Source organism: Alligator mississippiensis, chromosome 1 (genome assembly GCF_030867095.1).
Source record: "Alligator mississippiensis isolate rAllMis1 chromosome 1, rAllMis1, whole genome shotgun sequence".
Classification (NCBI taxonomy): domain Eukaryota; kingdom Metazoa; phylum Chordata; order Crocodylia; family Alligatoridae; genus Alligator; species Alligator mississippiensis.
This window is the reverse complement of record NC_081824.1, coordinates 292,602,865-292,891,222: the sequence shown is the minus strand read 5'-3', so window position 1 is coordinate 292,891,222 and position 288,358 is coordinate 292,602,865. Positions and strand designations below refer to the sequence as shown.

Genomic DNA, 288,358 nt, shown 5'->3' with positions numbered 1-288,358 from the left:
AAGAATTCCCGCCACCAGTAGCTCTCTTTGCAGGGTGCATTTCTTTGTTGCAGCATAGAAATGCACGTTGCAAGGAGCTCCCGCCATTCGTATTCAAATTTGTGCCCCACCATTGGCTAGTTCTAAATTATTCACAAGTGGCGGCTAGCGATTGGCTTGCTAGCCGTATAAAAGACTTAAGTGGTTTCCGCCCAAGTTGGAGGACTCCATGAACACCAGGAGGAGGAGACTTCACGCTGTGTGAAGCTCTCTAAGCACTGCGGAGCCTATCGGACCCAGCGCATTTCAAGCAGGCAACAGAGGTCTGATCAGCCTCTAGCCTCTCCCCGACACCGAGCGCAATACTCGACGTATCCCTCTCCCTGCGCGCAAACGGATCCATGGAGCCTAGCAAACTTTGTGTGAGTCTCTTCAGAGCTCTCTACTTCGAGTACTTTCTTCAGTTGGCACGACGGGCTCGAGGTTTAGAGCCTCCAACCGGATGGGCTAGAAGAGTGTTCACGGGAAGGAACTCTAGTCCGCCTCTCTTCTTTTCTATCTGTAACCGCAACTCAAGCAAGTTTTCCAGCCTACACCGCAACCATCTTCGGTGTAAGTAAACAATCTTAAATCAACCACTAAGCGTCCATGACTAATTCTAGCTCACCGCCTGTTTTCTCCGACCCCACGTGCCCGGGCTGCTGGCCACAGCCTGTGCGCACAAAAGGGCCCCGGATTGCTCCCGGCCCGCACAATGTTGTTCCTGACATTTCTCCTGCAGCTGGCAAGCTGTGAAGATCATGTCAGTTGTGTTTCTTGATGCCCTAAGCCCACATTGAGATTCCAGAAGGAGCTCTTCAGCAAGTGGAAGGAGAAGGTTCAGAAGGATTCTTACAATGATCTTTCCTGTGGTGGACAACAAGGCAATCCCTCTCTACTTTCCACAGTCAGACATGTCTCCTTTCTTGAAGACTGTCACAATCATGGCATCACTGAAGTTGTCTGGGATTTCCTCATTATTCCAGATCCTTAAGATGAGAGCATGAAGCAGTGATATGAGCTTCTCTTCCCCCCTGCTTAAAGACTTCCACAAGGATTCTATTCGCTCCAGATGCCTTGTCATTCTTCATCTGCTTGATGGCTTTCCTTGCCTTGTCAAGGGTTGGATGGATTCCAAGATCATCTCTGACTGGATGCTGTGGGATGGAATTGAGAAGACTCATCAATAATAGAGTCTCAGTTGAGGCTTTCAAAATGCTCCTTCCAATTAGCACTGATGGCTCCCCTTTCCTTGATCAGGTCTTTTCCACCCTTTAGGTCTCAAGGGGATTGGTCCCTGAGTGCTCAGACCATAGATAGAAGCAACTGCACATATCATGGATGTCAGCAAGATGTTTAATTGCCTTTAGCCTTGTCTTCCCACCATTTGTTCTTCATATCATGGGTCCTCCTTTGGACCTCTGCCATGACTTGTTGGAGATTCAATTTCTTTTGCTTAGAGTTGGTGTCATTTTGCTAAGCACAAAAGGTCTTGTGCTTGCAATCAATCAACTCTTGGATCTCCCATTAGTTCTTGTCAAACCAGTCTTGATGTTTCCTGGTACAGAATCCAAGTGACTCTTCAAAAGTTATGATGATAGTGGCCTTAAGTGCACCCCATATGCTGCTGACAGTCTCCCATTGCTGTTGATTGGAATTCACCAGTTTTTCATTGAGGCAATGGTAGAAAAGGTCTTTCTTGCTTGTATCCTTGATTCCTTCATTGTTGATCTTCTGTTGTCATTGCTTGCTGCAGCCATCATTTGGGAGCCAATTTGGGTGACATAACCAAGCAGATGAGTCAGTGATCACTCCAGCAATCGTCCTAGCATAGCTCAGGTGATGCAGATGTCTTTGCGATACCGGCCATGGACAATGACATAGTCAATCAGGTTCCAATGCTGAAATCATGGCTGTTGCTATGATGTCTCGTGCCTGTTTTTCTGGAGGAACAGGATGTTGGTGATGATGAGTCCATGTTCTGCATACTTGGTCAAGAGAGGGATGCCATTGGAGTTGATCTTTTCTACTCCTTCTTTGCTGATGGTTCTGTTCCAGCAGATTAGAGTCCCTTCTGACTCTGGCATTGAAATCACTGAGAAGAATAAGTCTGTCTCCCTCTGGAATGGTAGAAAGGACTTGGTTGTGGTTGGCATATAATTCCTCCTTGGTTTCAGCAGTGGCATCAAAAATCGAGGCGCATGCACTGATGACAATGGAGTATTAGTGCCCTGCCAGGTTAAGACAGAGAGTCATAAGGTGCTCATTAATTCTGATAGGGAACTCATTGAGATGGTGTATGAGTTGATTCTAAATGGCAAAGCCAACTCCATGAAGTCAGCATTCTCCTTCCTGTTTACCCTTCCAAAAGAAGGTATAGCTGCCTCTGCGTTCTTTTTGAGCTGCCCATCTCCCACTCACAATGTCTCACTCAGTGCAGTTATATCCATGTTGTCACCTGCATTCTCAGACCACGACTGCAGTGCGGTGCTTTGGGCATTCACTATTAGGGTTGTCCATGAGGGTCCTGATGTTCCAAGTCTCAAAAATTATGGTTCATCTTTTGTTAGTGTTTTTGACTGCAGTAAAGGTGATCCCACTGGATGCTGTTGTCTAGTTAGGAAAAAGGTAGACAGGCTATTTTTAAGGCATCTTCTCTAGCCCCCTCCCCATGTGGGATGAGCAGAGAAGATCCTGAAGAGGGCTGCTCAGTTTTCATTACAACTGCCGAATCACACTCATGTCTCGTCCAAGTGCTACATAACCTTCTTATAACTGCCACCTTTGTGCCAGTTCATGACTAGAAACTTCCAGACCTCACAATCCTGCTCCCATTGCCATTAGCTGATCATGAAAGGAATGTGCTGGAAAAGCTGTTTTCATGGAATATGCCTGTGTGTGACTTTTAATCGTGGAGAAGTTGCTGCACATCAACTTCCACACAGCTCTTGACATAACAGGACCTTGATCCAATGGCAAGGACACTAAAACCACTGGGGATCTCTTACCACTACAGGCTTCATTTGCCTTCACAGCTGTTGAGAATTTAAGATCTTCTTCTACTTGCTCCATTGAGGACTTATAGACCCATGGCTGGGAGCTGGGTACGTTTATTATGGTGGCGACCTGTACTCACCATGTCGCAGCACCATCAAAATATATACAGCAAAAGCTGTGTTATCTGTCATTTTACCAATCAGAAAGCTTCACTTCTTTGGCCCAGGGCAAAGCAGCCTTTCCCCCGGGACACTGACACCAAGGAGTGCACTGGACGGTGCATATTTGATTAACCAGCATATTTAACTTAACAGAGCTTTGGCTGTATATGGCTTTTCAGGAGAGAAAGCATTGCCATCTGTTGTCCTCACCACAACCTGGTGGTGCTGACACTGCTTGTTCCACTACTGCTTCTTCAGCAGAGTTACCCGTGCTTATTTAACAGCTAATCTTCCTGGAAAGTCATTCCACTATCTACCAACTGTGGATACACTGGGTAGCAGTACAATTATGCCCCACAGTTATATGTACTATACCTGTCTTTAATAACCTACAAGAACTGTAAACAACAGGAGAATTAGAGGACTCAGTTTCTGGGACTCAAATGTTATTACTTATCCCTAAAAAATCTTTATTTTATTATTCAATTTTGCTCAAAAAGAGTAAATGTCCTGCTTACCATATATGGTTTTGAACATCCAAATAAACAGAAATTTCCCTTTGTTGTCTGAAAGACCAACATTAAATGAATTATTACAATTCTAGTAGCCCTGCATTACACATCAGAACTTGGAAGCTACACCAATATTTTTGGCACAAGGGATGACCATTACTGACCTACTATGAGAAATAGCTGTTACACTGAAACTGCCTCTCCTTCCTCATCTAAGCAGCGTTGGGGGGAACTTTGACTCGACTATATGAGAGGCTAAGTACCTGCTTTTGTTGTAAGAAAGTGGCTCATGCCCTTCCCCATACTATGACATGCTTTCAGTCCTCTTTTGCTTTTTCTCAGCTTGTGCTGCCTTTGCAGCAGGAAGAGAAGGGGGAAGAATGGATGGCAGTGGAGGAAGTAGCTTGCCCACCTTCCACAGGGTGCATTTGGCTGCTTTGGAGGTGATAGTTGACCCAATTGTTCTGCCTGGAAATGAACTCCCCTTACTCATAAGATTCTTGCAGGTCTAGGCTCCAACTTTAGACTCCCTTTTACAACCCTGACCACAGCACTGCAATAGTGATACAGGGTTCTGCATCAGGTACCATATTCAATGATGGAATAAATGGGCACAACTTCCTTTGCCTTCTATGGGTGGGTCAGGCTAGACAAAAGTTGGGTGGTCACAAACTACTTCCTTGAATCTTGTCTGTACCCCAGGAAAGTTCTATAGTGTACACCAGGGGCAGGCAAAATAAGGCCTGTGGGCTGGATCCGACCCACCAGGCAATTCCATCCAGCCACAGGGTTCCTCTGTAAGCCTTGACCCTGGGCCACAAGCCAGTGCACCCCAGAAGAAGGTGCAGCTCTGGCTGCTAAGCAACCCCCCTCCATCACCCCAGCCTAGCCTGACTTGCCCCCAGTTCTGTGCTGCAGGGTGGGGGGAGGCTAGAGACAAGAAGCCTCTGCCTGGCAGAGGCTATTGCTGGTGACCCCATTGCTGTTTCCAGCCTCCCTGCCTGCGAGAGGGAGAATTCAGGTACAGGCTCCACCAAGCCGGGGCTAGGGACTCCTGCTGGAGGAAAGCGGCGGGAGTCCAGGGAGCTGTGTGCTATGGAGCTGGGTTAAGCTGGCTCCACTCACTGCCACCACATACAGATCCAGGGACTGGCACACTCCAGGGACTCTGAGCTGCCCCACCACACACACACACACACACACACACCCTCCCATACAGCCCACTCCCCATCATACCCCCAAACACACCCACACATTCCCACCACCACCCCCACCCTCCCACCATAACCCTATACACACCCACACACCCCCTCCCCCACCCACTATACCCACACTGCACCCCTCCATACCACACCATACACCCACTCCCCAACCCCTCTCACATACAACCCCACATCCCCTCCATACACCAGACAAAAGTAGAAATGTATTTTGAGCTATTATGCAACTGCCTCTAGATACACTATGCAAACACACACAAATCAGGACAATTTTTTTTAATAAAATTAAAATAAGTTATAGTAGATTTTTTTTTTTTTTTGGTATATGATTTTTTTTTCTGGTTTCAAGATGTCAGCACTCTCTCTCTCAAAAGGAGTGAGGGGTGGGACTTTTAGTTCCAAGATGGTGACCAGGGGTCAGGGCACCTTACAGCCCTTGATAGCTTGCAGCCCTCAGTAGCTCACCAGAACTCATTAAGTGGCTCTCCAGCCAAACTAATAGCCTGCTCCTGGTGTATATCTGCATCAGGAGACAACCTAAAATATTATACTTTCTCCTCTCCATACCCAGTTTATTTTAAAAGTCTTCTGCCTTCAGGTTGTGAGGTCTGTTTCCATAAGAAGTCAGCTCCCTTTCAAGCTCCCTGAGCACCAGGTTTCCCTAGTTTCCCATGGGGAAAGCTGTGTTCTCACCTTTGTCCTAAGCAGCAGTGTCCCACTGTACCCTCCATCTCAAATTCAAGCTTCTGCTCCTTGACCCTATCCACAACAGGCCATAGCAAGAACCTTGCTGTTCGAGTCTGAGCTGCTAGGTTGAACTGAGACTTCCTCCCTGTTCTCATATGCCCTGAACCTCTCTACCTGGATATGGAAGTTTTTTGGGTCCAGTCCCTCTCCTGTATCTTTTGGACAGGGCTCTTCTTTTCATCCTGTCTCACTTCACCCTTCACTGTCTGTTAACAAGCTACTAACTTTGACTCTCTCCTGAGGCCCAGTTCTCATTGACAGGGTTCCATGTTTCTCAGGGCTTTTGCAGATCTCCCAAAGATCCCAGTCAAAAAAAGGTCATACCTTTAATATGCACTGCATCATTCCACATTTGTACATGGATCAATCCTTTCTCCACACAAACATCTTCCATTCCCTTAGCAGGCAAGTAGCCCTCAGGAGAGAACACAACCTCCCATCTTGGCTCACCTACTAGGGAAGAATTTATTAACAAATCTCTTCAGAGCACAGCTTTCTTCTTCAATATAAGTTATGCATACCAGCTAACAAAAAATATTCTTGTCAGAGGCATCTTTCCTTCAGTTGCCAACTGCAGGTCCCAATGCAGCAGCCAGTGACCTTTTTCTTTTTGTTTCCTCAACTGTAGGCCTCCGTACCAAGAAGAGGAGAGTGACCAGGCTGACTGAGGCAGCCAGCACTAAAGGCCTGAATGTCACAAGTGACTTCAGCTACCCAGACATCTGTTGGGAAGACCATTCAGCCAGTTCCAGCAGGTCAACCAACTTCCTAGCAGCTATTGACAACCTGTTCTTGACACAGGCTGTGGAAGGACCGACTAGGGAAAAAGCCACTTTGGACTTACTGTTGACTGACTAGGGATAAAGAGTATCCAATCTTCAAGTTGCCAACATGTCTTGACACAGGCTGTGGAAGGACCGACTAGGGATAAAGAGTTGACCAACAGTAAGTCCAAAGTGACTTTATCCCTAGTCGGTCCTTCCACAGCCTGTGTCAAGACATGTTGGCAACTTGAAGATTGGAGGTACTCTGGGGGACAGTGACCATGACCTGATTAGGTTCATCATCCACTGAAACACTGGGAATTCAGGCAGTAGAACAGAAGTCCTAGATTTCAGAAGGGTAGGCAGACTTTGGTAAACTCAGGAGTATAGTTAAAAAGGTCCTCCATGACCAGCAACTGGATGATTTGGGAGTTCAGGATCAGTGGAGCTTCCTTAAGGGGACAATTCTCATGGTTCAAAAAGAAGCCATCTCCACGCAGTCAAAAAATGGGACAGGGTCCCACTTGGCTCAACAGGGATATCAGGGAACTTTTAAAGAAGAAAAAAGAAGTATATAAGCCATGAAAAAAGGGTTCAGCATCCAGAGAGGAGTACAGTCATATGGCCAGGGTCTGTAGGTATGAGATGTGGAAAGCCAAGGCAAGCATGGAGATCAAACTGGCAACCAAAATAAAGGACAAAAAAAAGTCCTTCTATAAGTACTTAGGGAGCAAGAAAAAAAGATCAAGATCAACTGTAGGACCCTTACTGAATTCGGGGGGGGGGGGCAGCCCATAGTTGATCCCTGGGAAAAGGCAGAGCTCCTAAATAGTTAATTCACGTCGATGTTCCTGAAATCAGATGCGAGCTGTTCGCCTGTCCAGAGGCCCAGGGAATGTGGGGAAGACAACAGTTCACATGAAATCAGTCCCAAACAGGTGAGGGTAGTCTTAGAACATTTGGCCGTGTTCAAATCTCTGGGCCAAATGACCTGAAAGAACTGGCTGAGTTCATAGCGGGGCCTCTGGCAAAGCTGTTCAAAGAGTTGTGGAGCTCAGGAGTAGTCCCAAATGACTGGAAGAGGACTAACATGTTACACATTTCTAAGAAAGGGAAGAGGAATAACCCAGTAAACTACAGACTGGTTAGCCTAACCTCGGTCCTAGTAAAAATCTTTGAAAAAATTGTCAAGGAGGCCATGAACCACAAGCTTGTAACTGGTGGGGTATTAAGAAACAACCAGCATGGCTTTGTTGAAGGTAGGTTATGCCTAATAAACCTAGCGTCCTTTTATGAACAGGTAACTAACCAGCTGGACAAGGCACATGAGGTTGACATCATTTACCTAGACTTCAGCAAGGTCTTTGATACTGTCTCCATGCGATCCTTTCAATTAAGCTGGAGGTACTGGCCTAGACCAGTCTATGATGAGGTGGGTTGCCAATTGGTTCAGAGGTCGATCCTGGAGAGTTGTGACTGATGAGATGGCCTCATCCTGGACGGCCATCTCCAGGGATGTCCCTCAGGGATCAGTGCTTGGACCTGTGCTCTTCAACATCTTTATCAATTACTTGGATGGGGGGGTGGAATGCACAATGATTAAGTTTGTGGATGATACCAAGCTGTGGGGAAATGCGGGTACATATGAGGATGACCTTGACAGATTGGTCCTATGGGCTGAACACAGTCAGATGAGGTTCAATAGGGACGAGTGCTGGGTCCTTCATTTAGGTACGAAGAACCTTCACCATATTTATATAAGTGGTGATCCACTGGCTGGCACTGCATCTGAAAGAGACCTGGGGGTAACAGTTGACCAGAAGATGAATATAAACGAACAGTGCGATGAAGTCACCAGCAGGGCAAATAGAACTCTGGTGTTCATCAGCTGATGTGTTGCCAACAGATCCAGAGAGGTGCTCCTCCCCGTCTGTTCAGAGTTGGTGAGGCCACAGCTGGAGTACTGTGTCCAGTTCTGGGCACCACACTTCAGGAAGGATGCGAATAAGTTCAAAAGGCTACAAAAAAGGGCCACCCATATGATTTAGGCCCTGGAGGATAGACTCCAGGAACTGGGTTTGTTTAGTCTGATCAAGAGAAGACTGAGAGGTGACTTCATAGCCACCTACAAGTATGTCAAGGGTGAACACCAAGATACAGGTAAGCAACTTTTCAGAAAGGCACAACCAGGGAGGACAAGGACCAATTGAGGAAAAAAATGGGTTGGACATTAGGAAAAAATAATTTTCCATATGGGTATCTAGAATCTAGAACACACTCCCAGAAGAGGTGGCGCAGTCACCATCCTTGGAGGTGCTCAAGAGGAGGCTGGACAAGCACCTCATTGAGCTCATTTGAGCCCAATAACCTCCTGCCTATGACAGGGGACAGGGCTTGAGGATCTTATAGGTGTCTTCCAATCCTCTGATTTTTAGGATTTTATGCTTGTGAAGAACACTTGACCTCTTCACAGCTGACCCCAATAACTATAGGGGGTTTCCTGCCCCTAGGGTTACCTGGCTCTTAAATGAGCAGGTGACCCTATGACTGGTATAATGGGAGAAAATACTAAATACCAGGCCATGGAAGAAAGCTAGGAAACCCTAAATGAAACCATGATTGTAAGAGTTCATGCAGCAGACTCTGCAAGGCTCACAAAGTAACCAGTGTGCTTTTTCTAAAGGACAGCTAAAAAATGAATCATTAAATAAATCACTCTGGCAATACAAAAGATGAGAAGCAGCCAAATCAAAGCATATAGTCAAGTAATGGTTGTGTGTTAATGATAGGGCCAGTGACAAAGCAAAATGAGTTCTGGTTATATCGACTGGGCAATAAGAAGAGCTTTTGCCCAGCCCTCAGAATAGCACATTAAATGAAAGCCCCAGATGAAAGGGTCAAGGAGAGAGAGATCAATGGGTCTAATAAAGCTGTAAGGCAGTTGGATACAATGGTGGTGGCTGCACTAAAAGAACCAGTCCAGGCCAGAAAATGCACAGCCCTGTTTCAGTGAATGAAAGTGGCAGGTCTCATGGAGGGGAAGAGTTACATCTGGTATAATAGTAGTAAGCTGCAAGGCCCTGTAGGAGGACAGCCAGTGGTCTAAGTGGGAGTGAAACAAAAAGTGAAAAAAAAACTCCTGCCAGCATAGTGGAAAGAGAATAGGGAAAGAAGATCAGCAGAGCTAACATGCTAGCCACAGGTGAGGGGCTGGCAGGAGGAAGGGCTGAATAGACACTAGATCTGAGCAGTCAGGCAGCAAGCCATACCTTGGGGGAAGGGGTCAGGACCACACAAAGGCAGCACAGGGACTGAGGCCACCTTCTACACAATGACCTTACCATGATCTACGGTAGTGCCCTCTAGCACACTCCACTGCTTTGGGCAGGCTAAATCCTGATCTGGAAGTAGTGTGGCTGTGGGCAAACTAGCTGTGTCACTCAGCTAATTAGCCAGTCCCAAATGACTCCCAGATGTAGATATACTGCTTCTAATTTAAGAGGCAGTCTACCCAGAAGAGCACAGTGTAACTGAGGCTGCTTCTGCTTGGCATGTGTAGACAAGGTCACTGTGTCTCAATATAAGTCTGATGTAACTTCTTAGTGTCCTGAACAGAGATGTATGGTTACCTGGAGAAGAGCAAGATTGGGCTTTTTAGTTACAGTCCAGTGATTCAAAGGCCTGAACACCACAGAGAACTTTGAAACCTGATGAAGAATGCACTCCTTTCAAAAGCTTGTTTAAGTCTATCCCATCCATACAAAAGATATCACCCACAAAAATTCTTGTCTTTTACAAGAGACTTTACTTTGCTGACCAACCCAAAGCATGCTGCATAGCAACTTCTAAAGTCATGCAAAAGCAATGGTTGATTTGCACTGATGAGGAAGAAAGAAGCTTGCAAATTAGAGACCGCTCAAATGCAGATAATTAATAGTGTAGGACCAAGGCACAGCATTGCCATATGGAATATGTGTAACTTATAAGGGAGTCTGGAGAGAATGTTTAAGTTAAATATCTCAGTGCCCAGTGGAGGGCCTGCTGGGACTGGCTGAATGGATCCCCAGACCAAACACACATACCCAAGAAAACCCTCATCCCTGAGTTGCACTAACCTCTCTTTGGAAGTAACTCCTGGAATGGACTGACTTTCAACAGGATATCAATAATTTTATTTAACTTAAGCAAGCCCTCAGCCTGCATCAGGGGTAATACTGGGAAACCCATATGGGGAGTTACATATAGCTGTTTCCCAGTGATGGTACAGTTTTTAGCTTCCAGTACATAATATGACACCCATCTTGCCAAACTGAAAACTGCCTTTACCCAGCAAGGACACTCCAGCTGAGAAATAGACCATACCTTTGAAAGAGCCACCCAGATACCCTGCAGCCACATACTAAAATACAAGAGAGAAAAACCCACTGACTGCACTCCTTTGGTTGTCACCTACCATCCCACACTTGAACCAATAAGAAGGATCATCAAACAAGTACAGGCTATATTTGAAAAGGACCATACCTTGAGAGCGAGATTCCCAGCCACCCTGCTTCTGGCCTGCAAGCAGCCCCACAACCTTGCCCATCACCAGACTTAAACTCCCTGCTGATCAACAGGCACTTAATGAGACCCAGCCCTGCCTTAACAAGACCTGTCCACTCATATCTTCTGTTACAACAATCAATGCTCCCCACAAAAAAAACATCTATCCCAGAATGTGGTTAACCTCATCTAGTGCACCAAATACCCCCATGGAAGTTATGTGGGTGAAACCAGACAAAAACTATGAATCAGAATGAATGACCACAAATAAAAAGATAAAGGACACAGAGACATTAGAACATAAGTAGGAATATACTTCAAAGAAAAATCAGTCCCAGTCTGACCTCACAGTTCTCGTGCTCTGAGGAAATCTACCCCATATCTTTAAAAGACAAGTCTGGGGGGCAAAAATTCTTAGTCTATTGGACACTAAATACCAGGGACACACCCCACCCCACCATACACACGTACACACACCACCATACCATATACACCTCACCACACACCCACACCCTACCACCCCCCCAACAATATACAAAACTAAGAATTTATTTTGAGTTATTATGCAATCACAAACACAAATCATGACAAAAAAAAATTTTTGTAATAAAATTAAAATATGTTACAGTAGGTGTTTGACTTTTAGTGTATGATTTGGTTTTTTTCTGGTTCTAAGATGGCAATCTCCTCTCCCAAAAGGAGTATTTCCAGGGAGCAAGGGGAGGAACTTCCAGTGGCAAAGGTCAGGGTTTAGGGGTGGGACTTCCGGTCCCAAGATAGTGAAAAGGGGGTGGGGCAACTGTCAAGGGACAGGGATATCCATGCATCCCTCAACAGCTCACCAAAACTCATTAAGTGGCCCTGCAGCTGAGGTAATTGCCCGCCCCTGCACTAATCTCTGTATTTCACAGGTGTCAATAACACTCCTGAATAATCTTGTTCTATCATCAGGTTTTGACTACATTTCTCTTATATGGCTGCCTATTTTTTCTTATATCCTGTTTTTTATTTATTTATGGAGTTTTATACAAGTAGCAGTTGTTCCATTCCCTACTTAGCCCTGAAGTATCTGCTTCTCACCCAGAGCCACATGGAATGGTAGAGTGATACCCGAAAGCTTGTCTGCATGTATCCCAACTATCTAGTTGGTCCAATAAAAAAGAAAATATCACTCACAAGAATTCTTGCCTCTTGTATATTTTGTGGACCAGCATGGCAACATCACTTCAACAATACCAAAAGGTGATGGTAATTTCAAGCTGGAGGTCTCCAACATGGATTAGTAAAGCCACAATACTGAAGGTACCATCAAAATTTGTCATTTTACTGTTGCTTATTAGGTAAACACTAGAGTAAATAGCTCTAGAGGGGTTGATGCAGCCCAAGTAGTTGTAATCCATGGATGCCTGAAGTCACCTTTCAGACCACCTGGTAGAGCACTCTATAGAAGGAATATGAAAACTATTACTTCATTTTGTTACTTGCTCTCACTGTAACACCCTTAGTCTCTGTTTTCAAGACTCTAAGTTATGAGACTTTCTTGTGGAGACCAAGCAAACAAATTGTTGATAGTTCTTCATGCTGTATTTTATTGTCAATCTAATTTAAGTTCCTCTTATCTATCAACAAGAGGATCTCTTGTTGTTCAAGGCAATGCTAAGTCCAAGGTAGAATTTGTAAGTGAAATCAGATCCTGAGGGCTGGTGAATCTGAAAAAGTTAAACTTGTCACTTCTGGATCTTTAAAAGAAAAGTTGCAGAAAAATCACATTTCTGTGCTCGCAGCTGCCATTTAACATATGAACATCATGATCACCAGGCTACAGCATTATTATCTTTCCTGTTGTTTCAGTGCTTGCACTGCATACTGGCCTAGAGATAAAACAGAACTGGCCATAATGGCAATGTACAAACTGACAATCTGCTAAACTGCTCGACTACTTTACATTTGCTCCATTAAACAAGGAAGAAAAGGAGAGCATTCTACATCCACAGCGTCTTCAAAATTTCTACTTTTATGCCGAGAAGTCTGCAGTATCTGCATAACCAAGCCTTTTTCCACCAAGCTACCTGCCTTTTAGTAAGCACAGCTTTTGTCAGTGTATTGTCCTCATGTCATAGCACTGCATTTCTAGGATGTAAGATTTCCCCAATTAACTTAAGCCAAACAGCTCCATGCATGCTCCACAGAAAGGTGTGGGTCTGAGCAAACAGTTCAAATGTGGCTGCTTTCCAGACTATACCGAATTAAAGGGAAAGTGGAAGCAAAACTGAACGTCTCAGGAAAACTGAGAACGCAGCGAAATTGAACACAACAAAAACCTAGTAGAAGACACTGCTGCTCTTGCTCTTTCTGTTCAGATTCAGACTACAAACTGAATGCACTTTCTCTATAATATTGTTTAGCTTTTACATTTCCCATCTGCATTTAAATGTTTGATTCAAGTCTCGGGTTGGTGGCTATGGCAATGGCATTTTAGTGTATATTAAAGCAAAGACAAAACTAAACATACATTAAACCAATGATTCTTCTACAGAGTGCTGCAAAATCCTTTTAAAGAGTACTGCAGGGCACTGTGCAATATTAGCACTGTTAAATGTGCAAACACCTACGCATGATTCACAAAATAAACCCAGAGAATTCAAATAGGAATCCATTGTGTCAGAAACATTCTGCCCCTTTGTAGTCTTTCTGAGTTCTTTGCAAAATAATGGCTCTATTATTTTTCAGTAGTTTAAAAATGAGTAAAAACTAAGACCTGGAACTTTCTGATATGCCCCTGGAGTCTAATGAAGGGTCCTTTGAGCCTAAAAAGGTTAAGAGCCACCGCATTAAACTATGGTTAATTTCCAGGACAACTCACCGTTATGGTTTAATTTGCCATTGTTCTGATTCACCTCCAATGCCCCCACTCCATTTATCAACCAATAATTAACCTGATAACTTGGTTACTGATGGATAATTCAGTACTATATGCATTCCCATTAGAGTGGTGAATTAAGAAGTTTAGCATGCACTGTAAAATAAAATAAAAAAAAGGATATGTCTACACTGGAGATCGTAATACAATACAGAGATACCCACACTAGCTTCAAAAGAGCTAATCTAGCAGTCCAGTCACAGATGCATGGAGCTTACTTACTTTGGGCTAATTTCACAGTGCTTCTCAACAGGTTAAACTAGCCCAAGGATTACTCTAACTCTTTTAAAGTTATCTTGACTATCTGTACTAGACTCCAATCTGCAATATCGGCATATCAAAAGTACTAAAACAAGAGAATAAAGCCTCGCACAGTGATCAGAAACAGGACAAGGGGAATCAATAGAAATGCAGCAATCACCAACATTTATTTGCAGTGTAACAGCATTGCTCAAAAACTGTCTTGTGATATCCTCCGTTCAGAATTAAACCAAGTTGGCTTATTGTCTACCTTAGCTCCCAGTAGCTTTCTGGACACAATTCAAAGTGCTGGTTTTGACTTATAAAGCTCTAAATGGTCTGGGTACTATGTATCTAAGGAACCACCTCCTCTCTTATGCCCCATTGTGATCCCAGAGCCCAAGCAACAGCAAAATCTTACGAGTACCATCAGTACTTCAGGTCTGCTTGGAGAAAACTTGTGAGAGGCTGTTCTCCACAGTTGCTCATCAGGTCTGGAACTCTGTTCCTGAAGCTCCGCCAGAACCTAAGCCTCAACATCTTTCAGAATCACTGTGAAAACTTCCTACCTTGGCAGGCCTTGATCAAATGAAACTAGGATGAAATGCTTGTTATCCTGATACTTTATCTTGATGTTCTAGATCCATTTTAAGTTGTTTTGGTCCTTTTGGCACTCTGCTATTTAAAGGCTATTGTGTTTTGTTACTGTAAGCCACCCAGAGCCTTTGTTCAGAAAGGTGACATATAAATCAAATAAGTAAATACAATATTGGGAACTTGTAACAGGGGACTGTCTCCAGTGCCTGTTCCAGGCATGAAAAGTAGCCAGGACAGGGCTGGGGAATGGACTTATCCTTGGTGGTGGGGTTGGAGTTCTGGCAGAGCAGAAAAAGAGAACTGGAACACAAAGTTGAGCCCTGTAAGCCTGTAGGGCCGTGCGAGACTTTGGACCGTGCTTTGGATCTGGAGAAGCTTTGGACACTTCAGCGTCTGAAGCAGCATGTCTGGATCGAAGCGCTGGCTTTGTTAGGCTTTCTGAAGCAGTTCGGAGCTTCTGAAGTGCTTCAGAGCCACTTTGGAGCCGCTTCGGCGATCTGGTCATAGGGTATAATGAGGAATCAATTAAATATCTATAACTTTATTATTTTTTGTCTGCTTTGGATGAAACTTGCAGGGGTAGTAGCCTCTGTTGAGAGCATGAAGCCTGCCAAGTTTCAAGAAGATCAGTGCAGGGGTTTGGGGGGAACTGCACTTCAAGCTGCTGACAGGCAAAACTCATGATATAGATGACCCTGTGTATGTTAAGGTGCAGCAGGCTGAAAACTGCAGGGGTGGTGGCCCCTGCTCAGGCCACAAAGCCTGCCAAGTTTCAAGGAGATAAGTGCAGGGTTTGGGGGGAACCGCACCTCAAGCTGTGGACAAGCAAAACTCGTGACATGGGTGACACTGTGTGTGTTAAGGCACAGCACGGTGAAAGCTTCAGGGATAGTAGCCCCTGCTGTGGCCATGATGCCTGCCAGCTGTCAAGGAGATTGGTGCAGGGGGGGTCTGGGGCCCTGCACCTCTGGCTGCTGACATGGGTGCTTATGCAACTGTGTCTGTCTTGGGGCATGGGAGACACTACTGCAGGCCTGGCTGCTAAGCTACTGTGTTACCAGTTACCAATCAATCATGATTCACTCAGGGACCAGCTCAATATACAGTTGCTAGCTAAAGTAACCAGTTAATTAGCAACAATTAACACCTACAAAACCACAGACTAAGGAGAGGAAAGAATCAATTCAGACAATCAACTACCCCAAGACAGAGATAGTCAGTTGCACAAGCACCCATGTCATGAGTTTTGCCTGTCAGCAGCCAGGGGTGCAGGGCCCCAGGACCCAGAACCCTTGCATCTACCTCCTTGACAGCTGGCAGGCTTTGTGGCCTCAGCAAGGGCTAGCAGGCCTGCAGCTTTCACCCTGCTGAGCCTTAACACACACAGTGTCACCCGTGTCATGAGTTTCGCTTGTCTGCATCTTGAGGTGCAGTTTCCCCCAAACCCCTACACTTATATCCTTGAAACTTGGCAGGCTTTGTGCCCTCAGCAGGGGCCACTACCCCTGCAGTTTTCAGTCCGCTGTACCTTAACACACACAGGGTCATCTATGTCACGAGTTTTGCCTGTCAGCAGCTTGAGGTGCAGTTCCCCCCAAACCCCTGCACTAATCTTCATGAAACTTGGCAGGCTTCATGCTCTCAGCAGAGGCTACTACCCCTGCAAGTTTCATCCAAAGCAGACAAAAAACAAAAAAGTTATAGATATTTCATTGATTCCCCATTATACCCTCTCTGGCTGTATCTCCGAGGCGGCTCTGAAGCTTCGGAGTTGCTTCGGCCAGATCAAAGAGGGAACCCAGTCCAGAGCTCTGGATCAGATCCCTCGTATCTGAAGTGGCCGGATCCAAAGCCGGATCAAATAGCTGCCTACTCGCACAGGCCTGTAAGCCTGGAGGGGATTAGGACAAGATCAGGTGGAGAGAAGAGAAGAGGAGCTAAAACTGCCTATTAGTTCAGTGAACCACTGATCCGGTGGCACCTCCATAGATTCATAGATTCATAGATGTTAGGGTCAGAAGGGACCTCAATAGATCATCGAGTCCGACCCCCTGCATAAGCAGGAAAGAGTGCTGGGTCTAGATGACCCCAGCTAGATACTCATCTAACTTCCTCTTGAAGACCCCCAGGGTAGGGGAGAGCACCACCTCCCTTGGGAGCCCGTTCCAGACCTTGGCCACTCGAACTGTGAAGAAGTTCTTCCTAATGTCCAGTCTAAATCTGCTCTCTGCTAGCTTGTGGCCATTGTTTCTTGTAACCCCCAGGGGCGCCTTGGTGAATAAATCCTCACCAATTCCCTTCTGTGCCCCCATGATGAACTTAAAGGCAGCCACAAGGTCGCCTCTCAACCTTCTCTTGCGGAGGCTGAAAAGGTCCAGTTTCTCTAGTCTCTCCTCGTAGGGCTTGGTCTGCAGGCCCTTGACCATATGAGTTGCCCTTCTCTGGACCCTCTCCAGGAATGTGATGAAGCAATTGTTGGTGACCCAGGACTTTTAAGGACTTGATTCAATGATAGGATTTATTTGATGAATTATTTATTGTTTATGTGAGAAGTTGATGAACTGCCTGTTGATTAGGAAAATAATTAATTGATTTACACTAATGAAAAGACATTGATGAGCTAATTGATGATCATGGGAGGACACTGATGAATTAATGGAAAATTACTTTGGGAAGAAAGAATTGAAATGAATGGACTAGATTTGGAAACATGATTAGGTGATGGTCAGACACTAAAGAGATAATGAAGTGATTGGTTCCTATCAGACAGGATCAAGGAGCAAATTGTTGCCGTCTCTGGGGAGATAAATTCCTTGGTAGACCTTTACTGGAGATTCAACTAAATTGATCATCAAGTCTGATGCGATCTTCATAAATGGAATTGATTACTAGAGGACTCAGGGACTTGAATCCTATTGATTTACTGAACCCCAGCAGCTCCTTCAAGCATAGTTAGACAAGAAACAAATTATTACATAACACACAAACAGCATGGATCCCAAATGGTAGGTGCCTACGGTGGTTATTTCCTAATCAGGCCTGGGCTCTGGAGTTGAGACCACAAAATCTAACATCAGACTTTGAGTGGAAAGGGGCAAGGTGTAGGGGAGGAAGAGCGTTGTGAAAAGGACTGCATTCAGCAAGGTTGATCTCTGCTGCTGTATAACATCCAACCTCCCTCTAATGTGCACATAGTGGGTAAGAGCCAAGGCAGGCAGGGATCCAGTGAACGGAGAAGAGAGAGGTAAAACCAGCTACACCTGTTTACAGAACTATATGGAAAGAAATATGGCTGTCAGATAGTAAACTAATGCCAATGGATAACACACTAAATACAGGGCTAGTGTTTCCCATAATTCCATAGAGACCAGAAGCTATTTAAGATACTGTTTTATTTTATTTTCTCCTCTCACAAAATTCTAATAGATTCTGAAGTGCTGTGTACTGTTTAACATCTTTCTCCCTGATTAGAAGTATGTTAATGAAATTCACAGAAGATACTGTTGGTTCAGTTTGCACAAACCTATAGCTCACACATTCCCTCATTCAGTACACCAATAATAAATCCATAAAAAACTGGGCCATGATCCAACAGGGCCCTTCAGTACACATTTAATTAGGTATGCAAACAGTCCTAGTTGTAGTAAATATGCTTAATCTTACATTTAAGAGCCTTAACATAGTGTCAGGTTACATTAGCTTCTGATTAAAGTCCTCGCTACATTGGGCAACTTTACGCAAGGGAAGATTGTAGGGTATCTGATTTAGCAGGCTTCAAAGCTAGTGCAGAAGCTGTCCCCTGAAACAGAGGTGCTAACCATTTTCCTCTTATGACTGCCTTCCACAGGTTTAACAGATGATCTTCCCAAAGACACAGCAGAAGGCCCTATTAAGTGGGATATTTATAAATAGCCTAGACAAAACACTAGTAATTGTACCATAAAGAACAACTCATTCTGTGGGGAGATGAACTGCATGCCGTAATAGATCTGAACAACCTATTACGTCCATAAGTCTAAGAAGAAACATTTCTAAAATATACCCTAAACCCCAAATTCTCCTCTCCCTGAAGGGAAAATTTGGTACGCTAATCTCACCATCATTATACGTCTATATTTGCTTTCCCTCTTTGTTAGCAGTTTAATTGATGTTGGTTTTCTAAAAATACTGGGAGTAACAAAACATATGACTGGCCAGTGCCCTGTGGCTTTCTTCCTCGTGTGGAAACTTCAAAGTATTTCTTCAATAATTCTGCAGTATATGGAATTCATATGACTGTTGGTAACAAAGAAAACAGTTTTACTTAAGTGAGAATTATTTTCTGTCTGTTACATACAGATGGATAAGAAGGTGAAATAGCTCCTTTTATTATCTCAGATGACGTAAAACATCTTCTATATACTTTGCTTGAAGCAACACTCTCAAGCTGTTCAGGAATGTTAAGCTATCTTGGCAGTAGACCAACACATTAATAGAGATAATTAATCAAGATATCTTACATTTGTGGTAATATTTTATACCAAACAATCCTTTTTTTCCAGTTCACAGTCAATCCCAAAATATCTAAAAAAATCACTTGGGGTGACATGAAACAAATATCCCCAAAGTTTTTGGTGAACCAAAAAGTGGGGAAAACTTTCATGTTAAGTTGAATGAATTGTTCCATTTGACTCAAAATTAAGTGATCAACTTTCAGTAAAATAAAACTGAGGTAAATGTTTACATTAATTCTCATTTGGCATCATGGTATTGGATGGGGCCCTAAGGATTATCTAGTCTGTGTACCCTGAAGAAATGCAAAATGCACCAATCCTAACCAAACCCAGACATATACTTATTCATCCTTTTCTTGGAAACCCCCAAGGAAGGAGATTCTACAACTTTCCTGGGCAGGTGGTTCTAGTGCTCTTACACTTAAAAAGTTTTGATCAGAACATGCCTGGTGCAGTTAAAACCATTACTTTTAACTATGCCCTGCCCCACTCTGACAAGGAAGACCAGTTTTTCTCCCTCTTCTTCATGGCAGAAGAAAAATTGCCATCGTGTCCCCCACTGATCTCCTTGTCTCCAAACTAATTACCTAATTCTCTCAATGTTTCCCAAAGAAGGTTCCATTCTCCTTATCTTTGTTGGTCATCTTTGTATCACCTTTGGGTTCTCTCCAGTTTTTCCACATCGTTCTTAAAATACCCAGAACAGTAACATAACATAAAGACTTAAGGGAGGATTCAGTCATTAATCTGAGTGAGGCTTTGGTGTAATGTAGGTAGGCAAAATGTAATTACTAAAGTTGGAATTTGTCCAAAAAACTGCAAAAAGTGCCATGGGAATTTGGAAGTCAAAACTTCAGTTTTGGAGCCCAAAGCACTCCAGCACCATTCTCGGGCAATGGGTCAGCACTGCCTCAGAAAAGAATACATACAAAAAAACCAGAATTCTTGGTTCCAAAATGATACCTTTTATTAGACCAACTGGGAAATCGCAAGAAAAATGTCCTTTTCTGCAAGCTTAAGTACACCTCAGAAAAGAATGACACTTAGTGAATCACCGGCATCACTTCCTCCCAATAGCTAAACGATCTTTGCAAATGGATTGCTAAAATGGCTGTGTTGGCATTGGATTTGTGACCCAGTTACCTTGTTCAGGGCGGACCCAAACCCTCAGACTGACCACAACTTCTCCATTAGATAATAAACACATTTTATTGATACATAGTGATAGCAAATGAGAATAATGCAGGCAAGGCAAACAAAACAACCGCCCCCCTCCCCCCCTCTCGATTCTATATTTACCAGGCCTATGGTTCACAGAAGGAAGATGTGTCTGCCCACTATACAAGTTTCACCCTGTGGTTCTTTCTTGGATATCAGATGTCAGCAGCCTGGAGGTCAAGGGTCGAGGGCTGAGGCCCACCACAACTCAGTGGGGTGGGTGAGACAGACTGATTGTGTGTTTTCTCTCCATGGTGGCCTTGGGTTCTCCCTCAGGGACCCTTTGCTGCTCTGAAATCCCTCCTGTTGTATTCTCTCTCTCCTCCGATGACTCTTCACCTCCAGGTACCATTGATTGGTCTCCCTGTGGTCATCACACCATCCACATTCTGTTCTGTCAGCATATTCCTTTTTTTCCCAAACCTATCATATGCATACATCTTAATTTGGTCATTTACTGGTGTCTTAATGTGGGCATGCCCCAGCCTCCTAATTTGGTCCGTCCACAAAAACTGGAAATTCCAAGGGCTCTGCAGCTAGTCACTGTGACCTGGCGCAAATGTGGCAAGCCTATCTTATGTTGTAGGTATACTGTTCATGTTATGTGGCTTCAGGGAACAGTGTGATACATATCTTCAATTTCCCAACCTGTTTTTGCCCATTTGTCCCTTGGCTTCAGGGACGGTGGGCCTTGAAGGAAACTTTGCTGCAAACATGCTTCTAGAAACTAATTAAGCCTTGCCATTCCCCTGGACCATTGTTCTAATGCAGTATCTACTTTACGTACAAGCCAATTCCCAAAAGCAAATCTTTAAATATCATTTTCTAGCCATCAATTGGACAATCTATTTTGCAGGTTTATTCCTAATGGAAAGTCCCACTTTAAGGCCTTGATTCAGCAAGCATGTACCTGACTTTAAGAATATAAATAATCATCTTGACATGTGCTGAAGCATTTTTTAGAATTGTGTCCCAAAACTTGACATTATTTCTCTACAGCAGGGGCAGGCAAAATACAGCCCACAGACCAGATTCAGCCCAGTAGGCAATTCCATCCAGTCTGCAGGACCCTTCCAAAAACAATTATCACCAGCCTATGGCTGCCACTCTGAAAGGCAGGAGGCATCAGTTTTCAGAGGCACAGGCTTTCAGAGGTGCTGGTTGCAGGAGACACTGGTTGCAACAGCAGCTCAGGCTCTGGTTGTGAGGCCACCCCAGCCTGGCCTGACTCACCTCACCCCCAGCCCCAAGGTAGGGAGTGCTGGATACAGGAAGCTTCTGCCTGTCAAAGGCTTCTGCCTGGCAACCCTATGGCTGTTCCCCAGCCCTCCCACATGCAAGAGTGGAACTTAAGGTAAGAAGGTCCCCACTGACCTCTGTTGGGAAAAAGTTGGGGTAGAGGGGGGTGGGGGAAGAGGCAGGTGATCTCCCTGCTCCATGCCACACATGCAGCTCCTGGGACTCCAGCTGGCCCAGCCCCACTTGGTGCTACTGTGCACAGCTCCCTGGGACTCTGGCTGGGAGCCACATGCCATCAGGCCTGGCCAGACTGACTATACCTCCACATGTGGCTCCTGGCACTCTGGCCAGAAGCTGTGGGGAGCCATGCACCATTGAGCCAGGCCAGCTTCATGCTGCCACATGTGGCTCCTAGCACTCCAGTCAGGAGCTACACATAGAGGCATGGAGCCAACCTGAGCCAGCTCAATGGTGTATGGCTCCTGACTGGAGTGCCAGGAGCTGCACTTAGCAGCACAGAGCTGGCCCAGCCCAATGGCGCATGGTTCCCCGCACTCCAGCCAGGAGCCATGGGGAGCCACACGCAATAGAGCCAGGCTGGCCCAGCTGTATGCTTCCATGTGGGGCTCCTAGCACTCCATCCAGGAGCCATGGAGAGCTGCACACCATTGAGCCAGCCGACTGAGCCTCATTCCCTGGCAGCATGTGCAGCTCGGCTGGGAGCTGCACACGATGAATCAAGGTCAACTCAGTCTTGTTCCTTGCCACCATGTGCAGGTCCCAGGATTTGGCTGGGAGCCACATACTGCCAGAGGGCTCTGCCTGCCATGGACCATGAGTGTCCCAGGACAGCAGGCAGAGAGGGCAGGAGATGCCCGAGCCCCTCTGTCCTGGGAGCCAAATGTGCGGCATGAAGCCGGGCTGAGCCGGTTCGGCTCCATCACACAGGGCTCCCCGTGGCTCCTGGGGGAGCAGTGGCAAGCAGGGAAGCTAGGGAAGTGGCAGCAAGGGGGGAGCTGCAGGAAGTGGAGGAGGGGAGAGCTGCAGCCAGGTGCTCCTTCCCCAGCACGTGGGGCTCCAGCTCCTGACTGCCTTCCACCCACTCAGGCCACCTGGCACAACCAGCTGCTACCTGCAAGTAGCCAAGTGGATGGATGGTGGCCCTGCCAGGAAACTGTGTGTGCTAGACAGAGCTGGGGCCAAGGTCGGGCCAGGTTTAGGCAGGAACCTGGGGTGGAAATGCATGGGGGCTGCAGGAGGGAATGCAAGATGGGCTGCCCTGGGTGGGAGCAGGCAGGGCTCAGCCCCATGCAGAGCACCAGGGAGCAGCTGCCGGGAAGGGGGGGGGCAGACTGTACCTGCACCCCCCAGGCAAGCTCTGCTGCATGCACCCCGGCCCCTCCCTTCCCCACTTATCCCCCAGTCAGCAACAAGGGCCTAGTGTTTAAGCAGCCCCCCCACAGGCACACCCAACCCACCCCACACACATACACCCCAACCACACACCCCACACTCCACCATACCTACATACACACCCCAACCCCACCATACCTACACACACCCCCACACACACCCCACACCTTACCACACACCCCCAACCATACACTCCTCCTACACATCCCACATACACCCCCCTACACCTCCCACACACAATATACAAGAGTAAAACTTTATTTTGAGCTATTATGCAATTGCCTCTATAAACACTACTCAAACACACATAAATCAGGATAAAAATATTTGTTAAATAAAATTAAAATATGTTATAGTAGATTTTTGATTTTTAGTATATGATTTTTTTTTTAATCTATACTTTGTTTAAATGTTCTGAAACATTTTATCTGTGTAGCCCTCAACTCTATTGGTTTGGCACCATTCTTGGGGAGGTCTGATGCCCCTGAAACTCCCACTGATTGGTTAAGGCAATGGGACAGGTTGTTAGAGAGGTCACAACCCCTTCCTACCTGATAAGTCGTGCCTGTGCCTCATGGCCTAGACGGCAGAACTTCTGGGGCCCCCAGCGCCTGCCATGTACCATGAGAGCAGCCCCTGTGGAATGGCAGTGTTGCCCAGTGAAGGGGTGGACCTTCTCATGTCAGGGACTATGTGATTCACAAATTCATAGATGCTAGGGTAGAAGGGACCTCAACAGATCATTGAGTCCAACCCCCTGCCTAGGCAGGAAAGAGTGCTGGGGTCAGATGATGGAGGCAGGGGATTATGGGATCAACATGGTGGTGAGCAGGACAAGGTTTGATGTCAGGTGGGTGGGCCACCTTAAGTCATGGACCATGTGGCAGGGTAGGACTTTGGTTTCAAAAGGGCAAACCCCCCTCCCAAAAAGACTACTTTTGAGTCCAGGGGAGGGGGGTTTATGTAGCCAAAGCAAGCTCTACGCTGTGTATGAGGCAAAGGTCAGGGATTAGTGGTGGGACTTCCAGTCCCAAGGGGCACAGGACACCTGTCAAGCGAGAGTTAGCAGTTTGACAACAGGCCTTGTGGCCCTTGGCAGCTCACCAAAACTCAATAAGCAGCCCTCCAGCAAAATAATTGCCCACCACTGTTCTACACTCAAGCTGAGCAAAATCATTTTTCTAGAATTACTTTTATTGAACCTATGTGAAGGCGAAAGTGTTAAAATGATAAGCATGAATGTTATTAGATTTTTGGTTTGTTGAGAAAGTAGGAGAAAAAGCAAGCTAGTAAAAAAAGATTGTGAAAATGGAGCAGAGAGTAGGCACAATGGAAATTAAGAGTGTGAAAGAAAAGGAGCAGAGAAGGGGGAAGGTAGAAATTCTAATTTTAAAAATGCAGCATATGCACTGTACGTAGAGCATGCATTTGTGCCAGCATAGCTTTTGGGGAATGCTTCATCCTTCATATACAGCGTAGTGCTTGCTTTGGCTACATAAACTTTTTTTTTTTTGTATATGAATTTTTTTTTTGGAGAAAGAAAAGATTTAAAATTACAGAGGGAAAAGTTTCATAAATCCTAAGTGACCCCCCCCCCCCAAATTAGGTTGAAGTTTAGAAATGTCTTACTCCTTCAAGTTCACTTATTTCTATTTTAAAATCACTTGTTTTATATAATGAGGTTCCAGTATAATGAAATCTGGATTAAGCTGCTGTAGCATTTAGCAGAGCCAAATGATTTTGCCAAGTTGCTCTTAATACTTTTTAAATGAAAAAACAAAGACAAAAAATTTAGAACAAGGGTCAGGAATCATAAAAGAAATGGTGCCATGCCTCTCAACCGCAGACTGCATGGGAGTCTACTCTGTGCCCTTGAGACCCTAGAATAAGACTCCCTATTCATTACTCAAAGTGTTACCATGCCCTGCAGTTGGTACACTGCTGCAACCTGTAGAGGACTTTATGTCACCTACATTGATCGTTATGAATGTAAGTTACTTTTTCAAAATAACGTAGACACAGATCCTGCAGTCTGATCTGTAGGAAGGGGTTACAAGCCACAAAGCCCCAGTGAAGTAAATGGATCACCTAGACGAGATGAGGGCCTAATGTTTTAAGTAGCATGGGGCCAAAGCCAGGTGCTTAGTTCTACAATCCTTACTGATGTGAATATTTTCTATTCATACCAGAAGTTCCATAAACATTAGTATGATTGCACAATTAAACAGGGCTGTAGCATCACTAGATCCACCTAATCTAGTGCCCTGTCATCAAGAATACCCAGTACCAGATTTTTCAGAAGGTGCAACAAGCCACTCATTAGGCAAATAATCTTCCGCAAAAAAAGTTTCCTCTTAAAATCAAAGAGTTTGACATTGGATTAAACTCTGAAACTTAAGTTTGTCCTTTTAAAAAAAAATATTTACTTTTCAAACTCTGGTTATTAAACAGCTGGGTGAACCTCTTACACTTTAGTACTTAGTTGAAAACCTTGCAGAGGTTTTAAAGAAAGCCTTACCTCTGGCATATTCTAATTTTGGAGATAGCTAGGGGAGGGTTCTTTGGATTGAAATGGAAATAGGAGTGTATCCAAAGCTGGAATGTGGCCTGTTGGAGTTCTCTTTAGGTTTAAAAAAAAAAAAATGCTCAAATGTTATTAAATCTCTTGCAAAAATGTCCATAAAACACAAATCTTCAGGCACAATTTTTTAAAACTATTAATCAATTAAACATTTTATATATATGTTATAAAATCCTACTCAAGAGCAGAACTAGTTAGGTGGTGCTCTCAAACCATCTACAAGAGATAGTTCCAAGCCTAAAGGCAATTCTTTGCATACCTCCTCTCTGCAGGTTTCCCCTGTATCAGAAATTGAATGAAATACTACAAAAGGTTATGCACATGGTATCACTGGAGAGCTGGAAACAGAAGGCTAACATACATATCCTAAGAAGCATATTTGAAAGATTCTTGGAGGATTTCCAGGCCCATTCTGCGGACCCAGTGGGTTCAGATAGTTTGATAGTTTATCCAGGCATGGACACTAATCTTAACTGTACTAGCCAAAATCCTTTGAAGTTTCCCCTTCACTAATTGCATCCTGCTTTTCCCAAAACAAGAAATGGTCAGCAGGTAAGGAAGTGACTTAAAAATAAGCTTTATAGCTCCAAGGCTACTGTTACCCCTTAATCAATATGGCACATTATCACAAAAAAAGTGCTCCTTCATATTTATAGAACAAGGCCCTAATTGTTGGATCTATATAAGGCTGTTGAATACAAGTATTTCTGTGCAAATACAGCAGACTAGTACATAGTATAAATGTACAATCTCAGCTTTTTGTTTTTAACTATCTGCAAAAAAACTTAAGCTGACTGACCAGATGGTAAATTATTACAAGTTTGGCACCAAAGTCTGGTCTGGCATCATATTAGAACGTTTGTTATAGTTACATGTTGTATCATATTATAATTTATAATGGATTATATGCCCATTTATAAGGCCTGCTCTCAATTACACAAGAGTAATTCTAAGTATTTCAGAGGGGTTGCACACATGAAAGAGAGCAGAATTTAGCCCACAACATCTATTTCAAGTTCACTGGTGTTCTGAAAAACCTTCCAGTATAAACAACATAGTATGATTTCATCAAAACACTTTGAAATCTAGCTGGCCTCAGTGGGACCTATACATTTAAACTGCGTTCACTCCTGACTGACACAACCTGAATACAACAAAAATATCAATTCTATCCAATGAAGATATTTATCATACAGATATTCATTAACCATATGTTAAAGTTGTGAGTCAATCCTCAAAAGAAAAGGAAATCCACCACTGAAAATTTATCACTTTGCTTTCCTGAGATAAATCTAGGAGTGATGTGGCATGTTCTTCAGAGATGTAAGAGGCTGTAACTGCCACAAATACATGAGATGCATTGGCATGTATGACATTCGCTCTGTGCTGAAATGCCTATTGCTTTCCTAAAACCTAATTTATGGCGATATAAACAGTAGGGCTGTGCAAAGTTTCATTCACTGATTCGATTCAGCGGAGATACAACCTAATTTGGAGTCTGAATCCATATCTAATCAGGAGACCCCTTAATCTCTCTGAATTGAATTGGAAGTGGGGGTACCAAGGGCACCCACTGGGGGGGCTTAAATGTCTCTACACTAATGCTAGGAGCATAGGGAATAAGCAGGAGGAACTTGCACTCCTGCTTGCAAGCAACAGCTTTGACCTGGTTCGACTAAGTGAAACCTGGTTGGACCTTACTCGTGATTGGGCAGTAGGCATTGAGGGTTACAGGTTGTATAGATGGGATAGAATGCAGAAAAAAGGGCTGCGGGGGTTGCTCTCTATATTAAGGAACAATATACATCCTCTATAATCAAGATGGGATCAGAGGAGGGTCAAACCAAGGTACTATGGGTCAGGATACAAGGCAGTTGGGGGGAAAGCGGCTCGGTAGTGGGGGTCTACTATAGACCGCCACACCAGGAGGATGAGCTAGAGCTGGAATTCTCCAGGCAGCTCTCAGAGGCTGTACAGTCGAGAGATATGGTTGTCATGGGTGACCTAAATTACCCTGACATCTGCTGGGAAGAGCAGCCAGCCAAATCTAACCACTCACATAGGTTCTTAACTTGCATACAGGACCTCCACCTAACACAGGAGGTATACAATCCCACTAGGGGAAATGCCTTACTGGACTTGGTGTTAGCTACAGAGGATGACCTGGTGGGGAATCTGCAAGTACAAGGTAACCTACGGGATAGTGACGATTGACTGATTGAATTCACTATCCAGCAAAGGTTGGGTAAACTAACCAGCAGGGCTGAAGTGCTAGACTTCAGAAAGGCTAATTTCAGTGTGCTCAGGAGAGTAGTTAGTGAGGCATTAAAGCTCAAGAGCATTGGCGAAATGGGAGTCCAGGAAGGGTGCTCATTCCTCAAGGAAGCAATCCTACAGGCACAGAAGGAGACAATCCCATTGCACATAAAAGGGGGAAAAGGGGCCAAGAAGCCCTCTTGGCTGAACAGGGAAGTCCAGGAAAGCCTAAGGGCAAAGAAAGAGGTACACAGGCTATGAAAACAGGGGGAAGCTACCAAGGAGGGGTATACCTCCCTGGCTTGTACTTGCAGGGAATCAGCTAGGAAGGCCAAAGCAGGATTAGAACTTAGACTGGTGACAAAAATTAAGGACAACAAAAAGCCCTTCTTTAAGTATATAGGGAGCAAAAGGAAGGCACAGGGTAGCATAGGACCCCTACAGGACAAACTAGGGAAATTGGTGACAGAGAGGGGGGACAAAGCTGAGCTATTCAATGAGTTCTTTGCAACTGTATTCCTAGACACAAACCAAGACAAATCTCCCAGCTGGATCATAGACAGACACAGGAGGGACACCAGCCCACCAACTGTTAGCATGGACTTAGTAAAGGGGCACTTGGCGGGACTGGATGTGTTCAGAGAAGGGCTACTCGTATGGTTGAGGGCCTGTGGGTAAGATACTATGAAGACAGACTGAGGGACCTGAATATCTTCAGCCTCCGCAGGAGAAGGCTGATTTTGTGGCTGTGTGCCCGCCTGGCTTCAAATGCCTGCTCACATGCTGCCTTGGCCTGAGCTGTAAAGGGCAGGCATTCAATAGCTTTGTGGAACCCCTGAGGTGGACTTCAGTTACTTCAGTGGCCACCCCCAAACTCACCTGCCATGACTTTGAATGTAACACCAGTGGGGGGATAGTCTCTGAAGACCCCTCAGGATTGACCACTCTGCTTACTGGAGGTTTGTGGGGCTTCACCTACCCTACACCCCAACCTTACACCAACCTCTGGCAGGGTGCCTGAGCTTGAAATGGCCATTCCTCCAGTGTGGCTGTTCCTTAATTTTGATGCCTCTTCGAGGTCCCGTATTTTATCCCCTCCCTTCCTGTGAGAGGGCTCACAGGCTAACCCAGCCTCTATGTCTGGGGTCCCCTCAGACCAATAGGTTCTGTTTCTTTCTCCTGCGCGGACCCCCCCTTTCACCAAAACAAAAGAAAAGGGGCTCACAGGTCTGGCGTTCTCTCGGTTGATCCCCTCAGCCCTACTGCTAGTGTTTGGCAGTGTTCCCCCAACGCTGTTCTGTCGGGGTCTCCCTTTCCTTATTTGTCCGCTGCCCATCTCCACGGCCCATTACCTGGGACTGCCCGGGCAGGTGGACTGCTGTTTCCCCAGAGATGGCTGCTGCCTCTTTCCCCAGGCTGTCTTCTTCACACCACCAGCTGGCGCCTCCACTGCAGCACTCCCTCAGCAGTGTTTAGGATATATTACCCCAAGCACTCCTCACCCTCTGGGGCTTGAATTGGCTGCCACCAGGGAAGAGAGCCTCCTCAGCCTCTCTCACTCCCCCCACAGCTCGCTTTTATTCGCACCGGCCGGTGATTCCTCATGACATCACCTGCCAACTTTAATTGGATAAAGGCACAACTTGTAAATCGCGTGGACTCTATCCTCTGCTCCTCCGGTGCCACCTCTCCTACAGGTAAGGGATTGTTTTGCTTTCTGTTTCTTTGTGCAGTCTCTGTCCTGCCATGTCTCGTAAGTGTGGCTTCTGGGTCCCTTCTTTTACTGTCCCTGAGACAGGCTGTCTACAAACTCATTGGGGGGGTCAGCAGGAAATAGGGGATACTCTGTTTACTAGGGCGCCCCTTGGGGTTACTAGAAATAATGGCCACAGACTAAAGGACAGTAGATTCAGACTGGATATCAGGAAGAAATTCTTTATGGCGAAGGTTGCCAAAATATGAAATGGGCTTCCAAGGGAGGTGGTGCTTTCCCCTATCTTGTAGGTGTTTAAAAAGAGATTAGACAGGCACCTAGCTGGGGTTATTTAACCCCAGTGCTCTTTCCTGCCTAGAGCAGGGGGTCAGATTCGATGATCTACAAGGTCGCTTCCGACCCTAGAAATCTATGAAAGTCTGTGTGTCACAGCAGGGTCCTACAGGAGAGCCGTGATCTCCTTGAGGCCCCCTCTTCTGTGCCAAGTCGGCCCAAGGGCACCCTCGGTTTCTCGCCCGCCACATCTTTGATGTTCAAATCAGTTGGGAGGCTGCCTTACACCCTTTTGGTCACGTCTCTATGTTGACTCGGACCCCATGGTTTCCCGGACTCCTCATGGGTCTTGTCCTGCAAATGGGTGCTTTGGGGCACCCTAGCCTTATGGGCTATGCATGGCTCCAACCACCCCTTATACCACGCCCCAAGCCTCGCAGTTGGAATGGACGTTGGACTGTCACTATCTCTCTCTCTAACATACACCGCCGCCCCCTCCTGGGGCTCTCCTCGCCCTCTCTCAGGGCCTTCTCTGCGCCATCGCCCCCTCCTGGGGCTCTCCTCGCCCTCTCTCGGGGCCTTCTCTGCGCCGTCACCCTCTCTCGGGGCCTCAACACGCCCGTACTCCTGGCACCCCCTTTCAATGTTGCCCCCCTCCTGGGGGCTCGCCGCGCCCACACTTGGGCTTCTCAAAAGTGCCCCCCTCTAGGGCTGGGGTCTATGTACCCTGTAAGCTGCGCCCTTATTGGCGCTGGGGCCCCCCATGCTGCTGTGGGTCCCCTATGAGGCCTCCTCCAACCCCTAATAGCCTCACCCAAACCACCGGTGTAACATCAACACAAACTCAAGCCTCTTGGCTACAACTGAAACATAAGCCACCTGGCTATAACTTAACCTCATTGCTCAAGCCTCCAGAGCTGCCATGAGCTGTATTTGCGACCAGGCTTCTTCCCGCATCCTGGCAGAGGGAGCTCCTGCCTCTCTGGCTGCTAGCAGGGAACTGCCCTGGCCTCAGCTCCTGGGCTCTATAAGAGCCAGGCCTTGCCCCTTACAGCCAGCTGACCGCTGGCAGGTGTGGGTCGTTTGCTGACTTCCGTTGCCCTGGCAACCCACAGCTGTGCTCCTTATTCCCTGCTAGGGCTCTTTCTCTAGCAGTTTCTGCCCTCTAGGAGCAGGGCACTTCAGTGCTCTGCAACAGTGTGGATATAGATAGATTCATAGGAATCCTCTTTTTGGAAGAAATGTTGAGACTCTGGGTCTTCCAACAAAAAAAACAACAGGTTGGACAATGAGCCAGATTCATAGCTGGTACAGGTTATCCGAACTCCATCAATTTCAGTGAAATTAGCCCCATTTACATCTTCTGAGACTCTGGCCCAGTAATTTCAGGGAATTAAACGGGCAAGAAACCTCTTCTATACTGAGAATCCAGTTTAGGAGAGAACAAATATATTGAGCCGGGGAGCAAGGGAGAACCCCCAGCACGCTCCCCGGTGGACCTGGAAGTGGACTGAAAGTACTTCCAGTCCACTTCCAGGTTCACCACTGAGCATGAGGCGGGGGGGGGGGGGAGGGGGGGGGCCGCACTCCTGTGGGACGCTCCATCTGCCCCAGCATCACAGCATTCACAAGTCATGCTGATACCTCAAGGTATGTAGAAAAAACATTTAAAGCTGTGTCTATGTCTGAATCAGCATTGAATCTTCAGATTCGGCTTCAGCCGAACTGAATCAGGGACAGTGATCCAAATCAACTAATCAAATCACTGTCCCCAATTTGGGGCGAATCTGAACCAAATAGGGCCCACTTCACACACCCCTACTTTCCACTCCCTCATCCAAGTAATTGATAAAAATGTTGAAGACTACTAGCCCAAGCACCGATCCCTGGGAGAGACCACTGGAGACGACCCTCCAGAATGAGGCCATTTCATTTATTACAACTCTCTGGGATCCACCTCTGGGCCGATTGCTAACCCACCTCACTGTAGACTGGTCAATGCTAGTACCCTCCAGCTTAACTGATAGGGTCTTGTGGGAAACAGACTCAAGGACCTTACTGAAGTCTAAGTAAATGATGTCAATCTCAGTCACAAGCCTTTGGCTTTGGAGTAATATCATGCACAGTTTATATTATATATAAGTAGGTGTCAAAGTACTGCTAAAAATGTTTATGGAGTACTTGTGCTAGAACTTGCAGCAGTTTAAAAAAAAAGGTAACGTATCAATCCTGGATAAACTAAGCGCATGAGTAGTACTAGATGCAAATTGCTACAGCCATGTTTAACTTCAGGGTTATATACAAATTTGCTTTTCCCTTCTATGAGCTCAGGGAGAGCAGGGTCTGACAGTAAGGAGAGGGGGAAGGGGCTGCCGAGGAAAAAATTGGGGAGAAGCAGAGAGCAAAGTGGCTGCCTTCCAGATTTATTTTTCCTGTGGAAGCAGTGGGAAGGGGGCAAATTCAAGGCAAACCTCCAATAATTGGACTCCATACCTGGAAAATTCTAACAAATTTATGAATTTTCCATATACAGAATCTAATTACTGGGGTGGTCATCTAATAATTGGGTTCTTTTCTATTCAAGTAAATGCAGTATATTTTATTATGCTCTTAGCTACTGAACCCCAATCAAGTCAAAGAGTCCTCTCAGGCAGTAACAGAAAGTAGGATTTGGCTCTATTATGTGCATATGGAACGCAAAATAAACATTTGCATGATTTGGGGTGAGTGGAGTGATTGTGTGAGGAAGTGAGTGAAAGTCGTGCAGCTTTCACAGAGATATGCCAAAAATCATGTGCTCAACATCAGGGAAGTTCTCATGCTATGATTCCTATGTACTTCAATATCAAGTACAGAAGACAGAGGAAAACCAGTTTCAAATTATCTTACTTTAGAGCTGAATGGGTTTTAAGTGCAATATTGCAAGGGTTTCCCTGACTCTGACCAGTCACACTGAAATGTATTTGACAAAGTATTTGTTTGTGATTAATTGCTAAGAGGCTCTTGGTGCTATCATTATCTGAAGTCACCATGGTACAATTCACCATTCACTTTACTTTAGATGAAATAATTATAAAGAAGTTGATCATGCTGTCTCTTGTCTTATAATTAGACCCTTTTTAGAGCAGGGCCTTATATGTATTCTAAGATTTGTATACATGCTTATGTCTTCTCAGAGTTATTCAGTATCTTAGGGAGCTATTTCGGAAGCCCATGTAACAAGAGAACTACTATTCCCATGGTGATCCTACCGTCTAAGAACTGAAAAGCCAGAAAAATAACCAACACTTATTTTGCCCCAAAATGGCTTCCATGGGGCACAGTAGCCTAAAATCAGAAACGCATACATGCTATAAGTACTAAGAGCCTGCTTCATTGAGACTCCAGCGAGCCCAAAATTCAGGTGACAACCCTAGGTAGATTTTTAATTATATTATTTATAAAAGTACAATGAAGCAATGTAATGTATTTATCAAATCACAGACAGGCTAAAGCATTCTGAATTAGTTCCTATGCAAGTATTTATTTGTTTTTATTTAATTTCTTAAATAAGCAACAGGAGGAATATTCAAAAGCATCAAAGTGAGTTAGGATCACAAAAACCTAAGGGATTTGTACTGCTAATTTGTTTGAAAATCCCGCTCATACTATATGTTTTACAAGATGTCACATTTCTCCAAACCACTCCTCCCCAGTATGAGTATGAAGGGATTGTGAAACAGATTTCATTGTAAACTCAGAATTGTATTATTTCTCAAGAATAGCAATGCTCTTACATTAACATGACCTTTCACCCTCTGTGATTAACAACATCTTTGCAACCCGTTCAGTTTATGCACAGGGGTCACTTTGCCTATCGTGAAAAAGTCTCAGTCACTGGAAAGTCCACAATTGTTCAATAATGTGCAGCATCACTGGGCAGTGGGCCTGGCCAGGGAGCTATGAATACTTTTTCTAACAAAAGTTACAGTGGAACAGAGCTAAGCTGAATGCCCAGGATAAACTATTGCTGTAAGTTAACTAGCATTAACACCTCTGATATTACAAAGCGCCACATGGGAAAGGAGTACAAGTTGTCAGCATTGTTGATTTTACCTGGAGAGAAGCAATGACAGGAGCATATTATTGTATAATTCTATTATTGATCACATACTGTCTTAAAGAGAAGGCTGCTACCCCCTGAACGTGAGAAACACCTCCCTGTGCTTTGGACACCCCCTATCCGATTACTGACCTAGCATACAAATGATTTGCATTTGAGCCAAGTTCCTTACTATTCTGAAGGGTACCATAAAAACACCTCAACTGGGCAGGCAGCTCCTCAGATTTTGTGGTCTGTTGGCATCGCAACATGTAAAGACTAGATAGCAAAAGGTTTATAAAAGGGTCTTGTGATGCAATCACTGCCTGTTAAATTATGCCTTGCAAAACAATGAGTCATAATCTCATGAAATATGAGGCATTGCTCATGAGCATGAAGAGCTGAAATTTTTATCTAGTCCAAAAATGATGGAAGATCACATGCCTCCTGGGAGCTGGATGCCTGAAATAATCTCCAGTGTCACTGAGTACCCCACATTTTTTCTAAAGAAATCTAGCCATTATCTTGGCAATAATGAAATATCTATGTAAGGAAAAGAAAAATGGAAAGAAGGGAAAAGCGTAATCATTTGAAAGAGGAGAGAAAAAGAAAAGAGAAAACAAAAGAAAAGGAGATGATAGAAAGAAAACAGATGCAAAAATAAAGATCAAGGGGGAGGCTGAGTACTGCAGAAAAAATGGAGCTATGGCAGTTTATGCCACGTGAGGATCTGTCCCACTGTAACGTCACTGGGTCACTGAGTATGGTCATATTTGAACCAAGAGAGCAGAAGAAAATCATTCTAAAGTGGAAAACCAACAACAAAAATCAATCAAAACCTGAAATCAAAACAATACAAGCAAATAAATACATGTTTGAAAACGGGTAACAGTGACTCCTCCCTTCAGAATGGAAGGAGGAGAAAAAGAAAGAAAGGGAACAAAGTGGAGATGAAAACTGAAAATGAAAACCTGGAGGATGCCTAATATGAATCTGATCACTGGGCAAAGATGGAAAGAAGAGAATGAATAAGCCAAAAACAAGGTTTCTTTCTTTGGAGCACTTGTTTTCAATTGTAAGGAGGAATATTCTTCACTGGTCCGGTCCTGTAGGGAGCAGACCAGGAAAGCCAAGGCTGCAACTGAACTTCAACTAGCTTTGAGCATCAAGGACAATAAAAAGTCCTTTTTCAGATATGTGGGGAGCCAGAGGAAAAGCAGGGGCAACGTTGGACCCCTGCTGAACCAGATGGGGCAACTGACAACTGACTCCCAGTAAAAAGCCAACCTATTAAATAGGTACTTCGCGTCGGTCTTTCATCAGTCCCACGGGACACCCATGCCCACTATGGGACAGGGAAGTCCAGGTAAGGGTGATCCCCTGCCCTCCATTAATGCTGACTTCGTGAAGGAACATCTTGAGAAGCTGGATACCTTCAAGTCAGCCGGCCCTGACAATCTTCACCCCAGGGTACCCAAGGAGCTGGCGAGCATCATAGCCCAGCCTCTAGCACGGATCTTTGAAAACTCTTGGCGCTCTGGTGTAGTGCCCGAAGACTGGAAGAAGGCCAATGTGGTGCCTATCTTCAAGAAAGGGAGGAAAGTGGATCCGGCTAACTATAGGCCCATTAGCCTGACTTCTATCCCGGGGAAGATCTTAGAAAAGTTTATTAAAGAGGCCATCCTTAATGGACTGGCCGATGCCAGCATCTTAAGGGATAACCAGCACGGGTTTGTTGCGGGTAGGTCTTGCTTGACCAATCTCATTTCCTTCTACGACCAGGTGACCTATCACCTGGACAAGGGAGAAGAGATTTATGTCATATATCTTGACTTCAAAAAAGCCTTCGATCTGGTTTCCCATGATCACCTCTTGGAGAAACTGGCCAATTGTCACCTTGGGTCCACCACGATCCACTGGCTGGAAAATTGGCTCCGTGGTCAGACCCAGAGGGTAGTAATTGATGGAAGTCACTCATCGTGGTGTCCTGTGACCAGTGGGGTCCCCCAGGGCTCTGTCCTTGGACCCATACTGTTCAACATCTTCATTAATGATGTGGACACTGGAGTCAGAAGCGGACTGGCCAAGTTCGCCGATGACACCAAACTCTGGGGCAAAGCATCCACACCAGAAGACAGGCGGGTGATCCAGGCTGACCTGGACAGGCTCAGCAAGTGGGCGGACGAGAATCTGATGGTGTTCAACACCGATAAATGCAAGGTTCTCCACCTTGGGAAGAAAAACCCGTAGCATCCTTATAGGCTCGGCAGTGCTATGTTGGCTAGCACTATGGAAGAAAGAGACTTGGGGGTCAGCAATGACCACAAGATGAACATGAGCCTGCAGTGCGGTGCTGCAGCTAGTAAAGTGACCAAAACGCTGGCTTGCATCCATAGATGCTTCTCAAGCAAATCCCGGGACGTCATTTGCATTCTCCCCTTGTACTCGGCCTTAGTGAGGCTGCAGCTGGAGTACTGTGTCCAGTTTTGGGCTCCACAATTCAAAAAGGATGTGGAGAAGCTTGAGAGAGTCCAGAGAAGAGCCACGCGCATGATCAGAGGTCAGGGAAGCAGACCCTATGATGACAGGCTGAGAGCTATGGGGCTCTTTAGCCTGGAAAAGCGCAGGCTCAGGGGTGATCTGATGGCCACCTATAAGTTTATCAGGGGTGACCACCAGTATCTGGGGGAACGTTTGTTCACCAGAGCGCCCCAAGGGATGACGACTACGTCGAATGGTCATAAACTACTGCAAGACCGTTTCAGGCTGGACATAAGGAAGAATTTCTTTACTGCCCAAGCCCCCAAGGTCTGGAACAGCCTGCCACCGGAGGTGGTTCAAGCGCCTACATTGAACACCTTCAAGAGCAAACTGGATGCTCATCTTGCTGAGATCCTATGACCCCAGCTGACTTCCTGCCCTTTGGGCAGGGGGCTGGACTCGATGATCTTCCAAGGTCCCTTTCCAGCCCTAACGTCTATGAAATCTATGAAATCTATGAAACTGATTATTCTTAAATTAATAGAAAGCTGACCTCAAGTAAAGACAATCTTCATTGTTGTATTAATTTTCAGTGTACTCTTTTCACAAAATACTAAGAGTCGCAATTTCAGCAGAATCCATTTTTTAAACTGTTAAACACACAGCACTAAGTTGTTTAATGATCTCTCCTTTTTGCATGCACAGTACATAGTTTTTCCTCCACTTGGGGGGAGGGGAGGCACAACAATTATTCATTAAGATTCCTACTTGCTCCACAAAGAGAATGAATCTGTACACAGTTCCACCTTTTCAGCAATATTTTGTTAATACCTCACACTGTTAATCCAAGAGTCTTTACCATACTACTCAAACTTCACTGGAAATACCTCTTCCCTGAACCAGGGCTAAGCCTATTGAAGCACTATGCCCTTTTCAGCAGGAAAACTATGTCCCTTGTGTACAGTCAAGCTGCAGCTCTGGAAACAATTATCTGCAAACCAACTTTTTTGTTTTCTTTAATTTCATCTTTTTGAGGATCCTTTGTTAATAGAGCATAGGTGTCTTTCTCTGTGGATCCATTATTTTCTTCCCATTCAAGCAATGGAGGGCTGACTTTGTTCTCCTCTCTTCACTTCCAATCCATAATTTTCCAGATGCTGGGAGGCCTCTTTTCTACCACCTCCTGGCCCTGTACCAGTCACAGCATGCTTTCAAAAAGCAATCCCATACTCACACAAGTACAATATAGTGCCTAGCACCCCTCATAGCTTATTAGCTCTTCCCAGACCCACTATGACCACAGCCAACTCCCTTTTAGTGCTTTTTCCTAAAGAGGCCCCCTGTATTCTTTTGCCTTGAAACAGCATTTAGACAATTACATGATTCAGTCTCTTCTAAGGTGACAGATTCCTTCGGAATTTATCCAGTTTGCCAGACAGCACTTGTGATCTTTAATAGTCCCTGAACGCAGTTCAGCTGGTCTTAAGTAAAATTAAATATTTTTTCTCATCAGCATTACTTACAAAATAAAAGCTAAGGAAAATATAAAATGCAAATAGACTGGAGGTCTGCAATAAGCATAACTCCATAGCCTGGGCCTGACCTTGTAGCTACAAACTAAGGGTTAAGACAGATGAGAATATCATATGACAGAAAATTCTTTATTCCCCTTCAGTTCAGTGTTTGCCTTTCAGCATCTCTCTCTGGACAATTGTGTAACAGGAGCCAAAAAAAGGTAATGAGAAGCCCACTGTTTATACAGTTCAAGAGCCTTATCAGGCTAGGCATTAAAAGTTTTTGTTAGCATCATACATTACTTCATTCTTTGGTTCAAGTTTCACTCGGGAATTACAACTGTACTTCCAGATGACAGGACTAAATTAAGTTCATTATTGCTTGTCAAAGGATTATTATGTATTTACATATCCTCCTGTTTTTTGTGGACTCATATCAGTGTTTCCCCCTTTTCAGAGAACTCTCTGAGCTTGTTTACGTAAAGGTTTAGCTTTTGTAAACTGAATGTATATACATTTTTTTGTTGAAAAAACAAATATTATTACTGATATCACACCTGAAATTGGAGCCACATTGTGCTAGCTATTGCACAAACACAGAGTGAGACAGTCCTTGTCCCAAAAAGCTTATATCCTAACTAGGCAAGAGTAGACAAGGGGAGAGGGGGGATACGACTTGCCCAACATCACAAGGCAAGTCAGTGACAGAGCCAGGCACAGAATTAAAGTCCCTGTCAGGAGCCAGGCATAAAATCAAACTCCTTATCCACTAGGCTGTGGTGCCTCTCACAAACGGGTACCTAATGGTTGGCACTGACCCTGGTCCTGTTGAAGGGCTATCTCCAGTGAATATTATGTCTGAGCAATTACCATGTTACATGATAACAATGTCTATCCTGTTGGGGTTCACTCTTTTTCCCCGATAGCTTAGAGAGTATAATAACTGAATTCATTACAGTCTATTCAGCCTCCACTCCACCTGTGACAACATGCCATGTGGGGCCAGGACTATATCTTTATATGTGTGTGAGCAGCACTGAGCACATGATAGGTGCTACTGGAAGACAGCTAAATAATTTAAAGATGATAATGATGATGATGACGCTATAGCAGTGATGTCTCTTGTGATGCAGTAGCCTCAGCCTTAAGAGAAACTTGAGAAAATTAGACATGCTAGTTTGCAAGTCATTTTGCTGGTACAAAGAAGAACTCAGGTTTCAGTTACTTGAACAGTGAAACATCCAGCAGACAAATACATCATTCAAAGTGGGTAAGGCATTGACATAATAAAAGCCCTGTCCTTCTCAAAGAGATTCAGTAAGGGCCAGACTGTGATTCCCTTACACATACAGAGTAGTACATAACTCTACAAACACTCCTCTTGGTCTAATGGGACAATTTATCATGTAAGGTACTGCTTATGTAGAGTAAGAGGATCAAATAGCCACAAAGACTATGAAGCCTAGTGGGTAAAATGGTTGCTGTACCATAAGGGTAATGACTTCAAATCTTATAATAATTTGTGTGAGGGGACTCTATTTCTAATAACTGATATGACAGTAAATTGTTATCATGTTTCTGCAGCAAAAATAATCTGATTGAAAATGTTTCAGATATAAAAATAACCAAGTTGGGAAAAAGAAGAGTTTAGCTGTATAAAGAAATAATATCTACATTGTGAAAACAGATGAGTTTCATGGCTGTTTTAAAAGATATCACACCTTTACATAGCTTAACTGTTCTTTTCCTACTGTGTGTGTGTGTGTGTGTGTGTGTGTGTGTGTGTGTGTGTGTGTGTGTGAGAGAGAGAGAGCGCGCGTGCGCGCAATTTGAGGCCAGGTCATAAAACACGATAAAATATGAAAATATCCAGGCCCTTAAGCATGTTGTTAACTTTAAGCATATGGCTTCATTAAGCATTGGCTTCAATGGAACTTGTCACTTGCTTAAAATCAGGCACATGTGTAAGTATCTTGCTGACTAGAGTTTTAATAGGCTGGCTATAAAGTAAAAAAAAAAAAAAGTCATATATTACTCCTTTGGGGAGTATCATTTAGAAGAAGATACATCAGCTGATTTATTTTTTTTAAAGAAAAAAGCAAATTGCCCTCTCCAAAAACCCTTTCAATAGGCTTAATATCCTGAATAATGTGATATTGCCTTTGAGAAATATTACCAGAAAACTCTTTTGCAAACATAAACCTGGCTCTTATTCAAAATAATTGTTAAGATATTTTGCAAAGAACTTCCAGATTTTGTAAAACTCCGGCAGTGCTGTTTTGTTTGTTCATTTCTCAGGGAATTTCAGATCTAGCTCTAATTCACAACACCTTTTCTAAGGAATTCCTTTCAACTTTAGAAAAGATAATTTAGGTTTAAAAAAATGAATAACATCTAGCTAATGCTATGCATTTGGGATAGAGAATCACTGGTAAACACAGTTGTACTATTGGGTAAGATCTGCTGGTATAAATGTTCAGTTACATGGACTTCCTTAGAACAATGCTAATATATACCAGCTTAGGAACTTGCCCACTATACTTATTTTTTCATCAGATTGTTTTCTTTCATGCTATTTCTAAATATTTTTTTCAATCTCTGTTATTTGCTCCTTCTTACCTCAGGTGCTTCTATGATCTGAACTGCAGCAGTAGCCAGGCCTTTCACAGTCCACAAGGCTACAAAACAGATGTCACATTTGTCCTTGGATAAGTCATTTTATCCTGGGATAAAGTGCAGTCATTCAGACACCGGTGTCCGTTGTCTTGGGATAAATCTTAAAAAGGTTCACAGGATAAGATGCATTAACAGTTTATCCCAGGACATCACAAAGTGCATCTGAATGGTTCTCCTGGGATTTCATTAATGGCAGAAAAGCAGCAGTGCATTCAGCCACTCACTAAACCCTGATTAGAAGTGTGATGTGTGTACACACCAATCATAAGATATTTCTGTTTCAGGATAAACATGGGTGCAACTTGTTCAGGGACAAGTGCAATGCCTGTTCCTAGCCTAACATATAACATGAAGTCTTGCATTCAAAACTTTTCTAACTTCACTACACAGTTGCTCCAATAAAATATATTACACTAAGAAATCCTTGCTCCTAACCTAACATACTTATCCCATAGCCATGGGTAAATCCAGAGGGGTACAGTTGCACCCCTTTGATTCCTTGACCACCCAAAGTTTAAAAAAAAATGCCTGGCAATGACAGCAGTATCTCTATTCAGGCAACAGTGAGGGAATCCGTGGACTACATGGCCCATCATAATCTACCTGATTCCTTCTAAAACCTTTTCATTCCACAGGTGTTAAGGATCCTGTCTCCTCTTCAATGATCTACATGTTCCACTAATCATACTACTCTTTCTTGTGCTGTTCCTGGTAATGTAGCTCCTATTTCACAGCCCTGCAGACTGTTTTTAACTCTAGCTAAAAACATTGACTTGAGGAAGGAAACAACTTTCAGTGAAGCATTGGCTTGCAATGTCAAGAAGCTCAAAAAGGCTTTCACTTGTTTTATGAATCTGAAAGAGAGTTACATTCAATTCTAATGACTTCAGGACTAAAGAAACACCACCTTTTTATTGCTTTCCCAGCTCGTTGTCTTTTTTAATACATAATGTATAATATATTAAATAAATGCACATTCCAATAAAGTTATATTTGTTTTTGCTTTAACCTTAAACTGAATAATATAACCCTGGACCCCTTGCACATTAGCCCAGCTTCTTTTTACTTGGAGAAAACTATGCGTTATGTTATATGAAATGATGCTCCACCTGCAGGCCCCTGCACAATTCTGCCCTGGCTCTGACCACGCTGTCACTGCTATGAGAACCTAGCCCTGGCCCCGCGCTGTCACAGTCCTGCCACTGTGGGGGTCTTCATGGAAACCAGTTGCAGTGATGTGGGCAGGGGCTACTGGGATGCGGAGTCTGCCACAGGCCCAGTCTGGCCCGTGAGCTGGACTTTGCCTGCCCCTGCTGTAGACTCGGTGGGACAGGGTGTCTTTTAATTCTGTGTTTTGTAACTGCCTGGCACAATGGTCCATGACTGTGGTTTCTAATTGCAACCATAATATACATAATAATTAATAACATCAGCATCCGTGGTCTTATACTCACTGAGGGGAAAAAAAAACACTGTAAGTAATATGAAATGAAAGCCAATATATATGACAAGGGGAGAAGAGACTGAGGCCTGATCTTGCAAACATACTGCTGTAGGTATTCCATTGGCTTTCAGTGGGACTACTTGCATGAACTGGGTTTTGTGGGCGGGTGGCCAGATTTTGTAACTTTTTAAATAGATAAAAGGAAGTTTCTTGTATTGCTGGCAAATGAAAAAAAAAAACCAGAAAGCTAAGGAGGCCTCACTGAAATGTACTGATAGCTCTAGGTCACTATTATATTAATGCATGGATAACTGTCAGATAAAACAAGCTGACTTTCTTCAGATGCTATCCATCTACAGGAAATTGGAAACAAACGCTTAGCTGAAATCAAAGCAGTTTTAAAAACAGAGCACTTCCATTCCCTTCACACTCTCTTCACACTCTCCCAGGAGACGAAGAAGGAATAAAAGAAGAAAAACACCTTTTTGTTCTGAGTCTGTACTCTATCATTTAATGTTGTGCACTGCTAAGATATCAGTGTAATGGGTTCTATAAAGAGATTTAAAATACATTAGGTAGATAGGTGATGCTGTAACAAACTGACGAACTCTACTGATCCAGAACAAGTACCATTTGAAGCCAGTTAGGACAGATTTTTTTTTCCTTCGGTGAAAGAAACCTAGATATTAACAGGAATCCTGGTTCTCCCTGATAAAAAAAAAAAAAAAAAAAATCACAAATTCTCTGATAAAAAACCCCAAATCCACAATTAAAATGAAAATCCACCATATATATATATATATATATATATATATATATATATATATATATATATATATAAACATTGTGTTCAGTTGATACATATACACACACACACACATATATATGTATGTATGTATGTATGTATGTATCAATTGAACACAATGTTTTATTGATATATTTACCACTTTAAAGCCATTTGGAAGCCTGCCAGTGGCTCAATCACTACAGTAGAATAAATTCTAAATATGTATAAATATTGGTATCTGATTTGGGGTTTTTATCATAGAAAATCAGTTTCCCCTGCACCCTTAGCTCACCAGGATGCAGGTCCAAGCCCCTCACTCACAAGCCACAGGTCCCTGGCCCTGCTGGTGCTTCTCACTCCCCTCCTCATGGTGGATGGGTCGGTTTCGACCTGGAAGGGTGTGGGCAGTGGGGTCCCACAGGGCTCGGTCCTTGGACCGAAACTCTTCAATGTCTTCATCAGCCACTTGGACGAGGGAGTGAAGTGTACTCTGTCCAAGTCTGCGGATGACACAAAGCTATGGGGAGAAGTGGACACACAGGAGGGCAGGGAACAGCTGCAAGCAGACCTGGACAGGTTGGACAAGTGGGCAGAAAACAACAGAATGCAGTTCAACAAGGAGAAATGCAGAGTGCTGCGCCTAGGGAGGAAAAATGTCCAGCACACCTACCGCCTAGGAAATGACCTGCTGGGTGGCACGGAAGTGGAAAGGGATCTTGGAGTGCAATTCTGGGCACCGCACTTCAAGAGGGATGCGGATAACCTGGAGAGGGTCTGGAGAAGGGCCACTCGTATGGTTAAGGGCTTGCAGACCAAGCCCTACGAGGAGAGACTAGAGAACCTGGACCTTTTCAGCCTCCACAAGAGAAGGTTGAGAGGCGACCTTGTGGCTGCCTATAAGTTCATCACGGGGGCACAGAAGGGAATTGGTGAGGTTTTATTCACCAAGGCGCCCCCGGGGGTTACAAGAAATAATGGCCACAAGCTAGCAGAGAGCAGATTTAGACTGGACATTAGGAAGAACTTCTTCACAGTTAGAGTGGCCAAGGTCTGGAATGGGCTCCCAAAGGAGGTGGTGCTCTCCCCTACCCTGGGGGTCTTCAAGAGGAGGTTAGATGAGCATCTCGCTGGGGTCATCTAGACCCAGCACTCTTTCCTGCCTATGCAGGGGGTCGGACTCGATGATCTATTGAGGTCCCTTCCGACCCTAACATCTATGAATCTGTGAATGAATCTATGAATATTCCCCCCAGCCCTGCTAGTACCCCTAACTCTTCCCCCCCCACCACCACCCCCAGCCCTGAAGGTGCCCCTCTCCCCCCATCCACAAACCCCTTCCCCCCACCAGCCTTCCTGGAAGGGGACACTAGCTGCCCGGGCTACAGGGCCAGGGACCCAGGTCTGCACCCCCCTTCCCCCTGCAGCAGTGCCCGAGCCCCAGCTGCCACCTGCAGGAGGTGGTGACTGTTGCAGCCCAAGCAGAAGCCTGACTCCCCCACTCCACCCCATGGGCACCACAGCCAGAATGGAGCCCATGGGGGCTCAGGCAGGGGGGAGGGGCTGGTTTCCCATTACTTCGTTCACTCCTGGAGGGGGGCAGGAGGGACCCATACCCCCCAGATCTGTGCACGGGGAGGAGCAAGCTGCCTGCTGCAGGCTTAGGTTCCCTGCCCTGCTGTCTTCCCGGCCGGCACAGCATGGCAGGCAGGACCCAGTGTGGCAGCGCAGAACAGGGCTGCGCGGGAAAGCTCATTGCCACTGCTGCAAGCCCCGCGCTGCCCTGGCGATGCACCCCCTGACTGCCCCACAGGAGTGAGGGCACAACCCCGCACCCCCCACCCCCGCAGCTGCCAGGTGGGCAGGGGGTGTATCACTAAGGCAGCACGGGGCTTGCAGTGGCAGCAACAAGCTTCCCTGCGTGGCCCTGCTCTGCTCTGCCCCACCAGGTCCTGCCTGCCAGGCTGCAGAGGCCCCAGGGGAGAGCAGCACAGTGGGGAGTGCACATCTGCCCCCACCCTGCGTATAGATCTGGAGGGCATGCATGCCCTCCGCCCCCTGTGGGAGTGCACACAGCAGCAGGAAGACAGCCCCACCCTCCCCACCCCCAAGACAAGCAGCCTGCAACCCCATCCTGGTCCCCACCAGGGCTCTGTGGCTGCACATTGCAGCCCCAGGCCCCAAGCCCCAAGCCCCACACCCCACCTGGCTGTACAGCAGCCCCAGCCCCAAGCCTGCCCAACATCCTCCCTCGCTCTTTATGGGGGCCTCAATTCCCCACCCCCCCAACTTACTTGGGGGATGGAGCCCCCTGCCTGACAGCCCTCCTCCCACTCCCCGCAGCCTCTTGCAGGTTGGAACTCTGCCAGCCTGCAGAGCGCCCTTAATGTTTCTCTGTTAAGATGAAAAATCCATATTTTTCTCAGGGAAAAAGGAAAATCCCCATTTTTTCTGGTTTTCCATGGGAAATGGAAAACCCAGATCCCTAGATATCAATCTAGCAATGCATTTAAATATGGACTTGAGTTAAAGTACATGAATAATGCTACATCTCAGTGGAAATGCTCATGTGCTTTAAGTTAAGCACATGCTTAAGTGCTTTTCCCAGACTGGAAACAAAGAAGAATTCAAATAAGTTTAATAGCAAGAGTGTAGTGACTGAGTCATAAGCAGCAAACAGGAATTAAATTTACCTGCAGCAAAATGCTACAAATAACTGAAAAGTTCATTAGCAGAACCATGATGATATGAATAAAAGATACTTACAATCCATGACCAAATAAAAGGTGTAATCCTGCAACCTTTGTGTATAGTCCACTTGATTTTGGCTGAGAGAGGAACACACATGTAAGTGAATGTTTGTAGGAACAGGAGCCCAGTATTTTAATTCATTAGTAACCCCTTGACATCAGTGGGACAACTTCTATGAGAAAGGTGACTCACATAAGCAAAAGACCTCAAGGGTGGGTTCCAGAGCTTAAATTTGCAAAGTTGTAGTGCACTCACAGTACATTTAAGAGCTCTCCTGTATGACAAAGGATTAAATTAAAAAAGAATATTTTTAAGTGACTGACATTTCTTGGGTTATTTGACCTCAGCAGTCTTTCCTGCCTAGAGCAGTGGGGCTGGACCCAATGATCTCACAAGCTCCCTTCTAGCCCTAAACTTCTGTGAATCTGTGTGTGAATCTGTGCTGTTGAAATCTTCCCCCTCAGTCAGATTTAACAGACTAAGAAATATTTCTTAGTGAGACTATAATTTCTTGCAGGACTTTTATAATAAAATTTAAAGCAAGCTAGTAGTCTCTCACAGGCAGTAGAGGAGCTAGTAAATTTACAACTTACAGAAAACATGCATTTACACTTCATTAACGAGAGCATAAAATCAAAGGTCTGGCAGTTAATACGTGTTTAAATTTTGTATATGATTTTGGAGTAATTTCATCAAGATCCAAAAATGGTCTAGAGAAAAGACTAAAGGAATGTAGTGGCTCCAGCTACTCCAACCCTCAATAACTGTTTTAATAGGTTTATAATTATTAGACATTTTTTAAACAGTATGTCAGTATCCCATTACTTTCATCACAAAGTTTAACCACCCTGATTTTGCTCCTGGCTATTACATGCCATGCCATGCCATGCTATGCAGAAGCAAAAGTACAATAGTTTTCTTTGTGCTCTTCTCTTTTAATCTGCAAAACAGATGCAGCAACCGAACTAGCCACTCCAGATTGCTTTCAGCAAAAAACTTAATTTTGGCAGGTTAATACTAGTTAAGGGCATGTGGTTTACTATTCTCCGTGGAAAGATAGCCATAAATCAGACAGCTGATTCAGATTCTTGTAATTAACAACAGAAAAACATTTGGCAAAAAATTCATAAGGGTTTTTTTGTTTGGTTGGTTGGTTTTACATGACTTTCTAAGCATTTATTCATTACAAAAAAAGTCCCACAGCTATCTGACTGATGAAGTGAATTCTATTACAATTATCACAATGATGTCTTTATTTGTCTTTTTTTAATATTTGTTTTTTCTTCTTCTGATACCCTGTTTTAGATTACGTAAAGTAACTCTGGATAATATTATCAATCCTAACTTGGGGGCAGTCTTCCCTGAATGAAGCTTGTAGGTTGAAAACCAATCAACAAGGAAACATGGAATGCTTGAGAAGCAGCAAGATGTGTTGTTGGATACTGTGAAGAAGCTGAATATAGAGGCTAGACCAAATCTTGGATTGCGTATGTATTTTCCACTGGCTACCAAGGTAATTGTGCATATGGTTCCAAGGGCAGGATTTGGCACGTTGCCTTGATAAAGGCCAATTAGGGAAATTATAAGGCCTTGAAATCCCACACCACAAAAGACATGGAATATTTTTACCAGGACAAAAAGGTAACTTTCCCGATCATTATATGGTCTTAGCAAAGTATGTCTGCCTGTGTTTACCTTCAAGCATGTGCTTACATCCATCCCTATTCAGCAAAGCCATAGGCCTGTGCTTAACTTTAATCACATTCTTGCATGGTTTGCTGAATGAGGACATAGGGATTTTGAAAAGCAAAATGAAATTCTCTTTTCAGTAGCACATCGCCAAAGTCTCCCTCAAATTGGCAAATATCAGCATATTGCAACAGAGGGATTTCATTTAGCTGGAACTGGAGTCTAGATGTGCCAGAACAGGTTCCAAACTTACCATCGGTCATTGTATGCAGACATTATATTTTGCTGGGAATCTTGTCAGGCCTCAAGCTGGAGAAAAAACTGGTCTACATATGAACTGGAGTTTCTCAAAGTAAAGGTTGCTCCTGAAGTTGCAGAAGGCTGTTTTAGGATTTGACATTCTTCCTTCTTAGGATATGCCTGTAATGAGGACTGCAATGCAAGGTAGAGATACCCATGCCTGTACCAAGGTCCATGCTGCCACAGCTGGACTACTTCTAATTCCCAAGTTAGCTCATTTAAAGTTAGCTCAGATATCTCAACATTATACAGAAATCTGCAGTATAGTCATACTGTCAGTCAGTATTGAATCTATTCTCATGAATGGCACCAGCAGCCATTATGGTGCTAGAGAGATTTGTTTTTAGGTAAGACATAAAACTGAGGCCCTGACTTCCCTGGTCACGAAAGATCCAATGCACCTTTGCAAAAGACTTACAATTCCTTTTCTTTAGTAGATGATTTTGTTTTGCAGTTTGTGCTATTCTAATGGATACTAACTCTCACTCCCAAGTGGCATTTAGTTCCACCCCTCTGCCATCACTTTATGCAGCTCCTTGTTTAAGGAGGGGAGCTTGATGATGGCCTGCTCTGCTAATCCCTTGTGGCAAGAAAGTCCCCTATGGAGCTCTGTGCAGCCTTGCATAATTTGTGCCAAGGGTTCAACTGGCCTCCGAAGACACCTGTACCTGTACCTGCCAGATGCCTGCTCTGACCCATTCTAATTAGAACACGTTGGAGCAGACTTGATTAGCACACTCCAGCAGCCTCATCGTCATATGTATTCAGTGCCCTGCACTTCAAAATGGTAGCAGGGGCGCTTTAACTAAAGCTCATTGAATGAGCTTTAGTTAAAGTGCCCCCGCCTCCATTTTGAAGCATGGGACACTGAATACACAAGGTGCTGCAGCTCCTGGGAGCACCCCTGCCACCCCCCTTCCCTCCCCCCACCCCCCCCCGCCCCCAGATAATCAAGTACTAAAGCAATGTGCAGTAACTGGTGCTACTGCGCAGTAGTGCCGGCACACAGCTTTTTAGTGATGCTAACTGTGCAGTAGCCTAATACTACTGCACAGTAGCATATTAGCATGAGTTTTGCCCTGCATGGTACTGCACAGTAAAATTAGGCTACTGCGCAGTTAGTGTCTTGTGTAGACATACCCACTGAGTAGCATCTTGCAGGGAGTTCCACTGTAATTTGATAGGATCTTAATAACTAAACATAGTTATCAGACTATTAATGATTAATAATTAATTACTAGTTAGTCTGGATGAGAACAGTATTAGGACTGGCAGGATTATTTGTTGCAAATAAATTAGCAAACAAATTCAATCCCTTTTCCTATTCTTGAAGTATTTGCGAACTGATCCTGATTTCCGTGAATATGTTCATTATTTTTCAGCATTTATGCCACCGTGTGCATTTTTCAGGCATATTAACTCTCTTGCTTGTGTTGAGTGACTCATCACCTGAGTCAAAACCTGCATTTCCAATTCTGCTTTCTCACTGAATAAATGACAACGTTCATTTTGTAAAAATAAATAATAGCAAATGACAAATAGTAAAAGCATAGTCTGTACACCCAAAATAAAGGGCATCTCTATGAAAAAGATTCGTCCCAAAAGGGCAAATCCTTCTTGTGAAAATGTTTCCAAACAGTGAATACTGAGGATTACAAATCAACCAAGGTGGTCATATTTCAAATGGATGCTCTTCAAACCCATTCCTGCTATTCATAAAAGATAAGTCAGCAATTCCCCTTCCCTTCTGTTTTGTCTGAAGTTCTCTAAACTGAAGCTACAGAACAATGGTTCAGTTCTTCAACTTTTCCACAAGAGGGTGATAGCCTTTCCTAACTAGAGTTCAGCAAGTGGGACGCAAATTACTGGCCTAGAGGGAAGACAGGCCAGGTGCAATTTTCACAGAATGCTGGAACTAAAAAAGGTCTGTAGAGTGGTCTGAGCAACATACTCAATAATGGTTATTTAATATTCACTGTTTACAATTTAAATATGCTGCAAGTGGTTTGTCAGTAGTCACAGCATAATTTTGGCTAAGCTAACCAGGATTTTGTTAGTCAAGGTTTTGGTGCTCTAGCGTGGCTCTATCTATGCTAACACCCCTACTTTCATTAAAACTGCTTAGCAATGATATTGCCAACCCCTCCTTCCCCTCTCTTGGCTTCATCTATGCCTTGTTGTGTCACAGGACTCCTAGGCTAAGGACAAACAGTCAAAAAGTCCAAGGCCAAATCCATTCAGTCTTTGCAGTTTAGTCTAAACTGCAGAGGTTAAACTGAGAAACAACTGGACAGACATTTGCTTTTGATTCAGAAAATGTAGCCACATACCTTCAGTGTCTCAGGCCAGAAGCTGGGGGGCATTAGAGCAGGGCTTTCTGGCACATAGCCAGAATGGGATGTGTGTTCACTTCCTCTTCCTGCTGCGCCTGAGGTCCCTGGGATTTGCAACCCAGAATCACAGCAGCAGGACTCTACAGGGTTGCTCATCACTTCCTTTTCCTGCCTCCAGGTGCCTCTGGGATTTGTACTCTACAGTCACAGCCAGCAGTAGGTTTTTATTAGGGCCAGGCAGCTCTGTACTCAGGGGAAGGGAAGTTTAACCCCCTCCCTGGCCCCAGACCCCAACCAGAGTCTGCCTGGGGGAAGCAGTCCCTGCCTCCCCCCCACCACCAACCCTTCTCTACTGCAGGGAGACTGTGATTTAATTTGAACCAGAAACGGGTCTAGAACAGCAGTTTCATAAACTGGTTTGATCCAAATCAGTCTGATACTACATTCAACCAGGTTTATCTGAAACCAGTTTTAGCCATTTTGAAACCGGTTTATGTGCACTGAACTTCTGTTCTGTTACAGATTTAAACTAGTTTCTGATCATTTAAACTGGTTTATGTGGAACTTCTGTCCCTAGCCCTAATGTACCAAGACTGAAGTCACAAACTTACATGAAAAAGTATTCATTAAGATAGGGGTGTCCCACTTCTAAGCAGCTGGGGGCTGTATGCCATGCTGGCTGCACCACCATGGGCCATTGTGTCCCCTGGGTCACACACCATGTGAGTATATCCCACACTGTGTCTCAGGGCCCCAGGCCATGGACAGGGGACAGGCAGATGCAAAAGTTGGAGAACAAAAGGAGAGCTTGCAGCCCCTGGCTGCTGCTGCAGCTGGAGCAGTGGGGAGGAGTGGTAGGTGGGCAGGATCCTGGCGGCCGCAAACTTATTCCACATGTGGCCTGTGGGCTGCCGGTTGGACAGCCCTGCATTAAGCAATTCAAACAGCCCAGACGCTAGTGTTTTACAGTACCAATAATCTTCACATTTTGACTACAAACACTTGCTATAGTTTCAGTAATTAAAGTAAAATCCAAATGAAAAGAAAATATTGCAGCTTTTCAATTATGCATTATCTTGAAAGATATCATGATAATTAGGATTATCATTTTGAACAGAAAATCCATAACATGATGCACAGGGGAAAAGCATGTAGGTGTCAAAAGCCAGGAGATGAAAAGATAATATCTTACTAAGTGTGTGCTATTCTAATAACATTTGATGTTTCACTTTAAAAGGGTGGTTGGTGTATTCAGACCGCTTTCCCTGAGCAGCACGGATTGACAGGATGCGTCTGTCTTTATGTTCTAAGAAAGCTGGAGAAGCTGGTCCTTGAAACCTATGGGCTGCTTGCCAAATGCAGCCAACTAAAGAGCTTTTTGTTTCCAGGAGCTCTCAGGAACGCTGGAGTCCCTGAAGGCTCATGTCATGGCGACGGCCTGAACCAGTGGAGCATCTCATGAACCAAACAAGCTTTTATTTTACAGCAGTAAATTGATATTCAGTTCAAGATGGCTGCCTGGCCTTTAAATTCCAGAATGTAAACCAGCAATTGTTTGCACAGTCAGCAACAACAAAGCATGCATCAGAGTCCAGCTCCTGTGGAGGGCAGGCCTCTCAGATTATGATGAAGAACCTTTTCCTGCTTTCTCAGCTTCCCCCAAAACTGGCCCCTGGAAGGAAGCCCATCTTCTTTATTTAATCTCTCTGGGCCTGATGAGTCCCTGCCTGTTCCTAGCTCTTCCAGCTACTGGAGGACCAAATTTTGTTGGGTTGGCTTCATTAGCACCTAACCCTAGGTGGCAGTGCTTGGTGATCTAATCTTGTTGCTTTCTATCTAAAGGGAACCTTTTGCATGCAAGTACAGCAAGATGGGAGAGTGTCCAGCAGAGGGCTCAACTGCTTAGTATGTTCCACCATGGTGCACCTGAGAGCTCTCCAGATTCATTTGAGAGTTGCCTTTCAATCTGTATCAGAAACGTTTTGGCAAACCTTCCATGTAGTCATGTTGCCTGCCTTTGAATATTGTAAATTAGCGATGGACTCAAAACACAGCTTTCCCTCTAACAGTAACCAATTCACCCATAACAGTAAACAATTTGGTAATACTTGTAACTAGACCACATACACCTTTCCTCCTCTAACCATCTGCCGCCCTCTCACCCCACCAGGTTATAGGCTCCATTTCAGAAAATAACCCAAACTCTTGAAAGATTGGCACCCTGAGATTTACCAAGAATCCAGTATCACACTTTATATATGCTTTGCACCCACTTCCCAACTTCTAGCCCTGTCAGACTCTCCTCCAAGGAGAACGGGGAGGCTCTTCTTTTTCATCTAATACACCTAGGCCTCGATTAAAGGCCATCTAAGCAAGATGCTGCATTCCCTTGCTTTTGCTTTGTTCAGTGGGACCCACTCTTTTGGTTAGATCTGAGCCAGTGGGAAACAGCGGCCAAAAAGGTGCTAAGGGAAGAAAATGGGAGGAGAGAAGGTAGCAAGCATGGTGAGGAGGAGACTACTGTTAGTTTAATGCCGCACTTAACACAACTGGGTCCAGATCTGTAACTTAGGCTCCTGATTGTTATATAATAATTAAAATTCCCTAAGATACAAAATGAGATCTGGGTCCTGCCCCAAGTACTCCCTCTGCTGTCACTGCAACCAGCCTCTCTCCCTAGATATACCAGTGCCCCTGCCACGCGGATCTCTCCTTTTACTCTCATTCCCTGCAATCCTCAGCCTATTAAATCCCTTCTCTCTATTGTCAGGGAATCACTGCATAAGGATGCGGCTTTCTGTGCCCTGATGACATCCAGGAGCCTGCCCTCACTGAAAAGAAAACCCTGGTGCCTGAGCCAGACTGGGGTTCCTCCTTGCTCTCGCCTGCCATCACTTTGATGTTTTACTGGATTCTGGGAGGGATGATGTTCACCCAGGCTGGCCCAGCTGTGGGTCTCTCCTGTGGGCTTGGCTCCAGTGAAAATCACAACAACGAACAAATAATTTTTAAAAACGGAATGAAAACTTGGCAGCATGGTCCTTATCTCTGAATCAATTAACAATAATTGAAAGCCTGCAGTGGCAATTAACACCTGTCATGAAAATGAGTTCCTCCGAGCTCTCAGATCGATTGATCTGCTGCCCTGTTCCTGGAGACTTCAGTTTGAATTGGCAGTTAGATGGTTTATCTTGCCTGCCAGCACCATTTCTCCTCCTCTCATCCCAGCATGCCACCAGAAATAGCTCCCAGGACACGGGAGGAGCCAATCCAGCTCACCTGGCAAGCCAGTAAAGTTGGCTTCAGGCGGGCCAGAAGCTCTCTCTGAAATGTAGCTGGGCCGCTTCCAAGAAAACTTTGGCCCAGTTCAGGGGGCCCCCATGGGGAGGCAACGTCAGTCTCCCCATATCTATTCCCTTTGTGGATCTCTCAACCCTCTTCTATTTCCCAAACATTCCCATTCGCTCCTTCACTCCTTCCATTCCCAGGGCATCCCAGGCTCTGCCCATCCTCACTAGCCTTAGTAACGATGCTCTCCAAAGTCCCTAGTAATGTGTAGTGTCATAAACTTCAATATGACAGTCATGACCAAGGGAAGTAAACTGACACTTCCAGAACAGGTCCTCTCTCTCCATCAGTCTCTGCAATCTCTTTGATCATGTGTAACCTACCTTCTTTATCCTGAGCTGGGCAGATACAAGGACCCTGAGGCATTATGAGGAACACCTAGGAAATATTTCAGCTAACGTAAAGAGGAATTTCAACTGCCTGGCATACAACCCAAACATCAATCATTATCCTAACTGAGCTGACAGAATGAAAAATAGTCCACAGCAAGTAATTTAACTAATTCATCTTTTCTAGCACTAGTTAAAATGATGCAGTTGAAAACATTTCTCAGCAGAAAACAGCATTTTGGCGGGAATTAAACTTTTGCAGAAAAAGATGTGACCCAGGCTGAAAAGCAGAAGTAATTGGGCCCAACCTGGGTGCATCATTTTCAGGGCTGCAAAATTGCAGCACAATCCACATTTGGGATTCACAGGTCTCAGCCCCGACCCGGACTTCGGCACCAAGTGTCAGTCCTTGGGTGGGGAATAGCCCTTTTTTCCCCAAAATGCAGCTGCAGGAGAATCCCCCCTGCATTTTAATCAATGGCGCAGGGAGTAACTATTAGATGGGGTCATTCTTAGCTTCTCCCTGTTGGAGCTGTTCTCCTTTGCATGGAATAAATAAGTATTAATTGAGCTAGAGAAAGTGCAAGTGTGACAGTATGGCCAGCACTCAGGACATTTGCTTGAGAAAAAGACCTAGAGTTCAGTCCTTTTTATGTTCAATGCTCTTTGGCGCAAGGACTGCAACCCAGGTGAGGGCCCTGATCACAACACTACACAGTTATGCTCCCTCACTCTGGTTCAGTGAATATTTCATTATTCCATGCAAAGTGGAATGAGCTTCAGTAAGTGGGAATGGCCCAGAACACCTGCCAGGCTAAGTAGTTATGGTGCTCTTCTAGGAAGTGGGCAACATGGATGCAAATCAATGCAGGCATTAGCAGGAACTAAACAGAAATTTCCCTGCTCCAACCACCACACCATTGAAAGGAACAGAGATGCCACCATCTATTCCAGAGACTGCTTTTGGGTAGAATAGAAGTCAGTAGCACATATGTTAGACTTTACCCCGCTAGTGAGATAGGCAGAAGGATGTCCAGTTTGTGAATCTCAAAAGGCCTTAGGCATGTGAGACACAAAAGCTGCTCAGCACTGCCATGACTATGGTGCCTTTGTCATGTGCAGAAATAGAACCTTAGCTGCCTAATAACATCAGGAACTTAGATGCCTACTGACTTTAGGCATCCCATGGTTAGCCGGTGGGTGAGCTAGGATTTTGAGTATCTTAGTTTTGGATTTAAGCCCCTGCAAGGTCAGTTAGGCATCCTGTCGCTTTGTGGATCTGTCACCTAGATTTTAAGCATTTTGGAAGAAGCATTGGGTATCTTCAATGCATGAAGAAGTATGCACATAGAAGGATACCATAAAAATGATAAGTCTTATTCAGTCAGGTAGCCTGGACACCTATTGTGCGATTTATTTTATACAACTCAGGCATTAGCGTGAAGTTGCATAATGAAGCTGCAACATTCTTTCTCCTAAATATTTGAGCTCACCCATATGTAGCAAAACAAAGCAAAAAAAAAGTCTTTCTTGCAGATTTGATAAAAAGTTTATGGTTCTAAAGCAGTTTTTGTATAAAACCCTTCTATTTTCATTTCCATATTTAAACTCAAAACCAGGCAAGTTTTGTGTGGTTTTCTGCTATTTCTATGAATGGCTTGTAGTTTGTATGGCTCTACCAACAGCACCAGTAATTGGACTGCCACAACTATATGTTAGTTAATAAACAACATAATTAACCATATAAATGTCAAGCTCTGATGCCAAGATTTGACTGGTCCAAGTGAGTCCAGCAGTGTTTGGCAGAAGAGAATATTCTAAGAATTTGCATATAATCTGCTTTTTGCAAACCTTATGAGAAGGAGCTATTTACACCATAAGCATATTTTTCTTCAAGAGATTATACTCCTTCCAAGTCAATTAACTATATTCCAGTGAAAACAGGGAGAATTTTAAAGAAATGATACTAACATTTTCATAAATAGAGAGAAAGAATACAATGAAAACTATGAAATTGTGGTCACTTAAATCATAATCCCTCTGTGCACAGTGGAGAACATTTTCTCTCCTAAAATACTGACATTTCACCATGGGAGACAGCATGAGAACAGGTTTTCACTTGTTTTGGTGGCTAGAGTGCCTGTATTGCCGTGTCACATTTTCATTACCATATTAAAGGCATTAATTACACAGTCCAATGCAAGAGTGACAGAACAATCTGAGTGAAAGAGTGAAAAAAGCACCAGTGGCCTCCTACAGAGTCAGCTCAACAAACTGAACAATAAAAGGGTTAAGGCACATGCCAGCTGCCTAGAATTGCTCTCAAGGGTGAAGGTGATCATCATAATAATAGAGTGACTTTCAATGCATAAGATCCCAGATTCTTTAACAGATTAATTCACAATCACTTCCCACTACCACATGAAGAGCAACCACTCCTGAAGTGAAACAAAGCAGTTATTTAATGGCACAGGCAGCCATGTGAACAACAATTTAAAACAGGAAGTGGGGAAGGATCCCTTGTCCCATTTCCGGAGGCTTTCATTACATTTGACTAAGACACTTCTGAAAGTGCTACATTTACATATCTGTCCTACTGCATTTGTACTAAGAACCTGCGAGTCATCTACCTTCCCTTAGCCTCTCTCACTGGGAGCCAATGTGAGTTGAAACCATTCAACAGCATACACTGTCAACCCTAAGATCAATCCCAGCAAATGTCTCAGTAAAGGCAAGAAAGAAATCAAAACTTTCCCTAACCATTTAGGATCCAATAAAAGCAAATTTGGTAGCAACTTCTAGCTGATGGTTTCTGCTTGTAAAGTGAAAAAAAAGCATCCATGTACAAAATTATTTGGGAAATCAGCACCCTCAGGTGTGGTGTGCAGCCATGCACATCAAATGGTCACTTTGCGTTTATAATTCACAGGGTACGCTCTTGGTAATTCAAAGGTTGCAATAACTTAAGGCAAATTCTCCACTCAGGTGTATACATCCAGTTCTCTGAAACGGATGGAAACCATTCATTTATATCCAAGGGCAGAATTTGACTTTCACTCTTTTCCTCTTCTGTTAAATCAACAAGCCCCAAGTCATGTTCTAACCTCAGCTGTGTTGCATGCACCCATCCACCACAGGCCTTAAAATATTCCACTACAGATCTGTGTCAGATGAGGACTTCATCTAATGTCTTCTCTGCAGATTATAATGGAAAAGTCCCAGGAAGGAAAATCCCACCACTGTTATTTATTATTTGGAATGAGTCAGCACCTTAGAAACCCAATCAGAGAGCAAGGCCTTAATGTGTTAGGTACAGTACTTGCCCCTCTCCAGAAACCTCACAGTCTAGGACTGTTTGCACTCTTTCACTTTTATTGATTTCCCAATGCATACAGAAAAATCGAGGGCCCAAGTTCTAATTTCAGTCATGGTGATACACAGCAAGCCCATGCACTGCATGAGAAACTCTACTAATTGCCAATGTCTGCTGTAGTGCCTGACAGAAACAACAGATGCCATAGCCAGTTTTCAATTTGTGCAGCTCATTTCTGCACATCTCTGGGAGAAACCAAAATGTCAGCTTTTTGAATCCTATACATTTCATGAATAGGGAAATTAATGGAAACCTAAGACATGGTCTACTTCCAGGAAAAAAGTCCCCCACCTTGTCTCAAATCTCTCTGAGATTTCAAATACAGTGGCCATTGCCTACACTGCCCCCCCATATTTCAAGTTATTCCACCATGATTGAAGCCTTTCAGGATTGATGCCATAATTTCCACACAGACTTCTACTGTTCTCTGGCATTATTTGTCCAGAATAACCATACCCACTATTCCTGTGTGCACCGTGCATCCTATCACGCGATCAATAGGTAATATCTTATTACTCTTGCTTAACTGAATTTTCCAAGCTTTTCCTCTTCAGGTTAGCTCCCTCCATACCTCAAATCGGGTGAGGGAGTTTGACCAGGCAATTCTGGCACTGTCTCAGTCTGCTCTGACTAACAATAACCCTTCTTTTTGCCTTCACTTTTTCATAGGAACTTCACACAGTTTGCTTTCACATTTAACTAAACTGCTTCCCTTTGTTTTGCATTATTGGCAATTTTTCTCATTTTATAGACTAAAGTTAGTCATTTTCTCAGGCATTCAAAAATACCACAAACCAAATTAGAAACCTCTTTTTTACTTTTTGCATCCTAGACACAGATTAGTGCATACAGAACTCATGACAATGAGCTTCCATCTTCCTCCTTAGCAGATTCTTTCTTTTTTTGTGTGCTCATGGAAAGAAAGAGTCAACTTCCAGGTAGATCCCACAGCCTCCTTCTGCAAATCCAAGTCCAGCTGAGCTTCTGTATAGGAGTCCACTGTTAATGTATCCTGGAAGTCCTCATTTATATTTTGATATGGGTCTTCCATCACTACAAACAAGGTCTTTTCTTTCCCTCTTCTCACCCTTAGCTGTGCTCTGACCAGTTGAGTTCACCGGCTGGCTGGTAAGTTCTATAGCACCACCAGAGACTACTGGGTGTTAAAATCCACTTCTCTTTGTTAATCTGCTCGGTTGTCCATTGTCTGTTCACTACTATTTGAGAAGTGATGTCAACCTGAGCCAAATAAGACTCCCTGGAAGTTCTTCCCTCAAGAGAAATAGATTTTCATAATACTTGAGCTAGGACAATCCAATCACTCCTGTCTTACCCAAGGTCTCTGGTCCATTTGCTGCTCCATCCAGGTGGCTGACTTCCACTGGGATTTGCTGCCCTTTAAATTCTGGTGTCAAGCTGATATTTAGCTCCTTACAGCCCATCTCCCAAGCTCCAATTCAGCTAAAGCTTCCTGATTTCCCTAGATGCTCAAACAACTAGATTGTCAGACTTCTGGTCCCTTCAGCAATCCATCTTTCCAACCCCAAATGGGGACTGTGAATTGGGCTTCCAAATCTGCCTGAATACTTTGTAAATATGATCCAAACAAAGACTTTTACCTCCATCTTGCATTACCTTACAGTATTTCCTAGAATACTTTCCAGAGGCTGCTTTAACACCTTCTTAGAAGTCTTCTGCTCTTGCATTCAGTCTTGTTTTAATTCCTTTTAGCCATCATGAAGTTCTCCAAGCACTCCCATTACATGTTCCATCTTGGTTCAACAGAAGCATTAGCTTACAGCTTCTCTTTTTGGAAGCTGTATCTCACCTCTAACATCTGTGTTGCTCTTTGGCTATCCAGTATTCATGGCTGTGAATGATTATTTTCTTTGGGAGGAAAAAGTGGATGAGAGCATCCGGTATATTTCTTGGTGCCTCCCTGTTTATTTACAAAGAATGAACACAAAAATCCTGAAGAAACAGGCAATTTCCTTGTTTGTAGTTTCCTTGTTTGTGTGGCCTTCTAATTCTCTGCCCCAAGGAATTCTGGGCCTGCCTCCAGCACTGCAGCAGAGAGGGCTCAGTGGTAATACCAAAGAAGTAAGACCTGCCCACCTCTCCTGCCTCTCAAGACATTTCCAAAAATGGGACAGTGAGGTGCCCCCATGCTGCCACTTTGGAGTATTTTGGAAACCCAGGTACTCACTGTCTCATTTTCAGGGTGGGGGTGCATATAACAAGAGCAGGAGGTGAAGGGCTACCATTTGGACATAGGCTATGTCTCTTTGCTCCCTGTCAGGACCAGTCCCAATTGTCTCCTTGTCTGTTGGATCTCTTCCTGCCTCTCTCTCTCACAGTTTGCAAAGCAAATCCCTGACCTCTGCATCTGCAGTCAGAGGACACGGCAGCCCACTAGGGTGGCCATCGTAGAGGACAGTCCAGTTGTCCTCTGTCCTCTATTGATATGAAATCCAATGCCTTCTCTTGAAAAAGAGAACAATAGAGGACACAAAAGGCATCAGGTTTCGTATCAATAGAGGACAGAGGACAGAGTAGCAGAAAACTGGAATGTCTTCTGTGATGGCCACCCTACAGCCCACACAGTTTACCTTCTTAACAGACTGTGCTATGCAGCCCACTGCTTGGACCAGTGGTTTCCACAGTTTTTATCTAACTTGCTACACAAAGGTACTTCTTTGTTTCTATAAACAAGCCTAAAAGAACAGTGCTTAGCACAAACATGGGATTTATTTGGGTCTGCAATTGTCCATGGATCAGACACCTGTTCAATGGCAGTCATTAACTCCTCATAGTACAACAGCTAAATGCCTGGCATTGGATGCTGGGCTGTATCACAGCACAGAGGCAGGAGGCCATCAGTGGCTTTAGGTTAACCTCACGCCTCTGGAATTTGGGCTGCTCTAGGGACAAAATAGTACCAAATTGAAACCTGCAACTGCTCTAAATTATGGTAGGCTCTCCAGGGCTTCCTAAGGGCTCTGTCTCCCCTAGTGACTTATGCACCAGCCTGTCTCCCTTACCCCCAGCACACACACATTACCATGTGAGAAGAGGAAGAAGAAAGGGAGTCAACCTTACATTTCTCCTGCATAGCACCTACATGCCACTGTAAAAACCTAATGGCTCCAGAGCAAGGGGTGGAATCAACCCCTTCTGGTTCATGTTGATCCTGTGGTTAGTTGCTTTGGGTAAGTATCACTGCATCCCTTCTAACGGGTACTCCCAAAATACCTGCCTGGGAAATGGGTACCACAAGTCATTGTCCTGTCCAGCATTATTACTGGAAGCATCAACTCCAAGAGGGAAGTAATGTCACAGGAAAAGCCAAACATTACATGTCTGAACTACAGCATGTCTGCATTCCAGAGACAAAGCAACACTCATGATATTTTGAAAGGTAAAAAGGGAAAAGTATTTTCCCCTCTCAGTGTTTACCTCCCCACCAAAATCTCATAATGGGCTTGCATCCAAGAGTCTGCCAAAGGCACCCCTTTGGAGAACAATAGCAACTAACCAAAAGTGGAACCAGCCCTGCTAGGTGTTGACTCCCTGTCTGAGAGCCGTTTGGCCTTCTCTCACTTATTTTCATGCAAAGGTAGATTTCCAAATAAAATATATTTTATAGGGTCCCCTGGTTCCCTGAAATAACTATTTGGTAAAATTTTAGACCAAGTGACATGCTGTTAAACTATGATTGTTTATACAATTCCCTGGATGTACGTAGAGCTTTATAAAAATATAAAATGGGTAGCTGCCTCCTCAGAATAGCTTAAAATCTAAACACAGCACAACAACAAATAATGATAAACTGCAGAGTGGGAGCTGAGGAAATAGTTTTAACCAAAGAAAATCATTTGGTATGGACTTCGTATCTGAAAAAAGACCAGCGTGTTATTTTTAATTGCTATTTTAGCCCTAGCATTTCTGCTTAAAGAGCTTCTTCCTGACCTGTTTATTTGTATTTGCATTGAGATATTTACCTCATCAGTGTCTCCAAAGAGACTACAGGATTCTTGTGGTAAACTCCCTGCAAGTTTATTTTAAGAAGACCTCCGGCATGCTCCAGCATTCAAAATTTCACACACATACCACTCAGCTCATACAGATGGATAAAGAGTTACCAACACAAATATTTTAAAGGCTTTTTGAACACTGTCCCCCTCTTCTGGATGTTAGCCTCTTGAAAAGAGCTACCTATATAGTGACAGGGTCCTATTTTGACTTCTACATTGTAAATACAGGGAGGGAAAGAAAATGGAAAGATCCTCTTGTACTTTTGCAAAATAGTACCAAGTTGATACCAGCCAGCTCCCCCACCCCTGCCTGCCTGCGGCCCCATCCCACATAGGGAGGTTTGGTGAGCTGCTGTGTGGGGTAGGGGGCTGACCTGGCCCACAACAGCTCCCCAAACCTCCCTATGTGGCCCATGGACCCAAATAATTGCTCACGCCTGCTCCAGCTCCTGGCATTTCTACTACTACTACTTCCTGGTCTGGACAGAGTCCCCTCCTGCTGCTCCTGTCCCTTCTTCTTGTCCATGTCACTCTGCACCCTACTAACTTCTGCCTTATCCTGGCTCTTGACACTCTTTCTCTGTATTATCCCTATTCCACCCCACCAGCTCCCATCTTTTTACCTGTCTCTTGGCTCCTAAAGCTAAGCCCCCTTTGCTGCCAGGTTCCTATTTCTCTCCCAGAAGCTCCACCCCCCATCCCACTGACATTAGGCCCTTTCTCCTCTTCCCTGCCCCATTCCTCACCCTTTTGCACTTGAGTCAAGCAGGTTCCTCCTTCACCCCCTGACAGTCTGAGCCTCCTGCAAGTTGTGGTATCCCAGAAGTCCTGTTCATGCTCTGTAGCCATGAGATGGAGTGCACTCAATTATTCTGGGGAATAACACAGATATACAGAATCCTGACACGCCAAGCAGGTGAGGGAATGGAGCATGCTTTCTCCTTCTGTGGGAACAGAGTATGTCTTTCAACAACACAGATCAAATTAAAATTTATTCTAGTGATGAGGAGAAGACAGGTAATGGGAGGAGCAGTATTATAATCATGTTTGGAACAGGCGCTACTTGGTCACAAGGGACTTCATCTCTCCCAATACCCACATTCACTGGGACAGTTCATGGTGCTGAACCACCTCTCCTCAGGGACGTTAAGGGCACTCCCCTGGTGATTGCACTCCTCCTCAGGCCTAGCCTTACCTGTGTGGTGTGGTGTGCTCCGCTCCACAGTCTGGTAGGAAACATCTCTGTTTGGGGAGGTTTACTTATGAAAACTAAATCTGAAAACATTGCCATTTAAAGCATGACCCCATCCCAGGCCTCCCCCTGAGTCAGGGTTCACACTGAGTCATCTTCCCATGTTGAATTCTTCATAGGCACCAGTCACTTTGTTCTGAATAAGTTGGGGCAGACCCAGAAATCCAAGCTGGCTCTCTCAGAAAACCTGTCTGACTGACCATCGACTCCTCCATTCTCCCAGGAAGTTGAGCTGCTCATCCAACAGGAAAACAGTTGATGGGACAGCTGTAGAAGAAAATTGGTCAAACTCTAGAGCAGTAGTTCTCAACCTTTTTAGATTCAAGGTACTCGTCATCAGACTCAAGACACCCCTCCATAACTTTTGTGAATTGAGTTGCACCCCATTTAAAAAAAACTAATTCATTTATTAAAGTCCTTATATTCCTTACAGAGAAGCCAGGTAGTGGGATGTGGGAACAGCCAAGCAAGGAGAGTAAGATTCTTCCCTTATCTGCTTAACTCCTCACACCTGGAGCTTGAGCTTGCCCTTATCTGCTTTTCTCCTCCCACTTTCTGTAGCACCCTTCAAAAGATCTCATGACACCCCAGGGGCCCCAAAACCTGGTTGAGAATCACTGCTCTAGAGGCTCCTTCTGTCATCTGAGGAAGGTAAGATCAACTTCAGTTTCTTTCAAGCATCAATCTTGTGAAAATAATAGAAAGGAGGGCCTGTAGTAGATGCCCACTGACTCTTCTGCATCCTGTTGTGTTGGTCTCATTCTCACCAGCCACCTTCATATAGAAGCATTACACTGAGACTGGGGGCCAAATACAGGTGTTTAGCATACCTGCTCCAAACTGTTTAGCAAGAGGAGCACAGCTGTCTCTCTCTGAGGGATCCTGTAAGCTTTGAGAGAGGATGAGGATGGTGCACACACAATCAGGTCAGCACAAGGAGCTGTGAGGAAATGGAACATGATCAATGTACAAAGCATCTTCAGAAATTGACCTGCCAAATGCTATCAAGTGTCTCCTCAGTGAACTGAAACTTTTCAGGGGCTTATACCCTGGACAGATTTAGGTAAATTTTCATAGGACCAGAAAAATCACATATCCCTGATACCCTGGACACCCTCTGTGCCAAATTTCATGTCTCTGCTCCAAAGCACAGAGCCATTAGAGCATCTCCAAAAAGTAGCGGTAAGAATTTATCAAACATTGGCGAAATGATGTATATTTCACTAAATTCATTCTTAAGAACAGCTGAGCACTGCTAGTTGAATCTCTCCCAAAAATATCAGTCTGAGGCAGACACTTGGCATGGAAAATTTCAGCCCAAACAGTTAAAGTTTGGCAAACTCACATGCAACTGAAACAGTGTCTCATAATGGGAAGTGTTGAGCAATCATAATGTGAGCCAGTGTCATCAGCCACACCTATCACACATTTATGCAAGAGGGGCAGTGTAATGACAAGGCCTCATTTTAATCCTACTTAATCTCTGTTTGGAGGGCTCATGGGTGGACATAAGGGAGTGCATAGGTTTTTTCTGATTTTCTGCACAAGGATGAATGTTATCTTCAATACAGACATGCTGCATGGCCACATAAATTACATCTTGACAGATCTGGAGACATTAACAATCTGTAGTCTCAGCATGGTTTGGATAGTGTGCAATAAACAAAGCCTAGGGACGTACACTGAATGCTGAAAATGAACGACAATACTGACTAGCTAACTGCTCCATAAGCACGGTTCACCTTTGCACTGAAAGAGGCTATGGTCATGCAGGACAATAGAAGGCAATCATGTAATTCAGCAGTCCACAACCTTTTAAGGCTGCAGGCTGAACTGGCCAGCTTGGATCAGTCAGGAGGGAAGGCAGGCACTAGGGACTCAGCTGCTGCTGTCACTATTCCCTGTGGGGACATGGGGAGAGCAACTGCTGCCAAAGTCCCACGCTGCCAAATGCCACCGAAGTCTCACATCTCCAGGCTGGATCAAATGACTCCGCAAGCCGGATCTGGCCCACAGGCAATAGGTTACTGGCCCTTGATGTAACTGAACAAGGAACCAAAGCATACACAGAAGGCGCCTATGCTAAGGGGCACCAGCAATTTCATATTTGGCATTTCCTGTCTTTCGGGTGCTTCACTTCAAAACTATTTTTTTAAGGTTTGGTATGCAAAATATATATGCCACATAATACACATAAAAACAGATGTGGATGAATCATTATCTTATTGTAAGTTGTGCCATTAAGGAAAAGCCTTTTCGAATTAGACTCCCAAAGCAAGCAAGGTGTATGCAGAATAGGTACATATCATGTAACTAGTGGAAATTTACTGGGCTAGAGCTGATCAAGTATGCCTGAATGACCTGAAGGAAAAGGGATGGCTGAAAGCTGGCTTGAAACAGACACTGCAGTCCCTGGAAAAGAACTGCAAAAATCTACGTCACTACAAAACACATCAGTGTAGCTTTTGTAGCTTTTTGTGAAAATGCCCATTGTCTCGTGACTTATACATGCATAAGCACAAACACATTTGCTTTCCCTAGAAGGAATTGGGGGAATAAAACACAAACTCTTAATGGCTGATTATCCAGGAACACCAATCATTCAGAACTTCGGTGTGACTCACCTTGCCCACCACACCTCCTTAAGGTAATTCTTAGTTAATATTCACACAAGGCTTTTTCTCAGAAAAAGCTATGAATATCTTACCATTCATTACCAAAACCCTCTTTGCCACTGAGTTCACTTGAAAGAAAAAAAATACACACAGAAAATGTTGCTCTTTCTGGTTCACTGTAATAGAGCATAATTTTTTTTTCAAAAACTTTGTTGCCAGAAGACCCCAGGTTTTCTTTAAAGCTCACTTTATATAACATCCACCTCTCTTCCTGAAAAAAGTAACACAATGAAGAAGTGGGTCAAAAAGCCAAATTAAATGAAAGTTTGCATTTCACTACAAATTATATAACAGAAGTTATATTGTAGACTGCTGGAAAAATGTGAGATGAAAGACTTATTAGTCACCTGGTCCAGCCTTAGGTTGGTACAGAATTGCTCCCTACGCTATATTCTTACATGCTGTGAGAGTCCACTTTCATTTTAATGACTCTACCTAAGGACGCTTCTGCTATTTACCTTGGAAAAACAGAAATGACATTTCTTTATTTCTGCCTGGTCAGTCCCATTCTTCTCCTTTTGAACCAATAATGAAACCACTCTGCACCCATCTGAAACCAAGGGGACTTATGCCATTGACTTTAGTAAGAGCATCAAAGATTTTAAAGCTAGAAGTAATCATTCAGGCATAGGCGACTGGTAGGGGCCGGTACCCCCTGATGGGGCCAGTGCCCCTGCTAACGGCCGATGCTGACGCTGTCAGTAGGGCTGGAGCCCGCCCTGACAGGGTCACCACCTTCGGCAGGTTCTGCAGGTGCCCCCCCCAGGTTCAGGAGGCACCAGTCACTCATGCATTCAGGTTATCTAATTAGACCAACTACCTCACACATCTCGCTTAGTGCTTTCTACTCCAAGGTCATAACCATGGAACCTCATTTTCTTTGATAACAAAAACCCCAATTTTTGGATTAAAAAAGTAACCCAGAATCCACATTTTTCCTGATTAAAATGAAACACCACTAATATATATATCTATATATATAATCTAATATAACTAATATCTATATATTAGTGATGTTTCATTTTAATCACACAAAACTCTGGATTTTGGTTTACATTTTTTAATCTGAAAATCAGGGATTTTTTATCAGAGAAAACCAGGATTCCCTGCTCATAAATCCTGGTTGAGCTAAAGCATGTCTTTTAGAGAGAAACTCAAGATGTACCTCAAAGCCTGAAGTTGGTAAGCCATCTACCAAGTCCCCAAGCAAACACTTCCAATAGTGCTATGCCATTGTTGTAAACATAAATGCACCTTAATACGAGGCTAAATTTGTCTCACTTCCATTTCTAGCCTTTCTTGGCTAGATGGAAGTGTTCTCTCTGCCATCAGAAATCTTTTACCAAGGCAAAAGGTTGGTACCACATAGTTACTAGGGCTGTACAAAGCTTTGAGTGGTGATTCAATTCGGAGAAGATTCGGCCCGATTCAGCGGCCAAATCTCTGAATCCGAATCAAATCAGGGGACCAATTAAAAGGTCCAAACTGATTCAAAGATCTCTGAATCTTTTCCAAAGATTCAGAGAGCTCTGATGATTCGGACAATCCCTGGTGGCTGCAGCAGGGAGCTGCAGCCGGACTCAGGGCTGGTAAATAGGGGCGGGGAGGGGGCTGGAGGAGGGGGGAGGGGACCATGGGGGGACCCCTGCCAGGCCCCATCCCCTGCCCGTTCTCCCAGCCCCCTGACCCCTGCCCACTCCCCCAGCCCCCCCATGGCTGCCCCATCCGCCCCAGCTCCCAGTGCTTTAGAAAAAAGCCTCCACTCACCGGGTGCTGCTGGGCAGAGGGGGCAATCCCCACTGCCCCTCCTGTCCCATGCTACATGGGGAACTCTGCCATGAGCCCCCCAAGACCCCCCCCTTACCCCCCCAGACCCCCCACAGGTATCCTGCCTGCCCCAGCTCCAGCCCTTTAAGAAAAAATAAATAAAAACAAGAAAAGCCCCGGGACTCACTGCTCTTCTTGTGGCCTCAGGGCTTCAGGGGGCTCGTGGCAGAGCCGAATTGATTCAGGACAATGATTCGAATCACCAAATCGAATCACTGTCCCCCAAATCAGACGAATCCAAATCCAAAGCAAAAACTAGCCACTTCACACAGGCCTAATAGGTACCAAGTGCAAGCTCGCCATGTTATTCGCTTCCCTTAGTTAAGCTACATACATTGAGCTTTTTCAGTCTCTGACTGAAAGCCAGATTTTCCAGACCTTGAATCAATTCTGTAGCTGCCCTGTAGCTTTCCAATTTGTCAAAATCTTTTTCAAATGTGGTCACTTCAACTGAGAACAGCATTACAGCAATAGTCCTTGTAATGTTGAACAATGTAGTAATAACCCCTTCTACCTCCTACCTGATATTCCTCTCATTAAATATCCAAGAATTGTATTTGCTCTCATAACTCTGCAAACTCATGATGGCAAAGTCATTCACTGGGATACTGCATTGCAGAATACAGTCCTGTATCTTATAGACATAATCCATGTTCTTTCTTAGATGGGTGATTTTACATTTATCTCTATTAAAACAGATCTTTTTAATGTTAAAATATTGTTCAAAAATGGGCAGTTTACCAAGTGATCCAGGTTGCTCTGTAGAACTGGTTCAACTTTCTCTTCATTTACCATTTTCCATCTCATCTGCAAAATGTATCAGAAACAAAATTATATTTTCCTCCAAGCGGAAGAGATGTAACCCAAGGTATGTGTTTGCAGATACCATTGGTTTCAATGAAAGCTACAGATATGCATGCATGTGTCCAAAAGCAGAATCTAGCTTGGCAGCTACAATACACAATGATACACAAGAATTTCTACTTTCAAATGGACTCTGGAGAAGACACCTTGGACAGGCTTACTCAGGCAGTCTTGAAAGAGCACTGAATAAAGGCAGTAGGCTTGCTGAAGAATGCAGCGGTGGGTTTAGCCACCAAGAGCTTAAATTCTGATACTTCATTAAGCCTGATTACACATGTTACTAAGAGTCAGTGCACACCTTGGACACTGCACTACACAAGTGTACATATTTTTGTTGCATGATCAAGCACAGAAGGCTTCAAGTAAGGTATACACTAAAATACATCATCTAAACAGGGGCTGCCAAACTCATTAGGGCCCCCAAGCTCCTTGCAGGCTGGACCAAGACCCAGAAGTGGTGGTGGGGCATGCAACAATGCAGAGATAAATGCAACCATCACTCACCCCCTCTGCTGCCAATGCATACCCCCAAGAGGGCTCTATAGCTGGGAATTTAGCAGTGGGCCTTGATTCCACTCAGCCTCTACCCTCCAAATTTCCAGCCCCTCTTGCAGCTCTGAATCCTGGGTAAAATGACCCTACAGGCCAGATCTAACCCATAAGCCATGTCTTTGACACCCCTGGTCTAAACTAAGGGTTAATTGTGTGCAGTTCCACCTAAGTGCACAAGTTGGGAAAGGGTGCAAGTAGTCCTCCCTATTTCATGCATTTGTACACAGGTCAGTTATCTTCTTGGTCCCTGCATCTGCAACACAAGCACTAGATGTGTCCTGTGCCATACCTAAGAAGCTGTCTAGGCCAAGGAGGACAGATGACTGGATCCTGCTCAGAGGACAGAAGTGCTCCTGCAGTTGGGATCTTGGGAGGCTGGGAGCCTCTGGGTGCTCCTGCAGCTGGGAGCTTGGCAGGCAGCCAGAGCATGACTCCAGCCAGCCAGGCCACAGTTCTGAGCAGCATGCGCTGTCGCCACATGTGCTGTTCTGCTTCTTTTTGGCATGGTTTTTTTTTTATCCTGGTATCTCCCAGGGTCAAAAACCCCACACACACTGCAAGGTAACAGTGCAGAGAATGCCTGTATGTGCAGTGAGTGGTGCTGCAGATGGGCCTGCAGCGCCACATACCACATGTCCATGCTCATCTGGACACAGCCTAAGTGTACAGACCATGTGGAAGCTTGGTTGGAGTGTTATTGTAGCTGTGAAGGTCCAGGAAATATGTGAGAAACAAGGTTTCTTTTTGTTGATCTCTTTTATTGGACTAATGATATAGTTGGGAGAGATATCAGAGAAGCTTTTGGGCATAAAGTGCCATTTTTCAGGTGACCTTTTGTCACCAAAAGTTTGTCTAATTTCCTTTCCATCCATACAGTTGGTCAATAAGAGAGATCACCAAAAAACCACCAAAACAAAAAAAAACACAAAAACAAAATTTGCTTCTAAATCATTTAGAAGCACAATAAAGTGAGAGACATTTGTCATAACTCCCTAGCTGTGGAAAAGGAAGACCTGGGATGGATTAGAGATGAAGAGAGAGGGATCAGCCCTCTGGGCCTGATACCACTTCAGCAGCAGTCCCTCAATATGAGGATGATGGTCTTCCAGTAATCAAAAAAGTCATGTGTGAGTCTGTAGATAACTGAGGAGGTCAATAAGAGGTCTGCACTTTTGTCCTTGTGTTTGACTACATATTCAACCACTTCATACTTGGATCCAAGCCTGACCTTTATTAATTCTTTAGAAGATTATTGTTAATTAAAGCAGGCCACTAGAACTAAATACTGAATTCAAACCCATCTTACTAATGTTGTAATACTGCCTCCTTAGTTCTGTGTAACATTCCTATGCTGCTTTGTTAACCTTGCCCTGAGGTGGCTTCCCCACCCTCCCACTCCGGCTCTGTCTTGTTATCTATCTCCTGATATAACGGCTACACCATTCCCATGACTCATAGGAGGAAGAAGCTTTATGCTTGTCAAAGTTGATTGCACTAAGGAAAAGGCTGAAGTAGTCCTCTACTCCTTGCTAAATTCACAGCAAAATACAAAGATGAGGGCTATTATCTTTGGTGATGGAAATGCAGCAGAATGGTCTTTTGAATAAGAATAAAGAGGACAATTCCAAAATCAGGTAAGAATGTAGACAACAGACTCAGAGACCCAAGGACTGTGGAATTTTGTTACGAACAAAAATCCTATTGAACAATGCTAGCACTAGCTCAGCACTTTACTATCTGCAGCCTGGAAGCTGGTCTAATCCTTTATATTATTATGGCATTCTGTTAGCTGTACCATCACAAATGATGCACAGAAGTATTTCAAGCAAAGTACCTAGAGATGAGTGTTGCTTGAACATACTTTTAAATGAGCAATATGCAACTTATACACCTGCAAAATGCTTGTGAAGTTTTCTACTCTGCTGTTTATTCTCCCCTTCCCTTAACAAACTTGCTACAAATATTCAGTAACTATAGCTATATTTTTACAGTTGTAGTAGCCATAACTCTTTTTGTCTGTTAATTTTCAAAAAGCATTTTTCCCTATTGCTGAGCCTTCAGATACTGTAATTGTAACACAAGTATAGTAATTTGTGCCGAGTACATCTAACTGATATACCACAGGCCAGATTTTTTTAAAGTCAGCACACTGCACATTAAACTCCTTTGGAACTCAGGTTATAAGTGTCAGAGCTTCCGGGTACTGGGGACTTTGGAAAATCTAGTGCTATCTGTGGGTACTATGTGCTTACAACAGTAGGATTCTCAAATACACCCTGAATTGGCCCAACAGGGTTTCCACTGAAGTCAACAGGACTTTTACCTTTGGCTTCAATGGGAAGATAACAGAAGCAATGTTGTGTTGTTGACAATCCAAAGCATTTGGTCCTGGGCTGTCGAGAAAATGTGTCCCTATATATTATTCAAAACAAAAACAAGATGGAGGATCAGGATGGGGGCAGATCACTTGCCCTGCTCGCCTTTTCATTGACCAGTGATTCACCTAGGAACTCCAGCAGCATCTTTTAGAGATGACACCAGAGCTCTCATTCCAGTGTATGCTGTCCCAATATGTATTCTGGCTGAACAGAACAGATGCATCAAGGACTAAAACTAGCACAAAACTCATCTGCACTCCCAAAGCTAACAAATGGCAATGCATTAAGGGTACTGTAAGAAGGTGCATGGCTCAGGGGCTGCAGTCCAGCTGCAAAGGGTTAGCGGATAATGGCCTGCCTGCCTGGGAGTGCTGAATCAGTTGATGGGGATGATTGGCTGGCCCTGGAGAAAGTTAAAAGCTCCCAGAAAGACAATGCTAGGGAGGAGGGAAGCTGAGAGGACAGGCAATGCTAAAGTACTGTAGTGAATCCCTTGCCCTGGATAGGAGAGGCAGAGAGCTGCTGCTGTTTTATTTATTCTGTTTAGTTTAAGGTAGGAAAGGGGCAGGGCTGGCTCCTGGGCCTGGCTGAAGGAGTAACAAACTGTTGCAGGCACACATTAAAAAACATAGCAATAGGAAAAATGACATATGAAAAGTGAGGTAAGGTTAACAGCTCCATGGACTGCTTATGTATTTTTTATTAGATCATCATTGGCTAAAAGCTTCTCTAATGCTAGGAGCAAGGACTGGAATCTTCAGCACTGGGCTACAGACTCATGCACCCATTCTGTTACTCTCTCTCCAGCCCTAAACCTATTGCATTCCTTCCTGCACTGTGGTACAAGCCAGACCAAGGTGGGGCCATTTTTTTGCCCCTCCTATAGCTGCCCCTAGTGGTTGCAAGACAGGGAGCAGTAGCATATTTAGATGGGGGGCCAGTGGGGCACCAGCCCTAGGTGCTCATTTAGGGGGGAGAACCAGACTTGTGGCCTCCAGGAAGCCAATGCTATGGGACTGTTGCAGCTAGTGTGCAGGGAGCTCATCCCCAAGGCAGAGCAGCAACTACCACCTGAGTGCAGGGGGCCACAGTGGAGGAGGCTCTGCTCTGTTCTCCTTTGCGATCTCTCTCTCTCTCTCTCTCATGCAGTGTGCCAAAGACTTGCTAGTCCTCTGATAAGGAGCGGGGGTTTGAACTCCCCCAGGCTAAAAATGTCACTGACTCTGGAATATCATTGTGCTTCCAAGTGCTCTAGTCATTTCGCTGCTCAAGCCCCCTGAGTTTTTGAAGAGAGAAGCTGTGGCTGATGTGCTCTATCCTAAAGGGAGTGCAGACATAGTGTGTAAGGCAGGCTCAATGCAAGCCTATAAGTCAGGCCTTTTAGGAGGCCTTCAGTGCAGGAACATCTGGCTTGTGAATCCCAAGCAGCCTTGGGCATGAGACAGGCACTGAGATCCTCAGCTCAGCCAAGACTGTGGCACTTCTGGGCATGAACAGTTCTGGGCATGAACAGTTACAAAGATTTAGCACCAACTGCTTGACTTCTCAGGTGCCAAGCCCTCAGATACTACCACATCTGTACCGAAGAGAACACCCGGGATTGCCACCTCACCAATCTTAAAAAGGCTTTCACCCAGCAAGGACACTCCTCCAGAGAGGTAGATCGCATGTTTGAAAGAGCCATCTGGATACCACGTGAAGAACTGCTGCAGTACAGAAGAAAAACACCCACAAATCGCACACCGCTGGTTATGACCTATCACCCCTCTCTTGAACCTGTACGGAAAATCCTCAAAAAATTGCAACCCATACTAGACAGAGACCTTATTCTTAAAGAGATCTTCCCAGAGCCACCCATCCTAGCCTTCAAACAAGCACCGAACCTCGCCAACCTCATCACCAGAAGCAAACTTCCTCAAGCCCAGAACACACCAAAAGGATCCAGACCATGCCAGGACAAGAAATGCCCCCACATCTCCACCACCCCCACTATTACTACACCCCACAACAGAGCCATCAGCATCCCTGGATCTTACAGCTGCACCTCCAGAAATGTAATATACCTCATCCAATGCACCAAATGCCCTGATGGAAAATATGTAGGAGAGACCAAACAACAACTGCGCACCAGAATGAACACACACCAGAAATCCATCAAAGACAGAAATACCCAATTACTGGTGGGGGCACATTTCTCACAGGAGGGCCACTCTCTCTCCAATCTCTCAGTCCTGATCCTCAAGGGAAACTTACACAACACTTCCCAGAGACGAGCCTATGAGCTCCATTTCATCAACCTCCTGGATACTAGAGATCATGGACTAAACATAGACATTGGATTTTTGATACGTTATAATCTGCCTGACATCTGACTCCCCAGCCCAGCCGCTGGCTTCTTTACTTTTCATTCCATCCAGGAAGAGCACACACCAACTGCTGAAACTTCCTTAGCCTGATGAAGGGTTTTTGAACCCAAAAGCTTGCTTAATAACTTTTCTCCAACTATTTGGGTTGGTCTAATAAAAGATATCAAATTCACCCAAGGAACCTTGTCAAGCAGTCAGACAGGATTTTTGAGGATCACTCACTCAGCCTCAGGTACCTGAATTCCACCCGAGTTACACTTTTAGGTGCTGACATCTTTTTCTGGACCTGGCTGTAATGCCCTTGACTACGTTACTGACACTTCCAGAGCTTTTAAACTCTGCATGTTGCAGGCTTTGTCCATTGGCTGCACAGACTCTGCAGTATCAGGTTTTGTGGTATGCAGTTAGAAACATCTTTAGAATGGCATAGAAGGGTTTTAAAGAAAATAATACAATGCACATCTAGCACCAAAGTGCTTTATAAATATTAATACGTCAAGCCTCTGAACCCCCTGCCATGTGCTAGAGGTATCTCTGTAGGCTGTGCTGAGGCATGCTCTCAAGAGTGAGGATCTCCAGAAGCAATGCTCAATTAAAAAACATTATGATTGCCGGCTCTTCCCAGTTAACCTTGACAAACTACACACAAATATCTCCGAGGCAGCTGTCTGGAATGTACAGGCCGAATTGCTGGGTTGGGATGTGCACAAAAAGCAAGCCACATTTAGGTGACAGCTCCCTAGCTTTGAGGTCTCTTTGGAAGACTTGCCTCCTGCTTTTTAACATAAATAGTGCCCTCTGCCACTCCTCCTTTGAGCTAATCACTCTGATGCCTCAGTTACCCAGCAGAAATCACTCATGAGGGATTTCCTTCAAAATGTTCTGCTCCAGGCCCCAAATTTAAGCCAAATGTGAGGCTTAATTATCATGTCAAATAGATTCATAACTATCTCTCCACTCAGTTCCCCAGCTCTATTGTGAAGGGTTATTCAGCAGGACAGGAGTCTGAGCTTGAAAACACAAATCTGACAGTCAAACAGAAAGAAATCCATTCAGTTCCATGGCTGCACAGTGAAGTGGGGTGGGGGCACTATACAAGACAGAGGTGCAAATTCAGATTAGTCTTGACTATAAATCAGGCCTTAGACTCCTCAAGCAGACATTAGGCCTGTAAATAATGACACAAGTTGGCTATTGGAAGGAGACTGTCCTTAGGACATAATGGTATGGTCTCCTGGGATGTGATAAAAGAATAGAAAATAGTGTAACAGAGAAGGAAAATGCAACTGCTCCCACCATGTATAAATCAGGGGGACTAAACAAATCAAAATATCCTTGAGGATTGCCAGTCTCCCTGGTCTTTCTCAGTCTCGGCTGACTACAGTTCACATGTAAAATGATAAATAACAAAAACAGAAGACTTGTGGGCTCTCAAAAACTTCAATAACACATCAGCTTCCAGGAATTCTAATAGCAATAGCAGTTGCCAATATTTATCATGGAAATACAAATCAGTCACATCTTACACGGGGGTTAGGTTCTGAAGTCAGCGCGTAAGGCGAAAATCGCATATAGCGAAATCGCATATTATTGTGCCAGCGATTTGACTAGTGGTGACTGCCTCTGCCTCCAAAACCTCCCGCTGCCACCACGGAGCCATGCTTAGAGCTGTGCAGCCAGCGGCAGCGGCACTGTGGGGTGGTGGTGGGGACAGCTGCATGCCACTCAAGCCCCGCCCCCTCCCACCCCATGTATTGTTGAATTCGCGCAAGTTAAATGCACATATGATGCGATTGACCTGTACAGTAGAAAATTTAATCTCACTTGGCCACTATGGATAGAAATTACACATAAACAGGTAAAAGTGATCAGAAACTGGTTCAAATCTGTAACATAACAGAAGTTCAGTGCACATAAACTGCTTTCAAAATGGCTGAAACTGGTTTAAGATAAACTTAGGTGAATGTAGCATCAGACTTAACTAATTTAGGTTAAATCAGTTTATTGAACTTCCGTCCCAGTTCTCCTCCAGATTCTAGTTAACTCACAGTCCCCCAGGATCCCAGGATGCTTTGCACCTCCACTACAACCCCCCCTCTCCCCCTTGCAGGGAGAGCAAACTAGCCTTGGCCCAAGCTGTTTGGCTCCAGCCAAGCAGGGAGGTGTGCTCTAGCACCCCCTGACTTCTGGCTTGCAGGCACGTGGCTGCATTTCCAGACTCAAAAGTGAATGTCTGTTCACTTGCTTATTGGCTCTCTATACAGCTTACACTGACCTGCAAAGACTGAATCAATTCAGCCTTGGGCTTTTTAACTGTCTATACTTAGCCTGTAAGGCGAAATGCAAAACCCAACCTCCCTACCTCCAGTGAGCTTTAATATTCCTAAGTAATCTGTCCCCAGTCAGGCATATAGGCTGCCCTGTCATGGCAGAGATCTTCACGAATTTAGAGGGGGCTGAGGGGGGTAGTCAAACAATTGGTTGCTAAGGGCTTGGACATGCAGCATGTTTATGCAGGGGTAATCGGCTTTTACACCAGTGTAAACCAGCAGCAGACACACAATGCACAGCCCTACCCTAATGGAATATGAACTACACAAATGTAATATGAACTGAGTGTAGAATTACCCCTGGAAGAATCAGGGGTAAAACTATAAAAAAGCAAGAGGAGGCTGAGGGGGGAGCTGGTGGCTGCCTACAAACTCATCAGGGGAGATCATCAGCAAATAGGCAGAGCTCTTTTCTCCCCAGCACCACCCGGGGTGACGAGGAACAATGGTAATAAGCTGATGGAGAATAGGTTTAGGTTAGAGATCAGAAGGCAATATATTACAGTTAGGGTGGCCAAAATCTGGAACCAACTTCCCAGGGAAGTGGTCCTTGCCCCTACCTTGGGCAAATTCAAGAGGGGGTTGGATGATCACCTGTCTGGGGTCTTGTGAACCCAGCATTCATTCCTGCCTGTGGCAGGGGTCAGGCTAGGTGATCTGTTCAGGTCTCTCCTGACCCTAGCTACTATGAAACTATCCCAATATAATTTCTGTTGGCATATGCAAATGAGGTAAGTGTTCTGTGTATCCCAGGAAGATTCAGGGGTTCAAATAAATAGTTTCCAGGGAATTTTTACTTTTTCCTAGCTAAGTATGACTTTACCTAGAAATTTAGCTGTCCTTTCTGAGCTGGAGAAACTTTGACTCATTTGAGGGGAGCTGTGAAGGCATTATAATATAATCGGTGAAGGGAAAAAAGCAAGGGGCACTTTCAGGTATGTGCAGAGATTTACAGAAGAACACCATGTCCAGAAAATATTGCATGACCTCAGACTGTACAATAAGCAAATGGAAGAGAGGCTGGTATTAGATTGTCCAGACAATATCCATGTGCTTATTTTAATGTATGCCAGGGAACTGGAGCTCCCAAGTGCCCCTCAGAAAGCATTTACCCTTTGGCTGCACACTTTCCAATGTCCTTATTAGACCTGCTGTGTCCTGTCTACATTAAGCAGCTCATAGCCAAAGGCTGCTGATTTCCTAGGGTATTGACTTAGGATGTTTGGAGTGACTATGCTAAAGCTTGTCTTAAGCCTCTGGGAATGCAAGGTGTGTGAACCAGGGCTGAAATTTTCAAAGCAGGATTTAGCTACAAGCCTTCCATTAATTTTAATAGAAGATACGTGGCTAAACCCACTGCACTGCTTTGAAAACCACCACCTAGCTGTTCCCAGAGCTTGAGGAAATACAGGCTGAGCTCTAGCAGAATGTCATGCCTTCTGTTCTGACAGAAAGTAACTCCGGAGGGCTAAGATAAATATTATGCTTCCTAGAGCCCTCATAAGACTTGACATGCCCTATGCATACTAGGACAATATGTATCCAAGGCTCTGGGGATCCTGAGGTGCCCTGTAAAACTGCCAACTCCGGTCACGGTGGTGAACTATTCAAACAGCCATGGGAAAGACTGGTTGTAGGACTAGCACTAGCCTTTGGCAAAATAAAACACTGACAATATAAAACTACAACATCTAAGTTCATCACGGGGGCACAGAAGGGAATTGGTGAGGTTTTATTCACCAAGGCGCCCCCGGGGTTACAAGAAATAATGGCCACAAGCTAGCAGAGAGCAGATTTAGACTGGACATTAGGAAGAACTTCTTCACAGTTCGAGTGGCCAGGGTCTGGAATGGGCTCCCAAGGGAGGTGGTGCTCTCCCCTACCCTGGGGGTCTTCAAGAGGAGGTTAGATAGGCATTTAGCTGGGGTCATCTAGACCCAGCACTCTTTCCTGCCTATGCAGGGGGTCGGACTCGATGATCTATTGAGGTCCCTTCCGACCCTAGCATCTATGAATCTATGAATCTTATGCCAGCTCAGAAGTTGCTACCTTTATAGTTTCCGAAGCAAGAAAGTTTGGGCATGTCCTTATGAGCATGCAGGTGCAGTTTGCAGCACCTCAAACCTGTTTGAGGCACCACAAACCACACACAACCAGGGCCATACCTAGGGAGGGCAAATCGGGGTGACTGCCCTGGGCCCCATGCTTTGGGGGCCCCCGCAGACAGTGCCATACAGGCCCCACTGCAGCCGCCATGCACCACTGCCACTGAGTGCTGCCGGCTTCAGCTGGTGGCGGAAAGGGGGCTAACGGGGCTCAGCCCCCACAAAAGGAGGGCAGCAGCAGTCATAGCCCTAGGCTGCTTGCGGGCTGCTGCAATGGGCGGGAGGGGCAAGCACACTGAGCTGCCCTGCACTCACAGCCAGCACCACAGCCAGCCCAGCCGTACGCAGGCAGGAAAGTTTCTTTTAATCTTCTTTATTAACCTGGGTTTGGGGAGGAAGTGGGGGGCAGCTCGAGACTCCCACAGTGCAGGAGAGAATGGGGTAGGGGAAGGGTGAATCATTCACCCCTGCCCCCTCCCTGCTGCACACTGGGGATTGTCCCATGCCCTGGCCCGGACGGGGCCCCATTCACCATGACTGTGGCCCTGGCCGGGCCGGGTCATGGGACAGTCAGAGCCCGGTGGTTCATCCAGGGTCACAGGCAGGTGGCTCCAGCCACTGCATGCAACGCAGGGCGCCAAGTGGGAGGAGGGGGAGTTCCAACCCCCTCCCGGCTCCCCCTTGCCACCAGGCTCCGATTGTCCTGAGACCGGCCTAGCCAGGGCCCCAGTTACAGGGAATCAGGCCCCAGCTGAGCTGGGTCGTGGGAAATCAGAGCCCAGCAGCCCCTCCAGAGGCACAACACTAGGCAGCCAAGGGGGCGGGGGTGCATGTGGCCCCCCAATCTTTGCACGGAGCAAGTGGGCCACAGATGTGAGCTGCGCTCTGCTCCGCACCTCCGCGCCTTGCTGCTGTTACCTCAAAAGCGGCACAGTGCAGCACCATGAGCCTCACTGCCCAGCCTGCCCAGTGCATGTGCACATGCAAGTTTAGGCCCCCCGCTACCCCATTTTATTTTTTCTTCCTCCACCTATTCACCCCCCCTCACCAGGCCCCACACAGGCTGATATGCCCCAGGTCCCACCCACCCCTAGGGACGGCTCTGCACACAATGCACATGCACCTGTTCGCCACACTGCTAACTTGCAGTGCAGTGGGTTTTTTTGACACTGGGAGATCCCAGTGTCAAAAAAACCTGCCACTAAACAAAGTGATGTGGCGCACATGGCAGCAGTAAGCATCGCCAGAAACCAGAGCCTGGCCAGCCATGGCCACATCCTGGCTGCTGACCAGACTGAGTGGCCAGCTCAGCACTGCTGCTGCCCCAGAAGGCCCCCAGGGCCCCAGGTAAGACTTCTGGGGCCAGCCTCCCTTACCCCACCCAGGTCACTTTGCCATGCACCAGAGTGTGCATGCTGGGGCGTGCCAGGGGACAAATATCAGAGGCACAAAATAGCAGCGGTTCTTTACCCACTATTTATCCCATGGGAAATGCATGCCCCTACACATGCATGATCATGAGGACTTACTCTTTGGGGTTAAGCTCTTCCCCTGAGTCCCTTCCCCAATTCTTTCCCTACCTCCTCCATTACACCTGGGAATCCCAAGAGCATGGGGTCAAGCCAGAAGTGCAAGGTGACCGTGTTGTGCATGTAAATCCTGCATAGCCACCTCTCACATCTCTAGACCCTGTTCTTCCTTGTCTTCTAACCTGATAATTCTTACCTCCTCTGCTCTCTTTGGATCCTACCTCAGCATCTTCACTTTTTCTTCCAGCCATTTTCCCATTTCCTTGTCCCCCTCTCTTCTACAATGAAGTCCTCTTTCCCCTTTCTTTGGGACCTCTCCACTATCATTTTATTTTATTTTATTTCTCAATTTCTTTATGATTTCATGAGCTATGACGTTGGCTCAGAACTGCATGAGGGGACAAAAAGGTACCTGCACAATACAAGACACAACAGTGTCACAAGAAATAAAAATCTATCCCCCTGTGGCAGGCCTGTCTACACCATGTGCCCAGTACTCCTGGGGAGTGCCAGACCCAACCCACCCATGTCCTTTCACACCAGCCAAACCTAGAAATGGAGCAAGGGCATCTGCTCAGGGCTGTTTCAACTGGCACCACTCTCAAGCAAGAGACAAAGAACCTAAGGGCATCAGCAGGGAGCTAGTTTCACCACTTCATTTCTCTATTTGGTACATGCAAGGGGAGCAGATGGAAGGGGTATGTTTGAGGGCAGACTTTCCCAGGAGTACTGGCCCCAGTCGTCCCTCGACACTCCCACACCATTTTGCATCTGTCTGTACTCACAAAACTTCCCCTCACACTCATCACTCCATCATGCACCAGCTATCAGCTGATAATCTTCCCCCTTCCTTGTGCAGGGGCCTGTTAGATTTCTATTTCTTTACCCACTTCTTTGTGGGAACATTTAGGGAGAGAGCTGCTTTTTCTGCCCCACTTGTCCTCAGTCCAGTAGATCTCTTCTCTTCCCACTCTGATTTGGGCAAGAGAGAAATGGCCTATTTGCCTTGTCACACTCCTTGCTGCTTGTAAGTGGCTGCAAGGAGGAGAGAGGAGTTGAACATGGAGTGGAACAGCTCAGCAAGGCAGGAATGGGAAGAAGGAGCTGAAACACTGCTACCACAAACAGCAGCAGCTTTGACCCCCTCATAGCTCAGAACTCTTCCTATGCTTGCTCACATAAAAAATCACATAACAGTAAACCTTGGCTGCCTCATCCAAAAGACAGTAAGGGAATCAACTTCTCCAGGGCACCATCCAATGGCCAAAACCATGAGATTGTCTTTGGTCTTCCTGCAAGTTCCTGCCCTCCTCTACCTCACCACTTCCAATTTATGCAACAAATGAGGGGGCCCTAGAGACAGTAATTTTCCTCACTACACAGTGCCAATTCTTTCCCCCAGTACAGGTCTATCCTGGGCACTGGATGAGGTACGGATCCTGTCGAAAAGTGACATGCAGCTGGGTACTTAATTGTAACAGACATGCAACAGGGCTAAACATAGACTATTCCTGCAAGCTTAGAGCATTTGTAGACAACATATTAAAGTGAGTTAAATGCCCTTTTGCACTGCTTTAATGGTGCTGCTATCTACATGAATTTGCAAATTCGGCAACATATTGCAAGTCAATTCCAGCCACTGTAGCAAATGTGGCGGTGTAATGTGCCTTAAATGACTTTGGGGTGCAGCAAATGACTTCGGGGTATAGCAAACTAAAACATCTCTGAGGACTTTTAGTTTGCTACCTTACAGCTGCAGAGGGAATCACGGGGCTCTGTGCAGCTCAAGAGCTCTGCAGATAGCCCCAGCAGGCAGCCTGGCAGCAGCCCAGGAAGGCAGGCTGCGCTAATGGGAAAAAAAAAAGCATCGAGCCTGATTTTTTTTTTTTTCTTCCTTGGAGCTTGCCTGCCTGCCTGAGCTGCACGGAGGCCTGGTGCTTCCCTCTGTAGTTGCGGTGCCCCACAGGACCACCTGAGCCAGGTGCCTGCAGGCAGGTGCTGCCTGGGGGGGGCACCACTGCCAAAGAGGAAAGCACCAGCCCTCCCTCCTGCCCCCATCTGCAGCTCAGGGACTGCTTGGCCCACTGGCAGCTTGCTCACCCCTCCCCGCTGCTGGAGAGGCAGGTAAGGACAAGGGTGTACACGACATGGGGGTTTACTTCGCCCTAAATTGAAGCAGTGTTTAAAAAAAAACCCACTTCAATTTAAACGCCCGTGTCATCTATAAATGCCCGTAGCTCCAACATTACCTAACTTTCTTTTAACATATTCTGTGGAGTCCCAACCTCCAGAAACAAACATTACTTTTCTTATCATTAGTGACTGGCCCATTGCACTGCCACTTTTCTGTCATTGGTTCAGTAATACAGTCCTGAGACAACCACCCAGACACACTTTGTGATGTTCTGAGATACCATTAGTGCTCCTTATCCCATGAACTGTACAAGGTGCGGGGGCTGGAGCTGCACACAGCACTTTGGGCCACACTGCAGTTTATGCTGCATGTAGCACCCATGCTGGACCAGCCCTGCAAACTGGATCCAGGACCAGTCCAGATAGGGCCCACAGACTGGCTCTGCATGCCAGATACAGCACGCCGGGCTGATGTGGTACAGGCATCACATGTAGCATGTGCCCTGGATCAGCCCCATGTACTGTATGCTGTGACAGGCCAGGGACAGCACATGCTGCCTATGGTGCTGGGGAAGGGTGGAGGAGGAGCCTGTAGTGCACACATTAGTCTGGGGTATGTGTGCACTGGATCCAGGGCTGGTCTGGATGAGGCAATCCAGGCAATCCACATGCTGGATCGAACATGCAGGGCCGGTGCTGCGTGGGCTCCACATGTACTATGTACACCCTAGACCAGCTCCATGTACTGTATTCTGCCTGCAGAGCTGAAGACAGCACATGCTGCATGCAGTGTTTGGGGCTGGCATGGTACCCATGTTGCCTGTGGCCCCTGCACCAGACTCGCCCTGCACATGGGGCCTGTCTGCAGGCCTAATCCAGCCTGCAGAGAATCTCTATGCCCCTCATCCAGCCTGCAGGGCCAGATGAGTTTGACACCCCTGACTTAAAGCATAGCTACCAACTTCATCTAGAATATGCACACCCATATCTCCATCTATAATGGACCAAGTAATATTCTGTTCTCAGAACAAAATAATCAACCCTCCAGGGACTACCAGCATCCTGCCATTATTTGGTCTGTTTCTCTTAGTTATCCTGTAATCAAACACTGGCCCTGTGCCCCACAGAACAGGAGCAAGGAGTATGTAGAAAAAATATATGTATTTATGTATTTAACTTAATGCCCTGTGGTTCTGTTTCTTGATCTTTCTTTCAATTTTGCCTAATTGAAAACATTTCTCCTTAAGACATTACTGAGAAAGAAAATACACAGTACTTTATTGATCGCTCCCTTGGGTGTGCAACGAACAATAGATTTTTATCTCACACTGTCTTTGCACAGACCATTTGCATTCCAAACTTGAAATACTGGTACCAGCAAAAGCCATAATGTATCCTAATGTGTGTTCTAATTCACCATGTGGCTTTGCCAAGACATACTCAGTGACACAATGTATTGATATTATACACACCCATATAATTCCCTCCACTGTTTACTACATTTTTAACAATAAGAAGTCTGCACTTCTGGCTGCAGAGCTGTGAGCAATCTGAGAACGGAAGACCTTATAATGAGACAGACACTATGATTTCTTCCTCCTAGAGATGTAATATTTGTTCCTTCTTTCTGTGTTGTTTGCCATAATCTAAAAGATATCTAGACTAAAAACATATGGTTTGGTTCCTTGTCTATACAAATGCTTAGGGAGTAGGTTTTGATGAAACCCTTAAGATTCTGCCTTACCTAAAGATGCAAGAGGCAAAGATTTCTTAGGGTGATATCTTTTATTGGACCAACTATGTATTTGGGATAAAGTTAGACAAGCTTTCAAATACAAGTCAATCTTTCTGAGGTCTTACAAATGAAGAATGTTTTTCATTCAAAAGCTTGTCTAACCTTATCCCAAGTACATAGTTGGTTCAGTAAAAGATGACACCCTAAGAAATCCTTGCCTCTCACCTAATTTCTGGACCATCACGGCTGCAACATCTCTTGCATCGCTTAAAGATGACATTTCTCAGGGGCAAAAGAAGAGGCCTTTCAGTTCAGTGATACGATACGTGCATTGTATCGAAGTGTACCCACTACGCTGAATGTAACCGAAAATCTGCCTTATGAGATAACGGTAGGTCTGCCAGCAGCAGGCAGTGAAGCAGTCGGTAAGTCAGCATTTCAAAATGCATCCTGCATTTCTGTTTAGATCTGTGTATTTAATTACTATCCCAGCCTTAGACAGACCTGGGTTGGTAACTCCTCACACTAGCAGCCCTGTTATAATGAGAAACTGGCATCATGAGGAAAGCCAGTATTGAGCTCTGATCCTTTTTGCATATCACAATAGGTAGCAGTGCCTAGAAAGCAAACTAACTTAAATCCCTTTGAGGAAAAGAGGGAGATTCATCTGGAGGTATATCTTTCAAGCTCACATCTTCCTGGAAGGGACAAAGGGCTCATGTGGCTCCTGTAGACTTTCTTGCATTAATTCTGAAATCGCCCTCTGCTCTGGTGTTTGTGCATTGAACAGATTTATAGATCTGTTTCTCTCCTGTTTATCTTACTTAGCATCCCATTTGTAAAGAGCAGTTTCACCGTACATAATGCAACAGCTGCCAATAACTCACTGGGATAGATGGGCTTGTTTTCCACAGGGAAGTGTGCAAAGTCAGGAAGAAATGAAGCATCTAAAAATAATGCCCTTAAAACACTCTACATGCAGCTGATTTTCTCCAATTTTCCACTGGCCCAGTGATGTATGCTGATCACAGTGTAACAGGAGAGCAGAGAGCCAGCTCAGTACTTTTCCACAGAAGGACGAGATCTCTAAGAATAACAATTTATCAGCCGAGTTGCGCCTGTTTGACCTGGCTCATTTTCAGAGATTAGAAACCAAATAACTCACTTACTGTGTTGACTTTACAGGGTTTTTATCCAATAAGTGATTTCCATGTTTCATCAGTTCTCAAGGGGAAGAATGTACATCTATCTTCCAAAACCAATTAGCTAAGGGATAATAATAATATTCTATACATGTTGTACCTTTCATCTTATTGGATCCCAAAACATTTGGGATTGTGGCCCAATCCTGCACTATGGAAGTCAACAGGAGTTTCACCACTGACTCTTGTGGAAGCAGAGCAGAGTTTATGCAAGTACAGCATCAGCACCCCAGGGAGGTCAGCAGCCAGCTAGCTTGCACAAGGCTACTCATTGGTGTGGGAAGAGGAGGTTTTGACTGTAAAACCAGTAAGACCTGCAACATTAACACAAAAGGTTCTTGTCACCTGACACAGGGGAAGGAGGGTCGTGAATCACAATCATACTACTAAACAATAAGTTGGCATCCTAATAAGCCTGGAAAAGTGGACCATGATGTGAAAGAGGTTGAAAACCCCTGCATTAGAGTAACAGATATGTGGTCCTCAGCTGGTGAAGTGTGCAGCTCTGTTGACTTCAGTAGACTATGCATACACAAGTACGCATAAACACACACACCCATTCCCCCCCTGACAGACCAGCTGAAGAGCTGCCTCACACAGTGTAAAAATGCACAAGGTCAGGGTACAGCTGGAGAATGCTAAAAATAGTTGCAGTTACTTCAGCATCAGATTTGTCTCAATGCAAAAGCAATATGCTAGACATGAAATGGCAACACAGACTTGCAGCTCTGTCAATAAACTATCTTTGGGAATTTGAAATTAAAAGCAAATAACTATATAACCACTATGAAATAAGATTCAGCTTGTTGCTGATCTCCCACACCCAGATATGCAAACTCCTCTCCCTCCCCTTTCACCATAAACAACTGCTTGTATAAAGCTAATTAAAAGCACATTGCATCTACTTGCCAAGGTGGGCAATGAGCATTTTGGTGATTCCCAATGGCACAGGCAACTGCAAAGCAATTACTTTTGTAGGTTATGGGAAGAGGCTCCTCAAATTAGGTTTCAAAGATTTTGAAAGAAACATCAGTAAAGGATGAAAGAGCAAATGTGTCACTTGAATCTCTGTAACCGCTACCTAAACACCTGACAAAGGATGAAATAAGACTACCACATTGTGGCACTTGGACTCAAGAGTGACATCAGGATCACTCAGAACATGCTTGTTGGAGTCTCCAGCCAGTCTAGGGAAAGGGAGAGAGTTATTTCCCAGATAAGTGGCCATTGATCAACCAAAATGGAATAAATCTGTAGGGACACAGCCAGATGTAGATGTTGTGAGCTCTTGCCAGCCTGCCTGACCACTCTTGAAGGAAAAATGTTTCTCCCAGAACAGAGGTGAGTGAAGATGACTCTGCGGCAACCTGCTCCTACAAGTGCCTCATAAGATTCCCATTCCCTCCATAAAAATCTTGTTTATGTACTATGGGTCCATATCCCATTTTAGAGTTTGAAATCGGTACAATTTATAACAGCTGTGGTAGACTGATCTGCACAGCAAAAGAAGGGATGGGGCCCACAGTGAACTGGGAAGAATCAAGTGGATTCATGCTTTGTCTGAACGCTCTCTAGAAAAACCACTATCAAAAAAGTATCACAGTGGAGGCTGCGTCTGCTCCTGCTGAAAGCAATGACAAAAATCACCTTTGAGTTCCCCTGACGACAGAGGCTGGAGGTTGCCTTGGTAACAAAAATTTGCAATGTGATGGGAAGCAGGTGCACCAACTGCAGCGCAAACAGCTGCTGCAGACTCTTTGTGATGGAGACCTGATAAACAGTACAAATGGATTTTTGTCTGTTTGAAAAAATACGCTAGGTTCACTTCACAAAGTCCACAGCCATCATTTATGGGAGGGGTAGTGATGAAGTCTATTGTCAATCTGATTGTACCTCTCTCTCCACTATAGTGTTACATTTCTGGCACTGCTGACCCTTTCCAGATGGTTCTGTAACCTTTTGTAGTCCATTTCAACTATTCTTTCCAGCAACCCAATTGAAATGGAAGGTACACTCCAAAGAATCCTCTCCCTTTTGCATGCCCAGAAGTTATAGGTCAACCTGGCTCATTGTACTTTCCTGATCACTCTCTGTGAATGTCATCAGCACATTTCAGAGAGGTGGAGTTGGCAAAAAAAATGCTAAGGGCAGCTCTGAGAATTTTCCAAAGCATTTGGAAAATTCCCTCTTCTTTCTCTAAAACTTGTACTGAATGCGCAACCTGGCACATTAATCCAGTAGTCTTTTCAAGAGTTAAGCTAATAAGTACATGCTGTAGTCCAAACAAATCCATGCCACAACATAATAAAAACCTTCTCTTCCTAACTTTTGAGACTAAAACTACCTAAAGAATTTTAGCACATTACAGCTCAACCCAACTCTCCTCAAAGCCAAAGGGAATTTTACCGTTACATTTTGATGTTTGCAAAATCAGATCTTAGAAGGCCACCTGACTGCATGTTCATTGAAATCAATGGAAAGACTCCTCTTGACACTGGCTTTAGCAAGCACTGCAGGAATATTTTACTATACAAAATGCAGAGAAGTAATCTGGTTGATATCACAGAGACTTGGCGGGAAAGCTCTTGTAAGTGTAATGTCAACATTAGGAGACACTGTTTTGGAAGGAGCGGCTTGCAAGAAAATGTGGTGGTATCATATGTCAAAAATACATACACCTATTCCCTGTTTCAGGAGGAAGAAGATAAGCAGATCAGAATGTATCTGAGTGAAGATAAAAGATGAAAGATACAGCACCAATATAGTGATAGGGATTTATTACAGACCACTAAATCAGAAAAAAGAAGTGGAGAGAGCATTCTTCAAGGAGGTGACAACATCAGAAGTTCTGAAATGGTACTGATGGGAAACTTCAATTTTCCAGACTGGAAAGAAGAATAAATCCAAACAAACAAGTTCCTAACTTGTGTGGGGGACAACTTTCTGTTCCAGAAAGTTGAGGATACAACTAAGGGATTTCCTGTTGTGGAACATGTCCTGACCAGTATGGAAGGGCTGGTAGAAGATGTGAAGGTGATGGGAAACTTGGGAGAGAGTGATTGCTATATGATTTGAATTTCTGATTCAGAGCCTGGGAATGCATGGAGGTCAACTAAGACAATGGATTTCATAAAGGCAGATATCAGCTGACTCAGGGAGATAGTAAGGGAGGAGACACTGAAAGATAAAAAACCACCCCGGATAGTTGGAAGCTTCTAAAAGGCACAATATTGGAAGCCCAACAAGAAGCTATTGCAATACAATAGAAGCACAAGAAGAATTGCAAGCAGCTAGTGTGGCAGCATAAGGGGCTTCTAGGATGCCTCAAATGCAAAAGGAAAGCATACAGGCAATGGGAAGGTGGGCAGGTCACCAAGGAAGCATACCAACAAATAGCCAGAACATGCAGAGACAGTATCAGGAGGGTAAAGAAAGAATGAGTTGTACCCGATGAGGATGTTAAAGGCAACAAGAAGAGATTCTATAAATACATTGTCCAGAAAAGAAAGACCAATTTATCCCCTGTTATTTATCCAGGGTGAATTCTTAACAGAAGATGCAAAAAAGATGGAACTGCTCAACAGCTGCTTTGTCTCAGTCTTCACAGAAAAGTGAAGCTACAACCAGACAGCAAACAAGGATTATTTGGATAAGAAAGGGAGAAAGCTGAGGGTTAAATTAATAATAGAAAAAGTCAGAGAGCTTTTGAAAGGTCAGGATGAATACAAATCAGCATGGCCTGTTGAGTATTATCCCAGGGTACTGAAGGACCAGGCAGAGGAGATCCAGAAGCCCTTAGTATTAAAAGGTACAAAGTTGTGGGAGCTAGACAAGGTCCCAGAGGACTGGAAAAGGGCCAACATAATGCCTCTTTTAAGGAGGCAAAGAGAAGGACCTGGGGAACCATATACCAGTTAGCCTTACCTCAATACCTGGGAAGTTACTGGAGCATATCCTAAGGAAAGCCATTCTCAAGACAAGAAAGGGCTGATCAAGAGCAGCCAGCATGGATTTATTATGAACAAATCATGCCTAAAAAACTTGATCTCTTTCTTTAACAAATTAACTAGTTGAGTGGATGAAGGGAATGCTGTGGATATAGCATACCTGAACATCAGCAAGGCTTCTGACAAAACCCCACATGAAATTTTCATAAACAAATTGGAGAAATGTGGACTACACATAACTACCACAAAGTGAATAGACAAGCAGCTCAAGATCTGCAAGCAAGAGGGAACTATGTCACAATGACAGGAGGTTTTAAATGGAGGCCCACATGAGGTATGTCCTGGGACCAGTGCTGTTCAACTTGTTTATTAATGATGTAGATCCTGGAATAGAGAGTTTCCTGAACAAGTCTGCAGATAACATGAAACTGGGAAGGATTGTGAACATGGTGGAAGACAGGAGGGCACTTCAGAAGGATCTTGACGAAAGATGGGTTCAAACTAACAGTATGAAGTTCAATGCTGACAAATGCAAGGTGCTGTTCCTTGGGAAGAAGAATAAAAAATACACATACAAAATAGGTGATAACTAGCTGGATGGCAGCAGCATGGAGAGGGATCTAGGAGTCTTGTGGATCACAAACTCAATGTGAGTGCAGTGACGAAGCTGCACAAAAGGTAAATGCAGGTTTGGTGTGTATCAATAGAAGCACTAGGTAAAAGACCTGGGAAATTATAGTGTCACATTACCCGCAACTGATTAGGCCTTATTTAGAGAATCCTGTGCAGTTTAGGGCTCCACATTTTAAAAGGACATGGAGAAATTAGAGAGGATCCAGAGCATGCAATGAAAGTGATAAAAAGTTTGGAAGGCAAGCCACACAAGAACAGGTTGAAGGAAATAGGAATGTTCAGCTTGCAGAAAAGATTCTTAAAAGGGGACATTACAGCAGTCTTCGAATACCCAAAGGGCTGCTATAAAGAAAAGGGAAAACACCATTTCTCTTCTGCTTCAGAGAGCAGGACCTGGACCAATAGCCTAAAGTTGCAGCAGTATAGGTTTAGCTTGCATATCAGATAAAAATTTTTCTCTGTTAGAACAGTGAGACAGTGGAACAAACTGCCTGGGGTAGTTATGGCCTCTCCATCATTAGAAGTTTTTTTAGATGAAGTGAGATAAGCATTGGTCAGGGATGGTCTAGGACAGGAATGGGTAATTATTTCAGCTGGAGGGCTGTTTAATGACTTTTGGTGAGCTGTCAAGGGCCACAAGAGTAGCCCCACCCTTTCACAGGTGCCCCACTCCCTGCTTGCCATCTTGGGGCTGGAAGTCCCACCCCCTAACCCCTGAACTTTGCCAATGGAAATCCCTCCCTTTGCCTCTGGGAGCACTCCTGGTAGGGGGTGCAATCTTGGAACCAGATCTGGCACTTGGGCCATATTTTGCCTGCCCCTGGTCTAAGAGTAGTTATGCCTATGTTATGTTATCGGTATTTCCTATGCTTCTGGGCTTTGCTGGTTACCACATGGGGCCACAAATAATTTTTTCCCTTTCCCATTGCTACACAGTGGGGTTTTTCCCCCCATCTTCCTCAGAAGCACTGGGTGTTGGCGGGGGATTTTGACTTGGGTATGTCAATGCTCCTCCGCAACTAAAACCCAGACGTTCCTGGCTAGACGGTCTTGCCCCTCCACTCAGGCTCAGACTGATCAGCACAGCTGGGGCCAGGAAGGAATTTTACCCCATGGCAGGGGCGACGTGTATGGGGTGCACGCGGGTATATGTGCACCCCCTGAGCGTGACAGTGCACCCCCTACAAAAAGGTGTTGCTGACACTGTCCACGGTGCCTGCAGTCTGCAATCCCTGCTGGCCACTGCCAATGCAGACAGCGGCGGCTGTGGGTGGTCACTGACACTTAGTCAGCGCTCACCACTCCCCCCACCCCACCACCGCCGACGGTGCTGGCAGCGGCTGTGGGAGCCCCCCACTTACCGCTGCCGGGCTCCTGCTGCTGCCATGATCCCACCGCTGGGAACATGAGTCATTCATGCCCCACGGTCAGATTGGTATGGACTGTCGAAGTTTTTGCCTTCCTCTTTGGGGGGCACATAGCCTCCTTCCTTGGATCTCTTAAGCACATTTTGCATCAGCAGGACACTGACTGCTGTTGTCCCCCTGCTTTACCCATGGCAGGTTAAGGTATTATGCCTTGTAGCTGTGTAGTTTCAGTAACAGGTTAGACAAGGATTTGTATGGGATATTTTGGCTAGGGATGACCCTGCCTCAGGCAGGGGGTTCAATCCTATGACCTCCAGGGGTCCATTCCAGCCCTACTTTTCTATGGTTCTGATATCACTAAATATAGTAGAGTCACTTAGTTTTTGAGGATTAGTTATGTTCTAAAAAAATAATATGTCCACACAGCACCACACAGTCCTACCTGGAGATACCCAAGGTAGCTATGGAGAGGCTAGTTCAGGTACCAGAAGCAATATAACCAGGCTAACACGGTATCAGCCTGGGCTAATTAGTCCTGCTGAGACTCCAGCTTTGTGTTATGCTGAACTCTACTACCCTTACATTGTTTAGCTCTAAGTATCAGGTTCCTCCATTTTATAGTTATAGGAAAGAAGGAAAAACAAACGATCTTCAATCAGCTAATATTTATTCTGTTATTTCTTACTTCAGCATTTTATGATGAAATATATACTGCCTAGAAGGCTCCTCTATTTATAAGGTGGCTACTTCACAGCCTATGGTTGCTAACATAGAAGTTAAATCAAAAACTAACTTTGATGTCCTGTAGCCCAAAGCCAAATTGTTCATGAGATATTCTGTCATATAAGAGAAACCTTCAGGAGACCAACTAAATATCTATTAAAATACAATTTTTATATACAATAAAACTCTTGTTTTGGAGCCAAGGGTTTTTTTGAAAAATGCATTCTTATAAAAAAGTTATTCCCATGACTTATAATGTTGGTGTGAATAAATGGGACAGCCACAGAATTCTGTTTTATAAGTACCATAAATGAAATGCTGCTTTAGAAATGTATACAAACATCTCCTTCTATCTCATCTTTGGGAAGCAGAGATCGCCATGGACTGATCTGATCTCTTGAGGATATTTAACAACTGGTTTCTGCCCTTGCAGCAGCAGAACACTGATAGTGCCCTCGTCCCCCTGCTTTACCAAGAGCAAGTTAGGTCATTTTTGAGGTTTTAGGCATTCTGTATGGCAGTTGTGTAAGAGGGTGTTCATGAAGCTTTTAAGAATAGGTTAGACAGACACTTGTCTAGTCCTGCCTAGATAATGGGGTTGGAGTAAAACCTGGCCTTCCTGGGGTCCCTTCTAGCCCTAATTTTCTGTGATCCTATGATTCAGTTGTAGGCTAGACTGTGTGATGGGCTGGCTGGTAGTGACTTAGCCCAAGGGTTTTGAAAGGGTAAAAGATTGGAGGACTTGGGATTCCCTTTCCTCACCAATCCTGTAATGATTTGGCCCAGGGGTTTTGAAGGGGCAAAAGATGATTGGAGGACTTGGGATTCCCTTTCCTCACCAATCAGGCCCCAGAGAGTCACCCTCCATGTCCCCTGATTGGCCCCTTGGGTCACCTGGAGGGGGATAAAAGGGGCAGCACGGCTCACTCAGGGCAGAGACCAGTAAGGGACCACAAGGAAGGAGCTGAGCCAGCGGGGTGGGAGCAGTTTCCCCAGAAGAGCCTGAAGGAGTGGGACCTGCAGGCAGCACTGGGGTCCTCAGCAGCACAGCTGGCAGGAGAAGCTTCCTGCTGGGCTCCAGGATCCCCTACAAGAGGCTGTGGCCAGCAAGAGAGGCTTCCCAGCTCCAGCAAGATCTGAGCAGCGACCTGAGAGGTTCCCAGCTCTGCTTCCAGTTCCTCCAATCAGAGGCCAGGCAGCTTGACATGAGGCCAGGACTCCAGGAAAGTCAAGACCCCTTGAAGCAATACTAGCACTAGTGGCTGTGTGGCAGAGTTTCTGTTTACTGTGTGGGAGATCTGAGTTCAAGTCCCAGTTTTGGTGACTTGGGGAGAGTGAGCTAACAAGGAAGAATTCCTTTTGCAGTGGAAAAAGGCCATTGTGTTCTCCCTCTCCAGATACCTAGACCCTATATTCCTTGTAATTTGGTATTTCGTGCCTTTGTATTTCTGGTAATACCAGTCAGTATTGTTTGTTCTGCTGTTTGTGTTTTACATTATGGTTAACCCGGTCTTCTGCCAACTGGATGAATATGCCTATGATTGTAAATGTCTAACCTTTGTTGAATCCTGCCCATTCATGGCATTGTAGTGTCCCCTATACCCCCCTGGCTTATACTGGTTATGTTCCCAGTATTGTTCCCTCATTAAAAGGTATATGGTTAAGTCCCCATTGGTGGTCTGGCTCTGCTCTATAGGGGGAGGAGAGTCCCTACACCTCCCACAGTGCTTGTGCACCTGCTTTGATCCCTTCAATTGGAGAGGGGGTACCTCTTGGAGTACCACCCGGGTTACAACTGCATTAACTAGAAAGAACAAATGAGTGAATGAACAAATTATAAAAAAGAGATTCCCCTCTGCACAATGACCAGGCATACTTTTTGTTCCAAAGAGAGGTACAAAACAAATCCAATACAATGCACTGCTCTAAAGAATAGTATAGCAAACCCCTCCTCCCCCACTACATACTCAAGAGCTTTAAGAGTCATCTCACATCCCCCTGAGGATGACGAACTAAAATTCAGGAATAGTAACTCCATTCCCTCCTCTGCTACTGACCTGCTGCATAATATTGGGAGGGCACTTCATCTCCTAATACCTCTGCTTCCCCACTTACCATTTGTCTGCCTTGTCTTTTTAAACCAGTGGTTCTCAACTTCTTTAAAACTCAAGGCATCCCTCATTAAAGGCACCCCTTGGAAAGTGCTAGCTTTTAGTTTTAGTTCATTGTTTGACTACAGAAAAAATAATAGCGCAATTCTTTGTTGCAAAGAAGTAAGAAATACCAGAACGGGTCAAAATGTGTTGACACTATGGATTCCTATTTAAAATCTCTGGGTTTGTCTTGCAAATTGTTTAGGTGTTTGTGCACCTAGCAGTGATAATATTGTGTGGCATCTTTAAAAGGATCTCATTGCACCCTGGTTGAGAATCAGTGCTTTAGACTATATCCTCATTGGCACATACTGATCATTCAGAGGTGCTTGTACAGTGTCTAGCACAAAGGGAACTCTAGACAATATTGTTAAGTGAAAGAAGAAAAACAATCTTACTGCTAGGACTGCGCCTGTATGACAATCCCCAATAATGTCTAAAAGATGATGCTACTTGAAATTCCAGTTTAACGGTACATTAGAGTTTAGTTATTTTGGGGGAACCTATAAAATTAGATGACACGTTAGCGCAGAGGTGGGCAAAATGTGGCCCATGGGCCGGATGTGGCCTGACAGGCCATTCTATCTGGTCTGCAAGACCTCTAAAAAATTTAGAAAATTAATATTTATTTGCCCCTGGCTGCCTGTCATGAAGCCTTGAAAGGCTTGCCAAAACTTAGTAGGTGGCCCTCTTCCCAAAATAATGGCCCGCCCCTGTGTTAGAGCATGTGCACAAAACAGGTAGCTCTGTTAAAGCTTTCACCATAAGTCCAACTTTCACAACTTCTGAGCATTTGATTTCTCAACCCTAATGTTTAATTCATGCTAGCTCTTCCATGAAATATGAGATCCCAGAATCAGCCTTGTATCCTATGTATTCCAGAGGGCACCCTTGTATGCAAGTCCTATGCAAATACCTCTGTCAGTCAGTTTAACAGCCAGGTAGGTTACCTGCATTTTACATAAGAGAGCACTAAGAAACACACTTTACAGGGTGGTCACCATGGTCTGGAACTAGAAATGAATGTAATGTAGCAACCACCATTATCGATTTGGTGTGGTACAAGGGGAAAACAAGAGAACATTAAAGAGAAAATGGAGATGGAAATACAAATGAAAAAAAAGATAAAAAGAAGACCGATGACAAAGGAGATATGGGGAGAAGAATGGAAGGGAATAATTATTTGTCTTACATAAACACTGAATGTGCATTGTAACACCCACTTCACAAGCACAGTAAGGAAGCTTGAAATCTAAGGTGTAGACATACAATCAATTTACCGCAGGGTAGAAGGGAACAGAACTTGCCTGTCAGCTGTAACTGCTAGAGTGTACCTTCCTGACTTGTGGCAAATGGAAGCTTAAACTGAAGCAGCTTAGACTTTATAACAGGGTGGGAGAAGCAGAGCCAGCAACTTTCTCAAACTCCCTCCCTCTTCCACCCCCATTAAATAACACATCTGGAACAGTCAGGATTGTCACCCGGGCCTGCAGTCCTAGTGCTGTCTCCTTTCTAATGTGCTGCCTCCCAACCATTGATTTTAGAAGCGACACCCACCTATGATGTCCCAGTAGCCTCATTGTTTAGATGTGATGCCTCAGAAATGACCCAGCTCAGATTGCAAAGAGAGAAAAAAAAGTGTTTAAGTGTCCTAAAAGTTCCTTACCCCTGTCCATCTAAGCACTTCTAACACCCCAAAATGCTCTTTCCTTACCCTGGAAGAATAATGGGGGCAGTGCCTTAACCTCTCTCCCACACTTTCTTTTACTGTAACATTTAACCACTCAGGAAATACAGACATGTATGACTATTCAGTCATGAGACTGTTCAAAGCCAATACATTTCTTATCAAGCAAAATCAACTTTTTTAATAAAAAACAAGGATTACTTTTAACAAATGTGCAGGAACACTTTTCAGTTTTCCTACCAGTACTATGTAGCAGTAAAAAACAACAAAAAAATATAGAGATGAAAATGGTTTTGCATGGAAAATGTCCTCAAATAATTATGAAAAGCCAAAAAACAAACAGAAGTCAGCCTGCAAATTTATTAATAGAAAAGAGGGCAAAAGTCATCACATAATTTTTTTGTTTGAAAATGTCTACCCAGCCCTGGTTTGTAGAATGTTTTAGCTGTAGCTATAATTGGTTAATAACAAAAGTCATATGAAAATCAGCTGATTTCTTAATAGAATACTCTGAAGATCACTTGGCCCATAATATATAACTGAAGACATGCTGGTGAATTCACTGGAGCAAGATTGAACCCCTTCTTACTCTTTTCTAAGCCTGTCTCATCATTCTGTGTATCTATTTTCCTCAACCCCAACACTTCAGGTCTCTTCCCCCCACAACCCATCACCACCAAAATCAGTGCTAGCAGCCAAGCAATCATAAACTACCCTGCTATAACAAACTGGCAAATTCACAATGGTACAAAAACCTTTCAGCAAAGAATCAGATTTCATGTTCAGGCTTCCAAGAGATTATTCAACCAACAGAAACAAATTCTTTCCAAAATTATGAAACACCCAAGTAATGTTTTATTGAGCCTAGAAGCACCACAGGACTTTCAGAAAATGCTTTGGTAGGATTTCTCATTATTATTTTAAATCAATAAACAGTCTACAATGCAAAAAAACATGGAAAGCTGTCAAAGTTAATTAGGCAAAGTATTGCTTTCACATGTATGTGAGCTATTCCTATTGAGGTCAATGTGTATCCTGGGGGGGAACAGCCCAGAGCAGAATCTGGCTTACGTAATTTAGTGATCCTATTTTGAGTCATATAATTTACCTAACAGACACTTAACTGACACCACAGGGACTTGATAAGACAAATGGTGGGACTGGAATATTGGTATAGAAGGGTGTAAAACTTATGGTATAAAACAGGGTGTTAAACATACAGCCTGAGGGCCAGAATCATGGGACAGGGCTATATCATCTGGCTTGTAGGGCTCCCAGATGAGCCAGAAACTCAGGGGCAGGTTAAGTTGGGAAAGGGCGCATAATCAAAAAGTGGGGCATGAAGCCCAATTGGGGGTGCATATTGGCAGCAGAGGGCAAGTGATGGATGCATTAACCCCTACAATCATTGCTTGCCTCACCCCTGCCACCACTTACCACACTGCTGCTGCCAGTCACCTTACTTCTAAATCCCACCACCATATCCAGGTCCAGCCTAGAAGCAAATCTCCTGTTCGGATTTGGCCAGGGGGAGGCAGGGCAAGTTTGGCACCCCTGGTTTAATGAAGGACAGGCAAGGAAAAGGGGTGAGGGATTGCACTGTACATCACTGACATATAGAAGTGGAAAGCAGGTATGTTGAATGCCTTTGAGCAAAGATAGGAAGGAAAAAGAAAAGGGGCGGTATCATGGGAATAGTCTACTCTAAACCTTCCAGTCAGGGTGAGGAGATAAATGAGCCTTGTTTTGAGCCTTGGGGGACTTTAGCTACCCAGGATGCAAATAGTCCATCAAGGTCTTAGAATGTGTTGGGAACAACTTTGTTGTTGCAGAAGAGGAAGTAACTAGAGGAGCAGGTATTTTAGATTTGGTTCCAACAAATAAAAGGAATTGACTAAAAAACTAAAGGTGAAAGGTACCTTATTTATTCCAATATATGATGATCCTGATTATAAGATGCTTCCCCCCCCCGCCATAAGTAGAGTCTATATATGGAAAATGTATAAATTTGCTATAATTTTAGCCAGACATTTAAGGCTAGTGAAGAAACAGGTATTATTGGAAATGGGAAACACAGAGCGCAGCTGGTCATGGAAGCACACTGGTGAGGTGTCCTGTGCCAACCCAGCAGCAATTGGTGTGGCAGCATGGAGTTGTGCCCTTTGCTGCTACCAAGTAGGCGGGGCACTCATCATGGTGGCACAGAACTCCCAGCAGTAGCAACAAGCTTTCCTGCCCCACCCTGCTCTGCCCTACTGCCTGCCCACAGGGCTGTGGAGGACCTGGGGGAGGGCAGCAGGGTGGGGAGCCCAAGCCCACACGGGGGAGGGGGAGCCAGGCTCTGCACTCCACTCTGCCACAACAGCCGCCACCTCCTGCAGGTGGAAGCCAGGGCTCGGGCACTGCTGTCGGGGGGCAGAGGGCTGCAGACCCAGGTCCCTGGCACTGTAGCCCTGGCAACTGGGGGCCCCCTCTGGCAGGCTGGGGATCTGTTGGTGGGGAGTGAGGGGCCTGGACCTGTGTCCTGGTGAGCAAGGGGGCGGGGGGGAGCTCTGATTTTCCATGATAAAAAAACCCAAAATCAAATACCAAAATGTATAGGTACTTAGAATTGATTTTATTATAGTGATTGAGGCACTTGTTGGTTTCCAAATTGGTTAAAATTGTAAATATATCAATAAAACATTGTGTTCAATTGATACACACACACACACACACACACACACACACACAGAGTAGCATTTCATTCTAATAATGGATTTTGGGTTTTTTTTAAATCAGAAAAATTGCTATTTTTAAACAGAAAAATCCAGGATCCCTGCAAAGCACATACTGCTTTTAGCAGCAGTCTAAATATATGCAATGCATTTATTGTATGCAATAAGGTGAGGAGCTTTCCACTTTCCCTCCTCCCCATGCTGTTTTGGGGTAAAAAAAAAAACAACCTTGTATTGTTGTATTGTATTCAAGTAAATGTGGTAATTTGGGTAAAAGTGATTATAAAAATGTAAGAATTTACTATTCTAAAGAAAAGAAGCTTGAGAGCAGTAGGATAAGGATAATGGATTTCAAAAAGCAGACACAGAAAGAAAACTCAGATAACTGGTAAGTAAGGTCTCTTGGGAAGCTGAACTGAGGGATAAAGAAGTGAAGGAGAACTAGCTGTTATTGAAAAGGACTTCATTAAATGCAACAACAGCAAAACTATCTTGATGCAAAAGAAAGCTAGGACACATAGTAAGAAATGATTATGGTTACCTGAAGAACTTTCTGGTGACCTGAAAATAAGAAAGGGATCATACATTAGATGGAAAAAAGGTGTGCCAGGGATGCCGCCACAAATACAAACTTGCCTTTCAGGAGGGAGCAGAGAGAGGGGTGGAGCTGGCAGGATATCGCCAAGGGCCAGAAGCGCAGTGGGAGAGAAACTGCTGCAGGAGGATGGGTCAAGCTGAGACCAGGAGAAGAAAAGCTGAAGCAGCCACAGCGGGCTGTGGGAGAATCGGCGCTTGTCCTCACACCAACATGGGCATGTTTTATGGTGGCATGCCGACGCTGGTTCGCTGGCTAGCCCTTGGAGCGGGGAATAAAATCCCCACCAGATGACAGTCGGGGAGGACTGGAAGTGGGTCCTCCAGAAGGCCCAAAGCGGGCAGGAGTGATCATCAGCCCCAACAGGGGTGAGTGGTGGCAGCCCGAGGACAGGGCATGCCCAGACAATGCTGGCTCAGCAGAGCCTGAGCTCTTACCTGGGACGGGACCGTGGATCCCACACAGCTGGCGTGGAGTGAAACAGTGGTGAGCCTGGGGAGAGAAAGAGAAGAGAAGCCCTCAGATACTGCGAGTCAAAACTGAGACAAAAGGGAGTGCACCTGGGAGCAAGGCAACCAGGGGTGAATAGAAATACAAGTCAGGCTGACGTGGGGCCAGAAACCGGATGGTACACCATCTGAACTGGACTTTGAACCTATGAGGGCTAAAGCCCTTACTGTAGCAAGTGGACTTTGTCTCAGCCATGGCCAAGAAGCAACATCTTTGGTTGGCGCAAGGCGGGGTGTAGGGGAGGCGGAATCCCGATACGGGAGGCCGGGCAAGAGTGCTAAAGGAGGGAACCAGGGAAGGCAGGACTTAAAAACATCCTGCCAACAATAACCAATACCAACAAGACATGGCAGGTGAGAACCCCTGGGGACCTTTCAAGGTATCTGCCTGGACAACAAGCTGTCAACCCGAAAAAAGACAGTGGGGCCCTAAAGGCCAGAAAGAGAGAAGCGAGCTAGTGAACAACATGGGAGGTTACACAAGGACATATACAATTAAAGAATATAAATCATCAAGATAAATAGAAGGCAACAAGAAAAGTTTCTTGATATATGATCAAAAGGTAAACAATGGAAGCCTAGGTCAACTTTAAATGGGAAAGGAGCATGAACAGTGGCTGATACAGAGAAGACGGAAGTAAGCAATGCTTTCTTTTCTTCACTCTTCACCAAAGAAGATAAATTGTGACTAGTTAATGAATTTTCAGAAGGAGATTACAGAAAGAACAGGTTAGAGAAGTAAGTATAGCCAACTCAGCAAGGCCTCATGAAAGTCACCCTGGCATATTTTAAAGAACTAATTGAGATAATAGCTTGTGGTTCAGAGATTATCTTTGAGAGCTTGTGGAGGGACACAGACAAGCTGGAAACAGTCCAGAGGAGGGCAACAGGAATAATAAGAGATTTAGACTGATGAGAAAAGATTGAACAAATTGGACTTCTGTAGTCCAGGAAAAAGAAGACTAAGTCAAGATATAAGAGTCTCCTGATATGTATAAAGCTGTTATAAAGGGGGTGGTATTCATTTATTTCCTGTAGCTACAAGGGAGATGGATAAGAAGAAATCAGCTCAATTGTTTAGCAGACAGGATTTAGGATAGATATTGAGGATAAAACCATTTCCTAAAATAAGAAACAGGCTATTTCATGAGGTTTACATAGGCAGGATAAACAAATATCTGTCAGAGATATTCTATCCATATTTGATCCTAGAGTAGGGTTGGACTAGATGATCTCTTGAGGTCCCTTCCAATCCTACATTTCTAGGATATGTTTCCCCTCATGTATTAATACAATAGCTCCATTTGGGTTTTCTATAACAAAATCTTTACTTCCTTTACTGGTTAATCTAAACTTCCTAGCTGCTTGTGCCCCTCTTGGTTTGCTCTTGTTGCAATGGCCCTGAGCCACAGGCCATGCCCTGACAAACACCTGGAAATGCTCTGGAGTTAGAAGACACCCATTCCTGCAGCTGCAGAGTTTAGAGACTGACGTAAAAGGAAATGAAGCAAAGATTAAAAGGAAAGAGGTCTTAAAAGAACAAAAGAGAAGAAGCTTTGCAAATACTGATATAAGGGCTTTAAGATAAAAGAGGACAAGTGAGGACTGAGCACTCAGTAGGTTAGGCAAACTATTGGTATGGACCAGGGATTTTCAACCTTTTTGGGTCAGTGTACCTCTAGCAGCCAGTCAAGAAGGCAGGAGTCCCCCAGCAGCCAGACAAGCGGGGTGGTGGGGAGGTCCCCCATGGCTGATCAGCAAGCATGCTAATAGCACAGCAGAGTAAGTGCTGCCACCACCAGTGGCGCCAGCTGCCAAGTACCTCCTGGGGTACATGTACCACTGGTTGAAAACCCCTGGTATGGACAATTGACCAGGAGATGAAAAGGGATGGGATTTCAGCTGCTCAGTAATAAATGGCCATGTGTACAGTTTTACCTCACAGTAAATTGAAGCTCAGCTACCCTTAGTGGCCCCCTTGAAGCTCAACTTGGCCCTCAGTGCTGGCAAGGGAATGGTCTGGAAAATTACCAACTGCAGTCAGGAACACAAACCTCTGATCGCCTAAACACAGATGTGCAGAATGATTTTGATTAAAATACGTGTGTATTTAATAACAGAATAGTTCTTGGGGTGGTTTCACAGGCCCTGGCATTAATTAGAAAAAAAGTATCATTCCAGGTGTAGAGAAGGATGTGTTAATGCAGTGAATATCACTGTGGCATAAACAGACCTATATCTGAGATGGTATTCATAGCTTCCAGCAACCCGATTCTGTTAGCAAGTAATGGTAGCTAATTGCACACTTCACTTTTCTCCAGAAGGCATGGTAATTACGCCTTCATTGAGGGGGTCAAATCAGTTCAACATCTGTAAAATGAAGAAATACAATATCCATTCTGCCTCTCATCTCCTGTGTGAGGTTTAGGTATGCATCTGACACCAGTGTGTTTTAATAGCTCAAAAGAGTGGTCTTTCTTAGATCTCATCAGGAAGGGGAGGGTTTTTTTCACTGCAACTGATGATAAAAATTTAGATTGTATTCATTTTTATGGACATTCCTCTGAAAAAAAGTTCTTTTTTCACCATAAAAATAAACTAAAAATGCCAAAAAGTGTGATCCATTTTGAAATGGACAAAGCAAATTACCCAATCAGTTGAAATTTTTGGTTTAACTGAAAGTTTTGCTCAGATGTCCATGATTTTTCACATTTTGTTTACCAAAAATCTTAAAGACTTCTAGTTGTTAGTTTTTTGATGGAGAAAGCTGAAAAAAGAAATTGAAAACACATTTTCCATGGAAATGTTCATTTTAGCAGTCTTTTTATTGATGAAAAGCGGCATTTCAAATGAAGTTTCTTTGAAATGTCATTCTGGCATGAATTACAGTATTCTGTTGAATGCAACGTGCCCCAGAATAAGAAACACACCTTGTTTTTGAACAGCAGAACAAAAGAACAAAGATATTTCCTTGTAGTAAGTAACTAAGTAGTAGCAGCTAGGGAGCCAGCCTCTTCATTATTCTGCTGTCATTGCAGACTTTACTTTTGCTCTTGCCCAGTAAGAGGCAGAAACTGTTCTTACCATTTTTCTCACAAGTAATGTGCACTCCATTTTCCAGTGGGGGGTGGGGGAAGCTCTGTATTATGTGCAAGAAAATGCATCTTATTATGGAAGATCTAAAAAGCTATTGCTTCTAAACTCACCATTTAAATCTATATCACATGCTCTATTGTGGATCCTCAAGGAACACAGGCACTGGTGTAACAAACATTTTGAGTAGCCTGGAGAGAATAGAAATAGAAGACTTTATTCAGCCTCATACTTAAAGATGGGCATAGCTTTAAGTATGCGAGTAGTGCCATTGAATGCCATGGAACCACTCATGTACTTAGTGCTGCACACAGAATCAAAGCCAGAGAGAAGAGCAAATATTGTGTTATTTTTCCCCCCTCCTAAAACACTTTCTGCAGACATAATTCTTCTCAATTAATGGATAGATTTGCATCTCAGTCAATAAATAGCCTCTCTCTTCCTCTCTCTCGTATTAAATGATATAAAAATACAACAACCTAGCATACTGAAGAAAACAGTAAGAAGATAGTTTAATTGCTTTGCAATTTCCATTGCAAGAAAATAATTTTACTTTCAAGAGAACAAAAAAAATCTAACTTAAAAATGAACTCACAATTTCAGTTAATGTACTTGATCTTTAAAATAAAACTCTGCCCTCCCCGCTACTCCAGACAGATTTTTTTATACCTAGTAGGAACATCAAGTACATATGAGAAGACAAAATTCCAACAGATTCCAATGTTAATTCTGGAATAACAAGAGCCAAATGGGTACTTGGTTAAAGGCATTTTTTAAACAGTTGCCAGTACCATCACTCTGAGTTCTGCAGCATGTCACTTGCACTACTGCATGCAAAATGGTCAGTTTAATTAGGTTATTACCCCTCAAATAGACATATTTATAAGTGGTTTTAAGAGCTGCCAACACCTACAACTCCTCATGAAGCCAGTGAAAGCTTAGAACTCCTGAAAGCCAAGCTCCTGATGCTGACTAGAGCCACAAAGGGATCTAGACCTTAACTTTTACCTGCCTGGCTCCTACAATGGAATAACAGTCCTAATTTAGACTCACCTAGGTTCTCAGTATAATGCATAGGCAGAGACAGGCATGTCAGAACAGGAGCTTCAACACCGCTATATTCAGTGAGGCCTAAAGTAGCCAAGAGGAAGCTCCAAAGATAGGGGTATATTTAACGATTCTGATGTCTTACTCTGGAGTCATCTTCAACTAAAGATTCACAGTGTAAGGCCTGGAGTTAGGCCTTTACTAAGCATTTTCTTTCAAAAATTGAGGAGGGGTCAATCCTTTCTTATACAGGACACCTGAAAGGAAGTGGAGGAACTTCCTTTTATCCAGTACTGAAGTAGTTAGAGCACAAACTCAAGGGGTAAGTACTGACAGTCAGAAAACCTGAGGCTGAATAGATTCAATCTATTAGGTTAGTGTAAAGTGCATAGATAGAACCAATAAGCAAGTGAACAGACATTCACTTTAGATTCTGGAAATGCAGCCACATGCCTGCAGTGACTCAGGCCAGAAGCTGGGGGGGAGGGGGGGGGGGCGCTAAACCACATTTCCCTGCTCAGCTGGAGCAGACAGCTAGAGGCAAGGCTAGCCCACCCAGCCCATGTGGCAGGGTTTGTGGAGGAGGTGCATAGCATCCTGGGTTGTTGGGGGACTGTGAGTAAACTTGACTCTGGAGGGGATCTGGGACAGAAGTTCAATACACCAATTTAACCTAAATCAGTTAAGTCTAATACTACATCCATGAAGGCTTGTCTTAAACTGGTTTTGGCCATTTTAAAAGTGGCTTGTGTATGTGGCCGGGGTAGGGTAGATGGATGAAGTCTCCCCCTCAGGGACTCACCTGCCACATCTTTGTTATTGAGAGAATGGAAAAAGATGTTAAGTCCTAAGAGATCATGTAATCAAACACCCTGCTAGTAAGCAAAAGGAAAATTGGTTTTATTAAGCTTCTTCCTTTCAATTATGGTCCACGGCCGCTGTTCTTCTGGTCTGCAGCTTTACTTTAACTTTTTCCACCTGGTTGCAAACAAAACCAGAGATATTAGGTCCTAACCTCTCCTTTTCTTTTCCTCTCTTTGCAGGTCCCTGCTTCCTACCTCAGTTCCACCAGGAGTTTCCCTTGTCAAACCCACCAGGTAAGTGCTCACAGGTTTTAGGATCTTTTTCCTCTCATCGATTCCTCACCACAGTTTGTTTCACCTGGTGAGTTAGGCTCATCTGCGTCAGCTCTGTTGATCCCAATCCGTCCCTGCTCAGGCTGGCCATGCTCCCTCCCATCTCTCTTTGTGCCCCTGGGGGCAATCTGCAACCCCCAAAGTCTTCCCCTTTGTAGCCCCCTGACTCTAATCTACTGTGCCCATCTCTCTGGTGTGTGATGAGGCACAGCTGTGCCTCACGCCAGAGTCTGTGCCCTTTCTGTGACCCAGCTCCCCTCCCCTCTTGGAAGGGTAGTCCTACTAAGGAACAGGATGAATATCACCCTGTTACAGTGTGCGCTGAACTTCTGTTGCATTACTGATTTGAACTGGTTTCAAATCAGTTATGCTGGTTTATGTGTAACTTCTGTCCCTAGCCAAGATGTGCAAGATCTGAGCCCAGACTTCCTTCTTTGCCTGAGGGGGTTCAAACCTTCATCTCCCACACAAGTTCATTAACTGCTATGCTGTAGGCCAGTGGTCAGCAACATATAGCCTGTACACTGGATCTGGCTTACCAAGCCATTGATTGTGGCTTGCAGAGCCTGAGGTCTATGCCTGTTCTCACTTCTCCTTCCTCCCCTTCACCTCCCAGCTATGGTGCAGAAAGAGAAGCAGTATGGATGCAGCTTCCAGTCACCCAGCCCTGATGCAGCTCCCCAGCAGCTGGAAGCCTCTGGTCCCATCTTGATTATAGAAGATGTATATTGCTCCTTAACATAGAGAGTAACACCCTCCCCCCCCCCCCCGCTTTTTCCCTACTCTATCCCATCGGTACAGCCTATATCCCTAAATGCCTACTGCCCAATCATGGGTAGGGTCCCACCAGGTTTCAGTTAGCCCAACCAGGTCAAAGGTTTTGTTTGCAAGCAGGAGTGCGAGTTCCTCCTTCTTGTTCCCCATGCCCCTTTTTGTGACCACGGTCCCTGGGAACCCATGCAAGGCTAACTCCCAATCTGAGGTTGGGCATATTGCCCCTGATGCAGAGCATCTTATCTCTGAAACACTGCAAACACTCACAAAAGGCTTCTGGCTCTTGCCTCTGCAAAACCAACATCTGGATGTGGGGGAAAGCCCACCAGACCCAGTGGGGATGAGGGCTCCAGGTCGCCGCCACCCATCACTGGAGCTATCCAGCTGTTCTGGCTGCACCAGCAGTACACCATGGACCACAACCTGCTGCTCTAGCCACTGGCAGTGGTGGAGGAGCAGGAGGTGTGGGAGCAGGCCTGGTGGGCAGAGGATGCCACCTGGGCAGAGGCATGGGACCAAAAGCAGCAGGACCACTGGGCCCAAATGGAGACCCTGGGGTGGGAGCACCTAGTGTTCCCCTGTTGCTGGAGCAGCTCTGACTGCCAGGCCCTGGACACCCTCCTGGGCCTGGCAGCCACATCCATACCCCCCACTGCCCAACCCCCACCCATGGCCCTGCAGGGCCCCAGGTCCTGCCTGCCACCCTGAAGCAGGCCCCTATTTGGCCCTGGGAGAAAGTCTTTGAGTGCCTCCTACCCACCAGAACCCCTGGCCCAGTGCCCATCCCAGTTCTGCCACCACCCACCTGGCCTGGCCCTGCTGCTCTTCCCTGCACCACATGCCTGAAGACCCAGCCATGCAAGAGGCCACCACCCACTGGGGTCACCATGGCCCCCAGAACCATGGAGAAACATCCCTGCCCAAGAGCCACATGCCAGCCTTAGGAAGGGGCTAACCAGGGATCAGAGTTTCTAAGATGGCTGCCACATGCTGGCAGCTGGGTCTGGCTTTAACATGGCTACCAAATGGTGACAGCCATGTGGCCAGAGCTCTCTCTGGTGGTCACAGAGTCATATGGCAGGGCTGGAGGGACTTGGCACTAAATTTAGTACCAAGTCTCTGCATGTGTAAACACCTGCCAAAAATTGCTTACTGTCCATTAGCTTAATACCCAGTAAATTTAGTCATGCTTAAATGCATGTGTAGACATACATGTATTAAATGTACAACAAAAGTTCTGTACATTCCCAGGGGATGCCGGATAACAGAGCTTTTACTGTAGCAGGAATTGGAATTCACATTTCCCCTTTCCTGGGCAAGTTCCCTAAACCCCAGGGGTGGGGAAGACGAGGGTGTGTGTGTGTGTGTGTGTGTGTGTGTGTGTGTGTGTGTGTCAAAGTTTAAGTATTCATTCAAAATGAAACAACTTCAATAGGAAAGAGTGAAACTCCATGTATAGCCTGGTGGCTATAGTAGTCTTACCTGGTGATAGAGAGAGATTTGAACCCTCTTACAGAAAGGAATTCAGTCTAGCTCTCCCTCTCCCTGGGTGTTACAGCCATTGAACTTTTGAATAAGAGGTAGAGGGACACCACTTCCTCCCTAGGCAGCCAAGCTGTGTGTGGAGCCCAGTTTGTTCAGCATGCTTTGTATATGTCTACCAGACCAAGCCTCAGCAAGGAATGCCTAGATTATTGAATGTACCACAGTTTAGGCATGAGATGGACATCAAGTTGGTTGGTACTGTAAGGATTTAGATCCTTTTGGACAAGAACAGAATCAGAGCTTTAGGCACCAGAGGAAGTGCAACTCAGGCATAAAAAGCATGCATCTACCAACTTAGGGTGCCTGTGGGGTTACAAGGTAACTGAATAGAGATTTCCAGAATCACAGGCACCTAACACGGTGAATAGGTAGGTCTTCAGGGCTGAGGCCCTTTTGTGGTTCTAGTCCTACGTTCTTAAATATGGATTGAGGTGCCTACCTTTACAGACAGAACTTTACAGGTAAGGAATCTAGTTTGCTATAATGATAGATTCATAGATGTTAGGGTCGGAAGGGACCTCAATAGATCATCGAGTCCGACCCCCTGCATAAGCAGGAAAGAGTGCTGGGTCTAGATGACCCCAGCTAGATACTCGTCTAACCTCCTCTTGAAGACCCCCAGGGTAGGGGAGAGCACCACCTCCCTTGGGAGCCCGTTCCAGACCTTGGCCACTCTCACTGTGAAGAAGTTCTTCCTAATGTCCAATCTAAATCTGCTCTCTGCTAGCTTGTGGCCATTGTTTCTTGTAACCCCCGGGGGTGCCTTGGTGAATAAATACTCACCAATTCCCTTCTGTGCCCCCGTGATGAACTTAAAGGCAGCCACAAGGTCGCCTCTCAACCTTCTCTTGCAGAGGCTGAAAAGGTCCAGTTTCTCTAGTCTCTCCTCATAGGGCTTGGTCTGCAGGCCCTTGACCATACGAGTTGCCCTTCTCTGGACCCTCTCCAGGTTTTCCGCATCCTTCTTGAAGTGTGGCGCCCAGAATTGCACGCAGTACTCCAACTGCGATCTGACCAGCGCCCTATAGAGGGAAAGTATCACCTCCCTGGACCTATTCGTCATGCATCTGCTGATGCACGATAAAGTGCCATTGGCTTTTCTGATGGCTTCGTCACACTGCCGGCTCATGTTCATCTTGGAGTCCACTAGGACTCCAAGATCCCTTTCCACCTCTGTGCCACCCAGCAGGTCATTCCCTAGGCTGTAGGTGTGCTGGACATTTTTCCTCCCTAGGTGCAGCACCTTGCATTTCTCCTTGTTGAACTGCATCCTGTTGTTTTCTGCCCACTTGTCCAACCTGTCCAGGTCTGCCTGCAGCTGTTCCCTGCCCTCCGGCGTGTCCACTTCTCCCCATAGCTTTGTGTCATCTGCAAACTTGGACAGAGTACATTTCACTCCCTCGTCCAAGTCACTGATGAAGACATTAAAGAGTATCGGTCCAAGGACCGAGCCCTGCGGGACCCCACTGCCCACACCCTTCCAGGTCGAGATCGACCCATCCACCACGACTCTTTGGGTGCGACCCTCTAGCCAATTCGCCACCCACTGGACTGTGTAGTCATCCACATCACAGCCTCTTAACTTGTTCACCAGTATGGGGTGGGATACCGTATCGAAGGCCTTCCTGAAGTCTAAGTATACGACATCCACCCCTCCTCCTGTGTCCAGGCGTTTCGTAACCTGGTCATAGAAGGAGACTAGATTGGTCAGGCACGATCTGCCTGCCACAAACCCTTGCTGGTTTCCCCTCAGCATAATTTGCCCTGCCGGGCTCTCACAAATGTGAGCCTTGATAATTTTTTCAAAGACTTTACCAAGGATGGAAGTAAAAGGACTATTTGTGTTTTTCAGTGAAACTCCAATTCCCTTGTATTCAGCTCAAATGTTCTGCTAGCAGACTCTCCTGAAGTAAAAGCATGGAATCACTGAGGATTAACCTTGAACCCAAAAGCTCTGTCCACTGGGGTAATACACACTCTGCTCAAGCTTTGCCAGAGTGTGTACACATTTCTGGTCAAATGTTTTAAGGTTCAAAAACTCCAAAAAAAATAGTAAAAGTTTCATTCTCAGAAATAATGACTAGGATTTCGCTGTTGAAATATACAAAAAAAAGTTAAAAGGATTTTCCTGGCTAATACCCACTAGGTGCATCTACATGAGACACTTTACTGTGCAGCAGCATAGTTAATGCTGCGCAGTAAGCATGTACATCTACACATGCACGTGCTTACTGCACGGTAAACCTTGCTAATTGTGACTAAATTTGCCACCTGCAAATGCAAGTAGCAAATTTACTTTTGATTACTAACAGCGCAGTAGCGCTCATGTAGACACCTGACCAGGAACAAATCTGCTCTCAGTCAGCATCCCACCAGAGGTGGGAGATTGCTCCCTGCCCCCAGGAATTGCCTGCTGCTGAGGCGGGCTCTGCCACTGAAGCCCAGGCAGGGACCTCCAACCCCCACACTCCGAGATTGCGATCGGGGAGCAGGGGCTGAGAGATCCTTATCTCCCAGCTCCTGCTTCACTATCACGATTGAGGAGCAGGGGTGGCAGGGAAACCCTTATCTCCCAGCGCCAGCTCCACAACAACGGGGCTGGCAATGGGAGATCTCTATCTCCCAGCCTGAGCTCCCCCCTATGCAGTTAGTCTAATAACTAACTAAGCAGCAGCTCTGCAGAAAAGGACCTGGGAGTTACACTGGACAATCAGCAGGATGAGTCAACAGTGTACCCTTGTTGCCAAGAAGGCTAACAGCATACTGGGCTGCATTAATAGAAGTGTTGCCAGCAGATCAAGAGAAGTGATTATTCCCTATCCTGCACTGCTGGAGCCAAACCTGGAGTACTGTGTCTAGTTTTGGGTCCCCCACTGCAGAAAGGATGCTTACAAGTTGGAGAGACTCCAGCAGAGGGCAATGAAAATGGTGAGGGAGCTGGGGCATATGACTTCTGAGGAGAGGCTGAGGGAACTGGGATTTAGTCTGCAGAAGAGAAGACTGAGGGGGGATTTAATAGCAGCCTTCACCTACGTGAAGGGTGGTTTCAGAGAGGATGGAGCTGGGCTGTTCTCGGTGGTGGCAGATGACAGAACAAGGAGCAATGGTCTCAAGTTGCAGCAAGGAAGGTTTAAGTTGGATATTAGGAAAAACTCTCTCAGTAGGAGGGTAGTGAAACACTGGAATGGGTTATCTAGAGAAGTGCTGGCATCTCCATCCTTGGAGGTTTTTAAGCCCCAGTTTGGCAAAGCCCTACCTGGAATAATCTAGTTGGGGTTCATAGATTCATAGATGTTAGGGTCGGAAGGGACCTCAATAGATCATCAAGTCCGACCCCCTGCATAAGCAGGAAAGAGTGCTGGGTCTAGATGACCCCAGCTAGATACTTGTCTAACCTCCTCTTGAAGACCCCCAGGGTAGGGGAGAGCACCACCTCCCTTGGGAGCCCATTCCAGACCTTGGCCACTCTCACTGTGAAGAAGTTCTTCCTTATGTCCAGTCTAAATCTGCTCTCTACTAGCTTGTGGCCATTGTTTCTTGTAACCCCCGGGGGCGCCTTGGTGAATAAATCCTCACCAATTCCCTTCTGTGCCCCCGTGATGAACTTATAGGCAGCTACAAGGTCGCCTCTCAACCTTCTCTTGCGGAGGCTGAAAAGGTCCAGTTTCTCTAGTCTCTCCTCATAGGGCTTGGTCTGCAGGCCCTTGACCATACGAGTTGCCCTTCGCTGTACCCTCTCCAGGTTATCCGCATCCTTCTTGAAGTGTGGCGCCCAGAATTGCACGCAGTACTCCAACCGCGGTCTGACCAACGCCCTATAGAGGGGAAGTATCACCTCCCTGGACCTATTTGTCATGCATCTGCTGATGCACGATAAAGTGCCATTGGCTTTTCTGATGGCTTCGTCACACTGCCGACTCATGTTCATCTTGGAGTCCACTAGGACTCCAAGATCCCTTTCCACCTCTGTGCCACCCAGCAGGTCATTCCCTAGGCTGTAGGTGTGCTGGACATTTTTCCTCCCTAGGTGCAGCACTTTGCATTTCTCCTTGTTGAACTGCATCCTGTTGTTTTCTGCCCACTTGTCCAACCTGTCCAGGTCTGCCTGCAGCTGTTCCCTGCCCTCCGGCGTGTCCACTTCTCCCCATAGCTTTGTGTCATCTGCAAACTTGGACAGAGTACATTTCACTCCCACGTCCAAGTCGCTGATGAAGACATTAAAGAGTATCGGTCCAAGGACCGAACCCTGCGGGACCCCACTGCCCACACCCTTCCAGGTCGAGACCGACCCATCTACCACGACTCTTTGGGTGCGACCCTCTAGCCAATTCGCCACCCACCGGACTGTGCAGTCATCCACATCACAGCCTCTTAACTTGTTCACCAGTATGGGGTGGGATACCGTATCGAAGGCCTTCCTGAAGTCTAAGTATACGACATCCACCCCTCCTCCTGTGTCCAGGCGTTTCGTAACCTGGTTGGTCCTGCTTTGAGCAGGGGGTTGGAATATATGACCTCACAAGGTCCCTTCCAACCTTAATTTTCTATGATTCTGTATCAACCACAAAAAATCCTTGTCTGCATATTTCTTGGACTAACACAGCTACAACACCATTCCAACACTATCACCAAGGTACAATTACAATTTGATGACAGCCTAGCAGTTTCAAACAGCTTCCAAAAACAGAACATCTTTAGAAACAAAACCAATAAAATGCCTTGTATAATAACCCAACAAGAAAAAGCATTTGTTTTAAAATACATTTATTATTGAAATCAGTGGTTATGAGTTGTGCTGGATTGTTATGGCCTTTCTAAAGGTGCATAATTAGAGGTGAAGGTAAGTAGAGGGACCAACACAAAAAGGTATTCAGACCAGTGGCAACGCGTAGGGGTTGCACGGGGGTGCATGTGCACCCCCTGACAGGCTGCGCTCCCCGCTTAGGCAATGGGCGGGGGCAGGCAGTAGTGCCGGTGCTTCCTGTGTGAGAGCTGGCCACGGAGTGGGAGTGCCAGATGTAGTGCCACAGCTGCTCCCAGGAGCACTGCAGCCACTTCCCTATCAGTGCGATCAGCTGTGGAGGACCACCCCCCACCCCAGGTCATTGATTAAGGTGGCACTAGTTGCCCGTGATTCAGACCCATAAAGTGCCCTTTCAAGAAAAGGAGGTGAAGTGTTTAATACAAATAGTTGACTTGCAAAAAGGTTCCAATGCTTTCTCTTTAGAAATGCAGATCAAATACTAAGACAGAAATCTGCAGCCAAATCAACCAATGCACTGAAGCTAATTAGCGAAAGCTGGTTCAGCATCTTCCCAGGCCTCAGACATCTTAGTTTTCAGTGCAAAAATTCCACCAGCAGGGGTTCTGGAGCCTTCCACAAACCCTGTGGTTTTACATGCTTCAATTATCACATGTGTCTGGAGTGGTAAGCCAGGCTCCACAAAGTTGAAGCTCTGCAAAATTATGTAATTATTAAGCAATCAGGGTGTCCATAAACTGCATAGGGTAGCTGGACCATGAGGTTTCAGGATGTGTAACCAGCAGAGAGCCTATGCCCAGGAAGTGTGCCAAGGGAAGAGACAGTTCTGAAGGCTACTTAGGCCAAGGGGAGCTTAAAACATGTGGGTCTGGGTGAGTTTTCTTTGACAATACAAACAAAACTTTCAGTTGGATGAGGGTATCTGTAGAATTCTGGGAATAAACTTGCAGCTCTCCTATTTTTGTTAGACATGTTTGCAGATACTTAGTGCAGGGAGTAAGGAACACTATTTCTAAATCTAATCAATAAAGAAGAGTGATCAAGCCCAAGACATTAGACAGATGAATAGAAAAGTCATAATTAGATGTCCCTGTCCTTTTATTAACAGTGCATAATGTTCAAAGCTCTTTTTGGATGGTGTGGACCTAACTGTGCTTCCTTATTCTGAATGTCAGAGTGGAGGAGCAATGTTCTCTGTCCTAGAAGTTGAAAAATAATCACACATTCTCTGTGTTATAGTTTTTTCTACACTGCAGGATGCACCACAGTTGTGAAAATCAGACCAACTAGTGCCAGGGTGGATTTGATTTAAATCAAATTGATTTAAAAACTGGTCATGAAGCCATGATGTAATCATTTTTTTCCTACAAAAAGTTGCTTGATATAACATTAATACAATTACTCTCAACTCAGAGATACATGTACGTTTTCATTTTTAGAAGGTACACACTAACACTAATAACTATTCTCCAACTATTTGGGTTGGTCTAATAAAAGATATCAAATTCAACCAAGGAACCTTGTCTGCCTATGTCCTTAGACCAACACGGCTAAAACCTACACCCCTGCACACTAACACTATACATTTTAAAGCAGTGATTTATTGTGATTTTTTTTCAGATTAATTTTGCAGCTACATCAGAAAACTGAATTATGATTTGGCTATTTTATTTACCAAGGCTAACTGAAGCAGATACTTGTGAAGTCATTAGGAGGTGAACTATTTCCAATTCTCTAGATTAATCCTGGATATTTGGGGGATATTTTTGCCACTCTGTATTAGGAGAACAACAACAACAACCATCATACAAAACAAAAGACATTTAAATTGTTGTATTTACCTAAAAAAACAAGCTTATGTATTTTGGAAATTTTTCTTCAACAACAAACACGTAGAATTATTTTAACAACACAAGAATATGTATTTTTGAATTTTTAACTATTTTAGTTATAAATGTGAAATGTGTTTTTAACAAAAAATTAAATAGATTATTTCAGTCAGGTCAACACGAGAAACTTAAAATACTGGGTTATGCAACAAACTCAGTCTTCACCATCCTCTTCCTGTTTATTCACAGACTGGAAAAGAGAGTCTGTGAAAGACAAGCTTTCCTGCTTTTTCAGTTCCCAAGTGATTTCTCAATTTAGAATGAATTAGTCCAAAGGAAGAAAATATTTTTTCTAAACCTGCAGAAGAAACCACTGCTGTTAAAAACTGGATTATCACTTCAATAATCTGATGGATCCAGGTGCTTAAGTGACTTCCATCAGTTCACTAGTGTGACTTTCTTTAAAACCTCATCAGCAAACATATATTTCTTGAATGGTTCACCCTTAGCCCTGAAATTTATTATAGTTGGTATTATGGAAAGCAGGTTGCTGGATGCCCATGTCATAGCCAACTCCTCTTCTTCTGAAGTTAAAGATTGACCCTGGTACTGAATATTGAGAACATTGGCAAGAAAATAATCTGGAGATAGTGCTTGATCCATTTGGGTTTTTTAATGCTTGTAATTTAACTGTCATTGAGTATTTCTCTTTTCATGGTCTCACTCAGTTCCTTCCAAATTTCAACAGCATCAGCAATAAAACAGCAATTTCCCTGTACTTTGTGCAAGGCTACGGAAATAGGCTTCAGGGTAGCTAACATAAGTTCTACATTTCTCTTTAGCTCAGTGCTGAGAACATTGGCTATGACAGTTCCATCTATTTTGTCATGATTTTATTCAGAAATTGTCATCAGAGTAGGCCAGTTCTCAGCATATCAATGAAAACTGCCCACTACTGGGCTCCATTGCTCGTCCTGTGCAAGAGTTCATTTAGTTCCTCATGCTTGCTCCAGAGCAGCTGCTGCAAAGTGGTTGTTACAGAAGTATTTTGCAGTTTCAGCAACATTAGCCTTTATTTCTACAGCACTGAAGTCTTTGGCTCAGAGGTGCATCAAAAGAGTACTATAGCCATATGTTATTGCTTGGGGTTTGTTCACTTTCTTCTCATCTTTGATACATTTGCAGCATTGTCTGTGACAAAGCTGTGTACTAGACATTTGAATTTTTTTTCACAGTTTGTTGTAGCTTTTACTGCTACTTCTTGTAAGTATTCTGCTGTGTGCATTTCCTGATGTATCAATTGTTTCTGTAAGGTAGACAGTCCTTTCTTCTGTTGTCACACAAGCACATATTACTGGATCACTGTGGACATTGTTCCACCCATCAAGACTCAGGTTAACAATTTTCCCCTCTAGTCTCTTTGCACACTGGTCAGTTTCTCTCTCATATACGTTATCCAGCAATTTGCCTGCTATATCTGCTCTGTTGAATGGACTGTATCCTGGTCATAATGACTGAACCATGTCAATGAAGTGTGTGTTCTCAACCACACAGAAAGGAGAGTTTGTTGCATAAATGAACCAAGCAATTTTTTCATCAATTACTTCTAACTGTAATCTGCTAATTCTTATTCCAAAGTTGTCTATGGTTGTTTCTGGAAAATGGAGATTTTTTTCTTTTTGCTACAGGTGATACACCATGTGACATACATTTGACTGGAACACTGGTATCATTAGCAGATAAACTGTAGATAGTGATGATGATGTTGAAGATAGATAGTCAGAAACCTGTATGTTGAAGATGGATCCTCCTGAACAAAAGAAGTCAATGCAGTCACTACAATACAGCTCAGTTAGTATTACCCATTGAACTCAGTACTGCTTTAGAAATGAAACTGTAAAGGGAAAATCTGCCTATTTCAGCCATTATTTTATATGACAACTGCATTAAAAATATGATAATTCCATAAAGTAGCAACCATATTTTTGCTCAAACATTTTTCTGAGAATTAAAGTCATCCAGAACTGCACCCAAAAGATATGGACAGGGAAGACAAGTAGTCCTTAAGAAAGAAGTATGAAATGAGACAGTTTACTAACCTGGAAATCCTGCACGTTCAGACATGTTCCATTCATCATCTTCAAAGCAGCTTCCTCCTAAAAAGAAGCATTTCTCATGATGTTGTTCCATTCAGACAATCAGGCCTTGCATTTATTTGTTGCACTGTTTGCATTTTGTATGCATGCCTGTCTCACCCACAGGTAGAGGAACTTCATTAAAATATTCCCAAACAGGGTCTCTTTTATGGCCTGGCAAACCTACTGCCGTGATAGGTTTTCCCTTCTATCATACCATTCCCTCACCAGATCTCAAATCAGTGGAGAGGCCATACTCAGAAACTTATCCCTCAAGACTTCTGGAATACTCTGCTCAAATGTTTCTCTTTTGTTTCGACTACCTCTCCTGCCTTGCATTTATTTTCAGATGCTTCTCCCTTGCCCAGATCTACTCCACCCCCAACAATCCTCTATTCATTTAACTTCTTGAAACTTTTTACTTTTAGAGAGCAGTAAGGGCTTGACTATGTGTACACAAACTTGCAGAGACACAAGAAGGCTGATGGTAGGTAATCAGGTCTGTCTCTCTCATCTCCATATACTACTGTTAACAAGGATGTTCTCTGGAGACACAAATCCATAGTTTGAGAACTGAAACTAAGCATCACAGAGGTGTTTAATGAGATCTTCTAGACTGAGCACTGAGTCCCATTGGGTAGAGTGATTTTCTTTAATCTTTACCAATTTATAGAGGAGCCTCTGGGAACCCCATAAGATTGGATCCCTAACACAGTCTGTGACACGTTGTGGCCTGTTTATAAAACGTTCCTAAAAAGGTTACATGAATATATTGTCTTGTATAGTATATAATTAGAAATTATAATCCCTATTCCACAATGATCTCTTTGAGCTTCAACATATCTAAAATTAAAACCATCTTTATGTAGGTTTATTTTTAAAGCATCTGTACAAATAAAAACATATGATTCAATCAAAAAAATCAAATTTAAATTTTAAAAATCCAATTTATTTCGTTTTAAAAAAAATCAGTTATTTTTATCCACCCTGTCTACTGCATATGCCTACAGCACAAAAATGAAAATACATCAAATAAGGAAGTAATCAATAAACCCAGATTTCATATCTAGAAATAGTATTAGACCTGGTCCTGCTGCCATTGAGGTTGATTGCAAATCTCTCATAACATGATTAAACAAACAATTTCTCGTTAGAAAAGCACAAGAGAAGGAAACACGTTAATATAATAGAAGTGTTGCACAGTTAAAATGACATAAGAAGTTAGGAACTATAGAAAATTCCTACAGCAGCATTAACTGGCCTACACAGCATAGGATTTTTTTTTCCTTTGGATAACAAACAAACAACAATATTGATATATTACAAGTTAGGTTTTAAGGTGCATGCAATAAAATAGGCAGATTGTATAATACAGCATATTTAATGTTGCTGTTGAGGCCTTAACTACAAAGTGTTTGAAGTTCTGTACATTTAACAGTACAAATTTAAATGTGGCACTAATAGTGGACTAGTTCTTACCTTTAAGACACAATGTATCCTGTTTTTCCTAGTCCATATGGAAGACATTGGAAATGACTGGGATTGTAAAGCCTCTGTGCCTAGTTCAGTCTAACTCTTCCCCTGCCCTCCTGATGTAGAGCTATCCTTGGCTTTGGGATTACAGCTGTGAGCAGTGCAGGCATGAGGAAGGATGCATCTGCCTTTGATTCTGCTCAACAAAGCTAAAAAACTCATCATGATCTGGGCCAGATTTTTGGCAGTTAGTGCAGTCAAAAGCCTGTCATTAATATACAACATCACCTCCTCCTCTCTGTGCCATACTTCAAAACTACAACCTTTCCTTTTAATTTCCAGAAAGATGCCAAGCTAATTGAAGTCTTCTATGTAGCCACAGACCAAAAGCACAGATGCAGCTGTTCAAGCTCCTGCTAAATTTCAGGCCAATGCTGAATTCCTTGGTGTCAAGGAGAAATTTTTTTTGACATCTTCCACTTATCCCAGTCCAACAGGCAGTGGTATAAGAATGGCCCTCCTGACTCCAGCAATTTCTTACTGTTTAAGAAAAAATATGTTTACAAAAGAGATAGAAAATAAATTACCTGAGTCTTTCTTACAATAAGGACCTTTACACTTCTCTGGAAATGTAACAGGGGGCCTTAACCAGCCAATTTTCAATGTATTTCAGGACAGAGCAAAGGACTTTCATGTAAAGAAGAATCAGCCCCATCATCTTTCTTCTTTGACTCCTAGCTATAAAACCAATATTGATGTTTTTGTTTTCAGTAAATGCCCAGGATTAGATTTCGAATGGATATGGCAGCAAGGAATGTATTTATTAAATATGAAACAAATTCATTGTTTGCAGTGACTCTACCAAATTGAAAACCAGGCATTGCAATTATTTTGCTTTGAGAGAATCATGTTTCTCTTTACAGCTGTTCCACATATTTAATTAGGTATTAATCCACCTCCAAGAAATCAGAAAGAGCTAAACTAGAAAACCATTACTTAAGAACATGATTATGAAGCAGGCATTTGAAATTCACTTATTGATACAAGAGCCAGGGCAGCCTTCCAGAAAAAACAATCCCTTGGACTTAAAAAAAAAAAATCTCTTCTCCCTAGTGTCATAGTCTTTCATCTCTTCCCAGGAGGGAGCAATTTTCTTCAAACCTCCTCCTTAATTGTCCAAAGGGAATCTTTCTGTTACTCTCACATTGTAAAGTTAATGAACTTACCTGTTTACTGAAGGCAAGATTGTATCTGACAAAGATGTACTACTGAACTACCACAATTTACTGATTGCAGACAAGGTATTCCAGCCAACTCCTCTTCATTAAGACCCAAGCATAACAGAGAAATTATTGATAAACTACACTCTCATCAGAAATAATCATCGGTTAAGGAGATATTGGCAAGGTAAAAAAATAAAATAAAAAAATCAATGTTTTATAGACAGGAAACCTGCTTCAGGCCCAGAACAAATGCTGCCTGCCCGCCCCATAAAACAGGCAGGTTGACTTCAGTGGAGAAATTCCACGGTTAAGGAAAGAAGGAGCTAACATTTTCCTGGTAGGCAGGTGCATATATGGTTGGTTGTTTCTTTGTTTGTTTGAAGTTTCTCAGTGGTCTGGAATGTCAGATAAAGGCTAAATCTGTGCTACAGACTTCTGGAAGTCCCACAGTGGCACTCAAGGATGTGAAAAAGTGTAATCCCTGACACATACAGCTGTACTATGTGAAGCCTGTAGTGACTGGCACAGTGATGACAGCAAAAATAGACTTATAAATCATAGCTGATTTCACTTGTAGAGGGTCTTTTGCTGGCATAAAGGGTCTTTTTCTGGTTTAGCATCCACATTAATAATACTTAGCCAGAATAGTATATTGGTATTTCTATACTGGAAAAAACACTCGTACTGTAGACACAGGCCATGTCTCAGGGGAGATAGAGTCAGAATGGAGATGAAAAGAAGAAAAGGTTGTGTTCAACTGATCTGTAACTGCAATTTATCATATGGACCTCACCCCTACTATGTGGGCTGTATGTATACCAGGGGTGGGCAAAATGCAGCCCACCAGGCCATTCTATCCGGCCCATGGGGCCCCTAAAAAATTTAGAAAATTAATATTTATCTGCCCTGGGCTGCCTGTCATGTGGCCCTCGATGGCTTCTCAAAACTCAGTAAGCCATCTTCTGCCCAAACTAATTGCCCTCCCCTCCTGTATACAAATGTTCACCTCTACCAGAAGTGTTTCTCCAAAGCAGCCCATCCCAGTCCCACTCTCCTCAGCCAGGAGGAAGGAAGTCATTGAAGCTTTGTGAATGATCAATTTGATGTTTCTGAAAAACAGAATGCAGTTCTGAAAAAAAATTCCAAAAAGAAAAAAAAAAAGTTATTTCAGCGTGACCCAAAACAAAAATTTGTCAAAATTTCTAGTGAAACAAAATGTTGGGGAAAAGAATCATTAAGGTCAAACGAGATATTTCATGTCATTTGCTGAGCTGTTTTGAATGCTTTGTTCTTTTAGCTTGAAGTAAATTTTAAAACAAAGCATAATTTTCAATCAAAAACTTAAACATGTTTCATTTAGAAAATGTTGAAATGAAATATTTTTACTTTTTTCAGCATTTTGACACTTGTTTTCTTCAGCTGAAACAATTTGGCCAAATGAACACAAATTCAAAACATACTTCTGTAAACCCAAACCTTCCATTCTAAAGAACAAAACAGTTTTGGATGAAAACCTGCTTCCAGCTGTAGTGGCCAGGGGTGGGGCTTTCACTAGAGTTTTTAAATGAAGGAGACGCTACCTGTATCTTCTGGGCTTCCAAGAAGACCAAGATGCACTCTTAAAGGTCTATATTTGATTTTATTTAACTATGAAATCATAGAGCCTGGTTTATGGGCATAAGTGTTAGGATTAGATTGTGAAACCCATTGAAAAGCTCATACTAATCACATAAGTAAGAATTTTAGCATTGAGCTAAGAAAAGGAGAGGAGACATTTAGCATTATCAAAATTCTACATTGACACCCACAAAAACCACTTCCTTCACTGCAGTCCTCTGGATAATAATCATAAGTAATTTATAAGCATTGAATAGCTAGCTACTAAAGAATACACTTTTGTGTTCATATTTCTGTAGCAAGGGGTGGATGAGCAAAATCAGTCATACAAAACGAACATAGCTGTTTGAAGATGAAGAACCTCGTGTAATTGACCCTGCTCAGAGACGCTTTGCCATAGAAAAACAGACAAACAAACAAAAAAAAAAAGCAGCCTTCAACCACTCGCAAGAAATAAAGATACGATCCTACGGGCTCAGGAACATTCACAAAATCCTCAGATTGTGGTGTGCTCTGACTCATTACTTTACTTAAACCCCAATTCAAGAGCAGGAATTAACATAGGCTAAAAATGTGAGGCACCATCAGTACACATGCAACTTAAAGGAAAGCATACACTAATCTAAAGGCCATGTTTCATTTATGCAGTGAAAAAACTTCTTCTGTACATGGTTGTGTTCAACTTCAGCTGGATGCCAAACCTCATGTCTCATGATGTGACAAGGTATGCTTTCTGATGAATCAGTCTGAAATGCATTTCAAGGCAGATGGAAGCCAAAGCAGAGTCGTCCTAAATAAAAGGATCATTTCAGATGCAGATGATAAAAATGAGAGGGGATTATGATTTTACACTAAAATTATTTAAAAATAAAAAGCTCTTTTGAAACCACAGTTGATGGCAATATTGAAAGGACTCCGACAGGAATAATTTATATTCTACCTCAGAAGCTGCAACCAGAGAGACAGCATGACATCATCACCTGAGCAAAGCTCTAGGAGCCAGGAACTTCTGGGTGCTCTTCTAATCAATGAGGGAAGTTGGTCTTGTGGTTATTACTGTTCATATTGCAGAAACAGGAATGCACAGGCAGGGACAAAAACCACATAACAAAAACCACTACGTAAACACTGACCGCAAGCAAAGACCCCAAAGTGCTTATGATGTGAGGGCAGGGCTAAACTGCAGACTACTCTGGAATGAAGATATGCTCATGAGGTTAGCTATAAACAAGCTAGTTTGGGTGATGCCAGAAGCAGAGAGGCACTGGCAGGGCCAAGGAGCTGTGGGTTGGAAATGAGGGGCACCAGCAGGGCTGTGGGGGGCTGTGGCTTGGGAGTGAGGCAACGGCAGGGGCAGGGTACTGGCATATCAGGGCTGTTCAGCACCACAAAGTAGTAGGGGGGTGCAGCCACAACTGGGCCCACATCTGGTGAGCAAAGGAGGCAGGAGGATCTCTGATTTTCTATTATAAAAAAAAAAAAAAAATCAAATGCCAAGATAAAATACATTCTAAAAATGTGTATATTATAGTGAGGCACTGGTAGGCTTCCAAATTGCATTAAAATTATAAGTATATCAGTAAAACATTCTGTTCAAGTGACAGGCAGACAGGTGGTGTCTCATTTTAATTGTAGAAAAGCATGGATTTGAGGGTTTTTAATCAGAGAATTATGGATTTTTAAACAGAGAAAACCAGGATCCCTTGTTATTACAGTTAGACTATGGTGATCTAAGTTTCTCCCCCAGTTCATGGAGAACATTACTGTAAACTTCACCAGGAGTAGGATTAGGAAATATTGAAAAGTACAAGAATGTAAAAGGAAGCCTTGTAGAATCACTGTATTTAAATTATTTTAGTTCTGATCAGTATTAAACAAGAGACAACAGAAAAAGGACAATGGTTTAGTGGGTCAGCGTAGAAAACTTCAGCTTTGGGCCTGTGGCAACCCACATTCAAATGTTGGTTTAATTAGAAAAGAGGAGTTATGTTGCTGTTCCAGCTCTATTTGAGCACCTTGCACCACTATTTTTTTATTACTTCAGCTGTTAAGCTGTGACTGATGGATGACCTAACTGAGGCTAGCACATTGGACCGATGCAGCTGCAGCGAGCTGTGGTCACGAACCTATGCACATGACCGATGCCTGCTCTGATGCATTCTAATTAGAACACTCCAGCAGCCTCAGCGTCACATATATTCAGTGTCTCCACATTTCAACTAAAGCTTCTTGAACACACTTTATTTAAAGTGCCCCCACCACTATTTTGAAGTGTGGGACACTAAATACATGAGATGCCACAGGAGCTGCTGTAATTAAAACGCACCTCACCCACCCTAGAGCATGTGTAAAGACACACTAATGGTTTTAAATGGGGCAAATCCCCCATGTAAGCAAAGGCAAATATTTTTCAAAGCACTGTATCAAAATGATGTAGGAAATTAAGCCCTGCTTTGCTGCTGTCAGCACCTTGAACCAGACTTTATAAGGGGGTTTAGGCACCTAACTCTCATGAACTTAGGTCTGTGGGTTGTCCCACTGAGACTATGTGCCACAATGCACAGTGCAGCAGTATCTAACTTTTAGGCACTTGTTATGAGTGGAATCCATGGCCTTAACTTAGGCTCCTCATAACTCCCCCCATGCTCCTTATCAGCACCTTGCTCGAAGCTGCAGGGAGGTGCCGCTTGCCATTGGAATTCACAGCCTGAACCCTCTCCTGAAGGGAAATATCTTTGCCAACTCTGCTGGAAAAAAAATACAACTGCTGCAGGAGCTGGTGCCAGCATGCCCTTTTCCACCTATACCATTGTGATTGGAGCACTTGCCCAAGAGGTGGATGTGGCAGCAGCTGAGCAAGGTAGGAGGGGTGCAGGTTACGGTTCTAAATTTGGGGCTTTGGTGCCTAAAGCTGTAGTTACTAGAGGTGCACCGATAGATCAGTCCAATATTGGATTGGCACTGATATAAAGAAAATTGTTTGTATCAGAAATTGGCCCGATGTGGCCAATAATTTGGCCCATAAATACCCGTGCATGCGCGCAAGTGCAGCGCAGCATGCAGGTAGTGAGAAGCACAGCCCAGCAGCTTGAAGAGTCTCTTGTGGTAGAGGGGGAGGGGAGAGGAAAGGAGTGGGGCAGAGGCAAGGGCAGGGGCAGACGCTGCCCAGCCAAGGTGAGCAGGGAGCGGGACGGAGCCATGGTTCATCCGGAAGATGCAGGGGTGGCTCCTGCTGTTACTTGCACCCTAGGAGAGCACAGGGGTGGGGCACGTGCCTTCGGATCTGCGAGGGGCAGGGCAAGCAGGCTGCAGCTGTGGGCTGGATACGGGGCTGTGCCGGCTCTTCTCAGTGGGGGCTGTTCTCTGGGCAGGCGGCAGCAGCGCTGGGAGGGGGTGCTATGGGGGGGGGCTACGGCAAAAATTGGGATGGCTGCAGCCCCCCCTATACTACCCCTCCCAGCACTGCCACTGCCCACCCTGAGCCCAGCCCCCACCAAGAAGAGCCTGGTGCAGCCCCAGCTTCAGCCCACAGACACAGCCCACCCTGCCCAGATCTGGGGGCATACACCCCCCCATGCCCTCCTGGGGTGCAAGCAGAGGCAGGAGCCACCCCCCGTGCCTCCCGGATGAGCCGCAACTCCGTCCCACACCCCACCCCACCCCAGCCCCTGCCCCACTCCCTACCTCCTGCCTCCTACCCTGCCACCATGGGAGGCATTGATCTACCCCACCCATGCCCTTTTCCTCTCCCTTCCCCTTCTACCACACTGGATTTACAAGCTGCATGCAGCTATATCAGAAATCAGATCAGCATCAGCCAATATGCCTCCTTAAAAATCAGCTATTGGTATCAGCCCCCAAAATCTCTATCAGTGTACTGCTAGTAGTTATGCCTGTGTCCTGCCATAGTATTTTAGTGAGTCTAGCCTGAGGTATCTGAATACCTTTAAAAATCTGGGCTTGAGGACCCTGAGGCCATGTCTATAGGGTAAGTTTACTGGGCAGAGCCTCAAGTATGCTGTGCTGCTCTGATCAGGCTGACTCCTAAGCTACAATCAATGTAGCCATGTCCACACACTACCTGATTAGCATGGTAGTGAGCTAACTGGCATGGTCACCCAGTAGTGATAATTAACAAACCCCGGCAGGCACGGATGCGGCTACACCACTTCTCAGTTAGGGAGCAGCCTACACGAAGCAGTGCAGCATGCTTGTAGGCACTGCTGCCAGACAAAGAAATCACAGAGAAGGGGTTGGCAATGGTTTTGGGCAGAGTGCCAAAAAACACCCACAACCTCAACTTGTAAGATGTTAATGTGACAGGTGCAGATGGTGAGGGAGCCACAATCCTTCTTGTGGCAGTACAGTCCCAGCCCCTTCCCTGCCATCCACCCCAAGGCGCACATGCAAGCCACAGAGCCCCGGCTGCTCGCAGCAGGCAGTGGGAAGCCTGCAAGCAGTTGCACCAGGATCCACAGAGCCTCAGCCTGATTTGTTGCTGCTGGTGTTGGCATACATGCCTCGAAGCAGATGGCAGGGAAGGGGCTGGAGCTGCACTGCCACAAGAAGGATTGGGCCCCTCACAGCTCCCGTACCATCTGCTCCAAGGCACGTGTGCCAAGCAAATGCCTCTGCGTGCTATGCTCTGGCACACGTGCTGGGGGTTGCCTACCCCTGTCAGAGAAACAGAGCTGTAAGGGACCTCCATAGGTCATCTAGTTCAATCCCCTACCTGAGGCAGGATTATCCCTATCCAAACCATCCTATACAAATTCATCATCTAACTTCTTAGTAAAACTACCGTCAAACTACGTCTTGCACCTAATGCTTCTAAGGATGCATCCCCAAATCGCATTTGCCTTTTGCACAGCTGCATCACACTGAAGACTCAATGAGTCTGTGATATACCAAGACTCCCAGATCCTTCTCCATAATGCTGCTATCCAGATACATATACCAAATGGGTGACATCTATTTTTAGTTATTCTTCCCAATGTGTAGCACCTGATATGCTTACCATATAGAGGTGGCATCAATCGCACTGAAAGACAGTGGGCCTTAAACTCTTAATCTGTTTTGAAAATGGAGCATAGCCCCACTTTAAAATGTTGCTTAAAGTCTCTTCAGAATATAAGCAAACAGAGACTGCAGGGTGCCAAACCATTCCTCTGTGCCTGCTACTGGTCAGCTGTAGGTGGTTCAAGAGAACAGAAAACATCTTTGGCTTTGAGGGAAGGATTGTCTGAATTAAGGTCTAATCAGACCAGTTAGGCTCTGCTAGAACATGAGTCAGGAAGTGTGCTTGAATGATATTCTATTGTTCTGGAACAGGGATTTTAATTGGGCTTTTTGTGAGCTTGTGTTTTATGGTAGTCATTACAGAAGAAAAGAAGTTTAACAGTTTCCCTGAATTGTTTGTCTTTTGGAGATAGGTTGGATGTAGAAAAGAAAGCAGTCAAGCAGAAAAGAAAGCCAGATTCCCCACATGCACATTTGGAATGAAGCGCAGTGGGGAAGCTCCAGAGTGCAATGTGGCAAGAACAAAAGGAAGCTTAACAATTGATATTTCAGAAAACAAAAAACTTTGATGAGCCCAATAACATTAGAAGGGAAGAGGATTAAGTGGCCAACTTAAGGACATTGACATCTTTTCAAAACCACAAATCAACTTCAAAAGGAGGGTAAAAGCAATTAAAGCCCTAATTAATGTACTATTTAACAGCAGAGCTCAAAATAAATTAAATGACTTCTACAGAGACAAATCTGTGATGAAAATGACCCAATTCCAAGCAGCTAAAGAAAAATCTCACAACACCGCCTGGTGGTTATTAAGCAGCACTTGTTTCTACCTACGTCCAAATTGTAAAAATACTATATGGATCATGTTTGTCCAACTTCTAAGCTCCCAGGGGTTGCACACTATGGGCATGTCCACACGAGCAAGCACATGACTCTTTCCCTGCCTCAAACCCCTTTGAGGTGAGGCAACAGGCACATGCAGGAACAAGAAAATGTTGCCCACACTGCAAGTTTGCAGCGCGGGGAGAAAATTAGACCCCTAGATATCCAGGGGTCTTAAAAAAAAACAAACAAAAAAACCCCAAAAAACCCAACCCAATGTTTAAAAAAGCAGAGCAGGGCACAGTCCCTGACCGTTCCCTGATGCAACCAGAGGCTGGGTCCTCCACAGAGATGCTCTGGCTGCCAGAGCATCTCTATGGTTGCCCCTCTCCCTGGTGCTGAAACACACGGCCGCCCCCCCCCGCCCCCCCGCCGTCCCAGCCCCCAACCCCTGCCGGGGCTGGCCCCATCCCCCCAAACCCCTGCCCCCCCATACTTAAAAAACCCCACAAAAACAACAAAACAAAAAACAGCAGTTGGTGAGTGCTGGTAAGTGCTATCTGCCTGACTGGGGCCCCACCCATACAGTGCAGGGCAGGGTGACAGCCCCAACAGCCCTAGCCCAAACCCTTCTGCCCCTGCACTGTCCTGGGCTGCTCAGGGGGGCTCTGTCAGGACACCCTGGAGCCCCCCCACCCCGGCTTCTAAGGTAAGCAGAGGCTTTTTTTTTCCTTTTTTTTTTTTTAAATGATGGTACCTGGGGTTGTGGGGGTAGCCATGAGGGCCTGGGGGTGCAAGTTGGGGGGGTGAGGCTGGGTGGGACACCCATCAGGGGGTCTGGGGGAGCTGCAGGAACTGGTGGGGGTGGGCCAGGTGGGGCATGTAGGCCTTGCAATGGGGGTGGTAGCCCCTGTGGGGGTCATTTGGCCCCTGTTGAGGAGCCATACCCCTTGTGTGGGGGTTGAACCCCCTGTGGGGAGGAGCCATACCCCTGTGGGGGGTACCCTTTGCAAGAGTACCAAATCCCCTGTTTGGGGGCCCAAACCTCCTGTTTGGGGGGTATACCCCTTTTGTGGGGGCCATCACCCTGTGGGAGTGCAGCAAAACATGTATTCATTAATTCATGAAATATGTATTTAGAGTTCACTTTATTATTATGATAAAAGACTTGCTTTAACACTGTAAGATATATCAATAAAACATTGTCCAACTGATCACTGTCTTTCTTTATAGTGGTCTTTTGTTTTACTTGTGGAGGAACATGGATTTAGGGGTATTTTACAGAGTGACTTTAGGAGTCTTTTTTAAACAGGGATGTTTCAGTTTTCCAATAGGGAACACCAGAATTCCTGCTAGGGAGGCCAGTGGCAGGACCCTGCTTGGTCAGAGCTGGCACCTTGGACCCATCTGGCTGTGGCTGACCTCCTGGACAAATGGGGCCAGGAGGACATGCTTTGACAGTTCAAAGCAGGCCACCACACCCGGAACATCTTCCGGATGATAGCTATCCAGATGGCCGGGCAGGGGGTACAAATGGCAGTAGTGCCGCACAAAGGCCAACCCTGCAACCACAGCCCAGTGGCAGCTGGCCCAGAGGGGCAGATGCCTCTACTGACCGTGCAGTCCCCATCTGAGTCTGACAGGTGCACAGCAGGTCACAGCCAGGCAGCAGCCCCCACTGCCAGACTGCTGCAGTGGGTAGAGGGTTCAGGGAACTCTCAGAGCTCCTTCAGCAGTTCAGCTGGCACAAGGGGTATGTCCCCAGGTACCAATTGGCTGGACCCCAGAAGCTCCAGAGAGCTAGTAGCCCTGAGCTATTTGACAGGGCAGTTTTTTGTACTGCTGGCCCCAGTGAGCACAGGAGAATTCCCTTTCTCTCTAAACTGGATTTTAAGGGGGTTTTTTGCACATCATTGTTTTGTGGGCTAACGTAGGCTGCATGACTAACCGCACATTCTAGATTGTGTCCACATACACCAACTACGTACCATGTAGCTACCTTGCATGGGCTCCTATATTCTCTTCTAGTTCCACAAGGTCATGTAAATAACTATGATTTTTAACATTCAGTACTAATGTATTATATCTAAGTCAACAAGCAGGGTGTAAGAGGAGGGAAGAATGTATTATTTTAGTGGCCAAAGAACTGGCTCGAAGACTAAACATAATGTAGAAGGATCAAGTTTAGATTTCATGGTGCCCTTTGGATCCTGTCCTATCTCGCTTGTTTGGTCTCCCGGGCAAACACTGATTCTGACAGTGGCACTGGATTCTGATTCCGTGGCCAATCCTATTAAAAATAAGAGTTTGACTTTAGGTCATTTCTATGAACTGCAGAGCTTCTCCAGGCACTTTGCTTAGACTAGTGAGTCTCAACCAGGGTGCCTTGAGATCCTCTCAAGGGTGTTGTGGGGTGCCACACAATGTTAGCACTGTTAGGTTTGCAAGCAAGATTTGCAAGATAAAACTAGAGATTTCAAATAGGAATTCAGTGTTAAAACATACTAGCTTTTTGTAGTCTTTCAGAGTTTTTTGCAACAGAGGAATTGCTCTATTATTTTTTGTAACTAAAAGACAAGTGACAACTGATTGGCATTTTCCAAGAGGTTTTTTTCAAGTCTAAGAAGTTGAGAACCACTGCCCAGGACAAAGCAACAGTTTGCACTAGTAGTGTAACTAGGTGTGGGCAAATGGGATACCAGCCCAGACACCAATTTAGAGGGGGAACAAGAATGAAACTGGGCCACCACAGCTGTTGCCCCAGCTGCCAGGGCCACCCAGGGCACAGAATTTTTTTTATTTTTTTTTTTTTTTTACATCTCTGGTTTGTACTGTGTTATATTATTAAAGATAACCCAAAAATGGCTTAGTTGTCAGTTTAACCATCAAACTTAATTCAATCAATGACTTCCATTCCAATATTTTCTTTGCAGATTGCAGCATAATCATGAGTAAAAATATATGAAGATATGCCCACAGTTTAGATGATAAACTAATGGCAGTTTTACTACCAGATTACTTTCCCAGAGAAAAACTGATATTTTTTCTAGATAAAAATGACATTAAGTCTCATCATTCAGGATGATTTTTAAGAGAAGGATTAGAAAAAGACTGAAAAACAGAATGCAATTGAAGAGAAAATAATTTGCTACTAGACAGATTTGTATTCTGCTGCTGACAAGGAGAATTAATATTAATATCCATGTTGCTCAGCTCCATAATACTCTAAGAGAGCAAGCACATACTTGATGAAATTAAAGGGCAGTAAATTTGGAACCAGTAAAAGGAAATAGTTCTCAAAGCAGCACATAGGGAATTTGCTGCCATGGGTCATCAAGACAAATAGCAGGCTGTCTTTTTACAAGTACAGGATAATGTTATGAACACTAATAACATTTTAAGCTATGCTAGCTAAGATAAGAAGAGTTATGGAGGAATTCCATCTCACCACTCCCCCTGCTCAGCATTATTTCTTTTAGACTCCTCTTTGGCCTTCAAAGCAAGGCTAAGTACCAGACTAAGCAGATCACTGGTTTATACCATTATAATAAATCCTATATTCATGTTTTCATTGCCATAACATTAGGCCAAGATGAGAATCTGACATTCTAGACTGGCTTAGATAAAAAATGAATTAGGGCTATTGAGGTTCACATAGTCTATGTTGGACTCAATGATATCTAAATCCAAATCTGCTCTTGCAAAAACATCTTTGAAAGACAACTATTTTGGATTCTCTCCAAACTAAAAGCAGAGGGCCAGGATTGGATGCAGTGATTGTAATCCCAATCCATAACTAACCCTGATATTTGAAGAGCTTGGGATCAGAGACAGAAGCTCTGTCCTCACTCTACATACTGGGAAAAATATCAAACAGATTATTTAATTGCTCTCTTATAAGTTTTAATTACTTCATTGATCTGAACAAAAGAAACAGAAAAGTCAAAATTATGGAAGGTCATTTGCGTATGTTAACCTTAGCGCTACAAAATATTACTATAACAAGTCCATGCCCAAACCATCTCAGACTTATTGTCAACACGTTAAATATCACAGTTGCTTGGGACTTCACAGTTAGTAGTGAGAAAAAACTTAGCCATTCTTGTGCCCAAACCACAGGCCTCCTACCACTTCAGGTAGAGGATAATCTCTGATCAAGATAGAGCTTTGACACATGGGTGGTCTTTCCCAAATCTGTCCAGTAGGAGGCAATCGCACACTCATGTATTAGCCAGTGCATTTTAAAACATCCAGATCTGATAAAGGGAATATTGGAATCTCTCTATCTGCAACGTGACTGAATGTCTAACTGGAATGGACGTGTGTTTACAATGGCAGCTCAGCATCTGTTTACTTACTTCACTCCTGCATACATCAAAATTATTGAGCCAATCTGATCCAGAGATTGCTATGTCGCCTGCAGTCACACTGTGCGGTTGTGCCTCCCGCTGCTGGGTGGGCAGGAAACATGGGGTCCCCAGACCAAAGACAGCAGAGAGCCCCAAGCCCACAGCGGGCAGCCCACATCCACCCTCACCCTGCTCGGCTCCACTCCGGCTGTGGCAGGGAGCAGGAAGAAGAGGAGGGCGTATTCCCCGTCACCTCCTGCCCAGCTGGGTCCACCCAACCTCCCCCACAGGCAGACAGTGCCAGCCTCTTCCCATTGGGGGGGTTGGGCAGGGCTGGCTCGGCCAGGCTTGGATTTGGGGGGGGGGGGGGGGGGGCTATAGCCATCCCCAAATTCACCTTCGCCCCACCATAGCCACCCCTCCCAGTGCTGCCACTGCCACTGCCCACCCTGCGCAACTGAGGCCGTTCTGTTCCCACCCACTCCGAGCCCAGCCCTCACACTGCGAAGAGGCTGACACTGCCCCTGCCAGGACCACCACACCCTTACCGTGCTCCCATGGGGCACAGAGGCCCACCCCATCCTTGGCAGCGGCAGTACCAGGAGGGGCAGCAGCTCCTCCCCCAGCTGGAGCCTAGGGCCCTAATAAATCTTAATCTGCCACTGGTCATGATGCCTCCAAGCAGCTGCCTCAATCCTGCCCGGCTCCCACTCCTGCTTCCCCGATACTCACCCTGATTCCTCCCCTGCCACATCTTAATTTTAAAAGGTAGGTTGCTCTCTCCCTCCATCTCTTGGTATTTGCTCCCACAGGCTCTACTTACCTTGTGGACTCCTTCCACCCCTACAGCCATGACCATGCCCTGTGGGTGGTATACAACTTCACCCATCCCCACCACCATGTCTGGCCCTCTCTGGTCTCAACCTTTGTTGGGGCTTTGGTCTTCCCAGCCTTAGATCCTTTTCTCTAGCTACATCCCCTCAGCTTAGGTCCACTGTGCCAGACCTTGGATTTTGGGCTACAGCCCTGTCTCATCCCTTTTTGGGCTCTGGGCCCCTATAGCCTAGTCTGGCCCTTTTTCAGGGTCTGGGCCCCTTGGCCTTGTTCTCACCCTTCTCAGACTATGGACTCTAGCCCTCCCAGCCTCAGCCCACCTCTCCTGCCCCTCCCTGGTTCAGGCTATCGGTCCTCTCAGCCTCAACTACTTGCTCCTTGCGCCCCAGCTCCTGTAATGGCTCAAAGCTAGACATACCTCTCATGGCACCCCTCGTTCCTCACGTCCCTGCCCTGCTAGGGCTCAGTAATGTGCCCTTCAGGCACCCCTGTGATCTCCCCCTCACCTTTTACAGCCACATCCAGTCCACTGGTTTCTTAATAAGAACAGAAACGGGCTATATAACAACACTCTCCCTCCTGCAAGCCCTAAGTCCCCGTTTCACTTTACTTGCAACTCACAGGGACTTCTTGGGTACTGGTCAGTCCCTCTCCTGCAGCCATCCTGCTCAGAGCTCCTCTCCCTGATGTCTGAAGGACCAGACCATCAGCTACTGATAAATCCCTTCTGGATCTCTATGGGACCCTACCACCTCCCACCCTTTGGCTGCTGGCTCTTTGCAGCTCCTTGAAGACCTGTGTTGGGTGAGTTTCCTGTTATACCCCAGACTAGCAGTTCTGTTCATGGTAGAAGTCAGGGCCAGACTGAGCTCCCCAATTGAGGGGCCAGGCTTTTAGTATGCTGGGCTCCAACCCTTTTGAGTCACCTGGCCTTCTCCTTGCCCAGAGGCTCCTAATTAGCCCAGCAATGAATCTACCCTCACATGTAATGACTTAAATGCTGATCTGCAGCCATACCCTCTCCCCTGCTGCTCTTTAACTCTGTAGATTTTCCTGGCTGCTTGCATATTCTGCAGCTGACTCCTGTAGCTACCTACCAGCTTGCAACTCTCTGCCTGTTTCCTACCTCATGAGTGGCAAGGGTTAGGGGCCCCTGATACATTCCCCTTTTTCAAGATTATTTCTTTGCTTGTCACAACGCAGACACAGGAAGAGAGGGAGAGGGTTGCTCAGTCCCATGGAAGTTTCTGTGCTTCCCTGGAGAGTAGACTTTTCTCATTAGTCCCAATAAGGAATCTGGATGTTTAAAAGAGCAAATCTTAAAATAAGATTACACGTACCATGTTGTCCCAGCCAAAAAATGTTCCTAGGTTCAACAGCAGCCCAGATAAACTGGCACAGTTCACAGCAACATGTTGATTGGTGCATAGAAGATAATGGGTATTTGTATGTGCACACAACTATTCCCTCATTCGTAAGGAACATTATAAAGTACCTTTAGGGTCTATTATGCATTATTAATAAAGCACCATAAAGGCAGATGGCACTTTGTACAACAAAAAAGGCCTGGTTCTCTACTGTGCGACCTATCAAAGCAGTGTCAGTCCACCGATTTCAATGGATTTATGCAAGCAGAGAACTGATGGAATGCAGCAACAAAGTGAGCTAAAAGGTCCCACCTTAAAACATCTTACGGTCTCAGGCCTTGATCTCAAAAAGACTTGTATATGAGCTTAATGTTATACACGTAAGTAACTATTTAAAACATTGAAATCAAAGAGTTATGCACCATGCATAAAATCCTTGCAGCATCCAGGCAAAAGTTAAATAAGGAAGACATAAGATGACACACATGAGCATAGGGTTGAGCCAAGCGAGGACAATCAGATCATCTGGCTGCTTGGAGGGCTAGTGTTCATGCATGGCTGGCTGGGTTAGCTAAGAAAAGCATGAAAAAGGGCACCAAGATCAGAGTTTTCCTCCATTCATTTCTATTAGTTATCTAGTTTGGCTAAAATACCTAGTCTTTTCCCAGCTAATTTCCTCATTGAATTAAAATAGTTGGAGGCAATCCAGTGTTGAATTACCCTCCTAGTTCCCACATGGCAACTATTTCACTGGGGAAGTGTGCTACAATTTTATGCCAGGAAGTACAGATTCTGGGAACGATGCCACAACTTCTGCCAATCAACTTTTTGGAGTTGACACTGCTTCACCATGTTTGAAAGTGCCACTTCTTGAGACATATGAAAATAATTCCTTCATTTTTAGGTCAGAAATTGCCCTGAAGCACACATTCCGCATTACAAAAGAAACTGGAGCTAAGAAAGATCCATTCTGCCACTGAGATGTACATAACTGAGTACAGAATTCTTCTGTGGTCTTGCCCAGAAAGTCCTTTAATTCCTTATAGTCAGTGAGGTTGCACAGCAGTGGATTATGATCCAAAATGCTTGCTTTGGATGGCCTGTCAAATTTCAACCTCAAGTGAGATCTACTTTCATTAGAAAAATTACCAAATTCTTTCAGCCAAAAGAGGAGAGTCAGGGCCTGATTATTTTCTACAAATTTAGCTTGATAACATTGTAGGATTTTTTTACTTGAAAAAGGAGGAAGTAAAAGAGCTAGTGCAATTCTGTTCTGCACATCATTGTTAATAAAGGTTCAGTTATCATTGAGACCTGGTCCTCTCAGCATGCTGTGCATGTCCTAACATAAACATAACTGGCCCAAACAAAACAGATGCTGCTGGATGCAGGGTTCAGGGAAGCAGCTTTGTGCTGTAGGAAGGAGCACTGCTTTGCTTTCATGCCCACTTGGCTAAAGGAGTAAACAAGATGTACCTTATCTGAATCTGATCTCTTAGTCTGCTGAGTCTTAATTAGCAACAGAGCTTATGGGGGCAAACAGACGTCATCTTTGTGCTACACTAACAATTATTATGGTGGCACAATGGGAAAGCAAACAGATGTCTATACCATTTATCATGCTACAAATGCCCAAATTTGTGGTCCTGACAAAAGGTGGTTAACAGTTTCTTCAGTTTTATTGTAGCTTTATGGTGAAAGACTGTGGGCAGCCTGGAGCTGCCTGCACTTTCCAGCTGCCCTGAGCCTGTACTCCCAGGGCTAGAGGTTCCTGATGCTGCATGCCTGGGAATTGCTGCACAGGACTAGGTCCCTCAAACTGCCAAAGGCTCCTGCCCAGCTTTTTCCTCTTACAGAGATGTGCCCAGGGTGCATCTCTGCAAGCAAACACTGTTGTCCCACAGGATCAATGGGCAAGACAAAGGGCAATGTGCATTTTTCCCAATGAAGCAGATCAGCTGAGCTGGAATGTGTCCTGGCACAGCTGATCCACTTCCATTTGGAGACATCAGCTTATACCCAACAGAAATCATGCCTGCTACCTCAGACAGTACTTCTAGAAACTAGATCAGGAGGCTCACTGGTGCCCTTGCTACTCAGAAGGAGCCGCAGAGGCCCAAAACACCCACCTTACCTCAGAGCGTCTGTAGCTGCCTCTGGCTGGCATACAAACGAGCCTCCAAGGACTCCAGAAAGAAGTTTTTTTACTCTGTTCTTAAAAAAGAAATGCAGCAAAGAGAAGATGCACAACCAGCATACCCCATTTACACTCCTAGTCTTGGGACTGAGACAAGGTTATGTTCTTATTTGGAATATGCCCTTGTCTGTACCCACGGCAAACCATAAAATGCTCACTTGGGAGCTCACTTCATTTTAATAGCAGCCCTGATGGTGACTATTAAAAGAAACTGAAGAGAGCTAGCCAGTTTGGAGGCTGCTGCTACCACAGCACTGAGAGTGCTGACTATTTAACAAGCCATCACTGCAACAGTATTAGCAGCCCAAGAAGCTGACTAGTTCCCTTTATTTTCCAGTAATCATGGTTGGGGCTGCTATTAAAAGCCTTGAAAATGAGGGGAAATACCAGCCACTTAATTGACTAGCTCCTGCCATTTTCAAGGCTTCTGAGTGCAGCTCTAAGACACCTACTGTGTCTGTGGTCCAACTAGAGGGCATACATTTGGTGACAAAGCAGATGGACACAGTTACAGTGAGGATGCAATTAGCAGCAATACAATGACTTTACCCAATAGATAGGCTGAAAAGCTGTGCTGTAAGTGTGCCCACAAATAGTTACCATGGCTATGAATGCAAACCAGGCAACTACATGCACAAATGGCCAACTGGTTACATAAGTAACAATTTGTGCACACAACCGCTGGTTTGGAATATGCAAATGAGTGTGCAAAAAAGTGTGTACATTCTACAAATCAAGCCCTAAATATCCACTAGCCTGTGTATGTGTAACATATGTATGTTGTAAAATAAAGCTAGCAGATACGCATTCTATTCCCAAAAGCCACTAGGCTCCAAATACTTTTTCTGACCTTACCATAGCAATGATTATTTGACTTTGACTGAACTTTTTCTGGCTACAGCAGTGCCCATTAAGGGCTTTCTTTTAAGCCATCCTTTATATAACCACAGGACCATAGATAAAATGCTGCTTCAATTTAAGTTCTATATCAAGGTAAGTGCACCAGGCCTGTTTCATCTCCTTGAATAGTTCAGAGAGACCTCTTCACAAAGCATGACTCATGGCAGCTGTAAAGCAGCTAACAGTAATTGCTTGCTCTATCTGGCTTCCAAGCAAATGAGAAGATGGACCTGAGGAAAAACAGAGTAGAACTGACACGTGTAAAACAAGTATGTTATAAGTACAGGATAATCAACTATGACAAATGCACTCATAAATGTATAATTGCTACATGATATTGGGAAGGAAGCTGAGGAGGTACTGGTTTTGGATTCACAAATTGGAGAAATGAGAGCTGGAAAAGAAATAAGAAGCTACCTGGGACCAATGCAAAATTGTCATCTATTACTATGGAGGGATTGGGGAAGTAACGTATGAGCCAATCTGGCTAAGAGACAAGGTTCAGGGGGCTACTGAAGCCAAACAGAAATCTTTCAAAATTTGGAAATCTAACTGTAGCGAAGTCAATAACTAGGATCATAAATTACAGCAGGCAAAAAATAGGAGGTAAATTGCAAGGGGATTTGAAAAGCAAACAGCTAATTGGGTAAAAACAAACAAGGAGCAGTTCTTTCATAACCTCTGAAGCAGGAAACATGCGAAGACTCGGTTTGCCCATTGGATCAGCAAGGTTTAAAGTGCACAGTTAAAATTTTCTTTCTATCAGTCTTTAGTTCTTCCTTCTTTTTTCATGTCCTTGTGAAAAGGTGCTTAGCAGAATTCACAACTTCACAGGAATCTGACAGGGCTATGCCATGAGTGCTATGGCCTGGAACTTGCAGTCTCTGGACCTTAATGCCTGTGCCACCCCAGCCCCAGTCTTTAACAATAAAGACATTAATGGGATATTGATATACTGATCCCCAAGTTGCACTTTTCAAGTTATGAAGCCAATATCAAAGCCTCAGGTGCCAAAAATAGATGGTGGAGCAACAGAATGATCTAAAAGCACCAAGTCACTAGACCCATATACTATATACAAATATTCTGAAGAAGCTTAAATATGAAGCGGCTGGTCACCTAACATTACGCAGCTTGGTATGGTAAGCATTAAAACAGTTGCAGAGGATTTGAGGGCAGAAATGCTGTACCCCCATTTAAATGAAAGAATTATAGACTGGCAGGCCCCTCCATTTTGAAACAAGAAAGAGAGCTACAAAACACCTGGAACACCTTGACAAAGCAGAGACGGATTACAATGGTTTTTGCTAAGAGAAATCGTGTCTCATTAGTCTCTTAGAATTCTTTGAGTATTTCAGACAAGCAGTTGATAAATGAGAACCAGTTGACAACATTTGTTTAGGCATCCAAAAGGCTGTCAATACAGTTACCAAAGCAGCTAAGCATTCATCGACTGGGAGACATAGTATTGTCATGATTTTTTTTTAAAGTATATGCAAGCACACACACGTATATGCATATAAACACCTGACGATGAAACAAAAAGCAGAAAGTAGAAATAAATGGTTGGTTTTCATTCTGGCAAAAATGCTGATGGCAGTAACCTCATGGTTCCATGCTAGGTCTAATGTTATTTATTGTATTTATTCATGATCAAGAAAAAAAAGCTGACCTGTGGGGAGGCAAACTTCCAAAACACACAAAGTTATTTGGCTTAGTCAAGAGCTCTCTCTCAACTTCTGAGGAACTTGAGAGAGAAGGTAAATGGGTGACTATGAGCACACATAAGCTTTCTACTTACTGCTATGCTGGAATACCTCTGACTCATCCCACCGTGCCTTGTTGGTTTGGTTCTTTTAGGGAGGTTGAATGACTCCTGGCACAAAAGTCCATCTGGCTGGGTCACAGCTCTTCTGCAGGGTTCCACTTTCCCTACACCCTACTCTTTTTCCCTTGGGTCTGTGATGAAAGATCCCTATTGGTCTTGCATGGGGATTTCTATCTGGATCCACTCTCTGGACTCCTCAGAGTACCTTAGTTCATCATTTAGTGATTTTGTGAAAGGGGAATGGGAGCTGCTATCTGGTTGTTAAGCCAATTGGTTATCCATTAGCAAGACATTCATTCCATTCAATTTCTCATGTGTCTTCACTCATGAAGCTCAGCTAATTAAGGTCATGCATTCATTCAATATGTTTGCAGATCAACTTAAGGTACAGACAGAAGTAACAATTTCCACCTGATCTGGCCACAGGAAGCAGTTTATAGCCATGACCAAATGCAAGGGCATGGCTAGAGACAGCTTCAAAAATAGCCAGACAGGTAAAAATCAGTACTGGGAACATAACCAGTATAAACCAGAAGGTATAGGGGACACTACAACGCCCCGAGGGGGCAGGGTTCAACAACAGTTAGACACTTACAATCATAGACATATTCATCCAGTTGACAAAAGACAGGGTTAACCAAAATATACAACACAAACAGCAGAACAAACAATACTGGTTGGTGAAATATAGAAGGCACAAAATACAAAATGTTAAATAACAAGGAATATAGGGTCTAGGTACCTGGAGGAGGGAGAAAGCAGGAAAACACAATGGCACCTTTCCATTAAAACAAGAATTTCTCCCTGTTATTTCACTCACCCCAAGTCATCCTAGCAGGGACTTGAACTCAGCTGTCCCCCATGGTAGACAGAAATTCTACCACACAGCCACCAGTGCTAATATTATGCCAAACTGCTAGGGGTCTTGGCCTTCCAGGAGCCCCAGCCTCACATCAAGCTGTCTGGCTTCTGATTGGAGGAGCTGGAAGCAGAGCTGGAAACCTCTCAGGTCTCTGCTAAGATCCTTGCTGGATCGGGGGAGCCTCTCCTGCTGGCCGTACCCTCTCGTAGGGGAACCTGGAGCCCAGCAGGAAGCCTCCCCTGCCGGCAGCAAGCTGCGCTGCTGAGGATCCAACTGCTGCCTGCAGGTCCTGCTCCTTCAGGTGCTTCTGGGGCAACTGCTCCCGTCCTGCTGGCCCAGCTCTTGCCAGATCTTTGAAGCTCCTTCCTCGTGGTCCCTAGCTGGTATCTCCTGAGTCAGCTGTGCTGCCCCTTTTATCCCCCTCCAGGTGACCCAAGGGGCCAATCAGGGGACATGGAGGGTGAGTCTCTGGGGCCTGATTGGTGAGGAAAGGGAATCCCAAGTCTTCCAATCATCTTTTACCCTTTCAAAACTCCTGGGCTAAGTCACTACCAGCTAGCCCATCACAGAAGTACTAAACCTAATGCGCAGTAGCAAAGACACATTAATGAACATGTAGATGCACCCACTTCGTAACAAAGTTAGTACTGCAGAAGTAGAGGGGGCTCAGTGAGGAAATATATTAAGGGCCTGGAAAAATTCTAGTGGGAAGAGAAATGAAACACTGGGATTGTTTACCTTATAAAGGAAAGGAAGAAGAGGTTGTATGATATACAAAACAATGAATAGTCTAGAACAGATAGAATAGTCACTTGTGGCCAGAGCCGTCCCTTTGTTAGGGCAAATCGGGGCACCCACCCCAGGCCCCATGCTTTGGGGGTCCCCGTGGAGCTGGGTGGAGAGGCCGCGGCCCCTTCTGTGGGGCCCACCTGCAGCTGGCAGCTCAGCCCCGTGCCACAGAAGAAGCGTCTGGTTGCTTGCCCCTCCTCCCCCACCAGTGTGCACCGCTGGCTTCATGTCCACTGAAGAGTGGCTCGTCTGGGACACGCAGGATCTGCTTGGCCCTGGGCACCAAATTTTGTGGCTGAGAAAAAGGAGGCATTCAGTTAAATGGTGAGTGGGAAGTTCTAAATTATTTCTTCTACTACATGACCTGTAATTAAACGATGGAATTTATTTTCAAAGGTGTTACAGACAAGAGTTTAACACAGTCCAAAACTGGATTAGCTATTTAGCAACTGAGAACATCCAATATAGCAGGGGTTTTCATCCTTTTTGGATCAGTATACCCCCAGCGGCTGGACATGGAGCAGGGCAGGGGGTGAGGGGTGGCACACGGCCAGATACAGAGCGGGGGGGCGAGGGAGGCTGGTGCATGGCTGAACGCAGAGCATTCCCCACCCACCGCATCCGGCTGGGCAACACCTGCACAGCAGCTCGGGATGGTGTGTGGTGGCACTCCATCCCTGTCCACCCATGCGTACCCCCAGTTGACAACCCCTGCAATATAGCATGCAGTATATCAAATAAACATTAGTCTGTGGAATGAGCTGTTAAACCTCAGGCCTAAGAAATTAAAGCTGTCTCTCTCAGAAAACTGGAGGAGGACTAACGCATTGTTCAAGTTACCTCCTATCTGCCTTAAATATCCTGACACCTTCCCCTGCAGCAAAAACATAAATTTAAATTTTAGCACAGAACGGTGTGCGGAAGAGGGAGGCACTTACCTCCTTGCCCAGACTGCCTCCTTGCCTCGGTGCAAGCTCTGCTAACACAGGCTGCAGCAGAAATACAAGCTCCTTGGGGCTACCATTCTGGTGCCCCCCCTGAATCGGCATCTGAGGCTGGTGTCCCCGCCACCCACCCCCAATTTATGCTACTGGGCTGAAGCATTTGGTACTGGCCAGTATCAGGGACAGACATGGGACTCGCTGCACCTCGGGATCTGATCTGCTACGGCAATGCCTGCGTCCCTATTTTGTTGATTACAAAAATGCATCTGAATTTAGTGTAGGGACCAAGAAAACGCAAGTACAAGTCTTAACCAGCAGTTTTCTCAGACAGGTTGTGGAAAATAGCAAGTCTAAAGGCTCCAGAAGAGTACAATGAAGGCAAACTGTGGTTAAGAACTAGAGTTGGTTATTTTAGGGTTCAGTAGAACCCAGATTATTCAAATCTGAGCAGGTCACAACACACTTAGTTCACAAAGGATTGTCAAATCAAGGACGAGCTGCTCAGCTGATACCTGTGGTTTTACTCCACAGGGCACCATTTCTCCAGACACCTGGAGCACCTCAGCCGCTCCACACAGTTGTTTGCTGTAGCTCTTTACACTCCCAAGAACTCTGGGTTTAGTGCTCGTTGAGTGGGAGAGGGTGGATGCAGCCTGCTCTGGGGCACACTGGAAACACAGTATAGATAAACCCTGAGAGATCACCTACTCTCATTGCTTGCATCTGGATGGAAGATTTTTCAGGCTGGAAACAAAATACAATATTTTCACCCCTGCTGATGTGCCCTTTTGTTCTATTAAGGTAAAATGCAGGCAAATGGCATGTATTTGCTTGAACATACATGGCTACTTGCAGATGTTAAAGAAACCACTTTATTTAACTCCATGTACTCCTGCGCCAAACCCAGCACATGCCCAGAAGAGGCGCCACGTTAGTTGGTTGGACCCGGCTCACCTGACATCTGTATAGATCGGGCACTTTAGTGAGGCTTTTTTGGTGCTTTTATCTAATAGCTGATTGAATCGGTTGAGTAACATTTGTGGTACCATAGGCAGGTCTCAATGGTCTTATCTTCTTAGATCAACAGTTCATAGGTACATTTATCTTTGCAAACAAAAGGAGAAGAAGAAAAAAGCTGTGTGTATCAGCTGTACATATACCTCTGCATGTTGGAAATTCACAGTGCAATTTGAGTTCCAATTTGAGTAAGGGAGGAGATGTGAACATGGAAAGAGTTAAAAATAGATTAACATTGGCTCAGGATACTAGTTACTCCCATTTTTCCATTCCCGGTGCCCAAATCTTTTGGCTACAAAAGGATACGTAAGTTGAAGCTGTTTTGTTTTGTTTTAATGTTTATCTTTAACTATTGCCTTCACTGAATCTCTGATATATTCTAATATTCCCATTAGCCAGTCAGATACCAATATACCCCGCATGCATTCAAACTATGTTAAGATTAATTATTTGGCACCCTTTACATAGAATAACAGAACTGTAAGAGACTTCAAGGTCATCTAGTCCAACTGCTGGCTCTAGACAGGATCATCTCTATCTCTAAACTATGCCTAACAAATATTTATCTAACCTATACTTAACTTCTAGTGCCAGAGATTCTATAACCGCTACACAATAAGATCCCATGCTTAACCATGCTCACAGTTAGGAAGTTCTTCCTAATGCCTGCCTAAATTGCCTTTGTTGCAATTTAAGATAGCTGCTTCTTGTCCTGTTCTCTCCTGGACAATGTTTTTTGAGTTTGAAGATAATTATCAAACTTTGCTTTAGTCTTCTTAGACTAACTACTCGCAATTCTTCCACCTTTTCCTCATGTCCATGACAGTTCAGCAAACTATTTAAGCATATGCTTAACCACAGACATATTTTAAGTTCTACTGAATCCATTTGGGACTTCAACACATGATTAAAGTTCATTTGAGCTCAAGTGCTTTGCCAGATAGAGATGATCTGTTGACTCAGGCTTTAAAATACCACTGTAAATAGATTTGCATTATGGTGGTAAAACCTGTTGTTCGAGTTGATTTTTTATTTACATTCCTATAAAATTTTTATATAGCTGCCTAACTTTGTATGATGTTTAGAAAAATAAGATTCTAAGGGATCAGTCTAATATCAATTCCACTAGTGTGGAACCCTAACAACTATCCTACGAGAAATGTTGGCATTTTATTTCCATTCTGACTTGGAATGAAAACAAATATTTTCACAATTTCCTTCCTTGGACATTTTGACAAGGTTTGGTTCTGGAAGTCTTTTGTTCACTTCAGAATGTTGTTCGTTCACTTCAAATTGTGTCTTATTTTTTTAATTTTGACATTTAATTTTTATATTATTTTATATAATATAAAATATAAATATATTTTATATTATATCATGACAGTCAGGCATAGTACACCGTGTACTCAAAATATAACATATCATAACTGAATCTCTCAACTATTATGCTACGATTATTTTATTTTTAAAACCATTATGGATAGGTGTTCTTTTCAACTTTCCTACATCAAAGGTGCCCCCTGCTCATGTGTGAATTAAATGGTTTAATGCACAGACCCAAAAAGAAAAATAGATAAGAAGTTTATAAGTATCAGTGAATGCTACCCTAATTTGTTTGATAAATAAAATAAAAATAGAACGTTTTGGCATACCAATGGCAGTAGTGCATATCATGTCATGAAATAATATTAAAATAATTTAAAATGAAACTGCACAATGTAAATAATAAAATAAAATAAAAATAATATCAAATTAAAAACATATCAATAAAATTTGAGATCAAATGCTGAAATTCTCCAAAACAAAACACACGGGGGGAGGGAAAGAAATCCTTTTTCATAACATTGTTGTCTTTTAAGGCTGAATCTGGTTTCAACTTAGTGATACAAGCAGCTCCTTTTAAATTAGCATGGTTATTTGTGTGATAAGCAAGCAGCATTGGCTCCTGAAGTACATTTTTCCTTCTTACAAAAAAAGAAAGTGATGAAAGATTTGCAGTGCCATAAACTCTCTCTCTCTCTCTAATTCATTGGTCTGATGAAAGCAGTTTACACTTTGCATATGCTAAAATTCTGATTTCGAAAAAACAGTTTATAGTGAGTGAGCCAGAGCTACTGTGGATACCACACATTAGGAATGATGATGATTAGGCCTCCTGGTAATTTTGAGTAAGTTAAAGTCATACCCTGGTAGCCATAGCTTCTTTTGGACAGGGGACATCTTCTTGTCCTGTGTTTGTACAGTACCTAGCACTACAGGCTCATGGATCATGACTAGGGCTACAGTCAGGCACTACTGCAAATATTTTGACTAACCATTTCAATAAAGCTCCAGAAAACAAGGATATTCCCAGTATTCTTTTCCACATCACTTTTAATACTATATTTAAAATGCAAAAATAATCTAAATTAAATCAATAGGATCTTCATGATTTTTCAACATATTGGTAAATGTATTACACTAATTACTTCAGTGTTGCTAATGCTTCTGCACCAAAAGACAGACGACTAAGTGCCACATGCCCGCTGATTCAACAGCCACCCAGTACAAACCTATCTAAAAGCATAACAGATAAAACCGGAATTTGCAGCTGTGAATTGCAGACTAGCAGAGAAGAGAAAACATCTAGTGAGCAGACGTTTCATAGAGGAATGTCCTCTCTTAAAGATAAGGCTGTTGTAGACTGCCCCTAAAAATGATTATCACACACGTGTGCTGATCTTGTTTGGGTAACAGACTGAAAGACAATTGTTCAGTTCTCAAATATTTTAATATTTTCATAGCCTGGACCAGAACTGGATGGAAAGATTTTAATTGTTTCAGATTTAAAATAATAACAAGACAACTAGCCAAAGATCTACGAAATGAACATATCATTAACAATTAATACAATGAAATCCCAGCAACACAAAACTAATCGTAAACAAGAACTTAGCCAGAGTCTTAAAACACATCTCTCTTCCCTCCTCAGTATTATAGAAACTGTACTGTGTCTTCCCAAAACTCTTTATCAAACAACACTGTCTTTTGCTCAGAAAGTCACTGAATTCAGGTTTTTCTAAAACCTTGAGACTAAGGAGTTCCAGAATCCAAACACACTGATAGCTACCCTCTTTTATAATGAGGGCTACTTAAGTACCACTGCTGACCAGTCATGGTGGTTCCCCAGATAAAACCAGGGATCTCATAGACCTGATCCAACTTGTGACATTCAAAACACCTCTCATTCACAACAATGCAACCACCAGGTGGCAAATACAGCATTTTGTTGCATAGAAAAATAATGAAGGCAAGTATTTCATTCCTTTTAAAAGTCTTTCAATGCTGTTGAGAGCCAGAAGTAGAGCAAAAAGCTAGCATTGTGTACCCAGCTTGCTCTCTATCAACCACTGTCAAGTGCACCAGGAACCAGCTGCAGGCCACAGATCCTAGTCTGAGTGCTGCTACTGCCCAAGACAGCAGTGTTACTGCAGTGTGTTTTGGTCATTACTGTAGCATACTGCAGATTCATTTTTTGTAAAGAAAGAAACAGTAGGTACTTATCACTGAAAACAATACAGGGTAATTTAGGAATCAATTTGAAAGTCTTTTCTTCTCAGAAAGAAGCCACAATGTTAGAACCCAATTTAAACAAACTAGAGAAATTCTGCTAATGAAGATAGGAAAATGGATCAACTGGTTTCATCACCAAAAGAAGACTCCTGTTGTGCTCAAGATTAGATTTTGAGAACGTGCAGTAGATAACCTCTGCATGAGCCTGAGATATTAGCTTGTGTCGCATCGCAAAATAAAATCCATCTCACAGATTAAAAGAAATTTTGATGAAGGATACAAGATCTGTAGCTGAATGTTACGTTTGATTTAACAGTGCTAGACTGGCATATGCAGTGGCGTTACATGCACCATGAAGAGAACATTGTTATTCCAAAACATTTAATTACAGCATAATAAGACTTACCCTAAGAATAGTCCATTGTCAAGAGAAGAGAGAGGGTACTTTTGTGTGGCTGCTTCAAACCAGCAGTGCATTATGTGATGGGAAGTTTTGACATCTGTTTTCAAAGTGAGTGGCTGGTCCCATGTCTTGATGCTCATATGGATGATAATGAGCACATTCATGCATTTTTTTTTTAATCCAAAATGGATCTCAGTGAGATTTACAAACTGAATGATGAAAGTATTTGGGGTGAAATATCACATCTGTTTACTAGCCCCTGCACAAGCAGTGTTTGGCCAGAGAAATTATCCAAGGAAAATTACAGTGGGATTCAAGCAGGCAAAATGTTACTGCCAGTTTGGCATGAAATGCCAGAGTTAATACTTCAGCTCTTGCAACACGCCCTATACTTCACTTTCCTGGGTCTGAGCAAGGGCACGCAGGCCTGCTAAGCCTGCCTTGATCTGCAGTGCAAAGCCTGCAATGAAAGATGCAACATATTTCATATATCCCCATCCATCCTGGTGCTGTAGTTGCACAGTTTGATCCCAAGGTCTGTGAGGTAATTCCATGCTAATTTCAGCAGATGTTAGAGGCTCAAATGCCTCTGAGGATCAGGCTTTTCATGGTGCACCAATCTGAACCATTTCAGGAGGTGGTCCAGAGCCCATTCAAGCAATGGGGTCTATGGCAAAGTCAGTTTCTGGACCTCTGGCCCCTTTGCAGCCATCATCTTTACTGCGGCCATCCCTGCTCCCTCAGCACCAGTCTAAACATCACATTTTCCTTGCCAAAAAGCATGTGATACATTACTATGGAGTTCACTCACATGGAAATGGCACTGTGTGGAATGACAGGTTAAATGCCAGCCAGGCTTTCTCCAATCCAATTATGAAGCAGCCCAACTCAGCTTCAGCTGCAAGGTCTGATGAAGTTCACTTCTGGGATGAAGATGTCGGCGACCCATTCCCTGACCAATTTCGTCAGGCAGATCGCCCGGTCACAGAAGTCTGCCTGAATTAGCTCAACCCCCAAACAGTGTGTGTGCACACATTACGTGTCCCTCTCTAGGCCCCAACACAGAGGATGTGAATCTACTGCAGCCCACAAACAGAGAGCCTGGCTGCCTTCTTGACTGACATGCTGAAGGCGTTAACTACCTACAGGCGTCCAGAACCAAAATCAAGGGTCTCTACAGCTCAACAAAAAAGTGTGTACGTGAATAATTTCCACTAAGAGCGTTCAGCTCCTGCAAAACAGCTTCAGTGCCCTTAACTCCCAAAAGCTCCATGCAGTAGAGTTAATAGTTTAACCCCCCTGAGAATGATGACAGAACTGTTGCTCTTAAGAACCATTTGCAACAACTTTATAGAAAACTATCACTACATGGAGAAGTCCCTACAAAGATTATTCTTAACAAGTATTACTTCAAGTCACTTAATTAGGGATACGGATCTGACCAGAGGCTGGTACCTTAAGTAGACAACCCAGACATAGAACTGAATGCGAGAGAGATCATACTTAGCCCACTAAACAAACTGACTTGCTCGATTCTTGTGCTGATTCCAAATTTAAGCCAGACACTGAAAAGAGAAGAGTTTTTCTTTAAGGTAGCTATGCTACAGAATGCACTTGTAAAATCATAAGCCTCGGTAAAAGAGACGTGATGATTTATGACAATGGAGAGTGGGAGAGTGTGTGTGTGCGCCTATGAGAAATGCAGTAAATTGTAGGAACATGAATAATTCCACTTAGTCACCTGGAAGCTGTGCGAAACTCACTTTTTTTTTCTTTGCTTTCTCTCTCGCTCAGTGTCTACAGAAACCACATGCAGCAGCAATGATGGCCTTGCATTGCTAGGATAACCTGTCTTTAACTCACTCCCACTTTTATTCTCTTGTCATCAGATCATTTAAATTGTTTGTTTAGTCTATAATTTCTGTTTCTGTTCCACTCTTTTTTTCACTTTGTACTTCTTCATTCTTTCTTTGAAATATAGTATCTTAGGTTTTACTACTTCTCTGCCTGTCTGGACCCCCCACTGAATTCTTACACACACACACACCCCTCCCATGCTCTGCATCTTTTCCTTTCCCACATTTCCTCTTCTTTTTTTAACTTTTCTCTCTTGTCTGCTGTTGACCCTCCAGAGATGGGCTCCTAACTTCCTGGTTGGCTTCCTACAAGACTAGCCTCCCCCCGTTGTTGGCAGGGAGTTCAGAGTAAGTGAGCAGCTGAACAAGGTGGCAGCAAATTCTTCTTCAGGAGAGGCTTGGCTGGTAAGTGCTCAGTTAAGTAAAGCTACCGTAGTAGTATCCCCATTCCATTCACATATGTAAGGCACAACTTGAACCTATGGAATACCCAAGTTTATAACTCCATGACAATTTCCCCAGCATGACTTGAAACACCTCCAGGCAAGCCAGTTTTCACTAAAGCCCCTGTAAGAAATGGTTTGTATAGCCATTGAGGCACTTACACCATATACAAGGCCAAAATTTACAGCATAGGAAAACTGAAAAACAGGGCCATGGTATACAGAATTGTTGACCAATATCTAAAAAGATGCTGATCAGATTATTGGAAAGCTGTTACAGAAAAAGTTAATACAGTAGCAATCTTAAGACATTCAAATGAATGCTCTTAGAAACATGGCTTGACTTCTGCTTTGGAAGCTGTCACATGTAGTCACATACAAAGAGGAATCTCATTCTTCACCTTTGCTCTGAATTACTGCATAGCACTCACAGTCATTCCCCATGGCTGTCTGCAGAGGACATAGACAACAGTTACCTGTAAGCCACCACTCTGAAATGGGCCAGGGGCAGGCTACCAGTCAGACTCATCTGGACAAACTCTGCCCTTAAAAGTCACTTAATTGAAAAGACTCCAGCTGTTTGAATCTGTTAGCAGGATGGTAGAGAACCAAAAATCTGTTCTGTTATTTTTTCAGGAAATCATACATTCTGAAAGCTGAATTAGCAGTATCTAGGGCACAAATGCTGTCTCAGTCTGTGGGAGGGGAAAAAATCTCTTTCAAACAGGCAACAGACTGAAAGCCAGGCAGAAACAACATGGTTATATTGAACAGTGAGAGTGATGAACCCCTGGAACAAACCACTACAGGGAGTGATGGATTCTTCATCTCTTAAAATCTTCATTTCAAGAGTGGGTGCATTTCTGAAGGACAGGTAATAGTCAAAATCAAGTTGTTAGGCTCCAAACAGCAGTAAATAGATTAAATTCTATGGCCTGAGATGTACGGGAATTCAGATTAACTAAACTAATGGTCCCCCTTGGCCACAAACTCCATGAAGTTGTGAAAGCTAAAATAATGCAATTCTCAAAAAGTGCTGTGAGAAAATTATGCCACATCTCTTCATTTCCAGACCCTTGGTAGAAGAAATTTTCACAATTTTAACATAAGGATCTGCTCATTTGGGTTACTGGCCACTGACAGAAAACTGAATAGCTCAAGAGGATCTGTACAGAGGAGAAATGGATTCAGGAATGAAAGAAGCAAAGAGGAACAGTTATGAAAACCAATCTAATTGCAGGAAGAGACCCAGAATAGCTTGCGAGCAAATAAGGACAAGATAGATTTGAATTTTAGAGGTCTCTACATGGAGAAAACAGGTACTGAATTGATTTGTTTCCTACCAATATGGCTTATATTAAAAGATAAACTTGTTTACAGTGAGAAGTACTACAGTATCCCTACAAAAACTGGATATAGTCAGAGGGAGATCATTCAGCCACAGTAATTGTAGACGTGTGGAGACGCTGCTCCGATGCACTGTAATTACAGCACGTCAGAGCAGACTGGATGCTCCAGCAGCCTCCCCATCTCCTGTATTCAGTGTCCCCACACTTCCAAATTGCAGTCGGGGTGCTTTAACTAAACCTTGTCAAACGCTTTAGTTAAAGCGTCCCTGCTGCCATTTGGAAGCACAGACCCTGAATACCCACAGCTGCTCTAATTAAAGCGCACCCCCTTCCCCACCCGTGGAGCACGTGGAAAGATGCACAGAGGTTTTACCTGGCCCCTAAGACATGTCATGTCCGAAAGAGGTGAGGGAGATAAGTCTTACTCAAAAACCCCAGCTGCCAGTGGTGTGGTGTCCCTGCAACTGGGTGCTACTGCAACGGCAAAGAATGCCCAGGGGGCTGTTATTCTGGCACCCCCCTAAACTGGTGCCTGTGGCTGGTGCCTTGCTCGCTCACCCTTAATTCTACTACTGCAGGATAGCGGTCCTTGGCACCATAACTGAACTGCACAGAAATATCCCTGAAGTCTTAACATCCTCTTAACTGTGCCTATAAACACAGGCTAGTAAGTTTGAATTCAGTGTTTCATAGCTCATTGCCATTGACTTCAATGGGCTTTAAGCCAGACTCTATGTGCTGTTTTAAAAAGTGTCAAGCAGGAAATGCTTATAAGGGAAGGGGAGAAGGAGAAAATGGGTTGGGGGGGTGGGATTTATGATACCTAGGCATTTAATCTAAGGCCTTTTCTACATGAGAAGAAATTTTTAAAAAATGTACTTGTATTGCTAATGCCAATCAATGTGTTACCAGGTTTGCCCATCACTTTGGGGCACGCTCATTTATTAGGGATACGTTTCTATGGTCTTTGTAATTCTATCAATGTGCTGCTTGTGTGTACTGGTGTTTCTAAATGGAGTTCTTTTTCTCCCTTCTGCAAGTCCTCACCCCCAATGGAGCTATCTTGCAGGATTCTGTTTTAATGGAGCTGGGTTCCTCCAGCCACTAAATCAGTCCAATACACACACACACAGATTAACGTGACACTCTTGACCCGACTGAGTTGATCAGCATGGACAGGCTGACACCCTCATATGCCAGGAATCAGTTCATTAAGGTAACAATAAAAATGCAGTCAGACACAAGCACAGATAAACAGAATACCTCTGAATCCAGCTGGGTGTCTAGCTGACACCCTCATGGGCCAGCATTCAGTTCATTAGGCACATCTGAGCCAAACTGGGTCAATCAGCCTGTACAAGCTGATCCCCTTATGTGTCTCAAACTCAGCACATCCCAATCTTTTGCCCTAACTGTCCTAGTAGTGGTAGCCTCTTGATGAGCAGACCCCACAGCATTTCTGGGCTTCACAGGGCTCTTTGGCTTAGGTAAAAGAAGCGTTGCTGCAGAGCAAGTGGGGAAGGGGAAGTAGAGAAAGAAAAATATGCCCAGTTACCACTAGTTTGACTAGAAAAGTTACTTATTGCTAAGGATATGAAATATATATAATGGTACTAGTAATAATAGACATGCAAGGAAAAACAAACAAAACAATTATAATATTACCCTGTTTTCATTGAGTATTTAGGGAAACCTAGCTCAAGCTTAACTAATACAATTCAGGTTCAGAAAACTATGCCTAGAGAGAAAAAGGAAGAGAGAGAGCGAGAGCTGGGATCTCACCGTTCCAAGGCACTCGGGTGATTTGTTGACAAGCAAAGGTCTCAGCACGATCCTTGAAGGGAGACGATCCGTTTCTCCCAGCTTCTCTAGAACAACAACGGATGGTGTCAGAGAGATGTCTCTCCCTTGAAGCACACTGTTTGCTACTTTTACAGCTTTCTTCTACCCCTAGTTTAGCCTCTTCAAAGCATTATTTTAATTGTGTAAATCGAGAGTCCCAAGCCATAAATAACAGGGAAAATCCTGTTATATAAACAGTTTAAATTTAAATGAAATACCTTTCTCAGTGACAAGGGGTTATCTGATTTGGAACATTCAAGAAACTGATTAACAACCAGGAAAAACATTAAATTTTAAGGAGTAACCAGACACCTAGGAGCCAACTTGAAATTATTATGAATATACTGGAAGGGATCTTCTTAGATGGCCTAGCTATGCTTGCACTGTGACGCCAGCATCAGTGTTTTCTATTTTACCTGTTGTGAATAAACCTCAGTTTATCATGACTCTCAGATTTACCGTAGCCTTTTAACAGACTTAAGGGGATTATTTGGGGTGTTCATAAACTTTGTGGGGAGGACTTCCATCAGTCATCCTGGGAAAAGTATGACGGTATTTGTGGTCAGGGCTCCAACGGGCTGGACGCTGTGATGAACCCTTGACCATTGTTCAAATGTTGCCCATACCCACTCTCACTCGGTTTCTTTGCCTCAGCATTCCCTAACCTGGCAACCGAGTTTTAGTCAATCAAGTTTAAATAGGTCTCCCATAGTGGGACCAGAATGTATGGCCCGAGATGCCTAGTAAACTTTTCTTCTGCTTAGTTTTGGTTAGATGAGGTATGTCTGTGGGGAAATAGAAAAAGTCCGTTGTAAGTCCAGCAAGCTGGGTGCTAGGCCTCCCTTTGGAAGACAGAGCTGATGCATAACAAATGTTAAAAATGGTGTGAAACTTTTCAAATTTTCCTACTCCAAAGGTTGAAGGAGACGCTGGTACCTAAAGTAAAATTTCTGAGGGATGCTAGTAACATTTTGGAATTTCCAGGATTTTGAAAAAAAATGTACTATTTATAATGTTTGGTTAAAAATCATCTAGCAAAAATTCTGTGGCAAATGCTGATTTCTTAGTCAGGATGACAACTAAGTTGTAGACCCTAGAAACAGTTGGACTTTATGCAGGCAAGCATGTCAAGTGAAATCAATGGTCTAAGCTACATCAAATGTCCCTGTTTCCACAGATTCTGGAAGAAATCAATGCAAGTAAAATTAAGCATAGGCATACATTTGCAGGCGTGAGGTATCTTGTTGAACTTGTTAATTCCCATCTTCATGCAATTGCCTTCATGAAATTGTCCACAATACAAATAATTTTAGCAAAGCCATTTAGGATAAACTTCCATTGGTTTCAATGGAAGCAAGAGAGTATCTAGCAAATTTTCCTTGAAAAAGGCACAAAGTTTCTGCAGGCCAGTAACATACTAGAACGACTGCCACTTCAAGTTTAAAATGCCAACATGTAGGAACTGGGCATTTCAAACCTTTGGATTTAAAAATATTCAACAGAAGTCTTCTTCCTCAACTATTTTCACAATGCAGTTAAGTAGAACTGGTAGACCACAAGCATTTTTCCAAATCCCAGTGGTCAACAGGAATGTTGTGTGTAAGGGTGATCATATTGTAATCATGAATTATATATAGTCATAAGCATTACCCTTGAAAAGATAATTCCTTGAGTTGCCAGACTCTAGGAAGAAGGCTGAAGCAGAGCATTCAGCCCAGATGGGACAAGCATTGCTGCATGTTGTTCAACCGTGACCCTTCTACCAATTTAAGGGAATGCAAGGAAAGGCTTTCAAAGGATGCCACTCTAGTCTTCCTCAGATGGAATAATGGTGATGTTATCGAGCCAATGGCTGTGTTCACACATGTGTTTATAGCACTACAAGTATCACAGCACTTTGAAGTGCTACAAAAATGTAGAATAACAAAGAATACAGACATAGAACTGCCCTCCCCCCCCACTGGAGTTCTACAAAGTCACCACAAATGCATCCAACAGAGAGGCCAGTGCCATAGCAGTGGAGAAAGGGGGAAGGTGAACAGGGGACTGCCCCGGGGCACCAAAGTGAAGGGGCACCAACAGGCGCTGCCCAGTCAGGGCAGGGTGCGGGACAGAGCCATGAGCAGCTCGTTTGGGGGGTGCAGGGAGGGCAGCTCCCACCGCTGCATGCACTCCCAGGCAAGCATTGGGGGGGGGGGGGGGCATGTGCCCCCCAGATCTGTGCACATGGCGAGGGTGAGCTGCCACTGCGCTTTGCCCCAGGAGCCAAACTTCATTGCTACAGCACTGGGGAAGGAGGTGGCAAGAGAAGGTCTGAACCCTAGCTTTTTTCTTTGCACAGCAAGGGCATATATAGCACTACAAATGTAATGTCTGAACATGGCCAATGAATTCTTTTAAACTTAACCAAAATTATGGAAGAATCCATCAGCAAGTAACTACTGAGAAGCTGTGCTTCTGCACTGCTGAATCAGGAGTTGGAGTTGGCTTTAGAAGGGGCAAATTTTAGCAAGGGTATTATTGAAACCTCAGCCCCTATCCATTTGGCTTCTTCCCCTTCACAGTAAGTCACTATGGGCCACATTCAAAAAAAGGACTTTGTGCCTAAAGTGGGACTTGGGTAGGATCTAAACACCCAAGGCAAAACTGCAATCCCAGAAACTGCTCAGTAGCTTCTTGACTCTAGAGGTCCCTAATAGGCACGTACCCGTATGACCTGAAAGTTCTCCAAGGGCCTAGAGCTGGACCTAATCCAAGCATTTTAGCACCTCACTCCTCTAAAACCCAACCAGGATGAGAACCCAGCCATCCCTGTGGTTAAGAGCCCTGATCCACCTCCTATACTCACTGATAGGAGCATGGCCCAAGCAGAATTCAATGATGACCAGGGAAGGAGAAGGCAACAATGGTGCTGATGCCCCTGTTTATAGAATAGTGTGGTGGCAGACTTACTCATCAGGAAGCCAGAGATCCAGATTCGACTTCCTCCTCTGCTTGAAGGAATCTAAACCCATGTCTCCCACCTGTCAGGAGAGTGGCCCCAAACCACCAAGCTATAGGCTAGTCTAAGGGGCAGGAGGCACTCTCCATCCCTATTTTGGAAGCTGCTCCACGGCAGAAAATAAGTCAAGATTTTTTTACCTAAAGAAAGGGAAGGAGGAGAGAGTAGGATTCTCTAGCTTTTTGGTCCTGGGGGGTGGCCCTGCTCCCAACACTGCTTATGTATTTTATTCAGTGTTTAAGGTAAAATATGAAACAGTTTTTGCTAGCAGAGACCAGAACTAACATGTCCCCCCTCACAGGTGTATTGAATCTCTAAGGTTCACATCCATTGATTTATATACGATAGGATTCAGGACCCCAGAACAATCTGAAGTGCATTAGCGTGTCCAGTTACAGATTATTCTGGTACATGCATTTATTCTGAAGCAAATTTAGTTGCGTTTTTTTTTAATTACTAATCGATAGCCCATTTGCAGTCCTCTAACCACAAAAAAAGGAAAACCCTGCCAGCAACATTACAAGTATTTCCCCACTGCCCTGACAGTATAACATAAACCTAGCTTAGAAGGAAACTTTCTGTGTTGAAAAGGTAGCTCCAGTCCACTAAATCACAGTCTCTTGCTAAGGCTTAAAAAAGAGTGCCAAGCAGTAGCTCTGACATGCGCCAACTGGGAACTTCACACTCAACATCATCTCGATGCATGTAAGGAGTGCTGTCCAGTCATGACTGATGATTTGAGTATGACCAAAGTCAATCTCAGAAGGAAAGTCCCCAGGTCTCACTTTGTGCAGTTTGACCTATTGTGACAAACCTACTTCTCCCCCTCAGCCTGTACCTTAAATAATAAACAAAGCCTTAGATTTTGGGCCTGGTGTTTCATGAAAATTGCTTTCCCAGCCTAAGATTAGTTATAGTTTCCTTTCTTGATTCTAGTCCTTTCTTGCATGAATCCTTAGCCCTCCTAATGTGGGTCAGATGACTCGGTCCAAGATCACAAATGCAGTGGTTGATTTTTGTTTCATTTTTCAGCTTCTGTTTGGGCTGGGCATCTCTTGTCTATTGAAGAAAAATATGTAAGAAGGCATTATTTACACAAGATTACAGGGATAACTAAAGAAAAACATTTGCATTTTCCCACAGCCATTACAATTCTCAAGCAAATCCCGGGACGTCATTCTCCCCCTGTACTCGGCCTTAGTGAGGCCACAGCTGGAGTACTGCGTCCAGTTTTGGGCTCCACAATTCAAAAAGGATGTGGAGAAGCTTGAGAGAGTCCAGAGAAGAGCCACGCGCATGATCAGGGGTCAGGGAAGCAGACCCTACGATGACAGGCTGAGAGCCCTGGGGCTCTTTAGCCTGGAAAAGCGCAGGCTCAGGGGTGATCTGATGGCCACCTACAAGTTTATCAGGGGTGATCACCAGTATCTGGGGGAACGTTTGTTCACCAGAGCGCCCCAAGGAATGACGAGGACGAATGGTCACAAACTACTACAAGATCGTTTCAGGCTGGACATAAGGAAGAATTTCTTTACTGTCCGAGCCCCAAGGTCTGGAACAGCCTGCCGCCGGAGGTTGTTCAAGCGCCTTCATTGAACACCTTCAAGATGAAACTAGATGCTTATCTTGCTGGGATCCTATGACCCCAGCTGACGTCCTGCCCTTTGGGCGGGGGGCTGGACTCGATGATCTTCCGAGGTCCCTTCCAGCCCTAATGTCTAAATGTCTATGAAATTTGCAAAAGGCTAAACTTCAAGTTGGGGGATCAATCTTAGGTTTGATTCACATCCAGCACACTGACACAATGTTCGGAGTGTAGACACAAGACTGGTGAGTTAGACATAGATCCAGGTGCACCAGTAATTTCCAGTACTTCTCTGTGCAAACATGATTGCTCAAGGAAAGGAGGGAGGGTGCTGGTAGTTTCCCCCAGAGTCCCTACATACCTGTTTGGCTGGAACAAGATATGGAGAAGCTGGAGAACTCCACATAAGCCCATTCCTCATTGCTACCACTGAACATGCTTCACCCTGGCAAAGCCATTATCTTCCTTAATCAGCAAAGAGGTAACTATGGAACAATGAGATGCTCGATTCCACTTTCTTCTCTCCCCTCCCTATCCCTAAAATCTCTAAGGTACCTATGACCTTAGCATTTAAGGAGCTGGTGTGTTTTTTCTGTAGCTTTCCCAGCCTTCAGAGTGTGGGAATGGGAACACCCTCCATTAACAGAATCACAAATATCTTGCCCTTTCCAATATCCTCAGTCATATATACATCACAAAAGCAGACAGAAATAGACAGCATGGAAAGATAAAACATGATGTGATATTCTGGGTAACAGGCTAATAAATAACCTTTAAGAAACTGTAGTTTGCAGTTCAGCCCTACCCACCACAACTCCTGCTTTAAAAGTGAGCTGCAAAAAGAAGCTCAAATTTAAAGCAAAGCCCTTAAGCCCCAGCTTATAAAGGGCAAAGCCCCTATTAAGCCAGCTGCAGGAAAGTACTAGCTTCCATTTACCACTTCTGACATACATTGGAGGTTGTGCAAGAAACCACCAGGTGCTCAAAATGCTCCAGGATGCAACACCTGCCCCATCTATGATACTAAGTGTGAAGTCCCATAGACTCTATGGGACTCTGCTGACCTGTTAAGTAAGGCACATAAGGGTACAAACAGACATCAAATTAAATGGATCAGGACAACATCAGGAGAAAGTGTAGATATCTTCAAGACCCCTTAAACTCTGTTTTTTCCTACTTATTTTATAGTAGGAAGAGCTATAGTGCCCACTGCTGTTTCCTTCATTAATACAAGAACACAATCCAAAAGATATTTTACTTGACATGCTTCTAACTGTAATAGGTTAAGTAGCTTCAAAGTAAGATAAAACCAAGCATCTTGCATCTTTCTTTTCATGCAGTAGTTCTGTCATTCTGTAAACTGCCAACTAAGAGCATTTGAGCTCCCTTATATGAGGTTTTTAATGACGTTTAAACTGGACCCTTGTGATTACATTCAGAACAAGATGTTAGCATACTTCATGGCACTATAACAAAAGTAAAATGTCCCCGCAACTTTTACATAGTCTTAAAATGAATCAAGTTTATTTATAATCACTTTTATTTTCTTCTTCAAATAGCAAAGCAAAACAGGTCATTTTTACATTGCAGAATAGAACTTTTAAATCTATTATGTAAATATATAACTCCTAAATCCAATATTCATTCATTACAGCCCCCACTTCTACATGCCATTTGAGTCTGGATTTAGGAGTTTCTTCTGGAAAGACATGATTTTTTATATTTTGATCAGAGAAAAAACATAATTAGGTGTAATGCTTTTAAGAGGAAATAAAATTGGTTTTCAGAATAGTGAAATAGAGATTATTCCATTTTCAACAAAAAGGAAGCTAGGTTACAGTAACTTCAATGCATCTCGTTCTATAAATGCCACATGACTAGAATGGATTACTGTACATGGATGTAAGTTATAACAATTTTACCAAAAAACAGGATAAAGATTAAAAAGTTTCAAACATGGTATTTTGTACATTCACGTTTTCTTGTACAATTTATCTTCATAGCTGACTGGGACTATACCACCACATTCTTCTGTGTTTTCTACTTGATGCTTTAAAATAGTACGTCTAATTATATCAATATCACGTCCTAAATGGTCCATCATGGTTGAAATAATCGTAGGTGGGCCTTCAAAGTCTATCGAAAAGTACCTGTAATGAAAAACAAAACATGCAATAAACCAAAGTACATGCGACTACACAAACCTTTTATTCATATCATTGGCCTCCTATAAAATGGAACTCCCAATAATCTACCCTGGATTTCTCAGATGTTGGTTTTGGAATGATCTTTAAAATCTTTAAAAGCTTGACAATGTTTTTTGGGTTTTTTTGTTGTTTGGGTTTTTTGTTTGGTGTTTTTTGGTTTTTTTTTAACTTGGGCAGTTCAATTTATATAGACTTTCACAAACACACTTTCAAATATGCACCTTTCCTTTTCAGAGGTTACTGCTACTTTACTATGCACTAGTACAACAGCAAGCAGATCTTACTGTCTTTATTTGCTCTTTGCTTTTTACACACCCTATATATTTTCATCCTATAATTAAAAGGAATATGCTGCTTTTGTTTTTAATGTACATGCACACATTTCTCTGGGAACCATGTCCTTTGTCCTTTTGCATATGGAGTATGGATGCAGGAACAGATGTAAATGTTACCACTCCATGTATTGTAAGTGGCAAACCTTCCTCCATCAGAATTTTTTTTTTAAACCGTAGTAGGAAAAGCAAACAAGGAGCTAGCCCCAGTAGGAAAATACTCACTGCTGACTTAATTCTGAAACACCGAGGACATTAAGTTGAAACTGCCTACAGGAAGCCCTAACTGGCACACATTTAGCAGTTCAACCTATTGCTGACCTTGGCAAGACTACAGAGTTTGCATTTTCAGACACAGACAGCATTGTCTGAAATTCTCAGCATCAGGCAAGTATTTTGTGATATCCACCACTTTATCTTTGACAGGTACACAAGAGCTTACCTATTGCCAGGAGAATCCTGCTCTCCATCAATAAATAGTTCAGGTCTCCTGGGTCACTTCTGCAATAACTCATTAAACACAAGTACCCTGGTGTATAGTATCTGGTTCCACCAGCCCATTTTTATTTTGGAAGGAGTTCTGTCACTGACATTGTTCAAGGAAAACAGCTCTACAAACAATACAGCAGTCCCATCTGGAGGAAGGGCTATGACTAAATATTGTGGGATGGTCAATTCCCACACCCTAGTACAACTCCCCCATCCTACAACGTTAATATACCAAATGTGTTCAGAAGGGGACGCCTACAATAGTGGCAACCACTGAGTGACCCTACTGCAGCCATCCTGCTCACATAGGAAGTTAAGAAATAGGTATCTTTGCCCTAAGACATTATAGATAACATGACTTTGTGAATAAAAATGTAATTTAAGAGGACTTTTAATCCATCAACTTTTTCTGCCAAGACTAAGTGCAATATGGTACAAAAGAAATACCTGCTCTACTTCTGAATTCCAATTAAAGGTTAGTAGACTAGCTACCCACTTTCATTTCCAACTGTAATATTCATAAAAGATGCAACATATTAATTCCTGTTGAAGTATTTGTTTTTAAACTTCTGTATAAGCAGAGGGTATCAATCTTGAGGTAGACCAAGGCAGCAATGGGAAGACAATATAGAAAATTATTTGGAAGGCAAAGATGCAACAAGATGGAAGGATTGTGCAAGGCACAAGATGATGGAAGGATCAAGTTAAAAGGCAGTTATAGGCCAGTGAGGCTTATAAAATGCTTCAATATAATGCAAAAAATGTCAGCCAGAAAGGGAAAAACCCTCATTTTCTTTGTAAAGAAACATAATGCCTAGAACCTTCCATACTTCAGAAAAGCAGATGGCCAGCATACCTGTTAGCCCAATTTGAAAAGAATATTTAATGTGTAGGATTTTTTCCGCAGAAGGGCCAGATTGTAATCTAGTCTAATAGCAAACATTAGTCACGTGTTAGAGCCAACCTCCAAAATGCAATGATGCATACTGCATGTCAAAAGGAGTGAAAACGGTGCCTCAGCAAAAAAAAAAAAAGAGAGGGAAGGGGAAGTGCCCCTTATTTGCCAGGTTGTTCATTATGTATAGAATGTTTTTCCTGGACTAAATACACGTGTATTAAGAGACCCATAAACATCAAAAACACCATATACAAAGAGCAAAATTCAATGTGGTGTAGAGGGTCACCAATACAAAACATCTCTGCTATTTAAAAGTAGACATGGGACCAAAGGAATGCATAGGACTGCTGCAAAGCAGTATATTTTAACACAGAGAGAAAAAGGCGAAGAAAGATCTTTTAACCATTCTCAGTTTCTGAATTAATGTATAACCATACTCTTGTAGAGAAGAAATGGTGTTATCTGGAAAGCCAGATTAAAGTACTGAATTTCCTTATGTTAGGCTCAAACGGCAAATTTCTCCATGCTGGTCATTAAGGGACCCAATCCTGCAGTCAGTACTGGTGAGTAATCCTTCTGGAGCAGATGGTCCAGCTAGTGTAAGGTATAATAGCTCCAGTAAAGCCACTGGAATGGTAGGTAACAACTTATACCAGGACTACATATGGGAATAAACTACTTGCATTAAGAAGGATTTGCGGGATTATGTTTTATTTGTGCCTCATTGCAAACTCTCACAGACTTCAATGAGGATCAGGATTAGGCCCAACAGATTTCGAACACCTAAAATATACTGGTCCTTTTTGAGCCTTTCAAGAGAAGAGAAGTCACCTCCTGACAACTGGAAGCAAATATGTTTTAAGCCAAGACAACAATTTTACAATCTCTGAAGCAAGTATGTGCCTGAGGAAAAAAAAAAGTTATACTTTTAATTAAAGTACTGACTGCCACACTTCAGATAAATACACCTCAACATCATCTAAATCTTGCCCACCGAGGGAGGCTGAAATCCTTCTACAGTTGCATCTAAAAATGAAAAAGAAAAAAAACCCCAGTAAATTCCAACTGATCACGCAACATCAAGGTTTGCATGCCCTCAAACCATCAGGCAGCAGCAATATTCATTCATTACAGCCCCCACTGCTGCATGCCATTTGAATCTGGATTTACATGAAAATTCGGTGCTGCTTTTCATCGTGCCTCTAAAACTGCAATAGATTTCCTCTCAAAACACAGCTTTGCAACTTTATGCTTTCTCTCCCATTAGCAAACAGTGGAAATTTCCACTGACGCACACTTGATAGCTGAAGAGGTGGGGGGATGGGAGGATGAGCTCTTACAGCATCTCTTTATGTCACTTCACAGAATAGGTATTTGGTCTGAAGACACAAAACCTGCAGAAATTGGGACAATGATTTATAAACATCAGCCATCCTTCCTTCAAGGAAACGAGGCAGTAATCACTCTAATCTGAGAAAAAAATACATACATACGTACATACATAAATAAAGGAGGGCCTGCACCAAAAAAATCTTAATTTCTATTAATTCAATTACACTCAAACAAAGCAAAGCAACACAAAACAAACCCCCCTGCTGCAATTCATAAGCTGATCTGGAATTCTGTCAGCAAAGACAACTGAATGTAGTCAGTAGTGATTATATCATTTTTTAAAGCTACAGCTCAATAATGTATACAACAACCTTGTGTTTGTCTCAATTTACACGAACAGACACACACATGCTGCAGCTACTCTTTGTCTAGTGAAAAACAAAACACCCCTAACTCATAAAAGTAGGTGTGTGGGGATGGAGAGGAAAGGGGGAAATGGAAATGTAGGAGGGAAACCATCTCTGCAAGTGCAGCTGAGAAACAGGGCTCCAACAAACTCCCTAGGAGTTAGCAAAGTCACAAGGGGAGAAGTGCAGGAAAATTCCACTGGTTCACTGCAAGACCACAGTTATTTTTGTAATTTTGCTCCACTGGAAATAGAAGAGTGATAGAAATACAGAGTGCAACAGATCCTGTATCAGCTGAAATGGCAGTGCTAAAACAAGAAGTTAACTGAAAAATAAGCAAAGCCATCTAAATCAAAGGTAGGGGCCTGCCCTTGCATATTATATACATTTGCCAACTTTCATTTCTGGCATATCCAGGCCAAGAATGATTTCCATCTTCATGTCTAAAAGGTATTCAAATCTCTCTCTCAAATTAGGATACTCGTGAGAAGTAACTGGATCAAAGCTTGCATTTAAATCCCCTGAAAACAGTTCTCAGAACTCACTGTGACAGTGGTCCAAGAGAAAAGAACTAAGAGGTTGACTAGTGCACAAGATAGTTGCTCACAGTAAGAGGGTTTCACATTCAACTAGCCACCATCCTTTCATATTTCTGTTTCCTGGGGAAGCTTTAAATCAGAAGTAAGTTTGACATGCAAATGGGATGAGTGGGAACAAATTCTAAACTACAAAGGTTAGGTTACAAAATCTAACAGGAGTGCTTAGCAAAAAGTGCTAAACATTGGGAATTAAATGGGGTAGCAGTCTATCAAGAATAGCTGGGTATTTCTGTTATATTAATTAAATAGTCAATTTTAACACCTGAATTATATCTTTGTTACCCATTAAAATTAACATTATTGAGATGTTAGCACCTAAGTATCTGTCTGCAAACTCAGTGAGATGCCACTGCAAGTTCATGGTCAGAAAAGTTGGTCGCTTGCTTGCTTTTGCATTGGAGAGGACTAATCTGTTTTTGCTCTTAAATTTCTTATCCTTAAAAAAAAAGAGAAAAGCTCTTCAGAAATACTACACAGATACTAGTCAGAGCCCCAGCAAAATTCTTACCCTAGCACAGCAAAGAAAGGGACCTACTTGAAAAATAGATGCAAATATCAACCTAGTTACAACAGGGTCTTTACTTCTGCTCTTTAAGTGGAGCTGGTATCCAGGCAAAGGAAAAAAAAACAACACTTTTTCCAGCTATGAGGTTCAGTTGATTAATGAGACTAGCCAATTGCCAGGTACTAGAAATATGCCAACTACAGGAACTATGGATTAAAACAAGTGAAATATAGTAGCGTTGCAAAAAGCGAAAGAGAGAAAGTAGTGCTGATAAAAATAATCCCTTAATAACGGGGTTTGAAAATTTAAGAGGAAATGGCTCGTGCCTGCTCACGTCTCGTTAGACCAAAAGGAATAGGATTTGAGATGCATGCACCAGTATCTCTGCAGACAATGATTACAAGGAGAAAGGCTACACTGGTTCTGTTTGCTTCATACCTATGCTGTTTATATACAAAAATGTTTTAAAAGAAAAAAAAAACATTGTCAATATACTGGTGCCAATCTCATCAAACCCACAATTCAATAGTGTCCATCACTTTTAACCAGTGGATCTGATTAAAGATGTAAGCATCAGAGGCAATTACATGCACACATCAAATGATGCTGCCATACTGTGCTGCTCCTTCCAAACTGCACAGAAATTACCTCCCACAAATAAGAGGCAATGGCTCAATAGATCAATGAAGAAAGCCCCATTTACTGGAAGGCAATTATCAATTTGGTGATATACAGGAGTACAAGTATGCAGTATTCTAGATTTACTGGCAGTGTAATAAAAGGCAGGGGTTAAAACTTCTTTTCACCAATTAAGTTCCAAACAACTGATGTTGTTTCAAATATGAGCAACAAAAACAAGGCAGGTTGTGTATTGACTGCTCTGTTATGAAGAGAGCAAGCACAAGCTCTTACATGCAATTCATTTTTACTTTTCTATTTAGACCTCAATCCTTCCAATGTTTGAAGAGTTGAAACCAATGGGACTATTTACCTGCATGTAGCTAAGCGTGTTGGTACACGTTTGCAGGATCAAACCCTCAGTTGTATTATATTTGTGCATTTTTATCGCTGGGGATTTTGAACGCAGCAAAGCAAATCGGATGGGCGGCTGTGATTTTACTTTTATAAATGAAAGAAAAAGTATTACTTCCAGATGGCATGACTTACCAAATGAGGATTTAACACCTCTTGACCAGATGGAAGTAGTACTCTGTAATGAGCTGGTTGTACAAAAAGAAGTTGTCTAAGTAGGGTTTCTGACCTCAAATACTTCATCCCCAAGGGAAAAAAACAACCACCCATGAACAACATCCCCTGAAACTTACCTAATAATGTGTTTAATGTTCGTATCACTTTAGGAACACTCCAAATGGTTAAAATGGTCCTTGCCCCAAGTCTACATACTGGGAATGTGTAGCATAGAAATGAAAAGGAGCAAATCCTGTTTGTGTCCATCTTCCAGTGCACGAGGCACTTCTATGGTTCTCCCATTCAATGAGGGAAGGACCTAAGGAAGCCATAAAGGAAAAATCTGTGCACCTCACCTACTCATCAGGCTTGCACAGAGGACAGCTGCAAAAAGAGGGACAGAATATCCTGTCTAGGTGCCCCGATAGTCTTTTCTCTGCAGGAAAAGGAATAAAAGGGGTGCAGAAGCTAGTCCAGCTACTCCAAAAAATTGGAGTAGAAGTTGTTGAGCAGCTCGCTACACAGGAACTCCCTGAAGGCCAGCTCAGTTACTCTTGCTGCATCCTAAGGAGAATCTCAGCCTGTCATTTGTCTAGTCTCACACAATGAATTAAGAGCAGAACTGAGATATACAACCTAGGTCCTGATGGCTACTCATGGGTTCTGATTCTTAAACCCTTCCCCCATCACTGCAGTATCTGAGTGTTGCAAGTACAGTTGTAATAGAGGAATTCTCCACCCATACATTAAAAATAGCTCCAAGAATCCAGAACAGCAAGAACAAAAGAAAAAAAAACTTAATTTTCCATTTCAGAAAACAAGTAGGTAGATGAGTACCTAGGATATACAGCAAAACAAAACAAAAAAACAGAGATTAAGTTGCAGGTGGCAAATAGCATTTGCCATCTTTTCTAAAATCAAACTTGGGAAGGACGAAAACCACCAATGAGGTGGTTAGAGCTAACATATATGATAGTTACGAGCAGGTATCCTGGTTTTCCCTGACCAAAAAAAAAAAATCATCACGAATTCTCTGATTAAAAACCCAAAATTTGTGATTAAAATGAAAGGTCCCCCACAGCCTCCTGGCCCTGCTCGTGCCCCTCACACCTCACCCACAGCCCCACAGCACTGCTGGTGCCCCTCGCCCCACCACCCACAGCCCACTCCAGCCCTGCCAGAGGGGGTCCTCAGGCTATGGATCCACGGACCTGAGTCTGTAGCAAAGCAGAGCCCAGCTCTCTCCCTGCTGCAGGTTCAAGCAGAGTGGGGGAAGAAAGGGGGCAGCTTCCCCAACTGTGCACACTCCAGGGGGGACCCATGCTCCCCAGATCTGTGCGGGGAGCAGGGGCAGGCTGCCTGCTGTGGGGCCTCTGCAGCCCAGTGGGCGTGACCCGGCACTGCAGTGCACAGCAGGGCCATGCAGAAAAGCTGCTTGCAGCTGTGAGCGCCACACTGCCCCAGCAATGCATCCACTACGCGTGCAGCAGCAGCAAGGGGCACAACCCTGTGCCACCGCCCTCACGGCTGTGCGTGCATAGGGGATGCATCACCAGGACAGCACAGAGCTCACAGCGGCAAGCAGCTTTCCTGCACAGCCCTGCAGCACCACGTTGTGCCTGCCAGGCTGCGAGGCCCCAGGGGAGGGAAGCAGGATAGGAACCTGAGCCTGCAGTGAGCAGTCCACTCCCAGGTTGGGGGGGGGGGAAAACATGCCCCTCCCCCCCAGGAGTGTGCACAATGCCAGGGAGCCCGCCCCTCTCCCTGGTCCCCAGACAAGCTGCCCAAGGCTGCATCCCACTCTTCACCTGGGCCCTGCAGATGAGCATTGCAGCCCCAACCCACCAACTCCCTCCCTGTGGGGGCCTCAATTCCGCACCCCCCGCCCCCTTACCTGCAGGAGCTGCTCTCCAGGCTGCCTGGCAGCCATGTGCATACACATGCACATGGCACCCCCTGCCTGACTGCCTTCCTCCTGCTCCCTCCCAGCCCCTTGCAGGCTGGAAATCTGCCACTGCAAAATTCACAGGTTTCTCCAGTAAGATGAGAAATCCATGTTTTACTCCATTTTTCCATGGGAAATGGAAAACCTGGATCCCTGGTTATGAGTAACTAGAATTGCATGCAGTTTGTGATGGAATTCAAATAAAAGAAATGAATCCTGCTGAATGACTGTGGAGAGGACTAACAGTTACTGAAATCAAAATAAATTGGAGGGAAAAAAATAAAAGCCACACAGTCTGATAGTATGATGGCTCTCAAAAACTGCCACACTAAATCTGAGTACTGACTAGGACTCATGCACACCATCTGTTCTATTAGACAGAGATAATTGATTTCAAAATACTCAGTGCCGTTTCACAAAAATATCATTAGTAACCAATCTCTTGGGCACAGAGATCAGGGTCAGAAGTGGTATTCAGAAAATGCTTGAATTCCTGGCTGCTGCTCTTTGTGCTCCCATCCCCAGGTCATGGTTCTCTAGGTTATTAAACCCTGGTTATGCAAAGAGTCTAGTTCATTACATTACTGCGGCAACCTCTGAACTGCTTTTTCAAAATTATTTTTGGGAGACTATTATAGTAGATCCCCTTAAAGGAAAACAACAAGCACAGCAACATGTTTTACCTGGTTTCTTCAGCTGTAAAATGTCAGGGCCCTACACAAACTAACAAACTGGCATGACAGGCTATACTGTATAGTATCTGCTCCCCTAAAGAAAAATCATCCAAAAGCCATCAATCCATAAGCAACATCAACATAACCTGAGACTCAAGGCTGGAAAAATCTGTGACAGACTCATGTAATTTATCACATGCTTTAAATCAGAGCAAGTTCTTTGAAAGTTGTTTTGGAGATCCAATCTTTGTGTAGTATGTTAAATAGCACCTACAAGATCTCAAGTCTACCATCTTCTGGATTCAAGTCCTAATTCACTCTTACTAAAACAGCTTAAGTTTGCTGATTCCAAAAACAAGCACATCCATATTCAGGAGAGCATAACTTTGTATTAAACAGGAAAATAACTACTGTATTAAGTTGCATTACTTAAACGCAGGTCATTAAGATTGTGCGGGCCAGGCCCTGATCCCGCCACCAAGTGCGAGCCGGAAGAGGCGATCTGCGGCCCGTCTTTGCGCACGCGGGCTGTGGCCAGCAGCCCGGGCACGCGGGGTCGGAGAAAACCGGTGGCGAGCTAGAATTAGTCACAAACGCGTAGTGGTTGATTGAAAAGATTATTTACTTGCACCCAAAGATGGTAGTGGTGTAGGCTGGACAGGTTTCCAGGCGCAGCTCCACTTAAATCCTCGCTGGAGGACTACGACAAATTCTTTTCCACGGAGTTGTTTAGGCTCCGCGGGTTCGGTTCGGTTCCCTGGAGTTGTTTAGACTCCATGGGTTCGAAAATTGGGTTTACGAAAAGGAAAGGGATACGTCTTGGATTGCGCTCGGCAACAGGGAGAGGCTAGAGGCGGTTCGTTCTTTTGTTTCCCCTCCGGAGTAGTTAAAGCTCCGTGGGTCCGATTGTTAAGCCTCTATTGCCTGCTTAAGAAAAGCGTTGGGTCCGTAAGGATCCGCAGCGCTTAGAGATCTTCACACCGGGTGAAGTCTCCTCCTCCTGGTGTTTGTGGAGTCCTCCAACATGGGCGGAAACCACTCAAGCCTTTTGTACGGCTAGCAAGCCAATAGCTAGCCGCCACGTGTGCCTACATTTAGAACTGGCCAATAATGTGGCGCGAATCCAAATACAAATGGCGGGAACTCCTTTGCACCGTACATCTCTGAGATGCAAAAGAAATGCACCATGCAAAGAAGCTGTAATTTGGCGGGAAATCCCCCATTGCACCAGAGTTCTCTCCCGCAGCAGAGAACTCTATCGTGCAAAGAAAGCTACAATTTGGGCGGGAACAATAATTTAGTGGTGCCAAAGCACACACAAACAAAAACCACAACTTCGGGTTGTGACAAAGATGAGAACTAAGGACAAGTTAGACTAACAGTGACTTCGTTCTTAATGAACAAGTATTGCCTAAAGCAGGGGATAAAGTCAGGAAGCCTAGTTTATAGTCTTTCAGTGATTCTTCTAATACTGTGACTTTGGCTAAGTCACTTAGGTACCTGACTCCCACTGGAAACAGTATTAGAGTCCTTGTACAGCAGTTTATCTACCTATAAAAAAATAGTAATAAAGATGTTGCAAGATATTACATGGCATATTTTACCAAGGTTCTAAAAACCTTTTCCAAAAACGTTAATATTTACAAACCTTATCATGGAGCCACACAAAGCAGTATTGTAAAGGTTTAATTAGTAACCTCTTCCTTTTTGCATTGAAGGGGTGGGAAAATGATTTAATAGCTCTATTTTTTTAAATTCACATGTCACCTATATTCATACTTACTTGTGTTACCTGAAATTTACAGTTTTTCTTACATTAAAAGCATCCTATAGGTCACACATGTTCCCTGGGAACTAATTCTCAGCAGCCCAAGGCAGATTTGTTATTGTTATTAGAAAACAAGGATTTTTATTTCTTTAATTACAAAAAGGCATCACTTGCCTAAAAATGATGATCAAAGAAAGAGGAAAAACACCAGAAAGTCTATGTAGATTACTTGCAAAATTTTGGTCCCATTCAACCAATGCTAAAGCTTCCTCTGACTTCAATAAGACCAGGATTTCATTTTGTAGGTTGGTATTGGGCCTCACTGACATTTCCTTATGACAAAAGAATCAGATAGATTAAATGATCAAAAAAATTCTACTTAAACAAGGAATTCCGCATCAAGATCTTCCTAAGAAACTAGATCTAGAAAAAATAAAGCAGCATCTCACACATCACAATTTTGGGTTAAAAAGATATTTTCTCATTTCAGAAATGTTTTACATGTTTAATCCAACATGCACATTAATATGGATTATTATCCATCTTCTTCCTAGTAGTTAAATGTAAAAGATCAGCACTACACCAAAATCCAAAAGGTGCATACCGTCAAATTCCTAAGAAAACTATCCGTTACAATGTTTACAATAGTTGTTTTTCTAAAATATATCAAACATATGGATAGCAATACATTTAAAAGGATGAAAAAGTCATGAATTTGCACTAATTAAGGAGCTTCCTATACCCGCAACACACAAACTTCTTTCTGTGTATACTTAGGCTGAGTTCTACCCTCTGGAGCAGTGTTTCCCAACTAGCATGCTACAGCACAAAAGTGTGCCATAAGAAATGACCAGGCATGCCGCAGAATTTTGCCATGGCAACAAGCTACAAAATGAGCTACAATAGGTATGAGGATGGGGAATGCCTTAACAGGTATGCAGTGGAACACTTTTATTAATGTAAATGTGCTTTGGGCTGTAAAAGGTTGGGAAACACTACTCTGGAGGATTTAAATGCCCAATTCCCATAAATTTCAATAATAATTGTGGATCTAGATCCTCCATGTCAGGAATGTCAGCTACACAGCCTGTGACCTGGACATGGCCTGCAGAGGTGGGTCATCTTCCCTGCCTTCTTCTCCCAGGGCCAAAAATGAAGGAGCAAGAGCAGGAGTTGCCCAAGCACATGGTTCATGTCCCCATCTCAACCTTATACTGCAACAGGAGGAGGCATCAACATAGCACCTACTGCAGCTGCTGGCAAATTTACTGCTCCCCATTGTCAGTGCCAGTGGCCATGGGAATCAGCAGCATTTGGCAAGGGGCGGGGGCCAGTGCCAGTGCAGTAGGGACTGTGCTGACAACTATCCCCACAGCAGCAGGAATCCACATTAACCTTCTGCTGCCTGCTGTGCCAACACTTCCTTTCACAGCAGTGACCCTGGTTGTGGTTGTGGGACTTCTTGCTGTAACTGCCAGAGTCACAGCAAGACAAGGGCATGGGCAAAACCCACTGCAGTCATAATGGTTGTGACCTGCAGACACCTGCAAAAGCAAAGAACAAGGTCCATGGACCAGTTTGAGTGTGACATCCACGTTGTATGTAAAAATTAGATAGCAGTAAAATTCTCATTTCCTGACAAGGTTTCCTGGATATTCCTTTAATATTCACTGGCTTCTCATGCAGCAGCAGTTTTTTTGTGAGGAATGACAGGGTAATATGATAACACTCAGGTAGAAAAACCACATAATGAAGACAAGTGTCCTACAAGCTGACCTCTAGAAGTATATATTTTCCGGTTTGATTTTTTGCCAGTCAGTGAAGGCAAGACATTATTCTGGCTAAGTTCTCTGGTTGCTTCATCATGTCTGCTACAGTGCATGACTCAGCGTCACATTTGTTAGTCAAAAACTCTGTACGTTATATATGGCACGTAAAGATTTCAACTGTATTTTAAAGTGCCATTAGGGGGATGAAGAAAGCATGAGGTAAAACTGAAAGTAGCGTCAAAAGTAGAGGAGGTAGATAATCAGAGCACTTTACTCTGGGACTTAGAAGAGCCACCTGGATCACATGCTTCTGGCTCTCCCCATTTCCATGCGAGGAAACAGAATTGAGGGAAAGATCAAATGGAGAGTAAAAACAGAGCATAAATATACCTAGAAAGATACATCACCTACCATAACAAAGGCAAGCAGAAATCCATTATATACTTTACTGATGTTGCTTTTCCATGTAAACGAGTGCTGCAGTTAGCAGAGATGTCATGCCCCTCAAAATGGATGAGAGGTGGTTGCTCACTAGGACTAGAATCACCAGTGAGATGGTGTCTATTAAGTCCTGGGTTGCACCAAGAATATTTTACCATCCTAATATCACCCTAACACTTGGGATGTCAAAGCACAGCAACAGATTCAGTGTGCACCACAGGAACATACAAGCACCTGGAAACTTAAAAGGGAATTGTAAGTTTAAAAATGAGTTCTACAGTCTCATGACAAAAACACTCTACATAACACTGAAATATTCAGGATTCTTCTCTTAGTCACAGTACCTCCTGAACTAATCCTACTGCCCATTTGGTTATTTCAGAAACAGCTCTGACAGAAGGAGAGAAGTTACAGGGAAAAGGGGGAATAAACAAGATTTAAAACTGCCTCTTAAAGGAAAGATTAGTAGTTTTTCTTAACAAATGTAAGGCTACTGGTGTAGAGTTGGCTCACTGTAATATTATGAGGAACTACTATTGCTTTTTATATTTTATACGTTTAAAAACAAAAAAAACAAAAAAAAAAGACTTCCCTTATAAGTCCGTCACAAGTCCTTACAAAACAGCATTTGTTACAAGATAAACAATTGCATTTTTATTTCTTATTTCTAGATTATACTAAAACAACCTGAATGAATTATGGTCCCAACCACATATCTGATGGTACATCAATAACACACCATAACTAAGTGTTGTTATGCAATACAATCTGGTACAAAAGAATAACCACAAACACAAAAGACATAAATAGATAAGTTTTCCCAGGATTTAGATGGCACTATCAGTTCAGCTTATAAAGGCTGACTAGTGCTTTCCCCTTGTAAGACCCTGATGCCAAACCTGATTTAATATTATGTGCTGGGTTTTGCCTTCAGGATGATTTTTTTTGTGGTTAAAACAGGTTTTGGCTCATGTTAAAAAAATATGAAGACTTTTCTCTGAAAAGCTCCCATGCTCTGCAGCAAAGACTTGAGATTTGGATGAGCCAGGGTTATGTAGCAAACAAGGTAGTGGTCTGCAAGACACTTCACTTGTTGCAGAAGTTAGATGTTTAGTAAAAAGATGCAATCTAATTTTTAAGAAATTGAATGATGCCCTGAAGAACTGGAACTGGATGCCCCCTGTCTGCCACAGAATTCATAGATGATAGCGGTCAAGTTGCTTAAAGCAAACTTCTAACAGATGTGGTGGGAGAAATCTCCCTAAGGTTCGTTGTCTAGCTGTAATATGATAGACAGACAACGCGGGTAAAGACAGACAGCTGTTTATTTGCTCGAGCAAAGACCATAATATAAGCAAAAGGCAAAATGGCCCACCCTAAAGGGTGAGGCAATCTTTTATACTTATTACAATAAGGCAAGACTTACAGGGTTAACAAAAAAGCAGTATTTGGGCGGTGCTTTACAGATCTTTGTAACAGCATATTTTTATTAAGCTGAACTAGCACTTTTTTTAAAAGCTAAAAGTTAAGTAACAGTAACATAATATGCTAGCAAAACCTTACACAGTAGTAGATACTTCTCAAGGACACAACCACTGCACCCAGAACAATGGCTTCCCTGTCTTATCTTACTTCTTGCTGTAGCTGATTTTTCAGCACACAGACACAGATCCACTTTTTAACTCAGAAAATGTTTAATACAGTTAAAATGATTACTTGACACAAGCAAAGGCTTAGCTATCATTCTGCCTTGTGGTCAGCTGCATTGCTAGGCCACAGGTCATGCCTTGTATTCAGCTGTAAAGCTAATACTTCTTAATAATCCAAATTATTGTTAACCTAACAGTATGCTATCAGAAAACTATTTTATTTCAGGGTAATAACAAACATGCTCACCACACAGATAGTATTTGCCTGTTGTTTTGTTGTGTTTTCCTGGTGCCTGGCTTGAGAACTTAGGTCTGATTTATAGAACTGCTAGGCACACATACCTGCTACTGAAGTCAGTGTCATCCAGTCTGCGCTCCAAACATACTGAAAAATTAGTCTTAACAGTATATAGCATTTCATATATTTAGGCATCTAAAATTGAGCTTCCAAAATTAATGGTAAGCAACATTAATTTTCATGTGCATCCACTCCTCACCTGTAAGGGATTATATTATCCTCTCATTCTATAACAGTGTTGTGAAAGTAGTTATGATAATGATGCATTATGTTACTGTGATGTCAGAAAAACCTTGAGGAAATTAATAATTCTGTTTTCAGAATATGGTTTGAATAGTGAGCAGTTAATAAAGTACAGGCTACACAATGAATGGGGGAAAAAAAAGATATTAAACAACAGCTCATTAAGGGAGCATCATCCATTCTGGGTAGAAAAAAAGGCAGGGTTCTTGTGGGAAATTAGTATGCTGCCACAAAATTAAAAGCTGTATCATAATGCATGTGCATAAGGACCAACATAAGATTGCAGAAGCAACCTTAATTCTGGCATTACAAACTTTTGTGCATGACTTTGCAATCTTAATCGTGTTCTTTAAAATATGTTTTGTGTGTGTGCAATTCTACGTGGCACTAGAAACATGCATAGCAACTGACAGACAATGTAGACTCTCACCCTGATGAGGCCAATTAATGGGGCCACATGCTGGAGCAACTACCTATTTGAAGGAGTGGGCAATGGGTTAACGAGTGATAATTCCAAGCAGCAAGAAGGAAAGATGGAGGTAAGCAATGGCAAGTACTACTGCTTTGGCTAGTAACATGCACATCATGGAGGTTACAAGAATTTTTAAAACTGATAGGGATCACCTCTCCTACTTCATAGAGGAGAATAAAAAAGGTCTTTATAAGTGAGAGTGAATCTGTCAGTCAGCCCTGGGGAGAGAAGTTAGAAGTGGTCACACAGGTGAAAAGTGCATCTTTGGTAGCATATGACAACTGCTAATACGCAACCTAGCCAAAGGTTAGTCTGCATGTTGACTGGCCATCAAATTAAACTTACATATGTTAAAAGCAATAAGAAAAGTGGGTATCCAATTGTGATTTTGATTATTGTACACAACCACAGTGCAGTACTGGTTGCCTAGCAACATTTCTCAAATCCTTGCTGAGAGGCAGCATTCATTTCAGAGGCAGGTCTCAAAGAGCAGCAAAACCCAAAGTTGAGCAATGAAAGAACGAATGAAGCTCTACGGTATGCTTTCATTGGCACTATATAAAGGACACTCACATTCAATATAAGAATACAGACTATCATTTTTTTATGAATGTTTATCAAATCAAATTGTTACTACACTTTCCTCAGATTATACCAATAGTCATAATTAATAAAAAAAGTCATCAAGAAAAACACCCATGTTTGCCATGACACACACAGCAGCTAAAACTTTGTTCAGACATTGTGAGGGGGAAGAGGAGGGAGAACTGGTTTTGCCGATTAGTAATTGACTCTGGTTATGTGACAAGATTTCTACCAAACACCCTAAAAACTAGCTAATATAATATATATATTCCCCCCTCCAAGTGAGGAGCATCCAAGCATCCACATGGAAAAATGTTCTATATCAAAGAAGAGGTCTCTCTGAATACAGCTCATTAACATAGCCTTGAAACAAAATTATTTTGTAATACATGATTTATGATGTACAATAAAGCTAATCATGCAGTAGATAAAGATATAGCACTGCACAATTTTTATGCTAATAGCTACAGGACACTTACCCGAGTGACCAATTAACTAAATACTTAACCTAACAGGTACATGACAGAATAAAACAGTCAACTTTACATGCTAAAGCATTCTTAAAGGAATGTTAAAGACACTTGAATATACCATACCCTCCTCTGCTGTGACGTTGACTGTGCTTGGTGATTTTATATGGCAATGATCTTTCTCCCAGGTTTTCCAAATTCCTCACAACTGCTCCTCTCTCCATCAGAGCCTCTACAGTGCGCTTCAGTGTAGCAGCTGTTTCAGGCTTTAAAAGAAAAATGAAGTACAATAACAACTAGGTATATGGTCTAAATTAATGAAAGTCAGTTAACAGCAGGTTAAGTATCAGAGTAGGCAGATAAGTAACACAACAAGCCAAAAGAGAACATACACAAATACACTTCGTTATATTTTAGCAAGGTGACAAATACATTTTGAAGTAGTATGGTTGGTTTTTTACCACCAAAATCAACTACAAACTACTACTGAGTTCAGTGATGCCAAATTAGAACCCCAACTTCATTGCATGGGTGGGCAGACAGGAATGGCCAATTAACTTGATTAGTGCAGGTCTTGTTTGGTATTTTTGTGACCCTTTTTTGAACTGGAGGAAGTCAATGCGTAGGCGAAGAGCTCAATTCACATTTCTGCAGATCAACTTGCATTTGAATTGAGTTCCTGCATTCATTACAACATTTTCTCAATACAATGATTTTTCATAATTTGTGATGTTCTCAACACACTGAGATGAGTGCAAGTGGAACACCACCAATTTTGGTTGACTGCAAGTAGCACTGATCAACAACAAGCATACTTACCTGATCATTTCCATTATGCACGTAAAAACCCCTATGACCCTTCATTATTTTAATTCATGCCACATAATTTCATAACTTTTATGTATGTTTGTAATTTGAACTGAATTCTTTGGTTTTATTTACAATACAAAGAACTAAAGAAGGACAAACTGAATTCTACTTCTAACAAGTGCTGATACTTATAGATTCATAGATGCTAGGGTCAGAAGGGACCTCAATAGATCATTGAGTCCGACCCCCTGCATAGGCAGGAAAGAGTGCTGGGTCTAGATGACCCCAGCTAGATGCTTATCTAACCTCCTCTTGAAGACCCCCAGGGTAGGGGAGAGCACCACCTCCCTCGGGAGCCCATTCCAGACCTTGGCCACTCGAAATGTAAAGAAGTTCTTCCTAATGTCTAGTCTAAATCTGCTCTCTGCTAGCTTATGACCATTATTTCTTGTAACCCCCAGGGGAGCCTTGGTGAGTAAAGCCTCACCAATTCCCTTCTGTGCCCCCATGATGAACTTATAGGCAGCTACAAGGTCGCCTCTCAACCTTCTCTTGTGGAGGCTGAAGAGGTCCAGGTGCCCCAGTTTCTCCTCATAGGGCTTGGCCTGCAAGCCCTTAACCATACGAGTGGCCCTTCTCTGGACCCTCTCCAGGTTATCTACATCCCTCTTGAAGTGCGACGCCCAAAACTGCACGCAGTATTCCAACTGTGGTCTGACCAGCGCCCGATAGAGGGGAAGTATCACCCCCTTGGTTCTGTTCATCATGCATCTGCTGATGCACGATAAAGTGCCATTAGCTTTTCTGATGGCTTCGTCACACTGCCGACTCATGTTCATCTTGGAGTCCACTAGGACTCCAAGATCCCTTTCCGCTTCCGTGCCTCCAAGCAGGTCATTTCCTAGGCAGTAGGTATGCCGGACATTTTTCCTCCCTAGGTGCAGCACTTTGCATTTCTCCTTATTGAATTGCATTCTGTTGTTTTCCTCCCATATGTCCAACCTGTCCAGGTCTGCTTGTAGTTGTTCCCTGCCCTCCGGTGTGTCCATTTCTCCCCACAGTTTTGTGTCAACCGCAAATTTGGACAGAGTACACTTCACTCCCTCGTCCAAGTCGCTGATGAAGACATTGAAGAGTATCGGTCCAAGGACCGAGCCCTGCGGGACCCCACTGCCCACACCCTTTCAGGTCAATACCGACCCATCCACTACGACTCTCTGGGTACGACCCTCTAGCCAATTCGCCACCCACCAGACTGTGTAGTCATCCAAGTCACAGCCTCTTAACTTGTTCACCAGTATGGGGTGGGATACCATATCAAAGGCCTTCCTGAAGTCTACGTAAATGACGTCAACCCCTACTCCTGCGTCCAGGTGTTTTGTAACCTGGTCATAAATAGAGACTAGATTAGTCAGGCATGATCTACCTGCTACTAACCCGTGCTGGTTTCCCCTCAGCATAATTTGTCCTGCCGAGCTCTCGCAAATGTGAGCCTAGATAATTTTTTCAAAGACTTTGCCTAGGATGGAGGTGAGACTGACTGGCCTGTAGTTGCCTGGGTCCTCCTTCCTCCCCTTCTGGAAAATGGGGACCACACTGGCCCTTTTCTAGTCCTCCGGAACCTGGCCCGTGCGCCACAAGTGTTCAAATATTCCCGCCAGTGGCTGTGCAATGACGTCAGCCAGTGCCTTCAGTACCCTCAGAGACAAACTTCTCCAAGACAAACACAACTAAAGAACGTCAGGTCAATGAGAACATTACTCCTGATAACTGCTTGTCAAGATTGGTATGGAGTTTTAGATCACGCCAACCCCACTTCACCATTACTTTATGAAAGAGAGTTAAAAAAATTAAAAGAATGTTTTGAAAGTGGCAGTAAGGCAGTAATATTCTCAGCAGTTAACACAACCCTGCTGTTGATCACACACTATATGATGCCCATAGCTAAACTGAAGAGCAGCAAAGCACCATGTTGTTAATATCAAGTTTCTGGATGCCTAACACAATACAAAAAAAAATCAAGTTTAAAGCTACTTTTAAGGTACCATCCCATATCAAAACACGTGCCCATGTTCATTTGTTTGATGAGAGGGCAACAACTGTAAATAAGAAAGTTACAAAATATTTAGCAAGTTTTAAAGTAGTTAGCATTTAAGTAATGAATTTAAGTAATTGCTCCAACATCATCATCATCCAGTCATTCCTTCTTGGTCTGAAGTAATAACTGTTCTTCAATCCCTCAGTTATATCATGAGCAAAAGTTATTCGTCCGCCTCTCAAAGAGAGATGCGAAGTCTTGGTTAATAATGAAGACTCTGGAATTTATCAGAAATATTAACAGCAGTAAGTGAATATTTACTGCAACAGTCATACTCTACCATTCATGACTAGGATGATTTGCACCTTAGTTCACATTCACCCTAAATTTCTGGGTATCCCTTCCATTTTACCAGAGGTATTGGGAAGTGTGAAAACACCCCCAAATACATAATAGATTCACAGACTAGAAAACATTTAACAGGTTTGTTGTTTCTTTGGCAGACCTAAGACAATCTGAAACTTTTGGTTTTCCTTATAGGTGTGTAGACCTACAAATTTGCATGAAATTATCTGTTGGATGTTTCCAAAATTAAAAGCTAACTAGTATGTTTAGTCAGTCTGTAAGGTGCATCTCTACCCTGCCTTCTGCCTAATAAAGATAGTCACATAGTCTGGACTGAGAAGAAATTCTCACAAATCAATGCATTTTCTTTTCCATTCCCCAACATGCTAAAGGGGTTTAGTTTAAACTGTCTGGGAAATCCCTTTTCAAAAAATTTGAAGTCTAGTCAATTATAAATTGCAGAGAAATCCCTGTCCTTTTTCAGCCTGTCAGTAAATGGTGTTACAAAACCATGACTGGCACCCAAGACAACCATTCTTGCAAGAAAGAGGAGAAACTTTCAACTTGCTAAGACTTTTCCAAAGTTCAGAGGAATCAATACAATGAAAAATATTATTCCTCAAGCCAGGGTTGTTGGTTGTAGCTGTGTTGGTCTAAAAACATACACAGGCAAGGTTCTTTGGGTAGATGTGATATCTTTTATTAGACCGACTAAATAGATACCTCAAACCAAGCAGATGCCAAAGGTATGTCTAGCCTCAATCTGAAAATGTGGAACAGAGTTTAAGAGGTCATAAAATACCTAGTAAATTATATTCTGCTAACTAAATAACAGTTTAAATAAAAACCTGTAGATGACATTGGTTTAAACATGTTTCCATATTCCTCAGCTTATAAAAAAGACAACTGTCCTACAACAATCCAAGTTTGCTGAGGCCTTGTCACACTTGTAAGATTTGCTACAGTGAACTAAGAGTGAGAGGTTCTCTAAATGAAGATTCTCATTGAATGTACAACTTAAAATCACCCTAAAGAACTACACTTTTTCAGGTGTCATCCCAGACCCTCCACAGTCCAACAACTTGAAACCAAAATCTCTAATGATCTCTCCCTGGGCAAAGCTCAGAACCAGTACTTATCCACCCTAATCCTCTCTGCTAACTGCCTTACAGTCATGTAGCTCTTCTTGAATTCTTGTCCTTCCTGGGCTTTCCCCAACTCTGGCCTCTTACCTCTCTAATAATTTCTTCAGTATTTTCTTCAAAGGATCCTTCTCATCCTCATTCCTGCTTCTTCTGGGGGATCTGAAAAGGATCTGTCCTTGGACCCCTTTCTCTTTCTTTATCCCTGTTTTCTATGCATTTCTTTTGAAAACTCAAAATGAAATTACTCTCTCCATGTGGATTACACACAGTTGTCTCTCTCTCCTCCAAACTGGTCTGTTTCCTTCTGACTAAACAAAGTTCGGCCTATTCCCCTACCGTCCCCTCATGGGTGTCAAGCTATGAATTCAAGTTCAACATGACAGAGCTCTTGTTCCATTTGATCTTTTTCACAACTCCCTCCTTAAAAATAACCATCTGGCCTGTAACTTTGGTGCTAACTTCTGCTTAGACTCTTTCCAGCTCCTCACATGTAAGTTATATCTAACTCTTGCAGATTATTTTTGCACAACATCTCTAGGACATGACTTTTTCCTGTCACTACACAGCTAAAATTATCATCCAACCAATAAATCCATCCAAGAAATAAAGCCAACCTATTAAATAGGTACTTTGTGTCGGTCTTTCATCAGTCCCATGGGACGCCCGTGCCCGCTACAGGACAGGGAAGTCCGGGTGAGGGTGATCCCCTGCCCTCCATTAATGCTGACTTTGTGAAGGAACATCTTGGATACCTTCAAGTCAGCCGGCCCTGACAATCTTCACCCCAGGGTACTCAAGGAGCTGGCGAGCATCAAAGCCCAGCCTCTAGCGCGGATCTTTGAAAACTCTTGGCGCTCTGGTGTAGTGCCCGAAGACTGGAAGAAGGCCAATGTGGTGCCTATCTTCAAGAAAGGGAGCAAAGTGGATCCGGCTAACTATAGGCCCATTAGCCTGACTTCTATCCCAGGGAAGATCTTAGAAAAGTTTATTAAAGAGGCCATCCTTAATGGACTGGCCGACGCCAACATCTTAAGGGATAGCCAGCACGGGTTTGTTGCGGGTAGGTCTTGCTTGACCAATCTCATTTCCTTCTACGACCAGGTGACCCATCACCTGGACAAGGGAGAAGAGATTGATATCATATATCTTGACTTCAAAAAAGCCTTCGATCTGGTTTCCCATGATCACCTCTTGGAGAAACTGGCCAATTGTCACCTTGGGTCCTCCACGATCCACTGGCTGGAAAATTGGCTCCGGGGTCGGACCCGGAGGGTAGTAATTGATGGAAGTCACTCATCATGGTGTCCGGTGACCAGTGGGGTCCCCCAAGGCTCTGTCCTTGGACCCATACTGTTCAACATCTTCATTAATGATGTGGACACTGGAGTCAGAAGCGGACTGGCCAAGTTCGCCGATGACACCAAACTCTGGGGCAAAGCATCCACGCCAGAAGACAGGCGGGTGATCCAGGCTGACCTGGACAGGCTCAGCAAGTGGGCGGACGAGAATCTGATGGTGTTCAACGCCGATAAATGCAACGTTCTCCACCTTGGGAAGAAAAACCTGCAGCATCCTTATAGGCTCGGCAGTGCTATGTTGGCTAGCACTATGGAAGAAAGAGACTTGGGGGTCATCATTGACCACAAGATGAACATGAGCCTGCAGTGCGATGCTGTGGCTAGTAAAGCAACCAAAACGCTGGCTTGCATCCATAGATGCTTCTCAAGCAAATCCCAGGACGTCATTCTCCCCTTGTACTCAGCCTTCGTGAGGCCGCAGCTGGAGTACTGCATCCAGTTTTGGGCTCCACAATTCAAAAAGGATGTGGAGAAGCTTGAGAGAGTCCAGAGAAGAGCCACGCGCGTGATCAGAGGTCAGGGAAGCAGACCCTACGATGACAGGCTGAGAGCCCTGGGGCTCTTTAGCCTGGAAAAGCGCAGGCTCAGGGGTGATCTGATGGCCACCTATAAGTTTATCAGGGCTGACCACCAGTATCTGGGGGAATATTTGTTCACCAGAGTGCCCCAAGGGATGACGACTAGGTCGAATGGTCATAAACTACTACAAGACCGTTTCAGGCTGGACATAAGGAAGAATTTCTTTACTGTCCGAGCCCCCAAGTTCTGGAACAGCCTGCCACCAGAGGTGGTTCAAGCGCCTACACTGAACACCTTCAGGAGCAAACTGGTTGCTTATCTTGCTGGGATCCTATGACCCCAGCTGACTTCCTGCCCTTTGGGTAGGGGGCTGGACTCGATGATCTTCCGAGGTCCCTTCCAGCCCTAATGTCTATGAAATCTATGTAATGTCTAGGAAATCATCTAGGCTATTCATAGCCATTTGGAAAGCTACCAAAAATAACATTTTCTTAATACTTTGTCTACAGGTCACCTCCCTCAACTCCCATCCAGTGCCATCGATCTATCTAAGCTACTCTGGTCCTTTTCACTCCCATTCCTGCCTGTCATCTCTTATTCACTACAAAGAACTTGGCTCCACTCGTGGGGCACTGCTTACAGCAGCTCAACTAGAAGCGGTGCAAATTTGAGCCAGGGCTTTTTGCCTCAGCACATGTGCCTGGACATGCACTTTGTTGTGGGGCAAATTGTGCCACCTGGGGCACAATAACCCTGCCTGGGTCCTCCTGGATCTGCAGCCAGGGGGAGCTAGAGCCTGGGGCCAGCACCTGTGCTGCCTCCAGCAATATAAAAAGTTACCCTGTCCTGGGTCCAGCAGTATAAAAAAGCTGCCCTGTCAAGTAGCTCAGGTATACTCACTCTCAGGAGCCCCTGGGCCCCAGCCAATTGGTACCTGGGGACGCTACCCCTTGTGCCAACTGGACTGCTGCAGCAGCCCTGAGAGTTCCCTGCACCCTCTACCCACTGCAGCAGTCTGGCAGTGGGGGCTGCTGCCTGGCTGGACCTGCTATGCACCTGCCAGACCTGGATGGGGACTGCAGAGCCAGTAGAGGCATCTGCCCTTCTGGGCCAGCTGCCAGTGGGCTGTGGCTGCAAAGCTGGCCTTTGTGCGGCACTGCTCCCATGTGTGCCCCCTGCCCGGCCATCTGGGCAGCTATCGCCCAGATGTTCCCAGTGTGGTAGCCTGCTTTGAACGGTCAAAGCATGTCCTCCTGGCCACAATCAGCCAGGAGGTCAGCCACGTCCAGCTGGGTCCAAGGTGCCAGCTCTGAGCAGGCACGGTCCTGCCACTGGCCTCCCTAGCAGGAATTCTGGTGTTCCCTATTGGAAAACTGAAACATCCCTGATAAAAAAATCCCAAAGCCAATCTTTAAAATACCCCAAAATCCATGGTCCTCCACAATTAAAACAAAAGACCACTACAGAGAGAGATAGAGACAGAGAGATTGATATATCTATAGTTTTATTGATATATCTATATCTATAGTCATTTCACATTTTGTTAAGAGTGAATCCCTTATGTCTTGCGGATTAAAAACTAGCTTAATAGATGAGTGGATGAGTTTTCGTACAAAATTAGAGCTAAAAGGGGAGGCAGCCTCTATTCATATATTGGCAAATAACCTTTCCTTCCCTAAGGTATCAGATTTCCCCAGCAGAACCACGTCTTTTAGAAGAAGAAATCTGGAGATGAAGTAGTCTTTATAACATATAACATCAGGGTCCAAAAATCTCTCACTCTCCACTACTCTTGAATTATGCTTGGCCACAGTATAAAGAAAGAAAACAGGAAGCCAGTGGAGAATCAAGCATGGTAGCAACTCCGCTTTACTATGCCCCATCCCAACATACCCCTTCACATCCATAAAGGGCTACATCCCATTTGCAGAAATTCACTAGCACTTACCATGGCACAAAGAGGCTTAGACCAGAGAATCAGACCTAAACTGCCTTGACTATAGCGTCCATAAACCTATGTCTGCCCGAATATCAAAGCTTTTCTTTATAAGGGATTATAAAGTAATACTGTCCCTTCACTTTTTTCAACATTGTTGTTGCTGTCATTCCTTGCTCAGGGAACCATTTCCACCTGACTCCTGTACAAAGCTGTCATTGACTTTAAAAGTGAAGCAAAAGCAGACCCCTAGTATGTAAAGCAGCTTTACAGACTAAGTTGTGTGTGTAAGTTAAAGGCAGGGTACAGAGTTGTTAGAGACCCATAATGTAATGCATACCACAGATCTGGCCTCAAGGAAAAGGAAAAAAAATGCTACTACTTTTGTGCAAACAGGCACAAAAGATAAATGCTGATGTACTCAAAAGGTTTTGAACCTGAAGTCAGAACCTGGTATTAACAATTAAGACTCTACCTTATTTGTTAAAAATAGAAACAAGCCACAAAAGTTTCAGAAAAAAAGACTGTCTAATGAAACAGACTGACAAGATACTGTCAACTGCAAGGCACCTGTAGTGGTTCAAATGCCAAACTGAACAATGTATTCTTAGAAAGTAAGAGGAGCTGCCTTTCTAACCTTCCTCCCATTGCCTCTGTTACATCCTGCTGAGTTGCAAAAGCTACCATGGTGATCAGACAATTAATCGCAGAAGCAATTGGTCAGGTCAATGAACAAAAATAAGTGTTAAATCTACCGGTCTAATTTGCCTGTCCCTCGCTTACATCTGATGTTAGAACCTTAAACAGAGCTCTTATTCAAAGACACCTGAACTGATTGTTTTTAGACAAATGGCTAATTGGCTATTCAGACTTCTTTGACAGTCCCTCTGTTCAACATTTTAAAATGCAACATGCATGCCAAAAAAGAAAAGAAAGAAACCCTAAAAAAAAAAAAGTTTTTTAATTGAGTGTTTACTACTCAGCCTCTCTCATGCTTCCAAAACCATCCGTTCCATTCAGCAATTGTATAGGTGCCAGCAGAAGATAGCACCTTAGTGACATCCAACAGAATGATTTCCAAGCACAGTGGAGTTTAAGAGAAAGTTTCTCACGTTAAAAACAATTGAAACCACAAAATTTGATGCTAAAAATTTTCAAACTTTTTTTGAACTAAGCCTTTTTTGGCACTCTCCCTATTTGTGGCAGTACTCTGAATATGCAGCTTACTTGTTGGCTTTGAAAAGTTCTCTCTGTGATCTCACCCCCAAACGAAATCTTGGGTTTTCATCCGTGCTTAAACCTCTCACTGAGCTGTACCACCATGGCCTTTGAAAAACTTATTTCTTTGGTTATTGAGTTTCAAAGAAAGAGCAATAACCTATTTCTTTGGTTACTGGAGTTACCCATTTCCCCAACAGGGCCAGAGCAACTGAGGATAAGAGATATGGCACTGCATGGTTACAGAAGTCTTTCCACTCCGAGTTAGTTCCTCTGCTGCCAAGCCAGTGAGTTTTCTGGGCCATGAGATGAGAGAAAGTAAAACAAAATGCCAAGACTGCAGTGTTGTAATGCAGAAAGTACTAGAAAGACCAGAGACTAATGTATGTAGACTCTACCTGAGGCCAGTCAGGCCTTTTAATTGCATTCATCTGCAAAACCCATTTATCAAATAAGAAAAATTACCTGATTTCTACTGTTCACTATGTGAAACACAAAATCTCCAAGATGGTCCCTAAATGTATATGGAGAACTGTACCTTGAAAGAGCTCATGTTGACACCTATCTGCTGACTAAATCACAAGGAACTGTGCTCTCCTTCTGCAGCAACAGGATGGTGGCAATTCCCTGCCCCTACTTTTCAATATATGCTAATATTTGGTTAAACTGGAGGGTATCTAGTAGGCCTGTGCAAAGTAGAAAAGTATTCGCTTCGAATTCAGATTCGGAGGGACAGTGATTCAGTTTGGTGATTCGAATCGCTGTCCTGATTCAATTCGTCTGAATCCAAAGATATTTGGTGCCAAATCTTATTCGGCCATAAACTATACAGGCAGGCATTGCTGGCGGGAGCAGATGGGGGAGCAGTCAGATGAGACCCAGCTCCCAGTTTGATTTCCCAGTTCCCGGTTCAATCCCCCAGTTCCCCAATCATTTCCCCCCCACCCCCACAGCTTCTCCCTGGGCTGCCAGCACAGCCTGCCTTGCTCCACCAGGGGAGCCACCAGGGGAGCAGGCGGACAAGCTGCGGCTTGAGCTGATAGCCCCAGGAGAAGATGCGCGGGTTTGGCGGGAATGATCGGGGAGCTGAGGGAATGATCAGGGACTGGGAGAACAAACAGAGGCTTCCCCCCAGCTCCTGGTTTGATCCTCCACTTCCTGGTTTGATCCCCCAGCTGCCCAATCATTTGTCCCTGCTGCCGTGGCTTCTCCCAGGGCTGTCAGCACTGCCTGCTTCACCCTGCTGGGGAGGCAGCCAGGGGAGCAGCCAGACGAGCCACGACTTCTCCCGGGGCTGCTGGCTCAAACCAGGGCTCGTCCAACTACTCCTGCCGGCACTACCTAGTGCCTGCCTGTACAGTCTATGGTTGAATCTGAATCTCTCCAAAATCGATTCGAAGGCTTCCAATTCAATCCAGAGAGATTAATTAATGGGTCTCCCAACTCGATTCAGATTTGGAGATTCGGACGTCGAATCGAGCCAAATCTCCTCCGCATCAAATCAGCTACCAAAGTTTCACACCACCCTAATATCTAGGACTCCCTATTTTCTTCTCTGCTCAAAATCCTCAAGTCAGCCACGCACTGAATAGTGTGGTCATTATAAATATTTGGAACCATTTTCACTAATAATGAAGTCACTTAAAAACAGATTACTGAAAAGCTCTACTATATGCCCAGAAGTAATACGTGGCCTGAGATGCCACAGATAAAATACAACTGCAAAAGCAGTTCAACCTCATTCTTAACTTCCCCCTTCTTTCTCCTCTTATTGACCCTTTTGTGCATTAAACAGAAGTCATTTAAGTGAGCAGAAAGCCTTTAGATGCTAGAGGTGCACCAATACATTGAGCTGATATCAAATCAGCACCGATTTAAAGAAAATTGCAATATCAGAAATCGGCCTGACGTGGCCAATAATGTGGCCAATAAATGGCTCGTGCATGCGTGCAGCTACATCGCAGCATGCAGGTGGCGAAGAGCATAGGCGGCAGCTTGGAGAGCTGTGCGTAGCTGGTAAATCTGCTGTGGTGGAAGAGGAGGGTAGGCAGATCAAGGCCGCCTGCGCTGAGGGTGGGGTGGGCTGGAGCCGCAGCTGGTCCGGGGGGCATGAGGGAGAGTGGTACCCATTGCTCCGCGTACCCCAGGACAGCATGGAAGGCACATGCCACGCAAATCAGCACAGGGCAGGGCGGGCTACAGCTGCTCTTCCCAGAAGCTGGGCTCTTCCTGGCAGGGGCTGCGCTGGGCTGGGCTGCACTCAGGGCATGGTGGGTGGCAGCACTGGGAGAGGGGATTGGGGGGAACTACAGTGACTATGGGAGGGGGGGCTGCCCCTCCCAGCATCATAGCCACGTCCCCCGAGTGCAGCCCAGCCCTCCCAGGAAGAGCCCGGCACTGCCCCAGCCCGCTGCCACAGCCCACCCTGCCCTGTGCAGATCCAGGAGCACATACCCCACATGCCCTCCCAGGGTCTGTGCAACACCAGGAGCTGCCACCCCTCCCTGCACCCCCCAGACAAGCTGCTGCTTCATCCCACGCCCTGTCCCGCTCCAGCTGGGCAGCGCCTACCCCAGCCCCAACCCCACTCCCTCCATCACCGCAGAGGCCTCAATCTACACCCCTTCCCTTCCACCACAACAGACTTACCAACTGGACACTGCTCTTCAAGCTGCTGGGCTAGTATTGGAAATCAAACTGGTATCGGCTGATATGCCTCCTTAAAAATCAGCTATCTGCATCTGCCCCAAATATCTCTATCACTGCACCCCTATTAGATGCATATACTTACCTAGGTCACTCCATAAGGGTCTAAAAAGGGAATAGAGTACTTTTGGGTCAATATTTACTCTAAGAACAGGAGCCACTTGTTCCAACAAGCAGCTCAGCATGATTCCAACAGCGTGCCTATTTAAGAAGATCTTAAATATTACCAGCACGGAAGGGAAGTCCACAGTATGCTCTATCAGTCATGCAGAACTCCAACAAAGACAGGCAAGCACAACAAGAATTAGCAGGAAGAATTCAAGGTGTGTGGAAAACACTGAAATGGCACAGCTAATTACTCAACTACCCAGAAGCCAATAACCCAAGAGAGGCCATCGGACATGTCTGTCAGCCACTGATTTCCAGTGAGGACCAGTGAACCGTATGGCATATCTGACCTTAGTTCTGTAGCAAGAGACCCTGGTTTCTGACCATCCCAGCAGCATTTTCTACAGCAGCTTCCAATAAAGCCTCTATAATGGGTAGGCTAAACCCTGGCACAGGTGCCAGAGCATGGTACACAAAGACATTTTGCTTGGCACAGTTGGAGCGCACGACAGGGAAGGGGCTGAGGCTGTGCTGCCAAAACAAGGATTGGGCCCCTCACAGCACCCCCACCATGTACCCCTGGCACGCTAACATCTTACAGCAGGGCAAGTCACTGTCTACTAGTTGAAATTACTATATAATCTCTGTTTTAAACTGACTTTGCATTTCGGGTGGGGGGGGAAGAAGAGAGAGAGTTAACAGCATGCATCCACCTGTATAATCATTACTCTTCCCAGGCAAGAAACAGCACCTTTTCATTTGGAATAAAAGCCAAGGTGAATGACTTTATTACATTGCTCAGCTTTCTAGCCAGTTGGCTGGCTAAATAAAGCTCATGAGAAGAAAGAAAAAATGAATACAGCAAGAGGTGAAATGGCTAAAAAGGACTTCACAAGCTCCCAAAGAATCGTAAGAGAAAAGAAAACATAGACGAAGTATTTAGTTGTAGGGTCAAGAACTTGAGTTTCTTTCAACTACTGATCCAATCAATATGTTATTTAAACTGAAACTGCAAACAGAACTTCCATCATAAATGGAATTACAGTTCAAGCTCCATTTTTCAGAAGCCATTTATCACAGCACATTCCTGTGCCATGCTCCACACCTTTTGTCTGAATAGCCCATGATGATTCCCCAGCCCACCTTGCTTGCTCTCTACCCTCGCTGCCAAATTTGCTCCTCAGCATGGCCACTGGCCATGGAAATCTACAGCAATTGCTGGCGATGCTAAGCAGAAACCACAGGGTCATACATGAGAAAGTAGAGTTCTGGGATGGCAGCAAGAGCCTCTGGCAGTGGCCTGCTCCCAAACTGCACCCTGACATCCATAAAGGTTGCCAACCCCTCATTTAGATTAAAACATTCTCACCAAATTTACACATGAAACAAGTGAGTGGTACAGCAAGCACTTCAGGGCTAGAGACAGACATTCAAAAGACTTAGCCTGAATTGATTCAATCTTTACAGATTAGTCTAACCTGGTTAGGCTAAATCAATTTTGTAACCAGACAGACATCCCAGAAATGCAGGCACATGCCTGCAGTGCCTCAGGCTAGAAGCGGGGGGGGCATTAGAACAGCCCTCCCTCCATTGCACAGTGTGGAGCTGAGGGAGGCATGGCCAGGCCCTGGCAGGACGCTATGATTAGGGAGGGGTCCCCCCAGTCCTGAACAGCCCAGCAGGGAATGTTTATCACCCGATTAAGAAAGTTGGTGTTTATCACCCCATTAAGAAAACAGAGGGGCATTACCAGCTATCTGTTGATTCTGCCTTTGTCCTGTGTGCCACAGCTTGGAGGTAGCCAGCACATGGTCTGCTAGCTAATGCTGAGGTGTCTGTGAGGGATGGGGAATGGCTGTTTAGCAGAGAGTGGGGGGAGGAGGGGAGCAGAAGCCAGGCAGATGCCTGCAGAGAATGCAGCCAGGGAGCAGAGGGGAGGGGCCAGCCCTGCTGTGGAGCAGAGAGCCCCGCCCAGCCCAGAGAGCATGCTGTGAAGCTGGGGAAGTCTGATTTAATTTAAACCAGCAAAGGGGTCTCGGACAGACATTGCATAAACCAGTTTGAGCCAAGTCAGTTAAGTCTGATACTACATTTAACCAGGTTTTTTGCGAACTGGTTTATGTGCACTGAACATTTGTTCTGTTACAGGTTTAAACCAGTTTCTGATCACTTAAAACAGTTTGTGTGTAATGTCTGTCCCTAGCCCAGAGGCGAGAGACAAAATCCAAAACAATAAATTGAAGAACAAGGCTATGAAAAATAAAACAAAATTCATTAAGGATGGACACCCTGTACTTCATGAAGGAAATAAAAACAAGGTGCGTGTGTAATAGAGGGGAGGTAAGCAACAGGCCAAGAAAGATCTTGGGTTTATGATGAATCACAAACTAAATATATGATGCTGTTGCAAAAGGCAAATGTCATGTTGGTTGGAATCGCAAAATCCAGCTCTCTGCTCAAGACAGCATTGTCCTTGACTAAACCAAACCAGCCAACTCTGTTCAACCTGCTTTTGAAAACATCGCAAGATGGAGATTCTGCTTCTCTAGGTAGCCTGCTTAACCACCCTCAGTCAGAAAGTTCCTCCTAATCTCCAGCCTAAATCTCCTCTGCTGCAACTTGAGGCCATTGCTCCTAGTCCTGTCCCAAATCACCACCATTTCCATCCACTCTATAAATTGCCCTTTCTGGTACTTGAAGACTATTAAGCCCTGCTCAATCTTCTCTTCTCTGAACTAAACAACCCTAGCTCTTTTTTTCAGCCTTCCCTCAGAAGTCACGCTTCCCAGACCTCTAATCATTTTTGGTGATCTCCAAAAATCTGCCTACATCCTTCTTGAAGTGTGGGGCCTAAAACTGGCAATAGTACTTCAGATGAGGCTTCACCACACATAAGCAGAGCAGAAGAATCACTTCCCTTGATTTGCAGTTAACTAACTCCTATTAATACAACCCAGTATACTGATGGCTTTTTACAACAAGAGCAAAAAAGAGGGACCAGAAGTCCCTCCCCTTACTGTTAGCTCATATTCAGCCTATGGTCCGCTGTAGCCCAAAGGTCCTTCTGTGCAGTACTGCAGCCTAGCCAATCATTCTCCAGTCTTTATCTGCGTATACAATTATACCAACTCAAGTGCTGAATCTCGTGTGATTAACTGCAGACTATTTTCCAACCTATCCAGGTCGTTCTGGATCCTAGCGCTGCCCTCAAGAGCATTTGGAACTCCAGCCAAATTGGTGTCATCCACAAATTTGCTAAGTGTGCAGTCAGACCCATCATCCAAATCATTAATGAAGATATTAAACAATACCAGACCCAGGACATACCCTGGGGAACTCCACTTGATACCTCCACCCAACTAGACATTGAGTCACTGATAACTATTAGATGAGTAAAATGATCTAACCAGTTATGTATTCAGTGTTACAGTACTCATATTACAGTCTGCATCTCCTTAGCTTGTTAATGAGAATATGATGAGAGACAGTGTTAAAACCCTTACTAAAGTCAAGGTATATCACATCCACTGCTCTGCTCCCATCCACACAGCCAGTCACCTTATCATAGAAGGAAATCAGGTTAGTCACACATGACTTGCTCTTGGTGAATCCATGCTGGCTGTTCCTGGTCACCATGTTCTCCTCTAGGTGCTTCAAAATAGATTCCCTGATGGCCTACTCTTTTATCTTGCCAAGTACCAAGGCCATGCTGACCGGTCTGCAATTCCCTGGATCCTCCTTCCTGTCTTCTTTAAAGATGGTCACTATAAGTTGCCCTTTTCCAATCATCCAGGACCTCACCTGACCTCCATGAATTCTCAGAGGATAGCCAATGGCTCTAAAGTTACCTTAGGCAATTCCTTCAGTACCCTAGCATGCAAACCATCTGGCCCTGCCCACTTGAAAACATCTAACTTCTAATCCAGGGTGGGCAAAATGGGGATCCAGCCAGCAGCCAGAATCCATTTCCCAGCAGCCCCTGCCCACCTTGCCACAGCCAGTTTCCACGGAGACACCAGGAGCAGCAGCGGAGTGACAGCGTGGATGGAGCCAGGGTTTCCATGGAGATGGGCCCCAGCAGCACTGGGTACAGCGTGAGGCTGGGCAGTGAGCTGCTTCAGGGCCAGGGCTGGGATCTTGCAGTGGTAACAGCGTGGTCCAGAGCTGGGGCAAAGTTGTGATCTGCTGCCTGCACGCCCTTGCCCGGAGCGTGCAGGCAGTGAATCACCACCTCAAGATCCAAGCCCCAGAGCAGCTCCCCGCTCAGCTACACACCCTGATAGCACTGATGCGGCTGATCTCCATGGAAACTCTGGCCCCCCACTATCACAGCACCCCTGCTCCTGGGGTCTGCATGGAAACTGGCCACAACAACAGATAGAGGGGCTGGCAAATGAAGGCCACCACAGGCACAAACCAGCCCATGGGCCACACTGCCCACCCCTGTTCTAATCCCTAACCTGCTCTTCCACTCTTCTAGGCAGTTTGCCTCCTTCCCGATCTTTGCTGCTAACTACACTTACCAGTAGAGGCAGCTGCCAGATTGTAAAGGCCGAGATTAAAAAAAAAAAAAAAAGAGGGAATTAAGCACTTCAGCTGTCTCTGCATCGTCCCTAATGAGATTGCCTTCTGCATTCCAAAAGGGACCAGCGCTTTCTCTGGGCTTCCTCTTTCGACAGTTGGAGAATCCTATTTTTCAATCTCGTGTCCCTTGCCTGTTGCACCTCAAATAGTGCCTTGGCTCTCCTAATTTTCTCCCTGCATGCTTATGTGACACTTATACTCTTCCCTAGTAATGTGACCAAGTTTCCACTTGTAGTATTTCTTTGAGTTTCAGCTGATTGAAGAAATTGCTATCTAGCCAGGTCAGTCTCCTGTTGCACTTCACATTTTTCCAATCACATCAGGGTAGCTTCCTCCTGAACAACTACAGGAGGGGTGGACAACTAACTTGGGCTCGGGGGAGGACACACAACACAGCGCTCAATGCGTTTCAGTGAGCTGTTGAGGGCTGCAAGGGTAGCCCCACCCCTTGACATGTGCCCCACCCCCTGGTCACCATCTTGGGACTGGACATCCAGACATCCTGTCCCTAACCCTTGATCTTTGCCACCAGAAGTCCCACCCCTTACTCCCAGAAGTGCTCCTTGTGGGAAGGGTTTGCCATTTTGGAAGCAGGAAAAAACCCGAGTCGTATACTAAAAAATTATAATGTCTACACTAACATATTTTAATTTTATTTAAAAATATATTTTTGTCCTGATTTGTGTTTGCATTGTGTATATAGAGTTGACTGCATAATCGCTCAAAATAAAAAGTCTTACTCTTGTATATTGTGGGGAAGGTAGAGGGGGGAGCACCAGTGCATGGGTGGGTATATGTATGTGGGGGAGTGTGTGAATGGGTATGGCAGGTTTGTGGATGGGTATGGGGTTTCTGGGGGGCTGTGGGTGTATGTGGATCGTGGGGTGTATGGGTGTGTGAGGTCCCCTCTACAAACACCCTCCCTCCCCCACATTGCAGCAGCAGCAGGCAGAGCCCCCCTTGCATGTTGCAAGAACTGCAACATGCAGTCCTTGCGAGTCCCAGGACTGTGAATGGCCAGGCCGCCGGCTCCATCGCACAGGGCTCACAGGGTCCTGCAGCACCAGGGGGGAGCCCCATGCGATGAAAACAGCGATACAGGTCATGCGGCTCAGACGAGATGGCAGGGAGAGGGGTGGAGCAGGCCTGCCTCCATAGGACGAAGCTCCCCACCCTTCCCCATCACCTGTATATAGCAGTGAGCAGGGCTGGGCAGCCAGCTCCATTGCATAGGGCTCCCCCAAGGCGGGTAGCTTGAGCGGAGAACCCAGGAACTGCATGCAAGCCCCACACAATGGAGTCAGGTGAACCCTACACCCCTGCCACCCCACCCTGGTTCCCCATTGGCCCTGGGATACCAGCGCAGTCCCTACACTCCCACCCAGCTGCTACTCGTCTCCCATTCACTGCCACCACCACTACTCACCCCAGCTGTCCACCTGCCCACTGCCGCTAGCGCCCCTCCTACCCCGTCACCACCACTTCCCCAGCCCTGCCTGCTGCTGCTGTTGCCCTTCCCCTGCCATTTCCCTACCTTGCTGCATGCTTACCACTCCCCCTCCCTTCTCCTCCCTCTACCACCACTTCCCCTGCCCGCCACCACTTCCCCTGCCCGCCACCACTTCCCTACCTGCAGGGCTGAGGTCAGGACTGTCCTGCAGGTGAGGATGGGAGCACAGCATGTGCTGCCCCTGCAGGACTGAATGGGCCTCAGCCCCATGCAAGCAAGGTCAACCCAGGGCCAGGCTGGATACAGGGAATTGGTAGGCACCTGCCTACAGGACATATGAAGTTGCCTGGTAGGCCAGATTCGGCCCACAACCCACATTTTGCCCACCCCTGAACTACACCCTCCCTAAAGTACAGCCTGCTTTCATGAACTCCTTTCCTCTCAGACTGCCAGGAGATCCTGCCTCTCAGTTTTCCAAGCCTGTTAAATCTACTTTTCTGAAGTCTGGTGTCTTTATTCTGCTGTACTCCTTCCTTCCTCTCCTCTGGATCTTGAGCATTTATTTCATGCTCACTGGCACCCAAGTTACCTTCCAACTTTATATTTTCAACCAATTCCTCCCTGTTATGGAGAACAGCACCCCCCTACATGGCCCGTCTAATATTTGTATTAAAAAGAGCATCCCCCAGTTGACCTATCTACTATCTATTATCCCACACACACTCCAAGCAGTCTGCTGGATTGTTTGTGCACTGCTGGGAGGGAAGCACAATACAGGCATGTCGCATCTTACGCAGGGGTTAGGTTCTGAATTCAGCGCGTAAGGCAAAAATCATGTATAGTCAAATCGCATATTACCTGACAGCGATTTGACTAGCGGTGACTGCCTCCAAAACCTCCCGCTGCCACTGCCACGGAGCCGTGCGGCCTGCGGCAGCGGCACAGCGCAAGGTGGTGGTGGGGATGGCTGTGTGCCACCTGGCCACCACCACGCTACCAAAACCTCCTGCCGCCAACTCAAGCCCTGCCCCCCTCCCACCCCGCATATAGTTGAATTTGCGCAAGTTAAATGAACGTATGATGCAACTGTACTGTAGTTAAGTTTCCCCATGAGTGTGAAGAGACCACATGTCATGGTGGGTTACATTAAAAACATTCAAAATGCAACAGATCCAAAAAACATAAAATTAGAATTGCTCTATTTAGCACCGGTTACGCTTCAGCTAGAATACAATGATCAATTTTGTGTACTACATCCTAAGAAGGATGAGGACAAACTAAGGATCTATAGGAGCAGAGAAACAAAGATAAGGATTCTGAAAAGCAAGCTTCATGAAGAAACAAGGTGAGGTGTAGCCTGGATAAATAAAGATGAAGGGACAAGACCAACAATTTAAGAATCTGAATAGTCAAAGAGAAGGGCAAACAACTGTTATCCCCAGCTGCAGTGGTCAGGACAAGAAGCAACAGCTTTAACTTGCACAAAAAAAGATTCATGTTAAATCTCAAGAAAAAAAATTCTAAATGTCTGGGCACCTAGTTTTTTAACCAACAGCCTAGGGAAATTGTAGAATCTGCTGCACTGGAGGTTTTTAAGAAGAGTCCAGGACAAATTACCTTCTAGGATTGGTTTTGGCCAAAATAAAACTTGCCTCCATCCAGCTGGCTGGACTAGATGACTCCTATGGTCCCTTCTGGCCATATAGTTTTATGAGGAAAAAGTTCATGCTATATCAAATCAAACCCACATGATCAGCATTCCTGGCTTGTCCCAACAACTGGGAGGTACCATATTACACTGAAACGTGTTTTTGATGTATTTCAAAATCTTTAACTGCACGTCCTTTGGTCTTATTCTTCCCTTCTCATCATGGGCTCACTTGCCTTTTCCCTCTCTATCCTTCTCCTTCATACTTATCTGCAGATGATTTCTTGCCACTGCAAGAATCAAAATGTTAGGGATAGCTGGCCTGGGCAGCAGCCCAGGGGGGGTGGAGGACAGGTGAGGAAGTCAAGGAGCTTGCCCCTGCTTCCTCTTCTGCCTCCTAAATAGGGAAAAGAAACCTGGTCTTACAATCAAGTAAATATGCTAAGTTTTTAAACCAAACCAACTTTTTTTAAAATTTTTTTAAGTTTTTAAGTGGTCAAAACTATCAGTTTTTGGTCACTGATAGTCGTCTCAGACCATTTCCAGCCAAATCCCAAGCCTATCTTCTGCTGATTAAGTTCCTCTTACCCACTTTAAACGGACAGAGGTGTTTTGCCATTTCTTAAACTAAATGGTAATCAGACACCATATTCCACCCCAGGAAGGGGTCACATTTTAATAGAGAGCACTGAAAGGTAATAAACTTAAGTGTTTATTACAAGTAATGGGCACATACGCGTGCACACACACAATATTTCACTATATAGAGTTATCAAAATATTTCAGAATATATCTGTTTGCTTGGGTTTTTTTTCTATTTTTATTGAAACTTTGTACAGAGCTTCTGAACATTTTCATACAATACTTCTAGACAGGACAAAAATGCCATGGTAAAGGAATGTAAACTGCAAGAAAGTCTGAAGTATCCAAATACTCTTGAATAAGAGCTTTAGTTTGAAGACTAATGCAGTAGGCAAAAGTAATATTCATACAGTATACAAAGAACAGTATACACAGGGCCAGCAATGTTATTTATGAGAGTTTTGCATCAGATTTTACTTCAAAGTTTTTATAGCAATATAATACTCTATACACTAGACCAAAATTAATTTATCATACATCAATTCTATGACAAAAAGCTTGTTGTAAAGGACAGTAACAACTTACAAGTAGAATTAAGCTATATTAGTTTTATTAAGATATATTAATTTCATTCCTAATCTATATTCCTACTACAAGAATTCTTAAAAGTATACTGTTTTACAAGATCTTAATAGACCCTTAAATAACACTTGGCCAAGAGACCTGGACCCAATTAGATTTATCTGATCTGTGTGCCCATTTGGTTCATTTTCATATAATACAGGGTGGGGGGGAAAAAAAGCAAGATTTAAATTGAAATGCTGTACGATATCATTTGGTTTTGGTCTGAAATGTATTTCAGTTGAATATTTTTAAAAGGCAGTTCATTAACTGGTATTTCATATAAAAATCACAGAAGATGCAGTAGCAAGAAAAAACAGAGAACAAGAACAAAAACAAAAAGCACTTCACAGATAGCTAAAAAAACATTATATCAAAAGATACAAGGTAAAAAGCAGCATCACTTTGACACCGTGCTTTAAAAATAAGATGAATGAAAAGACTTCTCTAGTGATATTAAAAAAGAATTTGCTTTCTTCTTGAAGAAGACTACTAACATTTTGCACAGCAACTATTTTTAAATAACCACCTCATTTAAAAACGTGTATTCATAGACACAAAATTGTCATATAACATTATCACCATCTTTGCTCAAAGTGTCTGACTTTACATAGTGAAACTGATAGTGCTAAAAAATTGTCACCAGATGTCACTATATCATGAATTTTGTATTAGAATGAAAGTAAAACAAATGTCTTCTAAACCAAATTATCATGAAGGAAAAAGGGGAGAAGGGGAGAATGTTTGTAAACAAAACAAACCATTTTGCAAACAAAAGTTTAGAGATCTCACAGTGAAATCAGAAATCCTAATGACATAGTTTTACATTCTAGGACTACTCTTTACCTTAGGCCAATTAAAGCACATTAAACCATGTAATTATATACAAACTTTTTTTACAAAAAAAACCCCCAAAAAACAAGAAATTTTTAAAACATTGCACACAAGTTTGTTTGCTTTAAAATATCACGTAACAAGGTTAATTTTTATTTTCAAAACAAAGACATTTAAGGGCACAGAACATACAATATACTGAATTAACAGCTGAGTATTTTTGCTTTGTTACACTGCAAAAACCAAAGATTTCCTCAAAAAAGCTAGAGATCAGTGACTGCAAACATTTTCAGAACTTTTCCAGGCAGCCCATTCCCTAGAAGGAAATACTTCCTTTATCCGAGGATAAAAATATAATAATAAAGCTGTATGTTTTAAACTTGAAAGCATCCTTCACTGGGTGCTCATACAGAGATCCAGTGATGGCTCTCCACTCTTCTCTATTACCTTGAGGGAAATTCTTTACAAATAGTCAGGTACAATACACTTACATGACTCACATCAGAAGTATCATGCGGGCCTTTCTGTGACATGGATAATAGTCCAGGCAAGAATAGAAATGGAAGCACACAAAAGGGTGAACTGAAGCCGATTGTGTTTTCTTAAAACCCCTTACTATTTCCTTTCTTCTATCAATAAATTCTAACCAAAAAGAAACAACCCACCACACGTGTGCACATACCCACAAACTCACACACACACGCACACAAACTTTGGCAGAGAATGACATCAAAAGATTCTCTCAAAAAAACTGAGATATTTTTCCACAACAAAACTGAAAGCTTTCACAAAGCCTGGTTTCTAAAGTTTTAAAAGCTTTTTTAAATAATTCATTAGGAGAAAATTCAAATCTTTAAGCAGAAAAATAAAGTTCACGGAAAAAACAAAATGGGTGTAATTCCAAAGTACGTTTTAAAGGCTTAAGTAGGTTTTTTAAGAGTCTGCGTTCAAAGTTCTGAAGTAACAGACACTGGCCACAGATAGAGGCCAGATACTAAAAGAGATTAATATTTCAATTAAAGGAGATACTAGGTTTGGTGTTTTGCAAGCCCAAGAAATTGATGTTTGGACCAACAACATATCTACCTTGAGTTCACATCTCTTAATTATATATCATGAATCAAAGGACTGGTAAAGGCATGTTTACGCTATAAAAAAAACCCGAAGCAATTTCTTACATGATAGTCCATACTATTGAGCAAGTCATTGATTTTGCCCATTAAAAATGCAAGAATTTGCATAAAGCAGCAAAAAGACTTGGGGGCTTCTGTTTGGGGGGGGGGGGTTGTGGGTTTTTTTGTTTGTTTGCGGTTTGCTTTTGGTTTTGTTTTTTTTAGTTGTTCAGCAGCTTAATACAAGCCCATTATTCATATAGGTCTTCACTCCTACATGAACACTAAAAGAGATCTGTATCCTCTACTTTGACATCCCACACATTATGAGTTGTTTGTTTGCTACTGATGCCTGAAAATATTTCAGATGAGTGTTTTGCTTAGTAATTATTTGTAGTGAAGAATATTAGTAAATTGCAGTGACTCTAAAAATGGAAACTGAGCATGACTGAATATGCAGAAGTCAAGAAGAGGTTACTGAGGAACCAAGTTTTCAAAAGGCCCAGAACAATGACTGGTGGGCAGCTATTTCTTTAAAAAGTCTTTATGGCAAATAGTTATAGAACTGGAAGAAAATGCAAGCATTTCATTCCACTGACTAAGCTTTTAACTTTAAATACTAAAATCACTACCATTACTCCAGCAAACTATATATAGTGCACAAGACATTACTGATTCCCATTGGAAATACACTAAAAGTTTCCTAAGGATCAAGTCTAAAAAAAAAAATTAATTTTGAATGACTTACAACTAAATGCAGCTGTAAACCTATGCCAATATACTTTAAACTACTGAAGGCATCTTTAAAAGTGGAAACTGGAATAATTCAAATGTAAAAGTAGAGTTTATGTTCACCTAGAACTATGTGCTTAAAGAGTTAATTCCATCACTGAATTGGTGATAAGTGTACTCAATGACATTCATGGTGCTGTTTGAATGTGTGGTAGGTTTGGTGGGGTAAAGGGGCAAAGAGAAAGGTTTAGGCAGGCTGTTTTTCCCCCACTCAAAGGGAGATATAAGCCAGGCTTCTGGCTTTATTACTGTATAAGGCAAGCAGGGGAAAAGAGTAAGAAGGAACTGAAATAATGGCAGCCAAGCAAAACGGTCCCTGAGCCAACCCGTCTCTGAAGGTCAGATCCTAACGCGTTCATCAAAACTAGACAAATATACGAACTCCCTAGAGCCAGCTGCAGACAAAAGTAAAATGCCAAAACATGCACTGCTAGCAGGGGATGGTGCCTGTCAACACTGAAAAGCTAGCAGACAATTCCTCCCCCCGCAGCTCGGGTCATTAAGTCCCACTAGGCACATAAACCAAGCTAAGACCCATTGCACAAGCGTTATCTTGGTCCATAGACTCATCCTGACCTACACAAAGAGGAAGGGTCTCCCTGAGTTTCTTCACACCTCTCCCTTCCCTAGCACACCACTAAGATTCAACAGGACTCAGCTTTATCTCTTTATTCTGAACATAGAACACAGTACCACATTTCTTAGCTTACATGGTTGGCATTTCTCCATCCTACCGCCAATACAAAGTAAACTTGAACTTTTGGTGAAACATTTTACAATCTTTCATGTATTAAGATTTTATTATAAAAGACTCCAAATTATTTTTTGGATAAAGTAAGCCATGCAAGCTGTAACGAAACATTTTGATAAGGTATACCAAAACACAAGTCTGTCAAACACTAACTACCATAATCAACATTATTCAAATCTATATCATATGCTTATGACCATATTGCCACCCAATAACAGGTTGCTTACCAGTTGCAGCATCTAACCAAAGCTGAGAACGGTCAGTCAGATGTTGCCATACACCTCCTGACGTACCCACAGCTACCACCCCCCCCAGTGTTTAAAAATAAATAATAAAAAATAATGACCACATAGCACTACTACTAAAGCAATCAATTTAATCAATTTCAGATTAATTAGTATCCACTGAGCTACCATGAACTGGTTAAATGCCACATTTTAACACCATGATACCAGATAACCTTCCAACAATACATAACTAGATTTGGCCCATATTTCATTTCCTGAGCACACTAATATCAACTACCAAATTTCAAATAGGACCCCAAGCATTTAAGACCACATGAAGACCAAAATACTACACAGTGTAATAACTGGTAGTTTATTACACACGCACACGCACACACACACTTAGGACCTGTTTTTGCAACCCCTCCATCTGCTGAATTTCCATTAACTGTAAGCAAAAGGCTTGCTGCTTGCAACTATCCTAGAAACACCTCCAACTGCAAAGTCCCTCCTCATCTATGCATCTCTAGAACAGAAGCATATTGCTAATGTACAAAACAAAAGGTTTGCTCTTCCAGAGATGCATCAGAAGAGCCCAGTGGGAAACAATATAGCTGCTAATATTCACTAATATTCACTAACTAATTCACTCCTTACCTCCCTACATAGAATCTTTTGTACTGTTTCTTCTAACAAAGTAAGACTGAACAAATGAATGCCAAACACAAAGCAATAGCTCCTGATTACCTCTTTGGGGAGGGAGAGGGAGGTAGAAGCTCTCTCAGCACACGCAATATTACAACCAATAGAACAAACCAAACCAATCTAATCTAAAAGTCTTGCATACCTTATCTGGCGATAGGAAATGCAGAGCAACCCTTTTACATAACTACAGTGAGGTGAAGAGTTTAATCCAGAACTCAATACCAAATTAGGTATGTAAAAGATTAAACGATTAATTATTTTGTGGATAAGTGCAGTGATAGATAACCAGTTAGCTTACCAGTTATCCTTTACTTCTGGGTACAGCCTGGCAGAAAAGGAGGGAAGGGAAGCCCCCACTGATGCCCCAGCAGGGATCAGAAGGCAAAGTGAAAGCAGGAGAGGGAGGGAGGGAAGGAAAAGGGGGGAGGGGAGGGGGGGACTAGCACCCATCGCTTAAGAGGAAAACAAAGCAGCCTAATGACTCAATTAGGCAATTAGCTGCTTACTCACAGGTGCTCTCTCCCAGCAGCAAGGCTTCATGCAGACTACCTTGTCTGTCTGGCTGGGCCTGCCTCCTTCTCTCTCTCAGTCAAAGTGCTCCAAGAGCAGCTCCCAGCACCAGCTGTGTCCGAAGCTGCTGTCCAGGTTATAGGACTAGCACCCATAACTTAGCCAATGTAATTAGAGGAAGTTAACAAATATTTTAAAAATCTACATTCCTATACCAAATGTTTATTTGCCAAGCTAATCACATGCTTTGACAACTCCTGGGCTTCCTTCTTTTCCACAGCTCCCCTTTGTTCCCTAGTTATGTACATGGCAAAACAGGGTTAAAAAGGAATTTGGACTGGACAGAAGTTAATGTTTTCTTTTTGGTCCTCATTTACTAGAGATCTGGGTGATGAGATGGCGTTTAATTAAATGGGGGGAAGGGGGGGGGAAAGAGAGAGACAGGGGACAACCAACACATCTGTTAGATTTTGGGGGGGGGGGGGGGGGGAGGAAGAAGAGATAGAGGAAGAATGAAAGAAAGCTGCTGAATGAAAATGTATTCCAAGTACTACCAGATGAGTCAAAAAAACCCCTGTCCTTTTATGACTACATATGAATCCTGGAATAGATTAAAAACAAAAGATTAAGAAGCAACAAGTTAGCTAAGGTAATACAAGTCTGTTGCAGCGGGCAACTGCAAGGTTGTACATCATTTTTTATTATTTAGAATTTTCCAATACAGCTCTGCTAATTTAGATTGTATACTTAAGTCCAGGTAAAATGTTGCTTTTCATTTTCACGTCAATATGGACTGAGCTCCTTATTTTTCCTACTTAAACACAGCCACCTGTCTTACTTTGGTATACAGATATGTAACAAAAATTGTTTTAGGACTACACTAAACAAACAAAAAGAATACCACACAACACACATGCACCACATTCTGTCTTAAGCAGAGATAGTACAATATAATCTCATATGGTCTTTAAAGTTGGCTGATAAATTGTTTGACAATTATAGCGTAAACAATGCCTGAGATGCAGTTATGTATATTAGAAAATATTTTCCAGAGACCTGTATCACCTTCTGTATGTTTAGCCATACCCTTAAAAAGTTCTCTACTCACTCAGACAGAGAAATAGACAAACATGAATATTCCAATAGAACAGACACAGAATAGTCCGGTATTTAGTAACAGTTTAACTTTTGGAGTCTCTTCCAGCATTTGTATACAAAAAGTCTCTTCCTCCATCTCTAGGATGGCTTTCTTGCTCATATTTTTACTTTTAAAGCCACAGAAACAATCTATGAATTTCCAATGTTTGGCACGATCATCAGTATCTTCATGTTTTTTCTCACCCATGAGAGCCACTTGTCCATTTGAGTAACAATCAATGGGTGTCTCAACTTCAGAGGGACTTACAGAAATCACTGGGTTGCTTTCATCTCTACAGGCAACCAGGAGATTGATATCCTCAGGCTTAATATTTTTAATATGGTCTTCAGACTTGCCATTTGGAATAATGTGATTAGCATTTTCATTGCATTTTAACATGCTCTTTTCTTGTACTTTATATAGATCCCCCTTTGAATCATCTTCTTTGGCAGTCTTGCTTTTCACAGACCAGAAAGTGGTTGTTCGAATCTGTTCCTTTGTGGGTGGCGATGTAAGCAGACTTACAATTACAGTTATAATTCCAGTGATCCAGAACAGAGCAGTAGCAATATACATATAATGGATATTCCTGATAAAACCTGGTCTAGTATCCGGTTGATTACACTCAGGAACACGATAGATAAATGCCAGTATCAATCGTATAGCTCCAAAAACAAACCCAATCATTCCACCATAGAATGCTCCTTGTTCGTTGCAGCGCTTCCAAAATATACCCATTAGAAATAGGGCAGCCACAGGTGGTGTCAAATAATCTGCTACCTCTTGTATATAGAGGTACATCTGGCCTCCTTGCATTTCTACTATTATTGGGACCCAGGCAATGCTTATAACTACCATGAAAGCGACAAACACTCTTCCTACAATCATTAGTTCTCTAGATGTTGCACTCTTGCGTATGAGTTTGTAGATATCCAGTGTAAATATGGTGCTGGCACTGTTAAATATAGAATCCAAGTCACTCATCAGTGCAGCAATCATTACAGCCATCATAAGTCCTCGCAGGCCAACTGGTACAAGTTTCATCACTAATCGTGGATAGGCAATGTTAGAACATCCAGCTCTGCTTCCACAGACTTCCATGCAGTGTTCTGGATTGATACAGGCAATATCATCTGCGAACAGCACTCGTGAAATCATCCCTGGGACTACTATAATGAACATAGGCAGCAACTTCAGGAAGCCTGCCATGAGAGTGGATCCTTTGGCATGAGCAATATTTTTTGCAGCTAAAACCCTCTGAACAATAACTTGGTCAGCACACCAGTACCACACAGAAGCTGGGGTCTGCCCCAGTAAAAATCCAGGCCAGGGAATATCTTCATCTGTTGGCTCACGCAACATTTTAAGAGCATCAGGCTTTGGGTGGACATGACATGAATTGGTATTAGAAAGGTTGTAGGTCAGCAAGATTGACGTAATATTTGGCGATGACAACATGTACTTCCTTTTAAGTTCTTCAAACCCACCAACTTCTGTAATACTTATAACCATAAGTGTGAGGGCACCAACGATCATAAGCAGAGCTTGAAGAGTGTCTGTGTAGATGACTGCCACAAGACCTCCAGTCACAGTCAACAAAGCAGTCATTCCAATGAGCAGGATAACTGATAAGTAAAGATTCCAACCTAGAGATTCTTGAATAAAAAGTGCACCTGAATACAAGTCAACTGAAAGTTTGGTGAAGATATAAAGAATCAGAGACAACACTGCAAAATAGACTTGGATTCTATGCCCTCCAAAACGCTTGGACAAGTATTCAGGCATGGTGTACACTCTTGACCGGATGTAGACTGGGACAAAGACCCATCCTAAAAGCTGTAAAAGCATTAAGGCGTTGAATTCCCATGCTCCTACTGCAAATCCACTTGCTGCTCCAGATCCTGCAAGCCCAATGAAATGTTCACTTCCAATATTGCTCACAAATAAGGATGCACCAATAGCTACCCAGGTCATGGAACGCCCAGCCAAGAAGTAGCCACTTACTGTGCTTCGATTGTATTTCCACATGGCAAAAAAACCTATGCACATCACGAGTATGAAGTACAATGCCACAATGGCAATGTCTGCAGTTTCCAAAGAAGCCCTCATTTTTGTAAACAAAATTGCTTCAAAACGGCTGATGTTGTTTTCACCCCCCAGTAAAAGTCTTTTAAAGTAACACGTGAACCAATTTAAATTTATCAGTACAGTAGATTAAATTCTTTGTCCCTTGGTTTGCTGTCTTGATGCTGGTGGTTGTGGTACACTGAGAAGACAGATTTTTTTCTCCGCTTCTTAAGTGGAAATTTGGAACTTAGCACGCGCTTTTAATCCACATTCCACAAGAGTATCAGCCTTAACTTGGTTGATGTAGGAGAAATTCTTAGTTGCAGCTAAGTCTAGTGAGACCTACTGTACCAACCCTGCAAGGCAGCAAAGACAAAAGACAAAGATTGAATTAGAGAAGAATTTCACCAAGTTATGAGAACAAATTTGAAGTCTATAATTACAATGGTTGAACACCCTAGGCTATTATTTCCTTTGTAAATATAATTTATGCAAAATCACAAAAAGCAGATATTTTTAGTGCTCCCAAGTATAAGTCACTAACAGCCCTTTCCACATTTGAGTAAGCCTAGAAAAATGCATTTCACATGACGAAAATGGTTTACTAGGCTAATTCTTTTCTGTATTATCCCAGAACTTTATCTCCTATAACTCAGCTAGATTCTCAAGCGATATCACAAAACAATGTTTGAGTACCACCTTATTGCTCAAACTCAGGGGTGCTCAACCCCTAGCCCACGGGTCAGATTCAATCTGTAGCCCCATGTCACCTGACCCACAGGGCTCCCCACAGGTGCAGAAATTTGGCAGCAGGACAGCAGTGGAACTGCGCCCTGTCAAATTTCCGAACCCATGGAAAGCCCAAAGCCCTATACACTGGACTGGGCATCCAATCCCACTGCACAGGGCCAACTAGGAGCAGTGTCAGGCCCCAGGACTCAATCTTGGCATACAGCGGGCTGGAACGAGACAGCACTGGGGCCTCCAGGTACCCATCCTGGGGGGAGATGCAGGAAAGGGATGGCTTGATCCTAGTGCACAGGACTTGATCCAGTCTGTGACCAATCCCACCCCACTCATTTGGCATGCAGGGCCACAATGTTGAGCACCACTGCTCAAACTAACACAGGAACAAAGTTACAATGCTGTCACAAACGATGGTGGATTTATGACCAATTATAGAATAGGTTATACTGCAAATCTGAGAGAAGGCTGTGTGTATGAGGTGCCCATTATATCTTCCTGTTATGCTTCATTTTAAGTGGGACAGAAGTGAAGACATGTCATTGTGAGGGGAAAAGTATTGTTTAGCTGAGAAAAGCTAAGAGAAATGGTCTTAGTGGAGTATTACACAATCTGTATCACATTAACTTCTGAAAATTGACTTTTAGCAGTTAAAATTTCAGAAAGTGTTCAGTGCATGAATAGAAAAAGCCCTATTGATACTAGCAACAATTAAAATATCTCATCTCCAAATAGTCCCTTTTGACACTGCAGGAAGGAGATCTTCATGGAAGCAGAGGTGGTAACTTAGCCAATCATTTATTTATTCCCATTTGTTAGATGACTCCAGAAATGGCTTCATTTCCTGAAGTGCTGACTGGGAACGTATGCAGGGATTAACTAGGACTGCTTCAGCTCAGGAGTTATCAGACCAACTAGAGGTATGTACACAAGTACATTTGGGACTGTTTCAGAAGGGAAACAGGCCAAGGCGGCAATAGCTATTAAGTTCCAACTGTTAAGTGTGGACAAGCTGGGAACAATTAAAATATGCCAAAACCACTCCAACTTTAGAGACTTCTATCTTACTCAGCCATCCATATATGAGCTTAATTAAAACAAATGAACACAAAAAGGATTTCCCAGACAGACGGAAATAAGAAAAAGGTAGAACTGAGAGCAAAGATAAGGAACTGCCGATCTAATAAATCACCTCACTCTCATCATTTCATTGAACTACTTATTACAGCTGGCAACAGCAGTACAAGCCTATATGCCTCATTAAGAGAACATCAACAAAATCCAGTTTTCTCTTAATCTGAAAAAGATAACAGCCCATTTCTCCTATTTCTATAAGGACAGTTTATAAGTGCAGTATTGTACAACGTATTTCAGAACCAAGAAATATTCAAGGTTTGTTGTTGGTTTGTTTGTTTGTTTTGGGGGGGGATTGGAACATACAAAAATAGATTTCCTCATTCTGATCAAGTTAGAGTCAATGATGAGGCACTACCGAGATATGGCAGGAAAAAAAAAAAAAAAAAAAAAAGGCTGGTTACAGTAGTGCTGGATTTATCATGGTCATAAGCCACAGATTACAGATATATTTTAAAATCTTCCACGGAAGAATCAAAATTTATTTCCACTCCGTTCCCAGAGGCAATGGAATTTAAATGGCCTGTTTATATTCAATTTAATTCTAAACAAGACACCCTACTCCAAATGTTTCAAATTGTATGAAGTCACTGGATATGGGCAAAATATACTAATCCTAGCTACAAATGCTTCAGTATAACACTTTTATGGAATTGCTCCCTTTATTATGATCTTTTTACATTTTTAAATGGAACTACAGTACAATATTTTATACTAAGAGCCCAAATAATTACCAAAGGCTGTAAGAACACACTTTTCTCAGATGCGCCTAATTTTTAGCCTCTTATTTGATTCTTTCCATGGCTTCTATCGCGTATCTACACACGCTAGTAATGTGCCTGAATAAATTCCGGCACAGATCACAATAGTCAGCTGCCTCCTGGGAGCAGCATCTTCACATGCACCCAGGACTGCAGCAATTCCAACAAGTGCAGAGCAGCGCTGGGCAGCAGCATCAGGCAGCAGAGGGGCTGGCTGGGCCATGAGGGTGCTACAGTACAGGGCCAGGCTTCAAACAGCTTCTGCACTATAGCACCTCACGCCCCACAGTCACCGTCTACACATGCGTTTGAGCACATGCAATTACTCTACTGTCCCGGACAGTACTATCCTACAACAGAGTTGATTAGTTTACTTCACCCCAATACAGGTGCATGTGTAGACTGTGACACTTTACAGCAGAGCTAGTTAGTCAACTCCACAGTAAAGCTATGTCCCCAGTCTTAATGAAGTACAGTAACTGTCTTCAGAACAAAAGGATTAAAAATGAAAAGCAAGGGTTTCCTTAGGGTGGTATCTTTTATTGGACCAATTATATAGGAGAATTAGACAAGCTTTCAAGTGCAAGACAGTCTTCATGACCAGGTGACCTGATGAAGAATGTCTTGCAGTTGAAAGCTTGTCTAATTTTCCTACATAGTTGATCCAATAAGAAACTCCACCCTAAAAAAATCCTTGCCTTCCACATAATTTCTGGACCACCGCAGCTACAACACCACCGTTACACTACCAAAGATACATTACTGTTTTCAGGACAGCATGGTAACACTCAGGGAGGAAACTTCGTATTCTCTGGCTGAATTCACCCTGCTAAGCCTGCAGTGACCACAGTTTACAAGCTTGCTGACAGTCGTAGCTGACACTGTAGAGTGAATGAGCATGAAGTGCACCACCTCCACCTCAGAATTAGTCACATCTACAAAGCAGAGAAGCTTGCGTTGCCAGTAGAAGACAGTAGCTGTAGGCCAACAGAATCAATTAATAAATGTAGAGGTGAGGGGAAAAAGAGGCAGCAACAACAGAAGAGATGAAATATAGCAAGAGGTACTGCGCCTCATGCAAACACTTAGTCAAACTAAATGATGCATGACAAACCCAGGTTAGGAAATCTACCAGCCCTTCTGTAACTTATTTCTTATCATTAGAGTCTACCAGACAAGGAGAGAGAGACAAGCAGTAAATAGACCAATTCCTAGAAAGGCTTCACTTAAGGATCCTTTCTGTTCTTCAAGCAATGCCTTCCTGGAAACAGTCTCCCCATGACTTTTTTTCTTCCATGGTTTGCACATGCAGCTGAACTCCATACAATATTAAAATATAAAAAACTAGCTTTGGATCAGGTCACAGAAGACAGTATTGCAGGTTGCCTACAGGATATACCCTGATTTTATCAGTTATTATGATATCAAAGTCAAGAGTTCAAACTTATATTAGAGGCAAACACATGTGAAAAACTCTTTTAGTTTACTTCATAGCATCAGCAATTGTATTTAAGTTGAATTCTTGAGAGAAACACTTAGGAGTAAAAACTAACTGAGGAATAGCTAAAGATGGGACCAGCACAAATATTTAAGTGAACTTCCCCCACAGAGTTCTAGCAGTACCAGCAAGTGCAGTTCTTTGGCTCCACTTTACAAAATTTGGCATGATTGGTCTTTGATGCAACAACTGAGAATGAAGAGCCTGATAGTTCCGTCCCAGGAACTTGGGCTCTTATGCACGTGCAGGCAGCCTCCTCCAACACGCTGTAATTCCAGCGTGCTGGAGAGGACTTGATGAATCAAGTCTGCTGGAGCATGGAAATTACCACACTCCAGCATCACGTGCGTCAGGGTACCTGCACTGAAAAATGGCAACAGGGTACTTTAAACTAAAACTCATTTGATAAGCTTTAGTTCAAAGTACCCCGCCACCATTTTTCAGCGCAGGGACACTAATACATGTGACACTCCAGGAGTGTTTAAGTATCACAGTCTCGGAGCTTCACTAATTGAAGTGGCTGCCCCCCATGCCTCCCAGAGCACATGTATAAATGCCCAATAATTCTCACATAAAAACAACTTTATCAAGCAGTTATTTCTACAAAAAAGTCCTCCAACTGCACTAGAGACTGGTGGACGAGGTCTGAATAGCCATCACTCAAGCTAAAGCTCTAAAATGAATTAGTCATAACAAATGACTTAAAAAAACCAAAACAACAACAGCAACAAAAACATGCATTTTAATAAACAGCCTTTCAGCAAAAGCTGCCAGGGTAGAGCTCCAGAATGAGAATTCAGGTATTTTTTTAAATGCATGTGAAAACTTCATTACAAGACAAGGTTTAGTTTTTAAAAAAAGCTTCATTTAACAAGAGATTTGTTTGGTCCATGCACATTGGAACCTCAGAATAAAATACAAGGAACTTCTATATGGAAGGTAGTATTCCCAGAAAGTTTATTTGCATACAGATCTAGAAATCCAAGGGCCTCATCAGGGGTAATTAGAAAAGAAAACAGAACTCACACAAGTTGGACCTAAACTAGGGAATTCATTCCTACAAATGACCACAAAAAACTCACAACCTTGGGACCCTGAATTTAATTTGTTTTCAGTTTTGCTTTCCACAATAAAAAAAAAAAAAAAAAAAACTCTTCACGCTGCCTATATTCCTATTGAAAAGAACAAAAAATGGACCTTAGGTTATTTTAGCAGATGAAAGAAGGGGGAAAAGCTTGCCTGATTTTTAACAAAATGCAAGATGTTAGTATCAGTAAAAACCATATTTTACACACATATATAAATATATACTGTTTTAATATATTATTGCAATTATAGTTAGTATATAACAATATAAATATATTAAACAGACACACACAGGATAATAAAAAGTGAGGTTAACAAAGGGGAAAAGTGGAGAGTTAGATCTAGAAACAAATTATATAGGCATGTCTGCTTCTTGCGTCCTTCATTTTTTCCATGTTTTCAAAAAATGACCAAAAAAACCCAACTCCCAGAGGTTTATACTGCCTAGAAAGTGACTAAATATAATAGTCAGGTCAGTCAGCACTACTTCCTATATCCTTAGCTGGCCATTATACACAGCAGGTAGAAAATTTATTGCTATACAGAAACCTGCTTGGATGAAAGCAAAGACACAGTAAAACAAAATAAAAGTGTAAGCACATATTACAGAACTGAAAAGTATTACACACTATTAGTCAATATACTGGCTGAAACAGTAGAATTACATAATATACCAAATTCACTGGTGTATGCAGTGTGCAAAAGGGGAAAAATAAAAAGACGCACGCACACACCAGCTGATCTCAACCCCCCCCCACACACACACACACTGGCCCCCCAAATATTCTTTGTCTTTAAAATTAATTAAGTGACTTTCAAACTATTCAGTCAGTTCTGTTTCAAAACTTTAAAAATGTTTTTTATTGAAGACAGGTGAGCCAGCTAAACACAGCAAACAGCAGCACAACGGGGATACCTCACTGCCACCCTGTGGCAAGTTTGCAGAACTACATTAGTGTAAGACAAAACCACCTCCAACCACTCACTAATTCGAAGTAGTGACTAGGAGAGCCACAAAAGTTTCCTGAAAAAATCCCCTCTCCAAAGTACACAGTGGCACATTGGAACATATTAGGAATATATTGCTACCTTCTCCTGTTGAAGACTCCACTATGATGTCCATAAGAAAATGTAATTATCCCCAACTTAAGAGGCAGCTGGGGATAATTTGCACTTAATATAGTTCTAAAAAAATTGAAAGTAAAGTATTCTTAGATGTTTTATGTATTATACTTACCTTCACAACAATTCTAATCTCAGATACTAAATTTTCTAGGAAAGGGTATATGTCTTCAGACATCTGAGCTGCAACTATTACAACTTCCTTTGTCTTACAACCTACCAATTTTATTGTGGCCTTGTGTTGTAGTTCCTTTTTTTTTTTTTTTTTAACCTCTAACATATTTGAGTCTCATTAATAGTCAATGACACTTAAGTATCTTACTGCCTTCTGTGTTTCTCACACAAAGAAGGATCCCAACTGGAGACAGCAGCACTGTCTAATCCTCTTCCTCTGTGTTAGAAGTGAATTTGCAAAGAGGTCTCTAAAACAAAACAAAACAAAAAGAGCATTTTCCTTTTTTAACAAAGAAAAACCCTCCAACACCTCTACTGGAAGTCACCAAGAGATGTCCCCAATTGTCATAAAGTCTACGTACAACTTATGAATGAGGCAATATAGCTGTATTCTTGTCAATCGCAGCATACATAAAGACAACCATATACTGTCATGTCTCTTGGAGCAGAAACCATGAAAAAAATTTGAGGGTTCCCATTCAGATGGGAATAACTTAAGACAACAGGAATGCCCACCTTATACCTTAAACCAGGGGTTGTCAATTGGGGGTATGTGTACCCCTGGGGGTACTTGAAAAGGCCCCAGGGGGTACGTGAGGGCAGGGAGCTCACACACAGTGGCCACCACCACCATCCACCACCCCGCGCCTCCGCAGCACACCACTTCCCCCCATCCCATGCCATGTCCAGCCGAAGCAGTACACTCCTTTAAAAAAAGTTGAAAACTCCTATGTTAAACCATTCTTCTTCAACTTTTTTGTAAGGGAATGGAGTTCAGAGAATGGGAGAGGAAAAAACAAACAAACATAGGTAGTCAGATATTGACACTGGGTCTTAAACCCCCCTCCCCGCAAAATAAGAAACTTAAGATCTCAGGGAGACTCACAGAAAAAAGAAGTAGCTTAACCAAGACGGGGGACATGCTTTCACAGGACAAGGGGTCCAATAACCGTGGTACCAGATAAGGAAGAAGGAAACTTGTATGCAGAGAGATTCCATAAACTAGAAGAGAAAGCATGTTGTGGGGGAGAAGGATTGGGGGGGGGGGGGGGGGTAAGAGTATAAGACTCCTTAGAGGAATCCTACCAGAACTGAAATAATGCTTAAGGAGTGCTGAGGAAACAAAGGCAGGGGAAATTAATGCAGGCTATCTAGATCTCTACTTACGCTAGACAGGAGTCTGGAGGGGTAAGCACCAGTCCTGGGGTCCTATGGCAACAAGATCCCTTTCCAGGCAGGAAGGGGAAACTGATAAAAAGCCTGCAACCAGGAAGCATTCCAGAGAATCCAAGGGAAAGCTAATCCTAGAGCAACAAAAGGCAAAGGCTGGCTCAACAGCAGTCACAGCCTGGGGGATCCAAACAGCAGCCTGGTGAGAATCCACAAGGCATGTGCAAAAGATTCTCAGCTTCATGAAGGAACATTATAGAAAACCAAATGATACACATAACCAAAACCCCAAAAAAACAAAACAAAATGGTATCTGGTCTTAGCATTAAAGGTAGCATAAGATCATTTTAGAACCCTTTATAATAAGACGAAACTTGAATTTTATAGTGAAACCTTAGTTCTCCTTTCACAACGTCATTAAAAAACAAACAAAAAAAAACTTTAAAACTAGGATTAATACTTTTTTATAGAACCTGTTAGAACAAGACATTTGTTGAGCTTCAGCTACATCACCTAGAGAAGCTTCACTGTCAGCACAGAACCCCTCTTTAAAAAGCTTTAATTACAAAATACTACCTGCAACAATATTTGTAAGGCGTAAAAGTCAAGTCTAACCAGCCACACTCCCCACACAAACAAACATGAACTCCCATAATTTCAGGGTTTCACCAAAACTAGATTTAAAAGGTTGTATGTGAATTATGTTGGTTAGCAAGCTACACTTACTTTAAAAATAAATGACACGCCAGTATTTTAGGTGTTTTAATATAACCGATATATAAATGCAGACAGAGAACATTGTGTGGCAGTAAATACATCCCTTCCTTCACAGAAGTGCCCAAGATCCCTCAAAAGCCAGAATACCCAAATATCTGGGTATTATGTCAAATTTGTGATGCTTCTCTTCCCCCTCTAACCCTTGGATCCCCCATCTAAATGCTGCCTCCACATTAAGACTAACTCTACACTAGGAAGCTTTGCCAGTTAAGTGTGGGGAGGAGAGGCGAGAGAGAAGTTGCACCTCCTCACAGACACAGAGTACTTTTTATTAGTTTAGTTTGTTGTTAAGGAAGGTGCAGCTAGGCTGGGGGGGAGGGAAGGTCCACACAAAGTGCGTGTCCACTAGGGGGCTTTGCCAATCACAGGGATGCCTGCATAGGCTCTAAACAAATGGCGAGTTTAAAAAAAAAAGGGAGGCGTGGTGATTACACATAAAATGAATGGAAATGTACCAGTATATGTAGTGCATGTTCTACACAATGACATGCTCCAATAACTGGGAAAATAAAGAGAGCAGAAACATAACAACACGGCCCTACTACAGATATGCATGTTCACCTCAAGAGATGCCAGAATACGAGAGGGAGCATGCAGATGGGAGCGTTCAAACTTCAGCTCTCTGCTAATGGTAAAAATTGCTGCATTAAGAGCCTAGGCTAAGGTCCTACAGGCTAAGCAAAAGATAGCAGAGAAACACAGGCTGCGCACACAGCTCAGGAAGTCTGAATACCAACCATTCACCTTGTGCTCACACTGTGCTCTCTTGGTCTTGCCTACATTAGAGATGCAAGAAAAAGAAAAAAAAAAACACTCATTGCTGCCTTCATACTTAACTGCCTGGGGTTTTAGGGGCACCTCCACACCTGGCTGCTGCCCCCACTCATAGCAGAGGAGCAGAACTTGAGATCAGTGGTGGCAGCAGGTGAGAGCTGGATCCGTGGAGCTCAACTGGTGCTGGCAAGGGTGGAAAATTTTTTGACAGTCTCCCACGGGGCATACTTTTTCAGAAGAGGTGGGAGAAATAAATCCTTGGGAAGCAAGGCCTGCGGGCAGCCACCCCTGCTCCGGGCTGCATGGGGGAGGCAGGGCGCCCTATACCCAGGCACATAGGGAGAGGGGCGAAAAGTGCTGCCACCAAATGTTGGCACCAGCTAAGGGTGGGGCAGAGGGTGCTTTTGTGCCCAGGAGCCCACCCGAGGTGGCACTAGCGGCCCGAACCAGGAGCTAGGTCTCTGGGGATGGGGGGGAAGAGGAAGGAAGGGGGGAATAAATGTAGCTGAAACCCGACTGGCAACTTGACTCAAAGTCGCCCATCTAAGAAACTGACAGGAGAGACACTCCCCCGCGACATGCACACGTGCACCAACGGGCCGGGCCGGGCCGGGCCGGGCCAGGCCGGGCCGGAGGTGACCAGGAAGCGGCCGGTCGCCGCCGCGTGGGCAGGGAGGGGACGTGCGGGGCCCAGCACTCACCCTCTGCATGACTTTCAGGATCAAAGCCAGCTCGTAGCGAGGCATGGCGCGGGCGGGCGGTGGCTGTAGCGGGTCCGGCTATGCACACGGGCACACAGGGACGGGCGCGCCGGCGCTGCTGCTTAAACGGCTCCGGGCTCTGTGTAGGATCCGCCCGCTCCGGCCGGCTCCGCCCCCCAGCCGAGGCGCGCTGCCAGCCGAGCCTCGCGTGGGGCGTTGCGGCTGGCGGCGAGCCGTTGCTGCTGCAGGAAGTGGAAATTTCCACTATGCCCCGCCCCCCCTGCCGCACGCGGCAGAAAGCGCGGGGACTTCCCGCCCCCCCCACACACCCGGTGCGCGGGAGGGGCTCCGTGGCCGCGTGTTCCAGAAACATCCCTGCGTCTAGGGAGGGACCCCCGCTGCGCGCACGCGCGCGCACACCCCCTAAACACACACCCCTGCTACATGCACATGCATGCACACTAACACTAGGGTGGCCATCAGGACTGTCCTCTGTCGTCTATTGATACGAAACGGGGTGCCTTTATGTCCTCAATTTTTCTCTTGAAGAGAACAATTTTTCTTCAAGAGAAAAATAGAGGACATGAAGGTGTTGGGTTGCATATCAACAGAGGACAGAGTAAGCAGACAACGGGAATGTCTTCTATGGTGGTCACCCTACCCATGAATGCCTCATGCCCCCAGAGGCAGAGGCAGGGGTAGGGGTGTGGTGGCCACAGCGGTGGCTGGGGCAGGCTGAACAGGGAGCTCCCACAGGTGGGCACAGCAGCGTCAGCAGCTGGCGGAGATGGGGTGCACCGCCAAGTTCAGGTGGTGCACATGTAGCCGTGTGCACCCCCTACGCATTGCCAATGACCCTACCTAACACCCCCCCTCACTACACACACACACACCCTAGCACCCCCCTACTACAAACACACACACACACACACACACACACACACACATTTTGTCCCTTATCTCAACACAGGCACACAGCCTGTGCCTCGACTCCCCCCCCCCCCACACACACACACACGCTTGTGCCTTAATTCCCTTCCACATACACACAACCTATGCCTTGACTCCCCCATGGTAGACACCCCCCAGTGCCAAAACACCTGTATCCCACACACACCCCTCGGCTATTCCCTGACGCTGTCCCATCCCCCAATATGCACAAGCACATGCACACTACAGTGCCCATACCATTCCTACCTCATAAACTCTAACACCTCCACCATGTTGGGTTTCCCAAAATTTAAACCTGGCCCTTGTTGCTGCTAACTGGTGCCCGGCAGAAAGGTTACAGATGTTTGGGGTGGCAGAGGGCTTAGTAATGCCGGTCTGTAGGACATCAGGGTCACTGACCATAGTTTTCATGCCACTGAGAGGAAGTGTATCTGTGGGTGAGGTGTGTCACACACAAGTGTGTGCATCTGTGGGTGAGAGGTGTCACACAAGTATTTGTGAGTTGGGGACATTACAGGCACTATTTTATTCCTGTTTTGTTTTGGGATTTTTTGCAGGGAGGGAACACACAGGAATTTTATATATGAATTTTTCTGGGCCATAAAAAGAGGGGATTTTGGGGAGAAGGTATCTGTATGTTACTGGCAGGAAGTATATGTGTGGCTAGTGTCATTGAACCTGACGGATGTGCATGGGTCTGCATGTCTCTAGGGCAGATGTGTGTAACAGCTAGCCAGTGACGTGCCTGCATACTGGGGGAAGGGGACAATGGCCAATTCTGTCTTTTCTGACCCAGCTGCTGGGCTGTCTGGATGCAACTGCAACAAGTTCTTTCTTTCTCTCCACCTGGTTGTATTACTAGCACAAAGCTCCTCCTCAGGTCAAGTGCTGCAGGGGGAGCAATGGAGCAGGCCGGTTGCTCAGAAGGAGGTGGGCAGACAGCAGAGCTGTTGGGCTCTGCCTGGAGCTGTGTTTGTTGCTAGGGAGAGGGAAGGTGGGGGTGAAAGAAAGCTCTGCCTACTTCCTATAGCAACTCAGGTTAGCAACTCTACCTCAGGAGAAGGGAAGCCAGGAAGCCAATAAAAGGGACAGTAATAACCCACATCCCACAGATACAGACAACCAGTAACAAACACCATTACCACAGGGACACATCACTATGCCAAACCTCCATATAACTATGCCAAACCTCTGTATATGTTCCTTTGAGCCAAAGGCTAGGGACAGAAGTTACACACAAACCAGTTTAACTGATCAGAAACTGATTTGAACCTGTAACAGAACATAAGTTCAGTGCACATAAACCAGTTTCAAAATGGCCCAAACTGGTTTAAGATAAACCTGGTTGAATGCAGTATCAGACTTAACTGATTTAGGTGAAACCAGTTTATGGAACTTCTGTCCCAGACCCCTTCTGGGGTTAAACCAGAGTCCCCCAGCATCCCAGCATGCTTTCCAGCCCTGGGCTGGGCTGGGCTGGGCTGGGCTGTCTGCGGGCCTGGCCCCACCCCTCTGCTCTCTAGCCAGAGCAGGGGTGGGGCATGGTCCCCTAAGGCTAAGGGGGCAGGGAAGGGGTTTATTCCCCACTCTCTCTCCTCTCCCCCCAGGGACCACAGATGTGGTCTGCCTGGCTAGGCAGAGCAGACCCTGTCAGGGTAAGCCCCCGCCTTGCCACTACAGTGGCAGGGGTTGTGGCGTGGCCACAGTACTGGGGCCTTTCCCAGCTGGCTGGAGGTCTGTGACAGCCTGGCTCAGCACGCACAGGTAGCGGCTGTCACAGAGGCGACAGTGCTGTAGCTGTGGGCGTGCGCCTTGGCAGCCAGACTGGCGACACAGGACCTGTTAATCGTGCCCATGGCTGCCCAAGCCAGCTCAGAGGCACTGGTGGGGGCTCGCTCATGTCTGCAGCTGCCACCATCGCCACTGCCATACCCTTGCACAGTGCTTGCTCGTCCACACTGCGCAAGAGCTGCAGCAGCTGCGGACAAACAAGCCCTCATGGCAGGCACCACACTGGGCCAGGCTGTCATGGAGCTGCAGCCAGCTGGGAAGGGCACTCTCTGCGGGCCTTGACCAGAGCTGAACAGGGCTGGCTGTGGGGGCTGTGGAGGGTGGGGACAGAAGGGTCAGCCCAGGCTGCTGGGGCAGGGCCTTTCCCAGTCAGCTGTGACTCCATGACAGCCAAGCCCAACCTGGGCACAGGGAGCCTGGAGCAATCTGGCCACACAGCTCCCACAGCCCACAGCTCCCGCATCCAGCTGGGAAGGGCCCTGCCCCACCCTGCCATCTGCATGCCATGCCTAGGGCTAGGGCTGGGGCAGGACCCTTCCCAGCCAGAGGTGAGGTTCAGGCTGCGGCAGCGGGAGCTGTGCGCCCAGATTGCTCCTCGTTCCTGGGTTAGCTTGTCATGAAGCTGCTGTGGTGGGCAGGGCTCTCCCACCTCCTCCTCCTGCCCTGCCATGGGGCAGAGGGGGGATGGGGAGGCTCTGTGCAGCTCTGCTTGGGGCTCAGGGCTGGAGGGGCGCAGTGCTGGGCCCCACTATGGGGGGGGGGCGAACCTGCGCTCCCAGCTCCCTGCACCAAGTCTGGGCCAAGCTGTCAGGGAGCTACTACATCAGGCAAGGCTTTTCCCCTCCTCCCTGCCTGCCTTGCCCCCTACTCTTGCTGCTTGGTTCCAGCCAGGGGCCAGAGTCTGGCCATGCTCCCTCTCTCCCCCCACCCTCCAACCCTGTCCATCATAAAGCCTGGCAAGGGCTGCTTCCCCCCTCCCCCTCCAGGCACAGCCCGGCTGGGGTCCCTGCCGGCCAGGGTGGGGATTTAGACTCTTCCCCAATCAGTTACGCTGTCCCCCCCTCCCAATCCTCCCTTGGCCACTGCCAAAGGGAAGGGAGAGCTCACTCTAGAGCCCTCCGGCTTCTGGCCTGAGCTGCTACAGGCATGTGAAAGCATTTCTGGAATCAAAAGTGAATATCTATTCACTTGCAAATCAGTTCAATCTACAGAGGTTAGACTAACCTGCAAAGTTTAAAGCAATTCAGTCTTCAGCTTTTTGTTGTCTGTACTTAGTCAGAGAGAACTACATGTTCAACTCCTACATCCCTGGTACTCTATAGGCATTCACACTTGTGCCTAAAATCCTTCACATGTGCATGCATACAGCTTTCTGTGAAGCCCCTGACTTGCATACAGACCATCAGTACTGAGCCCTCTGCCAACCCAAACACATATAACCCTTCTCCTGAGCACTGGTTGGCAGCAACAAGGGCTGGGTTCAAATTTTGGGATACCTAATAAGTTTTCCCTGTGGCTGGAGCCCTCACATAGAAATCTGGGATCACTGAATTTGGCTGGGGTGTCAGACATAAACAAAAGCCCCTTGCAAGCAGCGTAAACACAAAAAGACAGATTTACTACAGAAAATAAAGACAGGGAAAATAAAGGAAAACACCAAATGCAATTTGAAACACTATCAGCTACAAGGCATAGTCTGTAAGGGGTTAGCTCTGGGGCCTGCACTCCTATACTCATATCTGTTCCTTGGGGGGGTCAAATCGGGGCGACCACCCCGGGCCCCACAGGTACGTGCCAAGGGCACCACCACTCCACACAACCACTGTACGCCACCAGCTTCGTGCGCCCGCTGCTTGCCACCCCCACCAACCCCTCCCCCACACAGGTTCCACATAGGCTGATATGCCCCAGGCCCCACACACCCCTAGGGTCGGCTCTACCTATACCTGCCCTCCAGCAATAGGCTGGATGGGATGGCCCACCCCAGAGTCCTATGAGCTGCTTCTTGGGGTTCACTGCACCTCCAAGAAGTGCAACCTTCTGCGTTGCAAGGGGCCCCTCGTTGCTCCCTGGGAAGTTTGTAGGGCACCAATCTCCACTTCCACGTGGTGGCTTTGAGAGGTTGTCTGCAGCTCCTTTCAACATATCGTACCCCAAAATTCCTAGTCCCAATCCCCAGCTCTGCTGGGGCAGAAAAATGCAAATGAACTCAAGGGACAGATCTATCAGTGCTCGGCCTGGACTAACCAACAAAAGCAGGCCCAGCCTATCTGCACTGGGCCTAGACTGAGCAAAAGAAGAGCCAGACCTACCCTGCACCAAGGCCTGAGCCAAACAACAGAACATGCCAGGCTTTTCACCCTGGCCCAAATTGTGCCAGGTCCCACCCTGGCCCAAATCTGCCAGCAAAACAAACAGCTGGGGTTCAGCTACACAGCTAGGTTGAACCAAAAGAAGTTGCAAAAGCAATAAACGTGCCAGGCCCTCAGCCTTGGCCCAAAACATGCCACATTTTTAATCCTGGCCCAAACCTGCCAGCAATACTGCCAGGCTTCAACCCTGGTCAGCACCCTCCAGAGCTTAATACCCACACAGTATTATCCTACTCAAAACCCGGGAAAAATGGGAAAAGAGGGAGAGAACCTGTGTTCCAAATTAAGATACACTTTCTCTACCTTTACCTCACCTTTCTTGCCTACGTGTGGACAGCCTTGCTTCTTTCCAGATCCCAAGCAGAAATGAGGATATAAGGAGCAGTGGTCCCAAGCTGCAGCAAGGGAAGTTTAGGTTAGATATTAGGAAAAAATTCTCTCACTAGAAGGGTAATAAAGCACTGGAACAGGTTACCCAGAGAGGTTGTGGAATCTCCATGCTTGGAGGTTTTTAAAACCTGGCTAGACAAAACTTTGGCTGGGATAATCTAGTTGAGAATGGTCTTGCTTTGAGCAGGGGGGTGGACTAGATGACCTTCTGAGGTCCGTTCCAGTCCTAATTTTCTATTATTTTGAAACAAGATAGAGAAAACCATGAGTATATATAGCAAAGCAGATACAAAAAACAAAACAAAAAATACAATCATATTTAAACTAAAGCCATATACACAACAGACTTTGCAATACAAAATGGCCTATACATTTTGTGTTACACACCAATGCCTAATATTCTACAACACATACACCTTTACACATCACCTGCAATGCACATTGCAGAGCTTCCTGACCATATCCTTATACACACATTTACTCTTCAGTAGGAGGCTCTTGCTCTATACTCAATCCTTAACACCACTAATACACACAGGTACTACTTAAACAACTATTCACATTTGTCTGAGGTGTCGTGGAAACACACGCAGCATACTTTTGGATCAGGTTAGCAGAAGCTTTTATTTAAAAGAAACTACAGCTGTAGGGGGAGTTCCAAAGTGACATGGATTTCCCAAGCACTTGGAAGGGGTCCCCCCCCCAGAGCAAAATCAGGAGGCTTATATACTTTTTAACAGTCGCTTACAACTCACGTGATCATATAGTGAAATTAGCATGAAAAGCGGCTATAATATTACTTCATTATTTCTTTGCTGTAATTAGGATGGGAACTAATGGGGGAGGCGAGGTTAGTTCACAAACCTCCTTCTTGCACCTGGAAATCTACTTTGTACATACTTTTTGCTACCTTCAAGGCCGCGGTGAGCGAAGCAGTTGCAGAGGAGTTACAAAGAACAAACACTGGCCCTTATCTGTTCTACTGTACAGAGCCAGCAATTCTCCACAAAGCAGTTATGTCATCTTATAACTAAAATAATCAAAGTTTAAGGCATATATTTTTTCTGATTCCACAGAGGCATCTTTCATCTTAGGCCCTCTCTACACATGCAGGTAAAGGCACAATGGGATCTAAAGTGCGAGTCACACAATCGTACCACCTGCCATGCCACACATGCATGGCAGGAAGCACAGTTGTGGCATCACACATTAGATCCCATCATGCCTTATTGCCAGTGCAGAGGGAGCCCAAACTCAGGCTCCCCCTGGACCAGCAAGAAGCAAGTTCTTGTGTTTGCTTGATTGACTAAGGGTATGTTTATACTTCAGTCAATACTATAGAGATCTCCCAAGGTGGCTGGGGGGTGTGCGTAGATGAAACAATATTTCCCATTTACGCCAACGCAACTGCATTTGTGTTTGCATGACCCAGGATTTCCTGCCACTCTAAAGTCCATTTAGTGCCTCAAACTAACACTACTCAGAAATGTGTTAATTTGTGGAGGTCTCCAGTTACACCGTTCCAACTGCGGATTTGTTCGTGCAAACAGCCAGATTCCAAAGACTTCCAATTAATCCCCTCTGCCATGAGGGGGTGCTGTGTTCCGGCCTCTAGCCAGTAGGTGCCACTGTGTGTTCTTTTTTACCCTCCTCACCCCTTCCTCCTCCCTTAAAGCACTCAGTGAAGTGGCCATAGGTTCAGGTCGGGACGGGTCCGCTCAAAAAAAAATATTATTATTTTAAAATGGAGGAGGCCAATAATCCCTTAATTTTCTACCCTCTCTTAATTCTTCTGCCCCCCACCACCACCTATAATGTATGTCCTCCAGCCTCCGCCCATGTACCCTCCTGTCATAGATTCAGAAATTCATAGATTTATAGACATTAGGGGCTGGAAGGGACCTTGTGCGATCATCGAGTCCAGCCCACCCCCAGGCAGGAAGTCAGCTGGGATCAAGTGATCCCACCAAGAAAAATATCCAGATATTTTTTGAAAGAATCCAGAGTAGGTGCTTGCACCATCTCTGGGGGAAGTCTGTTCCAGACCCTGGACACTTGCACCTTAAAGAACTTTTTTCTCATGGCTAGTCTAAATCAGCCTTCCTAGAGTTTATGACCATTGGACCTTGATATCCCTTGGGGAGTTCTGGTGAACAGCTGTTCTCCCAGGTCCTAATGTACCCTTTTTATATAATTGTAGGCTGCTACCAAGTCCTTCCTGAGCCTTCTCTTTTCCAGACTGAAGAGTCCCAAATCCCTCAGCCTCTCCTCGTACAGCCTGCCCTCCAGGCCTTGAATCATATGAGTGGCTCTCCTCTGGATTCTCTCAAGCTTTTCCATATCCCTCCTGAAGTGGGGGGCCCAAAACTAGGCACAGTACTCCAGCTGCAGCCTCACCAAGGCCGAGTAAAGTGGGAGGATGACATCCCTGGTTTTGCTTGAGATGCATCGGTAGATGCACACCAGTTTGGTTTGCTTTGCCAGCCACAGCATCGCATTGGTGACTCATATTCATCTTGTGGTCAATCAGGACCCACAAGTCTCTTATGGTTGTGGTACTAGCAAGCATAGCACTGCCAAGTTTGTAAGCGTGTTGAGAGTTCTTCCTACTGAGGTGCAGCACCTTATACTTCTCAACTTTGAAGGCCATCAGGTTTTGGTCAGCCCATCTTGAGAGCATGTCCAAGTCAACCTGTATCCCCAGCCTGTCCTGCAGTGTGAATGCCCTCCCCCATAATTTGGTGTCATCCGCAAACTTTGCCAGTTCACATCTGACTCCCGACTCCAGATTGTTAACGAAGATGTTAAAGAGTACCAGCCCAAGTACTGAGTCCTGAGTCACGTTGTGAGTACCACGTTGTACCGAGCCCTGAGTCACCCTGTGCCACGTTGATTTGCTCCCATCAACTAGTACTTTTTGGGTCTGAACCCATAACCAGTTGCCTAGCCATCAGACTGTAAAATGATTAAGCCACAATTCCCCAGCTTAGCCATGAGGACATCATGGGGAATTAGGTCAAAGGCTTTTTTGAAATCCAGATATATGACATCCACATCATCTCCTTTGTCCAGGGCTCGTGTCACCTGGTCATAAAAGGAGATAAGGTTGGTCAGGCAAGACCTGCCAGTCACAAAGTCATGTTGGCTGACCTTCAGAAGCTCACCTTCCATTAGTCTGGTGTTGATGGATCCTTTCTAGGCTTCCAGGACCTCAGCCAGTGGTGATGCGTAGGGGGTGCAAAGGGTACATAAGCGCCATGAATTTTTAAATATCTTTGCCAAGGGGGGTGCAACGATGTCTGCCACCTCCTTCAAGACTCTCGGGTGCATTCTGCCTGTCCTCATACCCCCTGCACCCTCCGTCATGTGCTGCCACTGCAGTGGACATAGCTCCCAATGACAGATGCAGCATCCTCATAATGGTAAGTTTTTTGCAAGTAGTTTGAAACTTTGGAGTGAGTGGTTACATGACTTCCTTCAGTATTGCAAACCTTTTGAACTTCATCACATTCCAATTCAGAAGCATGACAAAAGAAGTCCAGAGGCAGGACGCTGCCTGCCAGACCCAGCACCCAGGATATGCAGTGTCCTGGATGATATTGAGGTCATATGTCCCACTGACTGGGGGGGGTGTGCAAAAGTCCGGTTTTTCGACTATGCTCCAAACCCCCCCTCCTCTTCCTCCTTTTTCCCCCTCCTTGCAGAAAACTTTCATCAGTGGAACTCGCCGGGGGCGGCAACCAGCCCAGTACTGAATGAAGAGAGTGTAGAGGAGAGTGAAACATGCTCAGATTTGCAGGGTTTTTTATATTTTTTACGTTGTGTACATATTTTATATTGTTAAGCTGTAGCGTTTTCAATAAAATGTTTTATTTTTGCTCTATATATGTGTCATGTTTTATTTGAGGTGGGTGGGTGGGTGGTTGGGCTGGTTTTCAGAGACCACACCCGCTTCAGCGTGGGGATGCTGTGCTTGGAGGGGGTTTATGGAGTCATGGCATTACTGGAAAGAGTTGCAAACAGTTGCAGGGTGGGTCGGAGGGAGGTCAAATGCTTTTTAAGTGCTAGCTAGGGTGTAATCAGCATTTCTTCTAAGAAAAAAAGACTAAACAACAACCCCACCCACCCCAGCAGCAAGCAGGCAATCTGCAAAACTTCTCCATGCATGGACTTCCCAGGGCCTTTAGACCATGTCTTTGAAATTCCACATAGTGTCTTGCACTTCCTCGTGGATGGCATCATTCTTATGCAGCAACTCACGGAATTTGTCCCACCAGGCATCTGTGCATTGCACTCTGGTTACTGAGGACTCTGCCAAAACCTTGAGTGAGATTTCGCAGGACCGCCTCTCTGCGAAAATCTCTGCGGTGCTCTGCTGTAGTGCAAGCAGGGCACCATTCCAGGCGGCCATGGGTCACGGTGGCTGATAAAAAAAAAAAAAGAGCAGTGGTTGCCTTCCCCCCAAGAGGAGGAAAGTACACACCCCCATCCCCACCACGCAGTGCACAAAATGCCAGCAGACATGGAAACAGACCCCGCAACAGTGGGGCACCAATCATACTGCCCAAAACTTACAAGTACTCGCTTCAGAAACAGGTCCACAGCTGCCACTGCCAATGCTAGCTGCAAAAAAATAATTAAAGCAAATAATTAGTTTGGCATCTGTTACATTACAAGCTATTGAACTCGTCATACACTATCATAACAAAAAACTGGGATAACAAGGATAACAAAAAATTGTTCTTTAGATATACAGGGAGTAAAAGGAAGGCCCAGGGTAGAATAGAACCTCTACTAAATGGGCATAAGCAATTGGTGACGGACAGGGGGGACAAGGCTGAATTCCTCAATGAGTTCTTTGCCTCTGTGTTCCTAAGCGAGAGGCAAGACAAGGCTCTCACTGCGATTGTAGAGAGGCAGCAGCAGGACACCAGACTACCAAGCGTAGACCCCGAGATGGTGCAGAGGCACTTGGAGGAACTGGATGCATTTAAGTCGGCAGGCCCGGATGAGCTCCATCCAAGGGTACTGAAGGCACTGGCTGACGTCATTGCGCAGCCACTGGCGGGAATATTTGAACGCTCATGGTGCACAGGCCAGGTCCCGGAGGACTGGAAAGGGGCCAATGTGGTCCCCATTTTCAAGAAGGGGAGGAAGGAGAACCCAGGCAACTATAGGCCAGTTCAGTCTCACCTCCATCCTAGGCAAAGTCTTTGAAAAAATTATCAAGGCTCACATTTGTGAGAGCCCAGCAGGAAAAATTATGCTGAGGGGAAACCAGCACGGGTTAGTAGCAGGTAGATCGTGCCTGACTAGTCTAGTCTCTTTTTATGACCAGGTTACAAAACACCTGGACGCAGGAGTAGGGGTTGACGTCATTTACTTAGATTTGAGGAAGGCCTTTGATACGGTATCCCACCCCATACTGGTGAACAAGTTAAGAGGCTGTGACTTGGATGACTACACAGTCTGGTGGGTGGTGAATTGGCTAGAGGGTCGTACCCAGAGAGTCGTAGTCAAGGGTGTGGGCAGTGGGGTCCCGCAGGGCTCAGTCCTTGGACCGATAGTCTGCAATGCCTTCATCAGCAACTTGGACGAGGGAGTGAAATGTACTCTGTCCAAATTTGCGGATGACACAAAACTGTGGGGAGAAGTGGACACACCGGAGGGCAGGGAACAACTACAAGCAGACCTGGACAGGTTGGATATATGGGTGGAAAACAACAGAATGCAATTCAATAAGGAGAAATGCAAAGTGCTGCACCTAGGGAGGAAAAATGTCCAGCATACCTACTGCCTAGGAAATGACCTGCTTGGAGGCACGGAAGCGGAAAGGGATCTTGGAGTCCACATGAGTCGACAGTGTGACAAATTCATCAGAAAATCTAATGGCACTTTATCGTGCATCAGGAGATGCATGACGAACAGAACCAAGGAGGTGATACTTCCCCTCTGTCGGGCGCTGGTCAGACCACAGTTGGAATACTGCATGCAGTTTTGGGCGTAGCACTTCGAGAGGGATGTAGATAACCTGGAGAGGGTCCAGAGAAGGGCCACTCGTATGGTTAAGGGCTTGCAGGCCAAGCCCTATGAGGAGAGACTAGGGCACCTGGACCTCTTCAGCCTCCACAAGAGAAGGTTGAGAGGCGACCTTGTAGCTGCCTATAAGTTCATCATGGGGGCACAGAAGGGAATTGGTGAGGCTTTACTCACCAAGGCTCCCCTGGGGGTTACAAGAAATAATGGTCATAAGCTAGCAGAGAGCAGATTTAGACTAGACATTAGGAAGAACTTCTTCACAGTTCGAGTGGCCAAGGTCTGGAATGGGCTCCCAAGGGAGGTGGTGCTCTCCCCTACCCTGGGGAGTCTTCAAGAGGAGGATAGATAAGCATCTAGCTGGGGTCATCTAAACCCAGCACTCTTTCCTGCCTATGCAGGGGGTCGGACTCAATGATCTATTGAGGTCCCTTCCGACCCTAACATCTATGAATCTATGAACCACTGAAAGAACATTGTGACCCACCTACAGCAACACGTGAATTTCTCCCTCTCCCACCTGGCCTACCAAACCCAACCAGCAAAAACCCAAGAGTTGCCTGGCAGTGGCAAGAGGCACATTACAAGAGACTTACAAGGTCCAGCATGTTCTTGGGTCTCGGTAACAATAGATGATGTTTCGGCCACATGGATTTCTTCATGACCCTCCACCTCCTCTGCTTCATTATCTGTGCTAGTCCGTGGAACAGGACTAAGTGGCACTAAGTGTATGGTGACCAAAAGATCTTCCTGCCACTAATGGTCATCAGGGAGCAAGGAGCGGTCCCTGTACAGCTGAGACATGCTGCTCATAGTTTCACTCTCAGGAGAGGCTGCTGCCGCCTCCTTCTGCCCAACCCTGGTGCTGAAAGTCTCTGTGCCTGGGTTGTCACCTACATCCTTGGAGAGAATGATGTACAGCTTGTCATAGAAGGGAGCAATTGTGCAACCTGCCCCAGAATGAGATTTCACATCTTTGGTTCTGTAAAATGCTGATCTCAGGGGCTTGATCTTGCACCAGACCTGGGTCCAGTCATGATTGCCTTTTTCAATCTTGACATAAACAGGCTCATTTCTCCTACTTTAAATTTCATCTATGATCCTTCACTCCAACCAAACGTCAATTAGGTCCTCCAGTTCTTCCCGTGTCCAGTTGGATCCATGGTCACTGAAGGTATCTGCCTCCTGGGCTGTCGACTCCATACTGCTGGCCTTGGTTTTCTGAGACATGGTGAAGCAGTCAACAGCACAAGTGATTTGTGAAGGGGGCCTGGCAAAATTTGTCGGGGTGCGCCTTTATACTCAGGCTGTGCTTGCATGAGGGCCTGGGAAAATTCCAAAGATTGTGAAGTCATTATTTGTGAGTGTCAAAACACCCAAATGTGACAAAGAACTCCATTTAACAACAAAAAAGACCTGGTGATGGGGTAAATAAGGCCATTGTCATGGACAACTGGTGCCTCCTGAGTCACAGGGGCATATGCCGTCCCAGCAGCCAGTCAGCAACCAGGGGTGGTCCCACCACGGCCAATCTTGCCGACTGAGGAGGCATCCCCCTGCAGCCGATCTCGCCAATTGGGAAGGGGTCCCCCGTGGTTGATCTCACCGTGCTCCTGAGTCAGGGGGTCACGTGCCCCCCCCCCCCCCCCAGCAGCCAGTCAGTGACTGGGGGAATCCCCCCACAGCCAATCTTACCAACCGGGGGGGGAGATCCCCCTGCGATTGCACCAACAGCACTCCTGGAAGTGCCAATGGTGCTCCCAGAAGTGCCAGCAGTGCTTCTCCTGGCACCTCTAGTCCTTAGCCACTGCTCACCCTTCCCATCCATTGCCTAAGCAGGGAACTCTGGCCATCAGGGGGTGTACCAGCTCAGTCAGGGGGTGCACACGTACCCCTTGCACCCCCTACGCATTGCCACTGGCCATTGTACTTTGGGATGGCTGCTCAATGGCCTGGAATGTTGTAAAAATTGATACCTACCTGCCTGCTTGTGCAAAATAATTTTGTTACAGAAACACAGCCTGTTTTCCCTGAAGTGGCAAAAGTTTTGAGAAGCCTACATTACCAGGAGAGGAGTAGGCAAAACATTTTTTGTTTGCAAGCTTGATTACATCAGAACACCAGTGACTACTAAGCTCAGAATGAAAGAATGTACAAAAGCCCCAATGCCCCAGGGTGCCGAGGTGAAGTGTTGAAAAAGCAGCTACACCAAGCTACAGATCACACAACACCCTACAGTACCTGCCCCTTGCTGGTGCAGACAAGTGAGAAGCTGCTGCTGATGAAGAGAGGCAAAATGGAGAATGAGGATGAAATACGTGACAATGGAGAACAATGCAGTGAAGAGTTCTCTGACATGGAGAATATGGAGGACATGGGTGAGCAGGAGGAGGAGGAGCAGGTGGCAGTACTGCTTCTGCAAATGGTGTCTGTCTGGGAATTACTGATGCAGTGCTTGAGAAGGATAGGAACTGTGCTAGAGTGTTCACTGGCAAGTTGTGTTCCTGGTTTAACAGCATTAATGACAATAAGAAGATGATACAGGTACCCAGAGGACTTGGAATACACAGAGGAAAGCAAAAAAGTGGAATTTGACTGGGCTCTGTTGAGAAACCTGAGGAGAACCAGAATCCATATGGTGGGGGCCTCTGAGAGCAGCTCAGACTGGTGGGAGTGAATCGTGCTGACGACTTGGAATGACCAGCAGTGGCTAGAGATGTTCTGAATGAAAAGGGAGACATTCTATCATATTGTCTCAATGCTGGGGCCCCACATCACGAGGCAGGACACTAACATGCATCGGGCCATCCCACCAGACAAGAGGGTTACAATGGCCATCATGAAACTGGCCAGCCCATCCAGCCTCCGCTACATCATGAACCAGTTTGGTGTGGCTGCCTGCACGGTCAGGCTGGCAACTCATGAGGTATGCCAGCTGCTCAAAGAGATCGCTGCAAACAAAATTATCCACCTGGTAAATCCACAACAAGCCATAGATGGCTTTAATGAGAAGAGGTTCCCGAGTTGCGTGAAGACTTTAGACAGCACACACATCCCAGTGCTGTGCCCTGAGGGGGCTTTCACAAACAGGAAAAGATATGCCTCTTTGATCCTGCAAGCCATGGTGGACCACCAGGGCTGGTTCATGAACATTTATACCAAGTAAGCCAGCAGCACACATGATGTGTGCATGTTCAGAAACTCCCCTCTGCCTGGACTCATGGAGAAAAGACTGTACACAGCCGGCATGGAGGAGACAGTGATCCACAGTGTTGCCATTCCACCAGTTATATTTGTGGATGCTGCCTACCCCCTAAAGCCCTGGCTCATTAAGCCTTATGGAAGAAACATCACCAACCCTCAGGCGCTGGTTTTTAACTATCATCTGAGCAGTAGCAGGATGGCCAGGGAGTGTGCATTTGGCCGACTTAAAGCATGATGGAGGGTGTTTACATGCCAGCTCGAGATGGAGCAAGAACATATCACAGCCTTTGTAGTGGCAGCCTGCATGCTGCACAATATCTGTGAGAGCCGCAGAGAGGTTTTCAAGGAGCCATGGGAAGAAGCTCGACAGGCAGTGGCCAGACAACAGAATTGTGTCCCAGCAGCAGCAGCACAGGAACCGAGAAGACCAAGGAGAGGGACCAGGGACCAAGGAGAGGCTGGTCAGGCAGCCCTCATGAGTGATTGTCTGGCAGGATATATTGCTGACAACACCACCTAGGAGTGTTTTGTTCTTTCTTTTGGTTGTGTTAAAATAAATTCATTTACACTTTAAATCTGTGTCTGTCTACAGGGGTGTTTGGTGTTGCAGACGGGGGGCAGAGGGGAGGATGGTCAGGGGAAAAGGGAGGAAATGGGGACTGGGCTAGGGGTTTGCTGCTTTCAGACTGTGAGTGGTTTGGGGGAGGGGGACATTACACACCATCACCCACATCTAAATGAGCTCCCCCCAAGGTCAGTTATTATAGAATCATAGAAGTAGGGTTGGAAGGGACCTTGTAGATCTTCAGGTCTGACCCCCTGCTTGGGCAGGAGGAAAACTGGGCTCAAATGACCCCAGCCAGGTAGGCATCAAGCTGCTTCTTAAAGACCCCCAGGGTAAGAGCCAGCACCACTTCCCTTGGAAGTTGGTTCCAGATCCTAGCCGCTCTGACTGTGAAGTAGTTCCTACGGATGTCTAATCTAAACCTGTTCTCCAACAACTTGTGGCCGTTATTCCTTGTTATCCCAGGGGGCGCTGGGGGAAATAAGGTCTCCCCCAAACCCTTCTGGTCCCCCCTAGTGAGTTTATAGACAGTCACAAGGTCCTCCTCAGCCTTCTCTTGAGAAGGCTGAACAGGTTCAGGTCCCGTAGCCTCTCATTGTAGGGTCTGCCCTGCTGTCCTCAGATCATGCGGGTGGCCCTCCTCTGGACCCTCTCAATGTTGTCCACATCCCTCCTGAAGTGGGGTGCCCAGAACTGGACACAGTACTCCAGCTGCGGCCTGACCAGTGTCGCGCAGAGGGGGAAGATCACCTCTTTGGACCTACTTAAGATGCACCTGTGGATGCATGATAAGGTCCGGTTAGCCCTGCCGACCGTGACCTCACATTGTCAGTCCATGTTCATCTTGGAGCCAGTGATGACACCAAGATCCCTTTCTGCCTCCGTGCTCTCAAGAAGGGAGTTTCCCATCTTATAAGTGTGCTGCTGGTTACTACTGCCCAAGTGCAGCACCCTGCACTTGTCACTATTGAAACGCATCCTGTTTTTGTTAGCCCACCCCTGCAACTTATCCAGGTCTCTCTGCAGTCTCTCTCTCCCTGCTAATGTGCCCACCTCACCCCAAATTTTGGTATCATCAGCAAATTTGAACAGGTTGCTTTTCACCCCGTCGTCCAAATCGCTGATAAAGAGATTGAACAGCGTGGGCCCAAGGACCAAACCCTGGGGGACTCCGCTGCCCACTTCCCCCCAGGTCGAATATGACCCGTCCACCACCACCCTCTGAGTATGACCCTTCAGCCAATTAGCAATCCATCTGACCATGTAGGCATCGATGCCACAGTCGCCTAGTTTTTTCATGAGGATGGGGTGGAACACAGGGTCAAAGGTCTTGCTGAAGTCCAGAAAGACTACATCCACGGCGACACCTGCATCCAATGTTTGTGTGACCTGATCATAAAAGGTAATTAGGTTGGTCTGACATGACCTGCTCCTAATGAAACTGTGCTGGTTGCCCTTAAGCATCATCCCCGATGCCAGCCCATCACAGATGTGCTCCTTGATGATCTTCTCAAAGAGTTTCCCCAGGATTGAGGTAAGACTGATGGGCCTATAGTTGCCTGGGTCCTCCCTCATCCCTTTTTTAAAGGTAAGGGCCACATTGGCTATCTTCCAATCATCTGGCACCTGGCCCGAGCACCATGAGTGCGTGTAAAGCCGTGACAAGGGCCCAGCAATAACCCCTGCTAGCTCCCTCAACACCCTGGGGTGAAGAGCATCTGGACCTGCTGATATGAATATGTCCAGCCCCTCCAGAAGCACTCTAACCTGGTCCTCCTCAACCTTAGGTCTTGAGGCGTTCCCCTCAAGTCTGTCTTGAATTACAGCGGGAGAGTCCCGGTCCCTGCACAAGAAAACGGAGGTCAAGAATTTGTTAAAGAGGTCGGCCTTCTCCTCTGGCGCAACCACCAGATTGCCCAGCGCATCTTGCAGTGGCCCCATATTTCCCGGTGCCTTCTTCATCCCCCCTATACATTTGAAAAAGGACTTTTTATTATCTTTGATCTTGGACACTAGTCCTAGCTCTATGTCTGCCTTAGCTTTCCTAACAGCACCCCTACAGGCCTAAGCAGTGGAGGTATACTCTTCTTTGGAAGTCGCCGCCCCCTTCCACCGGGTGTACACCGCCTTTTTGGCAACCAGGCATTCCCAGACGTCCTTGGTGAGCCAGGGAGGCTTTCGGGCACTCTTTTCCCTTTTGCTTCTTGTTGGGATTGTCACCCCTTGGGCCCTGAGTATCGTCTCCTTAAGGAACGACCACTCATCTTGGGCACTGAATTCCCCTGCCCTCGAACCCCAGCGCCTCTCCCACCAATCTCCTCAACTCGTTGAAGTTGGCCCTCTTGAAGTCTAGGGCTACCGCCTTGCTGCAGGCCCTTGTCACCCTGCGCTGGATGATGAATTCCAGCAAGCAATGATCGCTATCACCCAGGTGGTCAAGGACCTGGAGCCCCCTTACTAGATCATCGCCTGTGGCCAGGACCAGGTCCAACAGGGCATTTCCTCTGGTGGGACTGTGCACCTCCTGGGTTAAGTGGAGGTCCTGTATCTTGGCCAGGAAACTCCTGGAACAGTCTGACCTGGCTGACTGCTCCTCCCAGCAGATGTCCAGGTAATTTAGATCACCCATGACAACTACATCCCTTACCTTAAGTGCCTCTGCAAGCTGGCCCGAAAATTCCCGGTCCAGCTCCTCCCCTTGGTTGGGGGGTCTGTAGTAGACCCCCACTGTTAAATCTCTCTCCCCACAATCCCCTTGTATCTTGACCCAAAGCACTTCAGCTCTTGGCGGGCGGTGGGTGGGGAACCAAGCCAAACAGCAACCCACATTTTCAAAAACAATACTTTTTCCTGCCATGGCAGGGGGTCGGACTTGATGATCTGCTCAGGTCCCCTTCCGACCCTACCAACTATGAAACTATGAAAAACATTCCAAAAACATTTATAAAACAATTCACAACGCACTTCCAAAAGCCGTATGTGGCACTACACAAACAGATTGACTGTGTACCTGGGCAGGGAACAGGAGGGTTCCAATGGGAGCCCCCATTGGAAACTGTACAAAGATCAATGAGCTCAGGAATGCTGGAAAATGTAGTCCAAAATTAAAAACAGGGAAAAAAAAAGCCAAAAGAGCTCAACACCACCACCAACATCAACAGTAATTGCCAATCAACTGGGCAGCACACACCCACCCACCCGCTACTCTAAACCCTGAATATTTTATGATATCATAGCAGTTATCATAGCAGCTACAGTAAATAAAATAAAAAACACATATTTGTAACATGGTGGGATGGGAAGGGAAGGGAATGGGAGGGGAGGATTCATGCGGCTTGTCTTTGGGATTGGGATGGGGTCTTTGGGATTGCGTACTGATGGAGAGAGACCAGACCAACCAAGCACAGGCAGGTGCAAGTGACAAGGATTTTAGGGTGACCATGACCGTGTCCAGGGGAGACTCTCAGTAAGAGTCAGGACTGCCCAGTGAGAGTTGTGGGGCAGGGACTGGGTAGCCTGGGTGGTTTACATGCGCCTCCTGCTGTCATACATTAGGAAAGACATTACAGGGGGTAAAATGGTATTTGACTCCCCCTATTGAAATCTGTAGGGAATGGTGCACAAGGCTTAACTCACCTGAAAGCATCATTCATGCAAATATAAACCCCATGTTGTGCAAACACAAATGCACTGCACCAAAAAGTTGCGTTAAAATTTTCAGACACTCTACATTAACGTCCATGTTGTCTACACATGCCCTGGGGTACTAATAGCAATTTCGTTGCGGCAGTAGGGAGAACAGTATGGTTTAGCTGCCCGAGCGTTTACCCTGCTTCCTAAATAGGTTTTGCAACTTGAGAGGATCTCTCTGGTACCACAGCCACACTGCTATCTGTATTTTAAGGTAGTCAGTTTAAAGCTAGTTCAGGAACGTCTATACACCACTGTAGTCACAGTAGCAATTGCAGGGCAAAGACAATTGCTGAAAGTAGGTCACAATTCGTAAATGTTAGAAGTGGTCCAGTCCTAGAGGAGATTAGTGGGCAGAGTCAAGGTAAAGCAGTCTATGGGATTGTTTATAGGCAGTGGTGTCAGCACAGCACAGCCCAGCCCAGCCCATTATTAATATTACTCAACCTTGACAAAACTAAGATTTGGGATTAGCCAAGTACCTACCCCAGGCTAAATTGAGGTTTTTTTCTTCTTCTTCTTCTTTTTTTAAATTGTTTGTTTGCTTGCTTGCTTTTTGTTTAGGTTCTTTTTTTCTCTTTTTAATTTCAGCATTTTCTGAAATCAAGGCCAGGAGAAAATATGTTGGTTTGCCTAGGTTAAGAATTCTGGCAACCTTTAAGTAGCTTTCCTATCCCTGCATTTTTGGAAATGGATTTGAAAGGTAGCCTTTGTGTCAGGCATGAGCAATTTGTCATCCCCTTGAAAATGTTCTCAGGTTAGCCTTTAAATAAAAAGTTGCAGTTTGCCAATCCTCAATCAAGACTTCTTAGACTTAAGCAGTTACATTCCTAATGATTCTGTCCTCACTGAGCATGATATGTTTGTTCCCTCACAGTTCCTGGTACTGACCAGACTGAGCATGTAACCAGTTCATTAAGCAAAAGAACATAATCCAGGAAAAGAACAAATTTTCACTGTAACAGTTGCCCTATTAAGCTGGGCACGGGACCCAACAGCAGTGAGTCTGTCTCACCTGTGTTCTTAGTCCCCTGCTGGCAGGGGTCAGTGGTGAAGAAGTAGGGAGGAACCTGTTACTGAATTGTTTAGAAGCCCCAGACAAAACTGGAGTCTTGTGATCCACACTGTTCAAACACATAGTGAAAAACAGAGTTTACCATCCAAACAAACATTTAAAGACAAGCAAAAAGTGAGAGGAGAAAAAGAGGTTGCTATGATTTGCCTAAAATCATAGAGATGTTAATGGCAGAGCAGGAACTGGAACTCAAGACTTCTGAGTCCCATTTAAGTACCTCATCCAAAATACCACACTTCCTCTTTGATGGAATATGCTGTTTTTAAGCACTTGTATTGTTATTACAGATAACTGATGTAAAATCTGTGGTATGTGTTGAGAGTGGAGACTGTGGAATGTGTATACTGTAAAGAAATCCTCCCCGTGCTATGAAAATTACAATATAATTGAGAATTAAATGATACCTCCCACCATCTTTTATCCGTACGAGTCTTCCTGGCTTTAAAATGACTGATTACAGCAATTTACTGCATCACAGACATCTAAAATATGAATAAAGTAAATCTAAAATAATCCAACTATTTAACCAGTAGTTTAAATCAACATTGTCACAGAGCAATCTCTAAACCCAGATTAATTCACAGAAATTATATTCAATTCAAACCCCATTAAAAATTATATACACACAAATATGCTAATTATATTACTATCAGTTATACTAAGGTATATTCTCAGAATTTAGCAAACATCTGAGCAAGTCAAAAAACTTCAAATGAATACAGGTCTCTCTGTTTTAAGAGAGAGAATTCTAAGTGATTAATCAATTCATCAAGTACTTTCTCTGCCACTAGTAGCATGTCACTGGCAGTGCCCTAATCTCCCTCACTTTTTACCTGTGTCATATTAAAGGATATCTTTGTGATGTGTGAAAATCTCCTGGGGATGACTTTAGGCTTCTGGCTATATGGAGTTCCTGCAAATGCAGGGGACCAGACACAAGTGCCTAAGAGGCCTCTTTCAGTCTTCTGTTCCTACAACTAATCTCTTGGGACTCTCTAACTTCATTATATGCATTACCAAGGCTACTGGGTCTCCCTTTCTCCTTCCAAGTCTGAGAGTCCTTGTCCCTGAAGTTCTGAGAACTTGGGAAAAAATGGTTTCCCAAACTATTATGTAATTTCTAGTAACAACTGTTTCTGCTTGGTCTGGAAATTCAGCAAGAACAGCCTTGTTGATATCCTTTCAGACTCAGGAACACAATGCAAAATAAGCACTTTGAAACAGAAAGAGTGACAACTGAAAATTTTTCTGAAACCCCCACAGTAAGTTTTGGGATCTACATAAAATATTTTAATCAACTCTGAACAAGTGGTAACAACATAGGTTTTGTATTCCACAAAGTCTGAAAAAGCTCAACTGTTTCCTTCTTAACCAATACAATCAATGGTGTCCCAAAAATGTCACAATGCCTGCAAAAAAAAAAAAAAAAAAATAGCATTTGGATAAGGAGCAATTGAACAGCTTGATTTGAAGTCAGGCAAGACTGAAGCAATGCTGGTAGGAATGATGTAACCTGGTAAAGACACAGAACATTGATTTCTCCCATAACTGAATACAACAACCTTCATCTTATCAAAAGTAATAAGAAGTGATTCCAAAAATACACTTCATATCCTGGATGTTTTGATAACAGTAGTGGTAAGAAATCTTTTTAATTTTCAGACAGGCAGGCAACTATTCTATATCCTCTTGATGAATATCTACCATCATTCATGCGCTTATCTTCTGTTTGGACTAACAGGGCACATTCAGATGCCTGCACACATGCATTTCCCCAGGCACATAGTTGTGCTTCTGCTCCTTGTCCCCAGGGAACGCCTATGCATGCATGCTCTGGTGCATAACAAGTTGCCCTGGATGGGATAGGGGAGGATAGGACCAGCACCTGGACTGGCCCCAGCAGCATTACTGGCATCCTGGGCTCCAGTTACCTCCCAGGGCTCCAGTGGCAGCGATCTGGCAGCAGGGAGCATGGCTGCCACATATGCCACTCCACTGCTGCCACATGTGCCACCCCACTTTTTTTCTAGTCCAGGTTTTTTTGACACTAGGATTTCCTGATGTCAGAACCCCCACTTCAAATTAGCAGCACAGGAAACACCTGCATGTGCGATGTGTGCAGTCCTGCAGATGTGTCTGTGGTGCCACACAACACACATGAATGCTCGTCTGGGCACACCCATGTAGATCATTCAAGAGTGGAAGATAGAGAACAGATCTAGCCCATTTTCTGACCCCTCTGCAGTGCTTCAGTAGTATAAGGGAGTAAAAAAAATCTGACCTGAACCATCAGCTGAGCAATGCCCTAGTGTGAGCATCTGTGTTACTAGATACTACCAGAATCAGTGCTGTACAAATACCCTGGATGGGTGGACAGAGAGAGTACAAACTGGGCCGCAGAAGTGCAACCTGGAGACAGTCCCAAATTACTAATCAAACACATCTCTGAACTTTTGCATGTTCCTAATGCAAGCAGTCAACAGTTCCACTTTGGAAATATAAATGTTTTGTTTCTATCTTTAGCATAAACAGAAAAGGGAAAATGCCAGAAGTTAAGTTACAAATTAGTGTACTCGGAAAAAAATAACCAAAAATGAAATAATTCTAGATGTGAAATCATTTTAATGGATATAAGAGAAAAACAGAAGGACAGTTCCATAAATAGAAAAACACAAATATGGTAAACAAAGTAAACCAGTGCCAGTAATGTTCAGAGTATAAGTCATTTTAGAACAACATGACAGTGTCCAAACTGCCACCCTTTGCATCTTTCAAAAACTTCTAAAATCTGCTAATTCTGCACCCATGAAGCTTTCCAGATAGCAGTGAATAGATGCCATACTGTGCTCCCCTGTGCATTGTTCTGTTTGTATCTGCTTTATGAAACTGCATGCCCTAAAAACATGGGTCTGTTTAGCAAACTTTTCATAGTTTACAGTGCACTGTATACTGGTGCTAAATCAACAAATGATTATGTTGTCATGATTTTAGTTATGTTTCCTAACTTTCAGTACAACTAAAAATACGATCTGTAACATGGTTATACTAAAATGACATGATTCCAATACTCAGTTGTATATAGATAGCTTTGTATCTCCTTCTCAACAAATAAATTTATTGTATGCATCTACTGTTTTTCCCAAATTATAGATATATATTCAAACAGATCTTACATGGAGGAATTACTGGTTTAGGAAACCAAAAGTCTTCAGTGCAATATATTTTCATATTTCTCACTGGATGAAGGGAAAAAGAAACAATTTTGGTCTGGGCTAGGACCAAAAGTTACACATAAACCAGTTTAAGTGATCAGAAACTGGTTTAAACCTGTAACAGAACAGAAGCTCAGTGCACATAAATCAGTTTCAAAATGGCTGAAACTGTTTTAAGATAAACCTAGTTGAATGTAGTATCAGACTTAACTAATTTGGGTCAAACCAGTTTATGTAACTTCTGTCCCAAACAACTTCCTGGTTCAAGTTAAATCAGAGTCCTCCAGCTGGGCTGTCTGCTCCAGAGATCAGGGCTGGCCCTACCCTTCTGTTCCTTATCTGGAGCAGTGAGAGCTGGTTGAAAAGTTGGTGGGGAGGGTAAACTGCCCACCCCCAGGCAAACCCTGGCTGGGGGCTGGGTAAACACCCCTTCCCCTGCTCAAACTGCCTGCAACTGTGGACTACAAATCCCAGAGGCACCTGGAAGCAGGAAAAGGAAGTGATGAGCAACCCTGCAGAGTTCTGCTGCTGTAATTCTGGACTGCAAATCTCAAAGACCTCAGAGGCAGCAGGAAGAGAAAGGGAACACACAGCCAGAGAGTTGTGCTCTAGCGCCCTCTAGACAAAGAGGGCACTAGAGCCCTCTGATGTCTGGCCTGAACCACTGCAGGCACATGCCTGCATTTCCTGAATCAAAGGTAAATGTCTGTTCACTTCTATTTCAATTTAATCTGAGCACTTGAGACTAACCTACAAACCTGCAACTGAAGACTGAATTGATTTAGCCTCAGGTTTTTTGACCATCTGTACTTAGCACTAATGACCAAGCCAGTTTTTCAGACTTGTGAGAGACACGTCGGATAAGAATGAATGGGATTCTGGGCAGAAAGCTTCCAAGAAAATGTCATTGTGGGTTTCCATGTTTATTCAGACTTAAGGATTTTCATAGCAAATGTGTTTTCTTTACAAATAAAACCATGGGGTCTTTTGTCCAGAAAATCAAAGTAGGTTCTTTTAAGTTTATACATCATTATTAGTCATAGAACTCGTACATGGGTGCTATGCCCTTAGTAACATCTAAGTAATGTTTCTGCATTCAGTGTTTTTGCATGGTTAGTCATTATAATGGATTTCATTCTACCTTCCTTGATATTCCTCTTAGCACTAACAGAGTCAAAAGTATGAAAACTGTTGGGTCACTGCAGTAAGCAAATACAACTGAATGCACAAAAAGAGAAGATTATTTGAGAACATGCTATTTTGCCTGAACTTTAAAGCATGTAAGATGATATAAATCCAACAACATCTACCAAAACTACCACTTAAAAACAAAGAGATACAACAAATATGTGAAACCTTTTTGCAACTTTTCTTTTTACAGGTGTAGTTCTGAGACAAATATCTCAGCCTTCTTTCCTGGCTTCATAGGAAATCAATAGGATGTATTTTCTGTTTTCAGGCCTGCCGGTTATGTTCTGTAATATGACACATTTTCTTTAAGTGACTATCACTCCTGAGGCAAGAAGATGAACAATGGAAATGTCCTTAATCTGTTATGTGTATGTTGTGTGTGTACAGTGAGTACTGTAAATGAGCAATAGCGTGCTGAACCTGAGTGATTAAAAATCATGGCTTAAAGCAAGTATGAATTTTGGTAGTAATATGCTTAGCTTTACTGAATGTGTGTATGTGTTTTTCAGTCGCTTAATTCAGCAAACGAACATGAGATTGTGTCTTTGGGATGCCACCAACCCTGGCTCCCTTCGTATGAGTTATTGCAGATTTGTTTCTTCTGCCAAGTCAGCTGCTACACTGTGTGGAAAAAAAACTGTGCTTCTTTTGAGTGAAAGGTGATCCAGCTGTCACATCTACTGAAACGCTTAACTGACAGAGCGATTGCAACTTTGATGACGTTGCCAAATGTTGGGGTGAGTCCATAAAGAATTTTGATGAGAGAACTGTATGCATCTCTAAATGTCTGTGTGCATCTCTAACCTATGCAAAGAGATTATTATTAGTATGTTATGGAACAATTCTAATACAGAGTATATGTGAAAAAAATATACTGATAAAATAGCAACACAGATGGTAGCTGTAATGCAGGGCAGCAGTGCTAAAACAGCTTTCAGGTTTGTTGTCTACACTGATGCACAAAACATCCAAGTGGTGGGTATCCACCTTAAACTGATTAAATTAAACCCCAAAATGGATATTATGGAACAGTGAGTTGTAGCTCTTCTTTGCAGAACGTGTAACTATTATATTGTGACTCAGGATGTTATGCATCGGTCAGGCAGAAAAATGTATGTTAGATTGCTCATTCAAAAACCTGTTGCCAACTACAGGAAACCTCTTTCCCCACTCCTAAGAAATCTTGCCCACAAAAGTTCTTTTCTTATGTAAAAATGTGCACAAAGAAAGGTGCTATATATACACTGCACCATAGATTTCCCTTTCAGTTTTACTGTAAAAAAATCAAGATTCACAGGTAGGAAGTAAGCCTGTGTGAAGCGGCTGATATTCACTTCGTATTCAGATTCAGCCAATTTGCGGGACAGTGATTTGATTTGGTGATTCGAATCACTGTTCCAAATCAATTCGGCCGAATCTGATTCGGAGATTTTGGTGCTGCTGAATCTCCAAATCACCCACTCTCAACACTTTGGTGCTGCTGAATCTGCCACCCACTCTCCTAGCCCAGCAATGGCTGCCCCACCTGCCCCAGTTCCCGGCACTTGGGGGAAAAAAAGCCCCAACTCACCAGGTGCCACTGGGTGGGGGGGTGGGGATCCCTGCTGCCTCCCACTGCCCCACGCCATGTGGGGGGGCTTTACACAAGCCCCCTGACCCCCCCACTGTCTCAGCCCACCCCCCCATGGCTGCCCCACCCACCGCAGCTCCAGCCCTTTAAGGAAAAAAATCCTGAGAAAAACCCCCAAAGTCACCAGGTCCAGCTGGCAGGGGGTGATCCCTGCTGCCCCCGCTTCCCCATGTCAAGGTGGGGGGCTCTGCACAAGCCCTCCAAAGCCTTGAGGCTGCTGCAGGAGCTGGTGAGTCCTGGGGGTTTTCTTGGGGGGGGGGTTTCCTAAAGGGCTGGAGCTGCGGTGGGTGGGGAAGCCGTGGGGGGGCTGGGGGAGTGAGGGGTCATGGGGGGCTCATGAAAGAGACCCCCGACACAGTGTGGGGCAGTGGGGATCACCCCCCCACCCAGCAGCACCTGGTGAGTTGGGGCTTTTTTTTTTTTTTTAAAGCACCAGGAGCTGGAGCAGGCAGGGTTGCCATGGGAGGGGTCTCCCCCAGCTCCCCCGCCCCCTACTTACCAGCATGGAGTCTGGCTCCAGCTCCCTGCTGCAGCAGGTGGGGACTGCCCAAATCAAAGCTCTCTGAATCTTTTCCGAAGATTCAGAGAGCTTCAAATCAATTCAGATCTTTATATTGGTCCCCTGATTTGATTCGGATTTGAAGATTTGGCCACTGAATCAGGCCGAAGCTCCTCCAAATCGAAATCGGCAACCAAAGATTCACACAGCCCTAGTAGGAAGTAACCAAACCCAGATCATATAAATATGGACATATGCATGCCCTTTCCCTGCAGCACTGCTTGTGCTCAGCTTTGTGCCTGTGTTTCTTCAACATAATATGAGGATGGTATCATCTCTCTCTCACTTTGTTTACCTTGTCTGTTTAAGCTACAGGAGCTTTGGAGCAAGGACTGTACTTTAATGGGCACATCTACATGATATGTTTACTGCGGTTGCCTAACTAGCTCTGCAGTAAATGTCTCTGCATCTATATGTGCAGTGCTATTGGGATGGAGTAAACTAATTAACTCCACAGCAATGCATGTGGAGTTTTAGCACAGCCTATGGCAAGGGTATTTGAGAACTCATGGTGCTCGGGTGAGGTGCTTGACAATCGGAAGAGGGCCAATGTGGTGCCTATCTTCAAGAAAGGGAGAAGGGAAGATCTAGGAAACTACAGGCCAATTAACTTGACCTCAATCCCTGGAAAGATCCTGGAAAAGATCATTAAGGAAACCATTACCAACATCCTAGCAGAAGGTAATATTCTGAGAGAGAGCCAACACGGCTTTGTGGCAGATAGATCTTGTCTGACCAACCTGATTTCCTTCTATGACCAAGTGACACATCACCTGGACAAAGGAGAAGAGGTGGATATCATATTCTTGGACTTCAAGAAAGCCTTTGACGTGGTGTCCCATGATGTCCAAAAATTGGAGAACTGCGGCCTAAACAATTTCACAGTCTGATGGCTGGGAAACTGACTCCGTGGACGGACCCAGAGAGTGACAGTTCACAGAACCAAATCAACTTGGCACACTATAACCAGTGGTGTCCCCCAGGGCTTGATTCTTGGACCTGTACTTTTCAATGTATTTATAAGTTATCTGGACTTGGGCGTTATAAGTGGACTGGCTAAGTTTGCTGATAACACCAAACTAGGGGGAAGTGCAGCCACACCAGAGGATAGGCTGGCAATCCAGGATGATCCAGGCTTACAAGGTGGGTGGATCAAAACCTGATGGCATTCAACGCCAAGAAATGCAAGGTTCTCCACTTTGGGAGAAAGAACCCACACAACACATATAGGCTCGGCAGTGCTACACTAGCTAGCACTGCATCTGAAAGATACTTGGGGGTCATGATTGACCACAAGATGAACATGAGTCACCAATGTGATACCACAGCTGGCAAAGCAAACAAAACTCTAGCCTGCATCTTCTGATGCATCTCAAACAAGACCTGGGAAGTCATCCTTCCTCTTTACTCAGCCTTGGTGAGACCACAGCTGAAATATTGTGTCCAGTTCTGGGCTCTGCAATTCAGAAAGGATGCGGAGAAGCTCAAGACAGTCCAGAGGAGAGCCATGTGAATGATTAGAGAACAAGAGAGCAGGCCTTATGAAGAGAGGCTGAGAGACACGGGACTCTTCAGCTTGGAAAAGTGTAGGCTCAGGGGTAACTTGGTGGCAGCCTATAAGTATATAAAGGGTGTGCACCGGGAACTGGGAGAACGTCTATTCACCAGGGCATGCCATGGGAAGACTAGGTCCAACAGTCACAAACTCTTAGAAAACCATTTTAGGCTGGACATAAGGATAAACTATTTCACTGTCCAAGTGCCCAGAGCCTGGAATAGACTCCTCCCAGAGGTGGTGCAGGCACCTACTCTGGATTCCTTTAAGAAACACTTGGTTGCCTATCTTGCTGCGATCATTTGACCCCTGCTGACTGACTGCCCTTTGAGCAGGGGGCTGGACCTGATGATCTTGCAAGGTCTCTTCCAGCCCTAATGTCTATGAAATCTATGTGTAGATGCTGATGGGGCTGGCTGGGGCACACGCTGGAGCACCATCATGCCCCAAGTTAGCCCCTCCTCAACACCAGCTTTCTGCCTGGGCCCCCCTGCAGGCCAGGGCTGCTCTGATCCAGCTCAGCATGCTGTGGTCCTGTGCACACATTCAAATGTATGACCTGGGAGCTATAAACTCCAGCACAACATGTGCCAGAGTTTATTCTTGTGCATTACTAGTATGTGTAGATGCACCTATTATGTTTTAAGTTTACTATCAAGAACAACAAAACCCTAAACTCCAATTAGGCAGCTAGGCACTATTGTAACACACAATTAATAACAACAACAATAGTTATGACTTTTCCACCAAGGGTTAAATAATGTAGCTGAAGTTAATGCTTCTCTGATCACCATTCCTGTAGATTTTCTAGTGTATCTTTTATGCAATGGACGTAACACATGACATTAAAAAAAACTCTACCATCCAGAAGTTTACTTCCCTGCTCACTGAGTATATACTCCTTGGGGCAGACTTATGGAAGCTAAGTTCCACAGCTATAGCCTACACATAAATGACATGACATTTTCATGCTTTTTATCTTGGATACCAGAGCAAAGATCTTCCAGTGGTTCTTTCAGTTTCAACTGCCAGCTGAAAATACTAGCTATGATCATCTCAACAATTATAGGTCCCTGGGAACCAGAATGTGGTCCAGCTGCTACATAAAGGGCATGGTCCAGAAGGCAGCCCCAGATCAGCAGTTGTGGTCCATGATGCAGACCCACTAGGACTGCAGGGCCTTTGCTTTTATGCAGCACTGCCACTCCTAGTGGCCATGCTCCCACATGCAGGCCACGAGGGTCTCATATATGTGGGCATTCAAACAGTCACCTCAGGCAAACTCACTCTGCACCTCAGGGTTGCCTCACAGTGTGATGAAGTCAGCTATCTCTCTCTGCCCAGCTGGGGCCTTGGGATGTTGTCTGCAGTGTTGGTGGGGACACCTTCATAGGTGCTTCAGTGGACCTTGGGAGCTTAGCCAGAGACTCCAGGTGCTGTCAGGCCTTGGCACATGCCTGCAGAGGGGCACAGTGTGTGGAAGGAAACCAAGTGGTGAGGCAGGCCCCAGGGGCCAGACTTGGGTTCCATGGGCCTACTTGGGGCCACTCCTCCAAGACCCAATGCCCACAGGCAGGCAGCAGGCGGCACAAGCCCTGGGATCAGGCCAGAGGGTTAAAGGCCAGGCTGGGACAGGCAAAGAGCCATCACTGAGACAGGGCTGGAGAAACTCCCATCCCCATGGCTCTTGCCCAAGCAGGAGATTGGCCCCTGATGCAGCGGCTGACCAGAACCAAATTTGCTCCTGGCCAGCATCTACATGTGGATTACTACTAGTAGTTTACCACTAGTAAACTAACAATACAGTAGACTAATTTACTGTGCAGTAAATGCCTGCATGTGTAGACAGTGACACTTTACTGAATAGTAAATTCATCTATTGCACAATAAAAAGTCTCCTATAGAAGCACCCAAGTGTGAATAAGGGCTGCAGAATCTGACCCCCCATAAATAATATAATGATGAATAATGAAGGAATGTAATAATAGAAGTGAAGATTCCACTGATCAATAGAAATAGCAGTTCCACCTTTTACTGTGGAGATGTGGATAACTACATAAAACTACCTTTAAAAACAGCACCAGCAATTTAACACCTGAAGTTGGACAGCAGGGAACAATTCTGCTTTGGTTGAATAGATGAACTAACAGATCTTTACCAACTTCCATTTCTTTTATTATAATCATCCATGCTGCCTTGATGCTGAGGTAGCCCATCATCAACATAAAGATGCCAATGAATCTATAATTATTCAAATATGAGTTCCATTGTCCTAAAAACCAAAAGCTTCCATATATAGTGTGTGCAGGCCCTGTTGAAAACAAAGGAATCAGAGGGGTGTAAGTTAGAAAAAAAATGGTATGTGAAGTGTAACTAGTTCTACAGTGCCTGGTACTAGATGTATCCCTTGTGAAATAAATGTCAAAGCATTTATGGTTCTTTGAAGTAAAGCTGTCTCCAGAATGCTATCTACAGTGTCCAGAATGTCACCACCAAACATTGTTTATTACCCACACTGAAATGTCTCATCTAAAACAGGTACACTTTGTTTTTTTGCCCCATCCTGTGCCCCAAAAGTCTGTAGGTTGAAAAGATGCAAGTGACATCTTATATATTTTGTCATGCTGTGTTACATCAACAGGTCCATTTCTCAGCTAACGGATCACTAAACAACATACATTTCCAGGAAACCATATACTTCCTAATACTAAGCCTTTGTCAACAGAACACTCAGCCATTTCCCTACCTGAACTACATCTAACAACGTGGCCCACTTTTTTCTCTCTTTTGTATATCCCTTTTGGAACTGGGAAACAGATTTCCATATTTGCACCTAGGCACTAAATAAGAAGGATTACTGTGTAATCTGTGATTTAACACAATGCTTTTTGAGAGAAGTGTTTTGAGCCAAGGAAGAAATAAAAACAAAATGGTCAGTGCAATTTTCCTTCATATATGTTTTATCTGCAGCTATAATGTGCTGGGGCCAAGTTATTAGAGGTGAGCTGGAAATAGAAGAATAAAATGCCATTAACTTTAGCACTCTAGAAGTTGGGTGTTGACATGACCAGTTAGGTCCCTACAAGAGAAAGATTATTAGTTAGATAATATGACGAATACATCAAATAACAAAGGCAAGAAGTACATTCAGTATACTTTAAAATCATCTTTCTGTGTGGCTTTAAGTCCCCTGTAGTTCAGATTCACTGGGCATGTCTACACTTGCTAATAATGTTATAAAGGCTTACTATGCAGTAAAATACTGCTCAGTAAGCTTTCCCTGGAAGCACATCTACACGCGTTCGCTGTTAGGAGAAACTCTGCTCCCTGGGAGCAACCGAGTACAGGGCTGGTCCTACTCTGCTCTGGCCCACTGAAGCAACCAGGGGAGCCCCCAGCTTCTGGGGGGAGCCAGAAGCTGTGTAGCACAAGAACTGGGAGAGTTCCCCTTTCCCTGTACCAAATTTGCTTCAGGTCAGAATCTACACATGCACTACAGTGCAGCAGACTAATTTACTGTGCAATAAATAGTGTGCATGTGTAGATGTTGATGCTTTACTGAGCACTAGATTAGTATACAGCATAGTAAAGTATCTCATGTAGACAAACCCACTGTCTCCCATGTGATATGCTGGTAATGTCATCCCTTATGCATAAAGTCCACTACAGCATGAAACCAGCAAAGAGGAAAAAAAGGTCATGAAATGGACTTGATGTATAATGTTGAGATTTCATTATAAAACAAACCAACAAACTGGCTTAATCAGTAAAAAGAAAAGCTCGTCCTAAGTATGAGTGAGATACTGGTTTGTAATTAAAAAAAAAAAAATCTTGTGAATTCAGTTTCAATACCTCTGCTCAAGGTTTTGTTTTGTTAAAATGCATTATGTTTCCATCTTTCTATGATTATATATTTTCTCTTAATATAGTAATCTGAAGATAAAGGATTCCTAATGATGTACATTTTTAGTTGTTGTGATGCATTAGGTCAATGATCTGTGGAAAACAGATCAATGAGAGTATTTTAAATCCATAACCAGTCCTAAGATTGTGCACCTAAGCAAGTTTTATTACACTTTAAAGTGGGTTTCAAATGGAAGTATATAAAAATTTCTGAAGAATCAGAGAGATTCTAATGACGTTCCAATTAACAGCATTAAATATATCATTTATTCTAATCATATATGTAAACAATACATTCAACATAAAATATTTATGGCAAAATAGGTCTACAAACTTCCAAAACTAACGTTTAAAAGTGTTAACTAATAGCTGATTGATTTACACAACTACATCTAGACTGCTCTGTAACCAAAAACAAGTGAAAAACTGTTTCCCAATTTTCAGAATCCAAGTCAAGACTCCTCTTTTAAAGTTGGCTGAGGAGCTAAGTACACAAAAAGACAAGGAATTTGAATGCTAATCCTGGTTTTGTTTGGGATTTTTTTGTTTTGTTTTACTTTCTACTTCTTTTAGTCTTTTCTAACTCACTAGATATTAGAAACCTTTGAAAAGAAGGCATTATCATACCTAATACAGTGTCCTGGCACAAAGGTCTGAGTCATGCAACAGAGTGCTGGCTCCTCCACAACAGGCAGAAGTGTTGGTAAAGACACTAGAGAGGGAGAGCAGCTAAATAATGCTAGGTAAGGGTATGGACAAATGAACATTTTAGCTGATTTAAAAGTGGAGGGTGAACTGCTGCTTAGAAGTGTGCAGTAGATGCTATGCTTTAACTAACAGCCTGAGCTTGCAGCACTAACTTTAACCTGAAGGAAGCAAAGTTAAAGTTGGAGCAGTTTTGCTACATTTGTATTGCTACAGAATCATGTAGATGTAAGAGTTCCTCATAGCAGCTTGTACTAATATCCTTTGATACCAGTACAATTGTTATGTCTATCTATTAGGGCTGTGCAAAGCTGTGGTCCGCAGCACGCTCAGCAGCAGACCCAGAAGTGGACCAGAAGCTCAGTGACTGGTGTCTCCTGGGTCTGGGGGCATTGCTGAGCCAGGGGGGTGTGGAGGACCCCCCCAGCACGCTCCCTGGCAGACCCAGAAGTGGACCAGACCCCCCATGCTCCTGTGGGATGCTCTTGTGCTCCAGCATCGCAGCATTCATGGGCCACACTGGTACCTTAAGGTATGTAGAAAAAACATTTAAAGCTGTGTCTATGTTCAAATCGCTGATTCTTCCAAATCAGCATCAAATCTTCAGATTCGGATTTGGCTGAATCGAATCGGGGACAGTGATCTGAATCAACTAATTGAATAACTGTCCCCGATTCGGGTCGAATCGGAATTGAATAGGGCCCGCTTCACACACCCTACCATCTATGCCGTCATTCACCATGTGAGGCTAGAAGGTGGAGCTGTGTAGCAAAAACTATGTTACCTTTGTAACAAACTACCTTTGTGGCTTTCAAACTTCCTAAAATCACAAAACCCTTTCATATCACTTCTTTTGCCTTGAAGTCTCTGGCCCTTACTCCATGAACTATATGAGTTGATGCAGAGCCAAGGAACCTGGCCCAGCATTAGCAGTACACCACCTCCTGGCCCACTCTGCCATTACCCCCAATCTCTTTGCAAAACCTCTGACGACCTATTGTGGAACCTAGAGTTCCACGGAATACAGTTTGCAAACCACTGCCTTACATATTTCCATCACACAAAAATGACTGCATTGTTGTCCTGCAAATGTTTCCCCACCTTTAGCATGCCTCTCCAGCAGGATTATGTGAGAAGGGTTGTAGACAAAGTCAGATTCTATTCCACACATTGGATGTCTGTTTAGAATCAGGCACCTAAGCGAGATCCTTTTCCATTGTGTTTAAGTCCATGAAAATGTATTAATGCACCAACTTCTGTAACACATTGTCATCTTGCCCTTAAGACTGAATCACTGAGCACCAAAGACTAGGATGACCCACTTACCTTTTGTATTAGCAGTTTTTCAGGGACTCAAGAAGGTGTGGGGGGGGGGGGGGAAAGAAAAGTGTAAGAGGTCAGATCTGGCAGGTACCTGGTGAATCAAATGTCAAGCAGATTGTAATGTGTCATAAATCCAATTTCTGGAGAAATGTTATACATCTAATCCAGTGCAACAAATTGCACCAAATTTCCGGACAAACGTTATACATCTCATCCAGTGCACCTAGCCTGCAGGGAGCAGGCTGGGGGGGGGGGGGGGGGGGCAGGGCACTTCCCGGAGCGGAAAGAGGGAACTCCTGGGGCTCCAGACAACCCCAAGAACCCTGGGAGCCATTACTCCCCAGCGGGAGGGAACATAGGGGGCGGAGCAGCCGGCAGGCACTTCCGGGGAAGCCCAGAGTGGCCTGATTGGCTGAGGGGAGCAGCACAGAAGTTTCAAACCATGGCCCTTTAAAAGCTGTGGTTTGCCCTCGCCCCCGGCAGTTGGGGCTTAGGAGCTGAGTGGGCGCACGTGTGCCCCCCTACTCACACTCACCGGCAGCAGAGGCGCCGTGAGTGGCAGTGGCTGATCCCACAAGGTAAGTGACAAAGGAGTAGGGAGTTGGTACAGCTGCAGAGGATACGGAGGGGGAGACCTGCGGATCTCTCTTAAGTCAGCCAGCAGGGAGCCATGCCCCTGAGCTGCGCAAGGGTAGTGCGTGTGAATAGAGCAAGCAAACAGGTGCGCTCTGAAAGGGTGTGCCGGTGTTTGGGCCAGCATTTGCACAAGGCAGACGCACAGCAGGAGCCTCCAGTAACGGAGACAGGGAGACGCACAGCTCCACGGACGTGGTAAGGATGCGGAGCACAGCTGCTAGGGGTCCCACCTCAGTGGCATCCCCTACCCTGGGCTCCTCTCAGGCCTCCACCCAGAGCTCATGGTGGGGTTGGCGGCCCTCTGGCCCCCTGTCTGTGGGGGCAGCTTGACAGGGACCCAGAGGCCAGTGGTGGGAGAGGGGTCTGGTGGCTCCCTCGCCTGCCCCTCCTATGCCCAAATTTGGGCTCTGGAGGAGCAGGTAGGGGAGCTCCAGGCTGAGGTGAGCAGGCTACGGGGGATCAGGGCTGCAGAGGACGAGATTGACGCCTATTTCCATTCACTGCAGGGCCAGTTGTCCTGCGAACAGACCCCCCCAGGAGAGACACACAACAGAGGAGCGGCAGAAGGTGCCCACCAGACCCAGGGCTGCTTGGGCTAGTGTGGTGGAGGCTCCCCAGGCAAGATTCCCTCTAAGGTGCGCGCACGCACGGCTGTGCACAAGTAAAAGTTTGGCCATGAACAAACTTTTTCAGGCCATGCACCCACCAGGAATAGAGCTGGACTGCGACATGGGACACTTAGTAAAGGTAAGCTCCTCCCCTAGGTGAAGGCGGGGGCTGGTGTGGGCTCCGCTGTCTCTGGGGAACTGCTCCGCTCCCCCGCATCACCTAGGGGAGCAAGGACGCACATGGAGTCAGGGCTGGGGAGTGTAGCACTTCCCGGAGTCAGCGGAGCCTGCAGAGCAGTTCCCAGGAGCCGTTGGAACCTCACTCAGGGCAGGCAGCAGCTCCTCCCCGAGGTGAAGCAAAGCAGGGATGGAGGCTGAGGCAGGGGGCTCCACTGGCCCCAGGGAACTGCTCCACGGGCTCCGGGAAGTGCTCCACTCCCCGACCCTGATGCCACACGCCTCCTCACTCCCCGAGGCGATGCAGGGGAACGGAGCAGTTTCCCGGAGCCCGCGCCAGCCTCCAGCAAAGCCTCACTTGGGGCAGGCAGAGTCCAACCCTCTAGCCCCTGCCCCCCAGCCTCCAGCTGCCCAGGTTCCAGCCCTCCAGCCCCTGTCCCCCAGGCTCCAGTCCCCCAGGCCCTGCTGCCTGCCCCAGGTGAAGAGTGAGGAGCTTACCTTTTGTAAGCGCTCCACGCTGCACCAAAAGGGGGAGGTGGGACCAAAGCAGCGCACTCACAGACCGCTACTCCTTTGAGGGACATTGTCCCCAGGTACAATTCGGGAACAGATACAAGACCCTGGCAGCCTTGGTGGAGAAGGATGAAGAGGATGTCTCCAGGGGAGGGGACGGTGACACTCCACACGACATAGATGGTGCAGAGAGGGAGCACCAGGAGGAAGAAACGCCGAGTCCTCATCATCGGAGATTTCATCCTGAGGGGAACAGAGGGTCCCATCTGCCAACCCAACCCCATGGCACGGGAGGTCTGCTACCTGCCAGGATGTCACAGAGAGGGTCCTGGCCTTCATTCGACCCTCAGACCAGTACCCCATGATCCTAATCCATGTGGGAACAAATGACACAGCCAGGGGCAACCCAGACCACATCATGAAAGACTACGAGGCCTTGGGGGTCAAGCTCAAGGAGACGGGTGTACAGGTGGTATTCTCCTCTATTCTCCTGGTAAATAGATGTGGACGGCATCACGAGGTCTGCATCAATGAGGTCAACCAGAGGCTTTGGAGTTGGTACCACCAGGCAGGCCTCAGGTTCCTGGACAATGATCAGCATTTTCATGCAGGGGGCATGCTTGGGTGGGATGGGCTTCACCACTCCCCTAAAGGCAAGCGTGTCTCCTCTTCCAGGTTGGCTGATCTCATATGGCGTGCTTTAAACTAGTTTTGCTGGAGGATGGGGCCACAGGAGGACACGAGGACACCTCCCAGCCAAGACAGGTGACAAGCACAAGAGGTACCCAGGTAAGTGACAAGGGTCTAGACAATCCTAGGAATCAGGGGCGAGTGCATGCACCAACAGGAGGCCTTAAATGCCTTTACACTAGTGCTCAAAGTATGGGGAATAAACAGGAGGAACTCGCCCCCCACATAGCTAGTACAAACCCAGACATAGTAGGGGTCACTAAAACCTGGTAGGATTCAACCACGATTGGGTGGTAAACATTAGGGGCTACAGACTATACATGTGGGACAGAACAGAAAGGAAAGGCGGGGGTGTGGCGCTCTATGTCAAAGAACAATACATGTCCTCTTCTAACAGGATGGGGTCAGGAGGGGTAGGCTGAAGTACTCTGGGTCAGAATACATGAGGGTCACAGGGAAAGGGACTTAATGGTGGGTGTCTACTACCAACCACCCAACCAGGGGGAAGAGCTGGACCGGGAATTCTCAGGTCAGCTCGTGGAGGCAGTTAAGTCGAGGGATGTGGTCATCATGGGTGATCTAAACTACCCAGACATTTGCTGGGAGAAGCAGTCAGCCAGGTCTGACAGCTCACCTAGGCTTCTTGCTGGGATACAAGACCTCCACCTAACCCAGGAGGTGCACAGTCCCACCAGGGGGAATGCCCTGCTGGACCTGGTCCTGGCCACAGGCGATGACCTGGTGAGGGGACTCCAGGTCCTCAACCACCTGGGCGATAGCTATCATCACCTACTGGAATTCACAATCCAGCTCAGGGTGTCAAGGGCCTGCAGCAAGGCAGCAGCCCTTGACTTCAGAAGGGCCAACTTCAATGAGATAAGGAGATTGGTGGGAGAGCCACTGCAGTTCCAGACAGTAGGGGGACTAGGTGTCCAAGACAAGTGGTTGTTCCTTAAGGAGACAATCCTCCAAGCCCAAGGGGTGACAGTCCCAACGCGAGTCAAAGGGGGCAAGAGTGTTCAAAATGCCTTTGGTGAGCCAAGGGAGATTCAGGAACGTCTGAAAGTCAAAAAGGAGGTGTACATCCAGTGGAAGGGGTGGGGCTATTACCAAAGAGAACTATACCTCCATAGCAAGAGTCTGTAGGGAGGCTGTTAGGAAGGCTAAGGCGAAGACAGAACTAGGGCTAGCAACAAGGATCAAGGATAACAAAAAGTCCTTTTTTAAATAAATAGGGAGCAAAAAGAAGGCACCAGGCAACGTGAGGCCCCTGCAGGATACGCTTGACAAGCTAGTGGTTGCAGCAGATGAAAAAGCAGACCTTTTTAACAAATTCTTTGCCTCCAATTTTCTGAGCAGGGACCGGGACTTCTTCCCCACTGGATACAGGACGGACTCAGGAGTGACTCCGCTTGGCCTAGGGTCAGGGAGGACCGAGTTAGGGAACTTCTGGAGGGATTGGATGTGTTCAAATCAGCAGGTCCAGATGCTGTTCACCCCAGGGTGCTGAGGGAATTGGCAGGGGTCATCGTGGGGCCCCTGGCATGGCTTTACGAGCACTTGTGGTGCTCTGGCCAGGTGCCAGAAGACTGGAAGAAGGCCAATGTGGTCCCCATTTTCAAAAAAGGGAGGAGGGAAGACCCAGGCAGCTACAGGCCTGTTAGCCTTACTTCAGTCCTGGTGAAGCTCTTTGAAAAAATTATCCAGGAGCACATCTGGGAGGGACCAGCCGGGGGGGGGGGAGGGGGGGATGCTCAAGGGCAACCAGCATGGGTTCATTAAGGGCAGGTCCTGTCAAACCAGCCTGATAGCCTTCTATGATCAGGTCACAAAATCATTGGACACAGGTGTCACGGTGGATATAGTCTTTCTGGACTTCAGGAAGGCCTTCGACACTGTCTCCTACCCCATTCCCATTAAAAAGCTAGGTGACTGTGGCACTGATGCCTACAGTCAGATGAGTCGCAAATTGGCTAGGGGGCTGCACCCAGAGAGTGGTGGTGGATAGGTCATATTCAACCTGGAGGGAGGTGGGCAGTGGAGTCCCCTGGGGCTCAGTCCTTGGGACCGTACTATTCAATTTCTTTATCGGCAACTTGGACAAGGGGGTGAAAAGCACCCCGTTCAAATAAGCTGACAACACTAAGATTTGGGGAGAGGTGGGCACGCTAGAAGGGAGGGACAGGATACAACTGGACCTGGACAGGTTACAAGGATGGGCAAATGTGAATAGGATGGGATTCAATACTGATAAGTGCAGGGTACTACACTCAGGCAGGAAGAACCAGCAGCATACATATAGGCTGGGGAACTCTCTTCTTGAAAGCTCAGTGGCAGAAAGAGATCTTGGAGTCATTATCGATTCCAAAATGAACATGGGCCACCAATGTGAGGACGCAGTCAGCAAGGCTAACCACACCTTGTGTATCCATAGATGCATCATGAGCAGGTCCAAGGACGTGATCCTCCCCCTCTATGCGACACTGGTCAAGCCACAGCTGGCGTACTGTGTCGAGTTATGGGCACCGCACTTCAGGAGGGATGAGGCCATCATTGAGAGGGTCCAGAGGAGGACCACTCACATGATCGAGGGCAGCAGGGCAGGCCCTACGAAGAGAGGCTACGGGACCTGAACCTGTTTAGCCTTCACAAGTGACCACAAGTTTATAGTGGCCATCTATAAACTTACCAGGGGGACCAGACGGGATTGGGTGAGACCCTATTCCCCCAAGCACCTCCCAGAGTAACAAGGAACAACAGCCACAAGTTGATTGAGAGTAGGTTCAGGCTAGACATCAGGAGGCACTACTTCACTGTCAGGGTGGCCAGGATCTGGAACCAGCTTCCAAGGGAAGTGGTGCTGGCTCCTACCTTAGGGGTCTTTAAAAGGAGGCTTGATAACTACCTAGCTGGGGTCATTTGAGCTTAAACTTAGTAGGGGTCATAAGAGCCTTGTAGTCATTCCTGCCCAGAGCAGGGGGTCAGACTAGATGATCTGTTCAGGGCCCCCTGGCCCTACTTCTATGTAATGCCCTGATGGAAAATATATAGGAGAAACCAAACAACTGTGCACCAGAATTAATGCACATCAAAAATCTATCAAAGACAAGAATACCCAACCACCTGTGGGGGCACACTTGTCACAGGGCAATCACTCCCTCTATGATCTCTCAGTTCTAATCCTCAAAGGGAACTTATAAAACACCTTTCATAGACAAACCTACGAACTTCAACTTCATAAATCTACTGGATACAAAAACTCACAGACTCAATATAGACATTGGATTAATGACACATTACAACCTGCCTGACATCTGATTCATCAGGTACTGCCAGACCTAGCCTCTTACACTTTTCTCTGCCCCCTGCCCCCTTTTCTGCTCTTTAGCTTCCTAATTTCCAGCTATTTCCTTTTCAACATTTTGAACTACTACTACTACTATAGTCTCCCTTACTCACCTTTGGCTTTTCCCCACCCTCCTCCCCCTCTCTACCTTTTGTTTTCCTAATTTCTACCTATTTACATTCTCTCTCACTGACTTCCTGCCACACTTTTAGCTTCTTTAATTCCTTGGAGTCTCAGAACAGCAGAGACTTCCTATGCCTGAAGAAGGATAATTGCACCCGAAAGCTTGCAAAGAACATTTTTCCAACTACTCAGTTGGTCTAATAAAAGATATCACATCTACCCAAAGAACCTTGCCTGCCATATTACACTTGTGCGCACACATAGCCAGAACACTTGCAGGAAGGAACTCCCCCCCCCCCCCCGGCGATAGCTAGTACAAACCCAGACATAGTAGGGCTCACTAAAACCTGGTGGGATTCAACCCAAGATTGGGTGGTAAACATTAGGGGCTACAGACTATACAGGCAGGACAGAACGGGGAGGAAAGGTGAGGGTGTGGCGCTCTACATCAAAGAGCAATACATGTCCTCATCTAACAGGATGGGGTCAGAGGAGGGGCAGGGTGAAGTGCTTGCAGGAAGCACTGAGAGGGCCAAAGAGAAGCTGACTGCACTGCTTCTGCCTCCTCCAGGACACTCAGAGTAACAGCTCTTCACAGCTCTGCATAACTGGTATTGCTTATAGTGACAACTAGGCACGACTATGGTGGGAGTGAACATAGTTAGCATGTATAAGTTTATATATATATATATATATATATATATATATATATATTGCAGTCCCCACTCCCTCAGATATGGTTCATGCTCTGAGGCCCCCAGAAGATGTTACACTTAAGACATGATTAGTCTGTTAGTCACATCTTAACTACTAACTCAGCCACTCATTCAGGGAATTACTGGCACCACAAAAATGAAAACCAATTAGAAAAATCTTGCACAAAAAATGTGCAATATTTTTGCGGTTGGTTTCCATCATTCCTTAAACTGAGCACATGGTTTGACCCAACCCCAGTGTACTCCCTCCTGGCCACGGACTATCTGATTACATTTCCATTTCTAGGACCATACAGGGGCTGATTCAAGTCAATCATGCCCTATCCAGTCAATGATCAGCTGATTGTTGGCTGGCTTTAGGGACTGTACCAGGGCCAGTTCGAGTCCCAGTGCAGTCCCAGTTCCAGCCAACAACCAGCTGATTGTCAGGCACCCAGATTTTAACTTGTCAGTGCAGAGGGAAGCCAGAATCATGATCCTGGGTTCTCTTTGCATGGGCAAGTAGGGCAGGATTAGGTTCTCATCCTTGAACATAAAATTACAAGTCCTGCCATACACACATGGCATAGCAGGAGGTGTTTGTTGGGACTGGGGATCAGATCTCAATGCACCTTTAAATGAATGTCCATCAGTGGTCTAAATATGATAAGAATGATTCAGTTTATTTTAAACTGGAATAGAACATGCACATGGCTGGTGTGAATATAATCCCATTTTAAAACTGCCAAGTTAGGGAAACATCATCTCACTTTAGTCCTAAACATCTACTTCATACATTGAATCCCACACATCACAACATTTTCTATGCAGTAGCACTTCTAATATCCTTTCCATCCTCAAGCTACTATAGAAACATTAACATGGATTTTGGTGTTTATCATTATTTGCCGCCAACCCTCTGGCTCTCTGTTACTAATGTTCATAAAAACACCCACAGCAATGAACAGCAGAGCCTTGCTAATGCCACCCACTAGCCAAATGGTATGCAGTGATTAAGTCTGGAAGGTCACATACTCCTTCCCTTTGTTTTTTATTTCCCATTCTGTAGAAAGCCCATCAGAGAAGGGTACTTCACTGCCTGTGCTGTTTAGACTGCAAAGTGCACTTCTCTAAACAATGACATTAATGAGTTCACTAGGCTATGAAATTACACTGCAACCTCTTTTAACTATGATCATTTGCTATTATAGAGAAAAAAACCCAGCCCTTCTGATCTCACATAGCATTATTTGAAAATAATAAATTGTTGTCATTAAAGTTCTAAGCCAAATCCTGCTCATGGTGCCTGATGGCCTCTTCATAAAGGAAGAGCATAGATGTTGGGCGGGAGTCTCCAGTTTATAAGGAGCCCTGCTACTGCATGGCCAAATTTTATGGGGCAGCCTAGCTCCATGCTCTTGACTGTTCTTTCCATGGCTGTGGAGAGAAACTAGCTTTTCAGTTGTGACCAGTTTAGTTGGAATTACTCTTTTCTCACCTTTCACTCCAACAATCAATTAAAAGAAATTCACACATTAAAGAGGCCTGAAAAAAAAAAATCACAGCTCTATAACATAAATTAACAAAAGCAAATGCATTATAATCAACCAAGAAGACCACTATTAATTTGATACGGCAGGCACAATAGGCTACTATTTTGATGAAACTCTTTGTCTCTTGGTATTACAGGAGGGAGAGGCCTTTTCTCTCTCTCTTTTTTTTTTTTTACACAGTTCCTTCTTTTTGCCAATTTTGGTTCCCCTCTAAATATTCTTCTCATTTTTTTTAACCTTTCTTGTTTAAACAGACTAGGCACATCTCACCCGTGGATATAATTCTTAGTGCACACAGCAAAAGCTATGGAAAATTAACTCTTTGAATATATAGAAATTATTTCAACTGTAAGTAATCATGTGTGGTCCCTTCCAGCCCTACCAACTATGAAACTGTGTGTGGAATCTTTTTCCTGTTTCTACTGACAGGTTTATATGCTATGTACATTCTTGTCAGAAGCGTAAGATTGCAAAAAAAAAAAAAAAAAAAAAAAACACAAAACAAAAAAAAAGTGTGTGTACCCAAGCCAGAATTACTGAATTAAATGTTAAAATGTCCAATCACTTAAATAGGATCAGACTAATTATGTTCATTATTCTGCATATGTATGATCCAAAACTGTATTACCTAAATGAAAGGAATCAAAACTCATAGAAGAGGTGATATCTTTTATTATACCAACTAGATATTTGCAAACAAATTATTTTATTTATTTGCAAGCTTTCAGACATACTCACTCTTCATCCAGCATAGGAGCGAGCAGAGATTGTAAAAGTTCTCCTAGGTAGGAATGAAAATGCACCAATCATACAGTCCTGAATGTGCTTAAACTAAAGCTGCACAGAATTGGCATATAAGGGTACACTCAATGCACTTGCATCTCCTAGAAAGTCATCTATTGTTGACAGAGGGTCTACATTCCACCCTGGGCCCCACAAGGACTTGTGGAACTCCATGCAGGACAGCTGCATCTGGAACAGCAAACCTAACAGCAGCAACTTCACCCCAGGTGCAGTTGTGATGGCAATAGCAGAGGAAGCTAGATGATAGCCAATCACTATGCTCTCTAACCATATGCCAGAGAAATACATAGTATTACTATTGTTCCTATCCATTTTCAAGCCAGGACCCTGTTTGCATGAAAATGACCATACTAGAGAAAAAAAAATCTACACTCATAAGTGAGCCATATCTACACCACAATTCCAGCATCACCATTACTGGAAAAAGCTACAATGATGCTGAATTATGGCTATATTACATGGGCAGAGCCTACACAGGCGATTTTCCTCATTCCCCAGTTTATCTGGCCTGAGGGAAAGAGCTGTACTTTCTAACTAAGCAAATGGGCTTGGTTTTCTGAATAAGATGTCAAAGGATATATCAAACCTGGTCTCCTGCTGAATGGTGGAGAAAAAACAATACAGTAGACAGGTCCCAAAAAAGAAAGCTTGCTAGAGAAGGAGGGTATAGTTGACTGACAGGCTAATTTCTAAATTCTTTGTCTCGGGTTTTGTTATATGATTTTCAGTCTGAAGAGGAAGACTCTGGGTCTGTAATTTGAGACATTTATGTTTGAACTGAATAACATTCAATCAATTCAAAGCCTAGGAAAGAGCATTTTATGGAAAAATAAAAAGCTTTATGGGTTTGCAGCTGCTTGATGGTACTGAAACTATTCCTTCTCCGTGATCCATCTTGTGTTTTCAATTTTGCCAAAATTTTTCATTTACATCCAGGACAAAGGTCAAGTTCTTCCCAGCAGACTAATTAGGAAAAATATTTAGAAATACTACAATTCCAGTTGTGCTTCTGCCATAACAATTAGAAAAACAACAATGCAGCTCATATCCACTGATCCCCCAGAATATACAGCAATTTGTCCACATTAGAAAATTGTCTGCCCATTTGCCACGTTAATGTGCACAGGGCCCTGCAAGTTTTTATTAAATAGTGACATGATAGAAATACACAGCTTCTGTCCACATAAGCATTTTTGCCATTGCCAGCACCAGTGCAGCTACCCAAATGCTAGAAGATGAACTCAAAATGTGTTATGGACACCATAACATGTCCTCCATTTGATCCAGAAAGGCCTGGAAATATCTATTCAATGAAAGGAAACATGTAGAAGAACACAATTTCCAGTGTGCATCAATAAAGTTTTTCTAATCATTTGTTGTGTGGTTCTTTTGCACCCCAACACAAAGAAGATCCTGTGAACAGTAGCGGCTGCTTGGCGTCATACTGCCCTTTTATATTTCCAAGACAAGAAAAAAAAAAAAAGACAGCTCTAGAAATCTTAAACCTAAACTGAAATATTCAATTTTCATTAGCCTGTAACAAAATCCTCAAATACTCCACTCATTTTTTTTTTCCCCCCCAAGATAAATATTCTACTTTTCTTTTTTCAATATGTTTGATGATGAGAAAGTAACTGCTTCATGACAGGCATGTTCATGTCCAGCCATTCAGTTCCAAAAGGGTATAAAATCTAATGCCCAAGAGCTTATAGAATGACAGTGCCAATTCTAGTACTGATTTATTAAAACTCAAATTGGATCACTTACATTTTGTTTCTGCCAGATAAAGTAGTTGGAATGCCTAGTTATTTTCTCATGAGAATATCTGAAATACAGAAAATAGCCCTGGAACTCTTAAAATTCAGGGCACTGTCCCTTTCGCATTAGACTATAACAAAATCAGTACAATCCCAAGTACTTTTTTGTCAATATTTTGTATATTCTGTGTGATTACTGACTGACTATAAATCCCAAACCAAGTTCTTTGATACAGTTACATTACATACATACAGGGATACTTTCCTCCTTCCCTGTCCTTCCTCATTTTCTTGTGTTTGCCTAATGCTGTAAACACCTCAAACAAGAGCTGTCTTTGGACTCTACTATGTGTGCTATCAAGTGGGAGGGCATTTTATTTTTTCTGAAATGAAAGAGCCAATTTATCCCCTTTTATGGACTAAATTATAACTAGCTGCAGTGGAAACTTTTCTGCAATAAAGGTTTACTTGTTTCTGAGCCCTTTATGCTACAACTTGCAAGACCACTTGTTGCACTTCAGAAGCATCCTACAATCTCCATTAAAGAAATCAGATTTTTTATTCCCTTTGCATAGGATTAGAGACGTGTATGCAAAAGTTTTTTAATGTATCACTGATTCATTATCAAGCAAATGAAGGACACACAATACAGCGAGTGACAGATTGCTTCACATACAGAATGAGATTGTCTCACTTGACATAGATAACTGAAAAATGTATAACATAAGCAATGACATGGCATCAAATACCGTTAAACATCTTTCTATTCAAATCCAAAACTCCCTGTTACCCAAATCCTGGTTATGTTCCCTTAAGAATCATTTACTCAGGTCCTAGCTTGTTTCATACAATCCTTCACTTGTCCCTGAAAAATGTGAAATAAACAGAAGTTGTATTACACTACAATTAGTGGGATAAATTCTGCTCTCAGTTAAAACCAACCCAGCAACAGTCTGAGGTAATCAGCAGCCTGTATGTGTAAACACCTCTTGCCAGGTTTGGGGGGGGGGGGGGGGGTTAGTAGTATAATCATATTTTTCTTTTCCTATATAAAATAAAAGTTGCTCTCACTGGCAAGTGAAAAAACCAGCCTGACAACCAGGAAAACTACCGTCACTGATTATTTGAGGTATACTGTATAACTGAATAAAAAGTACTGTCAAATGCACAAAGTATATCAACAGGGCAGGAAAAGAAAGACAAACATCCTCTTTTTAGCCTCAGATGTTACTGGAAAAAAACCCACGTTTTTCTTTCACACAGATGTGTAATCTTTCAGTTGACAATATTATTTAGCTACCGGCAACAGTTAATGATCAACTGAGGGAGTCAAGGGCCTGCAATTATTATTACTATTAAGTGTTTCAATTATAGAAATAAAAAGAAAACAATTACAAATCTGATCTGTTTAATGATAAAAAGTTGAGCTTCATATGTTGCCATGGATTTGACTTCTGGTTTGCATTCCTGATTTTTTCCTACTGAAGATCAATGGGATGACCAGTAAGAAAATGGGACACAATTCAATATTCCATTCAATTTTATAAACAGCAACATTCCAAAGTCCAGGGTGCTCTTATAACTAGTACATGTACAGAGCCCCATCCTGACCCACATTCTGCCTGCTCTGATGGTGCCCAGCAGCTAGAAAGTCAGCTTTGCTGCCTGGCAGATGTTTTCACTTGTGTACTGGGAACACTCAGAGCCTGGGACCCCAGCAACGAGAGCATCCTGCATGCCTGCCGTGTCTCCCACTGCTACACCAAGCTGATGCACTGCCTCATGGTGTCCAACATCATCTGTTGGTCCCGTGACATCTATGTCAAGCACATCACAGGCCACCGCCAGTACACCGACCTCACCAAATTGGCCACCACCGGACCGGACCCAGAAGGGACCGCCTGAATCCCCCTCTGCACCTGATGGACTCAGAGAGGAATCTTCAATGACAGAACACTCCACCCCACCTGAAGAGGACCCCCCCGCGATAAGACTTTTTTGACCAAGAAACTTTCTTCAACCTACCCCCTCCACCATTGCAGACCACTGTATGGGTTTGTTTGCATCAATCTTCTTTTTCTCTCAGCATCATGAACCCCCTCCCTCCCATTCCCCCAGCCCCCTACTCCTGGGCTTAGTTGGCTAATATTGTATTTTTTGTAACCTAGTTGGGTTCCCCTCCTCACCCCCATCCCTCTTATGTTAGTCCCTCTCTTGGGTGCTCTGTATTTCCTTTCTGGCTTTGTCATCTTTTTGGTTCATGATTCTTAACATCTACTAATAAACTCCACAGTTGGCACAGAGCCAAGACAGCACTCATGTTGACAGTTCCCAATATAGGAGGCTTGGCTATGGTCTCTATATGACCATGATCTTAGAAAGGCCTTTTGGGGTCATAGGTAGCCAGGCATAACTTAGAGCTGTTTTAAGACGGCTTTGACTTGCCCTAGGGGGTTGTTCTGAGGCCTGAAGTGCACCCTATGCTGACAACAGCAAAAACAAGTCACTAAGTGTGTAACAGTCATTACATATTTTAAAATCAGTTAGTGATCTAGTCAACAAGTACTGTTTATGTACAGAGTTCAGCATTTAGATTAACATTTTTCCATTCAACACTACACTCTGCTTTCACTGAAATTCAACAAAAGTTGTATTTTTTTTTTTTAATCTGAAAGCATTCTTTCATCTGAAAGCATTTTACCATTGGAAAAAGACATAAGTCCCACTTTGAACAGCTTCATCTATACACAGCTAGGAAACAAGACGTGACAAACGTGTGAGGAAGTGGACAGTGTGAAAGACTAGAACATGGAGGGTGATGGAATATGGGGGTTTAAATGGGTGAGAAATCACACTGGATGGATAGAAAATGACTTGCAAACACAGGTCATGTCTAGACTAAAGAAATCATGTTTAAAAACATGCTATTACATTTTAACTAACATGAATTTAAAAATAAATATAGATGTAGCCAGACTCTTTTTGGAACATGTTAGCAGCCTACAGTTGGCCCTTGTTGGAGCACAGGTTCCATAACAATGTGAAATCCAGTTTAAAATGTATTTTTAGAGCAGGAAACTAAGTCCAATTTAAACAGGTCCATTAGGGAAACATGGAAGAAGGGAGGAACTGAAGAGCAGGAAATTGATGCAGGGTAAGAAAACTGCCACTAAAGATTGGAAGTTCACTTTAGAAAGGGAGAAGGCAGGACAGGGTGGCACCTTGGAGACTAACTGGTACAAAGGGGCATAAACTTTAATAGGCAACAACTTATTTGATCAGTAAGTAAAGGCAATCTGGATAAAGTGGAGCTGGATCAAGATTATCCATAACTGTCACACAGTTAAGGTTTTTATGAAGGTGAGAGGCATACATCTTTTAATAGCAGGGAGAGACAGGGAAAAATGATGTTGCAGGGCTCCTTTAAGGGCAGAAATTGCCTAGAGAGAGGACCCTAGGAGCCAGGCAGAAATCCCACAGGTACAGGTCACTGTGGCAGCAGGCTAACAAGGGAATTAGCCTGCACCCAGTCAGCTGACCAGAAGAAGGCAGGGTCCTGGGCCCATATAAGCCCCAGGGCTGGGACTGAAGGCAGTTAGGGCCCTGGCAGCTGCCAGGGGGAGTGGAGTTTGTGCAGAAAAGCTCCATGGAGATACCTGGGTGCCTGTGCTGGTGAGACTAAAGCAGGGGTGGGCAAAACGCGGCCCGCAGGCCAGATAGGGCCCACCAGGCCATTTTATCTGGCCCACAGGGCCCCTAAAAAAATTTAGAAAATTAACGTTTATCTGCCCCCGGCTTCCTGTCATGCGGCCCTCGATCACTTGCCAAAACTTGGTAAGTGGCCCTCCGCCTGAAATAATTGTCCGCTCCTGGACTAAAGTATCTAGGGTTATGGTTGCTGTTATGACTTTCACACATTAGCACATTTCTAAAAAGATTGCCTTTCAAGATTAAATCTCTCTGCTTAGTAAGATCTTTTGATACTCAGCAGCTCTGAAAAATTAGGCCACTTCAACTCAAACCAAGTCATCTTGGGTGAATCTGCACATGCTATTAAGGTGGTACAATAAACTACAGAGCTGTTTGATCCAAAGTAAACTGCTCCTGGGTGCAACATCTACATATGCACCTGGGATGGCACCAATTTGAGCCAGGGTGAAGCAGGCCCCTGGCTGGCTGGGCTAACCAGGTGCAATTTATGCCCCAGTCACTATCTACATATGCATTTCAGTGCAGAGTTAATTTACTGAGCCCCAATACCGCCACATGTGTAGATGGTGACACTTTACTGCAGAGCTAGTTGCTCTACTCTGCAATAAAGTGCACATGTCAATGCATCCTTTTGGATAAATCTTTCCCTATGCTATTCAGCGAATGGAGGGAGCCTCTTCTTGCTTTTGCAGCTGGGCAAGTTCTCAGAATTTAAGGAAGTGCTAGCAAAGAAGACTGTTTCACGTTCTGGCTCATGTAGTAAATTAACAAGGTGGAAGTTTAGGGGAGGGTCCAGCCTCAGCCAACTAGCATGTAAGCTTTCATCAGTAGTAAGAGCTACTACTGATGGAGGAAGAGCTAAGCAAGCATGCTTTTGACTGGAGCACATTGCCACAGCCAACCCTGGGAATCCTGGCCAGCTATTAGAATTTCTGTAATGTTAGATATTCCAAAATCTTTTCCTCTTCTGCTTCCCTAATTTGGGTAGGATTTAGTTCTGTACTATTGAACCTTAGTATATTTTTTAAATCAGGAAAAATGTATAAATTACACATACCCTACAGACTTAATCAACCAGATCTTGTTTTGACAAGTTTAGTGTTGGGTGTGCAATCCACCCCATGTGATCATATCATATTTTCTTGTTATCCTCTTTAATACAAAAAACTGTTGTATGCCTTCTCTTTCTTCTTAATTAATCAATTACTGTAAAACAGCAAAGAGAATAACACCTCCATTCCCAAACTCTTCATTTAGTCATTTAACATCTAAATCATAAAGTAAAATTTCCTCATTCACTTCCAGACCCGACCCATTTTCGTTCCTTCCTTCCTTCCTTATCTTCAGTACCAATCAACATACTGTGTCCTGGTTTGAAGACAACTTAAAGGTCAAATCAAAAGAGGCTTCTGTAAAGACTAAAGGACTGTATTATTATTTATGCCTGAAAACGAAAAAAGGTGTGGGGCATGTGCTCAAATCTCTACTGATTACCTTTAAACTAGTCAGGATCATTTCACTTGCCCCCTGTCCTTCCACTCCCTACCAAACACTTTTGATTAATTTCTTCTGCCTTTTTTCTTGTCATAGGTATAGATTTGTAGCTGTAAACTCTATGGGACAGGGATTAACTGGTTATTATACATGTGCACAGTGCCTATGACAATAGGACACAATATAATAAGTGTAACAAATAATACTAATTTAGCTGTGCATGTGCGATGTTATTAGTGTTGGTTCTCTACATCCATGAGCATGTACCCATATTCTGAGAGAGTTCACCACCTCCTGATCTGATGTACACCATGCAATCCTGTATGCTATAATTGTTTTATGACCTGTGCAACTTAAAGCAATCAATAATATTCTTTTAGAAGACTTTATGAGATTAGTAATAAACTGACAGGCTTTAGGCAGCCATCATTAAAAACAACCCCCAAATTACTCTCTTGAATCACAAGTATAAGAATCAGAGAGTAGGTAAATTTAGAGATAGTAATGGAATTTGAACAATTTGATAGAGGTAGCAACAAAAAAAGAGATAGCCCCAAGGACATAAAATGCCACTGTACACTGAGAAGTGTAAATTACCTGATGTGAAGCAACAGCTCATAGATTTCTTACACATGATCTCAGACAAAGCTGAAATATTTGATGCTGTTATGATGAAGCTGAAATCCATGGTGCTATTGCTACTAAGAGACTTCAGAAAATGGAAAATTACCAGGCCTAGAGCCTACACTATTGATTTCTTTTAAAACGCTCATTATTGAGCTAGTTTCTTCTCTACCAAAAGGTTGTCAATAATTCATTTGAAAATAGGCCTTTTCCTACAGAATGGGTGTAAGCCCTCTTCCCTCAAATACTGAAAGGAAGCATGACTTAACAGAAGGCCATATTAAGATCAATAATCAGGGATCTATTCAATTACACCCATCTCTGATGCTACCTTGTCATCCTGACCCTTTGCTCGTCTGTTTATTCACTTGTTGTGGGCTTTCTGGAACACAAACACTCTTTGTCTTGTTTGACCAATTAATCATTGGGGTCCTTAGGTATTATGTTATTACCTCTATTGTTAGTAAACTGATATTATTTACTTTAGATGGTTAATTATTTTAGAATTCAATTACAGTACTGCCTAAAAAAGCAGTAGCCAGTAAGTTACATATGATGGTACAGTTCAGCCACAATTTTTATTACGTTATCACACAATTAGGAATCTGCAGGAAGGTCATCCAAAGCCATTTTGCATTGCTATCTATCTAGTGCTATGCTTTAAAAGAAAGATACAGTAACACTAAAATCAAGTCACTGAACAAGCCATCCAAATGCACAGAATATCAGGGAGCCAAATTCTGCTCCTCTTACACCCATACTGGCTCAATCAACAACATTCAAACCAAAATCAATTGTACTAGATTTATACCAGAGTTCCCAGTTCCTGTTGCTATCTGAGGGTACAGACAGATGTTTGTACAGATTAAGAGGAGGTCAAATTATGTTAAAACTGGCCACCCAATCTAACTTAATTCCCCCAGGTGTAAACATTACACTTGGACCCCTAGTTAAGCGAATCCAAGTGTAAACTGTACAGAGGTTCAGGACAGTTAGAGCAGTCTAAATATGGCTGACCCAATCTAACTTAAGTACATCTCCAAGGCAGTCTAACTTGGATTGGATCAGGCGAGACTGACTAACTGAACTTCTGTATGGTTCCCAGCCAGTAGCCTGAGCACCAGGACTATGCTTTTCCTATCCCCCCCCCCCCCCACACACACACGCACGCACATTGAACTGGGCTATTTTTAGCCCCCCAGCCTCTACCCCAGATGGACAACCCCCTCCCATGGACCAGTCAGCCAATCTCTCAAACTGCTCCCCATGCCAGTTTTACTGGTATTTGCCAGTGCCAGGAGCTGAAGAAGTAAGTTGGGGTGGAGGGAGAGGTGAGCAGGATCAGGGGGGTAGGTTCACTGCAGGGTGATGTTATTCATGGGGGGGGGGGGGGGGAAAGGTTAAGGGGATCAAAATATCCATTGGTACCAAGGGGTGGGGAAGAGAGAGTCTCATAGATTCATAGAAGTAGGGTTGGAAGAGACCTTGTAGATCATCAGGTCTGACCCCCTGCCCTGGGCAGGAGAGAAAACCCGGCTCAAATGACCCCAGCCACGTAGGCATCAAGCCTCCTCTTAAAGACCCCCAGGGTAGGAGCCATCACCACTTCCCTTGGAAGTTGGTTTCAGATCCTAGCTGCCCTGACTGTGAAGTAGTGCCTTTGGATGTCTAGTCTAAACCTACCCTCTAACAACTTGTAGCCGTTATTCCTTGTTACCCCGGGGGGTGCTAGGGGGAACAAGATTTCTCCCAAACCCTGCTAGTCCCCCCCTCATCCCCACAAGCCCTCCTATGGACCCTGCTAGTTCCCCTGATCCTGCTGAGCTGTCCCAAACCCCACTGTCGCAGGGCACTAAGGTGATTGCTCCTTTAAGGGCAGAATCTGCCTAGAGAAAGGGCCCTAAGCAGAAACCCCACAGGTACAGGTTATTATGACAGCAGACTAATGAGGAAATTAGCCTGCACCTGTACCCAGTCAGCTAACTGGAAGAAGGCAGGGCCTTCAGTCCCCAGGGCTGGGACTGAAGGCAGTTAGGGCCCTGGCAGCTGCCAGGGAGAATAGGGTTCAGGCAGAAAAGCTCCACAGAGATACCCGAGTGCCTGCTACTCCTGGTGAAACTAATGAAGTTTAGGAGCTCCTAAAGTATCCGGGGCTAGTAGGCACACATTGCTGAGGGAGAAACTGGCCCTCTTAAAAGGGACAAAGTGTTACCTCCAGTGTTATGGTTGCTGTTATGCTATTGCCCAGGGGCTCGTATTTATGTTGTTGTTTTCAATCAGGTGGACCAGGCTAAGGCTACTGGGGAGGAAGAGGCCTCATTGGGGCACACTATCATGCAAAGCCCCAATGCCAGGGGGACCAGCAACAGGGGTTGAGCAGACCCCAGGCCCAGGAAGTCCAGTGACAGGGGGTAGAGCAGAGCCCAGCACCACTGAGGGCACACAGACAGGGGCCAAAGGCACAGTGATGACAGGAGGCCAAGCTAGATCATGGCGTCAGAGGGACAACATTTGAATACCATCTGCAAGTTATGGGGCATGATAAAGGGACGGTTTTGGAGTCATGCATCTAGCCCATAAGGCCTGGGTATCCCGCGAGGCACTTAATAGAGAGGGACCCAGCAAGGGGTCTAAGAACCCACACAGTTTAGTGGGGTCCACCAGGACTGTGACTGCATAGCACCTTGAGGGCAGCCTCCCTATCTACCAGCCATTATCTTAACCATCAAGATGTGGCAGATGAGAATAGAAGGCACCCAGGTGTGAAGCAGGCAAGGTCACAGGGTCATAGGGGCATCACAGCCATCCCTAGGGACCCCACCCCACGACATCCACTAACCCCCCTATGGACCCCACTAGCTTCACTGATTCCTCCAATCCCCTCCATGGACACCACTTGCTCCCCCCATCTCTCCAATCCCACCACAGATAGTGCTTGCCCCCCTCATCTCCCCATAGACCCTGCTTCCCCCTCCCTGATCTCGTCCCTCTCACAGACCCTGCTTGCCCCCCTCAACTTCCTAATCTCCCCCCCCCCGCCGGAGCCTGCTTATCTCCCAATCCTCCCAGGCTCTCCACTAACCCCTCCATCCCATCTTACCCTACATCAGGTGGCCATTTTTAATTTGATCCAACTTCCCCAAGAGTGCAATTCCTTATTGCTAAAGTTTCACAACATCGTGATGACACTGGAGCAAACATGAATATTCTGTTTAAAAGGAAGCAAATGTTTAGCAGATGAAAGACAAATAGTTTAGATATTTGTAAAAACCCTAATCCAAGCAAATTTCTAAAACATTTAGCAAAATAAGAGCAACTGCCAAAAATCGAATTTCTGCCTCACTGATTAAAGGCAGAACTTTATTCTCATCCTCTTATCTCTCCTGAGAAGAGCAGAGAAGATTGCTCCTCATGAGGAGAACTGTGACAAAGAAAAGAGAGAAAAATGACCAAACGCCAAACGTAGGAGCAAGTCGTGCTCATGGCATGGGGGAAGTAGTGGGTGCAGCCTGACAGCGGCGGCCCCAGCCCGCACTGATTGGCAGGGGGCGGAGGAATGCAGCCCGTTTAAAAGGGCAAGTGCGCCAAAAGAAGGGAAGGATCCACGCATCAGTTTGGAGAGGCCTGATCACCCTTTCCAGGATCCTGTGTCCACAAAATCCCTTCCCCCCCGGACGCCCCCATCACAACTGGGTATACCATCCGAACGTGTTTGGAGCTCTCGAGTCACCAACGAGTTTAATGGTGAAACAGCTGTTAAGAAGGTTTTTTTTCTGCCTAAACTGTGAGTAAAGCATTGTTTATCTCACTGCCTCCTCGGTGTTTTCTGTTGACAGAGGGAGAGACAGAAGAGGGAGGAATAAGGCCCTGAACCCCTTTCGTCCCCAGCCTGCTCGCATAGTCTGGGTCCAACCACCCATTATCAGGTTGAACATGGCGTCACGAACAGGATCCCCGGGGCAAAGGGGGAACGAAGGACATGTTGACGAGTTAATCAGGCATTGTCTGTGGGGAAACCATCACTGGCCCCTGACCACGAACACTGATGATTTACGGGCCCATGTGGTGTATCATCAAGCTGGGCAGGACAGAAAGATGGGAGACTGTCTCCATCTGCCCGACCAAGGACAGCGAGGAGCCACTTAAAGAATGGGTCGTATCTGGCCTCAGCCCCGCAGCCTTAGGATGCCTGCTTTCCAGCCCCGCGGTTCCTTACCACCCGCCCGACAAAAAACCGGAGGCGTTACTTAGCCGCGTCAAGCCCACAGGCACAGATGACCGTACCTCCACAAAAGAGTACACTTGGTGCATCCAGTACCTAAAAGAGGAGAGCGGCTGCGAAATCCCTCCCGATAAATTCAAATGCCCCGATCTCAATCCCGGAGGCGCCGAAGACGAAATTCTAACGGCACTCCGTGAGAGTCTTGAGATCGATGGACGGGATGCCACAGGGTGGACAGGGCAGAAGTGGAATAAGGGAAAAATGATTAAATATCCTGTTTTGCTCGGTGACCACCTTGTTACGACACACGGTGAACCAAACCAGCATAATAGATATGCTGACTAGAACAGCCGCGCAGCAGAGCGCCGCACAGCCCGAGCAACCGCGGGTAAAGAAGAGGATGTGGCCAAAGAGTCCGGGGCGGGAAACCCCGACATTAGAGAAGCCCCGTCGGCCCCGCCCGAGAAACCGCCTCCGTACAACATCCCGCCGGAGCTATGTTCCGCCCTCCCCGCCAACGCAGGCGCACCCGTTCTGCATGCAAACCCTGTAGCCTTAGTGAAAACTGTCATCGATGGTGCAGGAACCCGCACCCTCACTACCTTCCACACGCGCACCAGAGAGGAACTGCAAGAGCTGACAAGAGATACCCGACTAAATCCGGGTGAAACACTGGCAATATGGCTAGGACAACTGATATTAGAGCATGGGTCAGATTTGGTAGACCCGGAGGAGTGTGCTATCCTAATGCGCCAACTCGCATGGAGTGGAGGAGCGTGTAGCGACACGACTCAAGTACTGCGCAATCAGGCTTGGCCAATCCCTTTGTGTGCTGCCATGGTCCCAGCGCTGTTGAACCGAGCTCACGCTTGACACGCGGATCCGCCTGATGATCCATCGCCCGCACAGCTCCTGTATGCAGTAGTGGGAGCCAGTTACTTAACCTGGGATGCCAGATGGTATCCACTGACCCTGACTCCACACCAGGCAAACAATGTTTGGCCGCATTGTTGGTGTAATGATCCTGGCAAGGTCCCTGTATCCGCGTCAGCAGTGGAGGCCTGCGTTGAGGTTTATGGAGGTATGAATACACCCATGTTCCGCTTGTTATTACACCCACTGGTAGGGGGGCTGATAGGGAACTTTCCCAGACTACTTAGAAAGCTCACTACAGCGCGCAAAGTAGAATCCAAGCTCGCCCCGCCAGTGGTGGTACAGGCGGTGGGAGTGTGGAAAGCAACGCCTAGAAAACCCCGAACTGATCGTTCACCGCATGGCCGACCGCCAGACCACACCACTTAAAGAGCGTGCTATGTTTGGCTTTCTGCTAAGCAAAAGCGGTCTGACAAAGAATCAGCTTCGTGGGTTAGGTGATGAGGGGCAAAAAACACTGGCGCTGAACCTAGGCTTTAAGCTTAAAGAGCAGGAGCCAGACAGAGAAAAAAAAAAAAAAAAAAAAAAAAAAAAAAAAAAAATGAGTAGCGGCCGTCGATATGGGCGACAACGGCCAACCCACTAATGACAAACGCCCGTACGCAACTTATGATGTGAGCGCAACTGCAGACTCCACCCCTATCCCTACACGCTTCTTGCTAGACACGGGAGCTCAAGTAAATGTGTTGAGATCTGAAACACCCCATGTGAAGACATCCAAAGTCATCTTTGTACAAGGGCTAAACGCCATGACATCTGTGCCCACGGTCAAGTTCTGGATCAACAAAAGGGTACTGCATGAAGTCTTAGGGGGCATAAATATCTTGGGTATCCCTTCAATAAAGGCGTTAGCTTTAAAGAACACCATATACCTAGCACTCCCATTGACTGTGACATCAGGCGAAAGACACCAGCCAGCGCTAGCAAACCCTACACCCTGGCGGTACCAGCCAATCCCAACGCGCACTGACCTGCAGTCCCAAATCCGAAACCTCTTAGCTGACTTGTGCAAGCGAGGGTGCGTTCAGCCCGCAAAATCCTCCACCTACTTTTCGGCCGGATGGGGAATCCCTAAACCAGGAAAGCCGACAGAAGCTCGTCTAGCGGTGGACTACCGACAAGCGAATCGTCGCTGTAAACCGCTCCAAATGCCCGCCGCGCAAACCGTCTCAGACATCCTCGATGGCATGACCGAAATACAGAGGGGCGGAGAATGGTTTGCTAAAACATTAGACTTAAAAGGACATGTTTTATTCAATCCCTATACATGACCCGCAAGGAATCCTTAATATGTATGTAGGCGGACAAATGTTTTCCTGGAAGGTTTGTCCACAAGGTTGTCGCAAGGCACCAGCCCTAGCAGTCACAGCAATGAATGGGACGATCGATAGCTTTGTTTGTCCCCGCCCAAAGACTGCAGACGTTCACATCTGGACCTATGTCGATGATGTTGTCATCATGGGGCACGACCGTGCCACGGTCCGCACCACCACTGTGGACCTAAATAACCACTTGAGCAATCAAGGATGGACGGTAAACCTGGCTAAGTCCATGAGTGAGCCATCCTCGGACATTAAGTTTTTGGGGACACGATTCACAGGACAATGGTGATTAGGGACGGCACACAATGCTACCCCTGAGTTGTCCTCACTTTGGCCGACCACGCAGACGGACTTTCAAGGCCTGCTAGGCTAAATTGGTTCCGCAATTTTATGATGCCATCATATTTAAAAATTATCCAGAGTCTGCAACAGCAAATCCGCAAGAAAACGCGATGCAGAGCCCCATGGAGTGAACGTGACCAAGCTGCATTGGAAAAGGTTGTGACAGAGGTTAAAAAGATGCATCTGATCGCACCCCCTGCCGACAGTCTCCTGACAATTCATGTAGGCTACACCACGGAGCATATCTGGTTTACGGCAAATGACACCGAAACAGGGGAACTCACGTACACTGGTCACTGCACACTCAAAAGCCACCAACGTCGGTATGGTTGTTTAGGGAAGGTTATGCTTGCGGCTCAACTGGGGGAACACCTCGCGGTGAGCCCAGGTGTACTTGTTGCACCCGGCAGCACCACACTAGGATTGCTTAATCCTAGCAGAATCCAACCGGAATATCAGGGCACGGAAAAAACTTGGAGCGCCCTGGTCCTTTGTCACCAGTATCACTGGTCAGCGTGGCAAGTCACTGACGGAGAGCTGATTCCAGCCGCTGAAGAGGATGACTCCATTGTATTGCAATTGTATGGGACCACATCCCCGGCATGGATAGCCTCAGATGGTACATCCCGTGATGGCGGAGGATATGGATATTACTGTAACCCTTGCCACGATTATGAGCTCAAAACGTCCCATCCAGGAGAGTCAGTTCAAGCATCTGAACTACGAGGTTTTCAGCTAGCTCTTGAACACACTTACCATCACCATGACGGGATGCTTCCGGTACCTGTCATAGCCGTAGACTCAGAATATATATACAGGATTGTTACCGGAAAGGCACAAGTTACAGAACACATAACCCTCTGGGACAATGTCAAGACCATTTTATCACATTTCTCTGTTCGCCCCTTAATTAAGCACACGCGCTCTCACTAACCTGATACGGACCCCGTACATGCCATCATAGATCATCTACTGGCACACCGAGGATCCATAGATGAAAAGGACATTCCCCAGTTGCATGTCACTGATGTTATAGACATGAACCCCTTTCTCGCTTGGCTCCACGAACATTGGGGACACCTTGGAGCAAAAAGAGCGCAAGCTCATTGGAGGGAGCAAGGCAACAAAGGACTAAGTGTAGAACAGTGGAAGAAAATAATCCAAGCCTGCTTTGCCTGTGCGCAAGAAAAACCGGTGCACCACAAGCACCAAAAGGGCGTCTATGATCCAGTGCAATTTGCTCCAGGGAAGGTGTGGCAAGTGGACCTGCTCGGGCCACTCCCAGGAGCCAAGGCACCAAACAAGGGGCTAGTAATTGTAGACCTGGGAGCCCGTCAAATCCTCGTCCTCCCCACGAGGAAGACCACTGCTCCCGTGATTCAAGGATGTCTACAGCTTGCTTTCACCCATTGGCAAGTGCCCCACGTCATACACTCCGATGGAGGACCACCCTTCAACTCCAAAGGCTTAGAACGGTTCGCGGTAGAGCATAACGTTCAGTGGCATCACCATTTACCCTATCACCTGCACTCCAATGGCGTCGTGGAGCGCCAAATAGGATTATACAAAGAACAGTTAAGGCTGAGGGAAAACGGATCGTTCAAGAACTGGACCAAGTACAACAATGATGTACTAATTGCCATGAACACCACTAAAGCTTTATGGGATGAACGCACTCCGGTGCCATGTCCGCCTTGGAAGCCATGTTACTCACCTCAAGAAACAGTGTGGCTAACCATTCCCACAGCTACTAGTAAACGCCCAACTCCAGCTCCCGGTGTTGTACTTAAACCCGGCGAGTACCGGAACGCCCATTTTGTCTCCCTTGAAACAGTCTCACCCGTACGCACCATCTTGGCCCATCATAATTGGCTAAGTCAACGCAGCACAGTTTAGTACATATTACTAATGAATCCCAAGTTTTGTTTTTCAGCCCGAAACGGCATGAAGTCACCGGTGCATGACGTAGTGTGAAACTCGTCGCCGCAAGTGAATCTATTGGTGACGACTCCAGCAAAAAAAACGTCGTGCTGCATCTGGACAGACACAGTTGGACTTACCCTTGATATCATTGTTTAATGTTTTATTATGTATTTGTATTAGATGTTGTATTTTGGCTTTATAGATAACTAAGGAAGGAAGCTTTCAAGCCTAAACATGTTCGAGATTGGCATTTGGTCAAGGGGGCATGTGATAAAGAAGAGAGAGAAAAATGACCAAACGCCAAACGTAGGAGCAAGTTGTGCTCATGGCGTGGGGGAAGTAGTGGGTGCAGCCTGACAGTGGCGGCCCCGGCCCGCACTGATTGGCAGGGGGCAGGGGAATGCAGCCCATTTAAAAGGGCGAGCGTGCCAAAAGAAGGGAAGGATCCACGCATCAGTTTGGAGAGGCCTGATCACCCTTTCCAGGATCCTGCGTCCACGAAATCCCTTCCCCCCGGACGCCCCCATCACAACTGGGTATACCATCCAAATGTGTTTGGAGCTCTTGAGTCACCAACAAGTTTAACGGTGAAACAGCTGTTAAGAAATTTTTTTTTCTGCCTAAACTGTGAGAAAAGCATTGTTTATCTCACTGCCTCCTTGGTGTTTTCTGTCAACGGAGAGAGAGACAGAAGAGGGAGGAATAAGGCCCCGAACCCCTTTCGTCCCCGGCCTGCTCACATAGTCTGGGTCCAACCACCTATTATCAGGTTGAACAAGAACAACTTGGATGGTAAAACCTTAGATACAGTTTTTAAAATATATTATATAATTATAAATGGGTTTCATCACAGTGAACATCCAGGGTTTAGATTTCCAAAAAAAAAAGTTGTATGACCTACAGCCCAATTCCAAAATAGGATGGAAACTGTCTTGTTTCCAAAAAGAGTAACATCTGCCTGTTTTTAGATTAGCAGGGGGAAAAGTACAGATGATTAAACTAATCATAAGTTTAAATGTATTTTTATTAATACATGTTCAATAACGACTTTTATTTGTGCAAGGTTTTTCTATCTGATTAATTTTATGTCAGTTTGGATTAAATATTCCATAAACTGGTGATACAACATCTTGTTAAGACAGTGGACCCAGAAAAAAACTCCACCATTTTCCTCAGAAGTCATCTTATACATCTGGATTTTGGTAGGTCACTGGCTGATAGTCCCTGTGATATGAAAAACATTGGGTATTTTATAAAATTGCTTGCTTAGGTGCAATGTCTCCAAGTTGACATGAGTTAACAATGAGCTAACACCAACTGGATTTGACAAAGGATGCATGCCCCAAGGGAAAGCAAATGTATAAACCATGAAATTCAAGAGTAAGGTTGGGAAGCCTGGCCTCTCAGATCACCCAGCAATCTAAGGTAAGCCTGCATTTCAGAAGCTCCATAACTATCACCCTGGGGGAAAAAAAAATCACTATATCAACTGCCCAGGATTTCATGCATCTAAAGAAACCCTGCTATTGACCCTGCTATTAGCAAAACTTCATTCGTCTCCTGGTCTACGTTTTCACTTTGTGAGAGTCCAGAAGACTATGCAGCCAAAGAATTCATGAACTTAACACTTTAAGCATCTTATTACCTGTTTTTCTAGCCTTTGATTTTCATTTTTATTGGTTGGGAACACACCAAGCATTCCATTTTCTTTATTCGTAGGGTCTGAAACTGAAATTGCATGTGTGAGCACCTTAAAAGCCCACAGAGGGGTAGTACCAAAGAAACATGATCTGCTGGTGGAAACAGCTATGAAAATGGCATCATAAAGACATTAGTTAAAGTGTATCTTACAGTTAAGGCATGAGAAACTTCAGATTGTCATTTAGAACTTCTGATGAAAATAAGTTGTTATACTTCTGCTTATCAAGAACGTTCTGTTAAGATTTGTATTCTGCTGGATGGGGGAAGGAAGGGGTAGCTTCCACATAATACTTGAATTCTAAGATCTGATCTACAATACAAAGTTTTGTTGGCATAGCTACAGCAGCTACAGGGCGTGAAAAGATCACACCCCATACCTGATGTAGCTATGTGAGCAGACCTCCTATGTGGATGCAACTATGTCAGTTAGAAAAATGGTATAGCGAAGGTGGGAGAAAAACTACTTCTGTTGCCAAATGTGGCATCCCAATAGGAGGGGTCTGCCAACATTGGTATACCCTATAAACTAGAGAAGCAGTAGTCCCATAATGTACACAGGCCCTATAAGGGAAGCTTTATGATTTGTTCTGAAGTCTTCTGATCAAACATTAAGACTTTGTCTTCACTAGGAAAAAGAAGTGCATCTTAAACTCAAGTTAGCTACCATAAGGCAAAATCCTAATGAAGATAAGAAATGTTGTAGTTTTCAAATGAGTTGGTTGTGGAAAACCCTGGCTTTCCCCACAGTTTTTAACTTCACCTGCTAATTAATTTGCAAAATACTAACTTCCTTGTCTTCTTCATTAGGTCTCTACCTCAAGTTTGCTAAAACAAGATAAAAAACATATTTTTTCCCTAACCAAATATGTTAGTTGCAGTTAAGCAATTTTAATCAGATTTTAATTTACAGAGTTGAGTGAGTTTGGGAAAATTATCTGGCTGAGATTTTATAACATGACAGACAATCACGTTCTGACATTCCTTCTTAGAATTTGTTTTTTTTTCAGTATTCACTTGATGACTTAATTCTAATACAAGGCTAAAACTAGATTTGTCAATTTGATTTTGACTCAATAACATGTTTTATTCCTAGTGTGGCACAATATCACTGTAACAGGAGGGATGTCAGGGTCAACGTGCTCTCCCCTGCCATCTCCTTTACCGTGCCAAGCTGTCGTCTTGCACCCTCCGATTCTCGCCTGCCAGGTCTTTGATTTTATGTATTTTATAGGGAGGCTACCTTCTGTCCTCTTGGCCACAGTTCTCCTGTCATGGGTGTACCATGCACCCGAGCCTTATGAGCTGTGCATGGCTCCTACCACCCCAATACCATGCCCCAAGCCTCACAGCTGTACTGGACGTTGTTCTGTCCCTCGCTCGGTCTTCACACCCTCTCTAGCACTCGGGCTCTCCACAGTCCCATCTCTGTCTCTCTCTCTTTCTGCGCCCTTCTCTCAGGGCTTTCTCAGTAACGCCGCCCTTCTCTGGACTCACCACGCCCGCACAGGGGCTTCTCAGTAATGCCCCCTTCTCCGGGGCTCACCACGCCCGCACTGGGGCTCCTCAGTAATGCTGCCCTTCTCTGGGCTCACCACATCCACACTGGGGCTTCTCAGCAACACTGCCCTTCTCTGGGCTGGGGTCTATGCACCCCAAATGCTGCACCCTCACTGGCGCTGGGGTCCCCACTCTACTGTGAGTCCCCTATGAGGCCTCCTCCAACCCCTAATAGCCTCACCCAAACCACCAGTGTAACAAATAGTAATGTAAACACAAGCCCCTGGGCTATAATGTAAACATAAGCCTCCAGCTATAACTACACTCAGGCCTACCAGGTTCTCTATCCCACCACGGTGACCAACGCTGCTCTGGCATTCAGGCTTGGCTTCTCTTTTCTGGCAGGGAGCTCCTTCTTCCTTAGCTGCTGGTAGGGAACTGCCTCTGGCCTCCTGCCTGTGCTTTATATAGGAGCCAGGCCCTACCCCTTCCTTCAGCTGGCTAGGCAGGTGTGGGTCATTATCCCACTAGTTGCCTCAGCAACCAGCACCTGAGGAGTCTTCCCTGGTCTCTCAGTAGCAGGCACCTTAGTGCCCTGCTACAATCACAAATAATAGTTTGGCTCTGCTCATGTCTTTTTTTATTTTAGTTTATTGTAAGAGTTTTGATAACATAAAATAAAAAACTGTACTGCATCACATTTCTTTCAATAAGCAGCATGGCTCTGAACCTTTGAGAGCCTACAGAAAGCACCAGGCTTTCAACCTAAAATAATGACCAGGTCCTCCTAATAAGTCTATGATTCTCATCCCTTGTCATTTTTCTTTATATTAAGCACCTTATAGAGCTTACTGCAAAATTATGAATTATAACTAATTGTTACAGTGAACATAAAGCAATTACTTATCCTAATAAAAACTGGTCTTTTTTTTTTACTTGGTCACCCCAATCTGGGCCAAAACTAATGAAGTTATTAAAATCTTTCATCTAAACTCAAACTATGAAGCATCTCAAAAGCATTATTACCTCTTATTACACCTATTATTACACTAATGTGCTAGCAGAGTCCTTTTACAATAGTGGTAATGATCCCATGATAAATACAGATGAGTACAGTTAGAACTCTACTGATCCAGGAATCCCATTACTGTAGCCTCATAGGAAATGAGAACTGAGTTTCCCCATATATGACTTTTTTTCTGGACCATCTGGATGGAGTTCCTGCTTCCGCAGTTCAGAAGCAGAAGAAAATCTGGACAAATCCTGAGTCCCAATGCAGCCCAGTTACATATACCAGATTACTATAGCAAACCTACTATTTACTCTGACAGAATCAGTCCCAATAAGTCAGACTCAGACACAGCACTAAAGGTAACCTCTATTATGCAGATTCTTGGATGTCAGGCATCACAGGAGATATAAATTGTACTTCATAAGTGACTTCTACAACATATTGCACAGAATTACCCAAAAACTATAAATAATAAGACAAATGTTCAGAAACAAGCAGCTAACTTGTATAAACAAACAATGGGCTATATCCTCAGCTGCCATAAATTACAATCTGAGAACTTGGTGTAAGCTGACGCCAGGGACACATTTTGAAATAACTGAACTTAGATGCAAATTGTGAAGAGTTGGCTATATGTCTCAGTCCAGTCATGCAGAGGTATTTGGGCTTTAAATCACCCATGGTTTAACTCCAGTGGCTTCAGTTTAGAATTCTTTCCAAAATTCTTGGATTCCTGACTTAACCCTGGATACTGAAGCTCTAAATCACTGATCAAAGCTTACCCAGCCAAGAGAAAAACTTTTGAAGACAAATGCAGTCCAGGGATAAGATTTCTCAAGGGCATTAGCAAAGATTCTCTCACCAATGAGCATGCTGATCTAAGACTTTGCAATACAATCTTACCTTACGCTTGCAGACAGACATCAAAGGAAAGGGGGAAAACATTGTGTAGCTATTTCAAACTGAACCATTCATATTACCATTTCTGTGCCATTATTACGAAGTTGATAACAGGTTTTATTTCATAAACCCAGTCTGAATGTGATCAAAATAAAACTTTAACCCAAGCTTTCAGGAAACTATTCTGAATGGTATATATTCAGTACCCAAAATCTCTACACCAAAAAAAAATAACCAAACTACAAAAAAAATACTTGAAACTAAAAAACACAAAGAAAAATCAAAATTGTAATTTTAAGGGAAGACTTTTCAAACCTTTTTCTTTCCCTGTTAATTTTATGGTTTGTCTACACTAGAACACTATGAAGCTTTCACCTATCAATACAGCTTATCCTTCCCCTCTCTCTCCTCCAGTGTGGATGAAGTTATGCCAATATAAAGATGCAGCTAGTCCTGGTCAGAAAATGGAATAACTAGATCAGAGTAAGATACCTTTATGTGTCAGGGAAAACACAGATTTCTTTTTGTGGGGGGAAAGAATCAAGACAGACTAACAAGAACAAATAAGAGGATTTGGGGGGAAGAATAAGTTGAAAGGAATGGATAGGGATAACAACCGGGATTGTAGGCAAGGGTAAGTAGGAAAGGATTAGATACAACTTACAAGAAGAGAGACTAGCTAGCAAGAGACTAGTTAGCAAGCCAGACCCTTTCGGACGCTGCTGTTCCAAGACAAAAAGCACAGATCACTTCAGACACAGCTTTATATGTTGTTTCTATGTCCCTCCCCCAGAGCACTGTGATTGGAAGGGAATTCAGAGAAAGATCAGTCACTGGCCAGCTACAGATGTCAATATCAGAGCAGTCTTTCCCCCCCTCTCAGCCTTTTTCATATATGGAAGACCACCTCATCCCCTTCCCTCTTCTCAGCTTCTGTTTGCTGCAAGCCTTCCAAATCTCCAAATCTCTCCAAATCAATTTGGAGGCTTCCAATTTGATTTGGACCTTTTAATGGGCCTCCCGATTCGATTCAGATTCAGAGATTTGGCCACCAAAACAGGCCGAATCTCATCCGAATCAAATCAGCTACCAAAGCTTCTCACAGCTCTACTAGACAGCCAGGCCCAACCTTGCAAATTGGAACGGTAGTTGGTGGACAGAGCAAGTCACTGGTTGCAGGGAGCAGATGCCACTGCAGCAGCTAGAGATTTCTTTGCCAGGGAATGGGGGGAGAGCCAGGGTGTAACAGAAAGCCCCTTTTCCTCTTGCCTGCAGTTGTTCTCCCCTCCTTGGATATGTTTTTCCTCTTCTACCTTTTCTTCCTTCCTCTTTCTTTCACTTTAAGATAAGGAATTGTGTTTTGAAATTTGTACGTGTGCATTTTGTATCTCCCCTTGTATTTTGGTATTTTTATCTATTTGTGTGCCATGGCATTACTTTTGTAGCTTATATTTTATACTCTTCAACTTTCAACTAAATGTGTTTAGTTTCATAAGTAAGTTATACATTATAACAATGTTAACAAGGGCAGGAATCAAACTGCCCTTCCCTGTATCACGCTGGCCCCTGAAAGAGCGAGTGAATCAGTGATTGAATGTGTAACATGGTAGCAGGCAGCAATTAACACCTAAGGAAACTGCAGATCAACCAACAGACGAACTCAATAGAAGACAATGTAACAACCGGGAAATCTCTAAACATCACTGATCAAGGGCTAGAAGCCCTGGCCTGAGTTAATCAATGCCGGGGACCAACTTTTGGGCTGAATATCTCCAGACTGACCGCTCCCAGAGCCCTATTCAAAATTCATCAACGGACTCCCAAACCTGCACGTACATGCGGACGACCCCTGGGGCTGACAGATGCCATCCAGTAGCCACCGAGGGGGGAGATCCCACAAGGGTCAACGACCCCTGGATTGGGCAACCCTGGAAACTGGGGAGTCACCAAAGTCTGCCAAGGACAGATAAAAAGCAGTGAAAAGTGATCCTCAGTGGCGCCCTCTTGATCTCTAACTTGACCAGCACCCGACCTGCCCAGCCGGCAACCCCGTTCTGGAAGATAACACCACGCTGAAAGAAGCCTCAACGGCAGACTCCAGCGCCTGTGGGATAGGTATACCTGACTCTTGTAGCTTGCTACTGTGTGCATGTGGAAGGACCAGCCCCAAGGTTTATGATTTAACTCATTACAGTGTTTCAATCCGCCTAATAAACCAGAATTTTAAGGATCCCGAGTTGGACATTTGTAGCCAACAAGGGGACAGTGACCATCACAGGACAAAAGAAATCTGGTGCTGAGATAACAGCACTGTGCACAGGGGCTGGGCAGTGGGCTGACAGCCAACGTGGCAGCACAGCAGCTTTCCCCATGCATGCTATATGCTAGGCCTGCTGGGAGCAAAGGGATTAATAATAATCAATGACTATTTATCCTTGAGTGACCGATTAGCAGTTGTTAGCCATTTTTAGCTCTTTGTTAGATGCTTGTGGATGCAGTAAATAATTTTTTAATATTTATGACAAATAAAAATATATTGCAAAAATTCCAAACACAAACTGCATATGCACTGGCTCGCCACATGAGAACTATGATTATACAGATATGTGGTTAATGTGCAATTTGAATGAATTATACAAAATTCACTCAGTTTGAGCACTTGAAAAGTCAGAACCCTCACTAGTGATAATTAGATTAGTACTGTAGAATAAAATTATCAAAGATTTTAGCTCTGCATTCTTATTATCAGTTATTGCCAAAGTCACAAAATTGAAAGTACATCATGAAAGAGTTTTGTTGAGTCAAGAAAAGGTGAGTATCCAATGTTTTGTGAACATCAGCTGGCTCAACAAATAATATAGATAGGGACCTACCCAAATCAAAGTGTCAATTTTATGGGTTTATCACAGCCCCCATCCCTTATTGTGGCAGCTCCTGTCCCAGATTAGCTGAGAGGCCCCAGCAGCCCCCTCCCTTTGCTGATGATTGGCCAGGACGGCTGCCTTTCATGCAGCAGCACCCCACACCGCCCTTCATGTGGACCTGCCTCTCACTGCTGATTGACAGACAGGAGCAGGGCTGCATAAAGGCAGCTCTGTCAGCCAATCAGTGCTGAAGCAAGCAGCTGCCATCTTGTCTGCTCCCCTTTGTGACGGCAGCAGCCCCCACAACCATCTGGCTGTGAGGCCAGGCTGCAGCAGCCTCTGGCTCCCACTGGGGAGCCAGCATTCTATTTTTAGTAAGTTTTTTTCCTCTGGGAATTCTGAACAAAAAATATGGAAACCACCATTTTTAATGATGTTCACGGAAACTGCCGTTTTTCATGGTTTCTGAAAAGCCAGGCCAGGTGGTGGGACAGTTGGAGCCTGGATGGCTTGTCCAGGGGCACGGAGAGCTCCTGCCACTGCGTGCACCCCGGCGGAGGCCCAGAGGCACATATCCCCACCCCATCTGTGCATGGAGCAGAGGCAGCTGCCACTGAGCCCCGCTACCTCAAAAGCCGCACAATGCCACATGCATCCTGCCGCCAGGTGGGCAGGGGACACAGTGCAATGCAGCAGTGGCATGCACATGGTGTTGTGCCACTCCCAGGGCAGCTGCAGCAGGGAGCAAAGCACAGCGGCAGCTGCCTCCACCCTGTGCACAGATCAGGGGGCCATGTGCCCTCTGGGCCTCCGCCAGGGGGCACACAACAGCAGGAGCCCGCCCCCCTTTAGCCCTGGATGAGCAGTTCAGGCTCCGATTGTCCCACCACCCAGCCCAGCTCGGGCCCCATTCACCCCAGCCTGTGCCCCACTCCCTCCCCCAATGTGGGGGCCTCAATCTGCCCCCTCAAACCTCTTCCCCTTCAGAGTAGACTGGTACTTGCCTGCTGTGCTGCTAGTAATTCACGCACTGGGCTGTGACCCTGGCTGCGTGTGCACCACTCCCCACTCCTGCTGCAGCTGCCTGGAGCCCACAGCTGGGCTGCCTTGCAGCCCTACCCACTGCCCCGCATTTGCGGGGAGTGAGCTGCTTTAGCCCCAGCCTTCTGCCTCCTATGCTCACATAGTTTGTCTACAAATCCATAGGACTCTTGTGGGGATTCAGGACACCCACTTAGAAGACCATAATGACAAGTTATCCTACTGACTGACTAACCACATTTCCTTGTACTGAAAAATCACACTTGTGGCACAGTGGGGAAGCGAGATTTTTACTTTAGTAGCTACTATCAACCACCACTCCATAATATTCATAGTTTATGCTTTCCTAACCTGATTTAAGACAACTTCTTATGAAATGTATTCAAAATACATTTCTTCTGATTCCAGATCTACAATTGCCATTACCAAAACATGAGAAAAAATAAAATAAAAAAATTCTAGCATTAAGCACATACCTTCCCCCCCACAGAATCAGCTTCTGGAAACTGAAATAAGCATTATATGTGAGACATGTGATAAGAACACTTTTTACCTCTGCAGATTTTACTTTCAGGTCTCACCTGGAACTGCTTAACTGGCTAGCTACACTTACTTAGTTTCTTAATGCAAGAAAAAATCTTTTCATTTTCATTCTGCCGTTCAAAAACATGGTGCGTATTATATTGCAGGGTATGTTGTATACAAGAAAACATGGTAATTATTCTAGGTTTGCAACTTTCCCTAGCCATATTGTCATGCTACTCCTCTTCCCAGCCGCATTGTGGTATTTGTCTAGCAGTTGAATGAATGTAGCATGCAAGATTTTTTTTATTCTATGCTTTTGCTTGCTATTCAGATAGAAAAAACGCCAGGATATTTTTGGGGATGATATTGTAGAGATCATGCAATATTAAGTGCACAACTCCTGTAGGTTATTAAAACCATAAGGACCTAACATGGGGTACTTGGCTTTAATTTAGCCTCAGTGACTCATAATGAATAAAAAAGTTCCAAAATTATCTCTTTAAAGCAACAACAAATTGGTAACAAACAATAAATTAAAACTGTACAAAGAAAACATTTAAAAAACAATATATATACACACATTATATTGCTCCTCAGTGGCAAATAAGCTGCAAACCAGTTTCACCATCTTTAGGAACTGCTCATATTCAGAGTCTGTAAAAGGGAAATAGAAAAGAAAGAAAACCAACTGCTTCTGGACACCTCCGCTTTACGTCTTAATATTCTGTTCTTCGTGATTGTGCCTGAACCCCCGGCTTATCTAGGATCAACCCTCCTCTTACTAGAGCTATTCAAACCTCTGAGAGCTGCTTTCAGTGCAGAATGAGTTCTCCACCTCCTGATGGATCCAACACTCACGTTATATTTCTTCTTCCCAGCTGGTGCTCGGAGCAGAGCACACATTTCTCTGATTGAGATAAAATTTATTAAAATTCTCCTCAATCTTTTTTAGTTTCTGGGACAGAAGATTTGTTGCCAGAAAGAGCCAGAGCTCACCCAGCCCTGATCAATGGGGTTTGTTTTCTTTTTAAAAGGACAGTATATTTCAGTCAACCACACCCTTCCCCTTTTTACAGAGTTCTACACAACTCTCCCCACTGCGCCATAACTGCAATACACCTCCAATCTGGCTGCTGGATAGTGTTTATGTCCTCCAACCTCAGTGTTACACTGAACATGGCCAAGAGCTCCCACCATTTCCCCACTGAACATACTCAAGAGTATCTCACTGACCTTCCCAAGATAAACACCTTTTGAAAAGTTCCCTTCTATAGTACAATAGGCTTACACTATCTTTTACTGGACCAACTACATGGTTGGAAGACATTTTACCCAACTTTCAAGCACAAAGTGCTCTTCTTCAGATCCGTGCTCAAAAGCTCATCTAAAATCTCTCCCAACCATGCAGCAAGGCCAAAAAGAAAATAAATAAATAATCCCTCTCCTCCCTCCCCACCAAAATATCCTTGCCTCTCACATATTTCCTAGACTGGGGTGCTCAACCTCTGGCCCGCAGGCCAGATCCAGCCTATGTCATCTGGCTCAGGGATGGATCCAGAAATTCGGTGGCGGGGGAGTGGTGTCACCACCCCCATGCTGCCAAATCTCTGAATCCACAGGGAGCCCCAAGCCCTGAGGACTGGATCCACTGCCTGGTTCCAGAGCACAGAGCCAGGTGGGGCCATGCCAGACCCCAAGCCCAGCACACATGGACAGACCAGGATAGCCCTGGGACCCAATCTCAGTAGGAGGGGTGCGAGCAGGGGTGGTATTGGGCCCCAGGGCCCCATCCAGCCCACATACCACTCATCTAGCTTGCAAGGCCTAAAAGTGGAGTATGACTCTCCTAGACCATCATGGCTATAACATCACTTCAACAACACGGCATGGGGAGACAGCCAAGCCAGAGAACATCTGAAGAAACCAAGCAGCTGAAAGACCTCTGTTCTTCAATCAGCTAGAACAGTAGCAGTCTCAAATTTATTCCAGCCAGGTCCATGGAGAAAGGTGCTACAATTACACCATTAGGCTGGATTTCACATAATTATCCTCTCTAAAGCTATAATTTTAATATTTATTAAACTGCAGAATTCTGACCTCTTAAATCACTTAGATTTAGTGTTCTGTTCCATTTGGATTCCTATACTGCACTCATTACCATAGTATCTGACCATCCTAGGGTCAATCTAGTATTCAGAATCTTGTTCCTTTAAGTAATTCCCATGAAGACATTAGATCAGCTTTTCACTTTCTTTAAACTAAATCTGTACCACTGTAATCCACTGCAATTCACTTCAGTTAAATTATTCCACATGCATTCATGTGGCTGAAAACAAAATTTAGCCCATTTATTTAGTGGAATACTCATATAAATATGCCTATTCATGGAAAGACGACTTTGCAGGATCAGGACTTAATGCACACCTAAACCAACTTCTTTGCACTTCTTCTGGTTCTAAGTGGTGAGTTGAATGGAGGAGTCAGGTGTTTAGTCTGCCTGATGTTTAGAAACATCTCAGGCATAGGCTTTCAGTACAAAAATAGAAAATAAAAGGGCTGGACAATCTATGATTCAAATCCTGAGGTTTTCATTCAGTCCATGTTCAACTCAAATAAAAAGCTGTGAACCTCAGAATTTATGCCTACATATTACAAACAGTTTCTCAAAACAATTATACAGATCTTTTTAATTTAATCCAATCCTTCTAGAGCTCATTTGCTACTTTATACATTTCCCACTACATTAAACAAAACCCTCTTATTCCTATCATATCACGTAGACTGCTAGTATTTCTGACTCCACGTAAGGAGTGTTTGATTACAACAATGTTGAAGCTGATCAAAATTATCAGCCTCAAATGTATGTCTCTTCTCTGTGAGAGGCTAATAGGCCTCTTTCATCCTGACTTTGGGATTCTCTATTCCTGTGCTTGGCAAAGGGGTAGGGGGATGAGGAACAAAGGTGGCTTTATGCCACTTTTTTGCCTTTCATATTCCAGCCCTGGCCTGCTTTAGGCTGTGCTGCCTTGTAACAGCCCTATAGGGATCCTGATGTCAGCAGAGAATAGCTGGTTGTAGCATGCTCTGGCCACTCCCCTTGGCTCAACTCCTGTGACAGAGGCTGTTGCGGGGAAGGGGAAAATGACATGGCATTGTTCTGGCAGGTCTGGAACCACTCTTACCAATGCATGTTCCCCAAGAGTCATTTCCACCGTCTTTCTTCCCTCTTTTTGCACCAGAATGATGCAAAGGCACCAAAACAACAATGCATATTTTGGACCTGTGCAATTTGAATAGGAGAATAAGGTAGAAAAGCTCAATTTCCAGGGAAAACAAAAATCACCTTTTCGTCTAATACAGACAAAGAGCAACACTGCTCTTTGAATCTTTCTTACCTGTCAAGTGCCTTAAAAACCAATGTACCCTTAACTGTGCTAATTAAGGGGCTGTGTAGCTTACAAAATGTTTTCCACAGCCAAAGGACAGAATAAGAACACGGTGTGGTTTAAAACCTCCTTATATTTACACCATTAATTTGTTCAACTATCACCTAATTATATGACTAGGACTCCTGCTTTTTTAGCCAAGTAGTTGAAGCTTGAAATACTTTCACAACTTCTCAGATTTTCCATTTCCCTCCCCCTGTTCTACCCACATCTTGCCCCACATTTTACTCAGTAGCAAGAACTACAAACAATTCTATCATATGCTGAAAGTCACTAAACTTATTTGGTTGTTTTTAAAATGTTTTTTTTTTCCTAATAGAAACTAACAATTAACAATAACTAATGAGGGTTTGGGGCCCTAGCCTGGGACCTAGGAAACCTTGATTCAGTTCCCAGGCTTCCTGTGTCACCTTCAACAAGACATTGCACCGGGCTTTTGAAAACTGTGGGAATAGAGACCTTCTAAGCGAGATAGAATGAAGCAAGTAAAAATCTAGCAGGATAATTAATTCTTAAATTACTAGATTAACACACTGAAATAACATTTTCTACAGCTCCATCATTACCCATGTTAGGATTGGTCTGGGAGGATTACAAAGCCTTCAGATTTTTGAAAACTTTAAACATCACTGTTAATCACAAGTCTTTATTTCCTTCTAGTGATAATTGAAATAGTGTTTCAAATATTGGGAGCCTAACAAGAGCCTCATCAGAGTTCCCTGAAATCAATGGCAAGACTCCTATTGATTTCAGTGGGCTTTGGATCAGGCCCTGCAACCTTCAAAATATAAACAGATAACTGCACGTTTGGCAATGGGGCTTTTTTCTAAATATCACAATTTAGCTACCTAGCCTTTGGAGCTTAGGAATCTTATGTTGATGGGCCTTCCCTGAAAAATCCATGTGAGCGCCGAGATAAAAATCAATATTTTTTTTAAGGTTTTGGGGGGTGATTGGAAACAAATATGCATGAGACTGGCATCATATGACACTGCTTACAAATCATAAAAAGCATCAGTTTTTCTTAACACCAAACAGGAAACTGTTATCACAAGAGAAGTGGTATGGTGCCTGAAGCTACTCTTTCAAGCTTTCTGCTTTCCAGAGCTTTGGCTTGAAAATTTCTCCAGTCCTCTGCTGCCTAGATTCCTGCTGCAGATTATGAAAAACAGGATCTGGGGCCTTACATCTTGCAGCTGCATCCTCTTCACCTCTCATGTAGCCAAATCTATGCATCTGGGACTTGGGCAGCTGGAAACAGCTAGTAGTATTAGCCCCTCCACAAGCTTCCTCAGAGTCAGATGGGCTAGTTCATTCCCCTGCTGGGCTGTCATCGTGGCATGAAGTCATTAGGGGTAGGGAGATACTCAGTAGGGCAAGAGGGAACTGGCTTAGCTCCATTTTATAAGTGATTAAATGAAAAAGAGAATAGGTCTACAGACACATCCAATCCACTGAGGGACAGACCAGGCTAGTGCAGTGGATCACAGACAGGAACAGGGTGAATTTGGGATAAGATATTAGAGTCAGCAGATCAAATGTGGAGAGGCAGTGGTAGGAGAGAAAAGAATTATCTGTAATAATACTTCAATTGACCTGGTGCTCCCCACTGACCAAGAAGCTCAGAATTCATGCCAGTATACCAGGCAGAGCTTTTCAAAACATTCAGACATCCATATTGCCAGAGCACAGTACTCTTTCTCCTAACAGTGGAAGAGCAGTCCACCTGATTCCTCCCCACAAGAGTAGGGTGAAGGCCAACGCTGACAATAGGAAAGATAACAAATGCAGTTACGTTAAACACCTTCCTATAGACCCAATCACTGTAGTATCCAAGTACCTCATAGACATCCATTCATTTGCCCTCACAAAACTTCTATGAGACAAAGTGCTATTAATTGTATCAGAGGAAACAAGTTGTGAAGCCTAAGCAAAACCACCCTACACTGGTAGGAGAGGGAGGCTGTTGGGCACTGGGGAGTGGGAAGAGGGAGCGAGGGAAGGAGGGTAGCCAGTCTCATCTTCCCTGGAAATGTAAAGATTTCAGTTGCTGCTGTGTCCCCTCACCCAACTCCTATGGCTAACATCCCTCCAAGTTGGTGCCCAAGACTGGTCCACTGCTCACCTCCCTCACCCCAAATTATGCTACTGACTTTCATCTCATTGATGAGGAACTGAGGTAAAGAGAAATTAGAACCTTGATCCTGCTTCCATTCAAGTCAGTCGTAGGGCTGACACTGACATCAATGATGGCAGGATTAGGCTACAAGCAAAATGTCCAAGATTGTGCAAGAAGATTGTCATACACTCAGGAGTAGAATCCACCACATGTCCTGACTTCTATCCATAATACCATCCAACTTCATGAAAAGCCCAATGAGTGCTAGTGGGCTCATTAGAGTTTCATTCAATACCAGTCTGACCTTGCTTCTCTAACAGTAAACACCAAGGGCAAATTGAATAATCTGGTCCCGTTCCTTTAATAGAAAGGGGATGGTAGAATCAGCAATCATGTCATTTAAGGTTTATTAATACTCTAGCCATATTGGATATGTGCTTCAAAGAACGTAGGGTACAATAAAAGTATATACTAACACATTCCCAGAGGTCTGTGGCTTTGTAAATCATTCTAATTTAAACTGCATCATTTCTTTAGAACATTCTTAAGCTTACCTCAAACAGTTTATTAATTCTAAATATTATAACAACAGACATTACATTAGCAGCAGGAAAATAATTCTGAGCTGAGATTAAAGTCATAATGATTAATGCCCATATTTAACTAAAGTTTCCTAGTAAACACTTTTTTTTAATACTTTCAGAATAGGAAAGTATTTTAACACACACCATATTCATTCTAACATAATTAATCATGAAGAACTGCCCTGCTATTCATGTGGATATAAAATGTAATTCCATAGGAATTTCATTGTAATTTAACATTAATTAATATTTAATCTGTTGTAAAACACCTCCATTCTTTCAACCCTTCCCTTCTAAAGTTTCCCCAGGTATGTTCATTTGTTAAATCACAAACTGCTGTGTCATACTCATATCACTAATTTTCTTTAGGATTTTCTTTAGTAGTGTTCCCCACATTTGGACAATCTCCAAGCTGTTCCAAGATTTTTCTTTGTGTGTTTGCTGTTCTTATCCAGTTAAGTCATGCCTGTTAGAATTTAACAAGACAATCGTAGACACAATACATCAGTTAAAGTGATTCATAACGTCACCACAGTATTTCACTGAAGATGCAACATGACAGCACTGAAGTGCGGAGATGGTCTCAAATCTGCCTCTCTCCTCCTCCAAATATTAGGCGCGCTCAGCTCACCCAACCCTGTAAAACTAGTTGGTGGTAACATGTAACAAAAAATCCTTATTGTTACAGTAGATAACCTTAAAATCATAGGGATACATGAAACAAAATTCCAGAGTAGAACTGCCTGCAATTCTGAGGAAACTGAGATCAGAGTCCAAGCTGTGTTTGCAGCCCATCTCCTCAATATATCCAAGTCATCTCCCTGTTTCCCCTGTACCAAAACACAGGGAAAAGTTTGGAGTCTAGTCCAAGATACTGCAGCTACAGTTTATTGGTAAGAAGCCCTATGTTACACATGCCAGACTGGCTTATGCACATTCGGTATAATATTTTTAGAAAAATAAAAAGCAGAAGGGATAGGGGGCATCACATGCAGAAAACCCATAATATAAAATCAAAGATCATTGTTACAGCTGAGTGATATCCAGGCTTTAGTGCTCCATAAGGCACTTAAAAATGGGTCGCTACAGATATCTGTTAAATACAATGGATCCTCATTCAGTTATTCATGAATGTTTGGCAAGAACTTGGATTACACAGTACAGTAAGCAATAACTTATGTTTATCTTATGACTCATTATAGATTTGTTGGGTGAGTGAATTCATTCCTCCTCATTCATTCCTCTTGCACTGTGTATATCAGACACAACGCACTTACACATATATACATTTATACATTTCTGGTTGTTTGTGGAATTTGTCTACACATAAATAGACAAAGTATGAAGTTGTTGTTGTGAAATTATTGTCTCTCGTGGAATACCTCTAGGTGGATGTGGAATCCTCCACTTACTGGAAGGGGCTTTATCACTCCCTGCCAGGCTAGGGATAACTGTTGGTCGTTAAACCCTATTGGTTGTCTATTTAGGCATGTGGTAGCTGACACAAAAAAGAGAACCAGTTGTTTTTTTCCTGCTTGCCTGCAGGTGGTTAGGGTTTGAAGAATAGAAAATCCCCAAACTCAGAACAAAGAAACCACAATGATGATGCTAGACTTCAAACTCAGTGAGGCAGGGTAGGTCAGGAGGTAAATGCCAAGATCCGTGCAGGACACAGAGGGCAGGAGAGAAGAACAAATGATCATACTTCCATAGC

At 44.5% G+C, this 288,358-nt stretch overlaps 2 protein-coding genes and 3 long non-coding RNA genes across 7 annotated transcripts; all 5 read right to left on the bottom strand.

Moving 5' to 3' along the window:
* Positions 1-59,532: 59,532 nt before the first annotated feature.
* On the bottom strand, positions 59,533-67,521 carry LOC132247726 (uncharacterized). The gene is made up of 3 exons (XR_009459082.1): positions 66,924-67,521; positions 63,125-63,234; positions 59,533-62,561 (listed from the first exon to the last, which is right to left on the bottom strand). It is a non-coding gene; the product is annotated as an uncharacterized LOC132247726 (long non-coding RNA).
* Positions 67,522-110,701: 43,180 nt separating this feature from the next.
* On the bottom strand, positions 110,702-151,470 carry LOC132247725 (uncharacterized). 2 transcript variants are annotated; one of them, XR_009459080.1, is made up of 3 exons: positions 149,269-151,470; positions 114,607-114,663; positions 110,702-114,317 (listed from the first exon to the last, which is right to left on the bottom strand). It is a non-coding gene; the product is annotated as an uncharacterized LOC132247725 (long non-coding RNA). The 2 variants fall into 2 exon arrangements; XR_009459081.1 differs by lacking the exon at positions 149,269-151,470 and adding an exon at positions 136,245-136,696.
* Positions 151,471-155,416: 3,946 nt separating this feature from the next.
* Positions 155,417-211,556, bottom strand: MRPS6 (mitochondrial ribosomal protein S6). Its single transcript, XM_014599099.3, has 3 exons — positions 211,331-211,556; positions 172,312-172,451; positions 155,417-156,064 (listed from the first exon to the last, which is right to left on the bottom strand). Exons 1-3 carry the CDS (start codon positions 211,373-211,375, stop codon positions 155,887-155,889), a joined length of 363 nt encoding a protein of 120 aa, XP_014454585.1. The 5' UTR covers positions 211,376-211,556; the 3' UTR covers positions 155,417-155,886.
* On the bottom strand, positions 198,862-209,292 carry SLC5A3 (solute carrier family 5 member 3). The gene is made up of 2 exons (XM_019476271.2): positions 209,076-209,292; positions 198,862-201,745 (listed from the first exon to the last, which is right to left on the bottom strand). The coding sequence occupies exon 2, from the start codon at positions 201,429-201,431 to the stop codon at positions 199,293-199,295; it is 2,139 nt and encodes a 712-aa protein (XP_019331816.1). The 5' UTR covers positions 201,432-201,745; positions 209,076-209,292; the 3' UTR covers positions 198,862-199,292.
* Positions 211,557-217,447: 5,891 nt separating the features above from the next.
* On the bottom strand, positions 217,448-274,614 carry LOC109280302 (uncharacterized). 2 transcript variants are annotated; one of them, XR_009459079.1, is made up of 3 exons: positions 274,489-274,614; positions 221,410-221,457; positions 217,448-221,257 (listed from the first exon to the last, which is right to left on the bottom strand). It is a non-coding gene; the product is annotated as an uncharacterized LOC109280302 (long non-coding RNA). The 2 variants fall into 2 exon arrangements; XR_002086577.2 differs by lacking the exon at positions 274,489-274,614 and adding an exon at positions 223,467-224,212.
* Positions 274,615-288,358: the final 13,744 nt, after the last annotated feature.

Coding starts and splice junctions, on each gene's coding strand:
- SLC5A3 (XM_019476271.2), bottom strand. CDS start 201,431: ATGAGGGCTTCTTTGGAAACTGCAGACATTGCCATTGTGGCATTGTAC.
- MRPS6 (XM_014599099.3), bottom strand. CDS start 211,375: ATGCCTCGCTACGAGCTGGCTTTGATCCTGAAAGTCATGCAGAGG. Junction 172,452..211,330: donor TCCTGAAAGTCATGCAGAGG/GTGAGTGCTGGG, acceptor TTTCTTTTAAAG/CCTGAAACAGCTGCTACACT. Junction 156,065..172,311: donor CAACGTCACAGCAGAGGAGG/GTATGGTATATT, acceptor TTTTCATTACAG/GTACTTTTCGATAGACTTTG.